This window comes from Eurosta solidaginis, chromosome 4, assembly GCF_040869045.1.
Source record: "Eurosta solidaginis isolate ZX-2024a chromosome 4, ASM4086904v1, whole genome shotgun sequence".
Lineage (NCBI taxonomy): Eukaryota > Metazoa > Arthropoda > Insecta > Diptera > Tephritidae > Eurosta > Eurosta solidaginis.
The window spans coordinates 33,873,389-34,147,119 of record NC_090322.1 but is presented as its reverse complement, the minus strand read 5'-3'; the positions used below and the strand labels follow the sequence as shown (position 1 = coordinate 34,147,119).

General features: G+C 38.5%; 1 protein-coding gene and 1 pseudogene across 1 annotated transcript; both read right to left on the bottom strand.

Moving 5' to 3' along the window:
• Positions 1-39,532: 39,532 nt before the first annotated feature.
• LOC137248445 (uncharacterized) lies at positions 39,533-121,446 on the bottom strand. Its single transcript, XM_067779380.1, has 4 exons — positions 121,342-121,446; positions 109,687-110,156; positions 106,314-106,601; positions 39,533-44,048 (listed from the first exon to the last, which is right to left on the bottom strand). Exons 2-4 carry the CDS (start codon positions 110,110-110,112, stop codon positions 42,906-42,908), a joined length of 1,857 nt encoding a protein of 618 aa, XP_067635481.1. The 5' UTR covers positions 110,113-110,156; positions 121,342-121,446; the 3' UTR covers positions 39,533-42,905.
• A 3,116-nt stretch (positions 121,447-124,562) lies between these two features.
• On the bottom strand, positions 124,563-272,322 carry LOC137249577 (hydroxymethylglutaryl-CoA synthase 1-like; annotated as a pseudogene).
• Between the last annotated feature and the right edge of the window lie 1,409 nt (positions 272,323-273,731).

The window sequence follows — 273,731 nt, the reverse complement described above, 5'->3', positions numbered from 1 at the left end:
AAAATTAACTTAATATGCATAATAAAACAAAAAAAATATATATATATTAGGGCGTGTCAAATTGTATGGGGAAAAACGTCAGGTGCATATCCAGTTTCTGAATCTATTGGTCATACTGAGTAATATTGTCCATGGGACCATAGGTCTGAGATGAATTTCGAGCCTCCCTAATTTCGTTAGAAAATTTTATATCCCAATCCGAATAGCGGTTCTCACAAATAAAATACATAAAAATAAATGTCGAATTCGACATATGGTCCCATGGACAATATTACTCAGTATGACCCATAGATTCAGAAACTGGATGTGCCTTTTCAACAATAACTTTAACCCACCCTAATATATATATTTAAAAAATTCTCATAACTTTGACTTTGTCCATTTTTCATTTCAGCGTTGTTCTAAGCATTATTTTTTCTGTATAACCTGAAAATTATAAATACCCAAAGCACTTGTTTTAAGATATACTAACAGCGTATTAATTTTGAATTATTTGTTAAATAATCTGCAAACATTTTTTATGCACTTATACTATTTCATAACTTATTTAAATATCTACGTTTTGTTATTTATTAAACTCAAAAAAATTAAAACTATTGTTGCAGCCAAGTATGCTTTTGATTTTTAATTTTGCCCCCCCCTTTTTCTTGAAAATTCAAGAAACTTGGATTGGCTTAGTAAGAAATTCATGTTAAACTTTACATTATCTTTTATTAAATTTTTAAATTTAATTTCGTATATTTTTATATATTTGTCATTTTTTGCTATAATTTTTTATTTATCTGTTAAGTTTTTGTAGTTATTAAATTTATTTTTATTTTTTATGTATTCTAAATATACATTTTTTGACTTATCTTGTTTGTTTGATTTTCCGACAGGGTGGATAAATGATGTATATTGGAACGATTTTCCGTCATCCATTGTCAAATTTGGCACATATATTGGTCCAAATGAACCCCTCGGCTCCTCCACTGACTGCGCTACCAAAAATCCACAAGCCGGACACGCCAATGAGGCCCATCATTAATTTTAAATCGGCACCATGTTACAAACTGTCCAAATAGTTGAAAACGATATTGAAAGATACTCTGAAGCTAAGGAACGAATATGCAATAGCTGACACAACAGAACTAATAGAGAGACTTGAGACCGTAGAGCTAACAAGGAACAGCAAATTGCGGACAGTAGGGGTGAGATGTTGCCGGATCAAATATACGAAACGACGTTCTGCACAATAAACGGAGACGCCCCCACACGTATGGTAGGAAGCTGTCATAGCTCGCCAGATATCTCAATCGTGAGCGGAGAACTCGTAAACTGCGTCAACTGGCAGCCGATGGTAACATTGGCATCCGACCACCTGCCCATACTTATTTCGTTCGAGCGTACCGCCGACTTCATCGTCACCGAAAAACGCACTTTCATAAACTTCAAAAAAGGAAAGTGGGAAGAATATAAATCCGCAACAGACAGCAGCTTTGCTGCCCTCCCTATCCCGACTGATACCCGCCAAGGGGAGCGTGCCTTCCGTAAGGTCATTGAATCCGCCTCGGCACATTTCATTCCCGCCGGGAGAATTCCCGAAATCCGGCCCCACTTCCCGGCGGAGGCCGCGAGCTTAGCGAGGGAACGCGACCTTATAAGACAGCTTGATCCAGGCGACCCCCAAATAAGGGATATAAACCAACGCATCAGATTGCTTGTGGACGAACACAAGCGGGCGAAATGGGAAGAGCACCTAAGAGGTTGTAACCTCTCTACCGGTGTAGGTAAACTTTGGTCCACCGTAAAGTCCCTATCGAATCCGACTAAGCACAAAGACAAAGTTTCCATCGCCTTTGGCGATAAGGTGCTGTCGGATGCGAAAAAATGCGCGAGCGCTTTCTGCCGACAATATATAATGCATCCTACGGTCGACAAAGATAGACGGAGAGCCAATAGACGTGCACATAAACACAAACTCAGCGCGTCACCAATTACCATCACCGCTAGAGAGGTTGAGGACGCCATTGGTCGCGCTAAACCATCCAAAGCAGTGGGCCCAGACGGCATAGCCATGCCGATGCTTAAAAACCTAGGGAAAGAGGGTTTCAAATATTTAGCGCATGTCTTCAACCTGTCTCTTTCCACCTTTGTCATACCCGAGAAATGGAAAATGGCCAAGGTGGTCCCGCTACTAAAGCCTGGGAAACCAGCTAACGTAGGTGAGTCATATCGTCCGATATCTCTCCTATCGCCAGTGGCAAAGACGCTTGAAGCCATTTTGCTCCCTCATTTCCAAGCACATTTGCAGCTAGCCCCTCATCAGCATGGCTTCAGAAAACTCCATAGCACTACCTCCGCGCTAAATGTCATTAGCACCCAGATAAATTGCGGTTTGAATCAATATCCCCACCAAAGAACAGTACTCGTAGCGTTAGACCTATCAAAAGCTTTTGATACGGTCAACCATGGCTCGTTACTGCAAGACCTGGAAGGGTCTACCCTTCCCCCATGTCTTAAAAAGTGGACCGCAAACTATCTGGGTGGTCGGCAGGCATCGGTGCAATTCAGAAACGAAACATCAAAACAAAGGAGAATTAAACAAGGGGTGCCACAGGGTGGTGTCCTATCCCCGCTTTTGTTTAATTTCTACATATTTAAGCTACCTTCACCACCGGAAGGAGTCACAATCGTTTCCTACGCCGATGACTGCACAATAATGGCCACAGGCCCAGGCCCAAAGATCGATGAGCTATGCAATAAAATAAACGGCTATCTCCCTGATCTCTCCAGTTTTTTCGCCTCGCGAAACCTGTCATTGTCACCGACTAAATCTTCCGCGACCTTATTTACAACATGGACGCCCCAAATGTCGACCATATTGAACATCCACGTCGATGGCACTACGCTACCGACTGTCCTACACCCCAAAATCTTGGGTGTGACGTTTGATCAGGATCTACATTTTGGTGCGCACGCAACCGCAATTGTTCCAAGAATTCAGAGCCGTAATAAAATCCTCAAATCCCTTGCTGGCAGTACCTGTGGAAAAGATAAAGAAACGCTCTTGACCACATACAAAGCAATTAGCCAGCCGATTACGTGCTACGCGTCACCCATATGGTCGCCAAGCCTAAAAACCACCCACTGGAAGAAACTACAGGCCTGCCAAAATACTGCTCTCAGAATCGCCACGGGCTGTCTTCTTATGTCCCCAGAACACCATCTGCATAATGAGGCGAGAATACTCCCCATCAGGGAGAGAAATGAGATGCTGACCAAACAGTTTCTGTTGAATACCCAGAAACCTGGGCATCCCAACAGACATCTGATTGACGAACCAGCACCGCCTAGGGGCCTAAGGAGTCATCTCCGTAAGTATTTTGAGGAAATACGGCACCTGAGAACCCAGCCGTATGAAGCGGAAAAACACAAGCAGGTCGTTGGTGAACTCCATAGACAGGCGTCGGACCTTTATGTCGGGAATTGCCCGGTGAATCCAGTACTTGAAGAAAAATATCCAGAACTCGCAGAAGAGGAACGCATACTCCCCAGGGAAACGCGTGTCACTCTTGCTCAACTTCGTTCTGGATACTGTAACAGGTTAAACTCTTACCTATCCAGAATCAACCCCGACATACAAAATGTATGCCCTGCTTGCAATGTGTCCCCACATGACACCAACCATCTCTTTAATTGTAATGTGGAACCAACGCCTCTAACACCCCTTTCCCTATGGTCCACCCCTGTTGAAACGGCAAGTTTCCTTGGACTCCCGTTAGAGGATATTGATGACAATTTGTGATCGGTCGCGGCTATTAGGTGGGGCGAGCATTGCTACAACAACAACAACAGCAAATTGGTATCTTTTGACATATAAGAGTTATACCCATCTATACCACTATCGGAGACTTTGGCCATAGTAAGCTCAACAATAGTTCATAATACAAAAAACCAAGTGAAAAGTATGCAAATCACAAATACGCTAAGAACTACTTATGTACGTCAAAACTATTTTCAATTCAACAATAAAATATATAGACAAACAAACGGTCTTGGAATGGGAAGCCCCACATCAGCAATTCTTATGGAAGTGTTCATGCAAAATCTGGAAGAAAAGTACATGCAGGAGCTGAAGTCCAAATTAGGCGTGTCATTTTATGCTAGATACGTGGATGACATAATATGCGTTTTAACTACTAATAACGAAGAGCTTGCACTGGAGTACCTCAACAAGCAGCACGGAAATATAAAATTTACAATGGAAACCGAAAAAGACGGAGGAATCAACTATCTAGACCTCACGATAAATATTGATGAAGAAGCCAAAAGATTTAACTATGACATATATGGAAAGTCAACGGCCACCGACACAATAATACACAATACCTCAAATCACCCCCAGCAGCATAAAAATACAGCATTAAGGCACTCGGTATATAGACTTAATTGCCACAAGTGGCATATAAGAGGGAACTTGAGGTCATATATAATATCGCTGCAAACAACGGATATAAAAAAGCACTAGTATATAAGCTCAGAAGGACAAATGCAGAACCAAAAAGAAATGATGAAAAGGAAAATAATAGCTGGACGACTATGACATATACTGGAAAAGCAACATATAAATTGGCAAACTTCTTTAAAAAATACAACATTAACACAGCATTCAAAACATCGAACAATCTAGAGCGAAAACTAATAACTAACACTAACTGAGAGGATCCGTTTAGCAGCCACGGCGTATACAAGCTTACCTGCGGATGCCAGCATGATTACATAGGACAAACAGGACGGCAAATAAGAACGAGGTTCAGAGAACATATTAGAGATTACAACAAAAAAATACGGAATCCAAACATTATACCCGAGTCTAACTTCGCGAATCACATGGTCGAGAATGAATGTTCCCCAGCAAACATCAATAAAACAGTTAGGGTTCTTCACATACAAGCAAAAGGCCGACGTCTCAACGTACTCGAAAACATGGAAATCTACAAACAGAAAACATTCGACGGTAGACTAATAAACGAACAGATAAACACAATTTCGGACACAATATTCGAGCTTTTAAAACTTGTTTATAAGAAATAAAGTAATCACACAGGTACAACAGACAAACACACAACAACAAATAAACACAAAACAATTAACACACCAAAACAACAAACCCACAAAGAAGGTCAAACGACTAAAATTACGGATTATTACCTACCCTAGTCAGCCACACAAAACGATTAGTAAACCACCCTCGGTTCTGAATGAACACACAGCACATACACATAACTAAATATACACAAGCATCAATTTTGACAATACCTGTCATGTACCTACGAACTATAAATATAGGACAAACGACAACAACAGATCAGAACGAAAATCGACACTGATGATGGCACAACGACGAAACCGGTTTGTCTCAAAACCAAGTTTGACAAGGGATGACGGAAAATCGTTCCAATATGCATCATCAATTTTTTGCTTTATATATCTATTATAAATTTTGATTAGAAAAATGTATTAACTTTTTTTTGTTTTTTTTTTGCTTAGATTGCCTTACTAGTTTTTATATGTTTTGTTTATTTTAGTTTTAGAACTCGTGTATTTTTTTATAGCTGTTTTTATTTCAATCTTTAAGTTTAATGCTTTTTTATATGTGACCCGGTCTATGAAAAGGTGGCTTATGACTCAAAAAAGAAATTGCGAGAAACAGCTGTTAACAGCAGTTTTTTGAGTCATAACCCACCTTTTCATAGACCGGGTCACATATTATTTTTTGTGTATTTAATTAGAGAGACTTGCTCATATTGCTTTATACAATTGTTTTGTTATTGATATTAGAGAAAAATTTCAAAGTTTACAAATGGCGATGGTTACTAGGACATGTTTCTGAATTTCACTTCTTCATCAGCTAGCTTCTCGGGAGCTGAGTATTGAACTTGCACATTCATACCAGTGTAAAGGCAGATGTCTTTAACCACTCAGCCATATGAATGCCCCGCTGCTCGCTTTGCAATTGGTCTCTAAGTATTGCCTTTGTTGCCATTCCTTTTAGTCACCATTTTAGGTACATACTAATCTATATGCTGTTAATCATTTATTTAACTCTTAAATAATTATAATTTAATTTTTCATTACCTTTTATATTTTATATTTATTTTAATTTTTAAAATTTTCATAAAAATAATTTTTTTTAGACTATAGATTACATTTTTTAACACATTTAAATGGAATACGGTAAAAAATAAAAAATAGCTATTTAGTAAAAAATTAGGAAAGAAAAAATAAGAAAATTTATTTTTAATAAAAATTAAAAAAAAAGAAATAGAAATATAATGTAAAATAAATAAAATGGAATTGTAATAAAAAATTTGAAATTTAATAAAACAAAAAATTTTAAATTTAATAAAAAAAGTAAAGTAAAATAAAAAATAGAAAATTTAATCAGGGCTGTCATGGAATCCAATTGTTGTCGGTATCGGATTTAAAAACGAAAAAAAAATTACTTTGGTGTCATGAAATCCAATGTTATCGGTTTAATGTTCGAATTGGAATTAGTGTCGGTTTTAGGTGTCACAGAATCCAATAATATCGATTTTGCTATCGGAAACAAACCAATCAGTTAAATGCCGTTGAATTTCATTTTTTCATAGTTGTTTTTCTCTTGCAGTTGAATATTTTCTAAAAATGTAAGTAAATAAAGGTTTATTTTATAAAAATAAATGTAAATTTACATATATTTTTATTCTTAATAGGGGAAAGCATAAAAATTCAATGCAAAACAGTATTTTGATTGAATTTATGGATAAATATCCAGATATTGCGTAGGGCTTCACGAAGCGGGATAAGCCAACTGCTGACGATCTTTGGCAACAGTTAGTTACGTCGCTAAACAGTGCCGGTCCACCACAAAAGGATGTGAATGGATGGAGAAAGGTAAAACATAGTTGGTACTTAAACGTAATATAACTTTAAATTGCTCCGTTTCCTGTATACTTACAGACATGGACTGAGTGGAAAAGCGACATAAAAAGAAAGCTCGCACAAAATCAAACCGAGTCCCGAGCAACTGGTGGAGGACCCTTCACCAAACACCAACTTTCTCAAACGGAAGAGACAATAGTGCGCATTTGTGGATTGACAAATCTGTGGAAGGTGTAGCTGGCAATGAATTTGGCCCCAACGAAAGTGACGATGAATTACCATCCACGTCTACGAAGCGGCCAATGTCTCCAGTTACCAGCACTCCTAAAAGGCAACGGACTGAAAGTACGGGGGAGCGTTTAAAAGAATTTTTAGATGAAGACAACGAGAGAAAGCTCGAAATAAATGAGAAATTGGAAGAGCTTATAAAAATTGAAAAGGAAAATGCCAGCAACATCAGGCGAGTCTACAGAGCCATAGAAAAAGGCAACGAATCTGTGGCTAACTCTGTAACTGCGCTGAAGGATGAACTTGTCCGTAATAATGCAGGTATTTTGCGAGCGTTGCAGGAAAAAAATGAGATAAAAAAGCAGCAACTCGAACTCGAGCTCCAAAAGTTTGATTACGAAAAACAGAAAAAAAAAATAATTTCCCATTTTCCAAAATGTTGGTTGTGACTGTAGTACCTTAAAATGTGCCTTATTCGTACCTTATTAAATTAAATGTATTACCTCTTAAATATTACCTTATTTAATCAATTAGAAAGCGTTGAATAGATGTTATTTTAGTTTTAATGAATATATATGTGGTTTTGTTTTAGTTAATATTGTAACGAATTTACTTGCAAATCCTCTTATTTGCAATCCTCTGCTAAGTTCGAATCACTAAACTGTTGAATAAATAACTCCAATATTGAATAATGGAAAAATCGCCTTTATTAAAGTACTTCACAATACACTTATACTTTGCTACTCGCTGGCTTAATAACCACACTGATTGATAACTCAAATTAAACTCTACTATTGGCCGCCAGATCGCTTGCTTAATCAATAACTCATTGATTGCTCAACTCAAACTGAATTACAGCTCAAATGAAACTCCACTAATCAAAATAATACTGGTATTGCTCGCTAGATATCTTCTTAGTCGTAACTGCTGATCAACTCAAATCAAACTGAATTACTTCTTACTCGCCTGCACTGCTTTTATAGTTTACGCTGCATACTTCTAGGCTCTTCGATTTCCAGAAGTTACTAGTTGTTTCGGCTACAAAATCGCCAGCCACAACTACGTGCACAAATTATTGCCCTCTCTTGTGACCACTGAGATAAGATATATACATGTGTTTGTGCATTGCCGCTCAGATGTTCGTATACGTACATATGTGTAGACGCAATTATTTATTCGTTTATGTAGATACATAATGATGAATTATTGATGTGCATTCACGTCACTGGTTAGCATCGGCTTAGAGACGATAGCATCGCTCAGTGCTGCTAACATTCGTTACACTGCCCTCCACCTAAGTCTGATCGTCCCGATCAGACAAATCTCTCGATCTAAACGCCGCTAGCATCTCCAAATGAACCACCTTTCTATTTCGTGGTTTCCCAATGGTTTGTATGCGGTAGATGGAATTACTGATCTTCTTCACAACCTTGTACGGGCCTTCCCAAATGCACCGAATTTTGGCTGGAACACCTTTCCGCCGGAGAGGGTTGTTTAACAGTACCAAATCTCCCTCCAAGAACCCTTCCGAATTATTGTTCTCATTGTACCTGCGTTTGATCTTACTACTCATTATCCTTAGTCGTTTCCTCACACTCTGTTGTTTGACCAATGAACTACTTCGCAGAGCTTGCGCTTGACGGATTGGCTTGACAGTATCGTTCCGCCGTTTCCCAACAGAAGTGCGCGATGGCTTGAAACCACCCTTGCATGCTTCCTGCAAAATTCTTGCAGTCGTTTTAGTGCGTCCATTAGGGTTTGTCAATGCCGGTGTTTTTTTCGCAGGTACTTTTGATTTCGCTTTGTTTGGCCCATTCGTTTCATCAACCTTTACCTTTGACTTTCGTGGCCTTTGTCGACTTTTCTCCACCAGTACTCGATTACTGCTGAAACCTTTTTCCAAACTGAAGTTAATTGGCACATCCTGGTTCTTATAAAGCATCACCCTTTTCTGCATATCGATCTTGATGTCATGGTCAACCAAGAAGTCCACTCCCAATATGACTTCATCAACGATCTCCGCCACAACGAATTTGTGTAAAACCATGACCTTCCCAATCAGTACTTCACATATCACTTCTCCCTGGACTTGGTTATACTCGCCTGTGACCGTACGCAACCTTGCTCCAGGTAACGGTTTAACTCTCCTGTTGACTAATTCAGATCGAATCAAGGAATGAGATGCGCCCGTATCTACAGTCAGTACACGCTCCTCGCCATCGACATTGCCTCTGACGGTAAGACTGCTCGATTTCCTACCAATTTGCAACACAGATATCATAGGACATTCAATAGCGGGGGCAAGTTTTCGTTCTTTACATTCGACACGCTCTTGCTCATCTCCTCCAGCTTTGCGTTTACGCCCACCCACATTGTTGGAACTATTAAGGCCAAGATCGCAATGACGTGCAATGTGACCGGACTTCCCGCATTTGAAGCATTTGATAACTTTTTCACTCCGCTTTTGCGATCCTTTCAGCGCCTCCAATATTGCGTCTACCCACTCTGGCCTTTCTACTTCCACACGGCGTGCTTTGAAAACTGGCTTACACAGAAGCGACGCTGTTTCCTGAATCAGGGCTTGTGACACCGTTTCTGCGAATGTTGGCTTTGGGTTTGCGTATGTAGCCCGCTTCGTTTCCACATCCCTTATGCCATTTATAAAGCTCTGAATCTTCACTCTTTCCGTGTATTCCACAGGTGCATCCGCATTTGCAAGATGAGCCAATCTTTCAATATCTGAAGCAAACTCCTGCAATGTCTCATTTGCTTTTTGGTAGCGGTTTTGCAACTCAATTTGGAATATCTGTTTCCTATGCTCGCTTCCGTAACGTCTCTCTAAAGCGCTCATCAATGTTTCGTAATGGTTCCGCTCGTACTCTGGGATGGTCTGTAAGATTTCCGCGGCAGGCCCTTTCAGTGCCACGAACAGAGCTGCAACTTTATCTTCAGCATTCCATTGGTTCACTGCTGCGGTCTTCTCAAACTGTAGCTTAAAGACCTGAAAAGGAACAGAACCGTCAAAGGATGGTGTCTTTACCTTTGGATTACTCGCTGAAACAGCTGGGCGATTTAGTTGTAACTGCTCCATACGACCTTTTAAATCATCTACTTCTGCCTGAAATTGAGCCATTTTTGCATCCTGCGCTTCCAGTTTTGATGATACCTGTTCCAAAATTTCAGACATACGTGCCTCTTGCGCTTCCAATTGAGATGCCATATATGTCTTTTGGTCTTCCAGTTGAGATGACACTTGCGACGTCATTTCTGAAATACGTGCCTCCTGTGATTCCAGTTGGGATGCCATATATGTCTTCTGCTCTGCCAGTTGAGTTTCCATCTTGGATGTAATACGTGTCTCCTGTGACTCCAGTTGGGATGTTATATTTGTCTTTTGTTCTTCCAGTTGTGATGACATGTTGGTGGATATTTGTGATGACATTTCGGACATTTGTGCCGATATTGCAGCCAATATCATGTTCAAGTCTGTGTTTGTAACTGTCTGCGATGTTTCGTTTTTCTCTTCAATTTTTGTTGTTGTTTCGTCCCCATCAGGATAAAAGACAAACTCGTCCACATCAATTCCTTGCGACTCCATTACCTCTCGTAGCCGTGCTTGAAGTTCGATCTTATTTCCGGTTGTATTTAATGTACGGTTCTCCAACTCCTTTTTCAGTTGCTGGATCTTCAATTCACTTAACTTTGCCATGTCCTTGTTGCCCTCTAGAATTTATTCAACAATTCCTCTTCTGACACCAATTGTAACGAATTTACTTGCAAATCCTCTTATTTGCAATCCTCTGCTAAGTTCGAATCACTAAACTGTTGAATAAATAACTCCAATATTGAATAATGGAAAAATCGCCTTTATTAAAGTACTTCACAATACACTTATACTTTGCTACTCGCTGGCTTAATAACCACACTGATTGATAACTCAAATTAAACTCTACTATTGGCCGCCAGATCGCTTGCTTAATCAATAACTCATTGATTGCTCAACTCAAACTGAATTACAGCTCAAATGAAACTCCACCAAAATAATACTGGTATTGCTCGCTAGATATCTTCTTAGTCGTAACTGCTGATCAACTCAAATCAAACTGAATTACTTCTTACTCGCCTGCACTGCTTTTATAGTTTACGCTGCATACTTCTAGGCTCTTCGATTTCCAGAAGTTACTAGTTGTTTCGGCTACAAAATCGCCAGCCACAACTACGTGCACAAATTATTGCCCTCTCTTGTGACCACTGAGATAAGATATATGCATGTGTTTGTGCATTGCCGCTCAGATGTTCGTATACGTACATATGTGTAGACGCAATTATTTATTCGTTTATGTAGATACATAATGATGAATTATTGATGTGCATTCACGTCACTGGTTAGCATCGGCTTAGAGACGATAGCATCGCTCAGTGCTGCTAACATTCGTTACAATATATATTGTTACGAATATTAGCAAAACTAAGGAGTGCTACCAGCTCTAAGCCGATCTAAGCAGTGACGTGAATGCACATCAATAATTCAATCATTATGTATCTACATAAACGAATCAATAATTGCGTCTACACATATGTACACATTCCGACGAGCAACATTTACATACAAGGCAGCGAGAGATGAGATGTCACACACCGATGAATTTACTTATACGCTTATGTGTGTGCGGGAGACTGTAAACTACAAACACATGCATATACCTTATCTGAGTTGTCACAAGAGAGAGCAATAATTTGTGCACGTAGTTGTGGCTGGCGATTTTGTAGCCGAAACAACTAGTAACTTCTGGAAATCGAAGAGCCTAGAAGTATGCAGCGTAAACTATAAAAGCGATGCAGGCGAGTAAGAAGTAATTCAGTTTGATTTGAGTTGTCAAGCAGTTGCGATTAAGACGATATCTAGCGAGCAATAGCAGTATTATTTTGAATAGTAGAGTTTCATTGAGCTATCAATCAGTGTGGTTATTAAGCAAGCTATTCGTTGCACAGTATTGTGAAGTACTTTAATAAAGGCCATTTTGCATTATTACAAATTGGAGTTATTTATTCAACAGTTTAGTGATTCGAACTTAGCAGAGGATTGCAAATAAGAGGATTTGCAAGAAAATTCGTTACAATTGGTGTCAGAAGAGGAATTGTTGAATAAATTCCAAAGATTGGGAATACAACTTGGACATGGCAAAGTTCAGTGAATTGAAGATCCAGCAACTGAAAAAGGAGTTGGAGAACCGTGGATTAAATACAACCGGCAATAAGACCGAACTTCAAGCACGGCTACGAGAGGTAATGGAGTCGCAAGGAATTGATGTGGACGAGTTTGTCTTTTATCCTGATGGGGACGAAACAACGACAAAAATTGAGGAGAAAGGCGAAACATCGCAGACAGTTACGAGCACGGACTTGAACGTGATATTGGCTGCAATAACTGCTCAAACATCGACAGTGGCATCTCAGCTGGAATCGCAGGAGACACGTTTAACATCGAAGATGGAAGAACAGAAGACATATATGGCATCCCAACTGGAATCACAGGAGGCACGCATTTCAGAAATGTCGTCACAAATGTCATCTCAACTGGAATCGCAGGAGACACGCATAACATCCAAGATTGAAGCACAAGAAACGCGTATGTCAGAAATGTCGACACAGATTACATCAAAAATGGAGACACAACTGAAAGCACAAGAGGCACGCATAACAGTACAACTCGAAGCACAAGAGGCGCGTATATCATCAAAACTCGAAGCACGTATGGACGAGAAAATAACGCAGTTTGAGGAAAAAATCGAAGCCGAGGTGGATGCTTTGAGAGGTCGTATACAAGAGTTGCAATTAAACCGCCCAGCTGTTTCAGCAAGCAATACAAAGGTAAAAACACCATCCTTTGACGGTTCTGTTCCTTTCCAGGTCTTTAAGCTACAGTTTGAGAAGACCGCAGCAGTGAACAACTGGAATTCGGAAGATAAAGTTGCTGCACTATTCGTGGCATTGAAGGGGCCAGCAGCGGAAATTCTACAGACGATTCCCGAAGGAGAGCGGAACAATTATGAAGCATTGATGGCTGCTGTAGAACGACGTTATGGAAGCGAGCATAGGAAACAGATATTCCAAATTGAGTTGCAAAACCGCTACCAAAAAGCAAATGAAACATTGCAGGAGTTTGCTTCAGATATTGAAAGATTGGCTCATCTTGCAAATGCGGACGCACCCGTGGAATACACTGAAAGGGTAAAAATCCAGAGTTTCATAAATGGCATACGGGACGTGGAAACGAAGCGAGCTACATACGCAAACCCAAAGCTGACATTTTCTGAAACGGTATCACATGCATTGACTCAGGAAACGGCCTCACTATTGAGTAAACCAGCATACAAAGCTCATCGTGTAGAAGTGGAAAGACCAGATTGGGTAGACACTATTTTGGAAGCACTGAAGGGATCACAACAGAAAAATGCTGGAGTTATTAAATGTTTCAAGTGCGGCAACCCAGGTCATATTGCACGACATTGCAGCAGCAGTCCCAATAGCTCCAACAATGTGGGTGGTCGTAAACGCAGAGCAGAAGGTGATGAGCAAATATCCAAGACCACTCAATCGTTAAACTAAATCGAGTCAGCCGCAAGGGGCGACAGCTGGCTCCCGCAATTGAATGCCCCATAATCTCTATCTCGCAGATTGGAAGAAGATCGAGCAACCTTACTGTTGGAGGACATGTGGACGGAAAGGAACGGTTATTGACTGTAGATACGGGTGCATCTCATTCCATCATTCGAGCGGATTTAGTCAACAAAAAGATAAGACCATTGCTTGGAGCAAGATTACGTACAGCCACGGGAGAGGACACCCAGGTAATTGGAGAAGTAGAATATGAAGTCGCAATTGGAAACGTCATGGTAGTACACAATTTTATAGTGGCAGAAATTGTTGATGAAATCATAATTGGAGTGGACTTCTTAACCGACCAGGGCATCAAGATCGACATGCAAAGCAAGACGATGCGATATAAAAACATGGATGTACCACTTAATTTCGGCTACGAGAGAGGCTACAGCAGTAAACGAGTGCTGGTGGAAGAGAGTCAGCAAATACCACCAAAATCCGAAGCAGTCATCTGGGCAAAGGTTGATGGAGATTGTGGGACAAACAAATTGTGGGTTGTCGAAGCAGCAAACAAATCAGCACTAAACATACTTGTAGGAAAAACCCTGGCTATGACAAAACAAGATGGACGTATTCCGGTAAGAGTACTCAATGAGTTCAAGTCACCACTCAAACTGACTAAAGGAGCTATTTTGGGAAGATGCCAAGAGGCTGAAGTGGTTATTAACTGTGAACAGCTCCAGGAACACGTTTCACCTAGTAATACTGATCTTTCAAATAACATCACGGCATGGATGCAGGGACTAGAGGAAGCATATCAGAGTAAGGCAAAACAACTGCTCCTAAAGTACGCGAACATATTTGACCAGGATGATTCTAAATCAGGCCGCACCAACGTTGTGAAACATCAAATTGACACTGGAGATGCGAGACCGATCCGTCAAGCTCCACGTAGTGTTCCACTGGCGAAGCGGGAAGTTGTGAGTCAAATCATTCAAGAAATGAACGACAGCGGCGTCATCGAACCATCAGCTAGTCCATGGAGCTCACCGGTAGTACTTGTAAAAAAGAAGGATGGAAAAATGAGGTTTTGCGTGGACTACCGGAAGTTGAATGACGTAACGAAAAAGGATAGCTACCCATTGCCAAGAATTGACGACACTCTGGACTCGCTATCTGGTACGAAATGGTTTTCCACGCTGGACTTGAAAAGCGGCTACTGGCAAGTGGAGGTGAAGGAGGAAGATAAAGAGAAAACAGCCTTCAGTGTCGGTGATGGTCTTTGGCAATTTACAGTGATGCCTTTTGGACTTTGTAATGCACCAGCTACTTTTGAGAGACTCATGGACCAGGTACTGAAAGGACTACATTGGAAAACATGCTTGGTGTACCTGGACGACATCATCGTATTGGGCAAGAACTTTGATGAACATCTTAAGAACTTGGAGGAAGTTTTCCAGAGAATAGCTGGCGCTGGTCTGAAGTTAAGTCCCAAAAAGTGTGCGCTGTTTAAAAAGGAAGTCAATTATTTGGGTCACAAGGTAACGACAGAGGGCATCTGCACTGCGAAGGAAAAAATAGAGGCTGTACAGGATTGGCCAAGACCACAGAATCTACATGAATTGAGAAGTTTTCTTGGGCTGTGCACATATTACCGCCGATTTGTACCAAATTTTTCCAGCGTAGCCCATAGCCTCCATGAGCTTACAAGAAAAAACAAAGCTTTTGAATGGAAGAAGGAGCAAGAAGTGGCTTTCCAAACATTGAAGGAGCGTTTGTGCACTGCCCCAATGTTAGCATATCCGATTCCAGGAGCAACATTTATTCTAGATACAGATGCAAGTGGATATGCTATAGGAGGCGTTTTATCACAACTGGTCGATGGACAGGAGAAGGTAGTTGCATATTACAGCCGTTCGATTGGAAAACCAGAGAGGAACTACTGTGTTACGCGGAGAGAGCTGTTGGCATTGGTAGAGTGCATTAAACATTTTCACAAATACCTCTACGGCCAGCGATTCCATGTCAGGACAGATCACGCAGCATTGAAATGGCTTCTGCAGTTCCGTAATCCGGAAGGACAATTGGCACGGTGGATCGAGCGACTTCAAAGCTATGACTTTTCCATTGAGCATCGAAAAGGTAGTACCCATGGAAATGCCGATGCAATGTCACGAAGGCCATGTAGTTTGGAATGCAAGCACTGTTCAAAGGCCGAGGCTAAAGAAGACATTATAGATGTCCGGCTAATAACTATAACGTGTACGGATGAATGGGACAAGGAACAACTAAGAAGGTGTCAGCTAGAAGATACAGATCTGTCACATGTTATGCAAGGGCTCGAACGAAACGAAAGACCAAGCAGAGAGGATATGTCAGCAGAGAGTCCCATTGCGAAGTCATATTGGGCACAGTGGAACAGTTTGGAATTGATATCCGGTTGCTTGCATCGAGTATGGGAGAGTGAGGATGGTCAGTGCAAGAAGAAACTTATAGTTGTTCCCAGAAAGAGGATTCCTGACGTGCTCAGCGAGTTGCACAATGGTCCAAGTGGAGGCCATCTTGGAATCACGAAGACACTCGAGAAAATTAAGCAGAGATTCTATTGGGTTGGTTGCCGTCAGTCGGTCACCGAGTGGATTGCCAATTGCGAGGTATGCAACAGAGCGAAAGGGCCCAAAACCCGAAGTCGTGGCCAGATGAAGCAGTATATTTCAGGTGCACCATTTGAAAGGATCGCCATGGATGTCGCAGGTCCATTTCCTACTAGCAACCGCGGAAACAAATACGTACTGGTGGTTATGGATTATTTCAGTAAATGGCCAGAGGTATACCCAATCCCAAACCAAGAAGCAGAAACAGTAGCAGAAGTGGTTAAAAACGAATGGGTTGCAAGGTATGGTGTACCAATGGAGTTACATTCTGACCAAGGCAGGAATTTTGAATCAGCTGTGTTCCAAGAACTGTGCAAGAAGTTGGGCATTCGAAAAACACGGACAACTGCATTGCATCCTCAGTCCGATGGTATGGTGGAACGTTTCAATAGAACATTGGAGGAGCATTTAAGGAAAGTAGTCGACAAGTACCATAAGGACTGGGATACACACATATCATTATTCTTGATGGCCTACCGATCGGCAGTACATGACACAACGGGCCAAACTCCCGCAAAGGTAATTTTTGGCAATGACCTTCGACTGCCAGCTGATTTGAAGTATGGGATAGATGCCGATGCGGAGAGGAATGTCAAGAAATCCACTGATGTCTTAGAAGAAGAGCTGAGAGAGATACACGAACTGGTAAGGCAACGAGCAAAGATTATGAGTGACAAGATGAAAGCGAGGTACGATAAAGCAATTAATTCGGAAGGGTTTCAGGAAGGAGATTTGGTGCTGCTATACAACCCACAACGAAAAAAAGGTTTGTCCCCGAAATTGCAGTGTAACTGGGAAGGCCCATACAAAGTTGTAAAACGGATCAACGATGTAGTGTACCGCATACAAACCACTACCAAACCACGAACCAAAATGAAAGTGGTTCATTTGGAGAGATTAGCAGCGTTTAGATCGAGAGATTTGTCTGATCGGGACGATCAGACTTAGGTGGAGGGCAGTGTTACGAATATTAGCAAAACTAAGGAGTGCTACCAGCTCTAAGCCGATCTAAGCAGTGACGTGAATGCACATCAATAATTCAATCATTATGTATCTACATAAACGAATCAATAATTGCGTCTACACATATGTACACATTCCGACGAGCAACATTTACATACAAGGCAGCGAGAGATGAGATGTCACACACCGATGAATTTACTTATACGCTTATGTGTGTGCGGGAGACTGTAAACTACAAACACATGCATATACCTTATCTGAGTTGTCACAAGAGAGAGCAATAATTTGTGCACGTAGTTGTGGCTGGCGATTTTGTAGCCGAAACAACTAGTAACTTCTGGAAATCGCAGAGCCTAGAAGTATGCAGCGTAAACTATAAAAGCGATGCAGGCGAGTAAGAAGTAATTCAGTTTGATTTGAGTTGTCAAGCAGTTGCGATTAAGACGATATCTAGCGAGCAATAGCAGTATTATTTTGAATAGTAGAGTTTCATTGAGCTATCAATCAGTGTGGTTATTAAGCAAGCTATTCGTTGCACAGTATTGTGAAGTACTTTAATAAAGGCCATTTTGCATTATTACAAATTGGAGTTATTTATTCAACAGTTTAGTGATTCGAACTTAGCAGAGGATTGCAAATAAGAGGATTTGCAAGAAAATTCGTTACAATATATATATTATAAATGGGAAAGTTTGGATGTGAAGATGTTTGGATGTTTGTCCAGACGTTTGTCTTTGTGACTCAATCACGCAAGAACGGCTGGACCGATTTGGATGAAATTTTGCACACATATAGCCAATAGTCTAGAAGGATCTACTAGCTATATATTTTTGAAAAGGGGCGTGGTCCCCGCCCCCTAGGAACAGTTATAATTTAATTATTATATTTTTGCGTCTTTGCGACTGAATCACGCCAGAATGGCTACACGGATTTTGATGAAATTTGGGACACAGACAGTAAGTAGTCTACTAGCGAAATTTTTTTCGAACATGGAAAGAGGGGTGGGGGTCCCACGACCTCTTCGAGCAATTACTTTTTAATAATTTTTACACATTATAACTTTACGTATACTGGCCTTCACCAATATCACAGACTCAAGGGGTCAAATAAGTCGAGGGCTTACAAAGTAAGCAGTGACACCCTCGGCCCCTTCCCCCCGGCGTACCTTCGAGAGATAAATTCTTGATGGTTGCCGGGATCATTACGGGACTTTTTCGGGGTTATTTTGGGTCACTTTAGGCATCATTTCTGGATGGTCTTCGGGATTCGTCCGGCATCCCGTCGGGGTTAGTTCGGGACTTTTTCGCGACTAATACGGGATCATTTGGGGACCCTTTCGGCATCATTTCTGGATGGTTTTCGGGATCCGTCCGGGATCTCGTCCGGGTAATTTGGGGACTTTTTCGGGATCATTTGGGGGCTCTTCCGGCATCATTTCTGGATGGTTTTCGGGATCCGTCCGGGATCTCGTCGGGGTCATTTGGGGACTTTTTCGGGATCATTTGGGGGCTCTTCCGGCATCATTTCTGGATGGTTTTCGGGATCCGTCCAGGATCATTTGGGAACCCTTTCGGCATGGTTTTCGGGATCCGTCCGGGATCCCATCAGGGTAATATCGGGACTATTAGGGGATCATTTGGGGACCTTTCCGGCATCATTTCGGGATAATTTTCGGGATCCGTCCGGGATGCCGACGAGGTCATTTCGGGACTATTTCGGGATCATTTGGGATACCTACCGGCATCATTTCTGGATAGTTTTTGGGAGTCGTCCGGGATCCCGTCGAGGTCATTTCGGGACTTTTTCTCGACTAATGCGGGATAGTTTGCGGGCCCTTTCTGTATCATTTCTGGAAAGTTGTCCCGAACGCATCCCGTAAGGGTCTTTTCGGAACTATTAGGAGATCATGTGAGGACTTTTCCGGCATAATTTCTGGATAGTTTTCGGGATCCGTTCGGGATCCCGTCAGGGTCTTTTCGGAACTATTGGGAGATCATTTGAGGACCTTTCCGGCATCGTTTCTGGATAGTTTTCGGAATCCTTTCGGGATCCCGTCACGGTCATTTCGGGATCATTTTGGGACCTTTCCAAGATCATTTCTGGATGGATTTCGGGATCTGTCCGGGATGCCGTCAGGGTCATTTTGGGACTATTATGTGATCATATGAGGACCTTTCCGGCATCACTTCTGGATGGTTTTCATTGCGGGACTTTTTCGGGATCATTTGGGGTCCCTCCCAAGATCATTTCTGGATGGATTTCGGGAACTGTCCGGGATCCCGTCAGGGTCATTTAGGGATGCGTTCGAGATCCCGTCAGGATCATTTTGGGACTATTATGTGATCATATGAGGATCTTTCCGGCATCACTTCTGGATGGTTTTCGGTATCCGTTCAGGATCCCGTCGGAATAATTGCGGGACTTTTTCGGGATCATTTGGGGTCCCTTCCGGCATCATTTCTGTATGGTTTTTGGGATTCGTCCGGCATCCCGTCGGGGTCATTTCGGGACTTTTACTCGACTAATGCGGGATAGTTTGCGGGCCCTTTCTGTATCATTTCTGGAAAGTTGTCCCGAACGCATCCCGTCAGGGTCTTTTCGGAACTATTAGGAGATCATGTGAGGACTTTTCCGGCATAATTTCTGGATAGTTTTCGGGATCCTTTCGGGGTCCCATCAGGGTCATTTCGGGACTTTTTCGGCAACATTTAAGATTGGTTTTCAGGATTCGTCCGGGATCCCGTCAGGGTAATTTCTGGACTTTTCCGAGACTATTTCGGGATCATTTTGGGACCCTCCCAAGATCATTTCTGGATGGATTTCGGGATCTGTCCGGGATGCTGTCAGGGTCATTTTGGGACTATTAGGTGATCATTTGAGGACCTTTCCGGCATCACTTCTGGATGGTTTTCATTGCGGGACTTTTTCGGGATCATTTGGGGTCCCTCCCAAGATCATTTCTGGATGGATTTCGGGAACTGTCCGGGATCCCGTCAGGGTCATTTAGGGATGCGTTCGAGATCCCGTCAGGGTCATTTCGGGACTTCTTCGGGACTATATCGGGATCATTTCTGGATGGTTTACGGGATCCGTCCAGGGCCCCTTAAGGGTAATTTCGGGACTATTAGGTGATCATTTGAGGACCTTTCCGGCATCACTTCCCGTCGGAATCAATGCGGGACTTTGTCGGAATCATTTGGGATCCCTTCCGGTATTATTTCTGGATGGTTTTCGGGATTTGTCCGGGATCCCGTCGGGGTTATTTCGGGACCTTTTCGGGGCTAATACGGGATCATTTGGGTATCCTCTAGGGGTCGTTTCGTGACTTTCTGTATTATTTCGGGATCATTTGGGGACCCTTCCGGCATAATTTCTTGATGGTTTGCCGGATCCATCAGGGTCATTTCGGGACCATTTTGGGATCATTTGGGGACTCTTCCGAGATCATTTCTGGATCCGTCCGGGATGCCGTAGGAGCCATTTCGGGATTTTTTGTTACTTTTCCGGGATAGTTTTTGGACCCTTCCGGGATCATTTCTGGATCTGTGCGGGATCCCATTTGGGTCATTTCCGGACTATTTCGGGATCATTTTGGGACCCTTCCGGTTTCATTTCTGTATGGTTTTCGCGATCCGTCGTGGATCCCCTCGGAGCCATTTCGGAACCTTTTCTGGAGTATGTCGGGATAATTTAGGGACCCTTCCTGGATATTTTCTGGATGGTTTTTGAGATCCGCCCGGGAGCCCGTCATGGTCATTTCGGAACCTTTTCGGGATTATTTTGGAACACCTTCAGGGATCATTTCTGTGTGGTTCTCTGTATACGTCTAGAATCGTGTCGTCATTTATGGTTTTTTTGGGAATATTCCGGGAACTTTTGGAGACCCTTTCGGGGTATTTCTGGATGGTTCTCGGGATCCGTCTGCGATAGCGTGGGGTCATTTCGTAGCTTTTTCTGGATAATTTCGCGATCATTTTGGATCCTATCAGGTTATCAGCTCATTTAGTTCTTTTTTTTACTCAATTACAAAAATAAAATGTATTAGACAGAAAACAAAATTTTAAACAGATAACTGGATAAGCAGGCTAACGCGAATAGCCCATATATTTAAATTTCTCCTTGCGGACGGGGCCGCGGGTAAAGGCTAGTATATATATATATATCCATTTTTCTTTTACATAAAGAAATAAAATTTTGTTTAAACATGCATATGTACCAATGAAGCATTGCATATTTTTACTATAAACTGTTTGATATTTCATCCCTGATTCTTTTGCCTTCACTCTGCAGTGTAGCGCTAGGTGGAGATTCAACATTTTCCTCGATATTATTTGATGGTAAAGTAATGCTGTCTTCGTTATATTCCACGTTGTACCTTCTGCAGATGTTATGAAGCGCACAACAGACGTTTACAATTTTCACCACTTTTTCTGGCCTGTAGTGCAAGGTGCCTAATAAGCATCGAAATCTGCTTTTTAGCACTCCTATTGCTCGCTCTAAAATATTTCAACCTGATGAATGCGCCAAATTAAATTTATATTCTTTGGAGTTGTAGCTTGGATCTCTGTATGGTGTTAATAAAAAAGGTTCTATGCCATATCCACAATCTCCTAACAATTTAGATGTCCGGTCACCTGACTCATACTTCCTAAGGAAATGTTTTCTGGCCCTACTAACGTTCCATACGAAAGAGTCATGGCTAGAGCCGGGATACCGAGCATCGACCGTTCGAATTTTCATGTCAGCATCACAAATCTAAATGCATGTACTTGTACAATCCAGTTTTATAAGCAAAATAAAATTAATATTAAAGACTACTTACAACCATGGCATTCATACTGAAGTATCCCCTTCGATTATAGAATAAATGTTCGTCAGTACTCGGCTTGATGATTTTTATGTGTCCCGTCAATACAACCAATTATGGAGGGAATTTTGTACTTTGTATAAAAATAGTCCCTTGATATGCGTTGTTCGGGTTCGTCCATTTCTAATTTCACCCACTGTGGGCAAACTAACTGATTCATAACGTTGGGCACATCATCTAAAATCGTTGACACCGTGCTTCTATCCACACTTTTGCTAGAATCCTTACCAACTGATCTTTGATATGATCCTTCAGCTAAAAATCTTAGCGTAGCTGCTAGTTGCAGCACTGGCAGAACTTTTAAACGAGTTAAGTGTCCTTCAATGGTGTTCAATATCATTCGGAAAGCCTCTTTGTTTATGCGATAGTATGCAATGAAAGTGCAAGTACACTATAAATATTTCGAAACGCACATTAAGGAATATTTTTACTTACGCTGGCAGTTCCAATGGATTGCTGCGATCTCTCAAAATTTTTCTTTTGACTTCACAACTTTCACCTTCCAATAAAATAAATGCTACAACTGCTGATGCCATTTTGCACTCAATAAATTTGTTTATTTCTGTTTAAATGCACAAAACAATTAATTTTAAAAAATTTTGCCAACAAAATTAACATCAAAATTGCCGATGCACCGATAACACTAAAATCAGCTGATTCGAACATCGCTTTTATTTACATTCGAAAAGAGCAAAACCAATACGGTTTTATGACACCAATTTAAATCAATATTGGTTTGCAATTCCAACAAAACGCAAAACCGACTTGGATTCCATGACAGCCCTGAATAAAAATATAAATAAATGAAATTAAACATAAACCAGTAAAGAAGTAAGAAAAAAAAAATTTAAATGTTATGAATTGCTATTTCTTTAAGTTTTTAGCAAGTATAAAAACATACTACTTCTTGTATGTTTTGTTTGTTTCAGTTTAAAGTTTTGTATAACAATTATTTTATATATCTTTCGTTTATTTTAATTTTAAAGTTTGCAGAATTATTTAATGCTTTTTATTTTTTGTTAACTTCACTTTTAAAATTTTTATAATTTAACTTTGCATTGTTTTTTTTTCTTATTTTTTAAAGCTTTTTATATTTTAATTTATTTTAATTTTAAAATGTTCATAAAAAATATTTTTTATAGCATTTTGTATATTTTTAAAATAATTTTTAAATTGTTATTGTTACTCTATATACATATGTACATTACATGACACACATTTTTTTTTAACTTTTTAAATATTGTATTTTTTCTTTGTAATTTGTTTTTCATATCTTACTTTTTTCATTTCATTTATGTTTTTCATCATTCAAATGTTATATTTTTTTTAATAATTTGTTGTTTTATATTCTCTTTTTATATCTTTTTATAATTTTTAGTTTTTTTCATACTTTTTTATTTATTTTATTTTTTTCATTTCTTTAATATTAATCTTTTTGTTATTTTTATTTTTTTTTATTTCTTATCATATACAAATTTTTTTTTACTAAAAGTAGTAGTAAAAATTTAGTGTTTACTAAAACGATAGTATTGTTTCTTTGTCAGCTTCTATGATTTTAAATTTTTCTTTTTTGTTTCAAAACGTTTTGGAATGAGAATTTTATGATACCACCTTTTTCTGATTTTAAGTTTTAAATCTTTTTTTAATGCTAATCTTATTTAATTTTTTTTTTACATAACTTAAACTTCTTTTCATCCAATCAGATCAATGCTTAATACGCAAGTTGGTACTGTATTTCAAAAAAGGCCTCTTTATGGTACATGAATATGTAACTATGTATACAATTTTGTTTGTGTTTAAGTTATTTTCTCTTGCTCTACAATTCAATCCTCATCACCAAAACCTGTAATTACACGAAAAAAAAAAAAAACTACATACCTACCCACGTATAACTATAAAATAAATAACTTTATTTATAAAAATTTTCGTTTTGTTATATAAAGTATATATAAGATATACTAGATGTGTTGAACTATCAGCTGAGCATTTCAAATATATAAATTATAATTGCAAAACTTTTGTGTTTGTGTATTTATTTCTTAAAGGTTTTAGTTATATCAAATATTTGGTTTTATTTTTACCTTGATTTGATTGAGAAAACTCAGATATCACCACTTTAATAAGCGTGTGAACAAATTATTTGTAAACTATCAAATGAAACTTCGAGTTAAGATTAAAAAGCTCCCATTACGATTTTTCGGGGCGGATATACTGCAGAGGCTTGCGGGTAACAGCCGGACATATTAACATAGCTTAGAAATGTCTTTATGAAGTGAAAGTCTTGCAAATATTTCTAAAACATATTTTACATGCATTTTTTTCAAATTAATTTTTCTGCAAATGAAATTTTTTCAGAAAGTATTTCTAAGCAGTTTCAAATTTATAAATTTCGACTTTTTTAAAATTTATTGTAAAAATATTACAAACAATTACTTAAAACACCAATTTTAAAAAATAAAAAAAAAATATTTAAAAATGTACATAAAATGCAAAATATATTCATTCATGCGAGGGGGAAAAAATTATTTAATAATTAACACAAAAAAAGCAAAAAAAAAAAAATATGGGAAATTGTTGCTTAAAAAATTATGCCAGACCGTTAGAAGCCGAAAGGCTGAAAATATTCGAAGAACTTTATTTAGATTTTAGTGCCTTTTTTGCCCACTTAGCGACCCTTAATGACTTGTTAATTATCTATGTAATGAATATCTTTGTATTGAGAGTATTGATTGATTGAAAGAAAAAAGAATAGGCGGAAAAAGTTTTGCTTTGATAATTAAAAATTGGAAACCGAACAAATAATATAAAAAATTGAATAGAATAGAAAACAGTAAAAAATAAAGCAAAACAAAATATATAATAAAAAATAGAAAATGTAAAAAATAATAATACAAAAAAAATTATAAAAAAATAAAAATTAAAAAAAAAAGTTAAATGAAAAGAAAAAGATAAAGCAAAATTATAAAAAATTAAATAAAAAGCAAAATATAAAAAAATAAATAAAATGAAATAAATTAAAGCGTATGCAAAAATAGCAAAATAAATATAAATAAAATTAAAAATAGTATACATACTTTTGAATAAATAAAGTACAAAAGATTAAATAATGAAATGCGAAAACATGATAAAAGTGAGAAAAAATTCAAAAATATAACAAAATATGTCTTATAAAATAAAAAGATAACATTTTTTCCTTACTTATAAATTTAACTGAATTACAAAAAGGCATAAATTTAAAAAAATTCAACAAATAAATGTAAATTAAAAATATAATAAAAAATAAATAAAATAAAAAATATTTAAAAAAAAAAATTAAGAAAAAAGGAAAAACAAATAAAATAAAAATAAAATAGAATTTAAAAAATGTAAACAAAAATAAATTAAACACGCAAAAAAAATAAAAAATGAACATTAAATGAGAAAATAATAAATAAATCAACAAATAAAAACAAACAAAATACAGCAACAAAATGGGGGAAAAATATTATTAAATATAATTGAAATATCAAAATCTAATAATATGGAAAAAATTTGTTGAAACAATGACAACAAATACTAAAAGTGAGAAAAAATATGTTATATAAAATAAAAAAGGTTACAAACTTATAAATTAAAATAAATTACTCAAAAATAATAAAAAAAAACTTACTGGTATCAGAAACCAACGTCTTCTGGAAGGCTGATAAGCTACAACTCCAAGCATGAAAGAAGGACAATAATAAACACGGCGAAAAATTTTATTAGAAGGGTTCTCACAATCAGTGATGAGGTTTTCCACGAGAAAAATATTAAAATAATTAAAGTAACCCTGGAAGAGAACGACTTTCCCAAAGAGTTAACAAATAGACTTATTCACAATTTTCATACCACGAAAAATAATGAAGAAAAAAGAACGGACGCGGCCAACAAAAAGTATTTGACAATGGAATATGTTCCAGGATTATCGAAGAGGATCAAGAGCTCCAATCTATACGACAATGATAGCTATAATCTAGCGTTCACGTACAAAAATACACTAAGGCAAGGTTTTAATAACATAAAGGATAAGATCCCCAAGTTCGAGAAATCTGACGTAGTTTATCGAATCCCATGCAACGGCGACGGGTCCCGCGTATGCGAGAAGGTATATGTGGGGACAACAAAACTAAAGCTCATGACAAGGATTTCCGGTCACAGGTCAAACATAAAATTAAGGAACAGTTTTTTCGGGAAATAAGACGGCCCTATCTGCCCACTGCAAAGATACAGGACATCACCCTGGTTTTGAGAACGTAAATATATTGGATAAGGAAAAACATTACTAAAAACGCTATACCTTAGAAATGCTACATATATTGAACACTCCTAATGAAAAACGAATTAATTTTAAAATGGACACTGCTGCCAACTGTGCGAGTGCTTATCGCAATTTGATTTTGAAACAACAACATACACCGCGCCCACTTAAATAAGAATATTCAGCATCCAGCATACTTCAAGACAACAACTAAGCAAAAAGGGGGTTGATATACATACTAAGTTATGTCTTATTGTTACATGTATTTTATTATTGTAAAATTTTTGTTTATACTTACTGTTCTTGAAAATTCGTTTACATTTGCGGTATTTTGTACATTTGTTTATTTTTCATGCTTTCGCTTTTTCTACCTTCCGCACAGATTTTTGTCCATTGCTAATTTAGTCGATCGAACATATTTATATGAGTAAGTCGCTTATTATATGTATATACGCAAACATTGCGATGAATACGTTCTAATGGTTTGTTTTTTTATACCCCTAGTCCCGAAGATGGATTTAGAATAAAGCCGAAATATCGACAAGAATAAATTATACAACTATAATACAAAAAGTTGTGTTTTTATTTAAATTGGCCTTCAGCTTAAAAATTTAACAATATATTATAAAAAAAAACTTAATAAAAATATAATTCAAAAAACTAAATTAAAAACATAAAATAAAAATAGTGTAAATGGCAGTCTCAAAAAATAATTTATGAAAACAAATAAAATGCATGAAATAAAACCAAGTAAAATAAAAAAACTAAATTAATATTGTCTATTTGTATGAATTGGGTAATCCCCGCAACCTAATGCTTTTAAAGGTATGCAAACATGATCTAGATGAATGCGTTTGTAACACTTCAACCATCGTAAGAGTGTGGGTTCAAAGACCACTCCCGGGAGAAAAGGCTTTGAAGAGATTTACAAGGTATAATCGAAACAGCTGTCGCCTTGTCGTCCGTCCTGATGTCACGTTCTTTAACTTTTTCCCAAATTATTAATTAAATAAAATTAAATTTGCAAAAAAGTAACATAAATAAAATAAAAACGACTAATTAAAAAAAGGTAAAAATAAAAATAAGGTAATAACATTAAAAAATAATAAGAAAATGAAAAAATTTAAATTAAAAATGAAATAAAAAAAGAAAGAAAACCGATAACATATAAGAAAACTGAAAAGGAAATAGCAAAATTTAAAAATTAATAAAATATAATAAAGTAAAAGAAACAAACAAATAAAATGAAGAAAAGTCAAATAAAATAAACCATGTTTGCTTTGAAGTAAAATAAATGAAAATTTAAATAATAAAATAAAAAATAAAATCAAAGCAAAAAAACTAGCCAGTTGATTCTAACGGAAGCTCCATATTTGTTTTTTTTTTTTTAGTTTTTTCGATCCGAAAGGACCTATCAAAAAAAGAAAACGAACTGAGAAAATCAAACACATAAATAATATAAAATAATTTTTATACCTTTCATGAACATGAAATGGTATATTAACTTTGGTCCGATGTTTGTAACGTTGAGAAATATAGAAGAGCGAGTTGATATAGCCATGTCCGTCCGTCTGTCTGTTTGAACGCAAACTAGTCCCTCAAATTTTGGCACAAGGATGTATTTTTGTATTATATTAGACATTTGTCGGATCCGGTAGGATCGGAGCACTATAACATATATCTCCCATACAACCGATCGTTCAGATAAGACGATTTTGGTCATTCCTGCCGCAATTTAGAAAGTATAAATGTGAAACTCGGTGATGTATATTATATTCTAATATATCTTAGAAGATATCCTGAAAAAATCACTTTGATCGGAGGTATATATAATATATATCCCATACAACTGATCGTTCAAATAGAAAGATTTTTGGCAATTTCTCCCTTAATTTCAAATATAAAAACGTTAAACTTGGTGATATTTATTCTAATATATCATAGAAGATTTCATGAAAAAATCATTTCGATCGGTGCGATATGTAATATACATCCCATACAACCGATCGTTCAGATAGAAAGATTTTTTACCATTTCTCCCTTAATTTAGAAAGTATAAACGTGGAACTTGGTGATATATATTTTAATATATCATAGAACACTTTCTGAAAAAATCACTTTGATCGGAGCTATATATAGTATATATCCCATACAACCGATCGTTCAGATAGAAAGATTTTTGGCCATTTCTCCCTTAGTTTCCAATATAAAAACGTGAAACTTGGTGATATATATTTTAGTATACCATAGAAGATTTTCTAAAAAAATCACTTTGATCGGAGCTATATATAGTTATATCCCATACAACCGATCGTTCAGATAGAAAGATTTTTGGCAATTTCTCCCTTAATTTCCAATATAAAAACGTTAAACTTGGTGATATTTATTCTAATATATCATAGAAGATTTCTTGAAAAACCACTTTGATCGGAGCTATATGTATATGTTACCACGGCACATATTTATATAATATAAAAAAAACAAATATTCAGACACATAATACTCCAGACATAACAAACTGACAAAATTGCTGAAGCCGCAACACATACAAAGCAAACCGTGTGAACAGTAAGCGGTAAATGGAAACCAAATTAAAAATAAACAAACTCACCTGTGGGAAGCGCGTGATCAGCAGTTTTCACTTTCATCGCGGTAACGCAAACGTAGATTAGATTGTAAGAATTGTTATTGTGTAAAGTCAGATATAAGTTTGCATTCAATAAAGGAGCACGTCTCCCGTGTAAAAATATATTTTTTTAGAATTTCCAATTTGTAAAAGTTTAACTGGCGCCCGAGCAGGGACCAGCGTGCGAAAGTAGTATTAGCCCGAAAAACAAAAAGTACCGCTACGCGTGTGTAAACTAAATGCGGCATACACTTTACAAGGACCTGGATAAAAGTAGCGGCTAGAACCCTCAGTACCGGAAAGGAAACAGGATAAATTCGAACCACTCATCAACCCCAAGGACCTTCGCTGGACCAATGTTTTTTATGTAAGATTTATCTATGTAAGAAAGTTACAAAAAGTGAAATCGTTTTTATGTAAAAGAAATTGCGAGAAAAAAAATTATTATCGAAGATACAACTGTGAAAAGGAAAAATTCAGATAAAAAGTTTATAAAGAAGAATAATAATAAATCTTAGAAGAAAAAAAAGAGAAACAAAAGCAAAAATAATAAGTGAAATTTCAAGAATTGACTTTGCAAATTCTTCAATGGAAAAGATTTTTTTCAGAAAAAAGGAAACTACAAAAGGAAAGAAAAGAAAAATTCGTATAAAAAATTTAAGAAGAAGAATAATAAGAAATATTAGAAAAAAGGAAACAAAAAGTGAAATTTAAAGAACTATTCTTGCAAGTTTTAGAAAGGTAAAGATTTTTTTAGAAAAAAAAACGGGTCAAAAGCGGTTTAGTAAAAATTAATTAAAATTAATAAAAACTAAAAATTATAAGGAAATCTAATTGCTCTTTAGAGAAATGGCGGATACCGCGGAAGAATTGGTTAATCAACTGAATCAACTCAGGTTAGAATATGGGTCTTCCCAGCCTGGAAATCCCCCACAACAAGAAACCCCCTCCACCTCTAATTCCTCATTAGTAGAGACAATCGTTAAAGAAGTGATGGAGAGAATTAAAGCTCCACCAATAAATGATTTTCATCAACCCGACCATAACGTGAGAGTGAACGTAAATAACATCAATGAATTAGACAAACTACCAGATATGGTCAAATGCCTACGCGAGTTCGCGGGACGTCCAGGAGAATTTAACTCCTGGCGGAAAAGCGTCGACAGAATATTTAAGGTTTACGAAGGATTGAGGGATACACCAAAGTACTTTTATATACTCCATACAGTTAGGCACAAAATTGTTGGCGACGCCGACACTGCACTAGAATCGTATAGCACCCCGCTCGATTGGGCACAAATTAAGAAATGCCTTATGATGCATTATTCAGATAAAAGAGACATTGGTACTCTCGAGTACCAAATGACAACTCTGACCCAAAGAAACGACGACATCCCGACATTTTACCAAAAAGTTTACCAACATCTGTCCCTTATCCTAGACAAGATATCCTGCCTAGACTTAGGAGAGGAATCAATTAGAACCATGACAAATTCGTACAGAGATAAAACCCTCGATACCTTCGTTCGCGGACTTAACGGGGACCTTCCTCGTCTCCTTAGCATCCGTGAACCAACCACACTGCCGCAGGCATTACACCTGTGCCAGAAACTTGACAATATGGCATTTCGTATGAATCATGCACATAGCATGAACAAAACATTCAACTACGCACCACCCCGACCTCCTCGACAAAGCGCAAATTATAATAACAATAGACCATTTTATCCCGAATTGACATATTCTACGACACATAGAACTAATTTTATGCCAAGAACGCAAACATTTAATCGACAACCGAATAGATATCAACCACAAACGTTTCGTCAACAACAACGATTTACGTCACCTAATGACTACAATTACCCTCTAAACAACCAAGGATTCCGTATGAATCAATTCGGTTATATCAATCAAGCGAACCATCCTAATACGAATAGGCCTAATTTACCCCCTAAACCACCTGTCCCTATGGACGTAGATCATTCTATCCACTCAAGACAGGTAAATTACCAAAACAGGCCAAATAACAATCATAATAATTACGCACAGAAGCGTCCCCTCTCATCTCAACATATGCATCAACCCAATAAGATTCAAAGGAACTTCAATGTTGATACGGGATCAGCGAATCCAAATGAGCAACAAGTATATGAAGATCCTGACCACATATACGGGGGGAACACAAACCCCAATAGCTATGGAACGTCGAACCAATTTCCAAAATCAGATGATAATGTAATGAGACAAAATGGAATGGAGAATTGCGAACAGGAATGCTACAACCTCGACACCATTCATTTTTTAGATTAACCCCGTCTTCACTTCCTTATTACGAATTCTTATCTAAGAGTGGAGACGCACTAGACTTTTTGATAGACACCCGGTCTAACAAAAATTATATACAATCTACAAGAATTAGGAACCCAATTCCAAACGAAGTCCCTTTTAAGGTAAAGTCGGTAGCTGGTGATATCGAAATTACACACCACACATTCATAGACATTCTAGGACCAGAGGTAGGAAAAATAAAATTTTTTATACTTCCGTCATTAAAATCATTTCACGGGATTATCGGTAATGACACGTTAAAACAATTAAAAGCCACCATCCATACCGATAAAAATATTATGACCATATTTACGAATACAATCATACCTCTAAAACAACGAATATCCGAAGAAGTTAATAACGCGGTAATAAGGGTTCCCCATCTTTCTGAAGAACAAAAAGATAAAATTAAGGACGTAATAGCAAAATGCCCAAATTTATTTTCGGACCCAGACGAAAAACTGACGTATACTACGCTGGTCAAAGGCGAAATTAGAACAAAGACAGACACCCCGATCTACTCCAAACCGTACCCATACCCAATGGCTCTGAAAGAAGAAATAGAACGTCAAGTCGAAGAACTTCTTGCTAATGGAATAATAAGGAGATCTAAATCCCCTTACAACTCCCCGGTCTGGATAGTCAATAAGAAAACCGACAGTTCAGGCGAAAAAAAAATATCGAATGGTCATCGACTACCGGAAACTTAATGCCGTAACTATCCCAGACAAATATCCAATACCCGAACTTAACGAGGTCCTGGCCAACCTCGGAAACAATAAAATATTTACCGTTATAGATCTTAAGAGCGGTTTCCATCAAATACCCCTTCGTGAATCTGATATAGAGAAAACGGCATTTTCCGTGAATAACGGAAAATACGAATTTCTCCGATTACCTTTCGGGCTTAAAAATGCCCCTTCTACGTTCCAAAGAGCATTAGATGACATACTTTGCCAGCACATAGGAATTAGATGCTACGTCTATATTGATGACGTTATAATATTCGGTAAAACCGAAGAGGAACACTTAAGGAATATTAAATTAGTATTTAAAACATTAGAAGAAGCGAACATGAAGATACAACTAGACAAATGCGAGTTCGCAAAACAGGAAGTCGAATTCCTAGGATACGTCGTCACTCCCGATGGCATAAAAACCAATCCCAAGAAGGTAGAGGCCGTAGCGCAGCTCCCAGTGCCAAAGAACCTGAAGGAACTAAGATCATTTCTAGGTATGTCAGGCTACTACCGTCATTTTATTAGGGACTACTCCAAATTAGCCAAACCCTTAACTGCACTCCTTCGAGGAGAAGCCGGGAATGTTTCAAAAAATCAGTCTAGGAAGATCGAAATAAAACTCGACAAAGAAGCTTTAAATGCATTTAACAAATTAAAAACTTCACTAATATCAAGGGATATTGCCCTCGCTCACCCGAACTTTGAGAAAGAATTCGAATTAACCACTGACGCCTCCCATTTTGCAATAGGAGCCGTCCTTTCACAAGATGGAAAGCCCATCACCTATATTTCAAGAACTTTGAGCAAGACAGAAGAGAACTATGCCGTCAATGAAAAGGAGATACTCGCCATAATCTGGTCTCTTAATTATTTGCGCAGTTATCTGTACGGCTCTAAGAAAATTAAGATAGTGACCGACCACCAACCTCTTACGTATGCCCTGAGCCACAAAAATACGAACAGTAAGATGAAAAGATGGAAAGCCATCTTGGAAGAACATAACTATGAGCTTATCTACAAGCCCGGTAAAGCGAATGTAGTCGCAGACGCGCTATCAAGAATACCCGCCCAAATAAATTCGCTTACACCCACTACCCATAGTGATGAGAGTTCAGGACACAACCTAATACCCTGCACGGAGGTACCGATTAACGTGTTCAAAAACCAAATTTTTCTCGAGCATTCAGAAACGCCATCTTACCAATTCAAAATAATCTTCCCAACTGTACACCGCCATACAGTTAACGAACCATTTTTCGACGAGCAAAAGATTATAGATTTCTTCAAAAGATACCTAAACCCATCCGTAATCAACGGAATCCACACCGACGAGAGGACTATGGGTATAATACAAAACGTCTATCCACAACACTTTAGCAACTATAAATGCAGGTACACCCAGAAGTTGGTGGAGGACATAACTAACGAACAAGAGCAGGAAAATATAATTTTGTAAGAACATCTAAGAGCACATAGGAACGCGACCGAAAATAAAATACAGATCATAGAGAAGAGTTATTTTCCCGGGATGATGAACAAAATCAAGCGACTGATAACAAACTGCACGGTATGTAAAGAAAGCAAGTATAAAAGGCACCCTAACAACCCAAAAATAGCAGCAACCCCATTGCCAACCTTCCCAGTACACACAGTCCATATAGACATCTTTCTAACCGAAGGGAAGAGAGTTATGACTGCACTGGATAAGTTCTCGAAATATGCAGTAACAAGAATGGTAAATAGTAGGGCCATAGAGGATGTAAGGATACCCTTAAGGGATATAATATTTTCCTTCGGCGTCCCGAAGATAATAGTGATCGATAATGAACCATCGTTAAATTCCATTTCAATAAAGTTTATGATGAAAGACGAATTAGGCATCGAAGTTTATACTACTCCCCCATATAAAAGCCAGGCTAACGGCCAAGTGGAAAGATTCCACTCCACCCTAAGTGAGATAATGCGCTGTGTGAAAGATAATGGGGGACATCGAAACTTTGAGGAACTTTTAGAAAGGGCAGTATCCGAGTACAATTATACCATTCACTCAGTTACACAGAAAAGACCGGTCGACATATTCTTCGGAAGAAATATGAACTTCACGCCCGAAGACATAGAAAAAACTAGATACGAGGATTTGCAAAAGTTAACACAAAAACAAAATAAGGATATTGAATTCCATAATAAAGGTAAACAAACGCTCAAATCCTACTTGCCAGGACAAGTCATATTTGTAAAAAAAATAGGAGGTTAGGAACAAAACTAAGCAAATTATATAGTAGGGAAATAGCTAAAGAAGACAGGAACAGCACGGTAGTCACCGAGAGAGGACAAATCGTCCATAAAAGTAGGATACGGAATTAACTACTACAATAAAATTTTCTTTTTTCAGATTCTTTTTACCACTATGCCTCGCAAAGGTACGATATTAGACTATTCGAGCTCCCAATTAACCTATTGTAGAAAAAGGAACCGCCAGACCACAGACAGGACAATTTAGGATAATACACGAAATAAACATCGACAAATATACAGAAATTCTGGAACATATAGAAACAACGACAAAAGCAGAAAAATTCTACAGAAATCCGAATTACCCTTTTATATCCCTCCTAATATCCCAAGTGAAGGCCCATATTAATAATCTAAGGATAGAAAAAAGATCAAAAAGGTCACTCAATTTTTTGGGCAATGCATGGAAATGGATTGCGGGAAGTCCAGACCATGAGGACCATGAAATAGTTCTGAACAAAGTAAATAACGTTTTAGAAAACAACAACAATCAAGTCCTCATTAATAAACTTACAGTAGAAAATGTTAATGAAATCACAAATCTTACAAACCATATTATGAAGCACATGCAAAACGACAAGAGTGAAGAAATAGAGGCAAGTTTAGAATTAAAATACAAGTTAGAAATTATGAAAGAGGAAGTCGTGAACATCGCTTACGCGATACATTGGGCAAAGGCCAATATAGTAAATTCATATATTTTGTCAACCGAAGAAATTGATATTGCTAAAAAAATCTTTGACAAGGATAACATCCCATTCGTAAATTTAGACGAAGCGCTAGAATTTTCCGAAATTAAAATAGCGACCAATGGCAACACAATCATCTATATTATAAGTTTACCAACAACAGAGAATCAAATTTGCCAAACTATCGATATCAGAGCAGTAAAGAAAGACAATAAAATTAACAAAATAAATTTCAATTCAATACTTAGCTGCGAAAAAACTCTGTATGGAATAAAAAGAAATTGTAAACAATATAACGCACTACAAATATGCTCGAAAGACGAGTTGCTAGATTTAAGTAATGATTATTGTATTAGTAATCTTTTAACGAGCCGTTTGCCAAACTGCACCGTCACAAACAGTCAGCACATTCCAGACTTTGAGGAGCTGTCACCTGGAGTTATATTCCTAAACGACTTCAGGGGCTATGTCCTAATAAACGAAGATTCTACAACTCTAAACGGAACCTTTGTCATTCACTTTAATAACGCTACAATCAAAATTAACGGGAAGAAATTTTTCAATGCGGAAAAATCAACAAACAAACCCCTACCTGCGATACTCCAACCAATATCACTATCAAACAGAAACGAAGAAATACTTTCTCTAGAAATGTTAAAACAGCTAAACATCAACAATACAAAAGAGATTAGCCTCACAGAATCATCATACCGGCTTAAATATGCCACAAACATCAGCCTTATGATCATATTGGTAATCGTCACCATATTTTTAACCAAATTAGTCCTGTCAACCAGAGAAAGCAAAGAAGCTCGGTCCATCGACTTAACGGAAGGTGCAGTAAAAGGGCTTAATCAAATTTTTAACAAAACTCCAATCGAGGACGCTTGAATCTTAGGGGGGGGGGGGGGGGTTCTTTGTTACCACGGCACATATTTATATAATATAAAAAAAAACAAATATTCAGACACATAATACTCCAGACATAACAAACTGACAAAATTCCTGAAGCCGCAACACATACAAAGCAAACCGTGTGAACAGTAAGCGGTAAATGGAAACCAAATTAAAAATAAACAAACTCACCTGTGGGAAGGGCGTGATCAGCAGTTTTCACTTTCATCGCGGTAAGGCAAACGTAGGTTAGATTGTAAGAATTATTATTGTGTAAAGTCAGATATAAGTTTGCATTCAATAAAGGAGCACGTCTCCCGTGTAAAAAATATATTTTTTTAGAATTTCCAATTTGTAAAAGTTTAACTTGTATACTATATACCTATCCCATACAACCGATCGTTCAGATAGAAAGATTTTTGGCCATTTCTCCCTTAGTTTCGAATATAAAAACGTGAAAGTTGGTGATATATTCTAATATATCACAGAAGATTTCCTGTAAAAATCATTTCGATCGGAACTATATATAATATATATCCCATACCGATCGTTCAGTAAGGGGTTTTTTGCCATTTTTTATTTTATATATATCTTAAAAATCGTTTAGGTATGTAGATCTTTTCACTATATATTTCTTATCTTATACATCCGATTATTTGGAGATTACGAACGGGATAAGATTATTGTTCAGCCCCATTCATGAAAGGTATGAAGTCTTCGGCACAGCTGAAGACAGTTCCCTCCTTACTTGTTTTTAAATTGTTTTCATAAATTCCCAAAACGAAAATTTTCTAAAAACTTTATTTTTAATACTAAACACTTAAGTACAGTAAAAATCAGAAGAATGCTTCAAGTATAACAAGGGTTAAGAAAATGTGAAATGAAAAAAAAAAAAAAAAATAATAATAATAATATAAATTATAATTAAAGTAAAGCCTAGTAATAAATCTTGTAGTGATACTATAATCGAAATCAATTCATATAGTGATAAATGTTATTCTTGTTTTGGTGGCATTAAATTAAGTACAGGCGTATACGGATGGAAATGTGTACATAATGCTGGTAACATTTTTCCTTCCCAAACTTAACTATTTACTTGTAATTTTTTTCTAATTAAACACTTTTAATTTAGACAATTTTTTTTTACATAAACAGCAAAATTCAACGAAACGAATTAAACATAAAATCGAAATGAATTTATATTAAGAGTTGAAATATTAAGTCATGCATAAAATTAACTGCAGTAAAAGGATTATTGTGTGAACTCGTAAGGTAAACCAACAACAAAAATACCAAACCATACAAAAATCAAACAAAAAACAAATCGCAAACAATATTTATTAAAATAAACCATACATATTTACAAATAGTAATTACAAATTACATATTATTGAAAAATAAAAATTTAATTAAATTAAAGCGGTTATTTCTTTTCATTTATCTGTGCACGTGAGTAGAGGAAATGACAAAGCTACAGGAGTATTACATTTCAGACCTGATTGCAATACAACAACTGAATCTAGCTCGATGTGTTAAATAAGAAGAAGATAATCCTGCACAATAAAATCCAAATAGGATGGTGCCGATTATATACGAGAGAATTCATGACACGGCTATATTTAGAACCAAGTCGATATGTACTGCCGGTTTGTGTATAGCTCTTTAACCAAGTGAAATGATTAAGTTTTTGTTTTTGCAATATATAGGTACCTAATTGTAGATTAATTCAGAATTTAATATAAATTTGCATCATTAACCCTTCAAGGCAAAAACGATGATGGAAGTTTATATCAATTGTGGATTAATCTACAAGTAGGCGGCTCTGTAATTCAAAAAAAGAATTTAGCAAATCTTGCCTCATTCAAGAGATATGAGATAATTCATGTGCTGGGTCATTTGTGTACCAATAAGTTCCGAATTTTATCTTGAAGGGTTAATTATGGAACCCTGTATCAAATTGTGGATTTATCTACAAGTAAGCGACTCTATAATGCAAAAAAAACTTCGAAAATGTTGATTGGTTCAGGAGATATAGGGTAATTTAGGTGCTGGGTAACTTCTGTACCGATAAATTCACATTTTTGCCTTGATGGGTTAAGGATAGAACTTTGTATCAAACAGTGGTTTAGTCTACAAATGGGTACCTATCTACTACAAAAACAAAAATTTTAACATTTTGCTTAGTTCAAGAGATACACACAAAAGGAACAGTAATAATCGAAAAACCGATTAATGCACATAGCGTCTTAACCGTTAACACTAGAACCTTCAAACAATATCTGACTTAATCCATAGACAGGTGGCAATAAAAGGTAACAACAAAAATTCTGAAATTTGGCTTGGTTCTCGAGATATACACAATAATCGGTGAACACGTCCCTAATTGTCAATAAATCGAACGTCTTGTATAGCGCTTGAACCGTTATTGATAGAACCTAGAGTCAAGCTGAGTCTTAATCTACAAATATGTAGCTATATAAGGCAACAAATAAGTTGAGAAAATCTTGCTTGGTTCAAGAGACATAAAGCAATTTAGGTGCTGGGTCATTTGTGTACCGGTAAATTCAAATTTTTGCCTTCAAGGGTTAATTATGGAGCTGTCTATCAAATTACAAATATATTGGTACTTAATTAATCCACCATTTGATATAAGGTTCCATCATTAACCCTTCAAGGCAAAAATGACATATGAAATAACCCAGCACCTAAATTGCCCTATATCTCCTGAACCAAGCATGATTTTATAAGTTTTTTTTGCATTATAGACTAGCGTCCATGTAGATTAATCCACAATTTGATATAGAGTTCCATAATGAACCCTTCTAGGTGGAATTCGCAACTTATTGGTAGACAAATAGCCCAGCACCTGAATTTCCTCATATCTTTTAAACCAAGCAAGATTTTCTAAAGTCTTTTCTTGCTTTACATAGCCGCCTAAGGTTCCATAATTAACGGTTCAATTGCTGCATGCTATTGATAGGTTGATCGATTATTGTGTATATCTATTGAATCAAGCAAAATTTCAAAATTTTTGTTGTTGTAGTATACAGCTATCAATCTACAGATCAAGGCAATATTTAAGCTGCTTCGTTTATATAATTAAGTTAGAGTCAACAACCTTACAGTTGCCTGTTCAATTTTTGATAAGCTTTCCTAAGTTTCATGCTGTACAAATTTTCGTTACAGAGTTTTACAAGATTGCAGCTTTAAGGCGCCTTCGGTAGCTTTAAGAGCTTTTTAAGTGCTTTAAACTTAAACTGTTCTATTATGTGGCAAACATAGCGTTAACATACCTTTTTCCAAATGTGTGCTTTTATCAGTGGCGGAGCATAAAGAACGTGAAAGAGGTTTTTGGTTTGGGATTTTTGCTGAACGATTTTCACTTCACAGCGGCAGCACTTTTACTTACCTTAGTTAAAAATAAATAAAAGGCTTACAATTTTCATAATATTTCTTTATTTTTTCTTATGAAATATTCACACATACATACATAACTATTTTGATGTAAATAGTTGTATTTTAAATGACATTTTCCTAGTACGATTTTCACATTAAGTTAACATTTCAAAGGATCGACGTGGCTTACAAGTAACCAGCATTAATTTAACTACCATCCATTTGGCTTAAGCTTTCTATAAAACAATGCAACTCTGCAAAAATACTAACGCAACCTTTATCCATACACATTCATATATATTACAAATATGCTTCATGCGCTTACGGTATTCAATAATTTCAATTGTTTTGTAATTAAAAATTTACGCCAGTGCTTTATTATTTATTATAAACAGCCTGTAAGTACGCTATACTTTTGCAAAAGCTTTTCATTGTTTCGGTTAAAACGACTTTGGAGTATTTTCCGGCTACATATAGATTTAGGAGGATTTCTTGAATAACACATTACACGTATGTATCATCTAAAGACAGGCTTGTTGCTTTTATTTTTTTATGTTTACTATGAATACTTTAAATATTTTCTTTTTTACGATTTTTGATATCTTTTAAAATTTTGGAGTATTTTTTGCTTATACGCTTGCTCTTATCTTAATACCTTTTAAGTCAAATTATATAAGCGAATAAAGTTATCTTTAGAAGTCCAGCTTCTTTTAGAGAACTCACATCCATTAATATTTGTTTGTGATCCACTTAGCAAATCGTGGTATACATTTAGGCTTTCGCACAGTTGAAACTCACACTTCGTGCTCCTAATATTAGGCTATCTTATAATTATTTATTTTTTAATGTTTTATCTTATAACAATTAAGTTTATTTACCTTTTGAAATTTCCCTATAGACTTATTTTTTGATTTTTAAATTTGGTTTCAAAAACGTCGACTTTTTCTCAAAAACGTGCAACTAGAGTATCATGTATGCTTGTAATAAATTCTAAGCTACAGAGCTCTTCGCTAAATTCTAGGGTAGGAAGCTTTAGAAGGATGGTCCGAGTTAGTGGTATCTTCCATTCAAGCGATTATATAAATTTCTTCTTTGCATAGTTTTAGGCGCTTCCCTATTGAGAAGATTAATTACTCCTAAAGGTGGATGAGCTTAGTGCAAAGAATATAGCTCCATATAGTTCTGCGAGTATTGAGACTTTATTTCTACTTTAGTTTACGGCATGCTATTTTTAGGTTGAACTAACCGGTCAATAAAGATCTCACATATACTGAATGTGTTCTTAGCGCTATTTTAACTTTTCCTACAAACTTGCAATACTTACAGCGTTAATGCCGACCAGCCACTGAAAGGTTATTTGATGCTACCTACCGGGATCTTTTTGTGCCTAGAACTTTCGAATATTTCCCATCGATAATATATCCTACAGGCTTATTTTTATATATTGAGTTGTGCATTGAAACTCCGTTCTTCAGTTACAGTTTTTTTCTGGACAGGCGGGCCTCTGATCAACCAAGGAAGGTAGGCTTGGCATTACCTCTTGCCTGGTGTCGAGCAACTTTTAGTCTCTTATTGGCATGAAACGCTTACCCAAAATGACTAAGGTACAAAAGTGGAGTGTTGAAGGGCATTGGGGAGTTTCTGCAGTGCCACCGAGTCAAACTACTTTACTCTCAATTGCAAAGGTTTTTCAAAACACACTTGTACTTTCCTTATGGACATTTGTGTTTTAGATCATCTAAGTAATCGCTAGTATGCCACCACCTCTTGTCCGGTGTGGAGAAACTTTAGCTCAATTGTTGAAGCCGGGATCTCAACCAAACTACCAATATGTACCATAGCTCATCTCCCTTATAAAAATGGGATGTTGAAGGGCACCGCTCAATAGAAGTTCCTGCGTAGCGGTTAAATCAAGTTACTCTACCCTAAACTGAAGCACTTCTGCAATTACAAAATTAATAGCAGAGAATTGAATCATGGTTCATGTCTACCTTATTCGGAGCTAAAGCTTAATATATCCGCTTTTCATCTAGAGTCACCAGAAGCTATTGCTTCCTTTTAAACATTGTATGGAGACTATGCTGTCTCCGGGTATTGTTTTCAGTCATTGCGGAGCTTAAACCCGATTTTCATGAATGAATTTAAATAGTTCTAACCTAGCCGCGAATCTTTTTTCAGTCTGCACCAGAGTACCCATTTTTTTAAAAAACCTAGTTAAACCTAACTTATACCCTAAGTTTTAGTCTGCCGCACGATATTTGAGATATTGATGCCTATTTACGACAAATCTCTATTCCTTCGAATGTCGATATCAGTGTTGCCAGGTGATGCAGAAAAAAGAAGCTAGATTGGCAAAAAAAAAGGTTAGAAAAGGCTAAATTTAGAAAAAAAGAAGCTAAAAAAAGGCCAGAAATTTTTTGGTTAATTCATTAAATTTTTTTTATATTTTAGCTTACACATTTGTAAATAAAAACTTATAAACATAACTTAAGCATAACTTCCTGTTTCAAAACATATCAGGCACATTTTCTTTGACTAGCACATGCAATTACTTTAAATGATTGCATATGTGTATATACATAAAAAAAAATATTACAAACTAATTATTTATATAAAATATTCCCCGTCTGAAGAATCAGAAGAGCTTAAGTCTGGGTGTAAAGTTTGGCTATTTACCATAGATATGAGATCATCGGTAATTTCAAAGTCATTACAACATTTAGATAATCGTTTTAACGAGCATCTATTATTAAGCAGCGCATTAAGCATTTTAATTTTTAGTTTGTTCCTTAATTTAGTTTTCAGAATTTTCATGCCACTAAAAACTCTTTCAACCTCCGCGTTACTGAGTGGTAATACTAAAAAACTAAATATGTATTCGACAAGTTCTAAAAAAGGAGGTTCGTTTAATGCATTTCTATGTAAATTCCATGGTGAAGTGTACATGTTTCCATTGTATAGTTATAAGTTTTCGCCACTGCAGCTCTATTAATGCTATTTGACTTGAAGAATAACTATACTTCTCTTTTTCAAAGTAAGAAAATACATCTGGCTTTGAAATTTTCAACGAATTTTCAGCAGAAAAAGAATTAATCTTTTGTAGAGAACTCATATTATTAGGTATTAGGTGTTCACAGGAACTATTGAAATTATTTTATTTTAGAAATTTTTAAAAATACATTCGGAGTAAAAAAGGCTAGAAAAAAGTCACGAAGCTAAACACAAAATTTCGAGGCTTAATGCAAAAAGAAAAGGCTAACCTGGCAACACTGGTCGATATCTAAATATTTCCTAAAACCGTGACGGTAATCTCATAATGCGTTGCGATTTCCAACGCTTTTCTCGCCTTACCTTTTACGCTCGTGAGTATTTAATAACGCAGCATCCTATTTCGACTTCGTGAGTCGCTTCTTATGAAACATAGCGCGCAGAAATGAGAATCACACATCAGGCATGTGCGAGCTTTCAACGCCGACGTTAGGCGTTTGCTTTGAACTTTGTAACGCTTCGGGAGACTCTACCTCAATTATTGCTTCAGCACTTGATTTTTCGTCTCGTGCATGTTGTTCGCTATGTGCACCACTTTCTGCTTTCGTGTTTTCAGAGTCGACGCTCGCGCTCAATGCTATTTGCTCTGTTTCATTCGTGTTGACCACATTCGCATCGGCGTCTTTGTCAATTGTTACTTGCGAGTGTATTTGTACGACATGCACTTGTTCTAACTCCACGCCTTCGCTTCTCATACTATCTGTTGCGGTGAGCAGCGTAGGTTTGCTCACTTCTGCATCCGACTGCTCTTCAATTTCTTCACTCAAATCTTTCGCCAAAGTTTCACTACGTATCAGTTTTCGTTTAGTGTTATTGCCGGTGTGGAGCGCGTTTGTTGATGATGTCGCTGATTCTGGTATTGGCATGCGTATATCATCGTCTACAGACTCGATGCGATCGAGTTGCTGCGTATACACGCGTCCATTGCCACCTTTGTGTGGCGGAGCACCAGAAACACCAGCGCTAGTTGCACACTTTGATTTATTACCATTTTTCTTACCAGCTGGCACGTCATCTAGCGCTAACTTTTCCACTTTGTGTCCCAACTTGCTGGGCTCCTCTATATGCACAAGCACGAAAGGTAATTTTAACGAGAGCTCTCCACCCATGCTACTCAATGTTAGCTTCACCTTAACATAATAGGAAACATAAATAGCGAAAACATTACGATCATCGCCCATAACGCCAGATACACCATGTCCGTGATAACCGGTGGGTTGTGGTATACCCACTGCAGGGCTGGGGCATGGATTTAGCGCTTGCCCAGGCGCGAGTATAACATTTGGCGAGCGTATAGCTGAGGCGGCAATAACACCATGAATTTCTTCTGGTTCGGTGCTACGTTGTAGCATGTCTTCGAGCGCAATCCAATTTTTGGTTTGACCGCGTGCTGGTTTTAGGACGATAGTGGTGTTTAGCGTGCCACCAGGTGGTACTGTACGATCGACGGGCGAGTTGGTGTCCGAATCAGCGACTATATTTTTGAATTTGCCATTATTGAACATGCAGACGTCGACGTGTTGGATGGCGCAAACCTGGAAGGAGAAGTGATTTCATTGATAGATCGATAAAGGAGGATTTAAAGTTCATTTTCGTAAAATTATGTACACGTATACATGTTAAGCATAAGGAACCCGTTATCAACCCGTTAAACAAGGCCAAACCTCGAGAAATTCACCTCACGCGAAACTATTTACTCAGCGAGGTCAAGATTTTCGGCATTAGATTATCTAAATACTGCCATGGGATAAATTCAGAATCTCATTTCTTGCATTTCAAAAGTTTCCATACAGAGCAGTAGAACTCATTATATCAAACCGATAGAGAAGAGTATACGTAGGCCCGTTATAATGGGACTGATGGTGGGAACTTTTTCACGGTTGAGGTAGAGCCAGATGGAAAGAACTGCAGAGATATTTGTGGCAGTTATCTAGCCATTGAGCTCATTGGCCATTGTTTTGAACTTTGAAGTGAATATAGAAATGCACGACCGGCTGGTAAAGTACATATCAAAATGATCTCGATGATGGAGGAGTAGACTGATACTCCTCTAACTACTTGAACCTATTCAGCAGAAGTTGAGCAAATAACAAGACCTGTAAGGGGATGGGATATTTTTGGAGAAGTGTTACCGATTAACGCTTAGTGTAACTCGACAACAAAGGCTGGGGAGCACTCCTGCTGTTCGTGAATCTATAATTGTCTACGCACATTGACAGTCTATTAGTCACACAGCCTATTAGTCAACGCGAGGCCACTGGCGATAGGATTAAGGTCGGTGGCACATTAATACGGCTCTGGCCTTAAAGCGTGTTAACTCCTAGACTGTGAGTTACGTCTATGTGCCCTCCATGACAGCTCGAAAATGACGTAAAACTTTAGGAACAAAGCTAGGCCTCGTTAATCACCCTGTCTGTGGTCCCCAAAAGTTTTGGGGAGTGTTTCGACGTTGATGGTCCTTTGCTGGATATAGAGACGGCACGTTCTGGTAACAAGCACCATTAGTTAACATCTCGGGAACGATTTAGTATGACCACGTTGAACCTTCTAAACTATGCCGCCCCCACCGCCTAGTTCCAAGTGGACCTTAGTGTCGCCAGAGCCTCGTCTGCCAAAGAACTGGGAACTCGCCATGGGTAGGTGAGTGAGGTGGACAATTGTTCCGCCTACCACACGGATGATCCTCGTTTCACTCCCCGGGAAAAGCAACGTCAACATTTTAGAACCAAGTTTTTCAATTAGTAAACAATTTTTCTAAGCGGGGTCGCCCCTCGGCAGTGTTTGGAAAGCACTCCGAGTGTATTTCTGTCATGAAGAGCTCTCAGTGAAAATTCATGCTGTTCGGAGTCGGCTTTAAACAAGTAGGTCCCGTCCCGTCAATTTGTGGGAAAAACTTCAAAGAAACACGACGTGAATTGGAAGAGCAGTTCGGCCCAAAATCTCTTCGAAGGATATCGCACCTTACATTTATTTATAAATCGCGCTGGCAGGCTGTCCTGTAGAATCCTACTTGCTCTTTCAATGACATGGAATGTAATCCAGTCGAAGCGGGGCAAGACTAACTTCAAGCTTCGACTTCTAGGCTTTCCTCACGAACCTCCCTCTAAGGCTACGGTATGTATGTTATGCGAAGCCCATAAATATCATAGTGAGTCTGAAGTGGCCTTATATTCACTAGTTGGATTCTCTCAGTTAAAGGTCCCCTTTGGTAACAAACACTGGGCTAAGAAATGTAGATACACTAAGGAAAGGATGGCACTTAACTCTTCCGGAGATGCACATCTTTCTTCAACATAACTTTACCGGCTTACTTTGGATTCAAGTATTATGCCAAGACATATGGCTTTTATTTTTCACCTTAGCTCTTATTTTGACCCGCCTATAGTCCCAAAGTGCCGATTCCATGAGTTCACTAACCGTTAGAAAGAATTTATCAAAGGTAAAGACCAAGATTTTTGCGAAGTGATGTAATGCGAACAATATGAACAATATCTTATAGCAATCTTTGCCCCAACGTAGTAAATAGGTTGATAGTGAGCGCAGAGAAGTGAACGAGATAAGGGAGATCACTTTTTTTTTTATTATTTTTAGTTATCACAAACCTAAATACTTCTGTTCAGATTTGTTGATAGCACCCTCGTTTAGGCCCAACGTCTACCTGAATAAGATGTTTCGCATTTAAATTCAATTAATGTTTGTTCACATAGTTTGCAGAACCGGTAGTTTGGTTCCGAGGAGAGCAGAGTTGCTTTCACGTTCAACTACGCAGATGCCTCGTCTTTGTTTCAGGGAATTTTGGTCAATGCAGTCATTTGATCATCATCATCCCTGTTTCACGATAGCTGAAGCCAATTGGGAGTCAAGTCTTCCTCTATCTGCCTCTCCCAACTTTGTGAAGGATTGGCAAGGACCTCTCCGATACATTGGAAAACATACCATTTTCTTTAACTTAATACTGGAGAAGATAATTCTAGCAGCAGAACTAAACAATTGATGTCGGGTGCTGCTAATATTGATATTATTGATTTTAATAAACGCGCCGTCAGTTATGCCTTCCCTGGATTGGATAAAGAGGGAAAGAAGTGGATCTTGCGGTAAAAAGGGACAAAACGAGTACATGCTGTTGTCCAAGAAAAAACGGCACATTCGTGTCTTGGTAGACGCGAATAACTCTTGCGATCAAGTGCTACTTTGGACTCAATAGACAAATATCACGCTCTACAAGTAGCTCATCATACCTGTCCTGATTTATAGCTCGGAATCGTGGACGGCGTCGAAAAAATGAGAGACGCTTTTGGGAGTGTTTCACGAGAAAAGTCCTTTGGAACAGGAATGGGTCGAAGGAGGTATAGTTATGAGCTGTATGAGCTTTACCCAGATCAGACAGTTCATAGCATTCAGTGTGACTATGGCATTACTGAGGAAGGGAGGAGAACTAATCCTTCCTGTTTTCATATTTCTAAAATGGTACGTGTGAGCTGATCGATGTTCAGACCCTTAGTTGACTAGCCTACTCACTCGAGGCCAAGCAGTTTACATGACCTCTCGTTAAAGAACGTCAGGGTGAACAAATGAAATGAATTCAACGGAAATTTCATGATGAGTGGTGGCTTGTAAAATCAAAATAGAAAAAAATCTAAGCATGAAAAAGAAACAAGGACCAAAAAATATGTTAGCGAAAGGCGAAAAAAGGAGGAGGGATAATAAAAACCACAAAATAACGCCCTAACATGCAGCGAAACATGAAAATAAAATGTCGTAAAAAGTCGTCTTAATAACAATACGTCAGGATAAACGAAAAAATTGCACGTCGAGGGGGAAAGCGACCAAACACACAAAAAGACCCCCACCACCAAATTCGCCTGAAACAGCAGTTTTACTGAATTTGAATTACAAAATGACGACCAGCGAATGTATAAATGCTGCGGTGATGTATTGTGATATTAGGGTGCTCCAAAAAAGTTTGTATAGTACTAAAGTCCCGGTCTCCGCAAAATACGAGCGACTCCTTCGCGCCCTTACGCGAACGAAGTATTCTGAAATTATATGTTGGTATGCTTGTGAGGATAGAAAATTTCTCCAAATCAGACTGCAGTGCGCCCCTATAGCGTGTCTTTCTCTTCAAAATACTCGTCCTGTCTTGAAACCCTTAAAAATTCAAGCATTTGCTTTGGAAAAAGTCAGTGTTATGCTAATTGCTCTGCCTAGAGTAAGCGAAGATGTCTTGCTATTCTCCGGGGGATAGCATCGCACAATGCGCTCAGCAGTCTTATCCGCCATATCATTGAAACGGTAGAGCCACATGGATAACATTTCCAGTGCATGTGACTCTTGAGCCTGCAATTGGTTGTATGAATATTTGTTAACACTTGTAAGTCATTGTATCCCCAACGGGAGCTTTGAATTGCTGACTTGTAATGCTGGGCAAATGGCTTGATATAACTTCATCTCTCCTAAACGTCTAAGGTGTTAACTTTGGGGGACGCAAACCTTTTAGATAGCTCGTCCGTTTTTTTCTTTTCCATCCATTCTCATATATCCATGGGCCCAATATATGTAGATGTATACTTCTCCCTGTGTCGATTCCTTCCGGGAACTGTCCACACTCTCAGGAACTTTTAGATATTTTGCTATGCGAGATTATTGCCTCAATTGCTGCAGGTTTACAGGTAGAATGTCCAGAATGGATTGCTTTCAAGCCTGCCGTTATGCTAAACATTGCTAGCCTGCAGACCCCCTCTACTTTTTGAGGCAGATTTTTTTGGTATGGCAGTCCAACACACAAGGACTCCAGAGTACATAAAGTACCACCGAGACATTCTTATTAATTCTCTCTTCCACGTTGAGCGACAACCTATTGTCCAAAATGATTCATAAATATTTTGGACAACGTTTTTCCTATTGAGTCGCCCCTCCTACATTAGGCCTTACCCGATTCGGAAGCTTATACCCTTTAGTAAACAAGACCATATCCGTCTTAAATACCATCGGGAAAGGTATGATGAGGGACTTATAGAAAGTGAACTTTGTTCGGCAAGAGACCATTTGACTCTTCAGTTGCCTATTCAGTGCTTAATTTAATGTCCTTACGCTTTACAATGAAGCATTATTTACAAAGATTGGGCTACAAAGGGAGAAATTATAGGGATTACCCTATTTAAATGAATTTTTCTTAATTTTTAAAATCATTAGAAAGAAATGTTCAAATATTTTGACTTTCGATTTACCGTATAATTTAATGGACACCCCTAATAGTGGAAGTGGCAAAGAAAGAAACTCGATACGGCATACAAAAATTGAATCAACAAACACTACGATTACATATTTCAATTTTGCTTCACACAGTGTAATGTAATTTTTTTATTTTGGTTTTTTGTTGATTTTTGTTTTTGCGAAATACCGAATATTTCAATAAATGTTCTACAATACAAAAACCATATAAATTGTATGTTAATAAAAAGGCAAGTTCATATACGTGAATCTAATTGGTATATATCTTGCCGGAATTTCACCGCTCACTACAATAACTCGCAAATCAAATAACTCAGTTTTGATTCATAGTCCAACCATTAAACACAAGCTTAGGATCGAGTGAGTAACTACTCGCTTTTAAGTGATGAAACTTCAAAACTTCTATAGTTACTAGTGAAAGAAAATTACTTAAAGTTTGAGTCAAAGTCGAGTCAAAATGTCCCACCCGTCATTATTGAATATCTAAATTGAGAAAGTAATATTTTCATTCATGAAAATTATATCCCATTCAGAGTCATATTTCTTCCTGAGTCATATATATTTTTAGGGTCATATACATAAGTGTTAGAAATAAAAGAATTTTGTCGCCCAAGATAATTATTCTAAAAAATATAACTTTCTTTTCACATCATATTACCTTTAAGATGAATCATATTTGATACTTTGCGGAGCGCGTAAAGTAGTAATGTTTCATAATGACACTTACTTAAATTCCCAAAGGAAACAATTTCTATGTTACCAGTCTAATCTAATTGAAACTGTTTTTGGATGTTCACGAAGAAGCGGCTTTATGTAGTAGATCAATTCCATATAAATGCATGTGATTCATGAAAAGGTTTATATTTCAGCAGTTGCTCATATTTTTTCCATAAACTATATTTAGAGCTTATATCGATCCTGGAAGCAAGCAGACTTCCAGTTCGTTATTCACATAGGATTCAGATAGGCCAAAATTCTCTTCGGATGTATGTCGTGCCTTACGCTTTTACGACCGAAATATGCTCCTTAAGCTCAGATTCTTACATTTATCCGTATCAAAAAATTGTGAAATCACGTAGAACTCGTCCTTAAGCGTTGCGTCAAATATTTTTTATATCCTTTATACAAAATTATTAAAAAAAATATTGTGGCGAACATTAACATCACTAAGTGCTACTAGCATCTCTAAGGTGATACTAAGTAAATAAAGGCACAACAACAATAAGCAAGGTGCCACCCACTCTAAACAAATCAATCATCATTTATACACATACATACAAGGTAAGGGAGAGATACTCACAAAAAAAAAAAAAAAAAAAGATACTCACAAACGCATGTAATCATCAGCCGAAGTAGTACTCACATATACACACGCATATGTCTACAAACTACAAATATACATGTATATGGCTGGTAACCAAGCATGAAGTCGCGAAATTACTAGGCCGTAGGACAAATGGGTGAACGAGGAAAAAAAAAAGCAGCGCAATCTGAGACATGACTAATCAGTTTGATCAAAACACGCTTTTAGTTGCGAAGTATAATTGTGCTACTCCAAAAGTTGTCCATTTTGCAGTAGAGAATATTACAGTGATTTATTCAACAGTTTAGCGATTCGAACGTTAGCAGAGGGTTTCAGTATTACAGATTACAACTCAACCTGTCAAATAAAATATCGATTGAGTTGTCTAGTCTAACAACTCTTTGTGGCATTACCGTTTACAACCTTGTGTTAGTGTAGTTGTCAAAGACGTCAAATCTTACAACTGATTACTAGCAGTTGTCTCATACAATTTTGCAGTTGTTTTGAAAAAATGTAACGTTTTACACGACGGTTCACCACCTAATTTTTAACAAAATTTTTAAAAATTGGTATGAAAAGACACGTTTCGACCTCCGATTCAAGAAACCGAAAACAAAAATTTAAAATTTAATTTCTGTTATATCATTTCGGTTCAAATTTTCATGTGGTTGTTGTATTTTGCCAGATTTTTTGTACACACTAATGCAGAAAGGCGTTGGACCCACCCAGGGTTATTTTTACAAATCGCGGCCAAAGGCCGCCAATGCAGACAGATGTTCTGTGAAAAAATACTGTGGATCGGACCCTCTCGGGCCATTTTGTGGGTTTTTGTAAATATTTTTCGACAGAAATAAAATTTCTAATTTCCGCTTTCGAATCCTAAAAACAGAGATCGAAACGCGTTTTTTGATACCACCTTTGTTAGATGGTGCACGGGCTCACAAAACGTGACCAAAGAAAAGCAAAAAATTTAAAGCCGGTAGTTAAACCTTAGTTCGGATGCAGCCAAAATAGGTGAAATTATGCGAGCGTGAGTCCCATTGATACTAATCACTACTCCTGGGAATCCTGTTTTAGAGTAAAATACAATTGTTGCTATTTCGGTTTAAATCCACTTCGCACAAATATGCTCCTCAATAATATTTAAAACCAGCCCAACACCAAAATCATTTCCACAGCATATTTGATAGCTGCCGTCAGCAAGGTATCGGAGTGTGGTGCATAATTTTAAAATACGAACGCGTATGCAGAAATGGTCCTTAATTTTCTTTAGTAATGAGCAAAATGCTTCCTTTCAAATATACAAAATAACTTCATGAGAAGCTCATCATTTGTCATTTAAACACTTTCTTACTTGGTGCTTGGTAGTTCCAAGGGATTGGAATGATCATGCGAATGTTTTCCGTATTCGCGACATGTCAATCACCAACATTTTCGCCATTATAAAATAGATTTTCATATAATGTCCGTTTTGCTTTTATTTTGTAAATGCTCCTCCTCCACAAATTGATCAGCTGTTCATTTATCTGTCAAATCATCACTTTCTGAAGTTGGCAACTCAATTCAACTTCAACTGAAATAAGTTGTAATTCGTAATACCAAACAGGAGTTGAGTTGTCGTAAAGTTGAGTTGTTTTAATTGCAACCCAACTAAGTTGAGTTGTAAACGGAAATAGGGGCATACGACTCTTTTTATCCCCGGAACTTCTGTAGCTTAAATTTAGATGTTGGATCGCGTTTCATAACTTCTAAAGACGGTGCCCTATGCATTTATGACTCGCATGTAGTTTATAAGCACGTAGTTCACAAGCTCACTAGTACTAATGGCTCATATTTGATTCAGACCCTATCGTATGTTTTATAGCTTAAGTCAAAAAGTATTTCTGGAATTAATATCTGTTACACATTTCGAGGGTTGTACTTATTTAGCTTTCCAGATTTATTTCATCTTAAGACCGACCCATATACTTTAAAGACACATATGATTCGTTAGTTCTAAAGATCATGTTTTTATATATTTCGCACACTTATCTATATAATTCAACAATTTTGTGGCTAATTCAAATACTAATACATATTACTTAATTTGGCTCTCTTAAAGGTGTGAGATTGGTTTTTATTTCCTACTAAGGTGTCGTATTGGCTGGTTTTCTGAAGTTTTTAAGTACTTGATACTCTCATCGGCCGCGGATATTCTGTTATTTAAATATTGGTGTCACAGGGAATTTTAAAGTTTTTTTATTTTTAAAGGCAAATATGTGGATTAATCAAAAGTTCCAAGAACAATTTGAACTAAAATTTGAATGGCTCATATTTGACTCAGATGGTCTTGTATATCTCATTCATTAAAGTCTTCTATTTCTTTAGTAAAGGATTCAAGGGGTTGATAAGCGCAATTCACAGCTTCCTCAACCCAATTCTCAATCTCACCTGCGCGAGGCGAATCCTGTTAAACATATGAATGTATCATATACATATTTAGCAGGCGAGGCTTTGGCGACCCTAAGTTTCTCATATAATTAGAAGGGTGGGTGGGGTATGGCCTAAAAGGTGGTAATTTGGTAATTTTAAATCATTCCCGTGATGGTCGGGCTAGTACCTTAATTGCTTAGTGCTTGTTACCGAAACGTACCGCATCTATATCCGGCAAAGGGCCACCAACATCGCTAATACTCCCTACGATCGTAGGAGAGTTTTTTTTTAACGCTACAGCAGCAACAACAACAACATCAACAACATTTATTAAGTTATTAAATTTAAAGTACGTTTTCTGAGCCTAAACATTTTTCATATTCAGAAGTCATATTGATCTCTTTTTGGTGTTACTTCTGATTCGTAAGGTACGAAAAGGAATTGGATGATATTTTTATACTCAGTTGAGCAGAGCTCACAGAGTATATTAAGTTTGATTGGATAACGGTTGGTTCTATATATATAAAGGAATCGAGATATATATAGACTTCCATATATCAAAATAATCAGGATCGAAAAAAAATTTTATTGAGCCAAGTCCGTCCGTCCGTCCGCCCGTCCGTTAACACGATAACTTGAGTAAATTTTGAGGTATCTCGATGAAATTTGGTATGTAGGTTCCTGAGAACTCATCTCAGATCGCTATTTAAAATAAACGATATCGGACTATAACCACGCCCACTTTTTCGATATCGAAAATTTCGAAAAACCGAAAAATTGCGATAATTCATTACAAAAGAGAGATAAAGCGACTAAACTTGGTAGACGAGTTGAGCTTATGACGCAGAATAGAAAATTAGTTAAATTTTGGACAATGGGCGTGGCACCGCCCACTTTTAAAAGAAGGTAATTTGGAAGTTTTGCAAGCTGTAATTTGGCAGTCGTTGAAGATATCATGATGATATTTGGCAGGAACGTTACTTCTGTTACTACTCATTAACACCTTTCATTTGATACCCATATCGTACAAACATATTCTAAAGTCACCCCTAGTCCACCTTTATGGCGATATCTCGAAAAGCCGAACACCTATAGAACGAAGGCCCACTCCCTTTTAAAAATACTCATTAACACCTTTCATTTGATACCCATATCGTACTAACAAAGTCTAGAGTCACCCCTGGTCCACCTTTATTGCGATACCTCGAAAAGGCGTCCACCTATAGAACTAAGGCCCACTCCCTTCTAAAATACTCATTAACTCCTTTCGTTTGATACCCATATTGCACAAACGAATTCTAGAGTCACCCCTGGCCCACCTTTATGGCGATATCTCGAAACGGCGTCCACCTATGGAACTAAGGATTACTCCCTTTTAAAATACTCATTAACACCTTTCTTTTGATACCCATATTGTACAAACAAATTCTAGAGTCACCCCTGGTCCACCTTAAGGCGATATTTCGAAAATTCGACCACCTATACAATAACCACCACTTCCTTTTAAAACCCTCATTAATACCTTTAATTTGATACCCATATCGTACAAACACATTCTAGGGTCACCCCTGGTCCACCTTTATGGCGATATTTCGAAACGGCGTCCACCAATAGAACTAAGGCCCACTCCCTTTTAAAATACTCATTAACACCTTTCGTTTGATGCCCATATTGTACAAACAAATTCTAGGGTCACCCCTGGTCCACCTTTATGGCGATATCTCGAAACGGCGTCCACCTATGGAACTAAGGATTACTCCCTTTTAAAATACTCATTAAAACCTTTAATTTGATACCCATATCGTACAAACGCATTCTAGAGTCAACCCTGATCCACCTTTATGGCTATATCTCTAAATGGCGTCCACCTATAAAACTATGGCCCACTCCCTCATAAAATACTCTTTAATGCCTTTCATTTGATACTCCCTTTTAAAATACTTATTAACACCTTTCTTTTGATACCCATATTGAACAAACAAATTCTAGGGTCACCCCTGGTCCACCTTTATGGCGATATCTCGAAAAGGCATCCACCTATAGAACTAAGGCCCACTCCCTTTTAAAATACTCATTAACATCTTTCATTTGATACCCATAGCGTACAAACGCATTCTAGAGTCACCCCTGGTCCACCTTTATGGCGATATCTCGAAAAGGCGACCACCTATACAACAATCACACTCCCTTTTAAAACCCTCATTAATACCTTTAATTTGATACCCATATCGTACAAACGCATTCTAGAATCAACCCTGATCCACCTTTATGGCTATATCCCTAAATGGCGTCCACCTATAAAACTATGGCCCACTCCCTCATAAAATACTCTTTAATGCCTTTCATTTGATACACATGTCATACAAACACATTCCAGGGTGTCCCTCGGTTCATTTTCCTACATGGTTATTTTCCCTTATGTTGTCACCATAGCTCTCAACTGAGTATGTAATGTTCGGTTACACCCGAACTTAACCTTCCTTACTTGTTAAATTTTGCATTCATAAGTAATGCTGGTCATATTAATAAGAGTTTAATACACCTATTGGGAAAAGATGTTTTGTGGCTCATAGTAGCCACTCGTATGTTTCTGTCTATCAAGTGCTCGGATCGGCCTGGCAGCGCCAAGGAAAATATAAAATTTAATTAATGAGTCATATTTGACTCATAAGAAATTCTCAAAATTTCTTTAATATTAAGTACTCATATTAAGTTTATACTCTTAAGCTTATGTTTTTAATATATTTCAGACTTCTATATAGAGCTATAAGCTCTGTGGATCGTGTCGAATTCGCAGGTAAGCTTTTGGTACACTCTTTTTTTTGTTTTTTTTTTTTTGTTAAATTGCCAACAGGGCTACTTGTATAAACATAGATTTAGCTATTTATGCTTTGCGTCTCATTTCGAGAACATGGATCGCATACAATAATACTCAGCTTTCTTTTACTACGTTGTTTGTATACAATCGCATAATCTTACATTGTTCATATGGAGTATGAATTACTTATTCATCCTTTTAACGATATTGATTTGATTTGTGTTTTGGATTGTGTGTGTTATTGAAAACCACATGCTGGATGTGGAATGTTATGTTAGTTTGTTATGATATTAAGTACATGGCGGCCACCGTGGTGTGATGGTAGCGTGCTCCGCCAATCACACCGTATGCCCTGGGTTCGCACCCCGGGCAAAGCAACACCAAAATTTTAGAAATAAGGTTTTTCAATTAGAAGACAATTTTTCTAAGCGGGGTCCCCCTCGGCAGTGTTTGGTAAGCGCTCCGGGTGTCTTTCTGCCATGAAAAGCTCTCAGTGAAAACTCATCTGTCTTGCAGATGCCGTTCGGAGTCGGCATAAACATGTAGGTCCGTCCGGCCAATTTGTAGGGAAAATCAAGAGGAGCACGACGCAAATTGGAAGAGAAGCTCGGCCTTAGATCTCTTCGGAGGTTATCGCGCCTTACATTTATTTATTTATTAAGTACATGGAAATTTACACAGATGATTTCTTTCCAAAAAAAAATATATGTTAATCACGTCGAAACATAAATGGAAATATGTTAGACGTAAATAAACACGACCAGATGTGTGAATATTTTTGTCAGAACAACCGCTGGCACTTAAAATGGTTGAAAGCATATTTTGTTACATTGATTTTGGAAATTGATAGAAGCATAGAATTCTTGCAACAAAAGTTTGTAGGCGCGTACTTATTAACTATTATCGATTTTGAAACAATTTCTTAGGTCATATCGAACAATAGAGCCTTTTTGGGGCTTGGTGTCTGTTCATGACGAAAATATAGTTCATATATTGTAGAAGAAGGCCTCGTGCAGCTGGGTATTACTGTCATTAAACTCCTTTGGAGGAAGTATTTTTGAAAAATTTTTGATGCACTTCGAAGGAAGAAGAGGGAAGGTCTCGATAGAGTATTATCGTTAATCTGCCTTTGACTAAAGTAGCCAGGGAGAGGGTAGATTAACAACGTAACTTAGAGCTGATCAAAGAATTCTCCGCAGCACCAGCCGTCGTCGGCCGATATTCTAGTGGACAGCGGTGGAAAAATCATATCCCAGATGAAGTATTCACTCGACCATCCTCATGTATCTGACCTTGGATATAATACTCAAAGAGATTTATTGGCTAACTTTTAAATCCTCATTCAACATAGAACCAAAAAGAAAAAGAAGTCGCGTAGGACAAAGAAAGCGACATTGCCTAGAAGTCATATATATGTGTATATTGAATCTAAGGCTGGCGTGGTAGACGCATAGAAAATCTGATCAGTCTCAGCCACGTGTATACTCAAATAGCTTAGTTATCTAGCCAGAACTATCGAGATTGTAGACATAAAGGGTTCCGGTATCTTTTGCTCATCGATACTTTCCCATATAGACTGAGCAAAAGAGTTAGCCGGATTGGTTCCACATTGTAATTTGAAGATGTGGTTGCCATGATTATGTCAGAGTCACGCGCGTCTTCCTGGGAAGCTGCTTTCCTTTACACTTTTGGTGTATTTAACTTTGAGAACAGGGTTTGTTGGCAATTATCGGCATATGACTTTGCCGACTCCTTGTAGATATGGCTGAGGGACTGCTTCTGCTCACCTAGTTAAAATGGCTGAATTTTTGCGTGCCGGACGAAGACTTTGTCCCTGCCAAGCAATGTAAGGAGAAAAAATTGAAAGGTCTAGGGACATAGTTGTTAATATTGCAGCTTAGCTCGCCTGAAAAGTATATTTAAACATTAAAAAACCTCTTCAGTTAAGGCTACGGAACGGGAAATGCAACAAGACAAACTAGTAGAACGTACGTTACTTATGTAAGAAATACTTAAGTAGCCTTTAAAATATATTGAGCTTAAACTTTTAATCAAGGGATGTATCTACGGATCAATTACTTCAGATGGATATATCTTTATAGACTATGATCTGTGACCAAAAGCTCAACGATGGTGTATCAGGCGCCCACAAGCGACCCTTGCACAAATTATTTTATACTTTACGCATTAAAATCTTTAACCAAGGGCTATCTCTTTACCCTAAATCTGTTTAAGACGACAGATTTGGCTCTAAAATTACCCTGCTCACCCGAGGAAAGCCATACAGAAAGCGGTGTTTGTTAAGTAAAACACAGCGAAACGAATGGCGAAAGAATAAGCCTTGCAGCTGCAGTCTCGTTTAAGCAATGGAACTATCTTTATATACATTAGACTGGGTCGATTTATTAACCGATATCGCGCCATCGATTTTTCGATAGGATTTGGGCTCACGAAAAAAAAGTTCCACTACGCATACCAAAAAAAAATATTTTCGATCCTGCGAAATTTAATTTTTTTTGACTTTTTTTCGACTTTCATTTTTAAGGGGTTTTTCATGACCTACTAAAAAAATGTTCATTTGATTGTAAAATTTTTCTTGTATACCCTGTCCGACCCAAAAATGTCCGCTAAAAACGTTGTCGATAACAATTTTTTGAAAAAAAATATATGTTTTGAAATTTTTTTAGTAGGTCATGAAAAAAACCTTAAAAATTAAAGTCGAAAAAAGTAAAAAAAAAAAATGAAATTTCGCAGGGTCGAAAATAATTTTTTTGGGTACGCGTAGTGGAACTTTTTTTCCAGAGCCCAAATCCTATCGATAAAGCGATGGCGCGATATCGGTTAACTTTCGTCCATACAAATCGACCCACCGTAATATACATAGAACCAAGCCCTTTATGCCTACCATAGATGGCAACAAAAAAAAACGTACGATTGAGATTGGTGTTGCACGACTGTAGCCAAATACTTTACAGCCGACTACTATAGCACCTTGAAAAGAAACGATTTGAGTTAAAACTTTGTTAATTCTGTAAACTTTCTATAAAAAGGTAGTAGTATCTTGCTTCTTAGACTTAAAGAGGGCGTTTGAAACAATCGATCGAATTGAATTGCTGAAGTTAATGGATAAAATTGGGATCAAGGGAAAAGCTTTGGAATGGTTTCGTAGTTACCTGAGTAACAGAAAGCAGAGGACGGTAATTGGAGACACAGTTTCATTGGTTGTTGATGTTAACATTGGGCTGCCACAAGGCTCAGTACTTGCTCCGATATTGTTTATAATTTACATCAATAATATAAAAACTTGCTTGAGAAATTGTAAAATAAGTCTTTTTGCGGATGATGCATTAGTTAGCATTAGTGACAAAAATGTAGATTGCGCTGTCATGAAAATACAAGAAGACTTAAATAATTTATTTAAGTGGCTATGCAGTAGAAAGCTAAAATTTAATATTGATAAAACTAAGTATATGATATTTAACAAGAACCATAATAACTTAATCCAGTCTAGTCTGAAAATAAAAACCAATGCAATTGAAAGAGTAGGTCAAATGAAGTACCTAGGTGTAATAATTGATGAGAAACTAAGTTTCACAGAACACATGAATCATTTAGAGAAGAAAATTGCACAGAAAATAGGATTTATGTATCGAACATGTAAGCATATTAGCCAACATCACAAAATATTAGTATATAGATCAATTGTAGAACCACATTTTATTTACTGCCCATCAATACGGCTAGTAACAAATGATACGTTAATTAATAAGCTCCAAATACAGCAAAACAAAGCAATGCGTTTGGTACTAAAATGCTCTTATAGAACATCAAAAAGTATTATGCTTCCTATGTTAAATTGGCTTAGTATTAAACAATTAATCTGTTATTACTCTTTGAAGTTTATACATTACATAACACAGGGAATGTTACCAAATTATCTGAGTGATAGGATACAGTACAATCATGAGATCCATAACTATGGAACTAGGAGTAGCAGAAATTTAAGACTGCCCAAAGTAAGAACCGAGTTCGAAAAAAAGACCTTAGAATACGTGGGCTATAAAATGTATAATGAACTACCAGCAGAGGTAAAAGACTGTGAAAACGTTGTTAAGTTTAAAGAAAAACTATTTCTGTATTGTAAAAATTTAAATATTTAATACTAGTTAAACAATGAATTTACTCATTTCTTTTTAATGAATTAGTTTTAAGAAACAATTATGAATTTTGTAAATTGTACTATACAATGAATTAGGCTTTTTTGGCCGTAATAAATAAAATAATAATAATAATAATAATAAACTAAAACTAACATTAAATGCTGGTCAACTAGTCCGTGTTTAAAAAATGTCGCTTTAGACTGAAGAGAAGCAGCGTCACTGGGCTACCTAAATAGTAGCATGAAACCATTAAAAACAGATTGGATAGTATAACTCCTTAAGACTGAGTCAATATAATAGCGAACGAATTAGTAGTTCAAGCAAGCCGCATATCCATATTGGCCTATAAAAGAGGCTAGTTGTTTTAAAAACCTTATAGCTCTAAGTGCTTAGGTTGAACTGGCCGGTCAATAGAGACCTCACATAGAGTGAATGTGTCCATAGTGTTTGTAGCAATATGTATCTAAGTAGCTCCAATGAAGTGGTACTTACTGAAGCCAGCGAAAAATGATGAGTTTTGATGGTTGGTGAACTCAGATCACAAGGCATATATGCCTATTTCCTTGTAGACCTTTTATGCTAAAAGGAGATTCACGATCTCGAACGATGTCGGCACTATATATAACGTTGAAAAATTTGTGCCACTGAAACTCTTACTTGAATACCAACTTAATATGCCTCAAGAACCAGCGAGCTTGGTCAGGCAAAAGCAACTAAGACATTTATTTCCACTGAGGCATTGAGTTTTAAGAAAGCAGCGCAGGAGTACGCTAACTGTATGTAAGCGGTTAATAAACTGAAATACGAATAGGTAATGAAGCTTCGCAGTTAAAATGGTTTTCAGGTTCTACTTGACGATCCGCTTAACCAAAGTACCAATGCAGCCTTTAGGATAGAAATATTTCCTGTGAAAATGCCACATAAAAGTTCAAGGTCACAAATGGTGAGTCACTGCCAAGAGAGCAAGAGTTTGGTTAACTTTTGAGCCGTTAATATAAGTTATGAGCTGTGAGATCGTAAAATTATGTTTGGAAGTTCATTCTAAAGATGTATTCCAGATTTTGTGCTGCAGAAATAACTTCTAACTTTAGTTGTGAAACTGTAAGCCTTCAACTGTTAATTTCAAATAGTTAGAATTTGAGAATTTCTGTAACAGAAATCCCTAAGTATTTCGTCTTCATGTATTCAAGGCGTTCGACGTCGCTCAGTATTCAAGGATATCGATGGCAGCGATTATCAAAACTCCTTTAAAGCTCACATCCTTCACTCTCAAGCGCCCTCCCATTCCCACTACCGAAAATGAAATGTTTGAGCTTAATATTCTTTCGTTTTCTTAATTTCACTTCTGCATTTGACAAGACTTACGCAAAATCTTACGACTTTTGGTGTAAACAGCTTTAAGTCACGCATTCAAACATTTTTATTCTAGGAATTTTATCGCCTCGAATTTTATTGCTTCACCCACGTCCAATTTTTTTGTATTCAACCAGCCACGTACTCTCATTTTCTTTCAATAAATTGGAAATTATTGTTTTGTTTTGCTACGTTTGTTCCGTTTTCTATTCATTTCACATATAAAAAGCGATTGTAAATGTCTGCTGCACAAGGCGAAAAAAAAAAAAACATTTGCTTTTTGATACATAAATGATTTTTCGTGCGTGCCTTAAGGTATGTAACGAATTTCCATTTAGTGTTTGGTATTTCCTTTTTGAAAAGATTTGATTTTTCGTAGCCGTAGTCTACCTGAGTGTGGTTTGTTAATATGATAGAACGGAAACACGAGATTTAAGCAATAAAGATAGAGAGCTTTCCTGTTATCACAATTGTGTTTAGATTAGAAGGTTTGCTGCTACCAGCACATTGTAAGTACGAAAATGCCAAAGGTTCTTGCCAATCACAAGTGGCTAATAAACTCGATAAAACATGGACTACGCGGCTCTAAAAGGTCTATACAAATTAGGGTTGTTTTGCAATGCAGGAATGATTACATATGTCTCTCCCTATGCGTGTGAGCACTCCTCTAAATTTTTTTCACATACTTTCAGCAGCCTATAAATTTTAGTACAATTCTGGAGAATGTCTCATAAATATGCGCTGGTAGGACGCAATACATTTCAGTATAACTTCGGGCTGCTACACTGACAGTCGGAATATATTAATAACCTCTGACCTCATGCTGTATCGTTTTAGGCGAATATTTAAAATCATTTTGGGTTCCTTTTCGATGGAATTTGAATCTAGAAAAAAGTGAAAACTTTGACCCAGGTCTTTGTTCATGCACAACGTAACATGAATAGATTTCCAAACATATCTGAAATTATATGAAGTGCACCTAAAAGCATGCAATCCATCAGATTTTCGTTTCTCATTATTATTCTCGCTTCCTATGAGCTGTTACACTTTCGGTAAAGAAATTCTGCAAAAAATATTAAATATAGTTTGAACAAGTAAATATGTCTAAGTTCGGGTGTAACCGAACATTATATACCCAGCCCGAGCTTCAATTGTACATTTCATTTCAGATAAATTACTTTTCTACATAACACGTGGCACCGCCCGTTTAAAAAAATGTCTCCCCATTTCCTCTTACAATAGAACTTGATAAGTGAAATATCATTGATTCAAAACTATTTTTTGCTAAGTTATAGCTTATTTTATTCGCCCACGACCCTTTTAAAAATATTTTATATAAAAGTGGGCGCGGTCTGTAACCGATCTCGTCCATTTTTTCTAGAAATATTTCCTGCTATAGGGAAAATTTGTGTACCAAATTTTATTACGATCCGTTAATTTTTCTTCGAGTTATAGCTGCCGAAACATAGAAAATTGCTTAGTCATGAAAGGGGCGGTGCCACACCCATTTTCAAAAATTTTAGTATTTTCCAATTTAATGATACAAAGCTTTTTTTTCGCTAAGCTATAGCTTATTATTTTCGTCTACGACCCTTTTAAAAATATTTTATATAAAAGTGGGCGTGTCCTTTAACCGATCTCGTCCACTTTTTGCAGAAATATTTCCTGCTATAGAGAAAATTTGTGTACCAAATTTTATTACGATCCGTTAATTTTTCTTCGAGTTATGGATCCTGAAACATAGAAAATTGCTTAGTCATAAAAGGGGCAGTGCCACGCCCATTTTTTTAAATTTTAAGTTTTTCCTATTTATTGTTATAAATGCACTTTGGAAATGAAATACCATTGATATAAAGCTCTGTTTCTGCAAAGATATAGCTTATTTTATTCGTCCACGACCCTTTTAATAATATTTTATATAAAAGGGGGCGTGGTCCTTAACCAATTTCGTTAATTTTTCTTCAAAGCATTCCTTATGTAACGGCAACCTCTCTGCTGCATTTTGTTACGATAGGTTTAACGATTTTTGATTTATGATTAATTATATTTGTAAAATTTACTTTATCACAAGTGGGCGGTGCCCATTTTAAAAAATGTTTCTAAATTTTTATCGAGAGTTTCAAAATCAGTCCAAACGTCAAATTTCAACAGTCTAGGTGCATTATTTACTAAATAATCAGGTGTGTTGTGTTTTCCAAAATGTGTTATATATAAAAAGTGGGCGTGGTTATGTGTTAAAGGGGGTGGTATCCGATTTCGCTCATTTTCAATACCAATCTCTTCTGGGTCCAGATAAGCTCGTGTACCAAATTTGGTGAAGATATCTCAATATTTACTCAAGTTTTCGTGTTAAGGGACAGACGGACGGACATGCCTCAATCAAATTTTTTTTCGATACTGATGACTTTGATATATGGAAGTCTATATCTATCTCGATTCATTTATACCTGTACAACCAACCGTTACCCAATCAAAGTTAATATACTCTGTGTGCAAAGCGCTCTGAGTATAAAAAACTAAACAACACGCCGTCAAACAGGTTTATGTCTCCACTATTAAGCACAACTCGTTTTTGTAGAGAATTATTTAACCACTGGCTTCTTCAATAATTGCCACTGTTGTTGTTCTTATTGTAGCGATAAGGTTGCTCCCCGAAGGCTTTGGGGAGTGTTATCGATGTGATGGTCCTTTGCCGGATAAAGATCCGGTACGCTCCGGTACCACAGCACCAATAAGGTGCTAGCCCGACCATCTCGGGACCGATTTATGTGGCCACATTAAACCTTCAGGCCATTCCCCCCTCCCCACCCCCAAGTTCCATGAGGAGCTTGTGGTCGCCAGAGCCTCGTCTGTTAGTGAAACAGGATTCGCCGCGGATAGGTGAGGTAGACAATTGGGTTCGGAGAAGCTATATATTGCGCTGGCAACCTGAAGAGTTGCGTTACACAACCCCTTGAATCTGGTATTTTAGTCGCCTCTTATGACAGGCATACCTACCGCGGGTATATTCTGATCCCCTAACCCGCTGGGGCAATAATTGCCACTAGATGGGGCTAACTCTCCTTTGCGCGAGTATTCAATAATTTCCGCTAGATGGGTCTCCTAGGTAAGAGTTTAACCTGTTACAGTATCCAGATGGATACTGAGCTAGAGTGACGCGCGTCTCCCTAGGGAGAGTGTTTCCCCTTCCGCGAGTTCAGGGTATTTATAGAACGGGATTCACCGGGCAATTCCTGATATATAGATCCGACAAATTTTTGTGGATATCACTGAGGACCTGTTTGTGTCTTTTTTTCTTCATGGGAGGTGCGTCCTCTTCAATCATATGTCTGCTGATATGCCCAGGTTTCTGGATATTCAACAGAAACTGTTTGTTCAGCATTTCATTTCTCTCCCTGATGGGAAGTACTCTCGCCTCACTGTGTAGGTAGTGTTTAGGGGTACATAAGAATACAGTGCAAGTGGTTAAGTGGTAGTTTTCTTTTTAAGCTCAATCATAGCTATAATCAAGAAACTCCGGAAAAGTTATTCCCTATTTGCCTTGGAGTGTGTACCCACCGCCATCCTCCGTATCTCATCAGCTGGTGCTTATCAGCCGCATAAACGTTGTGTTTATCCGGTAATTCGGCTATTAGTCCATGTATGCTGAATAGTTTCGACGATAAAAGTCCGGAAGTTGCACCTTGTTATGCTCCTACTGAGAACAAACGCTTTGCTTTGACAGTTCTATGTTTAAAAACATTTCCTATTTATAGGATTGAGAAATGCGAACGACTGAATTGTTCATGGTAGAGCGCTTAAACTTTGCAGTCAGCGTTGAGCCACAAAGTATTTGAGTAGTACACTGTGGCTGACTACAAATCGTCGAAAATTTTCAACAGATACAGGGTATAATAGGTTGGTCTTTTCCTTCACTTTAAGCGTGCGAAGCAACAAGTTGAAACGATTGGGTGTTTCTTTCTCTGTGTAACTTATCTAAGATATTAATGCTTTATATCTTGGCTACTGCGGGTCACTACACTTCAACTTGGATCACCTGTTGCCTGTCCGCTGTAAGAAGGAGCTGAATGTTCGGTTGAGCTTAGACGCAATATATCTTTGTCTACAACCATGAATGGAACATAAACCTCTTTTGGTAAATATATACGCATTTGAATCATCCTAATTCAGACATAGCCACCCTGATTGAGCAATGGTCAGCGGTTATGAGTTTCCTTTTATCATCGTCTTGTTCTTCTTTTTGTAGCGGTAAAGACATTCCCAAAAGGGATTTGGGAGTATTATAAATGATGTTGGCCCTTTGCTAGATATTGATGCGGTACTTTCCGGAAATAAGCACCATTAAGCTACTAGCCCCACCCGCCTCCGAAACGATTTAATATGACCACGTCGAGAACTTTAGGTCCAAGGGTTTTGGTCACCTCTGACGATAGGTATACATACCGCAAGAATATTTTAAGCGCCTTAACCGTTATGAATGTCCGAAGTCTAACGGATTTCTCCTATACCTGGTTGTTAATATAAGTCATTCTCTCTATTGTGAATAGTCGGTCTAAACATGGATATCGTTGTCCGATCCCTCATGCAATTGAGCAACATAACAATGTAGTTCATATAGAGATAGAATATAATGCTTATCAGTTCCTTACTAAATAAATTAATGAACAAATGGTACGATAGTGAGTTAGCTAATCTAAACAGGCAAAAATACAATATATATAAATCTGCAATAGAAACGGGAGATTGGCAAAACTACCAAGTTATTAAGCATCAATATAAACGTTTAGTGAGAGTAAAAAAGGTAAAATGCATGGAGCGCAAAATCACCGCTAATATGAGAGATAGTAAAGCAATGTGGAACCATCTCAAAAATTGTATAAGTATGTCGAAGACTAGAAATACCATAAATAAAATCTCAATTGATGACACAATTTACACAGCTGAACGTGAAATTGTTCAATCGTTAAACAATTATTTTATAGACAGCATCACAGAAATCAATTCAAAAATAGAATTGTTGATAGGGAGTTTCCCACAGGTCAAACAATTACAAACAGTTTTAAGTTTGTTGAAATAGATACGGATGAAAAAATAAGAATTGGCAGAAGTCTTAAATATAAAATAGGCGGAAATAATCTTCTAGCGGAAGGAGTAATAACAGATGCGATAATATATTGTGGGTTTTTTTACATGCAAATAATCAACGATAGTTTGAAAAATGGGGTGTTTCCAGACTTATGGAAAACTTCTACAGTTGTGCCAATATAGAAAGTGGCGAATAAAATTAGAGCTGATGAGATGAGGCCCATTAACACATTACCGAATGAGGAAAAAATACTCGAACGAGTGGTAAAAAAACAATTAGTGCAATATCTAGAATCGAACCAAATATTAATCCCGCAACAATCTGGCTTTAGGAGAAAGCACTCTTGCGAAAGTGCTCAAAATCTAGTCATTGCCCGTTGGAAAGAAGAGCTGAATTGCAATAAATACATCATGGCTGTTTTCTTGGATCTAGATCAAAACTTGCTTCTAAAAAAGCTTTTTAATATAGGTATAAGTGGTACTGAAATGAAATGGTTCGAAAGTTTCACAAGAGTCGTAAACAAAGAACTGTAGTTGGTTCGTCCGTATCTGAAGATAAGAACATTACGATTGGACTGCCACAAGGATCAGTATTAGCGCCTATATTATTTAATATATATATTTGTTTGAATATTGTAAAACTATGTTTACTTCTTAGATTATAGCAAAGAGTTTATCTCATATTTATAAATAATTTTTTCTCTCTCTGTGCGGTTATAAAAATTTTTTTTTTCCTCTTTATTTATGTTTTACTTTTGTTTCCGTTTACTTTTAAAACTTATTATGAATGAATGAAAGCATATGCTTTATCCTATAGGCTTAAGTTACTTGTAATGAGTTTTAAGCCTACTCTGTAGAAATTTGTTTTGATCTAGACTCGATAGAGTCGTAATAAATAAATAAATAAAAACATTGCATACTTTTAGATACAGCGAATGATTTTTTTTATGATTTCATAGCTTTGTTTCAACAATTGCTAAAATGCGTGTCAGTGCGCTAACTAAAAAAAAACTGTTTCAATTTCCAATTAAACTTTGCGAAACAAAAAAGTCGCAGCTTCAAGCGCCTAAATGTGGGGGATATGAATTTCAAGCATACAGGTTAGTTATTTCAATGAAAAATAAGTTTGAGTAAACTTTAATGCATTAAGCTACATAGGTCGCAAAATTTTAGTCGCTCAAAAGTTAATTTATGAGTTTAAGCATTCAGTATTATAACGTCAAACTCTTTACCAAAAAAATTTGAGCAAAAGTGCTTGAAAAAGTTTCCTACATAGTTTGTTAAAATTATAATTAGTTTAACATGCATTTCGGAGTTTTCTAATGAAGAAGATGTGACACAATAAATCTGCAAGCTTATTTCATCGCCAGCACCTAAAGCAATTAAAAACAAGTAAGGAAGGCTAAGTTCGGGTGTAACCGAACATTACATACTCAACTGCCAAATTACGGCTTGCAAAACTTTTAAATAACATTTTTTAAAAGTGGGAGGTGCCAAGCCCATGGTCCAAAATTTTACTAATTTTCTATTTGCATCATAAGGTCACCCGCCTACAAAGTTTCATCGCTTTATCCGTCTTTGGTAATGAATTATCGCACTTTTTAGGGTTTTTGAAATTTTCGATATCGAAAAAGTGGGCGTGGTTATAGTCCGATTTCGTTCATTTTAAATAGCGATCTGAGATGAGTGGCCAGGAACATACCAAATTTCGTTAAGATACCTCAAAATTTACTCAAGTTATCGTGTTTACGGACAGACGGACGGACGGACATGTCTAAATGAATTTCTTTTTTTGGCCAGATCATTTTGATATATAGAAGTCTATATATATCTCGATTAGTTTATACCGTTACGGGGTACCGTTATGGGAACAAAATTTATGTACTCTGTGAGCTCTGCTCAGCTGAGTATAATGAAACAAGTATTTCAGCGCTTAAAAGTATGCAACAAAATTTAGATATAATAAATATATATTTAAGTTAATAATGTGGTTTAAAAAAATTTATGCATACATTTACTTTGCTTACTTCCAGGCGTTATAGCGAGTTATTTTAATGGTGAATGCTAAAGTAAGTAATTTATGTTTGATATATCACAAGAATGTTCTGTGAACAAGGTGGCGACAGTTTCTAGCTTCATATGTAGTGCCTAAAGTAATACAATTTTGCATATGTATAAACTTTTTTGCTCGTCTAAAAGTATGCAATAAATGTTATAAATAAATTCACTTCAAAGCTGTGCAGACCAACAAGTGCAAGGTGGAACTTATTCAATGCACTGGGTTACATTGATTAAGAGGATGGTAAAATAATTTTGTTTGTTTTTATTTATTTTAATTTTATTTTAAAACAAATCTCTAACATTTTCATTATTTAAGATGTATCTAAAGTAAGTCATTTGGCGGGGAGCTTAACTCTTTAAACAAGCAATAAATATACATGTGCCTTGAAGCTGAAAGTAGTAGCATCTAGAAGTATTGTTACGAATATTAGCAACACTAATAGGTACTGCCATCTCTAAGCCGATGCTAAGCAGTGACTGTATGCACATCCATAAATCAATCATCTATCTACATACACGAATCAATCATTATGTCTACACATATGTACGTACACGCAGCGGAGAAGAGATGCATAAACACATGCAGATATCTTATCTGAGATGCTCCCAAAAGTATGCAATTGTAGTTATAATTATAACAGATAACCAACTAGTAAATTCTAGAAATGGAAGCGCCTAGAAGATGCAACGAGGAAATCAAAAAGTATAAAAGGCAACCACAGTAGAGGTGCTGGAAGCAGTTTTGATTAAGCACGCAATCTGTCGGGCAATAGTAGAGTTATTTATTGTGAAGTACTTTAATAAAGGCCATTTTGCATTATTAAGTATTGTAGTTATTTATTCAACAGTTTAGTGATGCGAACTTAGCAGAAGGTTGCAAATAAGAAGATTTGCAGTAAATTCAATTCGTTACAGTATGTTAGCTTTTTTATATTTCATTTCACCAGAAATGTAGCTACGTAGATAACATTCTAAAGAATTAAATATAAAGTTTGCTGGCATTAATGCAGAAATTAAAGTTTTAATAGCCTTTCCATGCGTTACGTATAATTTTTAGATTGCTTCATTTTGCTTTCACACTTTTGATCTTAGGATTAATTATTTCCAGCGAACTTTGAGCCAAAGATAGAGTTCAAAGTTTACAATTATTGTTTGAAACAGTTGAGTAACACTAATTAATTTGAAAATGTTTATCTATATTAGTTAAGCTAAAAGTGACAGAAAAAAACAGCGCCTTAAAGCATGCAACGCTTTTTAATAACAAAATACGGTTTCATATTTCTTTCTCAGATTTAAATTGCCCATACAAATTTAGCCCACGAGCTGTGAAAACCCTCGTCAAACTATTAATATACACGTACACACAAATTCAAAAACATTGATGCAAAAGGTCAAAGGTTAGACAGCATTAATATGTTACTTTAGTTTGCCCTTCATGAGTTCAATTAAAATTTTAAACATTTTAATTAAAAAATGACTAAGTTATTTGTTTGGTATGCCACAGTTGCATGTATGTATACGCCTGAAAGTACATTATGAATTTGCATTTAGCTTAGCGAAATTTTCACGTACTTTCGACACCCTCCTGTATGTCTTAAATAAATTTCATATTAAAGCTACTAAACTCGTATTAGAAAATACGTACGCGTCAGCAAAATAAAAATTGTATAAGCTTACTCTCTTACGATCTAGACATTGAGCAAATTTAAGCAAGTCAAGGTGAGCGAATTTCATTAGATTGCTTAGCTAAGGACTAGGTAATGGTAAAATTACGCCGAAAAGTATGCTAAGATGGGATAATTTAAATGCCTGAAAGTGAAGGCTCATATCCTCAAAAATTTTGATACTCTAGCACTGTAATATTTATAAGAAGCATCGTTAAAAACTTCAGTAGAAAAATATGTGTGTGTAAAAGGATGCAAAATTTATTAGTCATCACCATCACCATTGATTGCCGCTTAACTGCCTAGGAAAAGACAGCCATTCCTGTTATGAGATAGCTGACGCTGATTTGGAGCACCAATCAGCATGGCTTCCAATTAAATTACGGACTGAACCAGGAAACCCCCTTATAGGTCGGTGCCCGTGACACCGGTCAAACGCTTTTAACACAGTCAACCACGGCACGCTACTCAAAGACTTGGAAGGCTCACCCCATCCCACTTGTCTAAACAGATTACCGCAAATATCTAAATGGTCAGCAGGCGTCGATTCAATTTAGGAACAAAACCTCAAAACCTAGAAGAATTAAACAGGGTGTGCCGCAGGGTGGTGCCCTATCCCCCCTTCTACATATAAAAGCTGCCTTTCCCACCAAAAGCACGATATTGGCTATAGGACGTGGCCTTCGAATGGGCGAACTTGTTTCTAGAATAAATAGCTATCTCCTCAGGCTTTCTGGTTTCTTCACCTTGCGCGACCTAGTAATATCACCGAAAAAATCTATAGCCACTCTGTTTATGACGTGTGAGGAACCTGGAGAATTTTTTTTCATATCATCTTCCGCTGTTCATACTTCCGTGCCACACAGCGGGCAAGGAATGACGAGACACTTATTGAGCGTGATTTTGTTCGTCGAGGAAGAATTTCACTTTCCAATCGCCTTCTTGTTCCAAAGTAGTACTTGTTGGCAAGAGTTATTTTTGTTGTTGTTGATGTAGCAAGAGTAATTCTTGATCGACTACCCACCCAAACCTGCTACAACGATTAACGAGAGAGTAATTTCCGCGTCTCAGACTAGTAGGAAGATTACCGATCCTTAATGTTCAAGCTGTAAACGCAATTTTCGCCTTGCCAACCTTTATCATTCACAGTTAGTCCGTAGTAGTGCAGTAAGTAGTGCAGCAAAAGGAGTTTATAGGCTCATGTCCTCACATAACTTCGATACCTACTGCTGCAAAGTACTGACTAAACCGTCGCATAATTTCGAGATATTTACCTTTACAGGCACTTAAAAAAATCACTTTTCATTGAAACTACTTTAAGTTATTAAAAATTCATTTATTCCACAGTGCCGCACCGTGACGGCAATGCTTTTAAGTTATTTGCTTTATTGCTCCTGTTGCCAATTATTTTGTCTATTTTTAGGCGCTCCTTTTTTAAGTGCGTAGTTTATTGCAAAATATATCGATTATTGATTTTCTATAAGGGTATCAAAAATGAGGTCGATTACCAATGTTAGTTCATAAACGCAAACATTTCCTTTTAACAAGCAAAAATAATTTAGATAAAAAAAAAAAATTTTCTCCAACAAAAGAAACAAATTTCAAAGCATACTTTTAGGCGCACATTCATTCGTCTCCTTTATTTATCTTTCAAAAGTATGCAGCAAACCACTTTTTTTTCTCTTTTTGCTCTGTTGACATAGCAAATATTTGTGTTTGCGCTCATTACATACTTTGGCACACTTTCTCCTTTCACTGCACAATGAGCTTATTTGAAATGCCTAAAAATATGCAAAGTAATTTTGAAAAACAAGCCTTTAATGTTTTTGTACCACGCTACCTTGTGCAAAGTTTATTTTTGTTTGTTTACAAAAAAAATTACGGTGTGCTTTTATGCTTCGACAATTTGCTTTCGGCCATAAAATCTTATTTGATTAAATATTAAGCGTACAATAATGAAGGCGACATGGTTAAATATCACGCAAAGAAAGCGAAAATTATGTGCCCTTCCTTTTTATACCTTTCATGAACATGAAATGGTATATTCACTTTGGTCCGATGTTTGTAACGTAGAGAAATATAGAAGACTCACTATTAAGTATACCGAATTGATCAGGGCGACGAACTGAGTTGATATAGCCATGTCCGTCTGTCTGTCTGTTTGAACGCAAACTAGTCCCTCAAATTTTGAGATATCTCAATGAAATTTGGCACAAGGATGTATTTTTGTATTATATTAGACATTTGTCGGATCCGGTAGGATCGTATCACTATAACATATATATTCCATACAACCGATCGTTCAGATAAGACGATTTTGGTCATTCCTGCCGCAATTTAGAAAGTATAAACGTGAAACTCGGTGATATATATTATAATATATCATAGAAGATATCCTGAAAAAATCACTTTGATCGGAGCTATATATAGTTATATCCCATACAACCGATCGTTCAGATAGAAAGATTTTTGGCAATTTCTCCCTTAATTTCCAACATAAAAACGTTAAACTTGGTGATATTTATTCTAATATATCATAGAAGATTTCCTGAAAAAATCACTTTGATCGGAGCTATATGTATATAGTATATACCTATCCCATACAACCGATCGTTCAGATAGAAATATTTTTGGCCATTTCTTCCCAAATTTAGAAATTATAAACGTGAAACTCGGTGATATATATTTTAATATATCATAGAAAATTTTCTGAAAAAATCACTTTGATCGGAGCTATATATAGTTATATCCCATACAACAGATCGTTCAGATAGAAAGATTTTTGGCAATTTCTCCCTTAATTTCCAATATAAAAACGTTAAACTTGGTGATATTTATTCAAATATATCATAGAAGATTTCCACTTTGATCGGAGCTATATGTATATAGTATATACCTATCCCATACAACCGATCGTTCAGATAGAAAGATTTTTGGCCATTTCTCCCCAAATTTAGAAATTATAAACGTGAAACTCGGTGATATATATTTTAATATATTGTTACGATTTTGCTGCAAATCCTCTTATTTGCCCTTTTGTTGGATCGTATCGCTAAACTGGTGAATAAATAACTCCAATATTGAATAATGGAAAAATGGCCTTTATTAAAATACTTCACAATAACACTCAAACTGTGCAACGAATAGCTTAATAACCAAACTGATAGCTTAAATGAAACTGACTTTCAAAATAATACTGCTATTGCTCGCTAGATATCGTTTTAGTCGTAACTGCTTGACAACTCAAATCAAACTGAATTCCAGCGCCTCTACATCTGCTGCCTTTTATACTCTCTGATATCAAAGTTCGCATCTTCTAGAATTTACTAGCATTGTCCATGAGCTCTCAAACTTCTCAGCTATAACTAATTGCACGATTTTATAGCTTCTGTCATACCCCATGCTTGTACGTGTGAGCGACACTTCCACAATTATAATTGCCTACATTTAGGAGTATCTCAAATAAGATGTCTGCATATGGTTGTGCTTTGCTTCTCAGCTGCGTGTACCTACATATGTGTAGACATAATGATTGATTCGTTTATGTAGATACAAGTGACTGTCTGCTTTATTGCTGTTGTGACTTTATTTACTTAGCATCAGACTAGGGATGTGAGTATCACTTAGTGTCACTCATAGTCGTCACAATATCATAGAAAATTTTCTGAAAAAATCACTTTGATCGGAGCTATATACAGTTATATCCCATACAACCGATCGTTCAGATAGAAAGATGTTTGGCAATTTCTCCCTTAATTTCCAATATAAAAACGTTAAATTTGGTGATATTTATTCTAATATATTTCGATCGGAGCTATATTTAATATATATCCCATACAACCGATCGTTCAGATAGAAAGATTTTTGGCCATTTCTCCCTAAATTTATAAATTATAAACCTGAAACTCGGTGATATATATTTTAATATATCATAGAAGATTTTCTGAAAAAATCACTTTGTTCGGAGCTATATATAGTTATATCCCATACAACCGATCGTTCAGATAGAAAGATTTTTGGCAATTTCTCCCTTAATTTCCAATATAAAAACGTGAAACTTGGTGATATATATTCTAATATATCATAGAAGATTTCCTGGAAATACCACTTTGATCGGAGCTATATGTATATAGTATATACCTATCCCATACAACCGATCGTTCAGATAGGAAGAGTTTTGGCCATTTCTCCCTTAGTTTCCAATATAAAAACGTGAAACTTGGTGATATATATTCTAATATATCATAGAAGATTTCCTGTAAAAATTATTTCGATCGGAGCTATATATAATATATATCCCATACAACCGATCGTTCATATAGAAAGATTTTTGGCCATTTCTCCCTTACTTACTTACTTACTTAATTGGCGCTTAACCGTCTAAACGGTTATGGCCGTCCAACAAGGCGCGCCAGTCGCTCCTTCGCTCCGCCAAACGGCGCCAATTGGCCACACCAAGGGAGTTTAAATCGTTTTCCACCTGGTCCTTCCAACGGAGTGGGAGCCGCCCTCTACCTCTGCTTCCATAGGCGGGTTCCGATAGAAACACTTTCTTGGCCGAAGCATCATCTTTCATTCGCATAACATGGCCTAGCCAGCGCAGCCGCTGCGTTTTAATTCGCTGGACTATGTTGATGTCTGCGTATAGCTAGTACAGCTCATCATTAAATCTTCTTCGGTACTCGCCATCGCCAACGCGTAGAGGTCCATAAATCTTTCGAAGAACTTTTCTCTCGAACACTCCCAAAGCCGCTTCATCTGCTGTTGTCATGGTCCATGCTTCTGCCCCATATAGCAGGACGGGTACGATAAGTGACTTGTAGAGTATGATTTTCGTTCGCCGAGAGAGGACTTTACTTTTCAATTGCCTACCTAGTCCAAAGTAGCATTCATTGGCAAGATTGATTCTTCGCTGGATTTCAGCGCTGATGTTGTTGCTAGTGTTGATGCTGGTTCCCAAATAAACAAAGTCTTTTACTATTTAGAAATTATGGCTGCCAACAGTAGCGTGGTTGCCAAGGCGCGTATGCGCTGACTCTTTGCTCGATGACAGCAGGTACTTCGTATTGTCCTCATTCACCATCAAACCCATCTTTACCGCTTCTTTTTCCAGTTTGGAGTAAGCAGAACTAACAGCGCGGGTGTTTAGGCCGATGATATCAATGTCATCAGATATGCCAGTAATTGCACGCTTTTATAGTATATTGTTCCAGTGCGGTTAAGTTCTGCAGCTAGTATAATTTTCTCCAGCATCAAATTAAAGAAATCGCACGATAGGGGGTCACCCTGTCTGAAACCTCTTTTAGTTTTGAACGGCTCGGAGAGGTCCTTCCCAATTCTGGCTGAGCTGATGGTGTTGCTCAACGTCATTTTGCACAGCCGTATAAGTTTTGCGGGGAAACCAAATTCAGACATAGCGGCATATAGGCAGCTCTTTTTCGTGCTGTCGAAGGCGGCTTTAAAGTCGACGAAGAGGTGATGTGTGTCGATTCTCTTTTCACGGGTTTTTTCCAAGATATGGCGCATTGTGAAAATCTGGTCGATGGTAGATTTACCAGGTCTGAAGCCGCGCTGATAGGGTCCAATCAGCCGGTTCACGGTGGGCTTCAATATTTCGCACAATACACTTGAAAGGACCTTATATGCGATATTAAGAAGGCTGATTCCACGATAGTTGGTGCATTTTGCAGTATCCCCCTTCTTATGGACTGGGCAAAGAACACTTAGATTCCAGCCGTCGGGCATGATTTCGTCCGCCCATATTTTGCTAAGAAGCTGCTGCATGCGCCTTACCAACTCCTCGCCGCCGAACTTGAATAGCTCCGCAGGCAATCCATCAGCGCCACTGCCTTGTTGTTTTTCAATCTGGTTATTGCTATTCTAACTTCGTCATAATCGGGCGGGGGGGACATATATTCCATCATCATCGATTACGGGATCGGGTTCTTCACCTCTGCGCGGTGAATTGCTGCCTCCATTTACGAGAGCAGAGAAGTATTCCCTCCATAATCTAAGCACTCTCTGGACATCAGTTACAAGGTTGCCGTTTTCATTCCTACAGGAGTTTTCCCTGGTCTTAAAACCTTCCGTCTGTCGCCGTATTTTTTGGTAGAATTTTCGGGCGTTATTCCTGGTGGCTAGCAGCTCAAGCTTCTCGTACTCACGCCTTTCTGCTTCTGCTTTTTTCTTCCTCAAAAGGCGTCTCGCTTCCCTTTTCAACTCACGATAGCGTTCACACACTCCTCTTGTCGCGCTCGCTTTTAACGTAGTCCTGTAGGCAGCGTCTTTTCTTTCGGTTGCAACGCGGCATTCTTCATCGTACCAGTTGTTTTTTCATGGCCGCCGGTAACCAATTTTTTCCTCGGCGGCAGTACGACGTGCTTTGGAGATATGCTCCCACTGCTTTGGAGATATGCTCCTACTGCTCCTGTATTCCTTCAGGATGAGTTGTGCTCTCAGAGAGGAGGTGTGAGAGTCGAGTTGCGAAATCATTGGCAGTCTGTTGTGATTGAAGCTTTTCGACGTCTAGCTTTCCTTGTGTTTTTTGTTTCTCCCTTAGTTTCCAATATAAAAACGTGAAACTTGGTGATATATATTTTAATATATCATAGAATATTTCCTGTAAAAGTCATTTCGATCGGAGCTATATATAATATATATCCCATACAACAGATCGTTCAGATAAGGGGGTTTTTTGCCATTTTTATACTCAGTTGAGCAGAGCTCACAGAGTATATTAAGTTTGATTGGATAACGGTTGGTTGTACAGGTATAAGGGAATCGAGATAGATATAGACTTCCATATATCAAAATCATCAGGATCGAAAAAAAATTTGATTGAGCCATGTCCGTCCGTCCGTCCGTTAACACGATAACTTGAGTAATTTTCGAGGTATCTTGATGACATTTGGTATGTAGGTTCCTGATCGCTATTTAAAATGAACGATATCGGACTATAACCACGCCCACTTTTTCGATATCGAAAATTTCGAAAAACCGAAAAAGTGCAATAATTCATTACCAAAGACAGATAAAGCGATGAAGCTTGGTAAGCGAGTTGAACTTATGACGCAGAATAGAAAATTAGTAAAATTTTGGACAATGGGCGGGGCACCGCCCACTTCTAAAAGAAGGTAATTTAAAACTTCTGCAAGCTGTAATTTGGCAGTCGTTGAAGATATCATGATGAAATTTGGCAGGAACGTTACTCCTATTACTATATGTACGCTTAATAAAAATTAGCAAAATCGGAGAAGGAGCACGCCCACTTTAAAAAAAAAAATTTTTTTTTAAGAAAATTTGAATAAAAAATTTAATATCTTTACAGTATATAAGTAAATTATGTCAACATTCAACTCCAGTAATGATATGGTGCAACAAAATACAAAAATAAAAGAAAATTTCAAAATGGGCGTGGCTCCGCCCTTTTTCATTTAATTTGTCTAGAATACTTTTAATGCCATAAGTCGAACAAAAATTTACCAATCCTTTTGAAATTTGGTGGGGGCATAGATTTATGACGCTAACTGTTTTCTGTGAAAATGGGCGAAATCGGTTGAAGCCACGCCCAGTTTTTATACACAGTCTTCCGTCTGTCCTTCCGCATGGCCGTTAACACGATAACTTGAGCAAAAATCGTGATATCTTTACTGAACTTAGTTCACGTACTTATCTGAACTCACTTTATCTTGGTATAAAAAATGAATGAAATGCGACTATGACCACGCCCACTTTTTCGATATCGAAAATTACGAAAAATGAAAAAAATGCCATAATTCTATACCAAACACAAAAAAAAGGGATGAAACATGGTAATTGGATTGGTTTATTGACGCGAAATATAACTTTAGAAAAAACTCAGTAAAATGGTTGTGACACGTACCATATTAAGTAGAAGAAAATGAAAAAGTTCTGCAGGGCGATATAAAAAACCCGTGAAATCTTGGCAGGTATTACATATATAACTAAATTAGCGGCATCCAACAGATGATGTTCTGGGTCACCCTGGTCCACATTTTGGTCGATATATGGAAAACGCCTTCACATATACAACTACCACCACTCCCTTTTAAAACTCTCATTAATACCTTTAATTTGATACTAATATCGTACAAACAGGTCCTAGAGTCACCCCTGGTCCATCTTTATGGCGATATATCGAAAAGGCATCCACCCATAGAACTAAGTCCCACGCCCTTTTAAAATACTCATTAACACCTTTCATTTGATACCCATATCGTACAAACATATTCTAGAGTCACTCCTGGTCCACCTTTATTGCGATATCTCGAAAAACTGACCACCTATAGAACGAAGGCCCACTCCCTTTTAAAAATACTCATTAACACCTTTCATTTGATATCCATATCGTACAAACAAAGTCTAGAGTCACCCCTGGTCCACCTTTATTGCGATACCTCGAAAAGGCGTCCACCTATAGAACTAAGGCCCACTCCATTTAAAAATACTCAATAACACCTTTCATTTGATACCCATATTGTACAAACAAATTCTAGGGTCACCCCTGGTCCACCCTTATGGAGAAACGGCGTCCACCTATGGAACTAAGGATAAATCCCTTTTAAAATACACATTAACACCTTTCATTTGATACCCATTTCGTACAAACAAATTCTAGAGTCAACCCTGATCCACCTTTATGGCGATATCCCTAAATGGCGTCCACCTATAGAACTATGGCCCACTCCCTCATAAAATACTCTTTAGTGCCTCATTTGATACACATGTCATACAAACACATTCCAGGGTTTCCCTCGGTTCATTTTCCCACATGGTTATTTTCCCTTATGTTGTCATCATAGCTTTCAACTGAGTATTTAATGTTCGGTTACACCCGAACTTAACCTTCCTTACTTGTTTATTTTATATTTATCTAAAAATCGTTTTGGTATGTACATCTGTTCACTCTATATTTCTTATCTTATACATCCGATTATTTGGAGATTACGAACGGGATAAGATTTTTGCTCAGCCCCATTCATGAAAGGTATGAAGTTTTCGGAACAGCCGAAGACAGTCCGTCCTTACTTGTTGTGTCTTGTATTTAATATACCGTTGTTCTTGGCTTTATGACAGCTCACCGTTAAAAGTGTTGTAATTACACATATTTTTCATTTATGTACATAGCTGTAATAATCCGTTATTGTTTTAAAAGTACGCACTAAGCTTTCCTTGTTGTATAAATATTGTTGGGGATTAAAATACCCCTAAAAGAATGCTGTGAAGGTCTTTTGAAAGCTTAATATTGGAAGTATTAACACCAAGAACAATGTTACCCTAGAAGTCCAGTGGATAATTATTCACTGGGTTAGACTAGAACTTTCCTCAAAGGTTAAATGTCTTAGAGTTTTTTTAGACAGTTAATTGAACTAGAACAAACAATTTGAGCAAAGATCTAGAAAGTCGTATGTAAACGTGCAGTTAAAAGTCACAAATAATGCATTGGTTCGATACCGCGGTCGTTAGACTCATCTTATTCTATGGCATTATGGTTTGAAGGCTGACACTCGAAAGACGCTACACAGTAAACAGGATGAACATTGTGCAGTGGTTAGCCGTAATACTTACATCAGGGATATAATACTTCATATCCATGGTAAGCTCCATCATGGGATTCAAAGGGTTGATAAGCGCATTTCGTAGCTTCCGCAACTCAATTGTCAACCACACCTAAGTGAAGCGAATCCTGTTAGAAATATGCATGTATCATACATATATTTAGCAGGCGAAGCTCTGGCCACCCCAAGTTGCTCATGGAAGTAGGGGGCGAGGCGGGATGACCTAGAAGGTTCAATGTAGTTATATTAAATCGTTCCCTAGATAGTCGGGGAAGTATCTTTAATGGTGCTTTTACCGAAACGTGCCAGATGTACATGCGGCAAAGGACTCCCAACATTGACAAACCACCTCAAAACCTTCGGCGAGTTTCCATATCGCTATAGCAATAACAACAAAAACAATATCCGCACTTCATACCCAACATCCGCAGCAGTTTTTACGGATTGCTCCAACCTCAATTGCAATTTGCGCAGTGGTATCTACCCAAAAGATCATTTGATCTACTAAAGTATTAGGCTATTGAACCAAGGCAGCGTCTTTCAGGCAGAACTAAAAGTCATTAAGGAGCGTCACCGATGGCTACTAAGGATATCACACGCGACAGACAAAAAAGCCGTCGAAGGTCTTCAAGGCAGGTGCATTTTCTTAAAAATTGCAGGCCGGAGTCACAGTTGGTAACTATGTTAAGGATGAAATAGCGCTGAATGTTACTGAACGAAAAGAGGTAATTCAGCTAAGGTACATCGTTTCTCCACTTTTCACGTGCAAACGCTTCCTAATATTTGCATTCACCGAGAAAGTTAATGTCAGTTAGGCACTAGAAACTACTTCTGAAGTGTCTTGACAAACTTGGCCTCGTTTAAATGAGAGAAGGGATCTAGTTCGTCTCAATCTCAATCGTCTCGCCCTATGTCTATTAGTTCAAATATTAACGAGATACTGACTTCTGACGCAGCTGTAAGGATGGGGAGATGATAGAAATTGTTGAAAATTTCCTCTGCAGATTTTCGGCCCTAACCAATACAAACATGGAATGTCTGAGCAAGCACTTGATCGGCTGTTTAGCGCATCTTGATTCTGCAGATATTGAAGCATCTTGCACTACATTGGGCGAGGACAAACGGGTTCAAATTTTCGCATATATAACGGATGATGATGGCGCAGCTTCGCCTTTAAACCAAATCGTTAGAGTATATATCGAGGGGAAATAGCTCATTCAGTGTATCACAATAGGCCAGTTGATCTTAGTGTACCCTACAGTCTTGTTGGGTGGCAGCCAATATAACCTAACCTAATCTATAGCTTCATGGTATGGAAGATAGGCTAATAGCGTAGAGTTTCGAGCTGCCTGAATTAAAAAGCTAAAGATATCATTCAAATATATGGTTTGGGTGTCTAGTAGAAACTTAATATTTGATATACGGCTCACGGAGCAGAACTGTGCCTGCGTATAAGTATATTAGCTGGAATCGTTGGGTTTCTGATATAGTGTTGAGTCAGAGAGCACTAAAGCGAAGGCTGCTACACGTCCTGGGTGATTGAAAAATTCATAAATAGTGATAAGTTGACAGTAAAAGAAACAATGGGGACAATTAAAAGTATGCATAAAAGCACTTGAAGTTCGTAAACAAAGACTAACGGAAACAAAATGAACATATGCTGCCCTCGAAAGGATTTTGTAGTGACAGGTAAGCATTCAGGAAAACTCTTTACTGACTTACTTACTTACATGGCACTTAACCTTTGAAACAATTATGGCCGTCCAACAAGGCTGTCCAGTCGTTTCTTCGCTGGGTTAACTGCGCCAATTGGTCACACCAAGAAAATTTAAATCGCTTCACCTGGTACTTTCAGCGGAGTGGGGGCCGCCCTCTTAATCTGCTTCCATAGCCCGGTTCCGACAAAAACACTTTCTTAGCCGGTGCATATCCTTCGTTCGCATAACCAGTGTAGCTGCTGCATTTTAATTTGCTGGACTATGTTGATGTCTGTGTAAAGGTTGTACAATTCATCATTAAATCTTCTGCGGTACTTGCTGTCGCCAATGCAGCAAACATTCCTAGAGCTGCTTCATCTGATGTTATCATGGTCCATGCTTCTGCACCATACAGCAAGACGGTTAGGATAAGTGACTTGTGGAGTATGATTTTCGTTTGCCGAGAGAGGACTTTACTTTGAATTGGCTAGTCCAAAGCAACATTAATGTAAAAGTGACTCTTCACTGGATTCCAAACTGATGTTATTGTTTGTGTTGATGCTGGTTTCCAAATAAACGAAGTGTTTTACTATTTCGAAATTATGGCTGCCAATAGTGGCCTGGTTGCCAAGGCGTAAATGGGCTGACTCTTTCCTCGATGGCAGTAGGTACTTCGGTATGTGCTTATTCACCATCAAACCTATCCTTTCCGCTTCTTTTTTCAGTTTGGAGTAAGCAGAACTAAGTGCGCGGTTCAGGCCGATAATATCAATATCATCAGCATATGCAAATAATTGCACTCACTGAAAGCTCTTTAACGACTCAAATATCCGCTAACGAGGGAGAACGAAATCATATAAAATTATTCAGAAAGTTTCACTTTCAGACTCATTACCAACAAATAACATCTTATTTCTTACTAAAACATATCAATTCCATTTGATTAATTGTCAATGTGAAATACATTAACTTCATATGATTGATATCCAACGCAATTTACTTAAGCCGAATACCCACTCAATACCATTACTAAATCTTTTTTGTATTTCATTGTCATTTACTTGAGGTTGAATTTAATTTCCCACGCTTGAATTTCCTTTGAACCTAACTACAATGTATTTAGCATTGAGCTCATGTGGTTGTGTGTGTGTTAAATTATTCAAGAGCACTCATGCGCAAAGACAATGTATTGAAGCAAACATGTTACGTATACGCCACAGGTGTCTCTGCTTCCGCCCATTAGCATTGACTTACATACACACATAAAATTTAATGGTGCGTAAAACTTAAGACGATTTTAGTTGATTTTGCACTAGTTTTCAGTTTGATAGATGTCATTGTTTTGTTGAATAGGGATGGAACCCACTCGAAAGAGATGCGTTCGAATTGATTTATACAATTTAAAAATTGATGACACTCATTTGCGGCATAAGAAAGTGGTAAAATTTGTATGTGGTTCGATTTACGAAGATTTAAAGCCAATTTGCAAATATAATATGTGTTTTACGAGGAAATCTTTTAAATCTCATCAGTAATTGATAAGCGATTATATCATTAAGCAAGTCACAAATTTTACTGATCTTGATGATGGACCCTAAATAGGGCTAGAGGGACTTTGGCTTTCGTAAAAAGGTGGTCAAAGGAATTCAAGGACCCCTATGTCACTAACCCTCTTTTTTTTTATCGTTAGTAAGACCTATATTTGAATATGCTTCCATTATCTGGAACCCGCGTTATCAGATTCATAGCGAAAAATTGGAATCGGTCCAAAAGCAATTTTTGCTTTTTGCTTTAAATAATTTTCCCTGGGCTCTATCAAAGAATCTACCGCCCTACTGCAGCCGTTTAAAACTTTTACAGCTGCCTTCACTACAGGGCCGTAGGGAGATGCTTGGCGTTATATTCATGGTAAAACTGTTAAGAGGGATGATAAACATTCCTTTTCTGCTTGACGAGGTGACGCTTAATGTCCCTTTTAGGCCCTCTCGGTATTTCCAACCGCTATACTTAATTACTTGTAGATCGAATTTTCAAATGCATGAACCTCTTCGTTGTCTGTGTCAAGATTTCAATTATCACTGCAATAATATTGATACTTGTGACACATTTTACAGTATAAAAAAATATATACTCACTGCCTTGAACTCATAACTTATTCAAAATTAACACGTTAAACTAAATCTGTTACCAGCTCCAGTTACTTTGGGCGGGTGGCTTGGAATCATGTCGTTTCCAACCTCCCACGCATCGCAGCCCTATTCATTGTGTGTATACATCAGCTGCTCGAAATCACGTCTATTCTGACAGCACTAATACTCAATTCCGTTGTTTGGCATCACAGTCCATCCCGACAACTGATTTAATAATGTATATACATGTTTTATAATATAATTTTTCTCACTATGTATGCTTCTGTAATTTATTCTGTAATCCGTAATTATATTTAGTCTGATTAATTGTAAAATTTGTAGACTAATAAATGAATAAATAAATAAATAAGGGTTCAAGATTAGTTTGGCAACTGAAAGAAGATGACGATATTTTGAAAATCTTTTAGTAGTCAAATAACTTAAATAAATAAACGTACAGCTGATATTGACTTCAACCTCTCAAGTTGATAAGAGCATATGCCATGATGAACCAAAATCGTAGTTTGTGGATGTTGGAAAGAATTAAGGTTCTGCTGAAGAAAGACCTGCGTAAGGAATATAGCAAAAACCAAGAAAGAGTATGAGTACCGTGAAGATAAACAGGTGTGCGTCTACGAAATGAATCTAGACGGCACAGTATATTCGGGGATGATAACACTCCAGAGACATTCATGGGTCATATGCTCCCAAGACACGAAAAACAAGTAAGGACGGGATGGGAACAGCTGTGCCGAAGATTTCATACCTTTCAAGTATGGGACTGAACAATTATCTTATACCATTTGTAATATCTAAATAATCGGCTGCATAAGATATGAAATATATTAGGAATTAAGTTCCAATATAGATATTCAGGAAAGATAATATTTAAGTTTGAACAATATGAAGTTTTTTATTTGAATGATGTTAAATAGAAAATTTCTGAAGTAGAAATTTTCAATACCTCAATCTCAATCTATGATCGTTTCGACAAGATCAAAGTATTATTATAGTTGAGTTAAATCAATAATATTTCTAACAAACTTCCACTCAACTCAAATATATGTATAAATATGCTTATACATCTAAATTTAACATATTACAACATGTCTTATGTTTCTCTTTAGTCAAACATTTTGTAAACAAATCTGCAACATTTTCAGCTGTTTGTACATATTCAATCGAAATCTCATTGGCCTCGAATTTTTCCCGTATATAGTGATATTTGATATCGATGTGTTTGCTTCGCTTATGAGTTGTTGGATTCTTGACTAAAAATTCTGCACCTTGATTGTCACATTTGATTAATGTAGGTTTGTTACATAAATTCTGCAAACCGATTTCGCGCAACACATTTCTCATAAATATAACCTCTCTTGTACCCTGGCACATTGCAATGTATTCAGCTTCCATTGAACTTAAAGAAATCGAATTTTGTCTTTTTGCCTCCCATGCCACAGGACCATTTGCCATAAATATTACGTATCCGCTATATGACTTCCTATCAATTGGATTTGAACCCCAATCTGCATCTGTAAAACACAAAAATGCATTTTCGGATTTTTTGTATTTAATTGTAAAATCTTGTGTTGCTTTAAGATATCGTAGAACATGTTTTGCTGCAATAAAATGATCTTTATGAGGATGTGCATTGAATTGAGATAACTTGGATAACGTGTGTGTTATATCAGGTCGTGATATAACAGCTAAATACATTAACCCTCCTATTAATGACTGATACCTCTTTACATCAATCATATCAGAACAATTCTCTTTGCAACACTTGTCTAAAAGTACTCCACTTGCAAACGGTGTTGATACTGATTTGCAATCTGCCATGCTCCACGTTTCTAGCAAGTCTTGTATATATTTCTTTTGATGTAATAAAATATCTCCACGTTCTTCTCGATCTATTTCCATTCCTAGAAAATATGATACTGTCCCACGATTTACCGCATCCAATTCTTTATTCAACTCGTTAAAAATCCATTCCATTGATTCTTCTAAAGAGCGCGCAATCAATATGTCATCTACATAAACCGCAATTATATTCATTTCATTTCCTTTTTTCATAATATATAAACAATTATCCGATTTACACCTTATAAATCCTATCTTTTCTAGTATTTCATTAAGTCTTCTATTCCATTCTCTTCCTGCTTACTTTAAACCATAAAGTGATTTCTTTAATTTACATACTTTATTTGGAAGTTCCGAATCTTTAAACATCTTGGGTTGTTTCATATAAACTTCTTCATTTAATTGTCCATTCAAATATGCTGACGTTACATCAACGTGATATATCAATAAACTATATTGCACCGCTAACGATAGTAACATTCTTATAGTAGAATGACGAATTACGGGTGCATACGTATCAAAATAATCAATATTATACTTTTGGCTACACCCTTTTGCTACCAAACGAGCTTCAAGTTTCTCTATACTACCATCAGCTCTACGCTTAGTAACAAACACCCATTTACTTCCAATAACATTTTTACCTTTCGGCTTATCTACAAGCTCCCAAGTCTTATTCTTACATAATGCATCATATTCTTTTTGCATCGCCTTCTTCCACTCTTCTGCATTCCTTTTATTCATTGCCTCTTTCACTGTCAATGGATCTCTTTCCATGGCTGTTATCTCATTCACTTGAGGCAATTCCTCGGTTTTGTAAAGCTTTCTTGGTCTTCCAGGTAAACAATTTCTTTCCAGTTGTGGTCTCCCTCGCTTTCTTTTTAAACCTACATTGAGTTCTACGGAAACATTATTGTCGTTATCGCAACTATCTGCTACTTGTTCATCTGCAACAGAAATATTATCATTTAACGGGTTATGGACATCATTACTTGAATTAGTCGGATCTCACTTTGCTAATTCAAAAATATATCGCAATAATTACATTTAGATATACTATATTCACAACCATCCTCCTTATTTATAGTTGCCTTGCTTTGAAATTAGTTTTCGAAAAATATTACATCTCTAGAAGTTACAATTTGTTTTGTTTCCTCATTGTACAATCTGTATCCTTTACTTCTACTTGAATACCCAACAAAAATCATTTTCTCACCTTTAGGTTTTAACTTATTTTTATTTTTACGTTTATCCAAAACAACAACATCGCACCCAAATGTTCTGAATTGTGATAACGCTGGTTTACATCCATTCATATGGTGTTTTCCCCATAAGTACTTTCGATGGTGACCTGCTTCGTACATATGTTGCTGTATTTACCGCTTCTGCCCAAAATGAATAATGCAGTTTCGATTCCTCCAATATGCACCTAGCCATTTCCATTAAAGTTCTGTTTGCTCTTTCTGCTATACCATTTTGTTGTTGTGTATAACAGGTAGTTGATTGATGTTTTATACCATTTTCACGTAAAAAATTATCAAATTATTTATTGAAATATTCTTTTCCATTATCACTACGCAGTGTTTTAATTCTTTGTCCATTTTCCAATTCTGCCTTTCGCTTGAAATCTTTAAATGTATCTAGAACTTCCGACTTACGTTTCACAAAATATATCGATATATATCTACAAAAATCATCAATGTATGTAACGAAGTATAATGACTGACCGTGAGATGCAATACGCATATCGCTATGCACAATATTCAAAATTCCCTTGCTAACTACATTATCGTATACTTGAAATGGCTTACAACTTATCTTGCATAACGCACAAGTTATACACTTGAAATCCTTTGGTATATTGATTGTTAGTCCTCTGACCAATTGCTTTCCAGACATTTCCTTCATATCATTTGCATTCAAATGTCCTAAACGTTTGTGCCAAATCACAAAATCTGAATTCTCCTTACTAAACATAGCAACGGTTTCTTTTCTAAAATTAGCAACAAAAATTCCATTTGATAAGTTAGCATCAAATATCTATTCTTCTTTTTATCTGCAACTATTGCATAGTTTTTAAAGAAATTTACGCTATGACCACGCTCTATTATCTTACTAACTGATAAGAAATTCGATTTTAATTCAGGTACAAAAATTACGTTTGATAAGCAGATGTCTTTGTCTGCTAATTTAATCTTTACCTTACCAATACCTTTTGCTATGATACTTTCACCAGATGCCAAAATTATTCTTTGTTCGCATTCTTGGTAATAATCAAATATTTGTCTATTATTAGACATATGTGATGACGCACCACTGTCGAGAATCCATCCTGGTTCTTCATCTTTGTAACCATGTGCACTCAAAACGAAATTTTTATTATTTCTATTACGACAATTGGCACGAATATGGCCCACCATGCCACATGAAAAGCATTTCCTATCCTGTTTGCTTTTAAAATTTTTCTTTTATTATTACCATTAGCAACTAACCATCTACAAAATTCTTTTTAGCTCCACGTCTTTGCTCTTCTTCTAGTTTGGGAAGCTCGTCTCTTGTTTCAATTGCTATAACAAATCCTTCCATATCCTCCGGCAAACTGCATAACAACAGGATACTTAAAATATCGTCGGGGACTTCAGTATCAATTTCATTTAAATTATCCACAATCGAACAAAATTCGTTCAATAGCGTCGCATATTTCTTTTCCCCTGTGAATTGAAATTTCACCAATTGTTTAAACAAATTTACCTTCCTTCCAGGACCTTTATCCTTGTAAGTCTTTTCTAAATTCTGCCACGCCTCCTTATATAAATTATATAATTTAATCTTATATAAATTAATTCAGAAGACCTTACGCATAAAGTAATGGTAGCTAGAGCCTTTCGATCCAGTTTCTGCCATTGCTCCTTTTCAGCAACCGTTGCTTCAACACTGCATGATAACTCGACTACGTCCCATAAGTCCTGCGTAATTAACAGTCCTTTGTCCCCACATAATTTGTCAATATTTGCGATAGCCGACATTCCTAACGTTGATTAAATTTCCATATAATAATTTTGATTTATCTATTCGCCAATCTATTGTCCTTTATCCTATATGAAAAGGCCCATAACCTTTATTCGGAATTAAGTTCCAATATAGATATTCAGGAAAGATAATATTTAAGTTTGAACAATATGAAGTTTTTTATTTGAATGACAAGATCAAAGTATTATTATAGTTGAGTTGAATCAATAATATTTCTAACAAAATATATAGTGAACAGACATACATACCTAAGTGATTTTTAATCTTCTATAATATAAAAATAGGTCGGGTTTTCCTTCCTGACGCTATAACTGCAGAACGCACGAACCGATTTCCACTATTTTGCATTCGTTGGAAAGGTCTCGGGCTCCGTGAGGTTTATAGCAAAGAAAGTTCAGGATCGGCGGACAGGGTCTCGAGATATAGGCCAAAACGTGGACCCGGGTACCCCTACAATGTGTTTATAGGATATGGATATCAAATGAAAGCCGTTGATGAGTGCTTTAGTAGAGGGTAATTTTCATACCCCTGGGTGACTAGGGTCTCGAGATATAGGCCAAAATGTGGGGCCGTGAACGCCTAGATAGTGTTTTTACATTATGGGTATCAAATTGAAGCTGTTGATGTGTGCTTTATTACAGAGTAATTTTTGTACCGCTGGGTGACTAGAGTCTCGAGATATAGGCCAAAACGTGGACCCGTATACCGCTAGAATGTGTGTGTAATATGCATATCAAATTAAAGCTGTTGCTGAGAGCTTTAGTACAGGGTAGTTTTCATACCTATTGGTGACTAGGGTCTCGAGATATAGGCCAAATCGTGGATCAGCGTAACACTACGATGTGTTTTTACAATATGGATATCAAATTGAAACTGTTGATGTGTGCTTTAGTACAGAGTAATTTTTGTACCGCTGGGTGACTAGGGTCTCGAGATATAGGCCAAAACGTGGACCCGGTTACTCCTAGAATGTGTGTGTAATATGTATATCAAATGAAATCTGTTGCTGAGAGCTTTAAAGTAATTTTCGTTCTGATATTCGATTTAGTCGCATCAACCTAGCAAAACTGGCATGCCAAGCCGAAATAAAGACATGATACCCAAATATCTATTTACATACGTCCTATTCGATTTGCCTGAAATTTGGTATATAAATTTGCCTATATTAGTATTTACGATGCTTTTTTCCGGGAAGTAGGCCAGAGACGGACTGGGACTGGGATTAGGACTAGGACTGGGACTGAGACTGAGACTGAGACTCCGAGTGTGACTGGGACTGAGACTCGGAATGGGACTGGAACAAAATACATACCACCATCTGGGACTGGCAATAAGATATGAAGAAGAATGAGGAAATAGTTGAAGCGGAGATAGATGAAGCGAAGAATACGGAGGGAGGAGTGAATACAAAGATTAGAAAAAATTGTAGAGGGGCGAGTGCAGAGTTAGACGGAAAAAGCTTATTATGCAGATAGACCAAATTTAGGTCAGAACAACGTCAGCCGGATCTGCTAGTATAAATATAAAATAAAATATAGGTAGATACTTTGTGTGAGTAAATTTTCACGTTTTGTGTGGTCTGCATGAAATAACTATGACAATACATACCGTAAAGGTAAGTAGTTGATGAAGTTTGAAGCTCTTAGCCGTTAAAAAGGGGGCAGAAATGATAGTTTATATGGGGTATATAATATACATACATACCACCGATCTCTATGATTTTTCCAGACAACAATATATGCTAAATACGTAGGCATTTGGTGAAATTTGAAGCTTTTAGCTGTTCAAATGGTGAATAAATTGCGAAAAGTTTCCTCTTTGAACAATGTGTTGTAGGGGACGTATGCTATATATACGCATATATACGACTGATCTCTTCGACTTTTTCAGACAACAATATCTGCTATATACGAAAGCAGATAATGAAATTTGAAACCTCTACCTGTTAAAATGGGGCAGTAATTACGAAAAGCTTCTTATTTGAACAATCAGTTGTGGGGTATATATACTATATATATGACCGATCTTATTAATTTTTTCACACAACAATATGTGCAATATATAAAAGCATATGGTGCAGCTTAAATCTTAAATCTGATAAATTGAGGAAGATATGACAAAAGTCCCCTTTTCTGAAAAAATCGGTTATATGGGGGATATATGGTATAGTGGCCCGATTCGGCCGGTTCGGACAAATGTTTAATCGGATACCTAAATATACCCACTCACCAAATTTTATCAATATATCTCAAAAATTGAGGGACTAATTTGCATAAATCAACTCAGCACTTCGTCCCGATCATTTCGGTGTACTTTTTGGTGGGTCTATCTATTTTTCTTTAAGGACTTACAATTTTGAGATTGGTGACAAAGTTAATATACCATTTAATTTTCAGGAAAGTTATAACTAAGGGAAGCGCGTAATGCCATCGCATAGTTAGGTTATTAGGAAACTTAGAAAGACTGGTCCTAAGTAGTAACGACTAGGCAACGAAACCAGAAGGAAATCACGAAACGAGACCTTTTAAACCGTGCAAATAAATACAATACAGTAAATTATGCTTAATTCTATGCCACTCAATACCAACTCCGGCATGACATTCAATTGTCCAAATAACGGTGCGAGACACACTCCGATGTACGAAGAAAATCAGCAATTTTTCTTCCTTTTTCAAATCCAAGTATCAGGGTTTTTAGTACCAGCTTATCGAATGCCCTGGAGTTTCAAAAAATTGCAACGTGACTCTAACAGACGTAGAGCCTACTAATGAACTCACCTCTTGACGGAATATTTCAGGGTTGTATGTGGGGAATGGTACTTGGAGGGTAGTACGTTTACACACACTAACTTTGAGACTTTTAACGCTTAATCCTCTAGAAAAAAATAAGTTTACAAATTTATGGTTTTCAAATTAACTAGAGTTCATCCAGTGGTTGAATTTAACCACAACAGAGGTAATTTTACCAGAAGCAAATAATAATGGGTTACTTTCTTTCGGCTTTTTATCCGTCAGAACCGGTACTGAAAACATATTGCTTCACTTGAGGTATAGTATATTTAAAATATATTGACCATTTTCCATGGAATGTTCGACAATAAACTTTGTCATTGTACTTCTAAGCCATTGTATTTTTCCTCATATTCATACATACATATTCATAAATTCAAATATCCCAAATTGAGTAAAGAAGACGCTCGCTATGTTCAAGAAATTGCAGTTTCACTAAGGACAAATTTGCACCATTTTATTTGATTCCCTCAAGTGAGCCTCATAAAGATAATATTTTGGTTGACAGGAATCAATTTTAAATATTTTGGTATGATAAATAAGTATATATACATGTGTATGAGGTGCTAATTTTTTGGAGAAGGAAAGGGAAGGAAAGAAAAAGAAAAGATAGTAAAGGTTTGTTATCGGCGTTTGTCATCGAAGTTGTATAAATTTGCTATTTCGATCGGTCGACTTTCAACGCAAAACTATCAGTTTTTTTATAGAAAATTTATCGATTAGTAATCGAAAACTATCGATTATTTGTCGAAAATTTTTCGATACACTATCAAAAATAAAGCGGCTTAACATTGAAAATGTTTGGTTTGTTTTCCAGAAGATATCGATTATGTATCGAAAAGTTATCGATATATTATCAAAGCGCTACTGATTTATCATTGAAAAGTCTCGGTTTGTTATTAAAAAAGTTTCGATTATCTATTAAAAAGTTATCGATATAATATCATAAATCTATCAATTTATTATCGATTTGTTTTAGAAAAGTTATCAATGAGTATTCTAAAGCTATCGATTTGTTAAAGGCATGCTATCGATTTATAGTAGAAAAAATCTTGATTATTTATCGAAAAGTTGTCGATATGTGATAAAGGCATTACCGATTTAAGATCCAAAAGTCTCGATTTGTTATCAAAGAGTTATCGATTAGTAATCAGAAGCTATCTATTTTTTGTTATCGATATGTTATCGAAGTGCTACCAGTTTATACAGGCGTGCTATCGATTTATAATCAAAAGGCTACCGATTATTTATCGGGATTTTATCCAACATGTTATTTATTTACTTTTGGAGTTTTACTAGTTTGTTAACGGCGTATTATCGATTTTTTGGGACAAAGTTATAGACTAATGCACTAAATGTTCATTAATATCTTATCAATAATTTATCCTTTTGATCGATTTTTTAAAGACGACCTATCGTTTTTTATGAAGCAGATAACGGTAAAACTTCTATACAAAATCGATTAAACATCGGTAGTTCATCGATAATAAGCTGTTAACAAACCAATAAGAAACCTATGGTTCGGCGATCGATAATTAGACGATAGAATTTCGATGTCGATAAAAAGTCGCTAATTAAACAATATAGCCGTTATCGGTTGCTACCGATAAGAAGTCGATGAATCTCAACCCGCGGGATTGTGATCGCGAGTGGAGTTGAGAGTTAGGGTGGAAGTGTGATTGAGAGTTGCAGTAGGATAAGAATAAGAAGAGAAAGTGATATTGGAACTGATTGAGTAAGGGAGTGGGAGTGAAAATAGAAACGATTCAGATAAATTTGAGAGTGATGTGCCAAAGAGGTTGCTCTTTCTGTCTTTCTGGTAGTGCTTGTGAACGTCATACTTCAGGGCATGGGCTGCAAAGTGGTGGCTGATGTCAAAGACCTGGCAATTCATGTCAGGGCAAAATTTCTGAAAGAATGAGGGATATTTTACAGCCTTATATAGGTTTCGGGAGATTGTTCTGTTTACGTAGATTGAACAGATTCGTGAAAACCTAAATCTCGGTCATTTAGGGATTAGTACTGGACGCTGTCTGACAGAGTTAAGTACTTTTGCATTATTAGGTACAGCAAGTTGTCGTTGAAGCTTATCAGAAGGATGGAAGCAGTGCAGAGATTAGTATTGGTTGGAACACTGACACTAAATACAATGCTAAATCTATACCTGATTGAGAATATGAGCAAACTGACTGTAACCCCGGACACAATACGGCTTCGTGATATGTTTGAATTGCGTGAACTTTAGCATTCCGATCACCTTCGAATTCGTTCCTGGGAGAACAGATTACTGTGCGCCGGATTCCACTTCTGTTGCTTTCTCTAGGGAAGACTAAGGTTCAAAATAAGTATGGGTTGGGAGACTAGTGAACTTAGGAGGATTTCGGAAAGAGTTCTGCCAGGAGTTGAGTGATTGGCACAGTCACTTTTAAGAATTTAAATATATACTCAGAAATTCAGGCAGCTATAAGAGTACTAAGCTAGTACACAGTGATACATAGTACTTTATAAAAAAAAAAGTTAATTGGGTGCCAGATTTTTTTGGCAACCGCAAGGTATAATCTCTAGATCCGAGCAGCACTGGTGCACTGAAAAAGTCTGCTTCTTTGCTACTAGCGAGAGGTGGAGTGTTAACAAAGCACTGTTCAATGAGAGTTCATGCAATGCACTTATAATATATTGGAGGCATGTCATCTCCGTCGGAAAGTTTTAAACTCTTTGGTTACTTTATCTTTGCCACCCAGCAATTCACTAAATAACTGGAAGTACGTCACACCGGTAGACGAAGCGGTAACACAGATGATCATAAAGTGTTTTGAGTAAGCTGTCCTTTAACAGAATAGCCTCCACCCAGCTTAACCTAACCCATTGCCATCATCATTAATTGGCGCTTAACCGCCTAAGCTATTTTGACCATTTCGTAACAACACACGCTAGCTATACTTCTTTCTCAATAACTGAGCCACCCGACCTAACCTAACCCAACGCAACAAATTTGATGGAACTGCTAGAACAGAATCTCCTTAAGGTACATTGCGCTAGCGCTTGTTCGTCATCCCTTCATATCATAATTTTTTAGACATCTGCGGCCTTACTTTTTGAAAAATGACACTGAAGACAACACAGCAAACCGACAGTGCTCTACAGATTCTAACAGAAACTTTCTAATATAAAAGCAAGCTACGATCCCCATGTATTAGATATAAATAGGACTAACTGATTCTGGTGATGTCCAATCGGCTTCTTTTATTTATTAAAGAAAGACTCAGATTTGGCAAGAGGCATCAACCCTCTATTTTTATAAATAGACTAGCTCTTTTCTCTCTTTAACATAAAGTAACGAGTACTTGCAAACCAAATCTTAGTTTGTGAACCCTTAAAAATTCTATCTCGATCGCAATGCCCTGTCCAATTAATTTTGAATTTTTATTTATTCACGTTCATTTCAATTTGATATTTCAATTTAATTCTAAACATCTCATCACATTTCTCCATTCTTTTGGCATATCAAATAATTTATTCAGAGCTAAGCTCTTCATATATCCCAATAACCACATTCGAACTGCGCTGAGACATGACACATCAAATGCTTGCAATCGAACTGCACCTTCACAAAATTGCTATGCCAAAGAGAAATAGAAGAAAAAACGAAAAAAGACAGCGAAACTCAACAACCTAATGTCGAAAATGTATGGAATATACAAAGCTTTGTAGTATTCTGCACTTGGTTGCTTAATATTCCCAACATATTGGCAGCTACGTGCTCACGAACCGCAACCGTCAACAACATCTGCGTCCCTGTCATGTTAGCTCCTCACATGCAAGGTACCACTTAAATTACGCATCTTGCTCGCTAGGGAATGTGCAATATATGTAGATGGGATGGGTAATTGTATTGCTTTTGTTCACGGTTGCATTCATACCTACTCCAAACTACTTGTCTTACCTGTACACTCAAGAGCTATCGCAACCCCCTCCTAGAATATTAAGTAGCTGTAGCGATTTTCCGACCTTGCAGCGCTGAAGTTCGTTTGTTGGTTGTTATGCAGAGTGACGGTGACGTGGATGTCACCTGTCGGCTGCGGTTGGTTCGGTCTTAACATCCGTTTTGCTTTGCCTTCGTTGTTCTCACAGTTGTTGTCTTAAGCAGATATCTATTTTGAAAAGATCCACAGATTTAACTGCAATAACCATGCCGATGCTTTGCACTTCACTAACTTTTAATTCTGAGACTTCATTTTGTACGCATGATGCTCTCTTCAAGAATTTTCAGTAGGTGTTATTTTATTTTTATTTATACTAGCTTTTAACCGGCCCTCATTATAGGAGGCACCTTGTCGTTGGTGTGGGGATTAGCTGAACACCATTGCTCCTAAATATGGGGTTAAGCTCTTTAGGGACCTACATCTACGTCGTTTTGCTGCATAGGAGGCCGGCGGGATGTCGGCGGCCAATAACTGCCAACCCCTTAATTCAGCATGTTATACGGTCCATGCGTATTGGACAATTAGCAGCCATTAGGTGTTTTCGGCTGTATTTGAACGGAAGGAATTGATACCGCGCCGACTTGAGAAGTAATCATGGCCCTATCAAAGCAAAGAGCTCTGCTGTGGCAAACGGTTTTTTATTGTCACACTCAACATAAGAACTGCGGCCGCCGCCGTGTTGTGATGATAGCGTGCTCCGCCCACCACATCAAAAATCGTGGGTTCAAGCCCCGGAAAAAGCGGCAACAAAAATTTAGAAACAAGTTTATTCAATGAGAAAAATGCGTTTCTAAGGGGGGCGCCCCTCACCATTGACTTGGCAAGCACTCAGAGTGTATTTCTGCCAAACGCTTCTCAGCGAAAACTTATTTGCCTTGCAGATGCCGTTCGGAGTCGGTGTAAAACATGTAGGACCCGCCCCGCTAATTTGTAGGAAAAATTAAGAGAAGCATGACGCGAATTGGAAAAGAAGCTCGGCGTAAAATCTCGTTGGAGGTTATCGCGTGATGTAAAATAAAAAGGCGATGGCGTCGAAAGCCGGGGAAGAGAAAATCGCTATCCTCTTTGATTCGTAGGTGGACAAAGTGTGCTTCGAAATAGTTCGTGTGGCTGGAGAGTTGGCGCAGGGGTGCGGAAATGGCAGAACATACTATACACGTATATACCAATAATTCCAAATTAACAGAAGAGGTGGGGTCTTCTATATAAAAAAGGACTCGCCTTTATCGTTACATATGGATGAAATTCGTACCTGCGTCTTTGAAAAGCTACCTCAGCATTTTTCTTGATCCTCCAGCCTTTTGAGCCCTAATGGTGGGGATTTCACGTTATGGGCCTTGTAACAGGAATCTAAGATAAGGGACGGTTTTTTTCCTTTCCATTGTGACCTTGTATTGTCACCATTAGCTCTTCAGTGCTGAAGTTAGGTACCATACACAAGTATAGTTGTTTCCTTACCATAACCTCAGCTCTAACCCTGCATTCCGTACTCGTGTAATAAACCCTGAACCACGCGCGCTGTGTCCAAAAACCCTTGTTCATAACCTTTGTAGCATCAAATTAACCCTCCTAAGAGTCAAGAGGATCTAGTTAGACGCCGCCTTAGAAAGGTTCTCTGTAAGACACCCAGAGCCATTAAGCTGTTGGTATCTCTCTAAATTCTACGCTAAATTTTACAGCTGATTTCAGATTCTATAGGTGCGTTTCTACCTCTTCTGCTGTTCTTGTTATTGTATCGTTTTGTACCTCCTCTGATCGTAGCGTTTTATGGTTATTTTGAAGACTCGCAGCATCATTGAGCTGCTTGTCCACACCTCCGCATCTACGGCAATAACCTCGTCGCTACTCCCAGGTTCTTGAGGTCCCTTTGCTTCATGCTTTTAGCATATTGCGGTTACTGTTAGGGATCGCAGCATCATTGAGCTATTTGTTCGCTTCCAACACCTCCGCCACTGCGAGCCCTCTTCATATGCCGCTACTTTCAGGTACTCGAGGTCCTTTTCTACCTCCCCTTTTAGCGTATTGGCGTTATTGCCGTCAAGGCTTCTCATCCTAAGACGCATATGAATATCGCCCCTGGACGTTCTCCCTAGCTGTGAGTACAATACATCTTCCGATTCCGCGACTCAATAAAATATCTTTTGAGTGGCCAGTCACAAAATGTCTATTGGAATTTAATTTGGCTGACAGAGTAGTTGAAAAATTTGTTAGCCAATCAAAAAGGCACTAAATAAATCTTTGGTAATTTTCACACAAAAAGTTGCTCTAAGTCATCAGTTTTACACTCATCACTCCTTCGATGGTGTCTTCTTCCTCCACAAACTTTTTCGACACACTTGCTCGAACAAGAAGATACAGTTCAGTTGTCAAGTGGGACAAGTTGTTGGGCAATTTTTCTTCTCTTGCCACATTGTTTGGCTATATTCAACAAATATTGTTCTCGTTTGTGTTTTTCTTTAGCTTTTGCAACTTTTTCTCTTTTCAATATATTTTTATATACCCAGATGCATAAACAAATCAGATTAGGTTTATAAACCAATAATAAGCATTACTTACAATAAAAACAGAAGTTGATACAACCAAGTCCGTCTATATTGCTGTCAAAATTGGGAGCTCTCAATGCAGCTGGACCCAATGAAGGTGATAGCTCCACTGGCTATAAAAAATATTGATTTGTTGTTGGAGCTGGAATGTAGTATCTGCCGGTATATCAATAGTACCGACTTCTTGACTCATGCTGTGTCTTCCAACTGCTCCAGGATAGTTCCCAGACACCAGTGGAACAATCTTTGTCAAAGCCAAAAAACAACTCAATGTCTCCATTTGATGGGTCCCTGGATGGGTGGGATGGCCAGAGAGGGTTCCGAATGGATAACCAAGTCGGATAGTTCCATACGACCACAATTGGGTAAATAACTGAGAAAAATTGAGGAATAAAAGATTAGGGCTACGGAATTGCTGTGTACCAACCGCGTTTATTTCGAGGTCTGATGGTGCTTATGGCATGTTTGGATAGGAAGGCAGCTGGCTTCCTTCTCAAGATAAACTAATTTCCCCGGCAATGTCCAGGACTGCATAAAAAACGACTCAGATTTCTGTGCGCACGGTTTGGCAGAGGTTGGGAAGGTGCATCTTTTAGTCCTACTCAAATTGATCAAATAAAATAATTGGATCACTGAGAACGACAAGGCAGTAATCTGGTTGGCCGAATGTGCCACCACCCGACACTCATACAGGGCACTTACAATGGACAAAGAGGTTTCCGAGTGTAAATGTGGGAAAACCCTCTTAGCCTATCCTACCAGCGTGCATTTGCCGATAAAAGAGCTAGCAAGGTAAAACAATCAAATTTGAGTCGATTCGAAATAGCCAATAATTTAAAAGAATGTGGCTTCCCGCCTCTTAAGATTCTGGGTATATGCATAGTCGGCAAAATGGTTACACTATGACATGAACTTCCTACTTTTTCTTTTTACTGAATTTCTATTAGTGTGCTTTCTTCTTTGTCAGCTTATTAATGCAGAATTTAGGTTTATGTGGTGGCATGAAATATGGAGAAACGTTAGAAATATTAAAATTACTTGGAGCACAGTTCAGATCCCGAAGATAGTGGAATATAAAAAAAAAGGTGGTGCACGGATTCGTTCAAAATCTCGTAATCCGGCAATCAATATTTGAATAAAGCACTGCGTCATAAATGCAGAAATCTTCAGGTAGGTTTTCAAGAAATCTCCCATTGAGATAGAAATTTGATAAAAATGGAACGTAGTTCTGAACTCGATGAGGACGCAATATAAGCAATATACATCCAAAAGGGATAGCGTATTGAATGGACGGCTTTTGACGGCTTTATCAAAGGAAAGGATATAACTGTATGTTTTCTGAGAAAACTAGACTGCTATAGGCGTTGGACTCTATTGAACTCTAAATGAGGTGGACGCGCAATTCAGTATACGGATACAGGGATATTTATGGCAAATGTTAAGCAGATGAGCTGGGTGAGAAGGTTAACCATCCTCGCTGCCACTTTTAAACTCCGTGCGGACACGAGCACTATACACAAATGCGCAAAAAATGCGTCCCAGTGGTCTCACTTGTAGCGATGTATCGATTCTGTTAACTTAAACCAAACCTCACCAATCATGTTAAATTATACTTGACGTGGAGCTACATATCACAATTTCACACTACTGGAACGTGATTGACAAAGACTTTTAAGTCGTTTCAAAAAGAAGGGTGTGATTATTTCTACCTCCAAACTTTGGGCGCAGCTAAGGTTTCGGCAGCGCAATAGAGACCTCGGGATAAAGCAATGAAATCCTCAAAGAGGAAGCTATTCAGGCAATGGATAGGCAGGCGAATGCTTGCTGAATAAGTTTTGGAGCGGCCTGAGTGATGATCAAATTTTATGTTGAAAGGACTGTAGAGAAATAAACGGAGATGGAGGAGCAAAAAGCTTAAAAGTTCTAAATTGCGATATGCGCATATAGATTAAATACACTTTTACGGAAAATTTGGTGGCAATAAATCCTTAAACATGAGTCCCTCGGAAGTGATTTAGCAAACACTCCGAGTGTATTTCTGCCATGAAAAGCTTCTAAGTGAAAACTCATCTGCCATGCGGATGCCGTCAATTTGGGCGAAAAACTAAAAGGAGCACGACGACAAACGGAAGAGAATTCGACATTAAATCTCTTCGGAGGCTATCGCGCTTTATTGATTTATATTGTGACGAATATTATCATCTCTAAGCTGTCACTAAATAAATGCACAATAACAAAAACATTAAAGCAAGCTGCATAAACACATTAATCATCATTTACCCACATACATACAAGGCAGCGAAGAGATAACTCACACACAGATGTAGTCATCAGCCGAAGTAGTACTGACGCATACACCCGCATATGGCTATAAGATAGACATAAATTACAAATATACATGTATATAGCTAATAACCAAGTAAGAGATACAATTGTTCTGGAATACAGTTTCGCGAAATACTAGACCTTAGGAGGAATGGATGAATGAGAAAACTGAGAGTATAAAAGCAGAGCGAGCTGAGTAGTCAGTAAACAGTTTTGATTTAAGCACACTATTGGTTGTCAAGTTAAGTGTTATGGTGAAGTACTTTCGAAGTAGTCTAATAAAGACCATTTTGATTTATTGAATATTGGAGTTATTTATTAAAGAGTTTAGCGATTCGAACGTTAGCAGAAGGTTGTAAATAGGCGGAATTTCACTAAATTCGTTACAATATTTTAAGATATTGGAGACTTGCGCTCTACTAATGATATATAATACAGAAGTTACTTTTTTCTCCTACGCGTTTGGATAAATTTCTACCACCTTCATCAGGGATACTGAAAATTCGCACCTAAGATTTAAGTTAACAACAATAAAAACAATAGCATCCCTGAAAATTATGGAAAAAATTCATGATGAAAAGAAAATCGGATATACCGGTCAAAAAATGGAGAAACGGCTGCTCAGACAATGGATACAGCCGACAAATGCTTTTGGAACTACAAGAGAGACGACCAATTTTTGTACTAAAAGTACTATAGGGAAACAAACCAAGAAGATATGGAAAGAGATTCAAAGTTCAAAATTACAGCCTGCCCATGTAGATTAATGACTTTTTAAGGAAGAATTGATGTGTGTTGATAATGGAACTTTTGGTCCCATAAATTAAATACAAAACGAAAGCTACTTTTTTCTTCTATGCGTTTTGATAAATTTCTCCCACCTTCACAGGGAGACTGAGAATTCAACAATAATGAAAACAGTAGTCTCCCTGAAGAAGATGAAAAAAGTTCATCGAGACGCGTAAGATAATGGCATACCAGACGTAAAGTACCAATAAACACAACCAAAGCTAAGTTTTGTACCAAAATTAATAAAAAATACTTGTTCGTTTATGCACACGTAGTCTCATGCAATTTGTTCAATAAGTATCTCCTTATTATGTTTTTCTTTGAAGCGTACCCAGTTATCTTTGCTGAGTTCGATTTCTTATTGTGTAGCAACGATTGTGTACGCACTTAAAGCGGAAAGCGAAAACAAAAAACACATTAAATAGAAAAGTTGAGAAAAGAAATTTCCTCGAGAATTTGCATTGTTGTAAATTTTTGAAATAACAATTGAACAAAGAAAAGAAAGAATGCATGATATGATAAGAAAAGCATGCATCAGATGCTTTGAAGATAATAGCAAGTGGTTATTGAATTCAAGGAAATTGGAAATCAGTATAAAAAGAGAGCAATGTTAGGTATATTGTGAGAGTATATATTTACATATTAAATTATATGTAAATGACTACAACAAATCCATAAATACTTGTGAATACTTGTTTACCGTTAGATGAAAAACGTTGAAAAACATTTTTCTATTTTAAGTTAGCTGATAATAAACTTACATGGAGCAATTGAACCCTGAACTGACTAGCATTGACAAGAAATGTGTTATTGTAAACAAGCTCACTATAGAATTTTTGAAATTTGATCGCTGCTTGTGCTGAATTGGATTTCATAAGTTAAATAATGCTTTAAAAAAGGGAGATAGCGCATAATCTGTTTTCCATCTCTTATATAAGTAAATCTTCGAGTTATACAAATTTGTTGCATATTTTCAGGCGCTTGCATAAAAGTCGACAAATGTAGGTATTGAAATGAAGAGTTAACGATTTATAAATAAAGTGGACAACAATGCGGAAAAAGCTTGAATGAAATGTGGGTAGTATGAAATATTATTTAAAGGAATATTTTAAGGAAAACCTTATAAACAACATACAATAAGTCAGAGCAAGTTAAAGATGTAGAAATCGCGATAAACCTGTGGCTCGTAGAGGCGAAAGGCAAATATTGTAAATGTGTTGAATAAAAAGCGTATGTATACACTTAATTGAAGAAATAGTGTCATAAAAAATCAGCATTGTAAAAAGGAATAGTGCAAAAAAAAAAAAAAAAATTGTAGCAGAAGCTGTTAGGTTAGATTGAACTGGGCGGTCTATGAGGACCTTACATAGGATGAACGAGTCTGTAGTGTTACCAGAAGTTACAGCTGCAATAAAATAAATTTACTTAAATTTAGTTAAAAAATAAGTATTGGTGCATCATTAAGATGAAAAAGAAGAAAAATAGTTAAGAAAAAATAATAGTAGTAAAAAAGGAGTAGAAAAACTTACTTACTTACTTACATACTTAATTGGCGCTTAACCGTCTAAACGGTTATGGCCGTCCAACAAGGCGCGCCAGTCGCTCCTTTGCTCCGCCAACCGGCGCCAATTGGTCACACCAAGGGAGTTTAAATCGTTTTCCACCTGGTCCTTCCAACGGAGTGGGGGCCGCCCTCTACCTCTGCTTCCATAGGCGGGTTCCGATAGAAACACTTTCTTGGCCGGAGCATCATCTTTCATTCGCATAACATGGCCTAGCCAGCGCAGCCGCTGCGTTTTAATTCGCTGGACTATGTTGATGTCTGCCTATAGCTCGTACAGCTCATCATTAAATCTTCTTCGGTACTCGCCATCGCCAACGCGTAGAGGTCCATAAATCTTTCGAAGAACTTTTCTCTCGAACACTCCCAAAGCCGCTTCATCTGCTGTTGTCATGGTCCATGCTTCTGCCCCATATAGCAGGACGGGTACGATAAGTGACTTGTAGAGTATGATTTTCGTTCGCCGAGAGAGGACTTTACTTTTCAATTGCCTACCTAGTCCAAAGTAGCATTTATTGGCAAGATTGATTCTTCGCTGGATTTCAGTGCTGATGTTGTTGCTAATGTTGATGCTGGCGCATATGCGCTGACTCTTTGCTCGATGACAGCAGGTACTTCGTTTTGTCCTCATTCACCATCAAACCCATCTTTACCGCTTCTTTTTCCAGCTTGTAGTAAGCAGAACTAACAGCGCGGGTGTTTAGGCCGATGATATCAATGTCATCAGCATATGCCAGTAATTGCACGCTTTTATAGTATATTGTTCCAGTGCGGTTAAGTTCTGCAGCTAGTATAATTTTCTCCAGCATCAAATTAAAGAAATCGCACGATAGGGGGTCACCCTGTCTGAAACCTCGTTTAGTTTCGAACGGCTCGGAGAGGTTCTTCCCAATTCTGACTGAGCTGATGGTGTTGCTCAACGTCATTTTGCACAGCCGTATAAGTTTTGCGGGGAAACCAAATTCAGACATAGCGGCATATAGGCAGCTCCTTTTCGTGCTGTCGAAGGCGGCTTTAAAGTCGACGAAGAGGTGATGTGTGTCGGTTCTCTTTTCACGGGCTTTTTCCAAGATTTGGCGCATTGTGAAAATCTGGTCGATGGTAGATTTACCAGGTCTGAAGCCGCACTGATAAGGTCCAATCAGCCGGTTCACGGTGGGCTTCAATCTTTCGCACAATACACTTGAAAGGACCTTATATGCGATATTAAGAAGGCTGATTCCACGATAGTTGGTGCATTTTGCAGTATCCCCCTTCTTGTGGACTGGGCAAAGAACACTTAGATTCCAACCGTCGGGCATGCTTTCGTCCGCCCATATTTTGCTAAGAAGCTGCTGCATGCGCCTTACCAACTCCTCGCCGCCGAACTTGAATAGCTCCGCAGGCAATCCATCAGCGCCCACGGCCTTGTTGTTTTTCAATCTGGTTATTGCTATTCTAACTTCGTCATAATCGGGCGGGGGGACATATATTCCATCATCATCGATTGCGGGATCGGGTTCTTCATCTCTGCGCGGTGAATTGCTGCCTCCATTTAGGAGAGCAGAGAAGTGTTCCCTCCATAATCTAAGCACTCTCTGGACATCAGTTACAAGGTCGCCGTTTTCATTCCTACAGGAGTTTGCCCCGGTCTTAAAACCTTCCGTCTGTCGCCGTATTTTTTGGTAGAATTTTCGGGCGTTATTTCTGGTGGCTAGCAGCTCAAGCTCCTCGCACTCACGCCTTTCTGCTTCTGCTTTTTTCTTCCTGAAAAGGCGTCTCGCTTCCCTTTTCAACTCACGATAGCGTTCACACACTCCTCTTGTCGTGCTCGCTTTTAACGTAGCCCTGTAGGCAGCGTCTTTTCTTTCGGTTGCAACGCGGCATTCTTCATCATACCAGTTGTTTTTTCGTGGCCGCCGGTAACCAATTTTTTCCTCGGCGGCAGTATGAAGTGCTTTGGAGATATGCTCCCACTGCTCCTGTATTCCTTCAGGATGAGTTGTGCCCTCAGAGAGCAGGTGTGAGAGTCGAGTTGCGAAATCATTGGCAGTCTGTTGTGATTGAAGCTTTTCGACGTCTAGCTTTCCTTGTGTTTTTTGTTCCTTGTTTTTAGCCGCGTTGAGGCGGGTGCGTATTTTGGCTGCAACGAGATAATGGTCCGAATCGATGTTAGGTCCTCGGATCGTTCGCACATCTAAAACACTGGAGGCATGCCGTCCGTCTATCACAACGTGATCGATCTGATTGCGAGTATTTCGATCAGGAGACAGCCATGTAGCTTGATGTATCTTTTTATGCATGAACCTCGTGCTTGATATGACCATGTTTCGAGCACCGGCAAAGTCAATCAGCCTCAGTCCGTTAGGAGAAGTTTCATTGTGTACGCTGAACTTTCCGACTGTAGGGCCAAAAACACCTTCTTTGCCCACCCTGGCGTTAAAGTCGCCAAGCACGACTTTTATATCATGACGGGGGCAGCGCTCGTATGTGCGTTCTAATTGTTCATAAAAAGTGTCTTTCACCTCATCGTCTTTCTCCTCTGTCGGCGCATGGGCGCAGATGAATGATATATTAAAAAATTTTGCTTTTATTCGAATAGCGGCGAGACGCTTGTCCACAGGCGTGAACGCCAGCACTTGGCGACAAAGTCTCTCTCCCACCACGAATCCGACGCCGAAACTGCGCTTATTCGCATGGCCACTCCAATATATGTCACAATTTTTGATCTTCTTTCTTCCTTGCTTCGTCCAACGCATTTCTTGGATGGCGGTGATGTCAGATTTTGCTTTGACGAGGACATCAACCAGCCGGGCATCTGCACCAATCCCATTCAGGGAGCGGACGTTCCAGGTGCATGCCCTCAATTCATTGTCCTTCAAACGTTTGCCATGGTCGTCATCAATAGAGAGTGTATTTATCCGAGGCTTGTTGTTATATTTCATTGGAGTATGGTTTTACGTGGCGGGTCCCAAGCCCAGCGCACAACCCGCTCAGCGAGGGTGAAAATATTACTTGGCACATTTATATAGCGAGCCGCTTGCTCCAAGACAGACGCCCGCTTGCAGCCGCACCTAGAGGTGTACAGACGCTGCCGATGAAATCTCCCCCGGCTAGCCCTTAAACCGATTATGTCAGAGTGGCCTAGCCAGGTTGTCGCCTTCTCACATTAGCTCACCGCTAAACGGGTGTTTAGCGGCTACCCAGAGGATACTTGGCCGCAAGCGACCGGCAGTAGTGAGCTGCTTGAACCGCATGCAAAAGAATCGCTCTGGCCATTCCCAGGTGAATGGCGGTCAGAAGCTTTCCCCACTTTCGTGGACTTCTACACACGGCCCCACCCTCCAACTGCTATTATAAAAAGGAGTACTATAGAAAGGGTGATATCTGCAGAAGTGAAACTTAATATATTATTATAAGTTAAGAAAAAAAAAAAACATGCAAAATTAGTATTGTAAATAAGTAATAGTGTGAAAAAGTAGTAGCACAGGTAGTTAAATAATTTTGACATATAATTATTAAAAACATTTAGTTGAGGTTTTATTTAGTAGTAGTCTAATATAGTAATATAAAAAGCTAGTTTTATAAAAACGTATTAAAAGAGGAGCAGAAATAATTATAGAATAGCATCAAAAAATAGCTTAAAAAAATCGGTGCCAAGCTTTAAACATTATTTTTTTATGCAGGTAAAATACTTTTTTCAAAAATAGTAGTAGAAAACGTAATAATTCGGATTGCATAAACGCTGCCCAAAAGCTTAAGAAACGTGGAAGTCGTGAGATTTGAAGTCAGATAATTATGTTTTTTTCAACTCTTAAAGCTAAGAAAAGTAGTGTTGAAAAATAGTAGTAAAAAATATTATAATTGGATTCCACACACCCTGAGCAAAACTGAAGAAAAGTTAGGATTTCAGGTCAGATAATTAGTTTAGTTCAACCCTTAATGTAAGTTGAAATATTGAACGAAAAAAAGTAGTAGATTTCACCTAAGAGTTTGATAAAAACTCTATCTCACTAATTTTAATAAGCTTCATGTGAAATATTAAATCAGTGAGCAGTTCAAAATGTTAATTAATCTTAAGCTGCAGCACAAACGCCCAAGAACGCTTCATCTAGCACTTTCGGTGCATCCACACAATCTTGAACTTACAAATTTGCAATACGAAAGTATTATTGCTATGAAAATTTCCAAGAAATAACACCACAACAAGCAGATTACATTTTCATAATTAATTCCATTCATACACAGACAGACAGCTTTAAACTTTGGCATTAACAGCGGCAACAAGATGCCAACAGTGGAAAGTGCTGACGGCAAATTGGCTCAAAATTTGTTTTCAAATTCCTAACACATTTCGCACCGCACTTACACAAGCACCAACACAGATTTTATGTACATACATACCCACATACATACATAGAGAGCCTTATTACAAGTATAACTCACTTACCCGCACTTTTCGCACCGTCTTGCGGCTATCATTCTTTATGTTCACTGTCACACAAACATCTTCACCATGCGTATACCATGCTTTATCCAGGCTTGCCCTTAAGCCAACACGTCCATCTTGTAATAGAAATGGTTTGTCCACTGCACCTTGTGGACCACCGCCAGCGCTAAGTGGGCCAGTGATTGCTGGAGTTGCATTACCACCAAATGCGCAACCAACACCGCCAATACCAGCAGCACCAATCGGTGTTGCGTTGTGCGATGCACCAACAGCACTAGTGCAATCGTACTGTGTGTGAAGAAGAAGAATGTGTAAACGTTGCAAAATTGTACCGCAGACGTTATCAACGTGTCCGTTGTAGGATTTCCAGGATTGTTTCATCATTGTTAGTGTTGTTGTTTCGTTAATATTGTTGCCATGTATTGGAAAAAAGAGCAAAGAAGAAAATGGAAACGAAAACTCGATTAGTTGTCAAAGTATTAGTATATGTGTTTTGCTTGTTTTCAATTTACTCTCGGTCAACAAAGAATGTATCTCAATGCACCTCACAATAACCAACAAATATCCCAGGCAGGCAGCGAAGGTAGCAAGGTGCTCGTTCGGGTTTCCTAAGTAAAGTATACACCTTCTTAATGGTTACCCGAAAATGCTCTCACAGAGTACTTAGCAACGTATTCCACTGAGCGATTTCAGTGTCAAAAGCCGGCCCCTCAAATAAACCGCAAATATCTTATACGTACTCCTCACTTGGGTGCGCTCCTTTTGGGGGTTGTCCTTACCACTATTACTTTGAAATAATCCGCACTTGGTTGGTTGGGTTGCTTGTTTTTGATATATGTACCTATGTAGGTATCAATATGCTCCTAAGTAGACTTGTCTGCCTATTGCCATTTTGGCCGTCGTTGGCTGACATTTCACAAATATTGTGTTAATTCTGAAGCTTTTAGCTATAAGCATTTTAAACATCAGGTCAGGGTAAACATCTTTGAGGTAGTGTAAAGTTACTTCAAAAGCTTGAACGAGGCTCTAAATGTTGGTATCGATATCGAGCTTGAAGCGAATTCTTCCTATTATTACTAGGTCAGTTAATGCGGCTACAAATAGCAAATACCACTTTCGAATTAAGAAGCAAACATCCATTTGCCCGAATTCTGGTCTTATTTGCTCTAAAAGCTCTTTTAAAGGAGATCAAGTCTTAAATGGTACGTGGAAAGAACATTTGGACATTCGCATGATCACCAGGGACCGCAATCAAAAACCTCGTATGTTAAAGCTTCCATCTAAAAGCTTTATACCAAGAAAAAGTTCTAAGTCGTAGGGAACGGACTGATCCCTTTTCCCAGAAGCTTTTTTAAAAAACCCCAACAATACTTTGGATCTCGACCCGAGCTCTGGGGCCCGAATTCTAAAAAATCATATCAGAAACTTCCTTCAGAAAGACAAAGTTTAGTTTCCAGAGGACAGGCCTCAGTCCCCGAACTATTGCGAAAGAACTGAGTCTTGAATAAAAGGTTTGACCTCTGATTGATCACCAGGGATCACACTGAAAACATTCATATCAGAAAGATATCCACTTTAAAATTACATATGGACTGGACAGCTCTAAATTCCAGAGAAACGTCCTAGGCCTTTTCCCAAAAGGATTTTGAAAGAGATTTAGGCCGGATGAGACGACTTGACATCGAAGCTACTTCGAAAGGCTATATAACGTCTTTGCCCACAAAAGATTTTCAGTACCCAAAACCTAAAAGCGTATGTCAAATATATTTTCTCTGAAAGCTCATTTTAGATAGCGGAAGTCTACTTGCCAGAGCACCAACTGAACCCGAAGTTTATATACAGAAAATTTGGATTGAAAATAAATTTGACCTTTAACCAATTCAGGCCTCACGCTCTCAATTCATAAATCAGATACATTTTCTACTTTCAAGACATGAATGAAATCCCTATCACAAAGGGCTAAATAAAGCCTTTAACCAAGAGTTTTGGGAAGGAACTGACGATTGGATAGAACGTTTGGACTTCCAAACGACCTACAAGACCCTGTATATTACTCTAACTGCTTGCTTGAACCGAAGGTTTAGGGATGTGTTACGGATATGGTTCAGTCCTGAGCCGGATATGATACCGCTACCCTAGGGTAACAGTTCAACTGCCACGTGAATTTTTTTTTGACCTCTCGTAGGCGCCTCGAACCTTTGAGTCTGTGGATTTTAGACGTCTCTTATGGCAGCCATACCTTACTGTGGTTCTTTGCTATTGTTGAGTCCCCAGTAAGACAAAGTTAGCAAGGCGAAGTAATGCTACCACAACAATAGCAATACTTTAAAGCTTAATGTTTAATATATTATGTCGTTATTCCAGACGACTTTATGACTCTGGAGTTCACGGAGATGCTAAGATGGTATATATGTACGTACAAATATTTAGAAGGCGAAGATCTGATGACTCCACGTTCCATTCGAAAAGTGAAGTTGGCACCAACCAGAAGATTGACCACATGGTCATATAAAATCGGTCCCCAGTTTGTAGAGCTAGTATTTTAAGGTCCTAGCTAGGAATTTATATCTCATTCGTCAATCCCGATTTTTAATTGCCTAAACTTGTGGAAAGTGTAGAAGAAAAATGGAATTGGACCTTAAATGAGCTTTAAATTATCTTAAGAGCTTGGTTGGCATTCTAATGTAATCTACTAAGTCTTTGCCATAGAAAAGTAAGGCACCTCTCATAATACTTAAGGCTAGATGAGTTTTGACTTTCTTTTTAAACCTACAACAATTGTTTGCAGCTATTTTCACAAAAGGCTACAAGTATTGGTACAGTTGAGTCTGGAAGGTATTTTGCAACGAATTTAGACTTAGTAAGACGGACTAATAGATGTTAGAAGTCCTTTCAACTGAATTGGTCTGATATCAGATAATAAACCTCGAGCACCTATTTTGTAGTTGGAAAGATACATCTCGACAGTAAATTGAGATTTCACTCCAATGGAGGAACCCTGAGACGCACTGGGTAGTCTTTGAAGCCCCACTTCAAGGAAATTGGTGAGTAGATCTGGACGATCTCATGAAAGGCGATTTTTTGATAACATCCCAATAATAGATGCAAGTGCTTAGGGTATGTGTCCTTCGCGGCTTCAGAAATTCTCTGTTCTGTGTCATAACAAGCTGAATAGAAAATGCGAGTATGAGGTAATAAATCAATCTGGAATCTAGCACGATACTCAAGGAACTTATTCACTTTGCTTAAATGAGACTCAGCTAATCGTCGTGAGCACCGTACTTATTTCAAAAGCCGTGGGTTTCGAAAGACCTCAATACCTGTAATGCTTGTTCAATTTAACTGCCTAAGAGGTTAACAGCATTTTACTTACCTGTTGAAATGATTTACTATAGTTGTAGAACGGATCGTTGGGACACCTCTCAATCTCGCTTTTACTTCGTCCAAAACGTCCACTGAATCGAAAAGACTTCGGTGACAAACGCAGTTTAGGGAACGAATCACCGCGCTCTGATTTACGTGGCTTGACGTAACTTGGTGCAGGTGGCGGTTGTATGCGATCAGCGGCGCCAGCAGCAACACTTCCACCACCACTATCACGTGGAACATTACTGTTCACACCACTACTGCCACCAAACGTCGAAGGTGTAGTCTCGCCATTTGTGGGCGGCACTGGCGGTGAGGTTAGCGAAGCAGTTAGTGGTGGTGAGGCGCCTTGGTTATTGATAAGCGCGGCAAAGTTCTCAGGTCCATTGCCGTGATTATAAACATCGGTGCGATAGATCACACGTATACCCATTTTGACAGAGGTGCGCCTGAGGAATTTCTCGTCCGTTTTGTCGGCTGGAAATAAAACAATAAAAATGAGAAAGATATATGAGACTTTGACTTAATACGGGATTGTTTTAGATGAAATGAAAGGATGTGTTTCTTTGAAGGAAATATAAATATTGCTTGTAGCATAAGAGCTCTGTCTTCGTCATTACAAGGTTAGCCAGAACAATAATAGAAAGGCACAGGTTAGATGAGAGCAAGCGCAATGAATTATCGCGTTGGTCAAAGCCAATGTCTAGGCCAGAATCAGAAACTTGTTTGTGTACAGAATTAACTTTCAGTACCATTCTTACTCTTTAAGTTATGGAGAGGTGAGAATTGTGTTTGCGAAGGGAGGTCAAAATGGTCGTCGAAATTAGCCGGGATAACCCTGCAATTAGGTACGAAGGCTGGTGCTGTCGATAGTGTGCATCCTAAAACACTCTAGGACTTACGGTGGCGGGACATAATTACCACAAAAGCAAAGAAATGGAAATGGCTGAAGTAAAAAATACTTTGGGGTTTTAATGAGCTAGATATTAGTGTACATCGCTAGCGACTAAGTAGGCGGTGGAGGGAAGATGGAATTGCTATATTTAGTTGTAGTCTAGATGTCTCAGCTCTTGCCGGAAGGCAAGAAGTGTCTATTTATGTCAGGTCTGGATCTACTCGAATAAATATATGACCAAGAACTGTGCTTCGGGCGGAAGACCAAAAGCTTCTGTGACCTGTATGTTCTCAATACAACAACAAGAGGAAGAAATATCTCTGTGTTTGAAGTTTGTCTATTTGGTGTATTCTACTCGTATCTTTGATGGAAGTGCTGAGACAGCATAGGTGAGATAAAAATCTTTAAAATAAAAAATAAATGTAAGGCGCGATAACCTCCGAAGAGATCTAAGGCCGAGCTTCTTTAATGATTACTTATAACAGAGCATCTTTCATATTTCATATTTCATATTTATTTATTTAAGTCTATGATTACAAAAATCTTACAGACTAGATTCCATATGGATATATGCTTACATATGTGTATGGATAGTACTAAACTATTTAGCTTAAAACAGAAAATAACATATTTTTAAGGCAAGTTCGAGATATAGAAAAGTCAATGCATTGATTGGAATTAATAGAGTTGATTACACTTAGAGCGCGTGTAATTGGAGTATTCATCGCATAATTAGATCTTAACTTTTCAATAGTAAACACATTATATTGGCGTAAGTTACATGAAAGTTCAATAATGCAAGAAGTATTGGACAATCGATAATGCCATTAACGATATCATAAATGAATATAATAGAAGAAATTACCTTTCTACTCTTAATGTATGCAGATTAATTAACTTACACCTGGATGTATATGAAGGGATCGGCAGGTCAAAATTTATGTCAGATAAGGAATATTTCATAAATACTTTTTGAACACATTCAATCTTTTTACTGTGAACCTCATAATATGGACACCAGATTATAGAACCATATTCCAGCCTTGATCTTACAAACGCATTATACAATAACTTTTTAGTATATGGGTCTCTAAACTCTGAGCCATTTCTTTTTATAAATGCCAATAAAGAATACGCTTTAGGGATTATAAAATTTAAGTGATCAATGAACATAAATGGTGAATCAAATACGATACCTAAGTCTCGAATTTTATTGACCCTTACCAAACGTATATCAGAAACGTAATAAGTTGGAATTAAATTCTTATTTAATTTAGAATACGTACCACTGTAAAATTTACTGACATTGAGAGCAAGCCTATTCCTGTTGCACCAATCATTAAAAGCAACTAACTCTGTTTAAAGTGCAAGAACATCAGACTCATTTTTTATTTTGAAAAAGATTTTCAAGTCATCAGGGTAAATAAGATGACCGCAATTTTTAAAGCAAGCACTGACATCATTAAAAAACATTATAAAGAAGAGCGGACCAAGGATGCTTCCTTGAGGCACACCCGAAGTAGCCACATATGGCACTGACTTGACATTATCGATAACAACAAAATTGATTCTATTGGATAAATATGAACTTATCCATAGTAAGAAGGTGAAATAAAACCGTCAATGCTGTAGCTTAGCCAATAATACTCGATGAGATACTCTATCAAAAGCTTTGGATAAGTCAGTATATATGCAGTCAACTTGGCAACCATCTGTGAACGCTGAAATGCAGTAATTGGAAAATACTGAGAGATTAGAAATTGTTGAACGTCCTGGAACAAATCCATGTTGATTTGGGGAGATATGCCGCTGAACTAACGACATTAACTTTCCCATAACCACTTTCTCAAACAGTTTCGATATAACGGGCAATTTAGAAATTGGTCGATAATTTGAAACATCACTCTTATTACCATTCTTGTGAACTTGTTCCATATAAGTAATTTTCCAATCATCCAAAAAAATGCCTGACTTTAGGGACAAATTAAAAATGTACAACAAAGGTTCCGCAACCGAAACCATACATTTCTTTAGAAAAAAAGATGAAAATTGTTGATAGTCGCTAGTAGACTGCTTTGAGCTCTTGATAGTCTTAATACTTATAATAATATCATCTATGTCAAGAACTAATGTTGGGAAGTTAAGACAAGACGATATGTTATTTAGCATACCACTATTGTCACACGGAGCATCACTAAAGTCGAAATTCGCTTTGAAAAACTCTGCGAAGATTTTAAAGAAAATCTTCGAGAGATTTTGAAATTAAAATAATCTTATTGAAAACGCAAGAGCTAATCAACAGCAATTAATATGGAGCTTTAAAAAGTAAAAACATATTTGAGGGCATTTTAGCAGGGATCAGTTAAGGAGTCTATAAATGTAAGGCATGATAACCTCCGAAGAGATCTAAGGCCGAGCTTCTGTTCCAATTTGCGTCGTGCTCCTCTTGATTTTCCCTACAAATTGGCCGGAGGGGACCTACATGTTTTATGTCGACTCTGAACGGCATCTGCAAGGCAGATGAGTTTTCACTGAGAGATTTTCATGGCAGAAATATACCAGGAGCACTTGCGAAACACTGCCGAGGGGCGACCCCGCTTAGAAAACATTTCTTCTTTCTTCTAATTGAAAAACATTATTTCTAAAGTTTTGATGTTGCTTTACCCGTGGTGTGAACGCAGGGCATACGGTGCGGTAGGCGGAGCACGCTACCATCACACCACGGTGGCCGCCTAGGTTTAGTTAAGGAGTCTAGAGTCAGGTTAATTAGTACATTGAAAGGTTTGAGTTGTGGGTGCAATGTGAGACTTATGAAGATGAGAATGCCATATTTGATACAGCGCCTTGATAAGAGGTTATATTGGCAAGTCGTAGGTATTGATTGAAGCAAATATGAGCTACGTAAGTCACCCGGTACCTCGTGTTACCTAGTGGAGTTGGAAGAGAAGTTCAAAAAGAGGGCTACTTATACACCATGGATTTACTTTTGGATAATTTGACGAAATTCCGCTCAAAGACCTCTCAACGTCGTCAAAAAAGAATAAACCTGCGAGATATCCCAGCATTAACTGTCGAGATTAGTTGCTTAGATTGCTCCCAACTATCTAATGAATATCAACATCATCAACATCGTGAATATCAACATCATATGAGAACTGAGGAAAGATTGTATGAAGATTGTCTCAAATAGTCATTTCGCATGTATGGAGGTTAAGCTGCCCTAGATTGCATCGGCACAAATGATGAGCATATTCACACTTCCCAAGGCAGCCGGTTTTATGAACCGGAGCGACTCGGGATTTTCTCGACCAAGGGCTGTCATTTCAATGTAACCCCATTTAATTTGCTGCGGCCCTGACATCTCCCCAGCAGATCCTTTCAGCGGGACTGTGTCATATTCTCCTGCTACGGGAAGGTGTTGAACCCAATCCGAGGCCTGTACCTTATCCCGGTCCAGAGAAATGGGTTTGCTGCGGATTTGCTGCTCCGGCAATGTATCGAACACAATCCCAGGCCTGTACCTGATTTCGATCCAGAGATATTCTTTTTGCTACGTGTGCCGGAAAATGATTTTTTTAGTACGGTCCCACTCTTGTCAGCATATTTATTGAAGATAGCAATCAAATACAGTGAGACGCTAAAAGAACTCACAACGCAGCCGATCACACTATGCGTGTAGGTCATAGATCGAAGCGGCCAACAACAAGAAAAACAAGAGAACCGGTTGTGGGATATCGAGTTTGCTCTTTATAAGTACAATCACTGAAGAAGCGAATATTGAATTTATTGTGGGATTCGCATATGAGGCATATCAAGCAAGAATGAGAGTCGAAGCAAGTTCCGTATCAATATTACCCGTCTTTTCCTATGCCTACTATCTGATGGAAGATGTAATAAACGTATGAGAATAGTAACGAACGACGTCGTTTGTTGCTACGGAGTTGAAGAGAAACTTTAAATCTTCCAGCCAGTGCACTCCATAGACTGGGTAGGCATATACGCAGTAGGTATACATTCAGTGAATAGCGAAAATGGTCAGTTTCTTTGTCTTCTTCCAAAAGAGGAGAGGTCATAGCTTACGCCAGCGCTACCACAATAGCCCAAGGGACTTAAACTATCTGAAGTGCGAAGGGTAAGAGACTTTAACATAACCTAAACAAAAGTGTTGACTTTTGCGAGCATTCGAAGGCCCTCTCTTTCTGCCTCTTGCACTATGTCATTCTCTAGAAGAGCTGTGGCTTAAGCTTTTAAAAGCTCATAATTTTAGCTTATCATAACAAAGGAGTATTCGCCGCGTAGAAGATAATCTCATGAAGCCACGTGCAAAGCCCTCTGCCTAGGAAGGGCATTTAATACCCCATATTAGTTCAAATTAAGTGTTCGATTTGTATAAACCAATTACAACACACTAGAGCTCCACAGAGAGAAGATAAGACTAACTTATTGCTTCTGTTTAAGTGGAAAAGTATCAGCTAAGCATTGGCAAAAAATAAATTGCTTGCTAGTGGGTAAGTCCGTACAGTTGCGTGCGACTAACGAGCCATTCAATCGCCTTTTAGCATTTTAATGGGTTTTTAAGAGGCTTGCAACAACACTATGCGTTTATTTTTTCCTTTGTCCTCCATTTTATTGTGAAAAAGAGTACATTGGATTAGTGGCCAAAGCCATGAGTCACTACAGTACGTGAGTCGTAAGCAAACGAGTACACACATATGTAATTTGTTACCCAGCGGACTTTGTTTGGTCACCTGAGCATAGCTTCTGGGTTTTGCTCATTTCCATTGTACGTAATACTTTTTCGCAAAGCTGCTGTGCCAATTTGTATTGGGTTTTTGTTATCGCAAATGTGGTTTTTCTTTGCTGAATTGGCATTGTGTCCTTTCTACTTTTGGCGTTGGTCGTACGCCTTGCAGTTTGGGTTTGCTTAATTGGCGAAACGCTAACGGCAAGCTTTTGTATAAGTCAGCAAAGTTGTGTTATACTTTTGGCAGTGGGGAAATTGGTGAATTGTTATACTGTCATAAGGGACAGTGATAAAAAGAAAACCATTCCAGATGGGAGAGACTCAGCGATAAGCTACGAGAACAACAATAAAGTAGTGGAAACAACAGAGGGGGATTTGGTCAAATTCAGTTGGACATTATAAGATTGGCGATTGATCTGGAGAAGAGGTGGTACCATATTTGCAGAAGCTGCAATGTTGTTGGATACCTTGTTCTAGTTAAGCTACCGATGAATGATGGTCCACGCTTAAACAGTGGACATAGCTACCAGTCGAATCAGTTAACAAACGTTGGAACTATCGGCGAACGAGTCGAATGAGGCAACAAGCGTTGGAACTATCGGCGAGCGAAGGATCAGTTGATTTGGAGATTGGTGGTTTGCGTCAACTATCGTATATCGTGAGTGCTAAACTGGTGCTAGAGAGTGAAATGATTGAATTAAAATCAAAACGGATGTAGGATCGGTAATCATGCACAAATTGACACTCAACAAATTGTTCACCATACCTGTACAGATGAAGGGTTCGGAGTAATGCACGGCGCCGAGAAAAGACGAGATGGCTCTTCGAGTGTTCAAGAGAAAAGTTCTCCGGAAGATTTATGATGCTATCCGTGATTTCGACGGCGAGTATCGAAATAGCTATAATGATGAGCTTTATGCAGATATGCCAAAAATGTAGCGAATGAAAGCCCAAAGGCTTTGTTCCCTTGTTTTGTTACGCTAATGAACGAAGACGATTCGACCAAGAAAGTATTTCAATCGACCACAGTTTGGAAGCAGGGGCAGGTGAGCCAGTCCCGGCTCCCGTCTAGACAACATGAATCAATGAATATGTAATATTTTCTGCGACTAAGCTACAGTAGCTGGCGCAGTATGTTGCGAGCGAGTTTTGCATAGTCAAATAAGTAGCAGTAGATATCGGAGTCACAGAAAAAAACACTGGATAATTGTTGTTCACTGTCGAGACTAATGATGTCTGTGACGTGAGCTGTGATTGGGTAACTTCGATTACTGTGAAGCAGACTCAGATGCTGCCAAAATCTGTCAGTCACGGTGATTCCTTAAAGTTATCTTCCAGTCGCTGTGACAAATTTATAGTTAAGCAAATAACTGTAAAATGTACAAAAGGGGTTTGGAAACGTGTGATGTTATTGAAGCTTTGATAGTTCCAGAACAGCGATGGTGCCTCATAGTTAAATTTCTTATAAGCTAGGAACTGAACTGTGTTGGTGTTGGAGATTGAAATATGTGCTTTCAATCTCCAATACCAACACAGTTCAGTTCCTAGCTTATAAGAAATTTAACTATGAGGCACCATCGCTGTTCTGGAACTATCAAAGCTTCAATAACATCACACGTCTAGATTTGGCGTAAGAGGTTTATTAACTCAGCGTTTAAAGAAAAAAACTAGAAATATGCCATAAACTCCGATTGAGTTATGGCCAGAGACCTCACCATCCTTTCAGAACTCAGAAGTTTGAAGTGGTCATATCAAACCACATCAGGGATAGTCGGGCTAGTATCTTGAGGTGCTTTTTCTGAAGCTCACCGCATCTGTATTGGGCAAAGGAGTACAAACATAGAGAAACGTTCAAACCATTCGGGGATCTCTCTGCAGTGACTCAAACAACGGGTAAAACGACAATGCATCAGTAACATTTGGAAAGACAAGATAGTGAAAGATCCTGTTGCTAAGGTAGCCGCACACCATCGGATAGCCAAGCAATGCCAGAAATTATAAACTGCGGCCTCCAAGGTAATCCATGAATAAAAGGATGGAGTTCGTAGCGAAAACATGCCTCCGACCCAAACATACACATATGTAACTCCTTGGGCAGTGCTGCCTAGTCACAAGCCTATACGTTCAGCACCAAATAAGAAAGGAGTGGGACATGGTCAAAGTCTTGTGAACCCATAGATATACCTCGATTCCTTGTGCTGTTTGCATCACCTCTTTAATGCCAAATGTGACCGACTCAGCTCACACCTTTCACCAGTCGCCAGATTCCATTAAAAGTCAAGCTTTTAGAACTTCCAATTGCGAGTCCCTTCTTTAAAATAAAACCTTGCCTTTTCGACGCGTTAAACAAATTTCCGTAATAAAGTTTTGTAACCAAGTCTCATTACTAAGTAAACAAATTCTATTATGACGCTGGGGTTTAGGACGGAAGGGGTGACAAGAACGTAAATAAATATCATACCTTGCACGCCAAACTGCAGTCTCCTGATGCTCAAATTCTAGTAACTATGTGAGTAATAAAGTTAAACTAATTTCTGTAACATTGTTGTGACGGGGGAGGCTGTGGCAAATGGTGTTTAGAGATGTGTTAGCGCCATAGGATATTGAATTTCCCATCTAATAATATTGCGCGAAACTAAATGTAATATGAAAACCATACAGATATATGCAGGTGAGATTGGCTATGTGAGGATGTCTGATAGAAAAACAAGGTGAGCCAAAACTAAAGAGAACTAATAATTGATAGGCGTGAACTGGCTTATGTGTTTCCTCTTAGATTGGATTTCAGAAGTAAAAAAGACTGAATACGTTCAGTCAACAAGAAAGCAAAGTTTTGAACTACCTGAACATTTTCTATGTCGTTCATTCAAAAAGTGCGCTATTCAATCTTCAAAAAGTAGAGTTATGGGGCGCCGATTGAGCTCTATCCAATGAAGTAGGGGGGGGGGGGGGGGGGTGATCCATTAAAAGCAAGTGAAAAGCTAAAAATTGGAGTAATATCCAAGTGGAAATCGCGGCGATTAATTCAATAAGATGCTATTTAGTGCTCTTAAAGCTATGTAGTTTGATATTAATTCTATTAGCCTTGTGAATTTTCAGCTTTGAAGCTCAATAGTCATGGTCGGCGGCAATCTCCGGTCGGATTTTGTGCGAATAAGGCATGTTTTTCGGACCATTCAATGTTGCTATAGTACCATGATTGGCTACGTAGTCTGCCTGCTCATTACCTTCATGTCCCTGGTGCCCGGGCACCCATCGTAACAAAACTTTGTTTTTGGGTCTGAGATCAGGAGCTAATTGAGGTATTCAATACGCGCTGATGGAGTTCTTTCAACGTTTGCCTCACTTGGAAAAGAGGAATACATCCAGCAGACAATACTGCTTTTTGTGTCACTACCTTTATCTTGCTGATTTTGGTATCGGTGTCATCGCGTCCACTGAAGAGCCATTTACTTTTTTCTAAGAAACTTTCCTGATGTATATTGCATTCCATAAGCACCGAAGAATGTGAGCCATACTAAATTTAATAGCAGTAATTTTTTTCGATTTGACCTTGCAGGTAGATGAGGAAGACCCATCTGCTTCTTCAGCTACCTACTGATGTCCAGCCTGAGCAATATTATCTTCAGCCAATAGCTCATATGGAACCATCAATCGAGGCGTATATTCTGCATCACCCTGTTTTCGTGCAACAAAGTTTCTGTTATCATCAGCGAGCTCATACACAGAATCATTTTATTGAATATGACTTTAAATTTTTATAATTTTCTATTGAGAGTTTCTATGTTCGAACCCTTTGCTACAATTAAGATTGTGCGTATTTTTTAATACGATTAGTAACTTGAGACAAGGATAAAGGAATGCATATCAGTAAATATGTTAGTGTTCTCGTGGCAATTGAGGCTTTTTCTTTTAGAAAACGTTTGTCAGCTCAAGGACTGTTTACGTAGCTGCACATTTCACTTCCTCCCTTGACGCCAATCGAATATTTCCTATTTTGCTTATTACATACATGATTACTCTTAGTTACTCTTACTTTACTTTCAAGCCCTCTTCCATTTTGACTTCTTTCCTCCCTTCACTTCACTTACCTATAAAACAGCGCACATCGTAACTGGTGCCAATCGGTGCTCCATAATAACGTTTAGCTGGTAGTAATTGTACACTTGGTGGCGCTTGTGGGGTTAAAGTGAGCGTAAATGGATGAGCACCATCGCCGAGACGTTTTATCAAGGCTTCCTAGAAAGAAGACAAAAGAAAAAAGCCAAAAAGGTAGAGATGGGGTGTTTGTACTCTTAGATACTAAAATTAGTCTTGAGCTGGCAATGAAGTTTTTCCTCAAATACTTCTGACGTCTTCTCATAATACGAACGCACAAATGGACATTACACCTTAAGGTCATGCTCGTGACGCCGTCTTCCAAATAAAATCAACTAATCATCACCGACACCAGCACAAGGACGTTTGGGCTTTGACCAGAAATCGTCCTTCCCTCCCTCTCCCTATTCCTTGAAGTCTTAATATCCCTTTTCTCTTTACATTTCACTCTCCCCTTTCCCCTCCCTCTTCCTCCATTTTCCTCCCCCTTGCCCTCTCCCTCCTTTCGAACATACTGAAAAACCTACAGGGTATGCGGTGACACCCTGAGTTTTTCCTGTAGGCAGACAGGGATATCATGAGTAAAATCCCCTAGATCTGACAGTTCTGCGAAGGAGGGTTGAGTTTTGGAAGCGGATCAAATATGGTTAACACAGCATTATCCTTGAAAGCGGGCGAGAAGACAATGAATCCTAAAAAAAAATGTCTCTTGAGAAATTTTGCTCCCTTGAACATTTGAGGAAGACATGCGGAAGCTGGGCTTCTTAAGTTTTGATTGACACTTGTTAAGCTTGCACTGCTAGCTTCTAGACTGTTAATTCTTCTAAGCCCTTCATCCGGTTAGTGAGTTCAATATTCCAGCACCAACAAATATCAGCTGTGAACTCATAACGGCTGCTGTCACACCAGAGGGGTGAGAATATTAACCGTGGTGAAGCAGCTCTGTCCTAAGTAGCGAATAAAATCCATGGGCTCGTAGGTTCGACGACTCAAACATATTTTTCTCGCTGAAGTCAGGCTACTATCAGAGAGAGCCAGTGACTTAACGTACATTATTCATATCCACTGAAGAACTGTCAATGTCTCGAAAACTCTTCCAAGACTTCGAGGAGTGTTTTTGTGGCTGCAACATAAACAAATAACAACAGCGTTGTTTTCGATTTACTGATTTCGTTATAGCTTTTTTCAGCTTTTTCAAGTGGAAAATTAACTGGATCTCTCTCGAGCAATAAAATCGATAATCGGACGTGCTGAGCCCTGGAGACTTTGGAGCCCTACTGGCCACTTACGATACGTTCCCGTCTGAACAGATACTTGAAATATGTGTGCTCATGCCACTCCTTGTGAAGCAATGTGATTCATTTGGTCTTTGCAGTATCTATATCAGGGTTGTGTCTTCTAGCATGCTCTTGGGTATCTGTTCTTTAATAAATGAAGGGCGTGCAGCCAAACCGTAAGCCCCGTTTTGTTATTGTTTTACTAGAAGTACAGTCATTTTTCGATGGTTTGGTGAGAGATATCAATGCTGATAGTCCTCTGCTGGCTGTAGATCTCGGGAGCGGTTTGATATAACCAAGTCGAACACTCTAGGTCATGCCCCCCTCTCCACCTCCTCCTTTCGCTATCGCGACCTGTGGCAATTGTGGACTGGATATTGAGTTCTGAGATTTGGTTTATTAAGTTGTCCACAAAACTCACGACTTAGCAGGCAACACTGCTACTATAGAAACGCTTGTTCGCTAACAAGCAAAATTCAGTGCATACTTATAGGCGCTATGATTAAAAAAGTGAATTTAAGGTGCGCATTTTAAAAGCGAAAGTTGAGAGTAATTTATGCAGCACGAAGAAAAATAAGAAGACAGAAAGTTTAAAAGTAAGAAGAATTTAAATAAAAGTTGTGTTTGTCGTTGTTGTTGTTGACTCACCTGCAAAGGGCTGAGTGATTCATGCGATGGCTCCTCATTCCTTGGCCAAACTTGATGCAGTGACATGATGGCCTCATTGCAGAAACGCAAGCCCATTACCTCCTCATCCTCACGTCCATACCTTCAAAAGCAACAACAAAAGACAAAGTAGAATATTGATAAAACAAAAAATAATATCAACAATTTGTATAAATTTTTCAATTAAAGTGCCAGTTCAAGTGCGTCAAACACTGAAGTAATGAAAAATTGATTGATTGATGTTGGTTGGGCAATATGAGAAGGAAAGATAGAGGCGGAGAGAGGTTAGGTCTGTGGACCTTAAATGGATGCATAATTTGAAAAAGCGTTGAGCTTTAGCCCAAAGGCAATCCACTTTAGTGATACGTGCATGCCACCCGAGTATGTTGTATGAATAAATTATTTTTGCCGTTTAAATGCAACATAAAATTGTTTATGCATAAGTTTTCGCAAAAGGACCGAAACGAAAGGATGTGCAAATAGCGACCGGAGTGGCTTGCTTCTGTAGATTGGAATTGCAGGAAAGATGCATTTTATATGCAGATTAAATATGCATATTTCAATTTTGTCAATGAATAAATTATATTTGGTTTACTTGCAGCACGAAATAGGACGTGAACTCTGGAAGTGATGTCAGCAAGTCATATGTGAGATGAGGTAATCGAGTGTACTTTTGAATTTCGAAACACTCTCTATTTAGTTGTTGATGCGTCTGCTCTGAAGGACACGTTATCATAGACGGACGGAATACTTTTAATGTTTAAGATGTGCGCAAGTTTCGAAGACCTAATATCAGCATGGATCGCGTACTCGTCGCAGCCGAAATACGTGCCCGCCTGCCAACTATCTCGCAACTTGACACTCACATCTACTCTCTGAGAGCACAAGGCAACCCGAGGGGAATGCCGCAGCTGTGGGAGCACTTCGTACCGCCGCGAAGGAAAAAAAAAAATGGTTATGGGGACCACACAAAAACAATTGGTATAATGAAAATTGCAGCGTTGCAACCGAAAGAAATACGCTGCCTAAAGGGAGCTAGGTCAAAAGCGAACGCAACAAGAAGAGTGTGTCGACGCCACCGTGAGTATTGAAAGAAACCAGAAGGGCGCGAGTGCGAGGAGCTTGAACTGCTAAGCATAAAAAAGTTTGGGGATGTGTTTATAATGACTTATAAAAAACATGTAAGCCGCGATAAGCTCCGAAGAGATTTTAGGCCGAGCTTCTCTTCTAATGTGCGCCGTGCTCCTCAAATGTTTCCTACCAATTGGCGAGACCGGACCTACTTGTTTTTTGCCGACTCCGAACAGCATCTGCAAGGCAGATGAGTTTTCACTCAGAGCTTTTCATGGAAGAAATACACTCGGAGTTGCCAAACTTCTTTCTTTTCTTTCACTTTGATGTTGCTTCGCCCGTGAACCCAGGATCTTAGGTGTGGTAGGCGTAGCACGCTACCACTACACTGCGGCGGCTACCAATATCATTCATATATGGTAAGTCTGTACCGCAAACATTTGTCTTGCACATGCCCCCACTTTTGATCAGTAGGTGACATCGATTGCCCATTACTTTTCGGGGAGTTTGGATATTGCGCTTGAGGGAACCTAGTTCCTTTTCCCAGACAAAGGTGCTTCCACCGCCACAGTTTCCATTGGCCAGAGCACCATATAAATTCCGTAGATATATTTCCACCAATCCGCCAAGTGTAACCCTGCGCCCATTGATTTCACTAACCATCGTTTGCTTGAAAATCGTTCCACCGATTTGTCGTCGCCGATTCACCAAGACTACCCACCGGTATTCACACCGAATCGTCAGTGTCGCCTTGCTCGACATCGATTGTTTCAGCCACCGATTGCTTGGAAATCGAACCACCGCGTCTTCATATGCGCCTCGCCGACTTACCAGCTCTTTCAACCGTCATCCACTAAGCTACCGACTCGAAATTTGCGACTTACCAAGGATAGATTCCACCAACCACTGGTTGCTTGTTAATCGATCCACCGATTCATCATCGCCGATTCACCAATCCTATCCACCGGCATCCACCGATTCGGCAGCTGCAACTCGCCAACAACCGACTCACCAAGCCCCTTCACCGACATTCACCAATTCGCCGGCTCACATACTACGCTTGTCGGGTATCGGCTTCACAACCACCATCTTCGCTCGGCTGATTCGCCAATCTTATCCACCGATTCGTGATCTGCTTCTCGGCGAGTTTCGACTCTACAAACCATTGGTTGCTTGGAAATCGATACACTACACCAGGATATAAACGCCACAAACCGGCTGTCCCATAATCGTACCACCTCCACTGGTCGATATGACACAGGCCTACTGAAAGCCCAGTCACCGTTCACCGATTCCACCAGCAATTGTAAAGTGTCTGCCAACAGGTACATGATTCATCCGTTCACCCGTATTTCCCCGCCTGTTTCGCCTATTTGGACATCCGCACCTAGAGTTCAGGTCCGATATCTTACTCTTTGTACAGCAGTCATTTGCCAGCATACCGGTGTCCGTGTAGGCTTTTGGGCTAAACTGCCTATACATTAAGCTTTTCTAGTGTTTTTTGCATGATTTACCGCTGATCATGTTGGTGCACCGACCAGATTTTATTACACCTACATCAACTGAAGATGGCTCTAAATGAATCATTCAATTCGAGCGGATGAAGTAGGCTGTCTTTATGTCAGTGTAATGCTGGTAATATTTCATCCAATTGTCATTTCAAGCCACTCTAGTCTATTCAGGCAGACAGTACGAATCCAAGACTGATCTTAGTCGCTTGAGAGTCACACGCTGCATATGACAGTGTCTTTCTTTTGAAACATGAGAGGGTAATGACACTTCATCTTCAGTTGTTGCAGAGCGTTTTTGTTTTATAAAAGACCAGATACACGATTCGGCAAGCCCATTCTCATGGCCCTATTACCATGTCTATTATCAAGGCAGTTAGTCTAAAATGTTGGGCATGTTATGAAAAAAGTCCAAAGTTTGCAGTGTATGGTCAGACACCCATGTTACACGTGCGTCACTTAGTTAACTCATATAAGACTACTGTAGCTCTGCTTTAGCAAATTTTTAGTAAATAAAAACTAGTAAAAAAAATTTGAGAAACTCTCAATACTCACCGAAAAGTCAAAGTCAGCTGCGCATACACCCTGTATCCCTGTATCGCTTTTGGGTCCACATAAATAATACCGCGTAATATGGCTGGATTATTGCCGGATAACGATATCTCGCGTGATGGTAGATACAGGGTGAGTACACAATTGGGCGAAGTTTTCTTATAAACACGTTGAGTGCCGAACTCTTCTTTTTGGGCGCATCTGTGAGAAAATAGGAGAAAAAAAGAGCTCAGTTAAAAGTTTTGATATAATATTAGAAGCTTTGGGGTGAAGTACTTATGCTAAGATTCAAAAAAATTTAGTTTAATGATAGTCATTCCGTAGCAACATTCAAGAAATCTATAGAATAGATGACGACCTGTATTACGACATCCTATGCTGTAATTAACTGTACTAATACTACCGATATATGTACGTACAAAGAAATAGTATGATAGTTTGGGTATAGATGAAGTGGTTGCCCGAAAGCACAAATGGGCCAGCGACAAAAATTCTCGTTGTGATTCCACGAATTGACACTATTACCTCTCCTTTTCGCATCATTCTGGGAACCTTATAAAGACAACGTCGTCAGATAATCTAGAATGCGACAATTATCTTTAAAAGGAGCTCCCAGAAAGCGCTGTCTAGTGTCAGTTAGCTTCGGGCAGATGAAGTGAATCACAATTTCCTCCTCTTCATCCTCCTTGCAGCTCCTGCAGAAACGAACATAAGGCGCTTTTATCCTATCTGCATGCCTGTTTATAAGGAAGTTCTCAGTTAGTACTCATAGAAGTAAGATTATTTTATCCCTACTTAGGGGGTAAACATGAGGGAATTTTTTAGGATCTTATTTTGGTCAGGTTTGCTTAGATATTCTACACTTCGGTAAGTAATTTTACGTCGGCTTGACTGCGGACGTGCTCTTTTGGCATTAGCTTGCATATGCCCCTAAGCGTTCTTTATCAGAAAAAATCTACCTGGTCGTATCTTGCCTAGCGAATTTGTTTAAAATGTTCCTGTGACCCGGGACCCATATGAGGTGTACATGGATCTGTTGGGCTATCTCTTGAAAAAATTGGTGACAGTTTATTGTTACGTCAGAGTTTGAGGGCTCCGAGCCAAGAGATTTGATAGCCGCCTCGCTGTCGCTGAAAATAAAAATTTCGTTGTCGATATTTTGTGGCTTATCTTAACTGCGGCTTCCATAATGGCTGATAAATCTGCCTGGAAGCCACTTCAGTAATTGGGTAGTCTGAGGGAGATTTGGACGTCTAGGTCTCTTGAAATCACTCCTACTCCAACTCTGTTGTCAACAGTAGGGCACCTATCAGACTTCTCCCAATCATCCTTACAGGGAATGTTTACCAAAAAGTTGCTTTCCACAACATTTATGGTCGCAGAGCGATCTGTGCTAAGGTGAAGAAAAATGCATTTCATTAGAATTCTATAATGTTCTGTGGTTTTTGTATTCCAATTTGACAACTCTCTTGGCCCAGGGTTGGTGTTGCCCCTGATCAGTTCGGTGTGTGTTGCAGAAATCACCGTTGTGTAAGTAGTGGACTCTTTTTAAGGTTAGGTCTATAAATACTCAAAAACAATTGATAACCGGAGTGTCCAACATGAGCTTTTCAATATTTATCATGCTTAGTTTGGGTTAGCTTGAGGGGACCCTTACGAAAGAACCTCGCAAAGACTCAATGTGTTTAAAGTGTTAAAAGAAGTTTTCTTGACCACACTGAAAACCCCATAAAATAACACCGTCTTCTTGCGAAATACTAGGAGTTTTCTTGGACCTATTCTTCTACTATGCCGCCCCTTGTAACTGTATCCTTGACCTCGCGAGCACAGGACACGCAGAACGTGCTTAGCCATTTCTTTCTGCAGCTCGCACTTCAGTACGAACATTAATATTGTATCTGACCTCTGCAAGAGCTCGTGCCGGGAGTGGCCGCGAAAGGGACTCTACGACCAAGAGAATTCAGCACGTAAAAATTAACTGAAACGATTTTTAAAGACAGCCGAACCACCTTAAAAGCCATCAGAAGCCAATATGATAAAGTCGGATATCAAGCGGAGCTGTTGAGCTTCGCTCGCGCGCGTAAGACATTGAAATGTCTCCCTCTACTGAGTCACGGAATACAACGAAATTGAAAAGACAGAACTTGCAGATAACACGGCCAAAAAGGGTTCCGAAGTGGATATAAGCGAAGCGGATAGCTCCGTCTGATTACCGCTGGGTTATCCACTGAAGAAGATTAAGGAATATGAGATTGGGGCAACGGACTTGCTGTGGACTGACCACGATGATTGCGGCCTCGACACAGCTGTCAGGATGTGGAGAAAGAGGAGTCAATTTATCACCTTCTCTGGCGAGGTCCAGGACTGCAAACATGACGACTCAGATTTCGGGCCGAACTGTTTTTTGCCTGTCTGGCAGAGTTTGGGAAGGTGGATCTTTCACTTATATTTAAGTTCATTAGAGAAAGCAAGTTGTTCGTTGAGGACTACTAGGAAGTAATCTGGTTGGATGATTGTGCCGCCAACCGGCATTTAGTGAGGGCATTTATAATAGACAAATATGACTCCGAGTGAAAGTGTGGGAAATTTCTACGCATGACCTTTTAACCCAACCTTATCTCAGCTAACCCATACATTACGCAGTTCGCATTTCAAAATCTTTCTTTGCAAATGGAAAATGCATTACGCCTCCAACTTTGCGATATGATTATTATTGCGCATTTCTCTTTTTCTTTTCTCACCTCTCCTCACTCTCGTAAACATCAACGCTTGCTGATACACTTTTTATTAAAATGCATTATTCAGTAAGCACAGTAAGTAATTTCGCCGCTGTTTCCCATCAGTCTTGTCTTACAGTGAATGCATCTGTAATTAAGCGTCAATGAATTACAAATTAATTATGCATTAAAAAAAAAAAACAAACGCACATTCAAAGTGCTTAATGAAGAACAAGAACTCAAACCACGTAGGTGTTGACAGTGCAGCAATGAGATGTTGTGGTTTTAAGGTGGTCAAATGGACCGCCCACAGCACGGTAGCGCAAGGCAGTGGTGAGGTCGAATGTACAAAAAAAAGTCTTTCATTATGCCAGAACGCAGAAAATGTGTCTCGTGTGGTATGTGGATGTGTGTGTGTGGTCATCGAGTGCTTGTTGTTTGCATATTTTCACGTACACACATTATGGTTCGGCTCTAAAGCCCAAACTTGTTTGTTTCCATCTGTGCTCATCTCATTTGTGTTATTATTCGCTAAATTATTTGCTTTGGTTTGGCGCTCGTTTGCTTGATTTAACTACTCTACTGCTATTTCTATTGTTGTTGCACATTTTTATATTAAAATTTTTTAAAGTTTCCCAAAGTGTGGTGTGTCCCTCAGAGCTGTGTTGGTGGGTGCGCGTGTGCACCTCGATGATTAATGTTGTCTTAAATGAACCCGTAATTGGAAAATTAATTAATTAAATTTGACTGCACTCATAATTGTCAGAGTTTAAGCATAAAAATAATGAGCAATTTATTATGAATTATAAATTTACTTAAAAAATTTTATATTGGTTTTTAATGGCCCATTTTACTTATTTACCTATTCAAGAGCTTTAATACCATTATTAATCTCTAGCGTAAGAGAGCCTGCGTGAAAGTGTCCCATACTTATACTCGGGCACATTTTTGTCTACTGTGAGTGCTTTCTGTTAGTGCCGGGTGGCAGAACTTTCGACAGATCATATTACTTCCTGGTAGCCCTCAGCAAACCAATGCTTTTCTTATGCACTTAAGTACGCGTGAATCTTCCCAACCTCTGCCAGACTATCGCAAAACCGCGCGCCCAGAAATCTGAGTCATCTTGTTTGCTGTCTTGAATATCTGCAGAGAAAGTGATGAATCCTATCACCTTCCGCCTCATCCTGACAGCTTTTGCAGAGGCAGCTTATTGGTTCTCGCCTCCATCTGAGCATTGGTGCAATAACGCAATGTCATGTGATTACATCCGTAAGTAATCTAACTCCAGATTTTGTAGCTTGAGAAGGAAGGTATTTCCTTTTCTATCCAAAAATGGCCGTACGGACCTTCAAGTTTTGCCATCCAACCGGTTAGTACACAGCAAGTCCGTTGACTTAATGTCATGCAACTCGATTTTCCTCATGAGATAACCCAGCGGTGGTGGTATGGAACTACCTACCTCACTTATCATTGTGCCCAGGTACCAGCAAATGGAGATATTGAGATGCTTTGTGGAAGCCAGATGTTCGACATTATCACGTTGGCATTTAAGGCCGCCTGGCTTTTTGAAACCGCCGTACTATGGTCGGTGTCGGTCGTAAGGCCAGTTATGATTCCGTTTAATCGTCCCCTTTTCAGGCCATCTAACCTCGTCGCGTTCCCGTATTCTGTTGATTTCTACATATTGGATCCTCTTATTCGTGAAGCCCTTTCGCGACCCTTCCTGAAATGCGCTGCTCACTGCGCATGGCATTTCTAGGCATGCTTTTCTTGGCACATCACCAATATTAGGTCATTGCTCTTTTTGTGCTGCGCCTTCCACCAGACAAGACCTCCATATGTAAGCATCGATCGAATGACCATGTTGTACATGCCACAGAAGTAATGTGGTGACAGTACATTACTTCAAATAGATTTTTAAAATAATGTATCCAACGCTACTACTGGTAGACTCTGCGTGTTCTTAAATTGATATAATAACTGACCAATTCTGTCTACCTCGAGAGCCGATGATCCATAGAGGAGAAACAGCTTTGGTGAGTTTGTGAATAACAAATAAGCAACATTCCGAAAAGAAATCAATAGCTTTTCGATATCAAATCCATAACTTTTAACTAATAGGTAACTTTTCGATAACAAATCGAAAACACACCAATAACAATCCAATAACTTTTCGATTAATAATCGATTAATTTTAATAAAAAAATGGACAACTTACAGATGAGTCATCAGTTTTGTATTGAACTTTAATCCGTACCTGTTACATAACGAACCACTGAATCGTCAATAACTTTTCAATATGAAGTCTATAACTACTTGGTAAAGAATCGACACCAAATCTACAACACGCTGAAAACAAATCAACACATTTTCGCTAACGAATCAACCTCTTTTCGATAGCAAATCGGTCAAATTTCTATAACATTTTGATAACATATCGATCATTTTGATAACTTTTCGATAACATATCGATAACCTTTTGATGGCAATTCCGCAAGCCTACCGATAACAAAATTTTTGATTGCAAATCAACCACTTTTCGACAACAAATCTGTAAAATTTCGATAACTTGTATATGAAAAATAGAGAGTTTTTCGACAGTACATAAGTCGATAAATTTTCCACAACAAGCTGATAAAAAACAAGTAAGGACGGAACTGTGCCAAAGAATTCATATCTTTTATGAAAGGAGCTGAGAAATAATCTCATCCAATTCGTAATATCCCAATAGTCGACTATACATATAAGATGTATGTATGTACATAAGCGACATTTTCAATAGATATAAATTAAAACATAGATCGGTAATCCTCAGACTAAGTTTCACTAAATCCTTTATGAAATTTGAAACTTGGAGCCCCTTATCTGAACAATTAGTTTATTTGGGTTATATACTATATATACGACCGATCTATAAATTTTTTCTATGGCGAATAACTCTAGAAGCAGCAAATGGCATAAGTCCTAGAAAGCTTCTAGTATTTGTATATGTATGTATGGTTGACTAACTTAACTCAAATCAAAGAGCATAAATTACCGGTTTACTACGAGTGGCGAGTAACTCGTTGGAAATCAAAAAAATGCTGCCGAATGTTTTCTATCCGTGCGATGTAGGCTCCTTATACAACTGTGATTTTTGGAAAGAGAATTAATTAATTAATTAAATACACTCGGAAAAATAAACACAAACACCCCACGAAAATGCTTGAAGACATTTTCTGCACATATCGCACAAAAAACAAGTATGGAAGGCTAAGTTCGGGTGTAACCGAACATTACTTACCCAGCTGCCATATTACCGCTTGCAAAAATTTTAAATTACCTTCTTTTAAAAGTGGGCGGTGCCACGCCCACTGTCCAAAATTTTACTAATTTTCTATTTTGCGTCATAAGGTCAACCCTCTTACCAAGTTCCATCGCTTTATCCGTGTTTGGTAATGAATTATAACACTTTCGGTTTTTCGAAATTTTCGGTATCGAAAAAGTGGGCGTGGTTATAGTGCGATTTCGTTCATTTTAAATAGCGATCTGAGATGAATGCCCAGGAACTTACATACCAAATTTCATTAAGATATTTCAAAATTTACTCAACTTTTGGATCATGTTTACAGACAGACGGACAGGCGGACATGGCTAAATGAATTTCCTTTTTCGCCCAGATCATTTTGATATATAGAAGTATATATCTATCTCGGTTAAATTATGCCGTTACGGGGTACCGTTTAGAGGTTTACGCCGATTACTTTATCGGCGGCGGCGGCGTAGACTTGGTGAAATATCGGCGCCGGCTCACGCCGTCGTACTTGGTAAATAAATTTTGATCTCCACAAGTTTTTTCAATTACTCTCTGACCTTACAGAAATTTTGAAAAATTTATGGTTCTCAAATTTATATCCAGCAATTTTTCCCAAATGCTTAGATTTAACACTTCCTGAATTTAAAGATTAAAATGAATATATTTATTGTATAATGACGTTTTTATTCAGATACATCTTGTAAGAACAGCTATTTTATGTCTATATTTTAGGCCACTAAAAATATACTTCCAGTATTCATATAAAAAATACCTATTTGAAATTTTCTTTGCAATATCCATAGTTATTGTGAATAAAAATAATTTTTTTTACGTTGTGCGGGCTGAGCTGTGACCGCTTATTTGTAATAGTAAGGCCAGCAATAGAAAAAACCCGCTCACTGGGTGTACTCGTTGCCGGAATACAAAAAACTTTTTGTGCCAACTTAGATAATAGTGGCATTGCAGCAGCCTTTTCCCTCCAGAAATTTAAAACATTTTGGTTTGATGACAAACTCAACAGCAAATGGCATTCTGCTGATAAATTCATGTTTTTTGAATTTGTGGAATACCTCTGCGCAAGCTTCAATATTTTAGAGGAAGGTGGAGAAATATCTTTATCATTATTACCTTCGGTATTTTTTGAGTCGCCAATAAGGGATTTATACATTTTAATTAAGAAATTTACTTTCGTAATATTTCTGTCGTTGCAGTAGTCCGTGACACAATCCAGTGTGCTGAAGCGCGGATCAAGCAGCGCTGCGCACACTAATATATCATTTATTGGAAATCTATAGTCTAGTTTGCTTCTTATATTATTTTTAATTTTTTGAATTAAATGCAACTGTGAAAAGTTTGCATTATTCTCATCCAAATCAATGTCGATGTTCTCAGATAATATTGTCACTATCTCCGTTCGAATAATTAATGCAAGAGAAATAGATGGATATGAATCGCCAGACAAAATGTTCACAGCATCTTTGAATTTTTGTAAAGAGTCCTTCAACTTGTACATAAGCTGTGCTTCAGCTTCTAGTAAAATCAAGTCAGTTTTATTACAGTTTTTCAGCAATTTATATATTGCGGCTCTTTGAGACCCAAGACTATCAAGCATTGACAGAACGCTGTGCCATCTTGTTGCGACCGCGGTTTTTAGAGTGACATTTTTTTTGCCCATCAAACTACCATGTAAGTCATTAGGATTGTTAATGTGCTTATACGTTTCTAACGGAACATCGTCTAGTGGACCAAATTCGTCATCGTAGTCGACCCAACACAAGTCTTCGGAAGCAAGGATTTCCTCCAAGTTGTCAATATTTGCTAAAATTTCGTTTTGTATTGTATCAGCTTGGCATCTTAAAACATCTGTTTTAAAAGAAAGGGCCCTTGCAATACTTTTGCACTTCGCAATTAAGTTGCTTACTTCAGGGACGGAACTATAGCCATCTATAGTAAGCAAATTATGTAGCCCATGCCCAAGGCAGAAATGGTTGTTGATGCACCCTAAATCAATGGCTTTTTTAATGTTACTACCTTGATCAGTGACAACAAAATTGGTTCCCAGCTTTAATTTGAAAAAATCTGTTACTTGTTCAAGTTCTGTTAAAATGTTATTGTCAGTGTGAGACTTTGAAATGTATTTTGTTTCCAAGCTGAGATTTTTCAACAGGAAATTTTTGTCGAGATAATGAAAAGTAAATGTAATATAATTTCTTCTTCGAAAATTATCAGTCCACAAATCAAATGTTAGTGCAAAATGTTCCTGGCCAGAGATTTTTTGTCGAACTGTGTTTAAAACGCATTCATAAACATCATCTAACGCTGTTGTTGAAATGGTTTTGAAATGTGGTATATCACCATCAGCTAATACAACTTTGTATTTTTTTAGGAAGCCTTTTATTCCATTATTGGAAATTGTATGGAACGGTACTAAATCTCGTGCCATCCACAATGCCAAGTCTCTTCCCAATAGCCATTTGGAATTCGTTGAAGATTTTTTAGGACATTTTTTAAAAAAGTTTGATATGTTAGAACTACTTTCAGCGTCGAAATCACGAATATTGTGTTCAGTTTTTAAGTGCCTCGTTAGATTCCCTGTATAAACGTTTTTGCTATATGACTGGATCTTGGAACTAAAATATTTGTTACTTGTGAAATAGAAAAAGTACTAGGCTCAAAACTTACCAAGAAAAAATTATGGATGAATCCTCATTTTTCTGTTTTGTTAGACAAAGGTTGCAAAAAACTTTTTCTTTTTCAATAGTTTTTCCAACTTGAGCCTCTTCTAACGTTCCGAAAAATTGCCAAACACTGCTTTTATGTCGGCTACTTGCAATTTGTAGTTTGATTATGTAATCCTTCACTGCCTTTTCCATCTGTAAGTTACAGGCCGATAAAGCAGAACGAAAATGCATAAAATTTAAGAACAAATTAGTTAGCTTTTATGCATTTTCACATATTAAACGCTTTCTTACATAACATAATTTATTTTTTAACAGTCTTCATTAATTAGAGATGTTGGTACATCAAACAAAAGCTACTTGCACTATCTACTAATAATAAAATGGGTAATTCTATACGACAGCATGGCACTACTAATACGCGTCCAAAAATATCGAAAGAGGTGTCGAAAGACGCGTATTAATCTCGAGAACAATAATACGAAACGGGAAAATAAAAATTTTATCTCTATCCGGAGATATTTGCAGTTGAAGTTGGCTATTTTCATGTGATTGTTGTAATCGTACCCACAAAAAAAATTGTGAACGCAGAAGGACTTCACCGTGGCGGTAGCCACGATTATACCACACACCCGGACTTGGCATGGCGTAGCCCAGGGTTATTTTTTATAAGCGCGGCCAAAGGCCGCCAACGCAGAAAGATGTTCTGCGCAAAAATACTATGGATTTCACCGCCAGTTTGGGAGGGACCCGCGGGTCTTTTTCGGTTTTTCGTTAATATCTTTTGAACGAGTTAAAATTTTTATTTTCCGGCTTCGGATTATTAATACCGAATTCATTTTTGGACGCGTATTAGCAGCTACCGCCACGGTGATGTCCTTCTGCGTTCACAATTTTTTTTGTGGGTACTATTACAACAATCACATGAAAATCGCCAACTACAACTGCAAATATCTCCGGACAGAGATACAATTTTTCTTTTCCGCCTTCGGATTATTATTCTCGAGATTAATACGCGTATTTTGATAGCTCACTCGAAACTCTTGGCCAAACTTTAGGGTGGGGCCCCTAAACTGCACTACTACCATATCTCCGGACAGAGATAACATTTTTCTTTTTCGCCTTCGGATTATTGTTCTCGAGATTAATACGCGTCTTTTGACACTTCTCTCGATATTTTTGACGCGTATTAGCAGTCGACCCCTCAACAAGTTTCTTACCGAAAACTTACTTTTATTCCCACAACTGAACTGAAAATTATATGCGCAAGGGATTTATACTATTTGGATTTACAAGTTAAATTATATTTGTAGGGATGTGATAGCTCTCAGATAATCGATAAATCTCACTGAAATTTATGCCCCTATTACGGTATACAACTCAACTCTCATTGGGTTCAAATTTCGCAATTTGGTGTTATAGATGATTACAACTCACCTGTCAAAAAAAATGTCGGTTGAGTTGTCTATTCTAACAACTTTTTGTAGTATTACTGTTTACTTCCTTGTGTTGGTGTAGTTGTCAAAGGCATCAAAATCTGACAACTGATTAATGATTGTCTCAGAAAATTTTGAAGTTGTTTGGAAAGAATATTATAAAAATGGAAAGCGGGTTTTTAGGCCTTGTAAAATTAATTTAAACAAATTTTATAATCAGCAGTTCTGTGCACATTTTTAGTAAAAACAAAGTTTCAACGAAAGATTGCATTGAAAATCTTATTGACCTTATGGAGCAACATCCCGAAGTCGGACGAGGCCAGCCGCAGTTCGGATGCAGCCAAAATAAGTGAAATTATGCGAACGCGAGTCTCATCGATACATCCAACTACTCCTGGGAATCCTGTTTTAGAGGAAAACGCGATTTTTGAACCGCTTTGCTACTCTGCAGTCATTTGGGTTTTAATCCACTTCGCACAAATATGCTCCTCAATAATATCTAATACATCTTTAATAACTTTAGATGTTGTAGGTTGTGCCAGTCCAACACTAAAATCATTTCCACAGAATTTTTGATAGCTGCCGCCAGCAAGGAATCGGAGTGTAGTGCATAACGCGATTGCAGAAATGGCCATTCATTTCGTTTAGTAAGGAGCAAAATGATTCCTTACTTAACCGAAAATAACTACATTAGAAGCTCATTAATTGCCATTTAAACGTTTTCTTACTTGGAACTTGGTAATTCCAAGGGATTGGAGTGATCACGTAAATTTTTTCTTAATCGCAACATGTCACCAACATTTTCGTCACAAAATAATTCTATGCTAATATCCATTTTGCTCTTAATAAAAAATCACTTGCAAATGCTTACATTTCAGCCACAAATTGATTAGCTGTTCACTTATCTGTCAAATCATCACTTTTTCAGGTTGACAACATCAATTTAACTTCAACTGAAATAAGTTACAACTCGTAATACCAAACAGGAGTAGAGTTGTCTTAAAGTTAGGTTGTTTTAATTAAAATAGGGGCATTATATGACTGTTCCTTAAGCTGGAGTCATTGGTGCCGTATGTCGTATCGCTGTATCCGTATCCCTAACGTAATCAGCTGTTTATCGTTACGACGGTAAACCAAAACCCAATTGGTTGGCTACGATACGGTTACGACCTTAGCGGCACCAATAATCGATTGCATTGATTCTCATAAGGTTGGTCGAATCAGCTGTTATAAGGTTACCGATACGGTTACCGATAAAGCACCAATGTCTCCAGCTTAAGTAAGTGGATGCCGCCAGATATTCAACGTAAAGGCGCCCTTTAAATGTAAAGGCTCCTTTACATTACTGGAATTTGTAGAAGCTACTTTTCGACGCTGAACCATCCAACAGGTGTAACCCCATCAATGGCGTTGTAATTTTGGTTGGTGTCAAAATATCGACCATAATGTATAATAGCACGGGATGCCTGAACTATGGTTTTTTATATTTTGTAAAAGGTATTTATGGAAGGGAAATTAAATGCGAATTCATCAAAAGTTTAAATTTGCTTCAACTTTTATTTCGCTTTGAAGTTGAATCATTCATGATGGATTTACATTGAATCCTTTGCCTCGACAGATGTGTTAAATGTATTGTTTAGACCCGGTCTGGCTGTTTGTGGAATATGAAGCATTGAAGTGCGCTTATCTGTCAAAGTCACCGCAATACTTTACGACCGGTTGGCCTGCAATTCTACAAGAACAACAACCGGTTGGCCTGCTACAATACGTCTAGAAATGTCGAAAAAGTGCACTTTGACCTTTATATGCATAATGCGAAGTCGAGAAATTGAAGTTTCGCTTCTGTCAAGAGTTGACACCCATTGGTTAAACGGTAAAAATTTGATTCGTGTACTAGAGATCATATTTTCAAAAACCGATTGAAAGTTTTGATGGGCTTGTTGTAAATTTTTGTTGTGTTTTAGCAGGCGACTTCTGTTGTAAAATATTATCAAGTTTAGAAAAAATTTAGATAATAAAACTAAAAACCTTTCACGCTGTCTTTCGAGAAAAAGGATTTTATTTAATTGATAATTCCAATATATAGAAACTTTAATTCTTCAACTTAACAAACAAAGGCCCGAACACATTTGCATTTTGCTTTGTTTTGGCGCTTACGCTGCGTATACAGCAGTCTTTGACAACAGACGTCTTAAGCTGCAGACATTGGTGCTTTATCGGTAACCGTATCGGTAACCTTATAACAACTGATTCGACCAACCTTATAGGAATCAATGCTTTCGAGCAAGGTCGAAACCGTATCGTAGCCAACCAATTGGTTTTTGGTTTACCATCGTAACGATAAACAGCTGATTACGTTAGGGATACGACTACAGAGATACCATGTACGGCACCAATGACTCCCGCTTTAATTGCTATAAGCAACACACAAAAATTAAAAAAACTTACATTTTGTCCTGCGATGTCATTCAAAATTTCAACTTTCTGGAAGCCATGAAAAATTTTATAATTTTTACCTCCATCTGCTTTGTTCTAAAAAATATTTTAATTTGCATATCATGTTTATTTTCTCCAATTAACGATTATGGCAGAAACGCAAAAGTCAAATATAAATGGGCCCTATCTGAAGTGAGCTTTTGGTGTAAATTCTAGGCCCATATTTTAGGCAATTTTTTCAAAACAAACGTCTTGCTTAATACTATTTATTAAAATATTCCCGACATTTAGCAGCTGTCTCGAACTTGATAATTACCCAAAACCCAACGGAAAGAACAGAGGAAAATGCTTCGGGCAACATTGGTTTGCTTTTGGTTCAAAAAGAACACGCCTGATTTTTGTAAACAAGGCGCCAAAATTGATGCTAAAACCCAAAAGTTTCTGTTTTTTGCCAAATGCATCTAATTTATGTGAGAAAATAGCTACATCAGAATATTTTGAATAAAAAATACCGCGGTTTCCTCCACTTCAATTCGTTATTTGGTGGTACAAAGAAGTTGGTGAACTAGGAAAATGGCTGCATTCATGGTTTGCGAAAAGTAAAGTATTCAGATTCATTTTGATTTATTCACTGTCCAGCGGTATATATACATAAATAAGTTTCTAAAATATTTGAAATCGGTGCTTACTCTTTTATACATACTAACTTGTGTATTTATGTAAAAACATCTAGTTGTGTTGGCAACCCTTAATTGTAGATTAAATTCCGAAAATGTTCACTTGTCAAATGTATTTGTATAAGTATCTACTATTGTATTGTGCCGTTCATTTAAATATGTATGTGACATCGCTAATGTATAAATAAGTGTCAAAGGACATAACGTTATATATTCCTTTTCTGTCTGCCGAACATCCAACAACTGGTAATTAAATACGCGGTAAGACTTTATATATTTATTTGTTTTTTATGTAATTATGACCTGTAAATTGTATGTTATTTTATGTTTAATAAATATTGAGCTACGGCTAACACCCGACAAACATAACAGTGGCGACGAGATAAAAGGCTTTTAATAAAAGCAGTACCAAAATGACAAACCCATTGGAGCAAGTGGTAGCAACACTTCTGGCGCGGCAACAAGAAACCGCAGATCAACAAAAACAACTATTGGAGCGGTTGATCGCTGCAACATTTCCAAATGAGCAAAATGGTAGGAATGCACTACAAAGCACAACGGGCAGTTCCGAGGCTATTATGGAAACAATTTCGAAAGGTATTCGTGAATTTTGCCATGATGCGGAAGAAGGACAAACCTTTGCCAAATGGTATGTGCGCTATGAAGATAACTTCACAGTTGATGCTGCATTATTAGACGATGCAGCTAAGGTACGTTTGCTTTTACGCAAGGTAAGCACAAATGTGTTCGATAAATACCGGGACTACATTTTGCCTGCACAGCCACGCGATTTAAATTTTGAAGACACAATTGCTACATTAAAAAAATTGTTTGGTAAGAAAGAATCACAATTTAGTACAAGAGTAAAATGTATGCGAAATGTGCGCGAAGAAAATGAAGACATTGTGACGTATGCAGCTCGAGTAAATAGGTTATGTGAAAATTTCTCGCTACAGAATTGCACGTCTGATAATTTTAAAAGCTTGATGTTCGTTCAGAGTATTCAATCGACACGTGATGAAGATCTTCACGCTCGACTTTTAAGCATGCTCGACTCTGAAACTGTAGATAGACCACTAACACTAGATAATTTAGTCGCGGAAATTCAGCGTATTAGAAATTTGAAAAGTGATGCGGTCGTAGCTGAACAGCAATCCAAGGTTCAAGCAGTTTCACAAGCTCAGCATAAACAAAGTAAATTACCTAGCAAGTCAACTCCAAGTAGACCTTGTTGGCAATGCGGAGGTATGCATTTCGAGCGCGATTGTAATTTCAGTAACCACAAATGTACTCAATGCGGTAAAGTCGGACATAAAGAAGGGTATTGCACGTGCTTTTCGGTACGTAAAACGAAAAATGCTAGTACGAAGAAAAAGAGTAAGAAAACGCGTAAATCAATCAAAAGCGTATTTACAATGTGTGGTAGTGGTGCTAAAAATCGACGTTTCGTGGCAATACAAATTAACAACACAACAGTTAAATTGCAACACGATACCGGGTCGGATATCACCATTATTTCCAAACAAAACTGGGCCAGCATAGGCAGTCCACAATTACGTTCGGTTAGAAAATCAATTCGCGACGCTTCAGCAAATCCACTTTCAATTGCTGGCGAATTTGATGCGAATCTCGTGGTGAATGGAAAAAACAAGCGAGCAACCATCACAGTTTCTACTAACCTAAATTTGTTAGGCATTGACATAATTTTTCTGTTTGATCTTTGGGACACTCCCATCACTGATTACACTTCATGCAGAAGCATCCAAACTAGCAGTGGATTAGTCGAACCGAATTTACGTCAGATGTTTCCAACTGTATTCAGAGATGAAATAGGTCACTGTATGGCATACAAAGTTCACTTACAGCTTAAGCCTCAGGCGGTGCCGGTGTTTCGCCCAAAAAGACCAATACCTTATGCAGCAAGGGAACAAGTCGAAAGGGAATTGAAAAGATTAGAAGATGACGGTATTATTACTCCAGTCAATTTCTCCGAATGGTCAGCTCCAATCGTGGTAGTCAAAAAAGCTTCAGGTAATATTCGTTGTGAGGACCCAAATCCACCGGCTTTGGAGCCCACACATTCGAACCTACAAATATTTATCAAAACTCATTAAAACGTATATAAACCCTACTTGAATTACAATGAATTTATACATATAGCATGTAAAACGTACAAAACTGAATTATATGAATTAAATTTACACATACAAAATAATCATTTTTGAATCACCCTAATATACATATAAACATTCATTACAACATCTAATTTCTTCGTTTAAATAATTGTCTCTGCCCGCATACGGTAAATATTTTGGTTGAACATTATAATTTCCACAGATAACCCATAACCGGCTGGAATTTTAAATAATGCTGGGAATACAGCAATACAATAAGCAACACACATAAGCTCCCATTGCAAGAACACCAAAAACATACAAACATACGTATACCAAGCCATTGCGACCAAGCACAGCAGGCATTAAAGCGAACCGTCGGGGCGGATATCGCACAAAGAGAAACGAAACAATGCAATGTACTAGGAAGCGGTCACGTTAGCATACCAACAACACAGCGTGGGTACTAGACACAAGTTACCTACGAAGGGCAACCAACTCGTCGACAACAACAAGACCCAATAAGCAAGCAGCAGAGGGAAAACAAAAATAACTATGCTAGCTAACTGGAGATGCGTACCAACGAACTCACATGTTAGGGGGGGGGGGGGGGGGGGGGGCAGTACAAGAGGCATTTTTACATACGCAATTTGGAGGTAAATACTTATAATGCGATATATGGGTAGAATAAGACAGTTAAATGTAAGATACCTTAAGTAAATACATATAATAAGTAAAATTTATTGTTGCAGGATAACTGTCCACCTGCGCGTGGACAAGTATAAAAGGGCGACAAATTTCGCGAATTGAGACAGTAGCCAGCTAGGTATAGTAGCCTGCTAACGCCTTGTTTAGCGGTGAATGGGACTCCTGGGATTTTTCCATCTCACGAGTTCTTTATTTTAGCAACTTTGGGGGTTTTTCCAACCCCATCGTTAGAGGGATTGTGGTGGTTTTTCCACCTCCGCAACCTTCAGAAAGAGCAGGGTATTCTTAAGCTATATACTCGGTGGGGGTTTTACCAACTCCACCGACTGGGAGGAAGTGGTGGTTCTCCACCTCCACTTTCTTTACGAAGTAGTCTGAGATTTTTAGTTTAAGCGTAGTCCCGGTGGGGGCTTTCCCAACCCCATCGGCGTAGAACCGACGGTGGTTTCCCACCTCCGTCGCCATAGCATTAAGGGTAGTTTGAATATTTTGGAATAAAGAGTTTATAGCGTTTCTTTTTTTAACAACAAAACGGGATCTTTCTCTTTAAAAGGAGACGATAGGGATTCTTCTCTAATTCCAAAGGGATCCTGGACGGACTGAGCATACCCCGGCGCAAGGAAAAGTCCGTCACATCGTATCTGTGGTGACTATTCTACAGGCCTCAACGCACAGCTTGAGCCTCACACATTTCCATTGCCACTACCAGACGAAATTTTTGTTAATTTCAATGGCTGTTCATATTTTTCTATAGTCGATTTAAACAATGCTTATATGCAAATAGAAGTAGACGAGGAAACAAAAAAACTTCTCGTAATCAACACACATCGCGGGTTATATACATTCAATCGTTTAGCACCAGGAGTTAAATCTGCACCCGGAGCGTTTCAGCTTGTTATGGAATCATTACTTTCGGTACTCTCTGGAGTATTTCCCTATTTAGATGATGCTGTTGTAGCTACTAAACCTAAAGAAGAAATATAAGCACAGTAATTAAACTTTTTGAACGTTTTAAACTCCACAACATTACAGTCAATTTCAATAAATGTAAATTCTTTCAACAATCTTGTACGTATTTGGGATATCACATCGATCAGAAAGGCGTAAGGCCAGATAAGAATAAAATCAGCAAAATTTTGGAACTTCCACCACCGAAAGATGTCAGCGAATTAAGATCGTTTTTAGGTGCCATAAATTATTACGGAAAGTTTATCCGAGGGATACGCGTTCTTAGGAACCCTTTCGATAATTTACTAAAAACGAATGCAAAGTGGAACTGGTCCACACAATGCCAGAATAACTTCGATAAATTTAAAAAACTTCTTTCATCAGATCTCTTACTAACACACTACGATCCCAAACTGCCAATCAAGGTAGCAGCGGACGCTTCTAACGTGGGTCTAGGTGCATATATTTGTCACTTGTACGCAGATGGTAGTGAAAAAGCAATCGCGCATACTGCAAAAGCTCTGGCACAAGCTGAGAAGAAATATTCGCAAATTGAACAAGTAAGGAAGGCTAAGTTCGGGTGTAACCGAACATTACATACTCAGTTGAGAGCTATGGAGACAAAATAAGGAAAATCACCATGTAGGAAAATGAACCTAGGGTAACCCTGGAATGTGGTTGTATGACATGTGTATCAAATGGAAGGTATTAAAGAGTATTTTAAGAGAGAGTAGGCCATAGTTCTATGGATGGACGCCATTTAGGGATATCGCCATAAAGGTGGACCAGGGCTGACTCTAGAATGTGTTTGTACGATATGGGTATCAAACGAAAGGTGTTACTGAGCATTTTAAGAGGGAGTGGGCATTAGGTCTATAGGTGGACGCCTTTTCGAGATATCGCCATTAGGGTGGGCCAGGGGTGACTCTAGAATGTTTGTACGATATGGGTATCAAACGAAAGGTGTTACTGAGCATTTTAAGAAGGAGTGGGCATTAGGTCTATAGGTGGACGCCTTTTCGAGATATCGCCATTAGGGTGGGCCAGGGGTGACTCTAGAATGTGTTTGTACGACATGGGTTTCAAATGAAAGGTGGTAATGAGTATTTTAAAAGGGAGTAATCCTTAGATCTATAGGTGAACGCCTTTTCGAGATATCGCCATTAGGGTGGGCCAGGGGTGACTCTAGAATGTTTGTACGATATGGGTATCAAACGAAAGGTGTTACTGAGCATTTTAAGAGGGAGTGGGCATTAGGGTGGACGCCTTTTCGAGATATCGCCATTAGGGTGGGCCAGGGGTGACTCTAGAATGTTTGTACGATATGGGTATCAAACGAAAGGTGTTACTGAGCATTTTAAGAGGGAGTGGACATTAGGTCTATACGTGGACGCCTTTTCGAGATATCGCCATTAGGGTGGGCCAGGGGTGACTCTAGAATGTTTGTACGATATGGGTATCAAACGAAAGGTGTTACTGAGCATTTTAAGAGGGAGTGGGAATTAGATCTATAGCTGGACGCCTTTCGAGATATCGCCATTAGGGTGGGCCAGGGGTGACTCTAGAATGTGTTTGTACGATATGGATATCAAATTAAAGGTATTAATGAGGGTTTTAAAAGCGAGTGGCCCTTAGATGTATATGTGAAGGCGTTCTCGCGATATCGACCAAAATGTGGACCAGGTGATCCAGAAAATCATCTGTCGGGTACTGCTAATTTATTTATATATGCAATACCACTAACAGTATTCCTGCCAAGATTCCAAGGGCTGTTGATTTCGCCTTGTAGAACTTTTTCATTTTCTTCTACTTAATATGGTAGGTGTCACACCCATTTTACAAAGTTATATTTTGCGTCAAAAAACCAATCCAGTTACCATGTTTCTTCCCTTTTTTCGTATTTGGTATAGAATTATGGCATTTTTTTAATTTTTCGTAATTTTCGATATCGATAAAGTGGGCGTGGTTATGGTCGGATTTCGGCCATTTTTTATACCAAGATAAAGTGAGTTCAGATAAGTACGTGGGCTAAGTTCAGTAAAGATATATCGGTTTTTGCTCAAGTTATTGTTAACACCCGAGCCGAGCGGAAGGACAGACGGTGGACTGTGTATAAAAACTGGGCGTGGGTTCCACCGATTTCGCCCATTTTCACAGAGAACAGTTACCGTCATAGAATCTATGCCCCTACAAAATTTGAGAAGGATTGGTAAATTTTTGTTCGACTTATGGCATTAAAAGTATTCTAGAAAAACTAAATGAAAATGGGCGGAGCCACGCCCAACCCATCTACCAAGTTTCATCGCTTAAACCGCCTTTGGCAATGAATTATCGCAGTTTTTTCGGTTTTTCGAAATTTTCGATATCGAAAAAGTGGGCGTGGTTATAGTTCGATAACGTTCATTTTAAATAGCGATCTGATATGAGTGCCCTGGAATCTACATACAAAATTTCATCAAGATACCTCAAAATTTACTCAAGTTATCGTGTTAACGGACAGACGGACGGACGGACGGACATGGCTCAATCAAATTTTTTTTCGATACTGATGATTTTGATATATGGAAGTCTATTTCTATCTCGATTCCTTTATACCTGTACAACCAACCGTTATCCAATCAAAGTTAATATACTCTGTGAGCTCTGCTCAACTGAGTATAAAAAAAGGCTTGGCTTTGGTATTTGCAGTGGTAAAGTTTCATAAGTACCTGTATGGAAGAAAATTTTATTTACATACAGATCATAAGCCATTACTTGCCATATTTGGTAATAAGAAGGGGATTCCTGCACACTCTGCAAACCGCCTTCAGCGATGGGCCTTAACGTTGATGTCATATGATTTTATTGTAGAATACGTACCTACCAATGAATTTGGTGCAGCTGATGTACTTTCACGTCTTATTAGAAGCACATCAAAACCTAATGAAGAAACAGTCATAGCAAGTTGCCAGCTTGAACGTGATATTAAGCAAATTACAATTGATGCCATAGAATTTCTGCCAATTACTTTTCAGATGGTACAAAAAGCGACAATGCAAGACGCATTTTTACAAGATGTTACAAAACACGTGAAGACTGGTAAGTGGCCGAACACAATCAGCAACGATTTACGTAGTTTCTATACACATCGTGATATTCTGAGTATGGTTGAACATTGCATCATGCTAAAAGATCGTCTAGTTATTTCCAAGTGTTTTCGCAATCGAATCCTAAAGCAACTGCATAAAGGTCATCAAGGAATTGAACGCACAGGAGCGCTAGCACGAAGTTATGTATACTGGCCGGGTATAGATGAGGATATAAAGCAGTATATTCAATCATGTGAAAAATGTGCAACTGTTGCTAAAACATTACCAAAAACAACTCTTTCTTCATGGCGTAATGCAGAGCATCCGATGCAACGCATTCATATTGATATTGCAGGTCCGGTTAATCAAATTTACTATTTGGTAATAATCGACGCATACTCGAAATGGCCTCAAATATATCAAATTAAGTCGATCACATCATTAAAGATTTTAGAGTGCATTTCAGATTTTACATCACAGTGTGGAAATCCTGAGCTAATTGTCAGCGATAATGGTACACAATTTTCCAGTAAAATGTTTGCGGATTTTTGCAAAAGTCATGGTATCGCTCATACATTCACAGCGCCGTATCACCCGCAGTCGAACGGTCAAGCGGAACGGTTTGTGGACACACTTAAGCGAGCTTTAAAGAAATTGGAGGACGCGGGAACGCCAACCCAAATTTTACAAACGTTTTTGCAAACATATCGCACCACACCCAATCGCAATGCACCGCAAGGGAAATCGCCAGCTGAATTATTCGTTGGGAGAAGACTACGTACAGAATTCGACATGCTTAAAATTTCGAAGCCATCCAATGAGTCACGTAACGAACACATGGAACAACAGTTTAATAAGCGATATGGAGCTAAAGAAAGAAATTATGAAGTTGGAGATCTAGTTTACGCAAAGTTATATAAACTTAACCAATCCTATTGGGCACCCGGAACAATCATAAAGGTTCTAGGCAAAGTTAACTACGAGGTTAAAATCGAAAACTCTGACATATTTAGAGCGGTAAAATCTCATTCAAACCAGCTTCGACCAAGATTCGTAAAAACACCAAACAACGCATTGGATATTTTATATGATTATTTTGATCTTCCACCTAAGCCAATAACTTCGAATTCCGATTCAACCAATTCAAGAGTTCAAGAAAGTGACATTGCCACAGGGCAAGAGTCAACGCTAAGTAATCCAGCCGAGGAACAGACACAGTCTCCGAATATAGAAATTCCTGTTAACGAATCATTAACATCAGTTAGCAATGATACACCTACAGACGCTCGAGAGTCAACTACTGAACCACCTGCAGATTCTCAAGAGTTAAGAAGATCAACGAGACGCAAGAGACCTCCAGATTGGACTCCAGATTACCATCTAACTAAAAGAAAAAGGGATGTTGGCAACCCTTAATTGTAGATTAAATTCCGAAAATGTTCACTTGTCAAATGTATTTGTATAAGTATCTACTATTGTATTGTGCCGTTCATTTAAATATGTGTGTGACATCGCTAATGTATAAATAAGTGTCAAAGGACATAGCGTTACATATTCCTTTTCTGTCTGCCGAACATCCAACAACTGGTAATTAAATACGCGGTAAGACTTTATATATTTATTTGTTTTTTATGTAATTATGACCTGTAAATTGTATGTTATTTTATGTTTAATAAAGATTGAGCTACGGCTAACACCCGACAAACATAACAAGTTGAATAGTTCGTTCAAAAAAGAAAACTGATGTTATTTACATAGTAACTATCGGAACAAATTGCTAATACATTATTTATAACTGGTCAAGGTAAAAGTCTAGTTGAGGGGTCGACTGCGAATACGCTACCAAAAATATGGAGAGAGGTGTCAAAAGACGCGTATTAATCTCGAGAACAATAATCCGAAGGAAAAGAAAAATTGTATCTCTGTCCGGAGATATTTGCAGTTGAAGTTGGCGATTTTCATGTGGTTTTTGTTGTGTCGTACCCACAAAAAAAATTGTGCATCACCGTGGCCGAAGGCCGCCAACGCAGAAAGATGTTCTGCGCAAAAATACTATGGATTTAAACCCCGGTTTCGGAGGGACCCGTGGATCTTTTTTCGATTTTTCGTTAATATTTTTTGAACGAGTTAAAATTTTTATTCTCCGCCTTCGGATTATTAATACTAATGTCAAGGCGCGCCGTTTGATACCTCTCTCGGTGTTTTTGGACGCGTATTAGCAGTGTCATGCTGTCGTAAAAAATTACCAATATTTGGTAGAGAAACCCTCCCAGATGACAAAATCAAATGCTTCACCTTCCGGATGCTTCTAGTTCTTGTAAAATGAGATTTTATTTATTTGGTAATGTCTAGAACAGCGGTTTACTCCTATCTCCTGGCAGAGTTGAAGTTTTTCTTTTCCACCTTCGGATTGTTGTTGACGAGTTCAAGACGCGCAGTTTGACACCCCTCCCGATATTTTCGGACGCGATTTTGCAGTCGACCGCTGTTGTATACTTTTACCTTACCTTTAACAATTTACTTAAGTACTATAATAAAAAATGTAAGAAAGTGACAAGAAATTGTTCACTTATTTTTTCACTAAATTCCACTTAAAAGAGATCTTATATTTTAAATTTTTATTCAGACCTCTGGGGTTTGAAATGCATACCTAATATATGTTGTTTTTAGAAAATAACTTTAAGCCGATCTAAACAAATTTATTTTGGTATTAGTGTTCTTAATGCTGATAGCAACACGAGTCATTTGATACCCATTTTTATAACATCGAACCCATTTTCAATGTAGATAATCAGCATTATATAGCCTAAAATAAGTACAAAATATAGTACCGCGCCGGACGCCGCGCCGACGCACCGATATTTTTGACATTCGGCGGCGGCGTGCGAAAAACGACCAAAATCGGCGGCGGCGGCGGTGTTTATCGGCGGCGTATATCTCTAGTACAGTTGTGCGAATAAAATTAATATACTCTGTGAGCTCTGCTCAGCTGAGTATAAAAACCAGCGACTACCTCATAGTAAACATCGAGCAAATGACTACGTGTAGCAGACTGGCCTCTCTTGTTCAAATTTGTCCTATTTGCTCAAACTATCTCTGTTCATTCATTCTGTGTACTTACAATTAACAAATGAATCAAGTTCAATATTTCTACACACCATCACTCATACGCCGTGTAGGGCTGGACAAAAGAAATTTTCATGTAAGCTACTAAGTATCCCACAAGATATGAATAAAACTCTATCGAGATTTACTGCTTAATTAAGTGCTTAAAGAAATGGACAAAATATCAATCCAGTTTCATAATACTCTGATGAAGTAGGTTTTTTGTTAGTTTTTATGTGAAATAGATTGATTTAGATGTGTAAACAACTTTTGCTAGTTTTTGGAAAATAAAGCCCTGCAGCTACATAGAATGTATGTATGTATATATGTATGTATGAATACAGGCATAGAAGTATATGAAGCAAAATTTATTTGCTCCTCTAAATCTATAAAGACATGTGCCTAAAGCGATTGTTTACTAACAAAGTAGATTAATTTTTGTTTGACCTTTACTTTAATTAAAAAGAATCCGAAACAAACTTTCTTCTAGACATTAAAAAAAATCATACATGCATTGCTTAGAAGTAAATGTACACGTTTTTTTGTTTCATTACAACCAAAAATTCTCCCACATCTTACAAAAGTAAACACATTTGTGCTTAATTGCAATTTTTTATTGAATGCAAAGAAATTGTTCACTCCAACTCTTGATATAAGAAAACAAGGTAGGTTCGCTTTGACGTATTTGACATAAACTGTTTTAGCTGGCGGAGATACAAATTGTCAAAAGCTCGAAAAAGCATTGCCATCTTAACAAAATATGGTTTTGGACGCTTTTAGTTTTTTATAGTTTTTTTTTTTCAATTATCAATCTTAGAAGAATAAATATTTGCAGAGCTGCTCAAAAGTATGAGGTGATAAAATGCTCTAAAATAATGAAGCATAAAGTTTATCCTAATTAGAAAGGCCATGTAGGATATGAATGCCTGAAAACAACCCCGACTGCTGCACTGTCTGCCATGCTGCACACTCTACTTGTAGACACATAGGCAAAGAGTGGGAGTGAAATTGGGAGGGGAGTGAGAGTACAATTGGGAGTGGAAGTAGGAGGGTAGTGGGATTGGTACCGGAAGTGGAAGGGGAAAGAGGTTTGGAATTGGGATAGAGATAAATGGAAAAGTTATAGAGAAAAATAAGGAGAAAAGTAGAAGAGAATTGGATAGAGAGAATACTGGAAGCGAAGATCCTTTTTTAAATATAATTAAGGCAGTTTCTTGACAGAACAAAGTCTACCGGGTACGCTTGCTTTTATTTCAAAAATGACTCGTTGGCTGCGGAAAAAGTATTTAGAAAGGCGTGAAAGACAAGTACACGTGTTGTTGGATACCAAAGGATACCGAAAATTTATTGGTTTGTTATTGGCTTATTATCGAAAGCAGAATTATCGTCATGTTGTCGGTTGGTTATCGGCTTGTTATAGCTGTGTGATGCGCCTCTTAATGGTTTCTTTTCGGCGAATTATCGGTTATAAATCGATAATACTCGGATGACAAATTGGTAGCACTCCGATAGTAAACCGATAAATCTACCAAAACAAATCGATAGAACACCTTTAACTTTTGGATAGAAAATCTGTAACTTTTCGATAGAAAATCGAATCCTTTTTGATAACTTATCGGTTACTTTGCAATAAAAACCAATCAATCGTCTTCCAAAATCGATAATTTTTCATTATAAGTCGATAGTTTTTTTATTACTTATTTATAATACATAAATCGGTATCTTTTCGATAAATCGTCTATAGAAATATTCAAATATTTGAAAATAAAACGATAGCTCTTCGATTACAAATCGAAAATTTATTAATAACAAATTGGTAGCTTATTAATAGCCAATCGATAACTTTTTGATAACATATTGTATTCTTTTTAATAAAAAATCGATAGCTCGTCATTAAAATGGGTTACTGCTTAGAAATAAGTCCATAGCTTTTCGATAACCAATCGATAATTAATTCATAAAAAATCCATAACTTTTCGATTGAAAATCTATAAATTTCCGACACCAGTTTAGTTCCTTTTTAATAACATAATGATGAAGAGATAATTTTGCATTATGAGTCGATAACTTTTCGATTAATTATTCATATTATAAGTCGATAATTTTTCGATTACTTATTTATAATAAAACGGTAACTTTTCGATAAACGTCTATAGAAATAGTCAACCATTTGAAAATAAAATGGTAGCTCTGCGATTACGAATCGATAACTTATTAATAACAAATCGATAACATATCGATAAAAGATCTATAACTTTTCGATAACAGATTGAATCCTTTTTGATAACAAATCGATTGCTCGTCCTTAAAAAATAGTTTACTGTTTGAAAAGGAAAAATCGATGAATTTTCGATAACAAATCCATAAGTTATCTATAATAAATATATAACATTTTGATAGCTTTTCGTTAAATATTCTATTAATTTTCGTTTTATTACAGATTATTATACTCAGTTGAGCAGAGCTCACAGAGTATATTAAGTTTGATTGGATAACGGTTGGTTGTACATATATAAAGGAATCGAGATAGATATAGACTTCCATATATCAAAATAATCAGGATCGAAAAAAAATTTGATTGAGCCATGTCCGTCCGTCCGTCCGTTAAAACGATAACTTGAGTAAATTTTGAGGTATCTTGATGAAATTTGGTATGTAGGCTCCTGAGCACTCATCTCAGATCGCTATTTAAAATGAACGATATCGGACTATAACCACGGCCACTTTTTCGATATCGAAAATTTCGAAAAACCGAAAAAGTGCGATAATTCATTACCAAAGACAGATAAAGCGACGAAACTTGGGAGATGAGTTGAACTTATGACGCAGAATAGAAAATTAGTAAAATTTTGTATAATGGGCGTGGCACCGCCCGCTTTTAAAAGAAGGTAATTTAAAAGTTTTGCAAGCTGTAATTTGGCAGCCGTTGAAGATATCATGATGAAATTTGGCAGGAACGTTACTCCTATTACTATATGTATGCTTAATAAAAATTTGCAAAATCGGAGAAGGACCACGCCCACTTAAAAAAAAATTTTTTTAAAGCAAAATTTTAACAAAAAATTTAATATCTTTACAGTATATAAGTAAATTATGTCAACATTCAACTCCAGTAATGATATGGTGCAACAAAATACAAAAATAAAAGAAAATTTCAAAATGGGCGTGGCTCCGCCCTTTTTCCTTTAATTTGGCTAGGATACTTTTAACGCCATAAGTCGAACAAAAATTAACCAATCCTTTTGAAATTTGGTAGGGGTATAGATTTTATGGCGTTAACTGTTTTCTATGAAAATGGACGAAATCGGTTGATGCCACGCCCAGTTTTTATACACAGTCGTCCGTCTGTCCTTCCGCATGGCCGTCAACACGATAACTAGAGCAAAAATCAACATATCTTTACTGAACTTAGTTCACGTACTTATCTGAACGCACTTTATCTTGGTATAAAAAATGAACGAAATCCAACTATAACCACGCCCACTTTTTCGATATCGAAAATTACGAAAAATGAAAAAAATGCAATAATTCTATACCAAATACGAAAAAGGGGATGAAACATGGTAGTTGGATTGGTTTATTGACGCGAAATATAACTTTAGAAAAAACTTTGTAAAATGGTTGTGACACCACAGGTATTACATATATAAATAAATTAGCGGTATCCAACAGATGATGTTCTGGGTCACCCTTGTCCACATTTTGGTCGATATCTGGAAAACGCCTTCACATATACAACTACCACCACTCCCTTTTAAAACTCTCATTAATACCTTTAATTTGATACCCATATCGTACAAACACATTCTAGAGTCACCCCAGGTCCACCTTTATGGCGATATTTCGAAACGGCGTCCACCTATAGAACTAAGGCCCACTCCCTTTTAAAATACTCATTAACACCATTCGTTTGATGCCCATATTGTACAAACAAATTCTAGGGTCACCCCTGGTCCACCCTTGTGGCGATATCTCGAAACGGCGTCCACCTATGGAACTAAGGATTACTCCCTTTTAAAATACTCATTAACACCTTTCTTTTGATACCCATATCGCACAAACGCATTCTATAGTCAACCCTGATCCACCTTTATGGCTATATCCCTAAATGGCGTCCACCTATAGAACTATGGCCCACTCCCTCATAAAATACTCTGTAATGCCTGTCATTTGATACACATATCATACAAACACATTCCAGGGTTTCCCTCGGTTCATTTTCCTACATGGTTATTTTCCCTTATGTTGTCACCATATCTCTCAACTGAGTATGTAATGTTCGGTTACACCCGAACTTAACCTTCCTTACTTGTTTTTAATTTAAAATGAAATGCTTTCCATTTAATACAATTTACGCCAGTGTGCAACCCTGCTAAATATCATATGCACAAAACCCCCCGCAGCAACAACACACAAATCTCCATTTGCATTCGCACAGCTCAATGGATATCGATACCTAATTTCATTTTACATTTATCGTAAATCTGGAAAATATCAAAAGCCAGGTTAGAAGGTTAAAGCAAACAAATAAAAAAATTCAAACAAACAACTACATACATATAATCTCCTTGCGCATATAAATGCAATATGGATAGCTGCATACGCCTGAGAGCGCACACATACTAAAGCATGTGCAGCAAATTCACAACACAAAAAAAACATATTTATTTTTACATAACAGCATACTGTAGCTGCGGGCAATGTAAAGAAATCTGAGTTGGAAAACGTTCAATTTAATATTAATTCAATGCGTAGTCCGAATTGAAAAATAAACAAACAAAAATTTTCTTATATTTATTGCATACTTTTAGGTAAGTATTTAGTATCGCGGATTTAAGCGCTGCTATATTGTAAAATAAATTTATGAAAATTTTTTTTTTCTACAAATCGAAAATAATAAAAATTTTCTATAGCAAATACTTAGCTGCTGGAGCTATGGATTTAATACAAATTGTTTAAGTTTAGTTACATACTTTTAGGGGTTTGTATTTTTACAGAAGTGACGGTATTAGTAGGTACCTGCTACAAATTTTACCTCGAATTCCAGAAAAATTCACATTTATCTCAGGATTATACCAATACCAACGCAAATTTGCCGAATATTTTTGAAAAATTGTACTGGAATTCAAAGGTGCCCTAAATGATAGAATTTTTACGCGCTCACGAAAAAATGATGTTGCTAGTGTTTTTGTTGTTGTTGTAGCGAAGGTTTTGGGGAGTGTTATCAATGTTGACTTCCCTTTGCCGGATATAGATCCGATACGTTGCGGGAACAAGCACCATACTAGCCCGACCATCTCGGGAACGATTTGATATGACAACATGCAACCTTCTAGGCCATAACGCCCTTCAACCCTCTAGATCCATCAGGAGTTCAGGGTCGCCAGAGTCTCGGCTGTTAATGAAGCAGGATTCGTCACGGGTAGGTGAGGTTGACAATTTGGTTGAAGAAGCTTTATATTGCGCTGGCAACGCCTTGGGGTTGCGCTACACAACCCTTTGAATTAATTAGGTATTTTAGTCGTCTCTTACGACTGGCATACCTGCCGCGGGTATATTCTAAGCCCCTAACCCGCTGGGGGGAGGGGTGGCACCGGACACGGCGAGCACCCCCAAAATGTTAGTGTCAGTGCAACGGACGGCGCTGATCGGTATCAGTGGCGATCCCAGAACAGCACCTACCTTGGCACCGAACGTCATGCTGAACAGATAGCCAGTAGATATATCGGAAAAGCGGCTGGGCCCGGTCGTTAGTCAGGCTCCGTAATTTGGGCTATGTGGTTTCTGACTTCGGACACTCTAGCCGTCTTACCAGTTTCGACTTTATCCCGGACAACTGCTCCCTATACAGCCTTCACCCCAGCCATTCCACCGAGTGAGGAGTGGGGAAGTGGAATTATCTGGGGCATGGGACCGGTTAACTTGTTTACGAATAGGTCGAAGGTGGACGGAAAGGTGGGGGGGGGGGGGGTATTTTGTCAAGAGCTTAATGTAAGCCGAAAATTTAAGTTGGCTGATCACTGCAGTGTATTCCAAGCGGAAGTTGCTGCGATTAAGGATGCGGTAGATGAAATGCTCCAGTGCTACTGCGGTTAAGGAATTTAACATCTACTCTGATAGCCAAGCAACTATCAAGGCCTTGAGCTCAACTACAGTGCGATCGAGGGTGATCTGGGGGTGCCTGACCTCACTTGCGATTGCATCGAATTATTTTACAATTAAGATTATCTGGGTCCCGGGTAACTGTCAAGCGAATCTCTTAGCCCGCATCGGTACAACTGAACCGGATGAAGATGGCTGTAGGGATTTCGGGATTCCGCTGGCCAGCTGTGGATTGCTCCTCCATAGCTGGGCCTTGAGTCAGCTCAGCAAACGTTGGGCGGACACCACGTCTTGCAGGGGAGGAAGATCTTTCTGGCCGAAAGTGGATGGCAGGAGGTCTGCTGAAATAACCGGGTTCACTAAGGCTTACCTATCAATGGTCATTGGAGTTCTGACAGGGCACTGTCCAATGGAAATCCATGCGGTACTTCTCAATATACTGGAAATTCCATCCTGCTGCAGCTGTGTGGAGGATGATGAGGTGGAATCACCAAATCACTTTATGCTTGATTGCCCAGATTTGGCCAGAAATATGGGTATCATTCGGAGCTTTATCGTTGCTACCCAACGATTCTCTAAGTAGCTATATCTACGTTACTGTTATTTTATTGCATGTGGTATCAACGGACCTTCATGTTGTCCAAGTGAGCTCCACTTAATAGGGTAGCTACCACCTAACCTAACCAAACCTCTACAAATGCGTCAACATTCCAAAGCTATGTACGATATGTGTATAATTTCAACAAAATCGGCGAAATGGAGTCCACAAGCAACATGCATACATATATGCATACGATGCTCGTCTTCAGACGCTTCCGACTGGCAACTTGCATAAACCGCACTTGGGAATAAGCGGGTTTTGGGAAGTCAATAAAAGCTTTTGAACTGAAATGTTTTTCGTAAATATGCGAACAATTGCTTAGCGGTAACGCCACAGCTCTTTTCCCACCGGCATCGCTTTCGTCAGAACTAGATGCCTTTAATTACCGAATGACTGCTATATCCAACAAATTTCATTCAGACAGTTCTTTTTTCGAATTCGTTTTAGTAGAAACAATTTTTCAAAAAAAAACTATATTTTCAAGTAATAAGCAAAATAACTCAATTTTTATAATTTTAATGTAATTTATTTAAAAAATAAGTAAGGAATGTTAAGTTCGGGTGTAACCGAACATTATATACTCAGCTGAAAGCTTTGGAGACCAAATAAGGGAAAATTACCATGTAGGAAAAAGAACCTAGGGTAACCCTGGAATGTGTTTGTATGACATGGGTATCAAACGAAAGGTGTTAATGAGTATTTTAAAAGGCAGTGGGCCTTAGTTTTATAGGTGGACGCCTTTTCGAGATAACGCCATAAAGGTGGACCTGGGGTGACTCTATAATGTGTTTGTATGATATGGGTATCAAATTAAAGGTATTAATGAGGGTTTTAAAAGGGAGTGACCCCTAGTAGTATATGTGAAGGCGTTTTCGAGATATCGACCAAAATGTGGACCAGGGTGACCCAGAACATCATCTGTCGGGTACCGCAAATTTATTTATATATTGTGACGATTATGAGTGACACTAAGTGATACTCACATCCCTAGTCTGATGCTAAGTAAATGAAGTCACAAAAACAATAAAGCAGACAGTCACTTGTATCTACATAAACGAATCAATCATTATGTATACACATATGAGGGTACACGCAGCTGAGAAGCAAGGCACAACCACATGTATAATATCTGAGATACTCCTGAAAGTATGCAATGAGAGACGCTATAAAATCGTGCAATTGTAGTTACAGCTGAAAAATTTGAGAGCTCATGGACAACTAGTAGATTCTGGAAATGGAAGCGCCTAGAAGATGCGAACGTTGAAATCAGAGAGTATAAAAGGCAGCAAATGTAGAGGCGCTGGAATTCAGTTTGATTTGAGCTATCGAGCAGTTTTGATTATGCACGCAATCTGTCGGGCTATAGAAGAGTTTCATTTGAGCTATCAATCAGGTTGGTTATTAAGCAAGCTATTCGTTGCAAAGTTTGAGTGTTATTGTGAAGTACTTTAATAAAGGCCGTTTTGCATTATTAAATATTGGAGTTATTTATTCACCAGTTTAGTGATTCGAACTTAGCAGAGGGTTGCAAATAAGGGGAATTGCAGTAAATTCGTTACAATATGGAATACCACGAACAGTATTCCTGCCATGATTCCAACGGCTTTTGATTTCGCCCTGCAGAACTTTTCATTATCTTCTACTTAATATGGTAGGTGTCACACCCATTTTACAAAGTTTTTGCTAAAGTTATATATTGCGTCAATAAACCAATCCAATTACCATGTTTCATCTCTTTTTTCATATTTGGTATAGAATTATGGAATTTTTTTAATTTTTCGTAAATTTCGATATCGAAAATTGGGCGTGGTCATAGTCAGATTTCGGCCATTTTTTATACCAAGATAAAGTGAGTTCAGATATGTACGTGAACTAAGTTTAGTAAAGATATATCGAGTTTTGCTCAATTTATCGTATTAACGGCCGAGCGGAAAAACAAGACGGTCGACTGTATATAAAAACTGGGCGTGGCTTCAATCGATTTAGCCCATTTTCACTGAAAACAGGTATCATCATAGAATCTACGCCCCCACCAAATTTCACAAGGTTTGGTAAATTTTTGTTCGACTTATGGCATTAAAAGTATTCTAGAGAAATTAAATGAAAGAGGGCGGAGCCACGCCCATTTTGGAATTTTCTTTTATTTTTGTATTTTGTTGCACCATATCATTACTGGAGTTGAATGTTGACATAATTTACTTATATACTGTAAGGATATTAAATTTTTTGTTAAAATTTGACTTTAAAATTTTTTTTTTAAAGTGGGCGTGCCCCTCATCCGATTTGGCTAATTTTTATTGTGTGCAAAGCACGCTGAGTATAATAATTTTTATACTGAGTTGAGCAGAGCTCACAGAGTATATTAACTTTGATTGGATAACGGTTGGTTGTACAGGTATAAAGCAATCGAGATAGATATAGACTTCCATATATCAAAATAATCAGTATCGAAAAAAAAATTTGATTGAGCCATGTCCGTCCGTCCGTCTGTCCGTTAACTTGAGTAGATATTGAGATATCCTCACCAAATCTGGCACACGAGCTTATCTGTACCCAAAATAGATTGGTATTGAAAATGAGCGAAGATGGATGATAACCACGCCCACTTTTTATATATATAACATTTTGGAGAACACAAAAAACCTGATTATTTAGTAAATAATATATGAAATTTGACGTGTGGGCTGATATTGACTCTTGATTTGAAATTTTTTTTTTAAATGGGCGTGGCACCGCCCACTTGTGATAAAATCAATTTTACAAATATTATTAATCATAAATCAAAAATCATTAAACCTGTGGTAACAAAATTTGGCAGAGAGGTTGCCTTTACTATAAGGAATGCTTTGAAGAAAAATTAACGAAATTGGTTAAAGACCCCGCCCACTTTTATATAAAAGATGTTTAAAAGGGCCGTAGATGAAAATAATAAGCTATATCTTAGCGAAAAAGAGCTTTGTGTCAATAGAATTTTACTTTCTAAATTGAATTATAACATTAAATTGGAAAACACAAAAATTTTTGAAAATGGGTATGGCACCGCCTATTTTATGACTAAGCAATTTTCTATGTTTCGGGAGCCATAACTAGAAGAAAAAATGAACGGATTGTAATGAAATTGTGTACAGATATTTTCCTTATAGCAGAAAATATTTCTAGTAAAAAAGGATGGGATCGGTTAAAGACCATGGCAACTTAGATATAAAACAAGGTTAAAAGGGTCGTATACTAGAATAATAAGCTATAACTTAGCAAAAAATAGTTTTGAATCAATGTTATTTCACTTATCAAGTTTTATTTTAAGAGGAAGAGCCGTGCATCGTGTTATTTAGAAAAGTAATTTATCTGAAATGAAATGTACAATTGAAGCTCACGCTGAGTATATAATGTTCGGTTACACCTGAACTAAGACACCTTTACTTGTTTTCCTATAATTCTATCAGAAGCTATGAAGATTTTTTGGCCAAACCCTACATTCATATGGCAAAATATCTATTTTGCAAAAGTAGGGGACTCGAAATCGGACTTAGAGCTATGATGTCTTCGGTAATTTTTCTTAGAATCATCTGTAGATTACGTTTTTGCTATACTCCTGATGGAAAAAATTTAACCCGCTCTAATATACATATATGATTTCCGTAATTTCGCGCTATGTATTTGAACATAATTTTTCAAATTAAAAGTTTTAATTTAAAATTCCAATAATTTTTTAACTCCTAATATATTTTAATTTAAATGCTTGATTTGAAAAAATTTTCAGACATTTATTATAGTTTGTATCATGACTTGAAGCTACATTAAATTACTATTAACTTCGTCGTTTTCTTAATTACCAAATAAGCTTTTTAACATTGCAACGTTTTTGGCAAACCACTTCGCCGGCATTTGCATGCGTCACTCTTTAATTGAATACAAACAAAAATTTTATTAAATCGGAATTATAAATATTTATTTGTAGATAATACCAAATGAAATACTGCTGATTGAAATATCACCATATCCCAGTTGCCGTTTCGAAAACGCTCTATTCACGAGCTTAAATTTTATATGTTATGACGTGAGCTCGTGCGTTTATGAAATGAGGCTTTTAGCGAGTTAGGGTGATTTTTCACTCAAAAGTTGAATAATAAATTAACACTCTACAGTTAATATAACGCACACCTAGATCAAAAAGGACCTAACTCAAAAATCTGCAAGTTATGAGTGTCACCAGAAATGTATACTCGATTTATAAATATATCAACTAATCAGCGAGAAAAGCCTTTGTAAAGAATATAAATTGCATTGGCGCATATGTCGGAGGCATACATTTTTTCGCATTTCTGAATATTACGATTTTTTGAGTTGATCGCTGTTTTGATCTACGTCTAGGGCGCTATTATCGCATCAATTAAAAAATTTAGAACATCTACATTATTTATTTTTGTAAATACAGTAGGATAATAGTCGTCTAGACTACCCAGATTGTATGATACCACCCCACAAAGTCGTCCATCGACAACACCCGGTGCCCCAGAATCTCCTTTACACGTATCAGTTCCAGGATATGCAGCACAAAACATTGCATCTGTTATAATCATAGCATTCCGCGAATAACGATAAATACAGTCAACCATTGATCTTATGTCAAGGAAAGTAGTTTGGAGTACAGACGAAAACCTCCCATTCCTTGGAGTTGTCCAACCCCATCCACTAACTTGCATTTGTGTGCCCGGGTTTAATGAAGAACGGCAAAATTGTATAAAATTTACTGTATGACCCAGGGTAAAGTAATCAATCGTTTTCACCACAGCTATATCCATATCTAGTGTTTGCGAATTAAATTGACATGGATAAAATACACGCTCCACCAGCTGTATTTGCGCAGCTACCGTTGTATCACGAAAATCAGTGACACCAGCTATAATAGTGAAGGCCCTCTCGTCAAAATTGTACATACAATGCGCAGCTGTTACCACCCTCTGCATAGTGACTAATGACCCAACACAATGAAAGTCGCCGGAATAATTTACTGAAACCAAGTATGGGCTATTCGCTATATACCAATTAACGCCATTTATAACGCGAAATTCCGAATTCGTATAAGTCAAAAAAATGAAGCTAACCATGACAAACACGAGCGCGTTATGATTGTGTGAATACATTTTAGTTTAAGACTATTACCACCGCTTTTTGAGTATAAAGTGAAGTTAAATTTTCTGGGCGGCTATTTATACATAATTGAGTCGCGTGAATGAAAAATAAGCAAAAACGTTTCATTCTAGGTTTTAGAAATTAAACCCAATCAAAATACGTCTTAATTTCAGTTAGAGATATGCAACACTCGGCTTAAGCTAACGTTTTCGGGCCGCCGTGGTGTGTTGGTAGCGCGCTCCGCCTACCACACCGGAGATCCTGGGTTCACGCCCTTATCAAAGCAACATCAAAATTTTAGGAACAAGTTTTTTCAGTCAGAAGACAATTTTTCTAAGCGGGGTCGGTCCTCGGCAGTGTTTGCCAAGCACTCCGAGTGTGTTTCTGCCATGAAAAGCTCTTAGCGAAAACTCATCTGCCTTGCTGATGCCGTTCGGAGTCGACATAAAACAATTAGTTCCTGTCCCGACAATTGGTAAGAAAAATTAAAATAGGAGCACGACGCAAATTTGAAGAGAAGCTTGGCCTAAAATCCCTTCGGAGATTAACGCGCCTTACATTTATTTTAATTTTATTTTTTTTCGGGTGAAAATGTCTGCCAAAATTCTAAACACCTAATTAGGAAAAACAACAAAACTTTTAAACATCACATTTTCTTAGAAATTTCTTATTATGGGAGCTTTATATGTTTATGGTATGTACAGGGCGTGAACTTAATTACTTTCATTTGTTTCCAAACTGCTAATACCCTGCAAAAATCGCAAGTACTCCTTGCATGCATGTATGGAGTACTCGCTATGGACTAAGCGAGTGCTCCAAAAGTAACCAGAATACATTCAAAAAATATGGTCCAATTAGAATGTGTTTGTACGATATGGGTATCAAATGAAACGTGTTAATGAGTATTTTAAAAGAGTTCTATATGTGGACGCCTTTTGGAGATATCGCTATAAAGGTGAACCAGGGGTGACTTTAGAATGCGTTTCTACGATATGTATTAATGAGGGTTTTAAAATGGAGTGGCGCTTAGCCATTTAAATGGCGGAGCGGCAACCACATGTTTTATGCGAAATTTCTACTGAGAAGCCTTTTATGATAGAAATACACTCGAGCTGTTTGCCCCTTCCGAGTCGCAATAATGCTTAAAAAAATTTGAGCTTTTTTTGTTGCTAGCCAGTCATCGTTGAGAAAAATATGAACCAAGTTTTCAATTTGATTTCGCCCTGCAGAACTTTTTTATTTTCTTCTACTTAATATGGTAGGTGTCACACTCATTTTACAAAGTTTTTTCTAAAGTTATATTTTGCGTCAATAAACCAATCCAATTATCATGCTTCATCCTTTTTTTCATATTTGGTATATGATTATGGCATTTTTCTAATTTTTCGTAATTTTTGAAATCGAAAAAGTGGGCGTGGTCATAGTCGGATTTCGGCCTTTTTTATACCAATACAAAGTGAGTTCAGATAAGTACATGAACTGAGTTTAGTAAAGATATATCGATTTTTGCTCAAGTTATCGTGTTAACGGCTGAGTGGAAGGACAGACGGTCGACTGTGTATAAAAACTGGGCGTGGCTTCAACCGATTTCGCCTTTTTTCACAGAAAAGAGTTACCGTCATAGAATCTAACCCCCTACCAAATTTCACAAGGATTGGTAAATTTTTGTTCGACTTATGGCATTAAAATTATCCTAGACAAATTAAATGAAAAAGGGCGGAGCCACGCCCATTTTGAAATTTTTTTTATTTTTGTATTTTGTTGCACCATATCATTACTGGAGTTGAATGTTGACATAATTTACTTATATACTGTAAAGATATTACATTTTTTGTTAAAATTTGACTTAAAAAAAATTTTTTTTTAAGTGGGCGTGGCGTTCTCCGATTTTGCTAATTTTTATTAGTCATATATTTAGTAATTGGAGTAACATTCTTGCCAAATTTCATCATGATATCTTCAACGACTTCCAAATTACAGCTTGCAAAACTTTTAATTACCTTCGTTTAAAAGTGGGCGGTGCCACGCCCGTAGTCCAAAATTTTACTAATTTTCTATTCTGTGTCATAGGTTCAACTCACCTACCAAGTTTCATCGCTTTATCCATCTTTGGTAATGAATTATCGCACTTTTTGTGTTTTTCGAAATTTTTGATATCGAAAAAGTGGGCGTGGTTGTAGTCCGATTTCGTTTATTTCATATAGCGTTCTGACATGAGTGCCCAGGAACCTACATACCAAATTTCGTCAAGATACCTCAAAATTTACTCAAGTTATCCTGTTAACGGACGGACGGACGGACGGACGGGCATTGCTCAATCAAATTTTTTTTCGATACTGATAATTTTTATATATTTATATCTATCTCGATTCCTTTATACCTGTACAACCAACCGTTATCCAATCAAAGTTATTATACTCTGTGAGCTCTGCTCAACTGAGTATAAAAAGAATGCGCCCAAAATTATGCAATTAAATATATGAAATGCTTAATCATAAACACCAGCACACACAAAAGTATCCACCAGCTATGAAATAAATTCCATGTTGCATTTAAGCAGCGTATTATAATATGTGCATCGTTACAAAATACGCGGTAATTAAGTACGCGCAAAAGTATGCTAGGTATTTTGGTGATATACATATATACAAAGTTCATTGGGATGGTAATGTATACCTGCGATTTATTTATATTACTGTTGTTGGAATTTGAAACAATCAAAAAAAAGTTTAATGTTATTATCAGAATTTTTCTCGCTTACGAGCATTTAATTAAAATTTGCATACTTTTGGGCGCAGCAGATATTAAGCATTGGAGACTCACTCAGCTGCGCCTAAAACCATGGACGACTTAATAACGACGATGTTGGATCGACGGTATAATATTTGACGTCCAAACAGTTTATTGTGTAGTGCGTTAAAAAAACCTGAGATACGACGAGAGTGTTGACCCAGTCTATTTCTCTGCAGATGCAAGTTGACTGTCAACTTCAACGAGCACGTAGACGAATGGCTGAAACTCCTTTAAAACTCATCCTAACGATTGCTTCCGCATGTCATGGAAGACTTTTCTTCTCCTATTATATATCAATACTTAGCTCGAGATGAGTATCCAGCTTTAAAAACTACACAAGGACAACCAAGGTCGCATAAATGTAGCAAACCCAAATACGATTAGCTCATGCGAGACCAAAACCTAGCAAACTAGGATAAAAAATTGAATGGCAAAACTCTCGCCTCTGCCTACCTTCCTAGACATTTTTGTTCCTTATCTACAAGTCATCATTGATTTGCAAGTCTTTTAATGACTGAATGGATTGGCAGTCTGTGTAAAGAAGTGTAAGGCGACTAAAATCCACAGACGCGCAGCCTTGAGGGTGACAAATAAAAATGTTGCCGGAGATAATTGGGATAGTACCAGCAGGTGCTACTACCGGAGTGTATCGGATTCTTATCTGGGTAAGAAATGCTAACATCCTCAACACTCTCCTAAGCCTTGGGGTGTGTTTTTTGCGGCTACAACCATATAAACATCTCTGCTTTTGAAAGAGCTTGCATTTTTCGGGGGAATACTTTTAGGCGCAACTGATATAAATAACCTTTAGGATTTCGAATTAGGTTTTATAGCCAGCTAACATTGACAGTTTGAACAAAGCCTATTGCGCAAAATATATTCGCTCATTTCTATTTAAGCTTGAAAGCAATGCAAAAATATATGGACGCTAGATGGCGCTGACGTAAATGGATTTCAAAGATGCACAAAAAAGTTCAAGTGAGCAAAACCTTATTCTAATTCCAATCTTAAAAGCACTCGTATACCTTGTTAGAGAGATGGACATTTATTGTCATGTAGCATACTTTTAGGCGCTTCAGATTTCCTCAAAATTTTTGGTAATGGGCTGCATAAGTAGCAGTATCACAAGCAAATTAAGTGGAATAAACGTTCGACTAGACCTATATAGCAAAAAATATACATGCTTATCGAGAAATTAAAATAACAAACCTGAAATCTAATACAAGAATCTCGTTATGAAAAAAGTTGTAATTACTGACCTAACCTAATTTTTGTAATGAACTTTTCATTTTCATTACTTGCCACAAATCACTCATGATTTTTCGACCACATGTGACGGGTGACAAAGTTTGTAATAGCGCGTAGAAGCGTCTGATTAGCAATTACAAATTGAATTGTGGTAACAGCACAAGTATTCGCGTAATATGAAGCATACATTTAGGATATACATACATATGTCTGTTGTGGGATAAAACTGATTTGAAAACCATACAATTTTCGCTAAGTGTACAGCAAGGCTTATTTTAATCAAAGGTGTACTTAATTAGAGGTGTTCAGCAAATATAACTAAAGTTGTTCAACAAATACCGCAATGAAATGTAGATTGAAGCTAAAGTCCTAACTATCCCATGTAGTTTGATATCTACATGTATCTTTTAAGCAACTTTTGAGGAATATTAAGTCTCCGAAGCTCTCTGTTGTTGTTGTTGTAGCAATAAAGACACCCCCCGAAGGTTTTGGGGAGTGTTATCATGTCCTTTGCTGTAAATAGATCTGGCACGTTCCGGTAACCAGCACCATTTCTGTACAATTCCGACCATCTCGGAGACGATTTAATATATTCACATTGAACCTTCTATGCCATCCCGCCCCTACTCCGTTGGGAACGCCAGAGCCTCGGCAGGAAACGCAGTATAATAGTAACTTTCTCTTTATAACAGTTATTTATAGTGCGTTTGTGCACTCTAACAGACTTCAAGGCCGCCTGACTGTCAATGTATAAGTTGTCGCTGCTAAATATGTACTGCTTTGGTTACGGCTACACTTTTCGCTCAAAGTACACTACGGAGATTTGGTAAATTGTAGGATCCGCTAATTACCAGATGAACGCAATATATCCATAAGTGCGCCTGCCCTTTAGATCCATTTTCCATAGAAGCGCAAGCACGGCATCAGGTGTCTGCTTGTCCATAGTTTTATGACATTTTACCACTACAGGCGTATGGGTTTCATTCAGGTGGCCCGAATATCTTGATGCAGCTGTTAGAGCTAAGTTGCTAGAAATTGGGTCTTCAGATGGAGTGTGCATAATAAGCATGAGCTTAATGTTCCTTAGAGGCATTCTTCGCCTTCTCCCCTCCGTCAAGCTTTCACGTCAAATCGCTAAATGATTGCTAGAATGCTCATTTAGACGCTACCTTAGACAAAGCAACAAGAGCCTGCACTCGACTTAAGGGAAAAACATGACGTTATCTCCCAAAATGATGTACTGGACCTTTCTTACCTTTGTGAAGCCAATAGTCTTCTGTGCTTCCTTAAACTACGCAGAGAAGAGCATAATGTGCGCGATGAGAACGTCTGCTGCTGATGCACTTAGTTCCTTAGTGGGAATACCTACCTTACCTATTCTAATAAAGAAAGGGGCAATACTTGCTTCACTAAGCCTTCAAGATATCTCTGAACTAAAGAGCGGAAACATGACAGAGCATTTGAAAGTAATGTGACTATTAAGAGGAAATCCCGTATTGCAACTACATGATGCAAGAGCCCTTCGCTCAGAATCAGACGGAATTTTTAGGTGTCCATTGTGGTCAGAACTCTTTGGAAAATGGGGAATCCCTATACAGAATCTGACTTAGAGGTCTGATTCACAGATGTGTCAAAATTTGATGAAAAACGAAAGCTGGCATCTATGGGCCGAACGTCAAGAAATCGATACCAATTGGATGCGATGCCACCAATATCAGGCAATGAAAGTTTGAGGTAGAGAATGTCCACGAAGAGGCTTATCCTCGAGTAGTATACTCATTATGTCAGAAAGCCACGCAGACTTAAGTGCCTTGCAGTCTTCCACAATTACTTGTAAGTTAGGAGATGAAAAGATTGGAGTCATGAATGGTCTGGTGGTCAAAAACAAGCTTTTGTTAGCATGGGTTCCCGGGAATAAGGGCCATGAAGATAATAAACAGGCAGACTACCTATGCAAGCAGTTGTCCATAGCAGCATTTTTTCTCCCAGGGCCTTTCTGTGGACTCACAACGGGACAAAATAGGGAAATATTAAGTAACTGGGAAAGAAAGCAGTTCAGACAACACTGGAGTGAATATCCAGGGCAAATACAGGCCAAATTTGTTTATACTCTCAACAACGAGCGTACCAACCAAACTCCTTAATTTAAGTAGAGAGGACCTACGAAATCTTACCGCGTACCATATTAGACACTGCGGTCTACAATATCACCTTAGTAAATTAAATCTATTCGATACACAAATCTGTCACTTTTATGAGCTGGAGGATGATTCACGAGTTCATACTCTCTGCGAATGCGTCACTCTGGTAAGGCAGATGATCTCCCATTTAGTTCATAAAGTCTGATGGCGCCAGAAGAAAAATTTGCAAAATCCGAATGAATTGTCTAATTTGCCAAATTTGAAAAGTTTCTGTTATTTATGCACTGAAATTTAATTTCGGAGTATCGTCCTTACGCACTAAGGAATTAATTAGCACATATGTAGGTCTCTCGAAGCTAACATACATAAACAAATGATATTAGCTAATAATGGCTAGTCATTTGTAATTCATGTCCGTCAAAGGCCTACCAGGCATGTACTTAATTGAATTCTTTATACTAGACTTTATATCCATTCTTTATAGCACAACTCGTTCCATTAACTGCAACTGTTCTTCATAGAGGTTCCATTTGTTTTCTTTACGTTTTTTCTGCACTTCCCTTCGCTACTACATACGCAGTCACACATGTCTATTTACCCATATGAGTGCGTAAATACTTTGTTGACATAACTTGCGGCCGTTATTTAGGTTTTGCGTCACTTAATTGAAATTAATTGAGAGCACTAATGCAATTAAAAAGTGGCTTAATTATTTAAAATGTGTGCAGGTATAAGAGTGTGTTAAAACGTTACTGTTTTTATTAATTACTAGCAGGGTACCCGGCGTTGCTCGGGTTGGGCAGATACTAATCTAAATAAGAAGGTGTATTTTAACGCATTCCTTCCCGTTAGTCAAAATTCAAGCAATCAGTATATAAGATTTTATTGATCTTCTTCAAAATATATCTCCCAACTTATGTAATTTTTACCCTTTGTAATTTCCCTATCTCTCCCTCTTCTTTTTTTACACCCTCTCTCCTTCTTTTTTCTTAAATCCCTCATTCCTCTAATTTATCATTCTTTGCTTTATTTTTTCAAATTTTATTTTGTCACACACAATTCATACTATCATATTTTGGGAATTCAATGGTATGACAAAACAAAAGTTCTGCACTTAAGTACATATATGGCGTATGAGGAACTTTTGCTGACATACAAAATTTGTCGCACCACCCAGTGGCGCAAGTGAAAAAAAATTTTCATTTAAAATTCTTAGTTCTGAAATAAGAAAAACCTTCGTCTTGATCGAAGGAACCTATAGCCAAAATTTAAAGTGTGGGAAATACGTTTCCATAGGGAACAGGGAACACACACACACACACAGAATTTAATTTTTATATATGTGACCCGGTCTATGAAAAGGTGGCTTATGACTAAACAAAAAGAAGAGCACAAACTTCCTGAAGAAATGCATTGTTTATCTCTAACAGCTATTTCTCGCAATTTCTTTTTTGAGTCATAAGCCACCTTTTCTTAGATCGGGTCACATATATAGATTGAGAGAAATTCAGGAAATACAACTTGCAGGTGGGCAAAGCGAAAGCTCTTTCAATGGTTCCATGTACTCTGAGAAAAACCCATTGTCTTAGTCATGTCTAGGAAACTCTTCCATAATACGGCACGCTGCCAGGGGACTCCCCAGAGAGGTGTTCTGTCCTCCCTGCTGTGGAACCCAACGCTGAACACCTTATAGGTGAAGTTCAAAAGAACCGATTGCCATGTTATCGCTTACCCGATGACATCGCAACCGGAAACATTTTCAGACTCTAGGCGAGCAACTGCATTAATTTTCGTGGAGGACTCGTCACTTGCAAGCGGCCTCTAAGTGAATACTTCAAAGACTGAATTTGTTCTATTCACCAGGCTCTAGAAAATACCAACTTCCATACCATCGCAATTAAACAAGGTCGAACTCTCACCAGAGGTTAACTACCTAAGAGCTATTTAAAACCATGTGCCCATAAAAATTTAAAGGGATTGTTTTTTCGCGCGTGCAATAAGAACACAATTGCGCTATGGATTGCGTACCGCTGTTTCAGACAGTAAATTGAATTGGAACAGGCAAGAAGAGGACAGATTTAGAAAGGCCAAAAAGCCTTCGAATCAGCCGTGGGTATTGGTTGTAAACCGCGGTCGTTAGACCTATCTTATTCTATGGTATTACGGTTGGTTGGCCGGCACTCGATGCAAGATGATTAAGCAGCACTGCAACAACAGCAACAGCTAGGGTGCAGTGATCAGCCGCAATGCTTATATCAGGGATTTTACCCTCTATACTCACAAATGCTCTAGAGGTTATGCTCAACCTGCTCCCAATACACCTGTATGGTAAGATCTAGGCGAGTTGCAATGCAGTAAGGCTTTAAATTTAGCCATACTACCATTATGAGAATCATCCCGGAAAATTTTCGCCATCTTTATAATTCTACTCCAATTCTTCCTATGGTCAAAAAACCCTCGAATGGTATGACATACCCAATCCATACATAGAATCCACAGCAGTCTTCACGGATGGCTCCAAGAATGACAATGTGAGCAATGGTATCTACTCAAATGGATTTTGCTGTCCTTAAGTATTAGGCTATCAAACTACTACAGCGTATTTCAGACAGACCTTTCAGGCTACCTGATGGCTACTATCTAAAAATCTCACGTCCGTTCCGATTTAGTCTAATTCGTTACGTAGCAATCAAAGCAAGACAGGAGGATTCAGGAGGTTGCAATAGGATCCATACAGTCCTAAAATTAACTGATGTGGGTTGTTGTTGTTGTAGCGACCCACTGATGTGGGTCCCGCATCACAGTGGTGTACTAGGAAACTGTATTGACGATGTGCTAGTGAAGAAAGCCATTGAACAAGATTAGGTTATTGAGTTAAGGTACATCGCTCCTCCACTTGCCATGTGAAAACACATGTCAACATTCAGCGAGAGAGCCAATCTCAGATATGCACTAGAACCCACCTGTGAGGTATCTTGACAAATATGGCCTCGCATAACTGACAACCGTATTATATTTCTTATCAATCCTTATAGTCTCTCATTAGCTTCGCTGGTCGGAATATTAACGGGACACTGTCTGATTGGAATACACGGCGAAGGTATGGGAATCCCAAAGGATGGCTTCTGTCGAGGCAAGAGGAACGAGAAGTATAAAGAAGTATAACCTAATTTAACCTATAAACAGTAAAAGGACTACGAACCCTAAAAGTATGCAATTTATTTCGACTTTCCTTCAAATAGCTGGCCGTAGGTGTTGGTTTGCTTTCACTCAGCTGCTGATCACTTTGAAAGAGTTTTTTACCTAAGTAGTTCAAAGAATGAATGAAACGAATGAATAAAAATATTTTTACAGCCCACAGAAGCTGTGATACCAAGAAACACAACTGTGATAAATCAACTTAACAAAGAATTGCGTGGTTATTGTTGGAAAATCAAAAACATTCTGTATACCAATTCAATGCCTTGGGCGTCATGAGGCTAACATTATGGCGCATTATTTCACACCTTTTTGTCAATATTTGAAATTTATAGCTCTGTTGTAAATCTTATGACTATTTGTCATGTTTTCTAATCGGATTAGCACTTCAGAGAAATATGCGAGCTACTAATAAATAATTGCATAGTAAGTAAAAGGATTTGTAGGAGCTTAAAGGACAGGTGAAAATTAAGTGAAAATGTGGGAGCGCGTCTGAAATATGTGCAACGGTTTTTGTGCTTTAATTCCCCATATTTAATCTTTATGATTTAAGAATAATAAAAATAATATTTTGACGCAGTATAACATCGAGGTAACTAAGGCCGAACTTCTCTTCAACTTTGTGGTGTACTTTTTTTAAATTTTTCTACGCACACACGTTCTCTGCCTGAGAAAAGCAGATGAAGTCAGATGATTTTTGCTGCTAGCAGAAATGCACTTGATGGGCTTACCAAAGCTCCGCCGAGTTGGTGACCTCGTTAAAGAAACATGTTGATGCTAGTTATGCAATAACTTCAGTCGGACACCTCTGGTTAGTTAGACCAGTATACTATCGCTACATCGGAGCGGCTTTAGAGAGATGGTTTTAATTTCGTATTAAATTTTGAAATTAATTAAAAGCACGACTAATTGAATGCAAGTATTTTTGATTAATCGCATATTTGAATAAATAAATTAATTACGCAAACTTTACTTTAGGGCAACACAACGAAAAAACAAATGTTTGACTAACGTTCTCAATTGATTGCCCTAAATTTCGACACTTAATTAGTCGATTGGTTTCAAGCTTGGTTTTTATACTCAGTTGAGCAGAGCTCACAGAGTATATTAACTTTGATTGGATAATGGTTGGTTGTACAGGTATAAAGGAATCGAGATAGATATAGACTTCCATATATCAAAATCATCAGGATCGAAAAAAAATTTGATTAAGCCATGTCCGTCCGTCCATCCGTCCGTTAACACAATAACTTGAGTAAATTTGGAAGTATCTTGATGATCTCAGATCGCTACTTAAAATGAACAATATCGGACTATAACCACGCCCACTTTTTGATATCGAAAATTTCGAAAAACCGAAAAAGTGCGATAATTCATTACCAAAGACGGATAAAGCGATGAAACTTGGTGAGTGAGTTGAACTTATGACGCAGAATAGAAAATTAGTAAACTTTTGGACAATGGGCGTAGCACCGCCCACTTTTAAAAGAAGGCATTTTAAAATTTTGCAAGCTGTAATTTGGCAGTCGTTGAAGATATCATGATGAAATTTGGCAGGAACGTTACTCCTATTACTATATGTAAGCCTAATAAAAATTTGCAAAATCGGAGAACGATCACGCCAACTTTTAAAAAAAATTTTTTTTTAAGTCAAATTTTAACAAAAAATTTTATATCTTTACAGTATATAAGTAACTTATGTCAGCATTCAACTCCAGTAATGATATCGTGCAAAGAAATGCAAAAATTAAAGAAAATTTCAAAATGGCCGTGGCTCCGCCCTTTTTCATTTAATTTGTCTAGGATACTTTTAATGCCATAAGTCGAACAAAAATTTACCAATCGTTGTGAAATTTGGTAGGGGCTTAGATTCTGGGACGATAACTCATCTCTGTGAAAAAGGGCGAAATCGGTTGAAGCCACGCCCAGTTTTTATACACAGTCGGCGTCTGTCCTTCCGCTCGGCTGTTAACACGATAACTTGAGCAAAAATCGATATATCTTTACTAAACTTGGTTCACGTACTTATCTGAACTTACTTTGTATTGGTATAAAAAATGGCCGAAATACGACTATGACCACGCCCACTTTTTCGATATCGAAAATTACCAAAAACGAAAAAAATGCCATAATTCTATACCAAATACGAAAAAAGGGATGAAACATGGTATTTGGATTAGTTTATTGACGCAAAAGATAACTTTAGAAAAAAACTTTGTAAAATGGGTGTGACAACTACCATATTAATTAGAATGAAATGAAAAAGTTTTCCAGGGCGAAATAAAAAACCCTTGAAATCTTGGCGGGAATACTGTCGTGGTATTATATATATAAATAAATTAGCGGTATCCAACAGATGATGTTCTGGGTCACGCTGGTCCACATTTTGGTCGATATCTGGAAAACGCCTTCACATATAAAACTACCACCCACTCCCTTTTAAAAGCCTCATTAATACCTTTAATTTGATACCCATATCATACAAACACATTCTAGAGTCACCCCTGGTCCACCTTTATGGCGATATCTCGAAACGGCGTCCACCTATACAATTACCACCACTCCCTTTTAAAATCCTCATTAATACCTTTAATTTGATACCCATATCGTACAAACACATTCTAGAGTCACCCCTGGTCCACCTTTATGCCGATATCTCGAAAAGGCTTTCATCTATAGAACTAAGCCCCACGCCCTTTTAAAATACTCATTAACACCTTTCGTTTGATACCCATATTGTACAAACTTATTCTAGAGTCACCCCTGGTCCACCTTTATGCCGATATCTCGAAAAGGCGACCACCTATACAACTACCACCACTCCCTTTTAAAAGCCTCATTAATACCTTTAATTTGATACCCATATCGTACAAACACATTCTAGAGTCACCCTGGTCCACCTTTATGGCGATATCTCGAAAAAGCGTCCGTCCACCCATAGACCTAAGCCCCACGCCCTTTTGAAGTACTCATTAACACCTTTCGTGTGATACCCCTATTGTACAAACAAATTCTGGGGTCACCCCTGGCCCACCTTTATGGCGATATCTCGAAACGGCGTCCACCTATGGAACTAAGGATCACTCCCTTTTAAAATACTCATTAACACCTTTCATTTGATACCCATATCGTACAAACAAATTCTAGAGTCAACCCTGATCCACCTTTATTGCGATATCCCTAAATGGCGTCCACCTATAGAACTATGGCCCACTCCCTCATAAAATACTCTTTAATGCCTTTCATTTGGTACACATGTCATACAAACACATTCCAGGGTTACCCTCGGTTCATTTTCCTACATGGTTATTTTCCCTTATGTTGTCACCATAGCTCTCAACTGAGTATGTAATGTTCGGTTACACCCGAACTTAACCTTCCTTGCTTGTTTATTATTCAAAATTGTGTGTTTTAGAGTAATCAATCATTGCATCAGAAGGGAATAAGTGTTTTGGCAAATCACGTCTTTTGGAAATATGGCCAATGATTAGTTGCACAAGTTAATCGCTTTTTGACTAACCAACTTTTTCTTCCCCCTGGAATTGAGCTGTGCCATTAAATGGTTATTTTTTTGATTTAATTCAAGCATTTTGACACTGTGCAAAAAAATTTATTTAATTAACTACTCGATTAATTGTTAATTTAACTAGCAAACTTTTCTAGCAATTCTACTATTGTAGCTTTGTTTTTGAGTAATCATTATATTTGAATAGTTAAATAATCGTTTGAGTTTCGATTTGTTTTTGAAAATTCAAATACAGTTAATTTGACTCATTGTTAGCAATTTCTGGCCACCATGGTGGTTATAATGTAAATTCAGCTCTATTGACTAGAGTAATGCAATTCATTGATTACCACAAATTATGACTAATTACACCGAAAGTCGCTCAATTAACGAAAAATTAAAGAAATATCGAGGTAATTAAATTAGGCAAATCAAAAAGTAAATTAATTCAATAACGTCATTTTAGATTTACTTCTCATTCAAATAAAGTGACTGATAAAATATTTTTGATTAACATAACAAACAGGCATTTGAACAGATTAAGAAACTTTGAATTTATTATATTTCCAAACACGCAGTTTATACACTTAAGCTAGGGCTATGCGATTGATTACACAAAATTGTGATTAGTCAAATCTTTAGTTAAGTTTACTCCACGAACCAGTAATTAGTTGAATAAAGAAGTGAATTATTTCGATGATATATATTTTCATCAACTTCATATCTGAATAAAGTGAACAATCACGTTTTTGGTGAACCTTACCAAATATTATTTGAGCAAGTTTTGTTTCATCAGTCTACTATTTTTTGTAGAATATAGCTGTGGGATTAGTTATTTAAACTAATCCTTTAGTTTCAAGATTTGGTTCGCTGATTAATACTTCGATTAATTAAAAATTAGTTAGGTGAATAACAGCATTGATTAGTTAGTGACTTGAAGAAGGATTCGTCTGTGAACTTTATTCATGAGCACTAATTGTTAGTCAATTAATAGATAAATTGATTAGATCAGAAAAATTGAAAGATTATAATTAAAGCGCAGCCTTGTTCTTGTTCATCAACACGTATAGAAAATAACCTTTAACATTTTTGACTTCACTTAGCTGATTAAATTAATTGTGACTACTAATCAGTTTTAAATATCATTTTAATCACTTCATTGTTATGTATTTGTTATTTTTGAAATTCAAAGCGGATATATTCAATTAAGGCAGGCGTGAAATCCAATCAAAAACTCTATAAATAATAAAACAGCGCAGAGTTGGTCAACTGCTCTCACTAAATACTTTACAATTTCACGCTTGCATAAGTGCCAAGCAAAAGTTTTTGCATCATTAGTTACAAAACTTTTAATTTACTGATTAGTGAAATCAGGTGTAACAACGGAAGTGATTAATTATCGGTGTCATATTTTGCCATATAAAAAATTATATGAATGTTGCGCTTGCAGCTATTGTTGTAGTTTAATTTAATTAATTGCTGTTATTGTTAACTACAGTGCTATTAGCTAGGCTTGCATGCATTCAAAACAATTTCAACACCCTTAAATTAGAACGAGGAGTATGAGTAAGAAAATTTCTATGTATGTACCTACTAGCACGAGTATGATAACTGGACACCAAAATCAAGTGAATATAAAGTTTAGCACAAAATTTATCAAAAGTTCTGTTTTGCTAGAAATTCATAGTTCCACACGAAATTTCGTACAAGGGTATATTTTTTTTGTTTTAAATCTAATATCATAGCTCAACAATAGCTCATACGTTCTATGTGCTAAAATGTGTATAAATATTTGCACTAGCCAATAAGTAATAAGAAATAATTAATTATTTAAAGCACACACATGGATCATCTTGAAAATTTACATTGTCTTCAAATTTTCATTGTTTGTGAGTATGATACACAAAAAATCGACTAAAATATACTGAAGTGTATTCAATAAGGTAGTTTAAGTCGTAGTTGCACCAAATGAAAAATTTCCCGAAAATATCCCATTTGGGAAATTTTTCCGAAAGCATGAAGACAATGCAAAAACATGCCAAGTACGCTTTAAGCGCGTATTTTGATCTTACTAGGTCATATTTTCAAAAAACAAAAACCTAATATTTTTAATTGACAAAACATTTTCGACCTAGTATTTCTCTCTCTCAAAAAATAATTACACAGTTTGATCATTGTTTTTTCTACAACTATGTATTATACATATGTATATACATATGAATGTAGTTCCTTCCTTGCCTTTAACTGCTTCTTAAAATTTTACACCGTTTTCAAATTTCGATTTTTTATGTGATTGCTGCATGCAAAATCTACTGAAATTTACTGAAGTGTGCCCAAAAAGTTCGTGTAAATCATAATTGTATTACATAAAAATTTTCCCAAAAAAAATTCCCTTTTGGGAAATTGTGCAAAAACATGAAGTCACAATAATGTACTGCCTAATATGCCTTGAACGTTTAGAAATTTACCAGAACATGTTTTCTTATAGCAGAAATATTATTTAAAATTGCTATTTATCTTTTCCAAAAAATAGTTACATATGTACATATTAAAGTTTGTTCATTATTTGTCTACAACTAAATATGTAGTATACTTCCTCCTTGCCTTCAACTTCTTGTTTGATTGCCATTGCTAAGTCAAACATAACTTTGCTTTTAACTTATTTTCTCCCCGCTAGGTAATTAACACTTCATAGTATTTAAAGATAAATATAAAGGGTAACATCTATGCATTGATGTGAAAACTAAAGCTATGCATGTAACTAAGTACACAGATATTAGTAAATAAATGAAGCCCCTGTTTCAAGGCACTTTGAAGTGCATAAGTAAGTGCAACTCAAATTAAACTTGCAAGGTTATTTCAAAGGGGTATGCTTGTTGGAATTAAATTATGATGTGCCAAGGATATTAGCTTTGTAGCTTAAGATGAGGCTAGTTTAGCTATGCATTAAGTTCTGCTGATATAGTAGCTTGCGATAAGGTTACTTCAATATCCTTATAAGTAAAAGACGAGTAAAACTAGAGTTTTTAATAAAAGGGTACAAACATAAAACTTCCTCCATCTTTTGAAAATATTTGCATGTTGTGATAGAAAAAAATTGCATAGTCATGCGTTACTAATGTTTTTAGCGCATATTTTTGTGAAATATAAGCTTTAGGCAAAGTTTAAGAAAATCCCCTTTATCTTCTTATTGCAAAAAGACGTTGTTCTGCCCTGCATTTGCAAAGTGGACCTCTCTTCCTCATATCTTTTTCTATATTATCAAATATACTACTTATTTGCTTCTTTTTTCATTTCTACTTCTTATTTTTGTCCTTCCCTTATTCTTTTTATCTCCAGTCCCTTCTAATTCTACTTCTCGCTCCTACTCCCAAACTCATTCCCACTCCCAGTCCCACTCTCAATCCCACTCCCATTCCCATTCCCATTCTTACTCCGATTTCCATTCCCTCTACTTTTCCCAATTAAATTGCCTCATTTATAGAATATATGTGCCAAATATTGGATACCCCTTTCAAATATTCACGGACATATCGCGAATTAACATTTTTGTTGCACTCTCCTCCACATCCACTGTAGCTCGTGCTCCCACTTTCACTGAATATTCGTATCAAAACAAATCGAATTAGAGTAAGAAGAAAAAGCAGTTACACCTCTCCGTTGAGGTATATTGTTTAGGTCGACTTTTATTTTTTACATTGGTAAATGTTGCTAAAATTGATTATTTGGTTACCATCAACAGTTTAAAAGAAATTATACTAAATACCACCGAATATAAAAATTTCCCGTAAATATCCTTTTTGGGAAATTTTTCAAAAACAATAATTAAGGCCCGGCAATTACCTCAAGTTGATAGTATGCTACAGTTTTTATTTAAACAAACTATTTAATACGGATGCATCGAAGGTAGAGCCAAAACCCCTGCTATTGAAGTTTTTTAGTCGAATAGGATATTGTTTACATAGAAAAATTCGGTTGCCATAAGAATTTTATGTATTTAGTTAACAAAAATTGCTCTTTTGCTTTATACAATTGTTTTGTTATTTAAGTTTTGCGAATTTTTGAAAAAATAAAAGTATCTAACAGGTGAAAATAAAAATATCATTTTTGGGAAATTTTTCAAAAACAATAATTATATTTAAGAATTATTTCGTTAGACTATTAAGCTGATCTACGCTAGTTAGGCGATATAATTGACACGATTTCCTAGAGTAGTCTATTTTTGGGAAAGTTTTTGAAATACAAAATAATTAAAAGTATGGTCAGAGCGAACTTATTTATATTTCCCAAAAAAAAAATGCATTGTGAGAAACTTTTCAAAACACTAAACAATTGCAAAACTAAATACTTGAGCAAGCTTTTGTTTTAAAACAAAAAAAAAAAAAAAAAAATTGAAAAAAAGAAACACTGCTAAAAAACTCTCAGTAACTTTTTTTGTGCTTTTTCTATGCGTTGTGTTGTAGAAATGATAAGAACAAAGTCCCGGAAAGTTTTCAAGAATTAAAAATTTGCAAGAAGAAAAAAAATTAAAAATTATACTCGGCAGATTTTCAGCAAAGCCTTTTAAATTATGTAAAGGCTTTGCCAAAAGAAAATTTGTGAGGAAAAGTACATTTTCAAGTAGACAGCGAAAAGCATACTGTTTCGAGTTTAGTAAATTTGCTTAAGTTAAGTTAATAGCAACTGCAAGTTACAGAAACTTGTGCCCAAAATTAATGTCCAAAAAAAACTTTAAAAAATTTTCCTTTTGGGAAATTTAATAAATTAAATAAATTATTTGGGGTAGCTTCAAAATACCTTCTTTAGAGTACCGCAAAACACAAGCTTGTTAAAAAATAAATAAACTAAAATAACAGTTTTTTACTAATTTCCAAAAAATTTCCCTTCCAGGGAATTGTACAAAAAACTTTTTATTAGCATTTAAATACATACACTCTTAAGTATACTTTAAAACAAAACAAATTTAAAAAATTTCCAAATAATTTCATTTCTGGGAAACTGCACAGAAAACTTTTTTTCGTATTTTTGGAAGACCTCAAACTAACAAGAAACCCTAAAGCAATTAAAGTAAAATATAAGATTTTTGCAAATTTTAAGCAATTTCCCTCCTGCGAAATTGTAAGAAAACTTCTAACTAGTACTAAAATACATTTTTAAATATACTTCAAAACAAACCAAAAAATTCTAAAATAAAAAAAAAATTCCCATAGTTGAAAATTTAGAGACGAATGTCGAAGTGGTTTTTAAATACGCTCGAGAGTTAATCTAAAAAAAAATATAAGAATGTCTAAGATAATACAAATTTCAAAAATTTCCCCGAAATATCCATTTTGGGAAATTTTACCAAAAACTTTATATTGGGTTTTAAACACAGCTTCGTGTATAACGCACAAGACCATCTGCTTTTATGATACAGAAATTTATGAAAAAGTATATAAATTACCCAATTTCCTGTATGTACAGTGGACATTGTACATACTATGTATATGTATGAGAGTCAAAGATGCATAAAAGCTCCGTTTTAGAGTTTATGGGTAAATATATATTAATATTTGAATTTTTTTTATTATTGAAATAAACTATAAGTATTAGGTTCAATAATTTTATAGTCGCGGCTATGACTCCATTATTTAAAGTAACTTCAAAAGCAGTATAACTTCCATTCAATTTATACGCACACTTTTACATCTAAACTTTTCGTTATTATCAATCACCAGAGTTAACATAAAATCAATATGGTACATTGGATGTGTATGCGTTGCACACGAAATCGCTAACACCATGCGCTTTGACGATAAAAATATAAAATTTAACAAATTCGAATAGCGCATAAAAACAACGCACAAAAAGTGGCGCAAAAAGTCCCAACAACATTCCTAAATCTGTGACGTTAAGCGAACATGAAATTTAACCCAAATGCATCAGCTGTGTTTTATTTTTACGAGTTGCCTCTATCGTAGCACCTAACCCCACGACTGTGGCTCGTTAGCACGTCTTTCCTACTTTCTTTTAGATATTTATTTATTCGAAGAATTTGTAACGTCAAAAGTTTTTATCATCCAATCGAAGGGAGTTATGTAAGTGCGATTGATTTGTAGCAAACTTGATCCATTAAGACTTTGATGCGTATGGTTTAGATGTGTAAGGGATAAGCTGGAGCGTCAAGAAGCATAAGTATGAGGCACGTTATGTTTTTTTTTCTATTTTGTTTTATTTGATGGTAAACTTAAAATTTTTTCCAATAAACTTTTTTTGTTTCAAGAACGCTAATGAAAAAATTCTTAAAGGGGTAAATTGTAGCAAAATTGTTTTGCGCACTTTTTTTATTTTCCGTAGGGCTAGAGACTTTCTTTCCAAAGCAAAGCAGGCTGGTTTCTGGTATTTCTAATATCACTCTTTATATCCCCCTGCGGGTAAGGAGTCAAGAATTTTCCTGCCCTAGATATACCGATCTTAAAGGACGATCACAATATCATAAAAAAAATATTTGTCAAACTTCCGCGGAGTGAAGTCAATGTACCGTGTGCTGAGAGTTAAGAACCGTTTCCATCAGCACACAAAACTAGCAGCTGAGATGGAGTAACTTTACAAAAGGTCGTTGATATATCGCGTCATTGCAGACTTGAGCCTGTGGCCGGCATGAACGCACAGCGTAGTGGATATACACGCAACCCGTCAGGGATGCTTTAAAAAACAGGCGAGGCGAAACAACAGATGTTTACGACTACGTTTTTTGAATGCCAGACGTCGTATAGTTCTTGATGTGAACTATCCTGCGCAATTTGGGTGCGATTATACTCTAGAGAAAAACGTTGGTCATATGCGCCAAGGTATCGAAAAATGGAACGAATCTTACTTAACCTAAGAAGCCTGGATGGACGGCACCGCAGAGTTAGCGAACAGACAACAAGGAAAAACGTAAAATCATAGGCAGGAATTGGAGGAAGGTGTCTTCAACCGTTCAAATAATAGCATTGGCTAAACGATTATTACCTCTATGTGTCCTTCATGCTTAAAAATAGATTGGCGACACACTTACAAAAGGTATTAGGAGAAACAAAAAAAATTATTTTATATAAAAAAAAATAAATGCAAAAATTAAAAAAAAGAGAATAAATAAATAAAAAGATGATTAAAAAATTGTAAGGACTACCTTTATATAAATGGACCAAAAAATAGAAAGCAATTTTCCTTTAATACAGACATAGTCTTGTTGAATTTTGACTAACAGACTTTAACAATAGCTCTTGTAAGAATTTTGGGATTTAAAACTATAAAGGTGGAGCGGAATCTTTCAATATAAGGCAAACCATGTACTTGGGATTAACTAATTGATTATTTTAAATTTAAACAGGCGCTCTACCTTTATAATTTTAAATCGCAAAATTCTATTACAAGAGCTATTATTAAAGTTTTTTAGTCAAAATTCAACAAGAATATGTCTGTATTAAAGGGAAAATTGGCTTTCTTTTTTTTGGTCCATTTATATAAAGGTGGTCCTTAAAATTTTGTATCATTTTTATACTCAGTTGAGCAGAGCTCACAGAGTAAATTAACATTGATTGGATAATGGTTGGTTGTACAGGTATAAAGGAATCGAGATAGATATAGACTACCATATATCAAAATCATCAGTATCGAAAAATAATTCCGTCCGTCCGTCCGCCTGTCCGTTAACACGATAACTTGAGTAAATTTTGAGGTATCTTTATGAAATTTGGTATGTGGGTTCCTGGGCGCTCATCTCAGATCGCTATTTAAAATGAACGCAATCGGACAATAACCACGCCCACTTTTTCGATATCGAAAATTTCCAAAAACCCGAAAAGTGCGATAATTCATTACCAAAGACGGATAAAGCGATGAAACTTGGTAGGTGGGTTGAAATTATGACGCAGAATAGAAAATTAGTAAAATTTTGGACAATGAGCAATGAGGTAATTTAAAAGTTTTTCAAGCTGTAATATATCATGATGAAATTTGGCAGGAACGTTACTCCTATTACTATACGTGTACTAAATAAAAATTAGCAAAATTGGAGTACGAATACGCCCACTTTTAAAAAAAAATTTCTTAAAAGTCAAATTTTAACAAAAAATTGAATATATTTACAGTATATAAGTAAATTATGTCAACATTCAACTACAGTAATGATATGGTTAAACAAAATAAAAATATAAAAGAAAATTTTAAAATGGGCGTGGTTCCGCCCTTTTTCATTTAATTTGTCTAGAATACTTTTAATGCCATAAGTCGAACAAAAACTTACCAATCCTTCTGAAATTTGGTAGGGGCATAGATTAGGCATGCTTAACCAACGAACCGATATCATTTCGTTACGATAATTAACGTTAATAAACGAAACAAAGTAATTTCGTTTCGTTTATTAACGTTAATTATCGTAACGAAATGATATCGGCTCGTTGGTTAAGCATGCCTGGCATAGATTCTATGACGATAACTGTTTTCTGTGAAAATGGGCGAAATCGGTTTAAGCCACGCCCAATTTTTATACACAGTCGACCGTCTGTCCTTAGGCTCGGCTTAACTTGAGAAAAACTCGATATATCTTTACTAAACTTAGTTCACGTACTTATCTGAACTCGCTTTATCTTGGTATAAAAACTGGCCAAAATCCGACTATGAGCACGCCCAATTTCTCGATATCGAAAATTATGAAAAATGAAAAAAATGACATAATTCTATACCAAATAGGAAAAAAGGGATGAAACATGGTAATTGGTTTCGTTTATTGACGCAAAATATAACTTTAGAAAAAACTATGTAAAATGAGTGTGACACCTACCATATTAAGTAGAAGACAATGAAAAAGTTCTGCAGGGCGAAATAAAAAGCCCTTGGAATCTTGGCAGGGATACTGTTCGTGGTATTACATATATAAATAAATTGGCGATACCCGACATATGATGTTTTGGGTCACCCTGGTCCAAATTTTGGTCGATATCTCGAAAACGCCTTCACATATAAACTTAAGGGCCACTCCCTTTTAAACCCCTCATTAATACCTTTCATTTGGTACCCATATCGTACAAACACATTCTGGAGTCACCCCTGGTCCACCTCTATGGCGATATCTCGAAAAGACGTCCCCCAATAGAACTAAGGCCCACTCCCTTTTAAAAGACTCATTAACACCTTTCATTTGATACTCATATCCTACAAAACATTCTGGAGTCACTCCTGGTCCACCTCTATGGCGATATCTCGAAAAGACGTCCACCTATAGAACTAAGGCCCACTCCCTTTTAAAATACTCATTAACATCTTTCATTTGATACCCATATCGTACAAACACATTCTAGAGTCACCCCTGGTCCACCTTTATGGCGATATCTCGAAAAGGCGTCCACCTACAGAACTAAGACCCACTCCCTGTTAAAATACTCATTAACACCTTTCATTTAATACCCATATCGTACAAACACATTCTACAGTCACCCCTGGTCCACCTTTATTGGGATATCTAGAAAAGGAGTCCACCTATAGAACTAAGGACCACTCCCTGTTAAAATACTCATTAACACCTTTCATTTGACACCCATATCGTACAAACACATTTAGAGTCACCCCTGGTCCAACTTTGTGGCGATATCTCGAACTAAGGCCCACTCCCTTTTAAAATACTCATTAAAATCTTTCATTTGATACCCATATCGTATAAACACATTCTAGAGTCACGCCTGGTCCACCTTTGTAGCGATATCTTGAAATGGCGTCCACCTATAGAATTATGGCCCACTCCCTTTTAAAATATATATATTAATACGCTAAAAAAATTTCCATACAATCAGTTGACAGGCTGTTTCGCATACTTAGCATACGTAAAATCATATAAAAGTTATATGAATCGATTCGTATTGATCAGCCGCAGTGCATAGGCCCATTTTTGTTAAGAAATATTACTCTATTTGTTTATACTTAATAGAAAGAGTTTTTTGTAAATTCGAACAATTCATACAAACATCGAAATTCATTTTCGTGCACAAGCGCGCCATCTTTAGGAACAATTATCTAAATGTTCTAATGCGAATTTCAAAGACCTAAACCTTTATGTATCCCCGCTAAATTCGAAAGCACAAATGTTTCACCTACATACAAATATGGTTTCCCGTTGTTGCCACTTACCTATAATAGCCTCTACTAAAATCCTAAAAAATCGTTCCAAAATAATTTGTAGCGTACCAAAAAATCTTAAAAAGAATTCATTTTTGACCGGCCCATTTTTTGTGGCAAATTTCACTTACTCGTAAATACATAAGTCTTTATTTAACAGATTCTTTGTTTTTTATTTTAGTTCTTTTCAAAAAAACATGAAATCACAAATAATGAGTTAACTTTTGTTGAAACTAACTAATTTATTTATAAGAATTAATGGCAAATTTGCCCGAAAATGTTTTTGCATTTGCAGATTTAATCCTCATTTTAAATAAAGTACGTCTTATACTGAACAAAAAACAAAAAAGTTACAAAAATATAAAATTAATTTTTTATACTGTCTTTTATGCTAATTTATTTTATTTCTTATTTTACTTTATTATATATACTTTTATTTCAACTTAGTTTATTATTATTTAAATGCAATTTGACTGAATCGGAAAATTTCACGTTGTATATTAAACGAAAAAAACGTCCCTTGATTTTAGGTGAAAATGGCAAGCGGCATCATGGCGGCCGTATTGCATACGCAGTATATTGCCCACTGTATTTATTATTAGGCTAACTTTGTTGGATTATATATCCATTAATCGGATACTTATATCCCATAACCCTAATTTGTTTATGTCGCTTAAAGTTATGAAATCAATCTTATTTTAGTAAATATGTTTGCGTGAATAATTTGAATGTTTTGTTTGTTTTTCTTTTCTTTCTAATTTATTCTGCTTTGTTATATCTTAGTATTATATTATTCACAGACGATATTTTATGGTAGATATGGTTATATATATTCATGAAATGGAGTGTTTACAAATTTAAAACAAATTAATTACGTACATAGATCTCAATGGGAATCCCAACATTAAATATCCGAACATTAGAATCTTCATATTTCCACAATGATCACATTAAAACCAGGAAAAAGTCTATGTGCACTTATTGCGTTTTTATATGGAACCGTTTGTTCACTTCACTTAATTTTTTCGGAATTTAAGTACTTTATTTTTTTTCTTTAATTAAACATTTATTTAGTAAACTCTGCCTTCTTTCTCATTACATAATTTTTTTGTATTTTCATTTTTTTTTTTATGAAGGTATCCTATATTCTACTCGAAATTTTTGTTTTGTGTCACACTTACATATTAGATATGTACTTATACAAAATTAAACGAGTGGCATGAAATAGCTTAAATTCCTTTAACAAATTTCTTCGTTTTAACTAAAAGTTCATGTTTTTTGAATTATGACACTATTGAAGTAAATGGGCGATATATGTATATGGGGAACCGAGCCACCCAAAACTAACTTCGGTAGCGCGCCAACGGGGACCTTCCGGGTGGTGTGGAAAAACCTATTTTTCAATTCAATTTCAAGTAATATCACCATAATTCTGTCAATTTCATTTGATTTTACATAATTTTTATATTTTTGTTTAAGGAGCTCCATACCAAAACGTTATAATTACATGTGAAAAGTTTGTAGAAAATTTAAGAAAATACAATCAAAAAGTACAAAGTCTTAGATCAAATTCAAAATTTTAAATTAATTTTCAATTATTATAAACTCATGAATTTTCAAAATTTTAAAGTTAAAAAGTTAAGTAAGTTAGACCAGTTTGCTATATTTCCAACACTTGATGCATAGACTGAGTTAAAAAAAATACACGTTGGTCGAACTTTGACCACAGGCGATACTAGTACTCATTAATACCTTCCATTTGATACCCACATTCCACGGTTCCCATAGGTTCACTTTCCTACATGGTGATTTTCCCTTTTTTGTCTCCAAAGCTCTCAGCTGAGTATGTAACGCTCGGTTACACCCGAACTTAGCCTTCCTTACTTGTTTCATTTAAAATTTTTAGTACTACATACAAAAAGGGAATTGCAACTTTGATTAGTAATTTAAGTAATTCCTAAGTAATTCCTAACGCCGTTCTTTGGCGTTGCTCGGAAGTACTACGTCTATATCTATATTCGGCTTAGCTGACTGTAGAAAGATGTATGTGTGCTGCATATAAATCGGTGAATTATTATAGCTGTTCGATGTATCATAACAAGAGAATTCCACCTCGTTTGTCAGCTACTTAATTTGCACAGCTGAACATCGTGGTGAAATTCGCATACGCCTGAAAGTCTAAAATAATCGAGGTGAAAGTCGCGTACGCCTAAAAGTGTGCAAGGGCATGCATTGAGTTGGGCCTTCAACGAAGTGTAATTCTACAACGCCTGCAACACTCAGGAGGCTAGCCATGAAGGTATGGCCTAATCTTCTAAATAGTTCGACTTGTGCGTTACGTAGCTCAAATTTTTAGATCAAACATTGCACTGTCACCTAGTTTTAAACTATATTTCAGGTTTCAAGTCTCTAGATATCCAGGAAGTTGGTTAAAAATCGATTGCAAAATTCCCAATTTAAAACTAGTTTTCTCAATATCTCGATCCATGCGCCACCTAGCGGTATTATTTTTATAAAATTTTGCATTGTCACCGGGGTCTGACTTTCATGTCTCTAGCTCATCGGGAAGTTACTCGAAAATAGATCGCAGGATTTCCCCCGTTTTTAAAGGATTTGCAGTTATTTTGAATAGCTCGCCACCTAGCGGAACTTTATTTTCTATAATTTGTACTGTCACCAGGCCTCTAACTAAGTGCCAAGTTTCAAGTCTCTAGGTAACCGGGAAGTTAGTTAAAAATGGATTGAAAGATTCCCAAATAAAAATTTGTTTTCTTACTATCTCGATCCGCGTGCCACCTAGGGAATTTTTTTGATCAAATGTTGCATTGTCACCGAGTTCTGACCCACGGCTTAAGTTTAAAGTCTCTAGCTAACCGGCAAGTTACTCAAAAATCGATCGCAAGATTCCCCTCCTTTTTCAGGGATTTGTAGTTATCTCAATTAGCACGCCACCTAGCGGAACTTTGTTTTCTATAAATTGTATTGTCATCGGGTCTCGACCTATGTGCTAAGTTACAAGTCTCTAGGTAACCGGGAAGTTAGTTAAAAATGGATTGAAAGATTCCCAAATTAAAATAAATTTTCCTAATATCTCGATCTATGCACCACCTAGCGAAATTTTTTTGATAAAATATTGCATTGTCACCGAGTTCTGACTTACGGCTCAAGTTTCATATCTCCAGCTCACCGGGAAGTTACTAAAATTCGATTGCAAGATTTCCCTCTTTTTTCAAGGATTTGTAGCGCGCCACCTAGCGGAATTTTGTTTTCTGTAGATTGTATTGTCACCAAGCTTCGCACTGCGTGGTTTCAAGTCTCGAGGTTATGGGAAAGTTAGTTAAAAATGGATTGAAAGATTTCCAAATGAAAACTAATTTCTTAATATCTCGATCCATGCGCCGACTAGTGAATTTCTTGGATCAAATATGGCATTGTCACCGGGCTCTGACTCACGGCCCAAGTTTCAAGTCTCTAGCTCACCGGGAAGTAACTTAAAAATCGATCACAAGATTCCCTGCGTTTTTCAGAGATTTTCAGGGATTTTCGTTTATCTCGATTCGTCTGCCACCTGGCGGCATTTCTTTTCCACGAATTGTAGTGCCATCGACTCGCAAACTATGTGCTAAGTTTCAAGTCTCTGGATCACCGAGAAGTTAGTTAAAAGTCGATCGCAAAATTTCAATTTTAAAATAAATTTTCTCTATATCTAGATCCGTGCTTCACCTAGCGGATTTTTTCACTTGCATTGTAATGTCTCCCACATCTGAACTATGTTCTAAGTATCAAGTGTCTAGCTCAACGGGAAGTTACCGAAAAAGACTTTTCCGTGTGTCAAAAATTCGTATGGAAATGAGGGGCAAACATGAAAGCGACTTAATATAAAGGTATAATAAAAATGTATAATATAAAAAAAACAGAAAGCTAGAAAGCAACACACGGAAAAAATATAATACGTATCTGAAGGTACTTTCACTAGATAAGCGTCACAAATTACAACGGAAACTAAGAGAAAGGATTGGAGATATGTCGCATTGCGACTCATGACGCTTAACTCCCCCAGTACTTCGTCTAAGGTAGTCAGAAGCTGCAAGAGGGCGCTTCAAGACGCAGGTAACTTCGCATTCATGGCCCTCATATGGGTTCCTGGTCGTAGGAACATCGAGGGCAAAGAGAAGGAAGGCGAACTTGCAAGGGTAGGCCACTGTTTAGGATTATTGCAACAATCGTAGGATACTGGCCGCTCGGCCTGCATACTGAGAGATTGACGATCCCTTCCAATTACATTTGCAGGAACTGCAGGGAATAAGGCAGCAAAGAAACAGTCGCACTATGGATGTTGAATGCCCAGCCCTAGCACACACTAAGCTTGAAGTGTTTTATGATGCCAGTACTTAAGGAAGTAGCTAAATGCTCTGTTAAATATATCAGCAGGTTCACTGTCCGCAAATGGATTGAACGGAGTACCAACTAGCCTTACGATATCAGCAGCAATTGCTTCCAGAAGAAATGTGCATCAAAATGGCGCCCCGTGTGCTACTTTGGCTCGCAATCAACTAACCAACTAGATGTATGCCGCGCAACTTTTATAAAAGTGTAGCGTGAACCCAACAGATGTAGGGCCTAGTGCTCAACCCAACTGATATTCAAAGTAAATGAAAATTAGTACACAAAACCAAAGTTTGTTTAACTCAATTATTTTACTTTCTTGATTAAGCATCTCTTGAGTTTTATTTTGCGTTCATTTGCGATGTTATTTTTATCACTTACAATTTTATTTAAAATTGCGGGATGCTGAAATACGATGATGCATGATGTGGTTGCGCCAGTACTTAAATAATTCTGCGAAAAGCAAAATGTTAAAGAGCTCATAGTAGCATTGAAGCTGATGAGGAGGAGCAAGTTGATAAAAGGGAAATAAAAATAACAACCCAACAATTTTCTTCAACATACCGAAAATGAAAGAAAGCAACAAAAAACATTTTGAAAAATTTCATACTTGGCTAATGTTGCAGTTTGTTAAGTTTAAGTGCTATTGTGTAGCTGAGCAGCCCACCAGCATCAAAATTAGCGCATCTAATTTTTCCAACAAATTTTTTGATGCTTCCTTCTTTTTTAATGTAAACTCATGGTGGCATACTAAAGAGGGAACTAAAAACAAATACAATTTTTTTTATTGTGTTTGAATGTCATTAATGCGCACGAAGCTCACAAGTGTTACTTTGTGGTGAAGTCCTTTGTGTGCTTGTTATATAACATTTTTGCAAAGTAGGTCGCACGTACATATGATCATTGTGTGGGGTTTGTATGAAAAAAAAAAAATATGTTAACACAGGTAATGGTGTCTAAGTTCGGGTGTAACCGAACATTATATACTCAGCGTGAGCTTTCATTGTACATTTCCTTTCAGATAAATTACTTTTCTATATAATACGTGGCATCCCCCGTTCAAAAAAAAATCTCTCTCCATTTCCTCTTACAATAAAACTTGATAATTGAAATATCATTGATTCAAAACTATGTTTTGCTAAGTTATAGCTTACTATTCTAGTCTACGACCCTTTTAAACTTGTTTTATATCTAAGATGCCGTGGTCTTTAACCTATCCCGCCCATTTTTACTAGAAATATTTTCTGCTATAAGGAAAATAAGTGTACACAATTTCATTACGATATGTTAATTTTTCTTCGAGTTATGGCTCCCGAAACATAGAAAAATGCTTAGTCATAAAAGGGGCGGTGCCACACCCATTTTCAAAAATTTTAGTGTTTTCCAATTTAATATTATAATTCAATTTAGAAGGTAAAATTCTATTGACAAAAGTGGGCGTGGTCCTTAACCAATTTCGTTCATTCTTCTTCAAATCATTCCTTATAGTAAAGGCAACCTCTATGCCAAATTTTGTTACGATAGGTTTAACGATTTTTGATTTATGATTAACTAGCCTTTACCCGCGGCCCCGTCCGCAAGGAGAAATTTAAATATATGGGCTATTCGCGTTAGCCTGCTTATTATCTGTTTAAAATTTTGTTTTCTGTCTAATGCATTTTATTTTTGTAATTGACTAAAAAAAAAGAACTAAATAAGCTGATAACCTGATAGGATCCCAAATGATCCCGAACTTATCCAGAAAAAGCTACGAAATGACCCCCACGCTATTGCGGACGGATCCCGAAAAGCATCCAGAAATGCCCCGAAAGGGTCTGCAAAAGTTCCCCGAATAGTCCCAAAAAACCCGAAATGACAGCGACACGATTCTAGGCGTATCCAGAGAACCACACAGAAATGATCCCTGAAGGTGTTCCAAAATGATCCCGAAAAGGTTCCGAAATGACCCTGACGGGCTCCCGGGCGGATCTCAAAAACCATCCAGAAAATATCCAGAAAGGGTCCCCAAATTATTCCGACATACCCCAGAAAAAGTTCCGAAATGGCTCCGAGGGGATCCACGACGGATCGCGAAAACCATACAGAAATGATTCCGGAGGGATCCCAAAATGATCCCGAAACAGTTCGGAAATGACCCAGATGGGATCCCGCACAGATCCAGAAATGATCCCGGAAGGGTGCAAAAACTATCCCGGAAAAGTAACAAAAAATCCCGAAATGGCTCCTACGGCATTCCAGACGGATCCAGAAATGATCTCGGAAGGGTCCCCAAATGATCCCAAAATGGTCCCGAAATGACCCAGATGGATCCGGCAAACCATCAAGAAGGGTCCCCAAATGATCGCGAAATAAAACAGAAAAAGTCACGAAAGGACCCCTAGAGGATCCCCAACTGATCCCGTATTAGCCCCGAAAAGGTCCCGAAATAACCCCGACGGGAAGCCGGACAAATCCCGAAAACCATCCAAAAATAATGCCGGAAGGGATCCCAAATGATCCCGAAAAAGTCCCGCAATGATTCCGACGGGATCCTGAACGGATACCGAAAACCATCCAGAAGTGATGCCGGAAAGGTCCTCAAATGATCACCTAATAGTCCAAAAATGACCCTGACGGCATCCCGGACTGATCCCGAAATCCATCCAGAAATGATCTTGGGAAGGTCCCAAAATGATCCCGAAATAGTCTCGTAAAAGTCCAGAAATTACCCTGACGGGTTCCCGGACGAATCCTGAAAGCCATCCTTAAATGATCCCGAAAAAGTCCCGAAAACTATCCAGAAATGATGCCGGAAAGGTCCTCAAATTATCTCCTAATAGTTCCGAAAAGACCCTGACGGGATCCCGAACGGATCCCGACAACTATCTAGAAATGATGCCAAAAGGGCCCGTAAAAGATCCCGTATTAGTCGAGAAAAAGTCCCGAAATGACCCCGATGGGATGTCGGACGAATCCCAAAAACCATCCAGAAATGATGCCGGAAGGGACCCCAAATGATCCCGAAAAAGTCCCGCAATTATTCCGACGGGATCCTGAACGGATACCGAAAACCATGCAGAAGTGATGCCGGAAAGGTCCTCAAATGATCACCTAATATTCCCAAAATGATTCTGACGGCATCCCGGACAGATCCCGAAATCCATCCAGAAATGATCTTGGGAAGGTCCCAAAATGATCCCGAAATAGTCTCGGAAAAGTCCAGAAATTACCCTGACGGGATCCCGGACGAATTCTGAAAACCAATCTTAAATGTTGCCGAAAAAGTCCCGAAATTACCCTGATGGGACCCCGAAAGGATCCCGAAAACTATCCAGAAATGATGCCGGAAAGGTCCTCAAATGATCTCCTAATAGTTCCGAAAAGACCTTGACGGGATCCCGACAACTATCTAGGAATGATGGCGAAAGGGCCCGCAAATGATCCCGTATTAGTCGAGAAAAAGTCCCGAATTGACCCCGACGGGATGTCGGACGAATCCCAAAAACCATCCAGAAATGATGGCGGAAGGGACCCCAAATGATCCCGAAAAAATCCCGCAATTATTCCGACGGGATCCTGAACGTATACTGAAAACCATGCAGAAGTGATGCCGGAAAGGTCCTCAAATGACCCTGACGGCATCCCGGGCTGATCCCGAAATCCATCCAGAAATGATCTTGGGAAGGTCCCAAAATGATCCCGAAATAGTTTCGGAAAAGTCCAGAAATTACCCTGACGGGTTCCCGGACGAATCCTGAAAGCCATCCTTAAATGATCCCGAAAAAGCCCCGAAATGACCCTGACGGGATCCCGAAAGGATTCCAAAAACTATCCAGAAATGATGCCGGAAAGGTCCCCAAATGATCCCCTAATAGTTCCGAAGTGACCGTGACCGGATCCCGAACGGATCCAGACAACTATCCAGAAATTATGCCGAAAGGGTCCGCAAATGATCCCGTATTAGTCGAGAAAAAGTCCCGAAATGACCCCGACGGGATCCCGGACGAATCCCAAAAACCATCCAGAAATGATGCCGGTAGGTATCCCAAATGATCCCGAAATAATCGCGAAATGACCTCGTCGGCATTCCGGACGGATACCGAAAATTATCCAGAAATGATGCCGGAAAGGTCCACAAATGATCCCCTAATAGTCCCGAAATTACCCTGATGGGATCCCGGACGGATCCCGAAAACCATCCAGAAATGATGCCGGAAGAGCCCCCAAATGATCCCGAAAAAGTCCCCAAATGACCCCGACGATATCCCGGACGGATCCCGAAAACCATCCAGAAATCATGCCGGAAGAGCCCCCAAATGATCCCGAAAAAGTCCCTAAATTACCCCGACGAGATCCCGCACGGATCCCGAAAACCATCCAGAAATGATGCCGGAAGAGCCCCAAATGATCCCGAAAAAGTCCCCAAATGACCCCCCATACAGAAATTATTCCGGAAGGATCCCAAAATGATCCCGAAATAGTCCGGAAATGACCCAGATGGGATCCCGCACAGATCCAGAAATGATCCCGGAAAAGTAACAAAAAATCCCGAAATGGCTCCTACGGCATCCCGGACGGATCCAGAAATGATCTCGGAAGGGTCCCCAAATGATCCCAAAATGGTCCCGAAATGACCCTGATGGATCCGGCAAACCATCAAGAAATTATGCCGGAAGGGTCCCCAAATGATCCCGAAATAAAACAGAAAAAGTCACGAAACGACCCCTAGAGGATCCCCAAATGATCCCGTATTAGCCCCGAAAAAGTCCCAAAATGACCCTGACGGGATCCCGAAAGTATTCCGAAAACAATACAGAAATGATTCCGGAAAGGTCCTCAAATGATCCACTAATATTCCCGAAATGACTGTGACGGGATCCCGACAACTATCCAGAAATGATGCCGAAAGGGTCCGCAAATGATCACGTATTAGTCGAAAAAAAGTCCCGAAAGGACCACGACGGGATCCCGGACGAATCCCAAAAACCATCCAGAAATGATGCCGGTAGGTATCCCAAAGGATCCCGAAATAGTCCCGAAATGACCTCGTCGGCATCCCGGACGGATCCCAAAAATTATCCAGAAATGATGCCGGAAAGGTTCCCAAATGATCCCCTAATAGTCCCGAAATTACCCTAATGGGATCCCGGACGGATCCCGAAAACCATCCAGAAATGATGCCGGAAGGGTTCCCAAATGATCCCGTATTAGTCGCGAAAAAGTCCCGAAATGACCCCGACGGGATCCCGGACGGATCCCGAAAACCATCCAGAAATGATGCCGGATGAGCCCCAAAATGATCCCGAAAAAGTCCCCAAATGACCCCGACGAGATCCCGGACGGATCCCGAAAACCATCCAGAAATGATGCCGAAAGAGCCCCCAAATGATCCCGAAAAAGTCCCCATATGACCCCGACGAGATCCCGCACGGATCCCGAAAACCATCCAGAAATGATGCCGGAAGGGTCCCCAAATGATCGCGAAATAGTCCCGAAATGATTCCGGAATAGTCCCAAAAATGTTCCAAAATAACCCCGACGGGATCCCGGACGGATCCCGTAAACTATACAGAAATTATCCCGGAAGGGTCCCAAAATGATCCCGAAATAGTCCCGAAAAAGTCCCGAAATTACCCCGGCGTAATCCCGGACCGATCCCGAAAACCATCCAGAAATGATCCCGGAAGGGTCTCGATATGACCCTTACGGGATTACAAATAAGGTGAAGCTAATTATAAAACCATGTTAATAAGGCAGCAGGCGCATTGGAGCGAATAAAAAGTTAGATAGAAACATACAGGTAAAGCTAATAAAAGCGTGCTAATAAAAACAATTGATGGAGTGCGGATGGCGGGAGTAGAGGAGAGGACCACTGATCGTTCCTCCAAAATTGTCTAGATCTCGTTCTGTATGTACCAGATATCAAAAACTATTGATTTAGGAGAAAATTTATATTGAGTTATAACAATTTATAGATTTTACACCAGAGGGGGAGATAAAGGGGGCGCGCGGAGGGTGTCACTGCTTACTTTGTAAGCCCTCGACTTATTTGACCCCTTGAGTCTGTGATATTGGTGAAGGCCAGTATACGTAAAGTTATAATGTGTAAAAATTATTGAAAAATATTTTCTCGAAGGGGTCGTGGGACCCCCACCCCTCTTTCCATGTTCGAAAAAAATTTCGCTAGTAGACTACTGTCTGTGTCCCAAATTTCATCAAAATCCGTGTAGCCGTTCTGGCGTGATTCAGTCGCAAAGACTAAAAAATATAATAATTAAATTATAACTGTTCCTAGGGGGCGGAGGCCACGCCCCTTTTGAAAAATATATAGCTAGTAGATCCTTCTAGACTATTGGCTATATGTGTGCAAAATTTCATCCAAATCGGTCCAGCCGTTCTTGCGTGATTGAGTCACAAAGACAAACGTCTGGACAAACATCCAAACATCCAAACATCTAAACATCCAAACATCTTCACATCCAAACTTTGCCATTTATAATATACTAGCCTTTACCCGCGGCCCCGTCCGCAAGGAGAAAATTAAATAAATGGGATATTCACGTTAGCCTGCTTATCAAGTTATCTGTTTAAAAAGATGTATCTGTCCAATACATTTTATTTTTGTAATTGAGTAAAAAAAGAACTAAATGAGCTGATAACCTGACAGGATCCCCAAATGATCCCGAAATTATCCAGAAAAATCCACGAAATGTCCCCGACGCTATCGCGGACAGATCCCGAAAACCATTTAGAAATGCCACGGAAGGGTCTCCAAAAGTTCCCGGAATAGTCCCAAAAAACCCGAAATGACAACGACACGATTCTAGACTTATCCAGAGAACCACAAAGAAATGATGCCTGAAGGGTACCAAAATGATCCCGAAATAGTCCCGAAAAAGTTCCGAAATGACCCTGACGGGCTCCCGGACGGTTCTCAAAAACCATCCAGAAAATATCCAGGAAGGGTCCTTAGGGGATCCACGACGGATCGCGAAAACCATACAGAAATGATTCCGGAAGGGTCCCAAAATGATCCCGTATTAGTCCCGAAAAAGTCCTGAAATGACCCCGACGGGATCCCAGACGGATTCCGAAAACTATCCAGAAATGATGCCGGAAAGGTCCTCAAATGATCCCCTAATAGTCCCGAAATGACCCTGACGGGATCTCGAACGGACTCCTAAATGACCCTGACGGGATCCCGGACAGATCTCGAAATCCATCCAGAAATGATCTTGGAAACCCAAAATAATCCCGAAACAATATCTGAAAAGTCCAGAAATTACCCCGACGGGATCCCTCACGGATCCCAAAAACTATCCAGAAATGATGCCGGAATGTCCTCAAAAGATCCCCTAATAGTCCCGAAATGACCGAAAACCATCCAGAAATTATGCCGGAAGGGTCCCCTAATGATCCGATACCAGTCGATAAAAAGTCCCGAAATAACCCCGACGGGATGCCGGACGGATCCTCAAAATCATATAGGAATGATGCCGGAGGGTACCCCAAATGATCCCAAAATAGTCCCGAAATGACCCTGGCAGGATCCCGTACGGATCCCGAAAACCATCCAGAAATGATGCCGAAAGGCTCCCCTAATTATCCCGTATTAGTCCCGAAAAAGTCCCGAAATGACCCCGACGGGATTCCTGACGTATCCCGAAAAGCATCCAGAAATAATGCCGAAAAGGTCCCCAAATCATCCCGTATTAGTCAAGAAAAAGTCCTGAATTGACCCCGTCGGGATCCCGGATGGATCCCGAAAACTATCCAGAAATGATGCCGGAAGGTATCCCGAAATAGTCCCGAAATGACCCTGACGGGATCCCGGCCGGATCCCTAAAACCATCTAGAAATGGTGCCGGAAGGTACCTCAAATGATCCCGAAATAGTACCGAAATGACCCCGACGGGATCCCGGACGGATCCCGAAAACCATCTAGAAATGATGCCGGAAGGTACCCCAAAGGAACCCGAAATAGTCCCGAAATGACCCGACGGGATACCGGACGGATCCCGAAAACCATCCAGAAATGATGCCGAAAGCGTCCCAAATGATCCCGTATTCGTCGAGAAAAATTCCCGAAATGACCCCGACGGAATCCCGGACGGATCCTCAAAACCATATAGAAATGATACCGGAAGGTACCCCAAAGGATCCCGAAATAGTTCCGTAATGAACCTGACGGGATCCCGGACGGATCCCGAAAACCATCTAGAAATGATGCCGTAAGGTACCCCAAATGATCCCGAAATAGTCCCGAAATGACCCCGACGGGATCCCGGACGGATCCCGAAAACCATACAGAAATGATGCCGAAAGCGTCCCCAAATGATCCCGTATTAGTCGAGAAAAAGTCCCGAAATGAACCCGACTGGTTCCCGGACGGATCCCGAAAAGCATCCAGATATGATGCCGAAAGGGTCCCCAAATGATCCCGTATAAGTCGAGAAAAAGTCCCGAAATGACCAAGACGGGATCCCGGACGGATCCCGAAAACCATCCAGAAATAATGCCGAAAGCGTCCCCAAATGATCCCGCGTTAGTCGAGAAAAAGTCCCGAAATGACCCCAACGGGTTCCCGGACGGATCCCGAAAAGCATCCAGATATGATGCCGAAAGGGTCGCCAAATGATCCCGTATTAGTCGAGAAAAAGTCCCGAAATAACCCCGACGGGATCCCGGACGGATCCTCAAAATCATATAGAAATGGTGCCGGAAGGTAACCCAAATGATCCCAAAATAGTCCCGAAATGACCCTGATTGGATCCTGGACGGATCCCGAAAACCATCTAGCAATGATGCCGGAAGGTACCTCAAATGAACCCGTATTAGTCGAGAAAAAGTCCCAAAATTACCCTGAAGGGATCCCGAACGGATCCCGAAAACCATACAGAAATGATGCCGAAAAGGTCCCCAAATGATCCCGTATAAGTCGAGAAAAAGTCCCGAAATGACCAAGACGGGATCCCGGACGGATCCCGAAAACCATCCAGAAATGATGCCGAAAGCGTCCGCAAATGATCCCGTATTAGTCGAGAAAAAGTCCCGAAATGACCCCGACGGGATCCCGGACGGATCCCGAAAACCATATAGAAATGATGCCGGAAGGTACCCCAAATGATCCCGAAATAGTCCCGAAATGACCCCGACGGGATCCCGGACAGAAATGATGCCGAAAAGGTCCCCAAATGATCCCGTATTAGTCGAGAAAAAGTCCCGAAATGACCCCGACAGGATCCCGGACGGATCCCGAAAACCATTTAGAAATGATGCCGAAAGGGTCCCCAAATGATCCCGTATTAGTCGAGAAAGGGCCCCGAAATGACCCTGACGGGATCCGGACGGAACCCGAAAACCATCCAGAAATGATGCCGAAAGGGTCCTCAAATGATCCCGTATCAGTCGAGAAAAAGTCCAGAAATGACCCCGACGGGACCCGGACGGATCCCGAAAACCATCCAGAAATGATGCCGAAAGGCTCCCCAAATGATCCCGTCTTAGTCGAGAAAAAGTTCCGAAATGACCCCGACGGGATCCCGGACGGATCCCGAAAACCGTCCAGAAATGATGCCGGAAGGGTCCCCAAATGATCGCGAAATAGTCCCGAAATGATCCCGGAATAGTCCCGAAAATGTTCCAAAATAACCCCGACGGGATCCCGGACGGATCCCGTAAACTATACAGAAATGATCCCGGAAGGGTCCCAAAATGATCCCGAAATAGTCCCGAAAAAGTCCCGAAATTACCCCGGCGTAATCCCGGACCGATCCCGAAAACCATCCAGAAATGATCCCGGAAGGGTCTCGATATGACCCTTACGGGATTACAAATAAGGTGAAGCTAATTATAAAACCATGTTAATAAGGCAGCAGGCGCATTGGAGCGAATAAAAAGTTACAAAGAAACATACAGGTAAAGCTAATAAAAGCAATTGAAGGAGGGCGGATGGCGGGAGGAGGAGAGTACCACTGATCGTTTTTCCAAAGTTGTTTAGATCTCGATCTGTATGAGCCAGATACCAAAAATTATTGATTTTAGGACAAAATTTACATTGAGTTATAACAATTATAGATTTTGCACGAGAGGGGAAAGGGGGGGGGGGGTGTATCACTGCTCACTTTCTAAGCCCTCGACTTATTTCACCCATTGAGTTTGTAATATTGGTGAAGGTCAGGTAAAGTTATAATGTGTAAAAATTGTTAAAAAGTAATTATTCGAAGGGGTCGTGGGACCCCCTTCCCCCTTTCCATGTTCGAAAAAAATTTCGCCAGTAGCCTATTATCTCTGTCCCAAATTTCATCAAAATCCGTGAAGCCGTTCTGGCGAGATTCAGTCGCAAAGACAAAAAAATATAATAATTAAATTATATCTGTTCCTAGGGGGCGGAGACCACGCCCCTTTTCAAAAATATATAGCTAGTAGATCCTTCTAGACTATTGGCTATATGCATGCCAAATTTCATACAAATCCGTCCAGCCGTTCTTGCGTGATTGAGTCACAAGGACAAACGTCTGGACAAACATCCAAACATCCAAACATCCAAACATCCAAACATCCAAACATCCAAACATCTAAACATCCAAACATCCAAACATCCAAACTTTGCCATTTATAATATATATTAGACTAGCCTTTACCCGCGGCCCCGTCCGCAAGGAGAAATTTAAATATATGGGCTATTCGCGTTAGCCTGCTTATTATCTGTTTAAAATTTAGTTTTCTGTCTAATGCATTTTATTTTTGTAATTGAGTAAAAAAAAGAACTAAATGAGCTGATAACCTGATAGGATCCCAAATGATCCCGAAATTATCCAGAAAAAGCTACGAAATGACGCCAACGCTATCGCGGACGGATCCCGGAAACCATCCAGAAATGCCCCGAAAGGGTCTCCAAAAGTCCCCGAATAGTCCCAAAAAAACCCGAAATGAGAGCGACACGATTCTAGACGTATCCAGAGAACCACACAGAAATGATCCCTGAATGTGTTCCAAAATGATCCCGAAAAGGTTCCGAAATGACCCTGACGGCTCCCGGGCGGATCTCAAAATATCCAGGAAGGGTGCCTAAATTATCCCGACTAACTCCAGAAAAAGTTCCGAAATGGCTCCGAGGGGATCCACGATGGATCGCGAAAACCATACAGAAATGATTCCGGAAGGATTCCAAAATGATCCCGAGATAGTCCGGAATTGACCCAGATGGGATCCCGCACAGATCCAGAAATGATCCCGGAAGGGTGCAAAAACTATCCCGGAAAAGTAACAAAAAATACGGAAATGGCTCCTACGGCATCCCGGACGGATCCAGAAATGATCTCGGAAGGGTCCCCAAATGATCCCAAAATGGTCCCGAAATGACCCTGATGGATCCGGCAAACCATCAAGAAATTATGCCGAAAGGGTCCCAAAATGATCCCGAAATAATACAGAAAGTCACGAAACGACCCCTAGAGGATCCCCAAATGATCCCGTATTAGCCCCGAAAAGGTCCCGAAATAACCCCGACGGGATCCCGGACAAATCGCGAAAACCATCCAGAAATGATGCCGGAAGGAATCCCAAATGATTCCGTAAAAGTCCCGCATTGATTCCGACGGGATCCCGAACGGATACCGAAAATCATCCAGAAGTGATGCCGGAAAGGTCCTCAAATGATCACCTAATAGTCCCGAAATGACCCTTAAGGGGTCATGGACGGATCCCATAAACCATCCAGAAATGATCCCGATATAGTCCCGAAGAAGTCCCGAAATGACCCTGACGGGATCTCGAACGCACCCCTAAATGACCCTGACGGGATCCCGGACAGATCCCGAAATCCATCCAGAAATGATCTTGGGAGGGACCCCAAATGATCCCGAAAAAGTCCCGCAATGATTCTGAGGGGATCCTGATCGGATACCGAATACCATCCAGAAGTGATGCCGGAAAGGTCCTCAAATGATCACCTAATAGCAAAATGACCCTGACGGCATCCCGGACTGATCCCAAAATCCATCAAGAAATGATCTTGGGAAGGTCCCAAAATGATCCCGAAATAGTCTCGGAAAAGTCCAGAAATTACCCTGACGGGTTCCCGGACGAATCCTGAAAGCCATCCTTAAATGATACCGAAAAAGCCCCGAAATGACCCTGACGGGATCCCGAAAGGATTCCAAAAACAATCCAGAAATGATGCCGGAAAGGTCCTCAAATGATCCCCTAATAATTCCGAAATGACCGTGACGGGATCCCGAACGGATCCCGACAACTATCCAGAAATTATGCCGGAAGGGTCCGCAAATGATCCCGTATTAGTCGAGAAAAAGTCCCGAAATGACCCCGACGGGATCCCGGACGAATCCCAAAAACCATCCAGAAATGATGATGGCAGGTATCCCAAATGATCCCGAAATAATCCCGAAATGACCTCGTCGGCATCCCGGACGGATACCGAAAATTATCCAGAAATGATGCCGGAAAGGTCCACAAATGATCCCCTAATAGTCCCGAAATTACCCTGATGGGATCCCGGACGGATCCCGAAAACCATCCAGAAATGATGCCGGAAGAGCCCCCAAATGATCCCGAAAAAGTCCCCAAATGACCCCGACGATATCCCTGACGCATCCCGAAAACCATCCAGAAATGATGCCGGAAGAGCCCCCAAATGATCCCGAAATAGTCCCCAAATGACCCCGACGAGATTCCGCACGGATCCCGAAAACCATCCAGAAATGATGCCGGAAGACCCCAAATGATCCCGAAAAAGTCCCCAAATGACCCCGACATACTCCAGAAAAGGTTCCGAAATGGCTCCGAGGGAATCAACGACGGATCTCGAAAACCATACAGAAATGATTCCGGAAGGATTCCAAAATGATCCCGAAATAGTCCGGAAATGACCCAGATGGGATCCCGCACAGATCCAGAAATGATCCCGGAAAAGTAACAAAAAATCCCGAAATGGCTCCTACGGCATCCCGGACGGATCCAGAAATGATCTCGGAAGGGTCTCCAAATGATCCCAAAATGGTCCCGAAATGACCCTGATGGATCCGGCAAACCATCAAGAAATTATGCCGGAAGGGTCCCCAAATGATCCCGAAATAAAACAGAAAAATCACGAAACGACCCCTAGAGGATCCCCAAATGATCCCGTATTAGCCCCGAAAAAGTCCCAAAATGACCCTGACGGGATCCCGAAAGGATTCCGAAGACAATACAGAAATGATGCCGGAAAGGTCCTCAAATGATCCCCTAATAGTCCCGAAATGACCGTGACGGGATCCCGACAACTATCCAGAAATGATGCCGAAAGGGTCCGCAAATGATCCCGTATTAGTCGAAAAAAAAGTCCCGAAAGGACCACGACGGGATCCCGGACGAATCCCAAAAACCATCCAGAAATGATGCCGGTAGGTATCCCAAATGATCCCGAAATAGTCCCGGAATGACCTCGTCGGCATCCCGGACGGATCCCGAAAATTATCCAGAAATGATGCCGGAAAGGTTCCCAAATGATCCCCTAATAGTCCCGAAATTACCCTAATGGGATCCCGGACGGATCCCGAAAACCATCCAGAAATGATGCAGAAAGGGTTCCCAAATGATCCCGTATTAGTCGCGAAAAAGTCCGCAAATGACCCCGACGGGATCCCGGACGGATCCCGAAAACCATCCAGAAATGATGCCGAAAGGGTTCCCAAATGATCCCGTATTAGTCGCGAAAAAGTCCCGAAATGACCCCGACGGGATCCAGGACGGATCCCGAAAACCATCCAGAAATGATGCCGGATGAGCCCCAAAATGATCCCGAAAAAGTCCCCAAATGACCCAGACGAGATCCCGGACGGATCCCGAAAACCATCCAGAAATGATGCCGGAAGAGCCCCCAAATGATCCCGAAAAAGTCCCCAAATGACCCCGACGATATCCCGGACGGATCCCGAAAACCATCCAGAAATGATGCCGGAAGAGCCCCCAAATGATCTCGAAAAGTGCTCATATGACCCCGACGAGATCCCGCACCGATCCCGAAAACCATCCAGAAATGATGCCGGAAGGGTCCCCAAATGATCGCGAAATAGTCCCGAAATGATTCCGGAATAGTCCCGAAAATGTTCCAAAATAACCCCGACGGGATCCCGGACGGATCCCGTAAACTATACAGAAATGATCCCGGAAGGGTCCCAAAATGCTCCCGAAATAGTCCCGAAAAAGTCCCGAAATTACCCCGGCGTAATCCCGGACCGATCCCGAAAACCATCCAGAAATGATCCCGGAAGGGTCTCGATATGACCCTTACGGGATTACAAATAAGGTGAAGCTAATTATAAAACCATGTTAATAAGGCAGCAGGCGCATTGGAGCGAATAAAAAGTTAGATAGAAACATACAGGTAAAGCTAATAAAAGCGTGCTAATAAAAACAATTGATGGAGGGCGGATGGCGGAAGTAGAGGAGAGGACCACTGATCGTTCCTCCAAAATTGTCTAGAGCTCGTTCTGTATGTACCAGATACCAAAAACTATTGATTTAGGAGAAAATTTAGATTGAGTTATAACAATTTATGGATTTTACACCAGAGGGGGAGATAAAGGGGCGCGGGCGGAGGGTGTCACTGCTTACTTTGTAAGCCCTCGACTTATTTGACACCTTGAGTCTGTGATATTGGTGAAGGCCAGTATACGTAAAGTTATAATGTGTAAAAATTATGAAAAATAATTTCTAGAAGGGGCAGTGGGACCCCCACCCCTCTTTCCATGTTCGAAAAAAATTTCGCTAGTAGGCTATTGTCTGTGTCCCAAATTTCATCAAAATCCGTGTAGCCATTCTGGCGTGATTCAGTCGCAAAGACGAAAAAATATAATAATTAAATTATAACTGTTCCTGGGGGGCGGGGACCACGCCCGTTTTGAAAAATATATAGCTAGTAGATCCTTCTAGACTATTGGCTATATGTGTGCAAAATTTCATCCAAATCGGTCCAGCCGTTCTTGCGTTATTGAGTCACAAAGACAAACGTCTGGACAAACATCCAAACATCCAAACATCCAAACATCTTAACATCCAAACTTTCCCATTTATAATATATACTAGCCTTTACCCGCGGCCCCGTCCGCAAGGAGAAAATAAAATATATGTGCTATTCACGTTAGCCTGCTTATCAAGTTATCTGTTTAAAAATTATTTTTGTCTAATGTATTTTATTTTTGTAATTTAGTAAAAAAAAAGAACTAAATTAGAAGATAAGCTGAACGGCACGCTTTCAAGAATAGTACAATACAGTTTTCTCGAATTAAAAAAAAAATACATTTTGTTTTTAAATTAAATTATCTGATATGAGAGGGGTGAAAGAAATACTACTCATAGAACAAAGGAGTGAAACTACAATTAGCTAAAACCAAAGAGAATTTTTAGATGAAAATAGTGTTGCCTTTTCGGGTATTTAGTTGGTTAAAATATTACAAAAAGTGCAATTATAGTTATAACAGTTCGTTACACGATTCATTTAAAAAACTCAAAAATAGAACGAAAAAGCTCTGTTAGATTGAAGATAAAACATACCGAATTTAAATTACGAATAATTCCATCCAGAAATTATCCCTGAGGTATCTATCCTGAAATGATACCGAAATACTCCCAAAAAATACCCGAAATGTTTTTGACGAAGCCCTGAAAAAGTTCCCAAAGTACGCTGACGGGATTCCGTATGGATCCTGAAAAACATCCCGAAATAATGCCGGAAGGGTCTCCAAATGATCTCGAAATAGTCCCGAAAAGTACCCATTTGACCCTGACGGGATCCCGGAAAAGTCCAGAAATAACTCCGACGGGTTATAAATCCCGGACGAATCCACAAAATCATTCAGAAATTATCCCGAAATGGTCCAAAAATTGTCCCAAAATAGTCCCGAAAAAGTGCCGAAATAACTCCGACGGGATCCCGGACAGATCCCGAAATCATGCAGAAATTATGAAGGAGTCCCAAACTGATTTCGAAAAAGTCCCGAAATGACACTGACGGGATCCCGTCCGGATCCTGAAAGCCATCCAGAATTGATCTCTAAAGGGGCCGCAAATTATCCCAAAATAGTCCAAAATGATCCCGAAGTATTCCCGAAAAGTCGCGAAATAACCCTGATGGGATCCCGGACGGATCCCGAAACCCATCCAGATATGATGTCGAGAGGATCCCCATATGATCCCGTAATAATACAAAAAATTCACGAAATTACCCCTAAAGGGTCCGCAAATGATCCCGAAATAGTCCCGAAATTACTCTGATGGGTTCCCGTAGGGATCCCGTAATCCATCCAGAAATGATGCCGGTAGGGTCGCTAAACGATCCCGTATTAGTCCCGAAAAAGTCCAGGAATGATCCCGACGGGATCCCGGACGGATCGCGAAAACCATCTAGGAATGGTGCCGGAAGGTACCCCAAATGATCCCGAAATAGTCCCCAAATGACCCCGGCGAGATCCCGGACAGATCCCGAAATCCATCCAGAAATGATCTTGGGAGGGACCCCAAATGATCCCGAAAAAGTCCCGCAATGATTCCGACGGGATCCTGAACGGATACCGAAAACCATCCAGAAGTGATGCCGGAAAGGTCCTCAAATGATCACCTAATAGTCCCAAAATGACCTTGACGGCATCCCGGACTGATCCCGAAATCCATCCAGAAATGATCTTGGGAAGGTCCGAAAATGATCCCGAAATAGTGTCGGAAAAGATCAGAAATTACCCCGACGGGTTCCCGGACGAATCCTGAAATCCATCTCTAAATGATCCCGAAAAAGCCCCGAAATGACCCTGACTGGACCCCGAAAGGATCCCGAAAACTATCCAGAAATGATGCCGGAAATGTCCTCAAATGATCACCTAATAGTTCCGAAAAGACCCTGACGGGATCCCGAATGGATCCCGACAACTATCTAGAAATGATGCCGAAAGGGCCCGCAAATGATCCCGTATTAGTCGAGAAAAAGTCCCGAAATGAACCCGACGAGATGCCGGACGAATCCCAAAAACCATCCAGAAATGATGCCGGAAGAGACACCAAATGATCCCGAAAAAGTCCCGCAATAATTCCGACGGGATCCTGAGCGGATACCGAAAACCATCCAGAAGTGATGCCGAAAAGGTCCTCAAATGATCACCTAATAGTCCCAAAATGACCCTGACGGCATTCCGGACAGATCCCGAAATCCATCCAGAAATGATCTTGGGAGGGTCCCAAAATTATCCCGAAATAGTCTGGGAAAAGTCCAGAAATTACCCTGACGGATCCCGGACGAATCCTGAAACCCAATCTTAAATGATGCCGAAAAAGTCCCGAAATGACCCTGATGGGACCCGGAAAGGATCCCGAAAACTAACCAGAAATGATGCCGGAAAGGTCCTCAAATGATCTCCCAATAGTTCCGAAAAGACCCTGACGGGATCCCGAACGGATCCCGACAACTATCCAGAAATGATACCGAAAGGGCCCGCAAATGATCCCGTATTATTCGAGAAAAAGTCCCGAAATGACCCCGACGGGATGCCGGACGAATCCCAAAAACCATTCAGAAATGATGTCGGAAGGGACCCCAATGATCCCGAAAAAGTCCCGCAATTATTCCGACGGGAATCTGAACGGATACCGAAAACCATACAGAAGTGATGCCGGAACGGTCCTCAAATGCTCACCTAATAGTCCCAAAATGACCCTGAGGGCATCCCGGACAAATCCCGAAATCCATCCAGAAATGATCTTGGGAAGGTCCCAAAATGATCCCGAAATAGTCTCGGAAAAGTCCAGAAATTACCCTGACGGGTTCCCGGACGAATCCTGAAAGCCATCCTTAAATGATCCCGAAAAATCCCCGAAATGACCCTGACGGGATCCCGAAAGGATTCCAAAAACTATCCAGAAATGATGCCGGAAAGGTCCTCAAATGATCCCCTAATAGTTCCGAAATGACCGTGACGGGATCCCGAACGGTTCCCGACAACTATCCAGAAATTATGCCGAAAGGGTCCGCAAATGATCCCGTATTAGTCGAGAAAAAGTCCCGAACGAATCCCAAAAACCATCCAGAAATGATGCCGGTAGGTATCCCAAATGATCCCGAAATAATCCCGAAATGACCTCGTCGGCATCCCGGACGGATACCGAAAATTATCCAGAAATGATGCCGGAAAGGTCCACAAATGATCCCCTAATAGTCCCGAAATTACCCTGATGGGATCCCGGACGGATCCCGAAAACCATACAGAAATGATGCCGGAAGAGCCCCCAAATGATCCCGAAAAAGTCCCCAAATGACCCCGACGATATCCCGGACGGATCCCGAAAACCATCCAGAAATGATGCCGGAAGAGCCCCCAAATGATCCCAAAAAAGGCCCCAAATGACCCCGACGAGATCCCGCACGGATCCCGAAAACCATCCAGAAATGATGCCGGAAGAGCCTTAATGATCCCGAAAAAGTCCCCAAATGACCCCGACATACTCCAGAAAAGGTTCCGAAATGGCTCCGAGGGAATCAACGACGGATCGCGAAAACCATACAGAAATGATTCCGGAAGGATCCCAAAATGATCCCGAAATAGTCCGGAAATGACCCAGATGGGATCCCGCACAGATCCAGAAATGATCCCGGAAGGGTCCAAAAACTATCCCGGAAAAGTAACAAAAAATCCCGAAATGGCTCCTACGGCATCCCGGACGGATCCAGAAATGATCTCGGAAGGGTCCCCAAATGATCCCAAAATGGTCCCGAAATTACCCTGATGGATCCGGCAAACCATCAAGAAATTATGCCGGAAGGGTCCCCAAATGATCCCGAAATAAAACAGAAAAAGTCACGAAACGACCCCTAGAGGATCCCCAAATGATCCCGTATTAGCCCCGAAAAAGTCCCAAAATGACCCTGACGGGATCCCGAAAGGATTCCGAAAACAATACAGAAATGATGCCGGAAAGGTCCTCAAATGATTCCCTAATAGTCCCGAAATGACCGTGACGGGATCCCGACAACTATCCAGAAATGATGCCGAAAGGGTCCGAAAATGATCCCGTATTAGTCGAAAAAAAGTCCCGAAAGGACCACGACGGGATCCCGGACGAATCCCAAAAACCATCCAGAAATGATGCCGGTAGGTATCCCAAATGATCCCGAAATAGTCCCGAAATGACCTCGTCTGCATCCCGGACGGATCCCGAAAATTATCCAGAAATGATGCCGGAAACGTTCCCAAATGATCCCCTAATAGTCCCGAAATTACCCTAATGGTATCCCGGACGGATCCCGAAAACCATCCAGAAATGATGCCGAAAGGGTTCCCAAATGATCCCGTATTAGTCGCAAAAAAGTCCCGAAATTACCCCGACGGGATCCCGGACGGATCCCGAAAACCATCCAGAAATGATGCCGAAAGGGTTCCCAAATGATCCCGTATTAGTCGCGAAAAAGTACCGAAATGACCCCGACGGGATCCCGGACGGATCCCGAAAACCATCCAGAAATGATGCCGGATGAGCCCCAAAATGATCCCGAAAAAGTCCCCAAATGACCCCGACGAGATCCCGGACGGATCCCGAAAACCATCCAGAAATGATGCCGGAAGAGCCCCCAAATGATCCCGAAAAAGTCCCCAAATGACCCCGACGATATCCCGGACGGATTCCGAAAACCATCCAGAAATGATGCCGGAAGAGCCCCCAAATGATCCCGAAAAAGTCCCCATATGACCCCGACGAGATCCCGCACGGATCCCGAAAACCATCCAGAAATGATGCCTGAAGGGTCCCCAAATGATCGCGAAATAGTCCCGAAATAATTCCGGAATAGTCCCGAAAATGTTCCAAAATAACCCCGACGGGATCCCGGACGGATCCCGTAAACTATACAGAAATGATCCCGGAAGGGTCCCAAAATGATCCCGAAATAGTCCCGAAAAAGTCCCGAAATTACCCCGGCGTAATCCCGGACCGATCCCGAAAACCATCCAGAAATGATCCCGGAAGGGTCCCGATATGACCCTTACGGGATTACAAATAAGGTGAAGCTAATTATAAAACCATGTTAATAAGGCAGCAGGCGCATTGGAGCGAATAAAAAGTTAGATAGAAACATACAGGTAAAGCTAATAAAAGCGTACTAATAAAAACAATTGATGGAGGGCGGATGGCGGGAGTAGAGGAGAGGACCACTGATCGTTCCTCCAAAATTGTCTAGATCTGGTTCTGTATGTACCAGATACCAAAAACTATTGATTTAGGAGAAAATTTAGATTGAGTTATAACAATTTATGGATTTTACACCAGAGGGGGAGATAAAGGGGGGCGGGCGGAGGGTGTCACTGCTTACTTTGTATGCCCTCGACTTATTTGACCCTTTGAGTCTGTGATATTGGTGAAGGCCAGTATACGTAAAGTTATAATGTGTAAAATTATGAAAAATAATTTCTTGAAGGGGTCGTGGGACCCCCACCCCTCTTTCCATGTTCGAAAAAAATTTCGCTAGTAGACTACTGTCTGTGTCCCAAATTTCATCAAAATCCGTGTAGCCATTCTGGCGTGATTCAGTCGCAAAGACGAAAAAATATAATAATTAAATTATAACTGTTCCTAGGGGGCGGGGACCACGCCCCTTTTGAAAAATATATAGCTAGTAGATCCTTCTAGACTATTGGCTATATGTGTGCAAAATTTCATCCAAATCGGTCCAGCCGTTCTTGCGTTATTGAGTCACAAAGACAAACGTCTGGACAAACATCCAAACATCCAAACATCCAAACATCCAAACATCTAAACATCCAAACATCCAAACATCTTAACATCCAAACTTTCCCATTTATAATATATATTAGATTAGATATTAGATTAGATATAATTTGTAAAATTGATTTTATCACAAGTGGGCGGTGTCGAGCCCATTTTAAAAAATTTTCCCAAATTTTTATCAAGAGCCTCAATATCAGTCCACATGTCAAGTTTTAACATTCTAGGTGTATTATTTACTAAATTATCAGGTTTTTTGTGTTTTCCTAAATTTTATATATATAAAAAGTGGGCGTGGTTATAATCCGATTTCGCTCGTTTTCAATACCAATCTATTCTGGCTCCAGATAAGCTAGTGTACCAAATTTGGTGAAGATATCTCAATATTTACTCAAGTTATCGTGCTAACGGACGGACGGACGGACGGAACGACATGGCTCAATCAAATATTTTTTCGATACAGATGATTTTGATATATGGAAGTCTATATCTATCTCGATTCCTTTATACCTGTACAACCAACCGTTATCCAATCAAAGTTAATATATTCTGTGTGCAGAGCACGCTAAGTATAAAAACTCTACCTCAACTTTTGTGATAAAAATTTAGCGTTCTTTTTATAGAGGTGTTGTAGTACTCAGTTTTCAGGACCAATATACCGTTTTTTTATACCTTTCATGAAAATGAGTTTGCCACGAATCTCAGAACTGTAAGTCCTTAAAGGAAAATAGATAGACCCACCAATAAGTACACCGAAATGGTCAAGCGGAAGCTGAGTTGATTTAGCCATGTCCGTTGTATGTCTGTATGTTTGTATGCAAACTAGTCCCTCAATATTTGAGATATCTTGAAATTTGGTGATCGGGTATACTTATATGTATTATTATACATTTGTCGGAACCGGCCGGATCGGACCACTATGGCATACTATATCCCCCATAAAATCGATTTTTCAGAAAAGAGAATTTTTTTCATATCTTTCTCAATTTCTCAGATTGAGGCTTCAACCGATTGTTCAGATAAGCAGCTTTTCGTAATTACTGCCCCAATTCAACAGCTGGAATCTTCAAATTTAACGAAATGCTTACGCATATAGCATGTATTGTTGGCTGAAAAAATCATAGAGATCGGTCGTATATATGGTATGTATCCCACACAACCGATTGTTCAGATAAGAAACTTTTCGTAATTTCGTGGTTATTACGAATGGTATACGATTATTGTTCAGTCCCATTCAGGAAAGGTATGAAGTCTCGTTCTTACTTGTTTTTTGTTTGAAAATATAATTTTTTTTGATTTTTCTTTTACTACAGTTACTGAATTGATGGGTTAGGTCATTGTGATCTTACGGTTTTCATAGTTTTTCTTCTAGCAGTGCTTTGCCACATACCATTGGTGCGATGAAAATTGTTTCTACAAGGGTGTGCCAGAGCGAAATGGGTGTTAAGGGCGCTGGTTGCACATTGCCATTGAAAACATGGTAGGTTTAATGTGGGGACTCTTTTCAAGCGGGACAGACATAGTTGTCTCTCTGTTATTGCTTTCCAAAGTGCAGATTTCTGTGTTTTTTATGGTCTAAACCTCTAGTCAAAAGTACTTTAGGACGCAGAGTGGCACAGTTGGTTACGTTATTTTAGATCTCGTCTAGATTTAGATCTTAAAATTACCCTAGCGCGTTAGGGGGCTTAGAATATACCCGCAGTATCGATAATACTCCCCAAGGCCTTCGGGTATCCTTATCGCTACAACAACAACAACAACAACGAGCTTTGTTATTTCCACCGTATTCAGTTTAAGTAGCTATTCCGCTGCCAGTGTGTGGGACTTCGTCATGCATGGTTCATATTGAGCTCTACAACATCTACGGAGCTTAATTAAGCTATTAATTGAGCACTCTAGTGCAAGTTTTTAATTTCGGAAAAACAGTTTTCCTTATACCCTCATTTCTCATTTAATCTTTACGCCCAAAAAAAGTTTTATACGATCCATTTTAATTGCAGTCTCGTTTCCCCAAACCGATTTTATATTTCGAGCTTTCCAATTAAAAGAACTAATTTACTTTGTTTTGGTTAAACTAAAGCTTATTTGTTTTCACCAAATGGAATATGTGCGAGGACCAGCAGTGAAACACAAAGCTAGACAGAAAAAATGCTGGTTTCAAAGAAGGCGTTTCTAATTTTTTGCGAACTAGTCGGAGTAAAATTGACCTACTAAAAATTTTAATTTTTGCGAAATGGATACTGGAGTTTTACTGGAGCCCAATAATGTCGAAAAACCACCTGCTATACTCTTCCGACCAGAAGCATCCACCCCATCCAAGCTTTCTGTTCAAACTTTCCATCCAAATTTGACTCATCCATGAACTAGTTAACAAATCTACTCCCCCAGATAAGCCCCTTTCCATACCATCCTCTAGAGGAAATTTCTGATGTCAAGCTTGCACAGTAGGCCGCCGTCTGCACATAATAGTATGTCTTGTCTGAGAAAATTTCTAAGTTGCCATGAATGCTGGAAATTATGAGGTGGGCAATTCCATAATCCATGTCACGAAGCCTGATCAGGGATAGGGTCGCAGACGCCTTGACCACAATATATACTAGATGCTTGTTCCGTATGTCATTCAATGCCAAGATAGGTGTTGTTCTAGGAGCTACCTGGATACCAAGTAGCGCTGACCGTTGTACTGATACTTACCGTGTTTAATGTCTTTTACAATTGGCGAGAGTCCCCAGCCTACTTTCTTCTGATGGCAGCGCTGCACATTGTTCTAACACGATTATTTTTGTAATACATGCTGAGTTCGTTATATTACCAATGGCAAAAGTTCCCAGCCTAGCTCTAAAAGATTTCTGCCCTGCAGCACTACAAGTCAACCTAGGCATTCCCAGCCCTAGCCTCCAAATTGGGCCTACAGTACAGTTTCTTATCCAAACTAATCCCTTAATATTTGACGTCATCAGAAAATACCAAAAGTACTTTTCCAATCGAGGGAGTCCTGAGAGCGGGGTTCTTGTATCTCCTCGTGAAATTTTAGCACACGTGAAATGTGATAGGCAGATGTTTTCATTTAACTCATACAGCGAAAGGCTTTTTTAAAAAGTAGGTTTATTAAAGGCAGCGTTGCCAAACTAAAAAGAAGTAATTAACAAATTATCCGGCTCACAAATTGAACCATACTTCTATCTGGATTTATCTGGCTCAAATCGTTGTTGTTGCATTTACATGCAAAATTAATTATCTGGCTCAGGATTTTGCCACCGGATGACGGCATTTGACATTTCTGTGAAGTAAATTACAAAAACAGATATCGTTCCTTTGGGAGCATAGGGCAAAACAAAACAAAAAATGTTTTCTCAAGCGCCTAAAAGTATGTGAAGCAAATTTATTGGAGTGACATCGGTAAGAGGGTAAAAATGTATGCAAACCGGCTGCACAAATTACCCACTATTTTAGCCACATTTTAGAGTCACACGACCCACATTCAATACAGATACACTTACAGTTGCTAAAGTTAAGTTTATTATTTCACCGCAGGGTATATCTGAACTTGCAATTAAGTATTGGTATACTTTCAGGCGCTTTTCTGACTGCCGCACTTTGCAGTTTTTATCACATTTTTTGCGCGCGCCCACAGTTTTGTTTTCTAAATTCACATATGAGTATTTTATAGCTCAATACGCTTCTGGAAATTTAATTTAAACATGCATTCACAAATGCACATGCACTCACACACCTAAACAGACATACAGATAAACATGCACGCTGACCTTTCATTGTAGTCGCTGATTTCGCCCGTATCCATGTCCAATAATAAAATGGCGCTTTGAAAGCTTGCACAAACCGTACGATAGAATGTATTGCGACGCAGATCTTCATTTGTTAATAATTGTTGTTGTTGCTGTTGCAAATGTCGTTGCAATTGATAATGCGTAGATGTGGATGCGGAAGCTGGTGGAGTTGTAAGAGTTGCACTAACTAACGAAGCGGATGATATGGATGCGTCTGAGGATCTGTATGATGTTGGTGTTGTTGAAACGGTCATGGCAGCTGTTGTGGCCGATGCTAGCATAATGGGTGTTGTAGCTGCTAAAGGCGTAGCTGTAGGTGGTGTCACCGATGGTGAGGGTGCTGTAGAATGTGTTGCAGTTGGATGCAGCCAGTTGCGCGTATTAATTTTGGACATCATGCTGTTGCCTGAATTGCTTTCACTTTTATTGCCTTCACTAACAGCATCAACACCATCGCTTTTTGTTGCCATTGCATGCTCGTTTGTAGTTTTTGTTGCTGTTGTTGTTGCTGCATTTTGCGCATGATGTGTTGCCCATTTATCCGTCAGCAGACGTGTCAGTCGCCTGATTCTGTGTCTGTGCGAGAAAATTTAATATTCAGCTAAATGATTTTTTTTTTTACAGTGAGCATTCTCATGTGTGTGTGTAGTTTGGGTTTAGTTAGTATATGTGCATGTAATTGTGTGCGATTGTAGTTAGTTGGCTTATTCGTATACATATTAACTAAGTAGTTTGCATGTATGTTTGTGTGTTTCCATTCATATGATCGTGCTGTTTTTTCTTGTTTACATTTTCAAGTCAAAATATTTGCACTACACGCAGAGCTTCCTTTGGTGCTTTTTTGTTGCATATATGTTGTTTATACAGTTTTAGAAATTTTAATTGTTTGTTGTATCTATGTACATATGGGGTATTCCATCCCATTTCGGCCAATTTTGAACCCGACCCCTTTAGAATTGGCTGAAAGTTTTTCTTCATTTTCTAGCTTACGAAATACGTTTTTCAATTTTTTCATCCAACTCAAAAAAAATTATGAATTAAAAAAAAAACACCGTGTTTGTTTTCGAAATGCTATAACTTTTTCAAAAATTTACCGTTTGGGATCTTTTTTTTTTTTGAAAATTTGTTTTTAAATGTACTTTTCGGAAAAAATACAAACAAATTTTTAAAGTTTTTTTTTTAATTTTTCAGTTTTTCGAGATTTTTCGAATTTCGCCATTTTTTCTCATAAAAAACTTCAATCAATTCTGCAATCATGCCCACTAATCCCGGAGTGGGCCGATTTTTTTTATATTTTTTTTTTTATTTAATTGAAAAAAAAAATTTTTTTTAAATAATTTTTTTTTTTATCAATTTTATTTATATAACAAAAAATGTAAGAAAATGATTTTTAAGTATTATTTTCTTTATATATGTATATAAGAACATATGAAGAACAATGAGAAAAAGTTGAGAGAAGAGAAAAGAGAGAAGGAGAAGGAGACTGAGAAAGAGATAGAATGAGACGAATATAGAGATAGATGAAGCGAAAAATACGGAGGGAGAAGTCAATACCAAGATTAGGAAAAAGTGTAGAGGGGCAAGGGCAGAGTTAGACGGAAAAAGCTTATTAAAATGTATGCAGATAGACCAAATTTAGGGCAGAACAACGTCTGCCGGGTCTGCTAGTTACGTATAAACATATAAAAAAATTTCCAATAAAATAATATTGCGACTATAAACTGAGATATAACCTATCCTATATTTCAAGTTAAATCAAACTACATGGTGCAAAACAAATTCAAAATCGGTTTAGTAGTTTAGGAGTCCATCACGGACAAACAATGTGACACGTGATTTTTATATATAAAGATATATCTTATAAATAAAAATGATTGCGAATAAAAAAATTTTACCTGCGTTAGTTTCATAAAGTTTTGTAGACGTTTATAAAAACAAGAATATTGAAGTCTGTCTGGTGAAGCAAGTATTCAATATTTCGTAAAAGAGTGGAAAAGGAAGTAGTTATTTAACTAGGAGTGTGAGAAGGAACGGTAGTGTGTCCAAGAGTGGAAGTGGGAATGGTAAAAGGAGTAGGAATGCGATTGGGAGTGAGAGTGAGAATGGGAGGGCAAGTGGGTGCGGGATGGGAGTGGGAATATGAATGAGAGCGGAAGTGGGGAATGGGTTTGGGAGTTGGAAGGAAAAAACGGAATAAGGGATGGACAAGAAAGAAAAGCAAAATATAAGATAAAATAGAAAAGAATGGTATAGAGAGTGAAGTGTAGAAGCGAGGCCTACTTTTTAAATGTGGGCAAATCAACTTTTGGGCAAAACAAAGTCTGGGAAAAGTTTACGAAAATTTCGAACATTTTACTTATAATTTTCTTCCTGTAGTCAATATGATTTCTTCTCGAACAAAAGCATGAATTTCATTTCATTTCATTGATATTCAATTTAGTGGCTGCAGAGGCAGTATTATACGTAGAGCTTACGGCTTCTTCTCGAAATTCCTGCTTCTTTTCGAGAAGAAATCGTAAACAAACTGCCAAAAATAACAAGTAAGGAAGGCTAAGTTCGGATATAACCGAACATTACATACTCAGCTGCCAAATTACAGCTTGCAAAACTTTTAAATTACCTTCTTTTATAAGTGGGCGGTGCCACGCCTATTGTCCAAAATTTTACTAATTTTTGTTTTTTGCGTCATGAGGCCAACCCACCTACCAAGTTTCATCGCTTTAGCCGTCTTTGGTAATGAATTATCGCACTTTTTCGGTTTTTCGAAATTTTCGATATCGAAAAAGTGGGCGTGCTTATAGTCCGATTTCGTTCACTTAAAATACCGATCTGAGATGAGTGCCAGGAACTTACATACCAAATTTCATTAAGATACCTCAAAATTTAATCAAGTTATCGTGTTTACGGACGGACGGACGGACGGACATGGCTAAATGAATTTCTATTTTCGCCCAGATCATTTTGATATATAGAAGTCTATATCTATCTCGATTAGTTTATGCCGTTACGGATTACCGTTATGCGAACAAAGTTAATATACTCTGTGAGCTCTGCTCAGCTGAGTATAAAAAATACAGCATTACTACGAAACTTAGTCAGTAATTCACGCAAATAAACAAACAAATCATGTTAGTCGTCGACACAAGCAGGTGAAGTGTGCTGGTCTTCGACGCAATTAACGAGCTGTGCGCGTTTTCTACGCCAATTAGGAAAGATGCTGGTCTAACATGGGATCGACAAAACAAAACTCATTAGCAAAAAAAAGCTACAAGGGAAGTTTACGCTTGTTGCGTTCGATGGCTTAATGATAGTTGTGGAGAAGGATAATGAGATTAAGTGAATATGTTAAAGTAGGAGCCGTAAGCAAGGTTTCCAATATAATAGGAACAATGCTGCTGTTGTGGCTTAGAATGGTGGAAATGTTGTTTTTGTTGTTGTATTAACGACAAAGACACTCCCCGCAGGTTATCGATGTTGATAGTCCTTTGCCGGATATATATAGATCCGGCACGTTCCGGTTACAAAGCACCATTAAGATACTAGCCCGATTATCTCGGGAACGTTGAATATGACCAATGAAACATTCTAAGTTACGCCACCCTCACCTCCTGGCTCCGTGAGGAACTTGGGGTCGCCAGAGCCTTACCTTTTAAATATGTGTATGATACATTCCTAATTGGAACAGGATTCCTCTCGCGTAGGTGAGGTTGACAATTGGGTTGCAGAAGCTTTGAAACTATATATATTTGTATTTCGCTTATCAACCCGTTGAATTCCAATTTTATCAATCGCAAGAGGCTCTTGAGCAGTGATAAAAATATCCAGTCCCCTGTGGGGATGGCGCTCCTAAACTTTACAAAGTTTTTTACTTAACATCGTACACACGGCTGGTGCAGTTAAATATTGCACCTTTGAGCTAGTGGAAATCGATTGACTTTAAGTTGAAAGTTCAGAGAAATATCGAATATCAACTAATATGCCATTGATTGAGTCTATCATGCACCCCACTCAAGCTCTGCTTTGGTGTCGGATTATAATCCGAATACCATACACTCAGTTTTACTTTGGTTTACTCTTTTTCGTAACATCCCTATTATATATGAATGTTGACAAAAAGTTTAAAGCAGATGTGAAGAATTTTTCACATTTGGCTCTGTGGATGGACAGTTTGGGAATCTTTTTGTGCGCCTAGGATTAAGAACTGGCGTAAAAAGGATTATTGCTAAAAGCACCTCACTTTCTGAGGGCACGAGAAATCCGTCGTACAATTTCTGTCTCAACGAGTTGGCGAATCTGTAAAATATGTAGAGGTACTTTTATATACACTCTCAACTTCTCAAGTACAAAGCCGCAACGAAATATTTGCAGACAGCACTTAAAATAAACGCTGCCAACAAATTACAAAGCAATTGATAGCCTGTCCTAAAAAACTCATACTGGAAAAGCCTGCAGACCTGCCAAAATGCTGCATTCAGAGCTTCCAGCTGATGTCTTGTAATGACCCCTGAACATAATCTGCATGAGGCAGAATAGGTCAGCATAAAAGACCGGGTTCGAATCCTACTCCCGGGAGAAAAGGCTTTGAAGAGATTTACAAGGTATAATCGAAACAGCTGTCGCCTTGTCCGTCCTGATGTCACGTTGCTTAAATTTTTCCCAAATTATTAAATAAATTATAAAATTAAAAATTGCTTGCAATAAATGTTTTCATACATTTAAAGCAGTACGGGCAATCCCCGATTAACTCGCACAAACAGACAACATTTGGTGAATTCGTTGTAGTTCTATAAATAGAACAAAAACAGCAGCAATACCAGTTTTTCTGAAATCGCCTTACAAACATGCATAACTTCAACACATAATTACATACGAAGTATGTGATGTGTAGAAGATTAATATATGCAAAAGAAGGCAATTGGGAAAAACTTTACAACAACTAAGGCATAACGTACCTGAATGCGTTTGTAACCATTTCAACTATCGTAGGAATGCGGGTTCGAATCCTACTCCCGGGACAAAAGGTTTTGAAGAGATTTACAAGGTATAATCGAAACAGCTGTCGCCTTGTCCGTCCTGATAACACGTTGCTTAAATTTTTCCCAAATTATTAAATAAATTAGACTATAAATATATAATATTTAAATTCTTTCAAAACCATAAAAAATGTTTTTTCTGTTTGTTAATGTCTTTGTTGGTACGTAAATTTTATTAAATCACGCAGCTTGAATTCAATTTATTTCTTTTTAATGTTTTCTATGCAAAGCCTAAAAGTATGCTTTGATTTAATAAACTGCTTATGTACGTGACGGAATTTCATTACAAAATGTTGTTTGCTAAATGGCTTTATGTAGGAAACTAGAGAATTTAAAGGATTTTTATGAAGTATGTTTGAGAATCAACTTTGGACTAGGTAGGCAATTGTAAAGTAAAGTCCTCTCTCGGCAAACGAAAACTATGCTCTACAAGTCACTTATCCTAACCGTCCTGCTATATAGTGTAGTAGCTATATGACAACATCAGATAAAGCGCCTCTGGGAGTGCTGGAAAGAAAAGTTCTTCGAAAGATTTTTGAACCTCTACGTAGGCGATGGCGAGCACGGAAGTAGATTTGATGTGAGCTGTACGACCATAGCGGGTTAGGGGTCCGAATATACCCGCGGTAGGTATGCCTGTCGTAAGAGGCGACTAAAATACCAGATTCAAGGGGCTGTGTAGCGCAACCCTTCATATATGGCATCTCCAAACCAGTTGACAACCTCACCTATCCGCGGCGAATCCTGTTTCACGAGGTTCTGGTTCCATTAGGAACTTGGTGGTGGGGAGGGAGGGGATGGCCTGAAGGTTTAATGTGGCCACATAAATCGTTCTCGAGATGGTCGGGTTAGCACCTTAATGGTGCTGTGGTACCGGAGCGTACCGGATCTGTATCCGGCAAAGAACCATCACATCGATAACACTCCCCAAAGCCTTCGGGGAGCAACCTTATCGTCACAACAACAACATGAGCTGTACGAGCTTTATACAGACATCAACAAAGTGCAGCGAATTCAAACGCAGCGGCTACGCTAGCTAGGCCATGCTATGCGAATGAAAGACGACGCTCCGGCTAAGAAAGTGTTTCTATCGGAACTCACCTATGGAAGCAGAGGAACAGGGCGGCCCCGACTCCGCTGTAAGGACCAGGTGGAAAACGATTTAAACTCATTTGGTGTGACCAATTGGCGCCAGTTGTTACATTGTTTTGTAACAATGATATCCTCTTTCTGTCGAGCGCTGCTAACTTTGATCTACATCCAAGACTGAGAGTATTGAAGCCACTATAAGTAATTGCGCCACATGTTTATCACAAGACAACCGGTGCGTCATCAAATAGGTTAAATAAATGAGCAAATCCTATGGGATCTAATTTATGACTCTGCTTTCCTTGCAGGTAAAATATTTACTACAAATTGCTCCCTATCAAGTGGTAAAATGATTATTCTAAGGCTTACAGTGGCGAAATATTGATTTGTGAACAGCAGCGCCTAAATGTAGGTTATGCGTAAATATTTTCAGTATATGTTTTATGCGAAATCGTTAATGTAATTTAACGCTATTAAAATCAACAAGAAATCGTTAAAATATTTACTGCCTTGCGTTAATATTTCAAATGTAACGCTATTGCGCCTAAAAGGCGACTATTAGAATTTTTATCAAAATATATTCATGCCATCATCAACCGCAAATATTGTCGGAGTTCTGCTAATATTGCTTTGCGCCTAAAAGTGTGTTACTAAAAGAATAAAGACACATATATTGGCACGCTGTTATATGCTGAGCTACTAAGTCCATCGTACCACAGTACATTAATTATATAGCTTTGAGTATAAAATTTTTTTTATTCATATTATGGCGCCTAAAAGTATAATATATATATATAGTATTAATACATATATCTCAAATACATACTTATGTAATTAAAGATTAGAAGAAGTGGCAAACGGTGCTCGAGTGCGACGCTTCAAATGTTTATATTATGCTCTTACTTTCCAATTTTAATTTTAAGGTTAATGCGCCCAAAAGCAGATTAAGAAAATCCAAATAGCTAACAAGTCAAAAAAAAAAAAAAAAAAAACGGTTGTAAACTGGCTTTCGTTTGCTGCAGTACTAGTTTTCAAAGCTTTTTTTATGTATATACATATACGTAAATATGTAATGCTATAACTAAAAGACGTCAACCGGCACTTAAAGAGTTTACCGTGAAATCAATAAAATTTCCTTTATTGCTACCAATGCCAACATTAAAGTCTAACAAAAGCAAAAAAGCATACTTTCGTGCTTATTTCATTATTAAAATCAATATTTACCGGAAATTTATGAAGTACAACGTCGCTTACAGCAGCGACATAGTAAAGCGACATGCTTAAGCGCCGTAAATTAGGCAAAAAATCTGATTTTGATGGCGCAAACTGTTTTGAGTGTAGACTTAAGGCGCTGATGAAAGTGCCAAATAGAAAAACGTAATTATTGGGCGCAGTAGAGTGACAGGACATGCAAGAAGAATCGTAAAATATTTTGGTCACAAAAATTACAAAAAATACAAAGTTTTATTTTCGAAAAGCGGTAGCACGCGTGTAGATCGAATTTGAACTGTCAGTTAAATAAATAATTTTCTTGGCTGAAGGATAATGACAAAAAAGGAGAAAGCGATTAATTATATATAGTTATTTATATAAGTTTATTTAAGATTGTATCTTTTACTGAAACTTTGAAGTTCAAGATTAATTTTAAGATGAGACAGACAAAGATAGTCAGTTTAACTTTTGTCGGAATAGAAAATGCATTTGCCTTTATTTGAACACAGACAACGAATAGTAAATGACTAAAAATATATGAGTAAAATTTATGACAGATGAAATTTTAAATCAATATATATAAATTATAAATTACAAGTGACCAATTTGTAACAAATTACAGCTGTAAAAGTTCAAAGCCAACATTTAATTTATTATTGTCAAATCAAACATAAAAAATGGTAAATAAAAACTTTTTAAATAAAAAATTTTAGCCGAGAAGTGACAAATTACAGATGACATGTGACAAATTATCAATAACATGTGGCAAGTTATATGTGACAAATAAAAATAAGAAAGCTTAAGTTGTCAAAAAACTGTTAAATGCTAGCTGAGCAATGACAATTGAAAATGTATAAAACAAAATACTAAACAAAATTGCTAATTAAAAATGTAGGTTAGATTGTAAATATGGCAAACCAATTGGTGCGTGACAAGTGACTAATGAGAAATTCTAATGAGCAGTGACAAATGACAAGCAAACAAATCTTAAATTATAAGCACCGAATGATAAAATAAGAGTCGTAAGACAAACGAAAGATAACATATTACAAATTAGAGATGGCAAATGACAGATGACAAAGGACAAATGATATACTATTCATCATACAGGAACAACAAATGGCTAAGATCAAATAAAAAGTGAAATATGATAAATAATAACTGACAAGAAAGATAAAGAAAGTGGTCAAGGCAAATGACAAAGAGCAAGTGACAAGAGTGGTCTTAATGGCCTTCCCCAGGGCAACAGTAGACCAAATGGCACAAAAAGGCATTTAAAAATTATCAATGACAAACGACAGAAAATATGTAGCGAATTTCAACTGACAGATGACAAATGACACATAACAATTGGAAAATGACGAATTATAAATGTTTAATACCAAAAGACAATGATAAAGCAAATATCAGTTGCCAGATGACAAATGACAACTGGAAAATTACAAAAAAGTACATGTGACAACTACCAATTGGGAAAGAACAAATAACAAATTACAACTGACAATTGTTAATTAAGAAAAGGCCAACAATAAATCCCGACAACTATATCACCATATCACCATATCACAAATACAAAATTAATGACAACAACAGACCAGAACGAAAAGTTACACAGAACATGGCGCAATGGTGAAACTAGTTGGTCTTTAAACCAAAGACTGCAAATCGTCCCGATATACATCGGGACATAAGACTTACAAATGGAACATGATAAAACTTACACCCCCAGCGGATTAGGGGACTTAGAATATACCGGCGGCAAGTATGCCGTAAGAGGCGACTAAAATACCAAAATAATTCAAGGGGTTGCGTAGCGCAACCCTTTCAAAGGGTTGACAGCGCAATTTATAGATTCTCCACCAACTCGTGGCGAATCACGATTCTTTAGAAATCGAGGCTCTGGCGACCCCAAGTCCCTCATGGAACTGGGTTGAACTCAAAGACTTCACAATGCGCACAGCGCAGAGGTTGAGTTGGCTGTTCTTCGTTGGAAACTCCAGAATTCACACAAAGGTAAAATTCACACGTTGTAAAGTTGAATTGAAATACATTCGGGTATACCTTGCAAATGCCTGCAAATCAAACATTAGATACAGTTCTAGACCACTTACATCCCGCCGCTTTCCTGTGAGACAGAACGATGTAGATGCATTGTTTTAGCTTTCCGACATATAGTGGCGAGCTATGGAGTTCGGCTGAGACATCAAACACTCGACAAGGTACCTGAAGTAATCCAGTCGTGACAACAGATGAAAAAATCATGTTGCGGAAGTTGAAATTAACAATATTGTAACGAATTTTGGGAAATTCCGCTTATTCCAAACCTTCTGCTAACGTTTGAATCGCTAAACTGTTGAATAAATAACTCCAATATTCAATAATGAAAAATGGTCTTTATTATAGTACTTTGCAAGTACTTCACAATAACACTTATACTTCACAACTAATAGCGTGCTTAAATCAAAACGGATTAGTCATGCCTCAACTTGCGCTGTTTTATACTCTCTCCTCTTTCACCCATTTCTCGTAAGTTCTATAATTTCGTGAACTCCATGCTTGGCTAACAGCCATATACATGTATATTTGTAGTTTGTAGCCGTGTGCGTGTGTTAATGTGAGTACTACTTCGGCAGATGATTACATACGCTTGTGAGTACCGCTCCGTTGTCTCGCATGTATGTGTGTACATGATGATTGATTTGTTTACGTACATACGAGTGGCTCCTTAGTATCGGCTCAGTGATGCTAATATTCGTCACAATATGATGAAATTTCCCATACATTTTACATGATGTCTACAATCGAAGGCTACTGACTAAGAGGTGTTGTTTTCTTTCACTCTCAAAGTCGATTTAAAATTGTTAATTAGGAAGGTTCTGAACACCTTAGGACCTGTTGTTTACGAAATTTTTATTTTATTTCTCTTTTTTTCGAATTCCCTATAAATGTAGACTTTTAAACAGTAGGGCTTATCTATAATGGAAACATTTAAAAGAGATTTACTTCTAATTGCCCATGATAATAAAATGTCTATGCTCATGACGGAATAAATTTATATTGTCTATCTTAGTATGTGTGTGACAAAAAATATTTTGTACCTATGGAGGCATGTGTCTGACAAGCCGGTTCACAAATACAAAAACCGAGGTCATTGACTAGCCGTAGACCTTTTTGAATACTCGTTCATAAACAGAAGTAGACATAATCTAATATATAAAATTCTTCTGTCACGGTTTTAGAGGCTGAACTCCTCCGAAACGGCTGAACCGATTCTCAAGAAATTTTGTGAGCATATTGGGTAGGTCTGAGAATCGGCCAACGTCTACCTTTTTTTCGCTACGTGTCTAGGGTCTTGAGATCAAAACGTGGACCCGGGTACCCCTAGAATATGTTTATACAATATGGATATCAAATGAAAGCTGTTGATGAGTGCTATAGTACAGGATAATTTTCATACAACTGGGAGGCTAGGGTCTCGAGATATAGCCCAAAACGTGGACCCGGGTACCTCTAGAATGTGTTTATACAATATGGATATCAAATGAAACCTGTTGATGAGTGCTATAGTACCGGATAATTTTCATACAACTGGGAGGCTAGGGTCTCGAGATATAGTCCAAAACGTGGACCCGGGTACCTCTAGAATGTCTTTATACAATATGGATATCAAATGAAAGCTGTTGATGAGTGCTATAGTACAGGATAATTTTCATACAACTGGTAGGCTAGGGTCTCGAGATATAGCCCAAAAGGTGGACCCGGGTACCCTTAGAATGTGTTTATACAATATGGATATCAAATGAAAGCTGTTGATGAGTGCTATAGTACAGGATAATTTTCATACAACTGGGAGGCTAGAGTCTCGAGATATAGCCCAAAACGTGGACCCGGGTACCTCTAGAATGTGTTTATACAATATGGATATCAAATGAAAGCTGTTGATGAGTGCTATAGTACAGGATAATTTTCATACAACTGGTAGGCTAGGGTCTCGAGATATAGCCCAAAACGTGGACTCGGGTACCCCTAGAATGTGTTTATACAATATGGATAGCAAATGAAAGCTGTTGATGAGTGCTATAGTACAGGATAATACAATATGGAGGCTAGGGTCTCGAGATATAGCCCAAAAGGTGGACCCGGGTACCCTTAGAATGTGTTATACAATATGGATATCAAATGAAAGCTGTTGATGAGTGCTATAGTACAGGATAATTTTCATACAACTGGGAGGCTAGGGTCTCGAGATATAGCCCAAAACGTGGACCCGGGCACCCCTAGAATGTGTTATATAATATGGATATCAAATTAAAACTGTTGATGAGTGCTATAGTACAATATAGCCCAAAACGTGGACCCGGGTACCCCTAGAATGTGTTCATACAATATGGATATCAAATGAAAACTGTTGATGGGTGCTATAGTACAGGATAATTTTCATACCCCTGGGTGACTAGGGTCTCGAGATATAGCCCAAAAGGTGGACCCGGGTACCCCTAGAATGTGTTTATACAATATGGATATCAAATGAAAGCTGTTGATGAGTGATATAGTACAGGATAATTTGCATACCCCTGAGTGACTAGGGTCTCGAGATATAGGCCAAAACGTGGACCGGGTACCCCTAGAATGTGTTTATACAATATGGATATCGAATGAAAGCTGTTGATGAGTGCTATAGTACAGGATAATTTTCATACAACTGGGAGGCTAGGGTCTAGAGATATAGCCCAAAACGTGGACCCGGATACACCTAGAATGTGTTTTTACATTATGGGTATCAAATTGATGCTGTTGATGTACGCTTTAGTACAGAGTAAGTTTTACACCGCTGGGTGACTACGGTCTCGAGATATAGGCCAAAACATGCACCCGGATACACCTAGAATGTGTTTTTATATTATGGGTATCAAATTGAAGCTGTTGATGTGTGCTATAATACAGAGAAAGTTTTACACCGCTGAGTGACTAGGGCCTCGAGATATAGGCCAAAACATGGACCCGGATACACCTAGAATGTGTGTGTATTATGGGTATCAAATTGAAGCTGTTGATGTGTGCTATAATACAGAGAAAGTTTTACACCGCTGAGTGACTAGGGTCTCGAGATATAGGCCAAAACATGGACCCGGATACCCCTAGAATGTGTGTATTATGGATATCAAATGAAAGCTGTTGCTGAGAGCTCTAAAGGCATGCGAAGCCGAAATAAAGATATGAATTAATAATACCCACATACCTATTTACATACGTCCTATTCGATTTGCCTGAAATTTCGTATATAAATTTGTCTATATTAGTATTCACGATGCTTTTTTCCGGGAAGTAGAACAGAGACGGTCTGGGACTGGGATTAGGACTAGGACTGGGAGTGAGACTGAGATTGAGACTCGGAGTGGGACTGGGACTGGAACAAAATACATACCAACCTCTGGAACTGGCAATAAGAGATGAAGAAGAAGGAGAAAAACTTAAGAGAAAAGAAAAGAGAGAAGGAGACTAAGAAAGAGATAGAATGAGACAAAGATGGAGATGCAGCGAAAAATACGGAGGGAGGAGTGAATAAAAAGATTAGGAAAAAGTGTAGAGGGGTAGGGCAGAGATATACGGAAAAAGCTTATTAAAATGTATGCAGATAGGCCAAATTTAGGGCAGAACAACTTCTTCCGGGTCTGCTAGTATTAACATATATATATGTATACTATTTTATGTACGACAGTCCTCATTATATAATTACCAAAGCTTTAAATTGTTAAAAGCTGACAATACCAATCTGACTTGATAAGCTGTTTTTCGTGGTGGCGTTGTAATCTCCAAAGGAATTGGGTTCTGCTAGTATTAATTTGCATTTATCTACATATGTAGCTAAATATACTGAACCGTTGTAAATGGCACGAGAAGTAGAATGAGTATGTAAACACATAAAGGCCTCTGACGTATGTAATTTCATGAAAAATCAACGACACAAAAGTTGACAAATAAGTGTTGTAAATCGCTGCTTGAAACAACAACTCAAGTACAAACAAGGAGAAGTGCAAACATATTACAACAAGTACCATCTTAGTAGATTTCGCCTTGGAGTCATCCGTGCTTTATCTTCTGAAAAACGAAATATCAACACTGAGAGAATTCTTCGAGAAGTCTGCGTTATTGCTGTCACAGTTAAGCTCGAAGAATGAGTAAACTTTCCATAGCTATCAAGTCCAGGTGTCGAAGTAAATTCTCTTTATATCCACCAAAGGCATCTCATTCCGGCAGCATGCAAAAATCTCTTTATTAGTACTGAAGAGCACCAAAAACAAGTTCACTACAGGGCATCAGAATATTTATTTATTTATTTTTTTATTTATTTATTGATTAGTCTACAAATTTAACAATTAATCAGACTAAATATAGTATAGTATAAAAACAAACAAAAAGACTTGGCAACTTAAATATGTAACAATTACAAAAATATACTGAAATACTTATGTATTAAATCATTCAAATGCAAAGACACACAGAGGTATAGGGGGTTAAACTTTACATATTTAAGGAAGTAAGTAGGTACTTTTTAATTGTGAAAATCGGATCGCATGCATCTTACTTTATGCAGTGATTATTGAAATCATGACAAATGCCACGAAGTGGGTCATGCATTTCAAAGTTCGATCTGCATGTAATTATATGCAGTTGTTGAAAATATCTAGACGGTCTGACTGTCACATTGAACTTAATTTCGCCAAGCAGAAATGAGCTAGCTATCATCCCTCTTAAGAGCTTTACCATAAATAGGACATTAAGCATCTCCTTACGGCTCTGTAATGTAGGCAAGTGTAATAGGTTTAACCGGCTGCAGTACGGTGGAAGATTATTTGACGTGTCCCAAGGCATGTGTTTCAAAGCAAAAAGGAAAAAACCCTTTTTGGACCGATTCCAGTTTATCGCAGTGAATTTGATAACGTTGGCTCCAGATTATCGAAGCATATTCCAATATTGGCCTCAGCAATGATGTAAGCAGAGTTTTAGTAACGTACGCATCATTAAATTCCTTAGACCACCTATTCACGAACGCCAAAGTACCTTTAGCCCTATAAACGCAAGTCTCCTATAGTCAAGCTTAGGGTCCATTGTAACATCTAGGTCAGTGAAGTTGGTGACTTGCTTAATAACATAATCCCCAATCACATACTCATGCGAATTAAAGGTTTTCCGTGTAAAACACATGAACTTACACTTCGGAGGGTTTAGTGACATGAGGTTAGCATTACACCATAAAACTAGGCTGTTCAGATCCAACTGAAGAAGTGCTCTATCCACTGGTGAGCGGATAGCCATAATAAGTTTCACGTCATCCGCTTACATCAACGGCTTACAGTGCTTCAAACACTTGGTAGGTCGTTAATGAATAGTAGAAATAACACTGGCCCAAGATGGCTACCCTGTTGAACTCCAGAAGTTACATTGATAAATTTGGACCAACAGTTGTTAAAAATAACTGTTTATTTACGTTTATTCAAATAAGAAGAAACCCAAGAGAGAAGTAAAGGAGGAAAGCCTAACCGGTCGAGTTTGTATAAGAGCAGAGAATGGGATATTTTATCAAACGCCTTACTAAAATCTGTGTAAATAACATTAATTTCGCAGTTAGATTTAAAGATATTGGATACAAGGATCGTGAACTCTAGAAGGTTAGACACTGTTGACTCTCCCTTACAAAATCCGTGCTGTGATAAGTCAATAACCGAAGATACTCTAAACGCCAGTTGCATTGTGACAATCGCTTCCAACAGCTTGGGAATGGCATTAAGTTTAGCTATTCCTCTGTAATTTGTGACGCAAGATCTGCTGCCACTCTTATGGATGGGAATTATAAATGACTCTTTCCGCTTCATAGGGAACATCCCTTGCTTCAGGGAGGCATTAAATAAACAAGCTAGAAGTCGATATAGGTATTGTGCACAAGTTTTTAGCACAATTGGCGGAATTTGATCAGATCCCGCAATGTAAGATATTTTCAGATTATCCAGATGCCAAAGAACATCCTCAGCACAAATAAAAGGAACTAATTCCGAATTCAGTGGGGACAAACTAAATGTATAATCTAACGGCACCGAATCGGATGAACTCGAATAGTAAGATTTGAAATAATCAAACATATTAGCAATTATGGCATTATTGCTCGAAGTATGGTCGTTAAGCTTCATTGTAGAAGGAAACCCTCTAGTTCTTCTTTTCGAATTAACGAAGCTGTAAAACGCCTAAGGGTTACAAAAAATTTGACTCCTAATCCTACTAATATACTCTTTATAGCAACTACTGTTTACGATGTTATATTTATGACGTAATATAGAGTAAGCACCATAGGCAGTTCTTGCACCAGAAGGATGCCTCTGGTTCTCATGTTTGAAATACATATATACATGCATTTTATTTGTTTGTTAAGATCAACAAAAGTTCACAAAATTGTTAAACTTATGTCAACTACGAAATGGCCCGAAATCACTCTTAGAAAACAGAAGAAGATAAAATAATCATAGGAACATGTAAAAAAAATTTTAATAGATTAAAGCTTTAAATTGAATAATCAAAAAGCACAGCTATCATGAAAAATTGCCACTTTGGGATTCTTTTTTTAGAAAGCTTAGGCGCAGGACAAAGCCGACGCTTTTCAATTCAGAAGCAGCAAGTAAGATATGGGACATTTTTTTTATTTATTATTTTATTGAATGGCAGCTGAAATAAAGTGAATTTTAACGAAATATGGAGACAGGAGGCACATTTACCGACACGACGATATGAGGGAAACTAAGTCCTCGCCTAGTACCAAGGCTTTGATAAGAACTTATTCATTAAACTACGAAATGTCTCAAATTATACAAGATCACTGAAATTGCTTTTAAAGTTGTATAATATATATAATTACTGAAATTTTTAAGCTTAAAAAGATTTTAAGTATATCTACTGGATCTTAGATAATCTGCAATGTGAACCCCTCATAGTAAAACAAATAATACCAAAAAATTTGTTACATAATGCTGTCATAAACACTAAGTTTTCTTAGGACACTATTCGAAAATAATGAGCACTATCCAAAAAGTTTAGAGACAGCAATACCAAATGATGCCAAGCATTACTAAGGTTGGGCGTGTACTCTCTCCTCATTTGTGCACTCTAGTCTTAAACAACCGCATTTAGTGACTGAAATACAATGAATTTGACTCACAAAAGGTATGCAGATGACTCACCAATCTACATAACTGGGAAACTATATACTATATACTACATCGCATGTAAAAAGCCCTGCGCATCATAAAAAGATGCTGTAAAACCAAAACTTTGTCAAACAATCATTACAAAACTGTCCTAGTGACTTTTACCCGAAAAAGGAAACTGTCCATGCCAGAACCATCCCAGGGTGGGACCGAAATCCAATTTTTATTGAAAGCAAAATACCTAGAGATTAGACCGGACGGAACCCTAATGGAATGGTCATCTAGATGATGCCTTAAACAATACATCAAGAGATTTGTTCGCCTGCATTCAACTATATGGAAAATTACTGGGGCCACCTCCCAATATGGTTACTGGACATTTAATGCTATTGTGAAATCAATTGTCACCTATGCTTTCTTAGTTGCATGGCTGAAGACCACGCAAAGGACAGCAGTAACAAAATTATGCAAACAGTATCTACCAGTTTGTATTGAAATAATGGGTTTGCGATGAGAACATCCCCTCTTAATATACTTAGTGAATACATCCATACAAGCAGCGGAGAGAAACGCACAAACACATGCATATATCTGGGATACTCCCAAAAGTAGGAATCATCGGTGGAAGTATCACTCACATATACACGCGCATATGGCTATGCGAGAAGCTACAATCGTTCATCTGTGTTATAGCTGATAAGTTTATAGCTGGTAGTAAATTCTAGAAACAGAAACGCCTAGAAATATGCCAACGAGGAAACCAAAGAATATAAAAGCAGCACCAGCTGAGGCACAACCATTCAGTTTGATTTAAGCACGCTATATGTTGAGAAGTAGAAGTGTTATTGTGAAAGTAGTCTAATAAAGACCATTTTGCATTATTGAATATTGGAGTTATTTATTCAACAGTTTAGTGATTCGAACGTTAGCAGAAGGTGGCAAATAAGCGGAAGTGCACTAAATTCGTTACAATATATAACTTTTAATTGAGAAATATATGTGTGTATTGGGAAAACGCAAATCGATAATGGAAATCCAACTTTATAACGAGAAAATAAAAATTGATAATGAGAAGCGTAACTTCTTACTGAGAAAATATAAATTGATAATGAGAAATGTTACTTCATTTTTAGAATACATAAATTGATAAGGAGAAATATGAATTGATAATGAGAAAATATAAAATTTTAAGAATAAAAAGTTGCAATTAAGCTGATCTGGAGTCGGTGAGCCAATGCTGCAATATTTCGAGGATACGGCATAAAGACAAATTATAGCGATGTGTAGGTAACTATTTGCGGTATTGCTCTCGCACATTCCCCTCTCGTTAAAACATTTTTGGTGCATTCAATTACTTGAGTAAGATTTTTTAAATTATAACCACTACCGTCGATTTTGCCATCCATAACAGACAGTTTTAAGCTGTGAACGCTTTTCAATACAGGTCCACTTAAGTAAAAATAAGTACAAATAAAAACTAAATATTTTTATTTTCCCATTATGAACTTACATTTTCTCATTACCAATTTCTATATTCTCAATATGAAGTACCGTGAAGCGAAAATATGGCAGGGTATATGAAAGTAATAAGAAAACTTCTTACGCTCAGAATCTTATAGAATTTCGTGGTACCAATTGTTGACAGAACACTTTGGGGAAACAATCAACCTATATACTAAGTCTGATTCCGCGGTCTGGTTCACGAAAAAATGGGAGATGGCATGTACCGTGCCGAACTTGTAGAAATCTACAGCATTGGGATGCTACCCCACTATTTCTCAGGTAGAACAGAATGCAATAGAATTTTGCGCTAGAGAATGGCTACTAAAAGGCGTATCCTCGAGCAGAATCCTCGTTATACATATACGACAGCCAGGTTGCCTAACGTGCCTTGCAGTTTTACACAATTACTTTTAAGCTAGTGGATGAATGAATTGGAGTTCTAAATGATGTTGATACCAAAACAAGTTACGTATGTATGGGTTCCCGGGCATCAGGGACATGAATGTAATGAAAAGAGAGGCTTCCTCGCCAAGTAGAGTGCTTTAGCAGCATTCTATAGTCGAGAGCCCGTTTGTGAACTCACAAAGCCACAGAGTAGAGAAAATATAAATAAGACGGAAATAAAGGAGTTCATACAACACTGGTATGAATACCCATAGCAAAGACAGGCCAAATTGCTTATACTCCCAACAACGAATGTATCAAGCAAACTCATTAATCTAAGCAGGGAGGACCTAAGAGCTCTAACTGAGTACTATACGTGACAATGTAGTCTACGATATCACCTAAGTAGGTGAAATTTATCCCATACACAAATTTTTCACTTTTGTGAGCTGGAAGTGAAAACTCATCTGCATTGCAGATGCCGTTCGGAGTCGGCATAAAACAAGTAGGTCCTCTGTCACGCCAATTTGTAGGAAAAATTAAAAGGAGCACGACGCAAATTGGAAGAGAAGCTCTGCCCAAAATCGCTTCGGAGGCTATCTCGCCTTACATTTATTTATATTTTTAGCCCTACCATCTTCACTAACCATTAATACGTGATTCATTCAAGGGGTTGTGTAGTGCAACCCTTTAAAGGGCTTGCCAGCGCAATTTATAGATTCTCCAACTCAATTGTCAACCTCGCATAGCCGCGGCGAGTCCTGCTTCATCAACAGCTGAGGCTCTGGCGACCCTGAATTCCTGATGGATTTAGGGGGTGGGAGCGCCTAGGGTGTCTTATATGGGGTCATGTGGTCATACTAAATTGTACTCGAGATGATGGTGCTAGTACCTTAATGATGCTTTTAACCGGAACGTACCGGATGTGCAACCGCCGAATTACCACCAACACTCGATAACACTCCCCAAAACCTAAAGGGAGTGTCCTTATCGCTACAACAACAACAACAACATGCAGTTCAGTCCGCCTTTTCAAATTGTAAATATCCCTAAAAATAGCGAGTAATGGCGTGAGCTTACTGTTTAAATTTCCTCAAAATCGGTTGAGCACTTTGAGCGCCTATCTTTAAGTATGCCTACACACACATTCATTATTATTTATAAGATTTTCCTTTGTCAATCTTCAAAATTTTAATATCAGCAAAATGCGCATAAAGACCGACATGTCCAATTTATTTTTTAGCCAATGACAGTTTCGGGCATAAATCAAAAGAAAATATGAAAGATAATCGAAATCCATAAATGATAGCTAGAGTTTGAACAAATATGTGAAATAAAGCTGAATTCTACGAATTATTTAAAAATAAAAGGAATGTTTGTCAACCCAAAATAAGCACATATACATTTTCGCATATCCCACAAATATAAGCCCCATATATGTGCAATATGTATATTACAACCCGTTTCTGCAAACGCACAATATTTTAGACCATAAATTATGCATTACATTTCATTTATGCATCAACAGTCCGCGATGGACACGCACAAGGCGATGTGACAGGCTTTAAATGAGAACTGTTGATATTAAATATGAAAGGAGGACTTATTCGCTATCCAAGCGAGCAATTCATAAAGCGTAACAAATTTCAATGACTGGCAGTATGGCACGGCTCTAACACACTTCACTTCCCTTCAAATGTCTAAATGCAGGGAGCTACGATTAAATGCCACTAACCAAAGAAAGCAAACACTGCTTTGTGCTTCTGGTGTTGACATGTAGGCCTTTGTGCCTCTCACTAAATTCTGACCGCATATGCATATGAAGTACTTGTTAATAAGAGAAATGGTTGTGCATGACGTTAGCTTGTGTCATAGCTCGACAATAACTCTGAAAGAATTGTACAAAGACACTTTGTTTGTATCGCGGCTTCTAGTTGATAATTGCTGTTAGTACTTTAACCTCGAGCTTTCGTCGAGTTACCGCCAAAAAGTTAGCACCAATAATATATGATAGTCGGACCCGTGTGCATCTTGCACAATAAATTTAAAAGTCTTATATGAAATATCAACAGAAATCAGCCGCTCTATCAATCAATCATCTATCAATAAAAACTTACATGCGCTTGCGCTGCCATCTGGCGAATGTTAGCAACTGCCGGAATGCAGTGTTAGTTCTAGTCAAATATTCGCCACAGTATACTATTCGCCAAGTACAAATAGATTTCTTTGAGTGCTCACAATCGTTTATTTTTAACAAATTATTTAAAAAAAATATAGCTAAACAAAAGCACTACAACCAATAATGCCCAAAGCTCGCTAATAGCACGCATCTCTATCTTTACAACCAAAACTTTATATATAGATTTCGATTCCAAATAAGAGCAAAAAGGGACCTGCACATAAAAACAGCAATTAGAAATGTTATATAAGACTAGAAGACCCGGCAGACGTTGTTCTGCCCTAAATTTGGCCTATCTGCATACATTTTAATAAGCTTTTTCCGTCTGACTCTTCCCTCCCCCCTCCATATTCTATAAACACATTCTAGGGCTACTTGGGTCCACGCATCGGCCTAATCTCGAGACCCTGCACGTCGATCGCAACTAAACCTATGAAGTAACCACCGCGTGAGGTTTACGGAACTTGTGTGAAAGTTTGAACAAAATCGACCGACGCATCTCTTCAAACACCGGTAACCAACTAACACACATTTTAGCCTATCTTTTTTATATATATAGATTTTTATTTTTCACACTTCACTATAATATTAAAACGAAATGCAGATTTTCGTTGCTTTTGAAATTCAGCTTAAATTTTGCACATGGAACAACTAAAGACTCTCCTGAATTAAGAAAAAAATGTCACAGTCCCTCTAAATCGCGGCCCCCCCCAGAAACCCTGGGCCCGGGGCTATTACCTTCCCCCCACCATCTCGGCGGGCCTTGTGATGTGCTATACTTGATATCATTCGCTATAATATTTTTTATTGATAAGCACGTTGTTAATTAAACACCAACCAATTACACGGAAGTATATCCGCACCACCTGAAAATGTGAGTGCCGGTGCGTATACGTAACATTTTATTATTACGTATAAACAAATAAAAAAATTTGCAATAAAATAATATTGCGACTATAAACTGAGATATAACCTATACTATGTTTCAAGTTAGGGCGAACTACACACGGGGTGCAAAACAAATTCAAAATCGGGTCAGCGGTTTAGGAGACCATTGGGAACAAACATAGTGAAACGTGATTTTTATATATTAAGAAGATAAGTAAAATTCAGCCAAGATGTACGAAGGAAGCACCACATTAATTAGAACAGACAGAAAGACAGCAAAAGCCTTCTATGCTCAAAAACAGCTACTTAGTTTTCAGTGGTATGGCGAAACTAGAACTGTTGTTGTAGCAATAAAGACACTACCTGAAGGTTTTGGGAAGTGTTATCGATGTTGATGGTTTTTGTCCGATACAGATCTAGTACGTTTCGGTAACAACCACCTTTAAGGTTATATTCCCGACCATATTGGGAATGATTTAATTTTACCACATTGAACCTTCTAGACCATCCCGCTCCCACCCCCTACTGCAATGAGGAACTTGTGGTCGCGCCAACCTCGGCTGCTAAAGAAAAAGGTTTCGTCACGGGTAGGTGAGGTTGGAAATTGAGTTAGAGAAGCCATAAATTGCGCTGACATCTCCTTGAAAGAGCTTGCGCTACAAAATCCGTTGAATCATTCCGGTATTATAGTAATTGCTACGACAGGCATATCTAGTGCAGGTATATTCTAGGCTCCCCAAGCAGTTGGGGGAGCAAAACTAGTACTCTGAAGAGTCACGAATATTAGCATAACCAAAGCTATGATTCAGAACTTTGTCGCATTTGGGCAGCAACTTTCTTAATTAGTTTAGTAAGCAGATTTGATTTTAAGAAAAAAAACCTGTACGTTTAGTCGGTTATGGTGCGAGACTTCGATAATCGCTAATGCGCTTTTCTTTATACACCTAGTGACCAATAAAAAATATTGAATATTTAAAAAATATTAACGATTATTATAAAGCATCATGGGTAATCCCGAAGCACTATAATCACAACGTTGAGTAGGAATAATAAAGAAGCGCCCCGTACATAACATGTATGAGGCAGGAAGCCTCCCCTCCCGAACGAAGGTTTTACAGAAAACTTTATTGGGATACGAAAGTGCGTTGGTCAATTGCACTATACTAAGTCGGTTAACGGTTTCCTTTGTTCCTGAAAGATTTCATCTGCAACATGAGTTATTGCGTTCAACTCCCAATCGTATCACACGTACCCCAATTATCCAATGTCAGGTGACTACCTTAAAAATCTGTATCTTCTATTCATCTTGAGAATATTTTAAGATGTTGTTGTTGTTTTGATGAGTGTGTTATCGGTGTTGACAGTCCTTTGCCGGATATAGATTCGGTAAGTTCCGATTTGATATGACCACGTCGAACCTTCTAAGTCTTGGGGTTGCCATAGCCTCGCTTATTAGATATAACTTAACACGCTCAGCCACTGCCCATTCAACCCATTCCCACGTTCGATCCGCAATGTCAGCACATTTTGTTTCCCACCGATCGTTGCATGCGCTGCAGCGTAAGCATATTTGTATTTCATCATGAAATGCAATACCAATAATTTAATAACGCAACGCTTGTGGGAAATCAAGGCCACGGTCATTCTCACCTGCATTGTAACACACTTGCGTAAGGGTTGCGCCGCTACCGCCGGCGCTGAGGTTTCTTTGGCAAACTGCCAAGAACGTTTGGGCAGTTGCTGTCGGGGATCCGTACAACTAAGTCGATTTGTCAGTTATATACAACCATTTTTGAATAAAGTATATTTGTTAACTTTAAATTTCAGTGCTTACTAATTTCAACTTCTTAGGTTGTTTGGAGCGAGTTGGCTCCTTAATTTTTTTAAGTGAAGGGATGCGAGATCCTTAAGTGGCGCGCGAGCAGGGACCGCTTGTGAAAGTGAATATCCTTTAAGGATCAAGTAGTGAAAAATCTGTGAAGTGAGAAAGAAGCTTACATTGAAATAAGCAAATAAAAATATAATACAAAAAATTTTAAAACCAAAAAGCTATAAGAGGTAAAGAACCTCATATTAGAAAAAGCAAAAATAGATAGAAGCTAGCTCTTCTTAGGAAAAAACAGTGTACACTATACAACACCACTTATGAACCTAGTGCTGCTGTAAGTATAGAACTTAATCAATAATTAAATATACCTTCTTTTTTTCCAACGGTAACAAGGATGGAGGAACTTAAAGTGAACGTAACGAATTTAACAGGTGCCGTTAATGCCCTGCTGGAGAAGATGAAATTTTTAGAGATACGTGTGACGGAGTTGGACCGGACCAATAATACCTTCAGCGGTCCTCCGCGTAGCGAGGCAACAGAGGAAGGTGGCACAAGCCCCCATGACTGAGGCCGACATTCGCGAAATATGTCGTCTGCCTGATTGCGTAAAAGAGCTTTAAGTTTTTGATGGAAGCCCTATACACTTCGTGTCCTGGGTACACTCCGTAGAAACCATCCTTGCTGACTTCTCAGTCATCAAGGGAAAACCCTTATACCGTGCTATATTACAGCACATTCGACAAAAAGTCCGCGGTACGGCGGATAACGCCCTCATTTCCTACAATATTTTTGACAACAATTGGTCAAAAATAAAGGAGTGCCTGGCTCTGCATTACGCAGATAAGCGGGATGTCCGCACTCTCGAACACCGGTTGCATCAATTGCAACAGAAAGGTGGCACTGTCGACGAGTTCTATGCTCGAGTGAACCACCTATTCAACTTGATTTTTAATAAGTTACAAACCGAATCGTACACTGAAGAAACCTCGAAGGTCCTTATGGACTCCTACAGAAATAGGGCGTTGGATGTATTCATCAGCGGTCTAAATGGGGAGCTCTCAAGGATGCTCCTCGTTCAACGCCCCAAGACTCTTCCAGAGGCTTATTCAGCTTGCCTGGAGTTGCAGAATGTCAACTTCAGAAACGTAGCGCTTCACCCATCTCCCGGTAATAATCGCATAGTGTTCCCTATTAACAATTTAAACGAGATTAAACCTTCCTTCGAAGGGAGACCACCTGTAATCCCACCTAAGCCTACCTGGCGTCAACAAGATCGCAGGGCTCCATTCGATAGAAGGGAGCGTTTTTCAAGTAACTATCGTGCTCCACCCGCTACTCAGTCTGCGAAGCCTCCCGTCGAAAAAATGGATGTGGACCGCTCTACCCAATCGCGTGCTGTAAATTATACCAATCGCCCTAATCCATTCAAACGTGAAGCAAGATCGGAAAACCTCCCGAGGAAACAACAAAGGCTTTTCCATTCAACGAATGGAACTGATGAGGATAACACCAAGGAAGAAGAATCGACCAAGAACGAGGATGAAGGGATTTTCTATCGGAGGGCCTTCTAGCGTACCATACTTAGAGTACGCACTTTCAGATGGTCGCACCCTCGACTTGCTGATTGACACAGGGGCCAACAAAAATTTCATTAGCGAAGAAATTGCAGCTGGAGGTGATCCCGTTGAGAAAGTTTTTAATGTCCACTCAGCTGGAGGAGAGGCGCAAATTAGTAAAAAGATAGGTTTAAAATTTTTCAGGGATGTGGGCTTCCCTTCAAAGATAGCTTTCTTTGTCCTTCCGGGACTGAAATCCTTCGCCGGTATTATCGGCGATGATACGTTGAGAATGTTAGGGGCAGTAGTCGACAGGAAGAACAATTTCTTAAGGATAAATAGTTTCAATTTGCCACTAAAGGCCAAAATCTCGAATCAGGTTAATTACTCAATGGGAAAGGACGTATCCGCTGACATAAAACAGCACGTTGATGAAGTACTGGAAAAATACTCCGATCTTTTCCTCCCTCTTAATGGCAGTGAGCTCGTGGATACAAATGTGCGAGCCGAAATACAGACCACCACCCCTGAACCTATCTATAGTAAAAGTTACCCTTATCCGGTATGTATGAGGGAAGAAGTAGACAGGCAAATAACCGAATTGCTTAATGAGGGAGTTATTAGACTTTCCAAAAGCCCTTACAACTCCCCAATATGGGTGGTGCCTAAAAAACCAAAGCCGAATGGGGAAAAACAATATAGAATGGTGATTGACTATAAGAGATTAAATGCTGTCACTATCGCCGATATGTACCCTATCCCAGACATAAACTCCACCTTGTCCAGTTTAGGGCAGGCCAATTTCTTCACAGCTATTGACTTAACGTCTGGCTTTCACCAGATACCTATGAAAGCGTCGGATATACCCAAGACAGCGTTCTCAACGATGAATGGGAAATACGAATTCCTACGCTTACCATTTGGTTTAAAAAATGTTCCCGTCATTTTCCAAAGGATGATCGACGACGTCGTCAAACAATATATAGGGAAAATTTGTTATGTCTACATTGACGACATAATTGTTTTTGGAAAGGACCCGGAAGAACATTTACTGAACATCGAAAAGGTATTTGTAAGGCTTCGCGAAGCAAACCTTAAGGTAAATCTGGAGAAGACCTGCTTTTTCGAAAAAGAAGTAGAATTCCTTGGGTACGTCATCACTCCCGATGGCGTTCGCGCTGACCCAAGCAAGGTCGAAGCGATTAAACTTATTTCACCACCAGAAAATCTCAAGGATTTGAAAAGCTTTTTAGGTATGACTTCCTATTACAGGAAGTTCATAAGAGACTACGCAAAAGTGGCAAAACCTCTAACCAATCTCACTCGAGGCGAGAATGCTCAAGTGAAAGCAAATTGTTCCAAAAAAGTAAAAATTGAACTTGACGACAGGGCCCTTCAGGCTTTTCATGATTTAAAACAGCTTCTTGTATCTGCTGATGTTCTTGCTTTTCCAGATTTCGAAAAACCATTTAGCCTGACTACGGATGCCTCGAACTTCGCCATCGGGGCAGTCCTCTCCCAGAGAGCAGTAGGCGAGGACAAACCTATAGCTTACATTTCACGATCCTTGAATAAATGCGAAGAAAACTATGCTACTAACGAGAAAGAGCTCCTCGCTATAGTTTGGGCTCTCGATAATCTGCGGTCGTACCTATACGGTGCCAAGAAAATTAAGATATACACTGATCACCAACCACTAACGTTTTCTCTGAGTTGCAGAAACTACAATGCTAAACTGAAACGCTGGAAGGCCAGGATAGAGGAGTACAATTGTGAAATAATCTACAAACCGGGAAAATCGAATTTAGTCGCCGATGCTCTCTCTCGTCTCAAATCCGAAGTTAATGTGCTAACCGATTCTATCATTGTCCAACCTCCATCTGTTTCAGGGCATGATCCCACAAGTGCTGGACTCGAAAGAGAACCCGAAATTGACACTCAATACACAATGCATTCAGCTGATCAGAATAATTCGGATTTAATACCACATGTAGAGGCCCCCTTAACGTTTTTGAAAACCAAATAATCTTCAGCGACGGTATTCGTCCACAATGCCTGGAACATCCTTATCCGGGCTATAGCAGGCACTATGTGTCATTTCCTGAATCGGATACGGCCGCATTGGTTACTATTTTAAGGGAGTGCCTCAACCCAAATGTGATAAATGGGATAAAAATTCCTGAGATATTCCTCGCTTCACTCCAAAACGCGTTCATTAACAACTTTCAGAGGTAACGCATTAGAATAACCCAGAGGGTGGTGGAAGATGTTACGGTTCCGGACAGGATCTACGAAATAATCGAGAGGGAGCACAAACGAGCCCACATAAATCCCCGTGAGAATAAAGCACAAATACTCGAGCAGTTTTATTTTCCCGCAATGTCCAGGCAAACCAGAGATTACGTTAGGCAATGTGATACTTGCAAATTAAACAAGTACGATAGGCATCCGGCGAAACCGTTCCTCCAATATACCCCAATACCAAATTATCCCTGCGAAATTCTACACGTCGACCTCTTCGAAATAGAGAAGCAAAAGTACCTCAGTGCAAGTGATAAATTCACGAAATTTGCCAAGCTTTTCCCAATAAAGAACAAATCTTCCGTTCACCTCCGAAGAAAGCTTACTGATCTCCTGCACTATTTTTCCGTGCCGAAAATATTAGTTATGGACAATGAGAGGGGATTTTTGACTCCCCTTGTCCTAAATTATATTCGATCCCTTGGCATAGAAATTTACCAAACTCCTACACAACGAAGCGAAACTAACGGTCAGGTTGAGCGTCTGCACTCAACGTTGATTGAAATATACCGCTGTATTTCGGTTGAATATAAGAGACTTACTCCAAAAGAACGCATTTCTATTGCAGTGGACAGATACAACAATACTGTCCACTCTGTTATCAAACGAAAACCAGCGGATGTGTTCCTCAACCTGACCTCAAGAATAAATTATCAGGAATTGGTGAATTTCCGAGAAAAAACTATGAAGGGTATAAAGGCCTTATTGGAGAAGGAGCAGGAGGTCAGGAATGCCAGGTTGAACGCTAAACGCACAACACCGCGTTCCTTTGAAACATGGGAAAAGTTGCTGACAAACAAATAAAGGCAAAACAAAAGCCTCTTTATAAAGAAGAAGCTGTCGCTGAAGACAGACACGTAACTATTGTTACCGAAAGTGGAAAAAGTTCCACAAAAGTGACGTCAAAAACGTCTAAGATAACATTGGTCAGAAGGCAACTCTTATGCTTAGATCCTTGTGACCCAGGGTTTTGGGTGCAATTAACTTGCAGCCGATCTAGTCAGATATTGGTTCAATTCCAAATAACTCGTGGCTCGACTGACGACAATCGGTGTGGTTCAACTCCACCGCGAGGACTATGCTTTAATTGACGTGAAGCCACTCGTGCCCTTAGTAGGTCATTTGCAATCATCAACGCTTATGACTAAAAAGGATCACACGAACCTTCCAATGTCAGCTGGAAAACGCCTATATTCCAATGCAAATTTAACAAAAAGAATTTTGAACCAACAGTGTGCGCACTGGAGTACATAAATTGTACACATATTATAAACACCAAATTGGTGAAGAGGAAAAAAACGCTCTCATATAAAAAAAAAAAAAAAAAAAAAAAAAAGGAGAATGGAATTCTCTTACTAGAGCGATACTAACACGAAATAAAAACATAGAATACTAAACCATTAACCACTAACATCTAACTATCAACTAACAAAAAAAAAAAAAAGAAAAAAGCAAAAAAAGGTTTTCAAAATACTAACCATCAACACTTTCACAAGCGGTTCAAATAATTCTTTCCTTTGTCTTCATAATTCCCCAATTTCCCCAGCAGCAACTCACTTTCTAATGCTAGGTATTTAGGTTATTAAGGGGAATTGGGTATATTCTACTACTCACATCACATTCAGAATTCTTATCAAATTATGTAATTAAAAGTATTGAATAAAAAATATTCCATGTAAAACCACTATTTTATAAGTTAAACTTTTAAAAATTTTTCAAACAGATCAAAACAAATGTAAATATTGTAAAACAAAAAAGAGGAAACAATTTTTAACTATTTCAAATTTCTTGTTACCTTAAAGTTACTACTATTAACTATTTTAGACGTAAGTTGAATTGTAAATTCTTATCTTAAAATTTTCTACTACAATTAAATTAAATTTTTTTACTAAGCGGAGTAATTCATAGAACTAAGTATAATTAAAATAAATCTAATCCCCGCAGCATCTGTCTCTGCGCAACCGCGCACACCTATGATGTCTTCAAGATCGATTCTCCAATCATTTCGATCCGCGATGGGTACGGCTGGATAACAAATGGATACTTCAAACTAATTTACATGATCAACCTATCTCGATATGAGGAAATAGCAAGTCGCCTGAAACTTGAAACATTAAAACTAAACGAAACCAACGATTTTACAGATGTTTTCTCCTACCACTTGGAGAAAGTTCAAGCTCAGCTCAGCGAACTAAAAGGCTCGAAAGGTAAATGGCCTAGACGCTCAATTAAATGGATAGGATCGGCTTGGAAATGGATTGCCGGTTCCCCTGACGCTTCGGACTGGGATAAAATCTTACAAGTACAGGATTCATTAATATCCAATAGCAATCAACAATACAAGGTAAACTCTGAAATATTTAAAAAATCTCATGAGTTATTGTAGACTATCAATGGCATCATAACCGCCACAAATGGAATCCGTGGGCATGATCACATTATGAAGATATCACAGGCAAACCTACACAAGGCAAGGATTCTGAGGGACGATGTCAACGAATTGGTCCAAGCGTGTCAGACGGCTATAGCAGGAGTGGTCAACAGCAACCTGCTAGACAAAGAAGAAATCAACAGAATCATAAGCGAGATAGAGGTCCTCCCTTATAGCAATGTTATAGAAGCCATTGAGTACGGAGAACCTTCCATCTACACAAACGGCACAATGCTACTCTACGTTTTGGCCATGCCTAAGGTGGCCGAAACAAGGTTCAACCATTCAGGTCAATAACAAAGAACGGTCATCGGGTGGAATTGCAATACAGTTCAATCCTAGTTAACAAGGAGCAAACGTATGGCATCAAGGATAGTTGCACCTACCTTACAAGCGCAATGGTATGTAAGCACGAATCATTGGACCTATTTCGAGAGGATGATTGTGTGCCACGCTTGCTAAAAGGTGGAAAAACCAGTTGCTTATATATAAGCTGGAATGACTCAACGATTGAGGCAATCAAGGAGAACACAATCCTCTTGGACAATTTCAATAAAACTATTTGGTCAGACAATACTTCCAATGAATTGAGCGGCTCATATATTCTACAACTGTACAACGAAACGGTTAGAATCGACGGTAGAAACTACTGGAGCACAAGAAGCTCAGGCATCCAAGTACTACCTCCTGTGCTGTCCACTATTACAAATAGAAGTCTCGCAGTCAACCTCAACATTGTCCATGAGATGACAACAGGAAACGTGAAGCTTCTTCGATACCTCAGAGGAAAAACAGTCTGGTTTATCACATCGGAAATCGTGGGCTTTGCTATGTTGGTTTCAGTCATTTGGTTAATTTGGAAGAGAATTACAGCAAAATTAAACATACCTACCTTGAACATTCCGGAATTGAACAAGAGCTTCCGCGGATATAGGCGCGAGGACTCACCCCAAACACCTAATCTACGGGACGCAGATATTTAAAGGGGGAGCAGTCAACACGCTCAGCCACTGCCCATTCAACCCAGTCAGCACATTTTGTTTCCCACCGATCGTTGCATGCGCTGCAGCGTAAGCATATTTGTATTTCATCATGAAATGCAATACCAATAATTTAATAACGCAACGCTTGTGGGAAATCAAGGCCACGATCATTCTCACATGCATTGTAACACACTTGCGTAAGGGTTGCGCCGCTGCCGCCGGCGCTGAGTGGGATCCGAACAACTAAGTCGATTTGTCAGTTATATACAACCATTTTTGAATAAAGTATATTTGTTAACTATAAATTTCAGTGCTTACTAATTTCAACTTCTTAGGTTGTTTGGAGCGAGTTGGCTCCTTAATTTTTTTAATTGAAGGGATCCGAGATCCTTAAGTTATATGTATGATATATTCAAATTTGTAACAGAATTCTCTTCTGGTATGGCAGGTTGACAATCAGGTTGCGGAAGCTGTGAAGCCATAAAGGCTTTTAGAGCGCTTATCAACCCCTGATTCATTTTTACTGAAAAGGACCTCTTTCACAAGCTTCTTTAAAATCTTTAGAACTTTAGCCTCTTCTATCTTATTCATAACATAATGCTGCGAGATGCAACTCCTCATGCGCCCAATGGGTGTAAGGAAGATCTTCGTTACTGTCACATCAATAGCCGATCTATGTCGTGATAACTTGCTGCCATCACATTTGCCAGTATCAAGAAGTCAAAATATACAGTGCCCAATATCCGCATGCTGCCCGCTTAGACTTGCTGGCATCGTTGCAAAATAATTACCCCAAAAAACCGCTTGGCTTACAGAGAACATGTCCACCATATTATCGGTACTATTTCTATCCAGTTATATTGTTAATAGCTTCTGTTTAGCGAAAATCTTTGCTGGGCCTGGAAGATGTGGTCAAGAGTGTGGAAAAGACTTTCCAACCAACGCTACTAGCTTTTATAGGCACATCCGTTAAAACTGGGATGTCCAATCTATGATTGAGCTCGCCATATTTTCGTACCTTCCCTGTAGAAATAAAAGGAACCTATACGCTTCGAAATGCTACTAACCGGTTTCCTGCTACGCGTGGAAGTCATGCTCGTGATTTGCGTAGAAGGCGAACACATTTCATTTGAGTGCGTAGAAGATTAGCACACGGAATTAACAAAGCAGAAGAACATTTGAATATTTTATCTTCATAATATTTTCCTTAGCTGACACTTAGCAAAAAATCAAAGTTTTGCAAAGCCTTTAAAAAGTGTATTCAGTGGTAGAGACATTGCAATCTATACAGACAGCTCGAAGAAGGGAAAGTGAGCTGGAGCTGGAGTGTACCCAAAGCATCTGTAGATAAAACAATCTTACCGACTTCCTGACTCATGCAGTGTCTTCCAAGCGGATGTTCATGGCACACATGTATAGTACGGTCCCAGACACCAATGTAACGAACTTTTTCGAGAGTCAGACCGCCTGAAAAGGCATTAGAATCCAACGTGATAAAGTCAGATAACGTGAGGAGGTGTCGAGCTTCGCTGGTGTCCATAAGGGATCTAACTGCCTATCTTTGTTGGGTCCCAGAGCAAAGCGAACAAAATTCGAAGAATATGAGATTGGGGCAACGAACTTGTTGTGGACAAATCGGGATGATGTCGAGGTTTATGGCCATGTTTGAATAGGAAAGGAACTATTTTCCTTCTCAGGCTAAACAAAACTGGAGTGAGTGTACTGACGGGTGTCATCACAGTTCATTGCGCTTTGCACCAATGTTTCGACGGTGGCGCATACACACAAGCTCCCTTCGCAAGAGCTGCCAGATGAGGAGCAAGAGGAGCCAATTCCTCACGTTCTCTGCCAATGTCTGGGACTGCAAACAAGCCAACTCAGGGCGCAGAGGTATGAAAAGTGCATTTCATCACTCCCATTTAAGTTCATAAGAGAAAGCAAGTCGTTCGTTGGAGACCACTAGGAACTCACTGAGGGCACAATCTACAAAAATGTCTCCGAGTGGAAATGAAGGAAACTCCCTCTTACCTAGCACGAACACCCTCTTTACCTAGCCCAACCTTTATAAACTATTGAACGAAAATTTAAAAGAACGGACCTACCTGAATATAATTTCAAATCAAAAAATTGAATGGATTCCAGGTTCGATTCGAGCTCAAGGCCAGAAAAAAACAGTAATTATCATAAAAATTATTGTTCTGGCCTTGAGCTCAAATCGAACCTGGAATACTTTATCAATAGGCCGAAAAAACAAAAACAATTGAACCTTAATCTCTACTTAATCTTTAAATGGAAGCATTGGACATGAAAATGAAACAAATCGATTATTATTTTGGGGCACAGACTTGTGCTAGTGCCTTTAAGTTACGTATACGCCGTGTTGTCCTTCCCAACACGCGGCACAAGGGAGCGCATAAAGGCTTACGACACATAGCCGCAGAAGCATTTATAGATTAACGTCGCAAAAGGGATTTCAACCAAATTGGCTGCTATGTGGGTCAAATGTTTGGTTAAAATCAATAAATGTGTTTGTGTAACGTTATGGCGAGAGAAAAGGAGGCGTGAAGAAAGGGACAGCAGGCATGTCTGAGCGAAAACGAAAAGCGCAGACGAACATAAAATCATAAGCTGAAAGTTATACGTCGTACTGCAGTGCCGTTAGTGTCAAATAAAAGTTAGGCAATATTTCAGTTATGTCGGGTATATGACGATTAAGGACTGGCAAAAATATTTAAAGAAAGATAACTAAAGAAGAAGTTAAAAAAAGACATAAAACAGTAATACGAATTAGCAAAGGTTTGAACTCGAAAGTGTGGCAAAAAAGGACATTCAATGGAAGACGAGGCGTGCGAGAACAACAACGGAAAACAGGGAAGATAAGTCTGGCATTTGTCTATGCATTGAGCTAAAATGAGGTTTGATGGAGCGATAGCTGGTTTAGAATGGGGAACCTCATTCGGTTAACATGATTGTTACTGAAGACATCACATTACAGCGCAGCGATATCAGCTGACAATTACCTTAGATAATAGCCTTAAATTTCCATAAGCTAACAATCCTGTATTTGTTTGTTTCCTACTTCCGGATACTCGCGATATGCCCCGCCTAGCTAGGAAGCTAGGTGTTTCGATTTTCCATTCTTTCACACATTTATCACAAAGAAGATAGGGTAGCATATACGTTGAGTCGCACTTTTTGGCTTTCCGCCGTGGTTTGATGATAGGGTGCTCTGCCTACCACACCGAAGATCCTTGGTTCACGCCCCGGTCAAAGCAACATCAAAATTTTAGAAACAAGTTTTTTCAATTAGAAATATTTCTAATCGGGGTCGCCCCTCGGCAGTGTTTGGCAAGCACTCCGAGTGTATTTCTGCCATAAAAAGCTTTTTAGTGAAAACTCATCTGCTTTGCAGATGCCGTTCGGAGTCGACATAAAATATGTAGGTACCGTCCCACCAATTTTTAGGACAATTTAAATGGAGAACGACGCAAATAGGAAGAGAAGCTCGGCCTAAAATCTCTTTGGAGGTTATCGTGATTTACATTTATTTTTTTTTTTTCTAACTATATCGGATAATCGAGTTAAAGTTTGGCGAATGCGTGCCACCAATAAACACAAAAGGCCAGTGCAGTCTGAATTTAAAATGAGGTATGGTTGATCTGGCCGGTCTGTGAGGGCCTCATATAGACTGAGTGAGTTTATAATGATACCAGACATTTGCTAAACAACCAAATTGAAAAGCTCTATCGGAAACCAGGACCGGTGTTATAAAATAACTCCGTTTTATTGGCTCATTCTAGAAGCTGACAGGTTTGCCATTGCTTATTGCTGAAGTCTTATCCTGGCAAGTGAGGGCACGTGCACAAAACCTGCTCGATCGTTTCCTCCTCCAACCCGTACTTCCTACATCTGCTATCACTCACTAGTCCTATTTAAAAAACATGTGACGCAAGAAGGCAGTGTCCAGTCAGAATATAGATCATGAGAATGCAGCCCCCTATTTTCAATGATGACTGTAACTATGTTGGTCTAAGTTTATAAGACCTACACATGATCTTCAACACTTTACAGCCCCGCACCTCGTGCTACGCTTTCTCAGGTTGGCCGTTCATGCGCAACTCTCATATTCTTTTAAATTCGTTAAATCAGATTGGGACTCTATGGTATAGGCTTAGAGGGATGAACCATTTTTAGCTAGCTCATCCGCTCTTTCATTTCCATCCATTTGCATATGCCCAGGGATATAATATAGATATACGCTACGCCCTACCCCTACTCTTTCCAGGTGTTACTTACACTCTTACACTCTTCTAGATGTAGTGCTATGTGAGCTTATTGCCTTAATTGCTGCTTCCTTTTCAATATCAATATTGACTCGACTGCACTTGAAGCTATTTTCCACCAGTGTTTCTACTACAGTAACCTGTTAGGATCTCCATTACTTTCGAATCATCGCTGTACGCGTGTTTTGCTTAGTCTGCGTCTTACGTGAGCGCATTTTCGGGATACCTAGCACCAATTTGGATACCCAAGAGATGTCAAGTCTTCCTATTGGGGTCTCCTATTGTTTTTACCCCTTTACATAACAGGCAAGCGATGTTTTTGGGCTTTTACTATCTCTGCATTGAAATTCCTCCTAATCATGACTTAGGGTTCATGGGAACGGCCATGATTCCACTCCAAGGCCTTTTCCAACTTTTTTGTACACAGTTCATAATTTCGAGCTATACATCAGATCAGGTCTCATGCCCGCAGCGAACTCCTGTAAAAACGAAAATAGTGATCTCGTAACCCGTCTACAGCAAGTATTTAGAACATGGAGGTTTTACAGCCCTCTTAAATGTGCAAAATTGAAGCCTACTGTGAACCACCCGATAGGAACTTATCAGGGCTGCTCCAGCTTTGGATATGTGATTTGCTACAAATTCAAAAAAAAAAAACGTGAATAGTCAATGGCAATGGTCCTTTGCGATTGCAGCCTTTCTTATGTCTAGCTTCCCTTGTGATTTTTGTTGCTTGTTTTTAGCCGAGCATAGGCCAGAGCGGATTTAGGCTGCGACTAAATAGTGATCCGAGCCCTTTACTTACTTACTTAATTGGGTTCACTAAGGCTCACCTTCGGGATCCTGCCATCTTCGCTGCTCTCGTCTATAGTGCCAATGATCTGCCGACCCTAGGCAATTTCGGCGAAAGACTGCGTCAAGCCTCCCTGCGTCTTGGCCCTTTTCGGTGCCGTGGGGTTGGATTCATCCATGGACCGCTGGCGTTTCGAGGTTTCATCACTCTCGACTAAAACTTTTAAAATTACTTGAACTAAAAAATTAAAAATAAATAATAGTTTAAAAAAACTTAAAAAACACGCTTTTATAGCAAACCGAACTAAAAAATAGAAAATAATTTTCAATTAAAAAGAGTTTATATAACAGTGGTAGAAGGTCAAACAATCGTTTCTAGTTAATTACCTCAAAATAAAATTATAATAAAATTTAAGTTATTAACAGAATAATTTAATTTACAGTAATAAGCGTGTGGTGCTTGATATTGAATGTTACAATCATTCTATTGGCAACTATCTGAGAGGAAAGATATGAAATGTAGTCAAATGCTCCCCACGCTTTTTACTCTGAATTAAATTATTCTGTTAATAACTTAAATTTTATTATAATTTCATTTTAAGGTAATTAACTATAAACGATTGTTTGGCCTTCTACTACTGTTATATAAACTCTTTTTAATTGAAAATTATTTTCTATTTTTTAGTTCGGTTTGCTATAAAAGCGTGTTTTTTAGTTTTTTAAACTATTATTTATCTTATTACAATCACGAGATATATTTCCGTTAAAATGCTTTAATATTAGTATTCCTAGATCTAATTCTACCACTGAGTGTTCTGTTAAATCTTTTAACATACATTGGGCTTCCGTAAATTCAAAAATGTTGCTAATGCATTTGTAAGTTTTCCTAACCAAATTCTTTTCTAAATTATTTTTAACATGTAAACTATAAATAAATGTGGTTATTATCATCTACTAGTATTTCATACTCGATTAAAACAACTCATTTATTTACGGCATTGGGAAGGGGTTCAAATCTTATTTTGGATATGGTATTGGGGAAAAATTGTGGGATAAGTAAGGTAATTATAATATTATTTTCCTGAAAGATGACTGCGACCTTAATATTTCTATAGCTTTCATAGTCCGTAATTAGATTTAGTTCTGTTTGTGTTACTATATCGTTGGGAACTATGCCCAGTTTACTCGAAAATATGATTTGGTCGATGTCGTCTACGTGATTTCTTAAGAGCGTTATGTCGTTGTTAATCCTGTACGTATGTTCAATGAATTTGATTTCATCTTCTAATGTCTGTATTTTGTTCATAGTGGAATATCTGAATGAATTTATATAGTGCTTATAATAGTTTGCTGCCTATTTGTGTTGGTCGTAATATTGTCTGTTTGTTGTGTCAAGAATTTATTGAAGCGCGTTAGCTCGGTAACGTTGTCCGTAATTGTCTGCGCATTATGTATCTGATCTAGTGCGTTTTTGATTTCCCGTTCGACGTCACTGCCCAAAGGTCCTGCTATACATTTCAAGCCCTTACCTATTACGTTAACTAGCCCTCGTTTTGATTATGTGCGTGGGTGTAATTTATCTATTTTTGCTCCCAGGAGCAGACAATTTTCGTTAATTAATTCCAAGACTTGCGTGTCTTCGGAGGAAATCGTTTTTAAAATATTAATTAACATGGCGTCTTCGTTTGTAGTATATTAATAAAATTTAGTACCTTGTCGTAGTGGTTGATTGTCTTTAATTCCCCTCTCTTGATGGGTACGTATCCGTTATTGTTTGTCAGATTGTTATTGTTGTTGTAGCAGTACTTCGCCCCATCCAATAGGAGCGACCAATCACTAATTGTCATCAATTTCCTCTAACGGGATTCCAAGGACACTTGCTGTTTTATAAAGGGAGGGGGGGGGGGGGGGCATAACGAGAGGGCTAGTGGAGGCATTGGTTCCACAATATAGTTGAACAGATGGTTGGTATCATGTGGGGACACATTGCAAACAGGACATGAATTGCCGGGGTTGATTCTGGATAGGTGAGAGTTTAACCTGTTACAGTGTACAGATCGAACTTGAGCTAGAGTAATGCGCGTTCCCCTAGTCAGAGTGCGTTCCTCCTCTGCTAGTTTTGGGTATTGTTCTTTAAGTACTGCATTCACCGGACAGTTCCTGGCATATAGGTCCGACGCCTGTTTGTGGATTTCACTGAGGACCTGCTTGTGCTTTTTAGCTTCATACGGATGTGTTCTCAGGTGCCGTATTTCCTCATAATGCTTACGGAGATGGCCACTCACTGGAAGAAGATACAGGCCTGCCAAAATACTGCCCTCAGAACGCCCACGGGTTGTCTTCTTATGTCCCCAGAACACCGAGGCTAGAATACTCCTCATCAGGGAGAGAAATGAGATGCTAACAAAACAGTTCCCAGAAACCTGGGCATCCCAACAGACATCTTATTGATGAGCCAACACCGCCCGCATACTCCCCAGGGAAACGCGAGTCACTCTAGCTCAACTTCGATCTGGGTACTGTAAAAGGTTAAACCCTTACCTATCCAGAGTCAATCCCGACATACAAATTGTATGCCCCACTTGCAATGTGTGCCCACATGACACCAACCATCTCTTTAATTGTAATGTGGAACCAACGCCTCTAACACCCCTCCCATTATGGTCCACCCCTGTTGAAACTGCAAATTTCCTTGGTTGGTTGGCATTGGGAAGGGGCCCATGTAGCGCTCTAGGCGCCCTTTTGATGCGAAACCAATTATATGTTGGCTGATGTACGCTGCGTATTTCTTTACTCAAACCACTTAGTTAAAACTATAAACTTACTGATGTCCTTGATGCGGCAGTTTGACACCGCCCTTAAGTTGGGAAACACATAGTTGCCTAGAGTTTGGGATCGAAAGTTCGCGAGGGCTGGACTCCCGTTAGAGGACATTGATGACAATTTGTGATTGGTCGCACATATTGGATGGGGCGAAGCACTGCTTCAATAACAACAACAACCCCTTAAGCCCCTGGGGCAGATGTCTGTTGGGATGTCCAAGTTTCTGGGTGTTCAACAGAAACGGTTTGTTTAGCATTTCATTTGTCTTCCTAATGGGGAGTACTATGGCCTCATTGTGTAGGTGGTGTTCTGGGGATATAAGAAGACAGCCCATAGCGGTTCTGAGGGCGGCATTCTGACTGTAACTGTGAGTAAACTTTAGGCTTGGCGACCATATCGGGGACACGTAGCATGCAATCGGCTGGTCAATTGTAGGTGGTAATGAGCGTTTCTTTATCTTTACCCCAAGTACTGCCGGCAAGAGATTTGAGGATTTTAGTATGGGCCTGGATTTTCGCTACAATTGCGGCTGCATGCTCTGCAAAATGTGGATCTTGATCAAACGTCACACCCAAGATTTTGGGGTGTAACACACCCCATTCTACAAACCTGGTAAACAGAATGTTGTCGCTGAAGCACAGATACCCTCGCTGTTAGAGAGTCACAAATTAACAGCCTATTCGTAGCATCCAGAGCAAATGACAGCTCAACAGGTACAACGTTTTCATTCCACTCTGCAAGAAATAATGAGGTGTTTGCGAGGTGAGAAAGACACAGATCCTTCGGCGAATGGTTACGGAAAGCCGTCAAGGAGTACAACTACTCTCTAGACTCCACCATAGGCAAAAGAACAATCAAAACGTTCTTTCGGAGAATAATTAGCAGCGATTCCAACCTCCTAGGGAGGGATAGATAGGAACTCAGGGAAAAATTGCACAATAAACAAGATCAAGAATCTTTGTTATCAAAACAAAGATAGACAAGCCCCAAAAACGTTTTCGGAAGGAGAAATTATATTCGTTAAGGTAATTAGAAGATTAGGGGATAAGTTGTCAGCTAGATATAAGAAACCAATTATAGCAGAAAATTATAACACTACCATTAAAACCAAGTCAGGCACGATAGTTCACAAGAGAAACATCAGACAATACTGAATCTGTAATCCTCATTCTCCACAGACTATGCTAATGACGACGTTCTCAGTCTTGACATCTGTATTCTGTTTCAAACGCCAACGAATAGATGTGCAGGATCGGACAAACCTAGAAGAATTTAATAAGCTGTGCCACAGGGTGGTGTCCTATGCTAACTTCTGTTTAACTTCTACATATCAAAGCTACTTTCACCACCAGAAGGAGTCATTATCGTTTCCTACGACGATGACTGCACAATAATGGGCACAGGACCAGGCCCTCAAATCGATGGGCTCTGTAACAAAATAAACAGCTATCTATTTGATATCTCCAGTTTCTTCGCCTCGCGAAACCTGACACTGTTACCGACCAAATCATCGGCGACCTTATTTACAACATCGCGCCAAATGTCGACCATATTGAACAATCACGTCGATGGCATCAAGCTACCGACTTGTACAAAATATTTGTACAACTTTTTAAAATAACACTTATCTAGAAATTTCCTATTATATAAGCTTTATATGTTTATGATATGTACAGGGCGTGCACTTAATCAGTTTTATTTGTTTGCAAACTTCTAATATGTTCAATCGTATACTCCCACTTAACCAGAGTTGGGAACAGTGCAATAAATTTTTAGTGACTGCTGGCACTGAAGTGTAATGACATATTCAAGATCTTGTTCAAAGTTTTAAGGAGACCTTAAAATTTAATGGATTTTTTAGCGGTTTCATTTAGCTTGACTTGACAGGCCGGTCGGCACGAAGCTATAAGCTCCAAACTTGGAATGCAGTTCAGAATCCGATGACAATGCAATAATAAGAAAAAAACTCTGACAGGTGGCGCATGAATCGAAATATTTCAAAAAATCTTATTTGTGGTCTGATTTGACTCATATTTGGAACACATAATACATACATGAATAGAAAGTGACATATGAAAAAAATCGTCGCTAAGGGGCGCAGGTATCGATATATTAAAAAAATCGTGTTTGTGCTCTGATTAGGCTCATATTTGGAACGAATATTATATACAGTCCGGTAGAAGTGACATCAAAATACTTTAGAGTTCGATGACTTAGATTGTAACAAATTGTTAGGAAAGAGTCCTTGTAATAATGAGTTACTAAATGAACTAAACAGAATGAGAAATAATAGGCAAGTAAGATTAAAAACTCGAAAATAAAATAATTAAAAAAAGTTTTAAGCTAAACGGTACTTACTTACATTAAGTAATAATAATACTAAAAGCTAGAAATGTGAGCTGTAGCATAACCTGATTAAGGTTCAGTTGGTCTTACTTATGACTACCAATAGAAATTTGACGCCTCCAACGCTTTTATTTAATTGTCCCATCAACGCCCTAGATTGATGAGGAGTGTGATGAGTAGTACTTAGGACCTACCTAATTATTTTCTAGCTTTTAGTATTATTATTACTTCATGTAAGTATTGTTTTCAATAAAACCGTTTAACTTAAAATTTTTTTAAAATTATTTTATTGTTTAATATAGTTATACAATGACTCTAGACGAGTTCTCATGTACTTGATGGTCTTCATATTGATATCATATAACATTTTATTAATTTATAAAATTTAAATGCTATTGATTTAACTTAAAGTTTTATGGTCCTTTATAATTATATTGCAAATAAAAAAAATGGAAAATCAATGCCTGATTAGCTATTTATGGAAAAAGATAAAATAATAAAATCAGGTAAGTGAAAGTTATGTCGGATGATCGGCATGAGTTAGTGTTTGTGATTATGTATTCTTTAGCCACCAGCATTGCTTTATGATGGCAGATGCTTCTAATTTGTATCTAACAGAAACGTATGATGAATATTATCCTCACTAAGTGATACTCACATCACTAAGGTTATTAAATAAAGGCACAACAACAATAAAGCAAGCTGCCACACTAGTGTATATCAAATCAATCATCATTTACCCACATATATACAAGGGTACGAAAAGATAACGCACACCCAGATTTAGTCATCAGACGAATTGTTACTCACCCATGCACACGCATATGGATAAACATTATAAACTACAAATAGGTATACATATAAGTGGCTCAATTACAAAGCAGGAGATACAGCATTTCTAGAAAGCGAAACGTTACAATATGTATCAAAATGTTTGGTTTCTGTGTTAAGTGTTTTTGAGTTCAATCCTTTTACGTTGGCTCTTCTAAAAATGTGGTAGATGATCGGTATGTGATCTTGGTTTTGTATAAATCCATTCCTGTCAATGTACAGGAATGATTCTGGGAGAGTAAATCCATTTTGTACTGTTAACGAAAAGTATTCTTTGCTTTCGTAAAAGGGTGCACTTATCAAAGTGATATTGGTCTTGTCAGGGCAGCGTATTTTGTGTCTTCTTGTCAGATTTGTTATATGACAGTCAATTCTAAATACTTTTGCTATACTATAAACCTTCGCATTCGATACGTATTTGATATAGTTACTGTTTGCTGATCTGTATAAGAAGGTGAACGATCTCAGAATTTTCCGTTCAAATTTTCTCAGTCTTTCCATTTATGTTGATGACATACTATACCAAATCGGACAGCCGTACATTGGTATAGGTTTTAAAAGTGATTGATATATGATTGTTTTTGGCCTATTAACCAAAAATTTTGTGGAGAACATTTTTTATAAGCATGGAACGCCCTAGTAAGTTTCCTTTATTTGGTGGTTAATGTGGTCGTTATAAATAGTACAAAAATTTATCTAGACATATGCCGAGATATTTTAATCTATCGGTTTGTTTCATTATACAGATTCGTTAGACATAATTTTGAATTTTTTCCAGTGTTTTTTAATATTTGAGTTTCATTTTTTGATAGGGGGCGGAGCATACCAGTTTGTTGGCGTTTACTTTGAGCTGCCAATCTATTGTATATTTTTAACAGTATTATATTTATTGGTTTGCTAAAATGAGCATTTGTGGCCATAAATTGAAACAGGGTATATTTGTTGTTCCCGACGCGTTTCGACGTTTACCTTACGTCTTCTTCTTTGGGGATCTATATAAAATTAAATACATTAAACATTATACATTAGATTATCTAACAATAAACATGAAACTGACACATCATTTAACACTTATTTTGCTACTTACATTAATATTAACATTCATAATTATTTGATTCGAGTACTAATACAATTTGTTGCACAACATTATTCACACATTAAATGACATTTGTTTATTTTTTTAACTTTCTGTTGCATCTCTGTACAACAGCTGAGTAGACGCTGCTTATATTGTCAAAATCTTCTTTGAAGTTCATCGCGGTTTCTAATTGTTGTTGAATGCGTATACTTTCCAGCGTCAGCCTCGTTTTCTCTCTCCGTTCAATGTCTAAAATTTTAACATTTGAGAAATCCGCTACGTGATTGCTCTTTGTTAGGTGTTGTGCTAGCCCGGTCGACGTTTTTTTGTTTTCTGCATCTTTCTTATGTTCATTAATTCTTATACCTAGTTGCCGTTTTGTTGTACCGATGTAACATTTGTTACATTTTTCATTTTCGTTACCATTGCAAGTTATTTCGTAAACAACATCGGTCTGTTGTTCTTTCTTAATTGGGTCTTTTGTTCTAGCGAACATTTTTTTGAGCGTGTTGTTTGGTTTATGCGCGTAATTAATGTTTTTGTTATTTATTGCTTTATGTAATATTTCATTATCTGTAAGGCCCGGGATGTAAGTTACGCCGATATATTTCTTGTTCGTATTGTCTTGTTGTGTGTTATTATCTTTTTGGTGAACTCTGTTCACAGTATTTTGGATTAGTCTATCCGTAAGAGAACTTGGATAGCTATATAACAATAGCTATATAACCGGGCTAGCACAACACCTAACAAAGAGCAATCACGTAGCGGATTTCTCAAATGTTAAAATTTTAGACATTGAACGGAGAGAGAAAACGAGGCTGACGCTGGAAAGTATACGCATTCAACAACAATAACAAAACGCGATGAATTTCAAAGAAGATTTTGACAATATAAGCAGCGTATACTCAGCTGTTGTACAGAGATGCAACAGAATGTTAAAAAAATAAACAAATGTCATTTAATATGTGAATAATGTTGTGCACCAAATTTTATTAGTACTCGAATCAAATAATTATTAATGTTAATATTAATAAAAATAAAAAAAAATAAAAAAAAAATGTATAATGCTTAATGTATTTAATTTTATATATTTAACATTAAATAGATCCCCAAAGAAGAAGACGTAAGGTAAACGTCGAAACGCGTCGGGAACAACAAATATACCCTGTTTCAATTTATGGCCACAAATGCTCATTTTAGCAAACCAATCATTTATAAATTGGCTCAAACAACATAATAAAGTATTATATTTAATTTTCAGCTTAGTGTTTATGTTAATAATTGAACTGTCTGAGTGATAAATTACAACATCGAAAGCAAAGGCTATAATGTTGTCTATTTTATCCAGCAAGTCTAGTACGAAGTCCTTTTATCCACACTTGAACGAACGCCTTTTCCATGTCCAGGAAGCAAACTCCTGTGACGTATTTTTTATTCCAGTTCCAGTTTATTTCGGAAACGGGAAGGCTGATGGCATTATTTATTTATTTATTTATTTATTTAGTTAGTCTATGAACAAAAGATTCTTACAGATTAATAACAATTAACGATAAAAATAAAAACTAAGACTAAAAACCTAGAATATAGTATTTAGAATGAGTGGCCATATTTAAAACCAAATTGTTTGCGGCTTATTAAATCATTCCATCTTTCTTATGTTCGTAAAATTGATGTGTTTTAGACAGCTTCTATAGGAATTTGGAAAATGTAGTTTAAATCATTTTCCAGCGCAGCCGCTGCGTTTTAATTCGCGGGACTATTTTGATGTCTGCGTAAAGCTCATACAGCCCATCATTTAATCTTCTTCCGTACTCGCCATCGCCATCGCTTAGAGATCTTTCGAAGAACTTTTCTCTCGAGCACTCCCAAAGCCGCTTCATCTTATTTTGTCGTGGTCCATGCTTCTCCACCGTATAGCAGGACGGGTACGATGAGTGAGATGTAGAGTATGATTTTCGTTTGCCGAGAGAGAACTTTCCTTTCAATTGCCTACCTATTCCAAAGTAGCATTTATTGGCAAGCGTGTTTCTCCGCTGGATTTCAGAGCTGATGTTGTTGTTAGTGTTTATGCTGGTTCCCAAATAAACGAAGTATTTTACTATTTCGAAATTATGGTTGCCAAGGCGCATATGCGCTGACTCTTTGCTTGATGCCAGCAGGTACTTCGTTTTGTCCTCATTCACCACCAAACCCATCTTTACCGCTTCTTTTTCCAGCTTGGAGTAAGCATGAGCATATGCCAGTAATTGCACGCTTTTATAGAATATTGTTCCAGAGCGGTTAAGTTCTGCAGCTATTATAATTTTCACCAGCATCAAATTAAAGAAGTTGCACGATAGGGGATCACCCTGCCTGAAACCTCGTTTAGTTTCGAACGGCTCGGACAGGTCCTTCCCAATTCTGACTGAGCTGATGGTGTTGCTCAACGTCATTTTGAACAGACGTATATGTTTTGCGGGGACACCAAATTCAGACATAGCGGCATATAGGCATTTCCTTTTCTTGCTGTCGAAAGCGGCTTTAAACTCGGCGAAGAGGTGATGTGTGTCGATTCTTTTTTCGCGTGCTTTTTCCAAGATTTGGCGCATTGTGAAAATCTGGTCGATGGTAAATTTACCATATCTGAAGCCGCAACGATAAGGTCCAATCAGCCGATTCACGGTGGTCTTCAATCTTTCGGACAATGCACTTGACAGGCTTATATGCGATATTGAGAAGGCTGATTCCGCGATAGTGGGCGCAGTTTGCAGTATCCCCCTTGTTGTGGACTGGGCAAAGACCACTTAGTTTCCAATCGTCGGGCATGCACTCGTCCGACCATATTTTGCGAAGAAGCTGATGCATGCGCTTTGGGTTGGTGTCGAAATTCTGTAGGTACAAAATTCTGCTTTTTAAAATTCTGCTTTTTTTAAAATTCGGCTTTCTAAAATTCTGCTTTCAAAATTCTGTATTACAAAATTCTGTATTAAAATATAATGTTAACGAGGACATGTAATTATTTTGGAAAAGTGCGCCATGCACAGTAATTCTGCGTAGAACACCTTTCTGCATAGGTGGCATTTGGCCGCGCTTATAAAAAATAACCCTGGGCTACGCCATGCCAAGTCCGGGTGTGTGGTATAACCGTGGCTACCGCCATGGTGATGTCCTTCTGGGTAGTATACCCTTCTGCGTAGGCGGCCTTCGGCCGCACTTTAAAAAAAAACCCTTAGCCGATCCAACACCGGCTACGCCATGCCATGATTCCGGAATTTTGACCTCCAGAATTAAACATGCAGAATTTTGAAAAAGCAGAATTTTGTTCAAGCAGAATTTTTTTGCAACTTACAGAATTTTGTCACCCAGAATTTTGTAATACAGAATAATGATATGCTCCCATGCGCTTTATCAACTCCTCGCGCCGTATTTGAATAGCCCTGCAGACAATCCATCGGCGCCCGCGGTCTTGTTGTTTTTCAATCTGGTTATTGCTATTCTGACGTCGTCATAATCGGGTGGGGGACATTTATTCCATCGTCATCCCTATGCGGTAAATCGCTGTCTCCATTTAGAAGAGCAGAAAAGTGTACCCTCCATAATCTAAGTACTCTCTGGGCATCAGTTACAAGGTCGCCGTTTTCGTTCTTACAAGAGTTTGCCCCGGTCTTAAAACCTTCCGTCTGTCCTCGAATTCTTTGGTACAATTTTCGGGGGTTATTCCTGGTGGATAGCAGATCAAGCTCCATGCACGTACGCCTTCTACCTCTGCCTTTTTCTTCCTGAAGCATGCCGTCCGTCTATCTTAACGTGATCGATCTGATTGTGAGTATTTCGATCGGGGGACAGCCATGTAGCTTGATGTATCTTTTTATACCTCGTGCTGGATATGACCATGTTTTGAGCACCGGCAAAGTCAATCATCCTCAGTCCATTAGGAGAAGTTTCATTCTGTAGGCTAAACTTTCTGACTGTGGGGAAAAAACACCTTCATTGCCCACCCTGGCGTTAAAGTCGCCAAGCCCGACTTTTTTGTCACGGCGGGGTCAGCGCTCGTATGTGCGTTCTAATCGTTCATAAAAAGCGTCTTTCCCCTCATCGTCCTTCTCCTATGTCGGTGCATGGGCGCAGATGAATGATATATCAGAAAATTTTGCTTTTATTCGGATAGCGGTGAGACGTTCATCCGCAGGCGTCAACGACAATACTTGGCGACACAGTCCCTCGCCCACCACGAATCCGACATTCAAACTGCTCCTATTTGTATGGCCACTCCAACAGATGTCACAATTTTTAATCTTCTTTCTTCCTTGCTTCGTCCAACGCATTTCTTGGATGGCGGTGACGTCAGATTTAGCTTTGACGAGGACATCAACCAGCCGGGCTTCTCCACCAATCCCATTCAGGGGGTGGACGTTCCAGGTGAATGCCCTCAAATCATTCTACTTCAAACGTTTGCTATGGTCGTCATCATTAAAGGGTTGTTTTTTATCCGAGGCTTGTTTTTTCCTCTCATTGGAGTGTGGTTTGACGTGGCGAGTCCCAAGCCCAGCGCACAACCCGCTCAGCGAGGATTGAAATATTATTTGCGCGTTTATATAGCGAGTCGCTTGATCCAAGACAGACGGCCGCTCGTAGTGGACAGACGCTGCCGATGAAAGATCCCCAGCTAGCCCTTAAACCGATGTCAGGGTGGCCTGGCCCAGGTTAGGTATATTTGGGTCGGGTCTAGACAATTTTTATACACACAAGTGTATGGTAACTTTGATTGAATAACGGTTGTAGATAATGACATGAAAGAATCGAGAATAACGGTTGTAGATAATGAAATGAAAGAATCGAGAAAGATATAGTCTTCCTAATATCAAAATCCTTGAATTCGATACACTCACTAATTCGAACCCGGAATTGATTGGTATTCAAATTGGGCGAAATCGAGAGATAATAGAGCTTCCTTATTCGATATCGAAAGTGTCCAAAAAATTGGAAAACTGACACATTGCATTTAAAAATACTGTAAAAGTGGTAAAACTTTGCGAGTAAATTAACTTTACGACAAAGTCGGGTAAATTTAGTAAAAGGTAAAAGTAACATAGGCGGATTACCGCAGACATTTAGTAGCGATTTCCTCCTGCCCAGCTTGAGACGCCATGACACTTTTCTTTTTATCCGTACTTCGTTTTCAAGTTTTTGAATTCATCTTGGTCGTACGATCACCTGCCGGAAAAGGCGGGCTCAGTGGTCTAATTTTAAAAGTGGGGATGAAAATCGTCGGCGACAACAGTGCCACTTGCTGTGGCAAGGACGTCATAACTTCCCGTGGCGGCCTATTATTGGGAAGTCTCCATTTAAGTACAGCGGAAACATCCTGGATTAGGAGGTTGGTAGTTCTTGGTCACCGATATCCCGCAGCCTTCTATGAAGTGAAACAACGTAGGTGCAGGCCCTTAAGTGCAGGCGCAGGCTCAGCCCCAAAGTCGGGCGCTATGGATTTCGGCTAAGCCCTCACACCAAGGACAAGGTGCCTGCTATGAAGGCTATGGTAGGATCGCTCCGAGAATGTTTGCGGGGCTATTAAAATAAATATGTGAAATGCTTTCGGAAGGGTCTCCAAATCATCCCAAAATAATACAGAAAGTCACGAAATGAGCACGAAGGGATCGCCAAGACCATTCAGAAATGAAGGGTCCCCAAATGATCCCGAAATAGTCCCGAAATGAACCTGACGGGATCCCGGACAGAGCCCGAAGTCCACTCAGAAATTATGCCGGAAGGGTCACCAAATGATCCCGAAATAGTCTCGAAAAGTACCGAAATTACCTTGGCGGGATCCCGGATTGATGCCAAAAACCATTCAGAAATGATCCCGAAATAGCCCGAAATGACCCCGAAGAGATCCCGTGCAGATCCAGAAATGATCCCGAAATAGTCCTTGTTAAATTCGTATTTACATGGCAACTCTAATTTTCATCTGAAGACATTTTTGTGATTACTTTCCACTTCATGTACTTAAGAATTCATTTTATATCATCTATTTTCTGTTGTACAACTGAAACATTTTTCCATTCGTAATAAACGTTCAGACGTGTGCCGAGTTTTTCCTTTTGTTTCCGATCTCCAACAGTCCCGAAATGACCCCGACGGTATCCCGGACGGCTCCAGAAATGATCGCGGAAGGGTCCCTTAATGATTCCTGAAATAGTCCAGAAAAAGTCACGAAATGAATCTGACGAATACCGAAAACCAACCAGAAATGATTCCGGGTGGGTCCCCAAATGATGAGATGAACAGACATTTAAATTCATAACAGCCTCATTAACACTTAGAACAAGATCTTGATTTTGTTAGCCCACTTAAGTTCGAGCGGTGTTGTTACTCAAAATTTATTGCACTGCTCCCAACTCTGGTTATGTGGGAGTATACGATAGAACATATTAGAAGTTTGCAAACAAATAATACGAATTAAGTGCACGCTCTGTACATATCATAAACATAGAAAGTTCCTAGAATAATAAAATTTCTAAGAAAAAAAAAGCTGTGTAAATATGTTTTATTTTTTCATCATTGGCGACATTGAAATTACCAAAATTACCATTGAATTACCAAACATTTACTCAAGCTTAAATGGGTTGAGTTGAAATTTTTCTTTTCTATAATAACTTTAATTCAAATGCGGAAGTGTTTTTATTGTTCAAATTCCTGGAATCTGGAAGGAATTGGTTTTGTTTATTTTTTATTCACACGACTCAGTTAGGTATAAATAGCGCCCACAAAATTTAACTTGCTTAACTTTATACTAAAAAAAATAGTATTTAACTAAAATGTATTCACTCAATCATAACGCGCTCGTCTTTGTCGTGGTTAGCTTAATTTTTGTTACTTGTACAAGTTCGGAATTTCGCATCATAAATGGACATAATTGGCATATAGCGAATAGCGCATTCTTGGTTTCAGTAAATTATTCCGGCGACTTTCATTGTGTTGGTTCAATAGTCACTCCGCAGAAGGTGGTAACAGCTTCGTATTGTATGTGGAATTATGACCAGAGTTCCCTTTCTATTATAGCTGGTGTCACCAATTTTCGTGATAAAGGGGAAGGTGAACAAATACAGCAGGTGTATCATGTATTTTACCCACATGAACTTAATTCCGAAAAATGATATTTAGATATAGCTGTGGTGAAAACGATTGGTTGCTTTATCTGGACTCATACAGTAAAATTTATAGAATTTTGCTCTTCTTCATTAGAACCGGACACACAAATGGGTGGTGTTCGTCTGTACTCCAAACTACTATCCTTCATACAAAATCAACGTCTTACTGTACTTAACGTTATTCGTGGACTAATATGGCTTTAACAGATGAAATGTTTTGTGCTGAATATCCTGATACTGATACGGGCAACAAAGATACTGGGGCACCGGGTGTTGTGGATGGACGACTTTGTGGGGTGCTATCACAGAATCTGGGTAGTTTAGACCACCGTTTTCCGACTATATTTACAAAAATTAAAGATGTTGATGTTCTAAACTTTTTATATTGGGCTATGTTACAGCCCTAGACCTAGATCAAAACAGCGATCAACTCAAAAAATTGTAATGTTTAGAAACGCGAAAAACTGTCTGCCTCCAACATATTCGCCAATGCAATTTTTATTCTTTATGAAGCCTTTTCTCACTGATTAGTGGAGATATTTATAAATCGAGTATACCGGGAATTGAGAAGCCTGGTGATACTCATAGCTTGCAGATTTTTGAGTTAGCTCTCTTTTGGTCGAGGTGTGCGTTATATTAACTGTAGAGTGTTAATTTATTATTCAACTGTTGAGTGAAAAATCACCCTAACTCGCCTAAAAGCCTCATTTCATAAACGCACCAGCGTCATAACATATAAAATTTAAGCTCGTGAATAGAACGTTTTCGAAGCGGAAACTGCGATATGGTGATATTTCAATTAGCAATATTTCATTTTGTGTTATCTACAAATAAATGTTTATAATTGCTATTTAATAAAATTTTTGTTTGTATTCAATTAAAGTGTGACGCATGCAAATGCCTTAAATGTAATCATATGTTTATAGCGGTCGTAGTATATCGGCAAAGTGGGTTACCAAAAATGTTAAAACGCTTATTTGGCGATTAAGAAAAGGAAGAAGTTAATAGTAATTAAATATAGCTTCAAGTCATGATCCAAGCTCTATCTCATGACGTTGTTGTTGTTGCTGTAGCGATAGGGACACTCCCCGAAAGACTTAGTGTTTAGGCAGGATGCCTAACTTTTTCCGCATCTGTCTGCGATCCCCCCAATGCAACCCTGCGAATCGATACTCGATACTCGAATTAATTTGTAACCACCCACACCCTCACCGCCACATGCATGTGCATGCATGTACATGTACGTGTATGTGTGTTTTTTGTCAGCACTCATGCATATGCATGTCGGGGTTGATGTGTGGGTGCCTTTCCCCTCCAAAACGGAGGATTTTGCGGGTCAACGGTTGTAGCTTGCTATACAACCGGCCTCTTTGATTTCAACAGCCAACCAGTTAACATCTGCCGCCAGCGATCTCTGCCGTATTTCTGCGTTTATTCAGGTAATATTGTAACTATTGCTAGTTTTACATTTACCCAATAAATCACATATATTATAACGAGAAATCTCGTCTATTTGCTTATTTTCATTTCCAACCCGATTACTCCCGCTGAGATCGACCCGGTGCGCCCACCTCTCCAGGATTAGACGCACACCGGCCGAACATTTGGTCCATCTTCACCAGGAATTGGAAACAGCACCTAAATTACAGTCCACAACAAAGCATCATAGCTGACCGCACACACATTTCAAATTCCTCACAAAAAATTCATCCGAAAAAGAAGTTTGCCCACCAACGAAAAGTCTATGATATCATACCAGCGTGAAAAAACACTGAGAGATTAAGCCATCTTGCCACATCAGCACCAGTACACGATTCGCCACAAAAAGCCAGAGTAAGTGCAATATTTCTTGCCACATTTTTTTGGTTAAAATAATAAATAAAGTGCGAAAAAATCAATTTAATCTTTTTCTTTTCAAGCACTTTAATTTTCACTTGTTCAATCGACACAGTTTTTACAACATTTTTCACTGAGTTTTTCCACTTTTCGTCGAGTTTTTATATCAACGCGCGCACTTATTTTTTATACTAAAATTGACGACTGAAGTGGCGACTGACCCCCTTTATTTACGCAAAAGACGTTGTTGTTGCTCTCCCCTTCTCCCTGCTTTTCGGCACAAATAAAAAATAAACAAATTGAAAGCGTTAAATAAAGAGTTTTTTCAATATTTTAATCATTGTTGGTTGGGTGATTCGCACAGGTTTTTTCAGTTTTACAACCCCTTTTTAATTTGATCACAAATTTTAATCCATGAACATGGAATCATATATTAGATTGGCCGATCGAATAATCGAATTCGAGGCCGATTTTAATGACATCAATGCGGCTCTGCACACTGTACACACTCTTGCAATACAGCAAAAAGAGTTGCAAGCTAAGTGGGAAAAAGCAGAGAACGCCCTAGAGGAGTTGCTTGGCTCTGACACGCTCGACGCAAAGAAAATTGCAGCGGTCAAGATCAAGCATAAAGCGACATATGCCGTATTCCTGAGATGCATGTCAAACATGGCTGAACTTCAAGCCAAATTGAAGGAGGAAAAAGATAGGGCAGTCAAACCTGAGGGAGAACGCGCGCGCGAACACAGTATCCGCCTGCCAGCTTGCGATACTGAGGTATTCACGGGCGACTACCTATCTTGGCCAACGTTTCGTGACCTGTTCACGGCCATCTATAAAAATAACAGTCGCTTAAGCCCGGTAGAAAAGTTATTCCACCTTAACCAAAAAACCCAAGGTGAGGCAAAGGACATTGTCAAGAAATGTCCTTTGACAAATGAAGGCTTCGAAACAGCCTGGAAAAACCTATGTGAGAGATACGAGAATAAACGGATTCTCGTGAACTCACAACTACAAATTTTGTTTAATTTAAAAAAGATAGATAGCGAGTGCGGCAGCTCTATCAAAACCTTACAGCGCGACATAAATAATTGCTTGGCATCTCTAAAAACACATCAGATCGATGTTTCAAATTGGGATGCGATTATTACCTATTTATGTTCGACAAAATTACCTGAAAATACGTTGGCTCTATGGGAGCAGAGCATTGACCACAAGACGGACATATCCAAGTGGGAGGATATGGACAAATTCTTGTCAAATCGTTTCCAGACACTTGAAACCGTGTCTGGTTTTACAGGGAATGCCACTTCTAAAGTGCAAAAATCAAACACGTCGCGCCAGTCGACGGAAAACCCTACAAAAAGACTTGGTGCTTTTCAAACCAAAGTAACCAAGCAAACAACAAAATCAATATGTAAAATGTGCAAATCTACGGAGCACAGATTACGCAACTGTTCACGTTTTTGCGATTTAAATCCGGTAGAAAGGATTAAATTCGTCAAATCCACAAATGGCTGCCTGAATTGTTTATCCCCAGGACACACAGTGACGAGGTGCACCAGTTCGTACAACTGTTCCAAATGCCACTCTCGTCACCACACGCTCCTGCATGCGGACACACTTCAGCAACCGGCGGTACGAAATCCTTTCAAAGATGCGGATAATGCCCCATCAACTTCGGCACAGGCAAGGAAAAGACAGGAATCGGGACAACCACCTTCCTCTGCGAATCAGAATGTCAAATCCTGCCATGCCAATTCCAGCACAGGCGTGCTATTAGGAACTGCTCGCGTACACATTCACCATAATGGTACAGACTTCTCCGCGCGGGCATTAATTGATTCTGGGTCTGAATGTTCCTTTATAACTGAAAGACTGAAACGCAGAATCAATTTGCCAGCGAGGAAAATGCATGCCCATGTTTCAGGCATCACAAATGCGGTGTCAGCTCAGGTGAAAGAAGCCTCCAACATCGAACTACGTTCACCAGTGGATCCCTGCTTCAGCCTGACTACACCCGTACTAGTTCTAACGAAACTCACTGGGAATCTTCCATCCTGCCATATCAACGCAATGACTATGCAGGCATTCCCAGACTTGATTTTGGCAGACAAGAGGTTCTACGTCAACGAAGACGTAGACCTCATACTTGGCGGAGACATATATCCCCACATTATAATGAGCGGTATAAAGAAGAATGTGCTAAACACACTCTTAGCCCAAGAGACAGTGTTCGGTTGGATACTAACCGGTCGTATCGAATCACCGAATCCAACGAAGAGCATTATGTCTTTTTACAACGAGGTTGCGTTAGACAATCAACTCAAAGCTTTCTGGGAGGTAGAAAATGTACCCAAAAATAAAATATTAAATGAGGATGAAAGGTACTGCGAACAACTATTTAAAGAAACAACGCAGCGAAGTGAGAATGGAAGGTACACCGTGTCACTACCATTCCGGCAGGATTACCCTAACAATATTAACTTAGGACCATCCCTGAAGCGTGCATGCTCTCAATTCTTCCGGAATGAGGGGCGGCTAATAAAAAACCCAGATTTAGGTAAGGAATATGTTCGAGTGTTATCAGAATATGAAACACTCGGACATATGAGAAAATTGAAAAAGAATATCCCATCCGACGATTCGGATCATTACTTCCTGCCCCACCACGCCGTTGTAAAAGCAGAAAGTACAACCACCAAGGTACGCGTAGTATTTAACGCCTCGAGCCCTACGGCCAACGGTAATAGCTTAAACGATATTCTCCTCCCAGGCCCAGTTCTAAAAGCCGATCTACCCATCCTTATCTTACGTTGGAGACTATACTGTTTCGTCTTCAATAGCGACATCGAAAAGATGTATCGACAAATTTGGGTGAACGAAAATCACACCAAATTTCAACGTATTGTGCATCGCACGTCCCCGAATGACCCTATTAGTCTTTATGAATTAAAGACGGTTACCTTCGGAGTGAATTGCGCTCCATATCTCGCGATAAGAACGCTCCTACAACTGGCAGACGACGTGTCAAATTCACACCCTACAGGGGCTAGCATACTAAGAGAGAGTATGTACGTAGATGATGTTTTATCTGGAGGACACACAATAGCGTCAACCATCAAAGCAAGAAACGAGATTCGCGAAGCCTTACACTCAGCTGGCTTTCCATTACGCAAGTGGACTTCAAACTGTAAGGAAATTCTAAAGGACATCCCCAAATCGGATTTGCTCAGCGAGGATTTCTTAGCGTTCGAAGAAGCTAGTTCGGTAAAAGCCCTGGGAATACGATGGAACGCTCACTCAGACGTATTTTATTTCAAGGCAGGAACCCTGGAAAATGGCGAAAACATCACCAAACGAGCAGTCCTATCCGCTATAGCCAAACTTTTCGACCCTTTAGGCTGGCTTGCGCCAATGGTCATTGTGGCAAAAATACTCATGCAGAGTATTTGGTTAGAAGGCACCGCTTGGGACGACCCAGTATCGAGCAGTACGCTAGAACAATGGAAAACCTTCACCGACCAATACCATGAAATCGATAAAATCAGGATACCTAGATGGGTCAACGTTTCACCAGGAACCGACATCGAGATCCATGGATTTTGTGACGCATCCGAGAAGGCTTATGCAGCAGCCATTTACATGCGTGTCAAAACGGATGATAATGTCTGCACAAACCTACTTCTAGCCAAAACCCGAGTAGCCCCAGTGAAAACTCTTTCTCTTCCACGATTGGAACTTTGCGGAGCCGTGCTGTTAGCGGAAATCACCGAATCCATTTTCAGAAACCTGAAGTTGGGACCAGTGAGAGTTCACCTTTGGACGGATTCAACTATCGTCCTCGCATGGATAAGGAAACCGCCCTGTTCTTGGTCCACTTTCGTCGCACATCGGATCACCAAGATCATCGACATGGTCGGAAATAAGGACTGGTTGCATGTAAACTCAGAATCTAACCCAGCAGATTTGGGTAGCAGAGGATTACCTGCGTCTGAATTGGTCAACAATTCGTTGTGGTGGCAGGGACCTTCTTGGCTGCAAGAAGACACTTCCCAATGGCCAGCACAAGAAAGTGACTACATCACCTCCGTAGAGGAAAAGAGGGCGAAGACCTGCGCAACAACAACAGTAAATACTATCGATGTTCTTCAACGCTTTTCAGACCTACCTAGGGCTTTACGGGTGCTCTCATACGTAATGAGGTTCTACCGAAGAACTCACCCCAAAACAAACAAATCATTTCAGGTCGAGTCACCTTTAATCTCTCCTGATGAGATCAAATCAGTAACTAAACTCTTAATTAAAATCTATCAGAAACAACATTATAGTTCCGAATATAATGATCTAAAGGCCGGAAAACCAATTGGAGGGAAAAGTGCAATACTCTCACTTAATCCCTACTTAGACCAAGATGGCATCATTCGGGTAGGAGGGCGACTCGGGGCGTCAAAGGACTTAGCCTTTAATGAACGCCACCCAATCCTCCTCCCATACAACTGCAGGTTATCCCGTCTTACAGTCCTAATGTTTCATCAACAAAGTCTGCATGGGAAAATCAACTAATGTTGCGTCTGATACGCACCCAATACTGGATACCTAACATGAAAACCATGATTAAGGCAACCATTCATAATTGCAAAGTTTGCACGATACATCGAAAGCGTGCTCAGACCCAACTTATGGGCATTCTCCCTCGTGAACGCACGACATTCAGCCGTGCATTCACGAATACCGGAGTCGACTTCGCCGGACCCTTCGACATTAAAAGTTACCGCGGCAGAGGGTGTCGACTATCCAAAGGCTATGTCTGCCTTTTCGTGTGTTTTTCCACACGAGCGATTCATCTGGAGGCCACTACTGACCTCAGCACCCCATCATTTCTTGCGGCTTTTGCCCGTTTTATATCTAGACGCGGATGTCCCAAAAACGTCTACTCCGACAACGGTACAAACTTTGTCGGAGCTTCACGATCCCTACGATCGGAATTTAAAACTTTCATTTCACATGCCCGAGACAATGCTGTCTCGAAGTACAGCCACCAGTCACTCACTTGGCATTTCATCCCTGCGGGCGCTCCCCACATGGGAGGGCTGTGGGAGGCTGGAGTGAAAAGCTTCAAAAGCCACTTCAAAAAGATAGCCTCACCACACAAATTTACATTCGAGGAATTCCATACACTCTTGTGCCGCATCGAGGCATGCCTGAACTCGCGGCCGCTCAGCCCGGCGTCCAATGACCCGACGGACCTAGAGCCGCTCACCCCAGGACATTTCCTCACTGGCAGCCATCTCCTGGCTCCGCCAGAGCCGGATGCGAGTGAGAGCCCTGCCTCGATGATAAATCGGTGGCAGAAACTCAAAGCCCTCCATCATACTTTCTGCAAGCGATGGAAGGTGGAATACCTATCCGAACTTCAAAAACGAGTGAAGTGGAAGCATCCCAAAGAAAACATACAAGTGGCAGATCTCGCCGTCCTCAAAGAGGACAACTTATCCCCCAACGAATGGAGGTTAGGTAGAGTCGTCAACGTACACCCCGGCGAAGATAACCGAGTTCGCGTAGTCGACCTCATAACAGAGAAGGGTCAAGTCAGACGACCTTTGGTCAAACTGATCCTCCTTCCAACGGAGAAGATGGACTGCGAGAAGCCCAATAGCTCCTTATAACAATCCCTCCGTTCCTCTCCTTCACCCTCTTCCGAACTCCACCTTCCTATCGAGACCCAAAACGAACCCAAATTCACTCGCTCACCCAGAGCGAGGACACCAGAAAACACCCAGATTCACTCACTCCCCAGAGCGAGGACACCAGAAAACACCCAAATTCACTTACTCCCCAGAGCGAGGACACCAGAAGATCCCCAAATTCACTCGCTCACCCAGAGCGAGGACAACAGAAAATCCCAACTCACTCGTTATTCCAGAACGAGGACATCAGAAAAGCCTACCGCAGAAGGGCGAACCGACCTGCCACAGAATCCAAGGGCCTTTTTACATTTTCAAACTTCCACCAAATCCACCCAGGTCCTCAGAGCACCATTGTAATGGTAAGCAAGTTCGCACTTGAGTATGAACAGTACAGACACCTATACCATCCGAAACCTAATTTAACGTTCATCACTCCACGTCAAAATTCACCTAGGCGATCGATTCGCGTAAAAATGTCGTTAGAACCAATGGAGATGCCATAACGAAATGTACTCGTTGAGTACGTTAAGTTATTCACTCCGTAGGCTCGGAACCTACGTCTCTATTAAGAATGTGGGGAATAGTTTTATATTTGAAATACTTTGCACCTCCCGAGGTAGTATCAGGTTAACGGGTTCCAACTATTCTAAATTAAAGTTTTATTCGCAACACTTCAATGGATATTTAAGCGGGAAGGAGCCTTCCGAAATATCAGAATAAAGGGGTAAATACTCCCTGTGTAGCAGACCCGCACTAAGGCTTGACTCCTCTGCCAAAGTCAGTAGTGAATCAATAGCACCGTCCGTCGTCAGAAATATCGCGGACGTGCCAAGGCAGGCGCTCAGGCCCCAAAATTGACAATTCGCAATTGAATCAAAGCAAATCAAGGCATTCAAACCGTGACACAAAAGGGGGAAGAAACCACATATTAGCAACCACTACACATTAATATTTACTCACCGTCGTATTCTTCCAACGTCCCCTCGAGCCAGGGTGGGCGCATCGCGTTTTCCTGGTGATTTTGTTGCCGATTAACACGTCAAACTTAAGTGCGCCCAATATCACCATTCAACTGTTTTTCCATGACCATTGCTTGTTAGAATTTCTGGAGCCATGTGTCACAATACCTACACGTACACTAAGTTGATATCAATATCTGTTTGTATGTAATACTCAAAGGACATATATTTACCTAACTTAAAATTCTTCAGGAGCAGTTGATTATTATAACTATGAAGTGCTTTTGCAAATTCGTTACGATGCAAATTTTCAGTATGCATGGCGCATAACACATTTGGATCGTCGGTGAGCAAGTTGGTAACCTTTTCAATGTATCCATTTGCTCTGGTGCATACTTAGAACTGGTGTATACTTCCCATCCACAACACATAACGTCTATTTGATAATGGATGTGGGATCACACCCAAAGATATCGTTCAATTTCTGATGCATTTGCATTATATAAGTATGAGCAAACATGCTGCTATGTAATTCTGGCGCCGAACTGTAATGCGGCCGTTATTCTTACTCCAACTGCTAAAACGTGTTATACACAAAGCCAAATTAGTATCTATCCCACACAGCGCGCCTCCTAACTTGGTCTTTCTCCTGCTATTAGTGAACACCATTCGTTATAACCGACGTGCGTCCGTAGGTGCGTCGATATTTAGCATCCACATGCTTGAGATAATAGGTGTCAGGAAATAGCGCACTAACACTCCCACTCGGCGTATACGACGCCGCATGATTGTTCTTTTCGCGTACTTCCATCAGTTCGGAGAATACTTCAGGTGCTATTTTCTTACGTGTATTCAACATTGGCAAGACGTAATCCAATTTGGAAACGAGTTGCTGGAAGACTTGTTTATCTTTTGTTACCAAAATTGAGTACATTGAAGCAGCCAAACCAGATCCATATGAAAAAAAAACCACCAATACGTGTGCCTAAGAGCTCTTCGGGGGTATACCAGACCAGAATATATACCGATGGTGTGTACCTATTACGCACTTGATTGGCCAGCGACCAGGATTTACGTCTTTGCTTTTCGAAAGTCTCATTGAATTGTGTCATAAAAGCTTTTTCAACATCACGATCGAAATATGTATTCGCTAGTGTAACATCATTGAATCGTTCCAGGCCGAGATATATGAGCGCACGTTTCGTACTTTTGCAGAGCAGGAAATCATTGAAGACTACACGCGCCATTTATTTTTGTACCAGCTTACAGAAGGGTGTGCGAAAGATTAGCGCATCAATATTGTCCAAACCCACTTGTGCTGCATCTGGATGTTTCTTTTCGAATTTTTTGCGATACAATTGATAACATGTATCCAGCGCTGAGAGATAGCATCGTACTGATAATTTACCGTCCACCGTAGGATATTCTGAACTCATCAGGTTTGTAGAAATCATATACATGCTCCATATGCGTAGCGCGTAAGCCACGTTCAAAGATGAGTAATGCATTTGGTCCCACCAACATGGCTATGGCGCCAGCGCCACCTGTGGGACGCGCTGCACCTTTTGCATATACAGCAATATCAGCACACACCGCAAGCGCATAATGTCCATCCCAACTGGATGATTCAATCCAATTAACTGAGTTGAAGAGTGCTGTGGTACCACCATAGCAAGCGTTCGTTGCATCGATGCCTTAATCGGCAAATAATTTCATTAGTACAGATTTCACTGATTTTGATTTGTCGATGATGGTTTTCAGTGCCCACTTAAAGTCGTCCAATATCTTGGGGTCTGATCTGATGGCGGTCTATTAATCGCGAGACGACAGTAAGGCACAGTGAGGCGACATCTTCGCGATCAGAGCAGAAACCCATGTTCGATTGTACCAAACCAACTGTGTATTTTCCAGCTGAAGCACAATCGAATTGTTCCAATTCTGTTTGATCCATGTACTGGGAAGGAGATGCCACCTCAATTGCGCATGTAAACCAGCATTTTCCGTCCACATTTGTACAGAGGGAATGAATGTTAGAGGGGTGACTAAGGTATCGGACAGTAAATTGCAGATTCAAAGCTGATTCGTAAGTGGTTTTTTAGACTATGTTTTGATGAGGATTGACTAAAATGTAAAAGTTTAGTAGATCTTTAACTCAGCTTGTAGTGCAATGTGCCCATCGATGCTATGTTATGTACATACATAGACATACTATTTGTTTTATTTTATTACATGCATGCAAAAACTCAAATCATTGACCATATTACTATTGCAAATTTGTAATAAGGTACAAGGTACAATTGTATATGCCAGCGCTTTGCATGCGTACATTTCTTAGAAGCCCCGCTACGAACAATTGGGAAAAAGTTACGAAGTTATGTTTGGGAAACAAAAGTATTACGGTAATTTGTTGCATGACGGCGGCGACGCAAGTATGTTTAATAGTTATCTGAAATGAAACAAAGAAAAAGAAATTAGCAAATGTTTAAAATTATTAAAAGGGAACGATACCGGCATACTTACCCATCACACATTTTTGGTCTTCATAAAGGACATTCATTCAAAAATGTCTGTATACTCATTTCCATGAATGAATGACATTTTTGAATGAACGAATCAAGGTTGCCACTCGGTGCCATTTGCTTTTGTCTTTTCTTACGCCGTAAACACATTACGCGCGACCCCATGGGAATACCAATCGGATCCGTGGGATCCAACACACTCGAGTGCTAGGACCCGAAAAACTTTACTTTTCTCGACAAATGAAAATTTTGTTTTACTTTGACAATGTGGTGCATAAAAACACAATCAGAATCAGCTTTCTTGTGAAAAAAAAAAAATGAACGACTCGAGAGCGAAATAATTTTCGATTTTATTTGCATTGTTTTCTTTGTTGAAAGGTTAGTGAAAAATCAAAATGTCAAACATAAACAAAAACATGTTTATGTCAAACTCCCCAATCTTTGGGTGACGGTGGTCTCGCTTTCATGATAGGAATTGTTCTTGTGTGTTTTGAAGTTCCGATAAAGTTTCGGCAGTCCTTTTAGCCTGGAACCCAAGCAAGCCCTACGCGAGATAGGTAGGTGCCCGACACACCCTACCAACTACTATGGTTCGGGACACAAAGAAGAAAAAAAACAAACAACCAAAAAAAAAAAGGAGGGAAAACTTTGTCCATTCACCGTCCAAAAATTACACTTTATTTTTCAAAATTATATTTACACACCGTCAAAGCAGAAACCGGCGTAATCCCGCTTACTCCGAGCTATGCTTTCACTGGCGATGCAACCCCAGCGAGGAAGCCGATAGGTATCGCTTCCCGCAGCTGCACTTATAGGGTGCGAAACCCATGTGGAGATTGAGGTGGGCCTTCAATGTGGTAAAGCAGCTGAGCATGTGCCCACACACCCGGCACACAAACTCCTGGCCGCCCGCGGAGTCTGCGCGCTCCCAAAGGACCCCCTCATAACCCCGATAAAACCGGGTGTACCACGAGGGTCCCTCGTCATAATACCGCACCTTCAATATTATGCGGTTGTAGTTCCGCGGCACATTCAAGAATGTCACGCGAAGATTGGGACGAAGTTCGAACGATGCCCTGAAACGAAAAGGAAAGAAAGTGGTATCATTGTATTATGGAAGATGATCCCATAACCAAAAAAAAGGGACTACAACCCATATACTCACATGTTTTTTCTCCTTGGGTGAAACTTGCCACTGCGCTTGTCACGCTATAAATGCCGCTTATGTGCACAGACTCAGCGAGTATAACAACACAAATATACAATGCTGCCAACAGCGGTCGACGACAAGCCGAATTTCACAAAACAAAATATGGAAAAAAACGTAACTCACTTTCCATAGTGAAGCCTTCTTCTGAACTCCAACTTAGCTTAAGACTGTCTCCTAAACTTCGAAGAAATAACTTTCGAAGGAGACCTT

Coding starts and splice junctions, on each gene's coding strand:
- LOC137248445 (XM_067779380.1), bottom strand. CDS start 110,112: ATGGGTATACGTGTGATCTATCGCACCGATGTTTATAATCACGGCAAT. Junction 106,602..109,686: donor ATAGTAAATCATTTCAACAG/GTAAGTAAAATG, acceptor CTTCACACACAG/TACGATTGCACTAGTGCTGT. Junction 44,049..106,313: donor AGACGGTGCGAAAAGTGCGG/GTAAGTGAGTTA, acceptor TTCTCCTTCCAG/GTTTGCGCCATCCAACACGT.